Source organism: Amblyomma americanum, chromosome 7 (assembly GCF_052857255.1).
Source record: "Amblyomma americanum isolate KBUSLIRL-KWMA chromosome 7, ASM5285725v1, whole genome shotgun sequence".
Lineage (NCBI taxonomy): Eukaryota > Metazoa > Arthropoda > Arachnida > Ixodida > Ixodidae > Amblyomma > Amblyomma americanum.
The window spans coordinates 148,704,758-148,993,115 of NC_135503.1; the positions used below are offsets into that span (position 1 = coordinate 148,704,758).

At 47.1% G+C, this 288,358-nt stretch overlaps 3 protein-coding genes, 1 long non-coding RNA gene and 1 pseudogene across 5 annotated transcripts; 3 read left to right on the forward strand and 2 right to left on the reverse strand.

Moving 5' to 3' along the window:
• The first annotated feature begins 67,839 nt into the window (after positions 1–67,839).
• Positions 67,840–179,049, forward strand: LOC144098166 (sodium-coupled monocarboxylate transporter 2-like; annotated as a pseudogene).
• Positions 86,320–88,555, reverse strand: LOC144096859 (uncharacterized). The gene is made up of 5 exons (XM_077629708.1): positions 88,550–88,555; positions 88,190–88,489; positions 87,841–87,921; positions 86,465–86,729; positions 86,320–86,339 (listed from the first exon to the last, which is right to left on the reverse strand). The coding sequence occupies exons 1-5, from the start codon at positions 88,553–88,555 to the stop codon at positions 86,320–86,322; spliced, it is 672 nt and encodes a 223-aa protein (XP_077485834.1).
• LOC144097526 (uncharacterized) lies at positions 89,058–100,147 on the reverse strand. The gene is made up of 3 exons (XR_013307043.1): positions 100,108–100,147; positions 99,809–99,995; positions 89,058–89,123 (listed from the first exon to the last, which is right to left on the reverse strand). It is a non-coding gene; the product is annotated as an uncharacterized LOC144097526 (long non-coding RNA).
• A 64,037-nt stretch (positions 179,050–243,086) lies between the features above and the next one.
• Positions 243,087–254,900, forward strand: LOC144096665 (uncharacterized). 2 transcript variants are annotated; one of them, XM_077629501.1, is made up of 3 exons: positions 243,087–243,293; positions 252,813–252,938; positions 254,470–254,900. In XM_077629501.1, exons 2-3 carry the CDS (start codon positions 252,913–252,915, stop codon positions 254,660–254,662), a joined length of 219 nt encoding a protein of 72 aa, XP_077485627.1. In that variant the 5' UTR covers positions 243,087–243,293; positions 252,813–252,912; the 3' UTR covers positions 254,663–254,900. The 2 variants fall into 2 exon arrangements, with proteins under 2 accessions (XP_077485627.1, XP_077485626.1); XM_077629500.1 differs by lacking the exon at positions 243,087–243,293 and adding an exon at positions 247,023–247,339.
• An 18,829-nt stretch (positions 254,901–273,729) lies between these two features.
• On the forward strand, positions 273,730–275,353 carry LOC144097527 (uncharacterized). The gene has a single exon (XM_077630226.1). The coding sequence runs from the start codon at positions 273,762–273,764 to the stop codon at positions 275,004–275,006; it is 1,245 nt and encodes a 414-aa protein (XP_077486352.1). The 5' UTR covers positions 273,730–273,761; the 3' UTR covers positions 275,007–275,353.
• The last annotated feature ends 13,005 nt before the right edge of the window (positions 275,354–288,358 follow it).

Below are 288,358 nucleotides of genomic sequence, written 5' to 3' on the forward strand. Positions count from 1 at the left end.
TGCTCTCAGTCGCCACTGCGTTTTCTTTAGTCATTTGGTTTTATTAACAGCATGGCTACAGGCCTAAGGGCATTACGCCTATCCTACATAAAAAACAGCACCCTCCAGCCCCTCACTTGCCTCTCATAGGCACTCCACCACGAATGCCCTGGCACCGTCCCTGTGCGGGCCTTCGAAGTTGTCGCTTGACAGTGAAGCGAAGGTTGCTCGAGTTACGTACCAGCGCAGCGCGTAAGCCGAGCGGTCTCTTCGCTCTAAAGCCGCCGTGCCAGGACGGCGCGCGTGCAGACGGGAGGCTGAGAAAGCGTGCCCCCAAGTTTGAAGGCAAACAGCAAAGAGACTCTGCGAATGCGTAAAAGAGTACCTCGCGCACAATCTCACGTATCATATCAGCCACACAATGTGGAGGACAGGCTTCAACAATGGCTACAGAGATGACATTGGCCAGTCTTCCGAATTTAGGAGTGATTCAACGCAGCTTGAGGGCTTCAATTGTTCTACATTGTTTTATAACGCCGGCGGTGGTGCCCAGGTTGTCTTTGCTAATCAGGAAATTACAAACGTCTTCCGCAATTTCTTTTAGGGGGTGGCCGACTTTGTCTGCTTCAAGCATACTGGAATTCACTAGCTTGCACAGCTTTAAGATAGCTTCGATGTATGCAGCGGAAGTTTCTCCGGTTACTTGCACCCGGTGAAGCAATGTTTTTTCAGCACCCTTCTTCTCTGCCGATCCAAACACAAAACTTTTCTTGATCACACTTGTAAAGGTAACCCATGTACTTAGTGAACCTTCATGATTGTCGAACCAGTCGAAGGCAGTGACGGTAAGGAAGAACACCACGTTAGCCAGTTTAGCAACAGCGTTCCAGCGACTATATTTTCTCACTCTTTCGTAGTGTTTCAGCCACTGCTCAACGTCCTCCTCAGGTTTTCCAAAGATTGTCCGGGGCTGTAGATAATGTGGCCAGTTGTTCGCCGTAGATGGTCCTGGTTGTTCGGTATTGTCGTCTCCAGTCAAGTGCGATGGCATCGGTGGTAAGCCATCGGGACTACAGCTCCTTCGATAGATGAAACACTCCGTGGTCGATACCCCGCATCTCCACCAAAGCTTTTACGTGCCTAATACGCACGGGAGTTGATTTACAGAGGGATCGATCGAAGCTTGACCGCGACGAAGCCTACAAGCGTCCTTCTGCCCTTCCTATTCTTTTTTCCTCTTGATCCCTCCGACCGTTGATCTTCTTCCCTCGATGCTCTACGAAGCCGCATGACAGTATTATAGTGTAGGTAGAATGCAACTTTTCCCGCTTACATTAATGTAATGATTCCTTATCTGCCGTTTACTTTGCTTCTTGTGTGCAAACTTATATTGCTTTGTAACTAATTTCTGCTGCAAGCATTCACCTCACATGATTACTGCTGCTCCTGACAGCATACTCAACTGGACAAATGGAGTTGTATGACAGTGTGCACATTTGCTAAATTTCTGGGAAAAATTTATGCATTCATCTGTCTGCTTGGTATTTGCATGATTCATATACAATGGCAGATGAAATGCAGGTCTTTCCTAAGGATGAAGGTGGTCATTCGTTAGCACCATTTTGCAGTAGCGATATTTGCAAATTGATTCATTCTATTTATCTAGTTTCTACTTGTGTTCACTACATGGTTGACTGTATGCCTCAAAGAAAGAGAAAAAGAATCCGCTGTGGAGTAAAAATTTCGCCTGAGTTGTTTGTTGTAGACATTGTGAAGCCACAGCTAGCATTTATGATCTCCAAATGCACACTTTTATGTGCATGTATTTCTTCAGGGGTGAAAGCACAGAAAAGAAACAACTGCTTTGGAGCCCCCCGCCCCCCCTCCCTTGTGGTCGTTTTCCAATGAATACTTCATCTCTTAAGAATGTTTGACTGTATTTTACTCTTGGCAAAACTGGGTAACAGGACATCGGCAAGACACAGATACAACGCTCCCTGACAACTGAGGCATTTATTGCCTTGCTCAAAATAAATACAGGACGAATCATCCGAAATGCAGAGCAAGTCATGAAATCGTCAGTTTGTCACATCTGTTGTGATTATTTATCCAGACCATCAATTTCTTTCAGGAGCGTTAGCTCTTACTCACCTCGTTTCGAGATTTCCTGGGGTCTGCTACCACCCTGGGATCACAGCGCCATCTGTGGCAGCAACTACTCAACATGTTTTGAGATTTCGTGGTGTCTGATACCAGCCTTAAAGCCCCTCAATGAGGGAAAAGTAACGCAAAGCTTTGGACTTTCAGGCTTCCCTCCTCTCCTACTGCGCCGCCAGATAACCTAGCCTCCCACTGGCCGAGGCACCGTAGTCACGTGTTAGCGCGCGCTTTTTTGCCCCGCAGCAGACGCCGGCACCATAGTCGGGGGCAGGAATCACGCTTTGTTTTCTTTCTGCGCAACAGTTTTGGCGGCAAGTTTTTTCCATCTTTGACGGCGTCTACGCGTTGCGGCGATGCCGAGCTTCTGTTGCGCGTATGAATGCAACAACGGAGGAGGCAGTTGGGAAAGATTTTTTGCAGTCCCGTCCGGTGAAAGCAACGCGGCTTGCCGAAAGGTTCGGCTGCATAAGGCTCTGCCGGACAAACTTTGATAATGTGCTGGATCCGCGACTTTGTTAGGTGAGTGGCCGCTCTGCAGTTGTCAGTCGAGTTTTTTTTTTTTTTTCGGGTGACTTGGTGCGAAGCGCGAGCGACTGCAGTCTTTCTTCGCAGCCAATGCCGCCTGGCATGATTGTAGACGGATTCGTTCACTCGCGGGCAACAAAAGCCGTGCTTCTCGTTGTAGCCTCTCCGTTCACGCTGATGGCTCTGCTAGGCTCTGCAGGTGCCGCACGCATTACAGGGCGTATTTGTTTGGTTTTAGTCGCACTCGTTACGGGTTCAACTCGAAAGTTGCGCGTCATGTTCTTTGAACACCGCAATTTATGCTCTGCTCGCGGTGCAGGTCTAGCATTCATGTTTCGCGCATCGCTGGACGTATTTGTTTAGTTGCAGTTGGGCTCCTATGCTCACAAACTCGGTACAAAAAAGGAAGTTCTCTCTATTGAAGAGCCCGTTCATGCTGGCCGTGGTGCAGGCCTAGCCTTCATGCTGCACGCATCGCTGGACGTATTTGTTGTGGCAGGTTCATACCAGAATAAGTTGCCGTTACTGTGCCTAGGCACAGTAACGGCCGCTATCGCTTGAATAGTACACATCTGCGTGAATAACGCTTGAGAATTCAAGCCAAGATCTAAGCTAAACGTATCTGTATACTTTTTCTGTTTCTATTTCCAATTGTCGGTTTAAACAACTTCTTAAATGACCAACGTGTTTGCTTTAAACTGGCCTGAGTAAAATAGGTTGCTTGTTTTTCTGCGGTTGACTCTTTTTTTTTTGCATGCTGCTTCGACCGACCGCGCTTTATTAACTGCGGCAGTCCAGGCTACTGCGCGTTATGAGTGGAGATTAAAAAGAAGGAAGGCAATGTTCTCTTACAAGCCATTATTGCATATGCTGACCCAAGATGATAATCACCTAAACAAGCAGTATTCGAAAGCCTCATGCGGCGCTGCGGTTGCTCACGAAACAGCGTTTAAATGCCGTTCTTGGTTGCTGTTAATGAACCCAATCTATTAACCCTACATCAAAATTCTGATCACAACCGTGTTAAAGTGCGCAACTATAGTTCATCGTATTCGCTATTTACAGACAAACATTATGTGGCTATCGTCAGTGGGATATCTTTAATGGTAGCCTGCGAGGTGTCTGTGGTATATATTAACTCTGGAATAATCTCCAAAGGTTTCCTGCACTAAAATAATTAAAACTGAGACGAGTAATCACCTACACACTGAGTAGTACAGCCCATTGCACAAGCGAACGCGTTTTTGAGAGAGTATATTATAGGAGCATTGAACCGACTTCAATCAAATAAAGCCTAGGCCCCACATCTTGTCGTATGTCGGTCCACTTCCTCTTTGCGGAGTTATTTATGGGCAGAGACGCCGGCTGAAAAACACGACTCCGAGACATTCCCAACAGTGCCGCGAACTCGCGAGCTCACTCCACTTCCACCGTCTGCACTGTGATTAAAGCAATCGCAGTGCGAAAAGTCCCAATAAAGGAGTGCAACGTGGGTCGGGGCAGTTATTTGGGTAAGTAATGTTTGTATTTCCAGTGCCAAGCGGCCGCCTCAGAGGCAGGAACTGCAACAAAGAATTCATTCGGGCGCGCGGTCCACTGCGCGCTAAAGCTCGAGCGTTGGGAACACAAGCGCTGAATATTCACTACAGTGCCGCGGACTCGCTCGTGCACGCCACTTGGAACCTGTGCTCTGCAATCGAAGCGATCGCAGGAGAAAAAGTTTTGACAAAGCAGCACAGCGTTGGTCGCGGCAGTCATTTCAGTAACTGATTTTTTTATCTTCCATGCCATCATGTCATTTGGACCGAAAACAAGACGAAAAACGCAACAAAATATTCATTCGGGCGCGTGGTCTGCTGCGCGCCAAAAGGAGAGCGCTTGGAGCGTCTGCTAGCATCCCCCGGCCTAGGTACCGCCACCGTCGGCGCCCGGGAGGAGCCGAGAGATGGAGCGCCGGCATAGGAGGAGAAGAGAGGTAGTCGTTACCTTTGACTAAAAGTCATTGAGGGGCTTTCACCACCTTGAGATCACAGCGCCATCGGTGGCAGCAACTAGAAAACAGAACATCTCGCTTTGAGAGACCTGCAGCGCCATCTACAATGGTATTTTGTAAATAACCACCTGCCGCGGGCCAATGATGACGTCACGCTCGAATATTGTGGATAGAGGTTGAACTATGTGGGGGACGAAATGGCGGAATAGTTTCGGTTTCTCGAATCGAAGACAGCAACCATTATAATTGGCTGTGCCCTGGGTAGGAAACCTAACCTGTTTTGCATGCATTCGTTCCGTTACAAATACTACGACAACAAGGGGTACCCATTTCGGTGAGAGTTGTGTACCGAATTTCGTAGGCAAATAAAACCAACTGGGTTGGGGTATAGAAATTTCACCACAATTACAAAATAGATGAACATTGTATACATGCGCTTACTAATGGAAGCGCTACCATATCGCACCGCAGGCCGAATTCTAGGTGGACCTTGAACCCCCAAACGAAGCAAATTTCGTTTAGGGCGTATCTTGAGGGGGTGTAACTCGACCACGGGTAGAAGTGCATCGTAATTTCTCTGATAGTTGGCGCTAGAAGTCGATCGCTCCGCTCGGCGGCGTGCGAGCAAGCGTAGCCGAGCATTTTGGCAATCCACCCCATTTCAAAAGGGGTCGCTCTTATGTTCCATCTACCCATCCGTAATGAACCGTCTCTCTCGGGAGCTCCTCTCAGATACACTCGTTTTGCCGATACGTTCACTATCACAGTGCGTTTGAAGAAGGACATGGATGTACCTCCCTGTAATCTGATTTAAATCGATTCTATTAAACCAAACAGCTAACGCTCGTTACTTCAACGTCTTCCAGACTGTGGCGGCCTTTTTTTTCAGTAACATTAGCGATGATGTGCTTGCGCAGGTTGAACAATACTTATGTATGATGTACGTCTGCTATATCTCGCGCATCAGCTGTCAAAAATATTTCCTCAAATTTTACGTCGATGACATTGTGGAATCCACTCACAGTCCGACACGTGTCTTGCTCCCATGTCCTGTCTGTGTTGCCGACATGTTCCATTAGACGAATGTTGACACGCCGACCTTGTTTCCGAACATAGGACTCTCCTCATGAGAGAGGGATCTTCTAAACGAAGTCAGTGTCGCATGCTGCGAATTTTTCTCGGTGCTTCGTCTTGCACCGGGCTGTCCTCGAAGCACCTTTGCTGCGCGCGTTGCATACTAACTTCACAGCAGCCCGCCCGGCCACTTTCTTTAGGGCGTGGCTGACACCGTGCACATATGGCATAACAACTAACTTATGTTCTTTCTGAAGGCTCGTTGGGGTAGATCAGCAAATTTCTTTCATTATGTTAAAGCCAATGCGGCAGATTATGTGATCTGGGGAACTAGCTTCACGTAACCGTGTCTATTGGGCCTCGACGCTTTTCTGCTCGCTGTCAATAGGCAATCTGTTTATGGCAATTTTGAGTGCGTCTGTAGCTACAGCATTTTATTTTCGACTGTGGAACAATATACTAGCAAACTTAGGCCTCTCAGAATACAGCCATAGGTCAAGAAATTGAAGCTGCACTTCCACCAGCATTTTTTGGTCAGCTGAAAGTTTGCAAGTACTTTGGAGAGCTTTATGTTAGAATTGTAGTATCCTTTGCACGAAATAATTTCGTATTTACGAAAGTACACTTTAAGAACACTGCCACCGTGCAAGTGCTAATTCCAGAAACACGATTTCGAGCGCTAGATTTTTCTACGGTAGCTAAAAGTGCGCTTCAAATATCTTTAAAAGGACTGCCCCTTTGTTAAAGTTCAAGTATATTTAAGACGAATTTGTTTCGTATTGAAGAAAGTACCCTTTCAATGCACTGAGAAGATGCTAAAATCGCGTGCTTATTTTTTGACGTATTTGAAACGTGTTCGAAGCATGCTTTAAGTGACTTATTTTTGGCAAATTTTAAGAATATATTTCCAATACCAAGCATAAAATTTCAGGAATCTATTTCCTCCATACTTTTAGTACATTTATGAATACAAAATATGCCTAAAATAATATAAATCTCCCGCCGTACATTCAAAACGTATAGTTTTCAATAGGGGGTGGCTTGAGCCGCTGTCCGATTTAAAGGGTGTAGCCATGTCCATCGACCCATCCATCCATCCATCCGTCCGTCCGTCCGTCCATCCGTCCATCCATCCATCCATCCATCCATCCGTCCGTCCGTCCGTCCGTCCGTACGTCCATACATCCATCCGTCCGTCCGTCCGTCTGTCCGTCCGTCCGTCCGTCCGTTTATCCATCCATCCATCCATCCATCCATCCATCCATCCATCCATCCATCCATCCATCCATCCATCCATCCATCCATCCATCCATCCCTGTGTGCGAAAATCATTTACAATCTTTTTTCTCTTCTAACTTTAGCATAAATCTATTATTAGTGCATGCGAAAGTGAAAGATATATCTATGTTAGTAAATGTCTTAAAGTGACATGGCCGACTAATACCTAAGCCGGCCGAAGGCGTCCCATGGTGGTTTTATGAGCGCATAAAGGCAATGATGTTAATCGGGCTCTATTAAATGCTGACTCAATATTGTGCGAAAATATTTCGGAATAGGCATCTCTTTTTATTGAAGCAATCAAAATTACAACCGTGAAGGTTTATTTTCCTTTCCCAACCTCTTTAATGATGGCCCAAATTTTTTCCGGATTTTTAGTGCTATTTTTAAAGTTCTTGAGCACACACATATAGGTGTCAGCTGCAGAGCGATAACGGGACCAATGAAGTATAGAGCGTGATTCTTAAACCGGCAGGAAAAAAAGTTTGCTACGGTTAGCCAAGCGTTAAAGATGTGCATTATACCATGACGAATGCAGATGATAAGATATTACGCGAGTAGGTATAAAGTGGATATTGAGATCTAACATTTTCTTGAATAAGAGCCATTTTTCTTTCACCGATCGCGAAACGAATTCGTCGAAATAAGTGGCCAGGAAAAAACCTAGTTCATTATTGTTTGCTGAAGAAAGCGCGATGATAGATCCGTAATGATTTAGTGTGACTAGCTGATTTTTGTATTAGAATGTTCACAGAAAATTTTAGCAAAGAATGGTCGCTTAAATGTGGCAAGCAGGTTATTTCAGAGCACAGTTCTGGGCTAGTTGTTAATACAAGGTCTAATGTACTTGCTGTAACTTCAGTAATTGTTGTAGGCTGAGAAATGATTACTGCGCGTATAAGTTAAACAATTCCTTGCATAGTGTCCAAGTTGAGGAAGGTTGCTCCAAGTGCCATTAACCCAAGCAGCACAGGTCATCGGCCATTACAGCAACAGGATGGTCCCATCCTGGTCCTTTGTAGGTCCAACTTTGCCAATACAGTTCCAATGTTGGGCCAATTACTTTTGCGGCTTGGGAACTGCATGCTAAAACGTTGTTCCTTTTCACAGTGAACGAGCCTGTACACTCTCCACAAGTTGCTACTAATCAAGAGAACGTGCACATGGCCACGCCCGGCCCCTGCGAACTTGCTCAGCACGCTCATAAGCCCGCACAGCCTCATCAAGCCCTCGCTTAGCACGCGGATGTTTACGGAAAGCATCTGCGTGCAGATATGTCTACACAGAGTCCACGCACGTGTCACGCGTGTGTCCATGCAGCGGGGTACACGCACGTGTCCACGCATGCCACGTTCAGCACCCGCATGTCCACGCTCATCTTCCACGTCTTCTTGTGCAAAATGTACGTGACAGCACACAAACCGCAGTTATCGTGCAAATTGACGCACGGCTTTTTCAGTAGGGTGCTATGGATCGTGAAGAATTGGCATCCATCGCCTTTGACACCAAATATTAATGCGAAAGCATCTCTAGGCTACGTCGGCGGTATCGCGTCCGCAAAATGTGCCCGCAGCAGTTATGGCGTTATCAGAAGAGATACCATTAAACGAATGGTTGTAATCGATAGATGACGATGTAAAAGTGATGCGCAACAAGTTTATGTCCATCAGATTATTAGTTAATTAATTACAGCCAAAAATGTCACAAATGCAGAGAATGGTTGTGAACATAGCGAATAGTTTTGCAACCGCGTGTATGTAGGCGGGAACAAACCATGGCGCAAATTTCAAAACCAATTTTTGAGCCAAATTTTAATACTGAAAATGGGCGATTGAAATGAAAAAAGAGGATGCGTCAATGCGTTCGCATACCTCCAATGCGTGTTGCCGCAATGAACTCTAACGTTGTTTTTTTTTTTAATTTGGCTATTGCGTCCTCTGCATACTTGTATGTTTTACACTGATCGCTTAAGTAGTGGCCTGGTCCACAACAGTATACTAGTGATGTCTTGGGAATTCTTAGAGGCAGTTGTTCCCGGCGTTGCGTCCTGGTGTTCTTTCCTGCGAAAGGCATTGTTTCGCGCTCTCCAGGTTCGGCCCATCAGACTGCGGCGTGAATCGAAATATTCTAACTAAAATTGAGAACAAAAATAGGCAGGGTAGCGCTATGTGAAATGCTGCGAAGATTACGGACGGTATATTAAGGTAATATAGTGGATCTGTAAAGAAGCCAAGAGCTACCAGGGGCAGCTGTCAGGTGGCTCGATGAGATTATGGATCTCGCACACATTGGGCGCCAGCAGCTTGCGAAGTACGTGATTAGGAGACCTATAAAAGAGGCCTTCTACCTACGACAGATGTAGTTAGCCTGATGATGACAACGCATGACACTTCGAAATATTTGACATTGTTGGCGTATAAACTGAAAACTATCTAAGGGCCTATTTGTTTCTGCGACTCGTCACTTGATCCGGAAACGAAGCCACGATCTCTACTCATATTTAGGTACAAATGCTGTGGAGGCTTCGCAAGTAAATACCAGTTTTCATCCTCATAATCACTAGCACAGACTCGCTCATACCGTGTGCGTTATTCCTTTTCGCCTGCATTTATCAGTTTCAGCATGGCTCGGTTATTTCTAAAGGGCAAAATCGTTCTTTTTTTAATTTTGTAAATAACATCGCTGCCATAATGTCACTGTTCTAAGTATTAGAGCGCAATAATTTCTGCAAATGAAATAATTTATTGTTGCAGTCAGCACATGCGTGCGAAGATGCCACGCTCTTATCGACTGTCCTTTCCCAGACCGCCAAGTGCACTCGACGCACAGCGAAACTGGCGCCGGCTCTCTATTCTGGCAACACTATCTCCGAGCTCCTATAGCACCATTGTTCACGTGTTTTTTTTTTTGCGTTTTCTGAAACATGTCCCAGCTAAGCCATCCGCGCGGTTCTAATCTCCATAAAACGCATTTTCGTTTGGCCAGTCTTTGCGGCCTTGCTTACTGACTTGGCTACAGATGGTGCATTGCAAATCTGTGATCTCTATTCTTGTTCCATGGAAAGAGGAAAGACGACAATATATCATATGTATAGAACACCGAGGCATCCATGACTTGCTTGCTTCGGCATGTACTGGAGTCACTGAAATGGTATATTTTGATTGTCTTCACGCGTTCAGGGTGACACAAACCATAAACCAGGCAGGAAATAACGCACGCGCGCAGCGAAGCGGAAGTACCCATTTATCACGCAGATGGCGAAACACGAAAGAAAATAGAGTGTAATGGCCTGTTTAGAACAGCTGCCTCTCAGACTGCAAAGCTGCACATTATGTTGGACCTTCCACACGATGTCAATTTAGTGATGCTGAAAAGCTGTAGCATTCGTATATATGAGCGTGCCCCGTCACTAGTCTCTTAGAGGACATGTACTGATTTTGCCAGCTCACAAAACAAGTATCTTTTAAATATCGACATCGGAGATTCTATCCTCCACTCGATACGGCCTACAGACGTTATTAGATATAGATTTGAAACCGATCATACTATTCTAGTCGCATTCTGTGCATGACTCTTCTAGACAACGCTACCACAAGGTATGTCTCAGCACAGTACTCACTGTTCAAATCAGGTGATGAGCAGTAATTGCTTAAGATGAAATTCTAATAAGGGCCCCTCTGCACTCTCTGGATACCGAGCATCTCAGCTATAGGTAGCCAGGCTTTCAATGAGGACGGAGCGCCGTAGCCCCGTGAAACCAAGTGAGCGCTGTTCAGAGTCGCGTGGTTTAGTCCACTATTTTTTCTACTCCGAATTATTTTATTAGTAAAAACTAAGACAATTTCTGATTTATTGGCTTAAGGAACAAAGCGTGAACTCAGAAGTTGCAGATTTTATTTACAAACAGATGACTAAAATGTTTGAACCAGGTGCCGTTTACGAAAGGAGTTTTTGTTTTCTTTTTACGCGAGAGCGTTAGTCGGAAGAAATTTTCCGCCGTCGGCGTCTGCAGCGTCGGCTTTGGCGACCCTTTGAAGCCTCGCAGCGGGGGCTTAGGTGGGCCACTCAGGTCACGTGACCTTGTGACGTCATAACAACCTCCCCATTGGGTTGTGAGCCTGACCGCCGAGGAAGGCGGCAGTTAAATTTTTTCATTGGTCGAGAGGGGTTGGTCGGGAAGAACAACCTGCGTATCACAAGCTCCGCCGGTGGCAACGGCCGCCACCGCAGGGAAGTGATGCAGCGATTAACCGCTGCACTACTGCGTCAAGAGGGGTACGAGGGCTCCCAGCTGTCTATAAATGTAAGATTTAGAACGATGAATTCAGCATGTATGGGAATTAACCTATTAAGCTATCAAATCACACCCCTCAGGCGGAGCTTCATTGTTCCCTCGAGTTTTTTACCGGCTGTAAAAGATTACTGAAACATTCAAAATGCTACCACGAGAGAGCGATGCAGCTTCAACATCGCAGACACGTCTCATAGAGAAAAATGAACTTCGTAGCGCTCTCTGTGTGTGCACTGGGCGAGAGACACGAGCCAGCAGCTGGTGACATGGTTTTGTTCTTCTGGGCCTTTAACTCAAGCTGCCTAAATGATGCTATTCTACACGCACTCCTGCAAGCTGTTTTCAAGACACTCTTCTGCTTCCAGTGGAGGATTTACTTTTGTAGCCTATAATTAAAAAAGTTTAACTTTGAAGAACATTTGGCGCCCTCGTGCATGCTTGATGCGCAGACTCTGTGTAGACGTCGCTTTCACGGGACAGTACTTATACATAATGGGACTGGCAGACTCCTCGGACAGTTTCATTTACGGCCTAACCATAGTGTGAAGCATGCACTGATAGTATATCCAGTATAAGCGCACGAAAAGCTAACGTCGGCCTCTGCCTTGCAACGTTCAGACAGAAGGCCACTTTCGGAGGGCATACTGCTATGCGCTAGGTGGCAGAGTTCAAAGCAGTCCAGGAAACGCCGGCGTATTCACCGTTTTTGAGCGACACAGCCTCAATTCACGGTTGCGATGCCATCAAATATGCGTGTATACATTCTCATCTCTTTTCTCAACTCATTGTTTGCCACCACAATCCTTTTTTTTTTCTCCGCTTCCCCTGCCTCAGTGCATAGTTGCATGCCAGATATTCTTCTTTCCGGCTGAACTCTGTGTCCTTGCATTCGTTGCACTTATCTATCTTGGGCTTGGACACTCCATCTTTTTCATAAGCCCGCTTACAATTGTTTAGGACACCTTGGTCACTTTTATCTTGGACGAAGGGTCCCGCCTAAAGGTTGCAAAGAATGAAGAAAGAAGGAATAATGTCCGGTGGGAGTGCAAGCAAACGAGTGCATTTAGAGCCATAGTATGTAGTCAGACGTATTTTTTGCTTCTCGATACTTAAGGACTGCCTACGGCCGTTTCATATATTGGTGTCGTCAATAAGGTGACAGTATAGAAGAGGTCATTATAATCGTCATCTTTATCAGCCTGACTACACTGACTGCATCGCTGCTCCTGCGCACTGTTGCTACAAATTGCTGCAGCGGTCAGCGGCGCTCTGCCAGACTACGTTCGGGAGACAAGGCCACAGGCCCTCTAACGCTGGCGCCATTTCTAATCATGTTTATTGCCAAACCATGGGGAGCAACCGAACCAGCGCCGCGCCCTCCAGTTGTTTAGAGGGCAGAGGCAAAAGAGGTATATAGCCCTAAAAATATCAGGCTGAAATATTTGTTCCAAGGTACCACTTACGTAGTTTTTTTTTTACCGGTCTCAAAAAAAGGCCCACAAGTTACAAAAGATACCACATGACAGTACCGTACTTTCGACCATACTGTAGATTTATAAATCCTTGAAAGTCTTACTTCAGGGTAGAGGGCGTAAGCTTATTGTCGGAGGGAGCTCCTAATTGAGCCCAGTCTGTTCTAGGGTATCTCTGAGGATTGTGTCGCGTCTGTGTTCCATCCTTGCAACACGACGAAATACAACTATACTTTGTTGAGACGTTCGTTGCTAGAAGTGTGGAGTTGCAGGGTAGTTGGTGACACATTGGTACCAAATACTTAGCGCACTGACAGAAAGATAGACAGGTAAGTACACGCCGCACGCGTTAATTTTCAATTGCATTCCTCCCTCCACCCAGACAAAGAAAGCGCACCTGTGAGGCCTGCCAACCGACAACGCGTCATCATAGTTTAAAAATTCAGGGGCACTTCGTTGACTAAAAGTACGGCGCGGCGAAAGCCTTTAGCGCGGTGTCGCTGCTTGTGTCACTGATTTGTGGTTAATATGTTTATTAAATCCGCAATTGTTTGTGAATCTTGAATGCTGGAGAGTCCTAGACAGGGAGGATTACATATGCGTTGTCCGGAAGTAGCGTAATCGTTAACACGCTCGGCTGCGGAACGGAAGGGCGGTGGTTGGAGTCCGATCGTGCACAATTTTTTTTTCTTTTCGAGTTTCTGGATGCAACGAACAAACGCACGGTATGACGTCACTTCCGTTGTCGTGACATCCGGTTGGCGATGTGACGGACGAACAGGATCTCGACCGGGAGTACCAGCCATTAAAGGCTTTCGCCTTAATATAATGCGGGTGCTTATCAAGAGGCACCGAACATGGGAAGGTTGACATGGCATCAATCACAGAAGGAGCAAAACCAAGCTACAAAGGAAATGCACACAGGGCGAAAAGTGTCTTGCACTATGGCCAATTGGAAGGCCCGATTCATTTCGGTAAAAGAATCAATCAGTGAATAAGCATTCATTCATTGAAATGATTAGTAATCATTTTCATAAACAGTATGCGACACCTTATTAATGCACCTATCACAGGCGCACTGTTTGCTTTGCCTCCCTCCAAAAAATTCTTCATGAAAATTTACCCAATTTCGGGCCACAACCTTTTGTTTCATGGAGAAAAGGGACGTATGCGTCATTACAATCACCAGAGTGTGCTGTTAGGTTCGAGCCCTACCATTTCCGCAAAACAAGACATTTTCATTTCTCAATTTTTCATAAAATGCTAAAATTCAGACCCGTCTTACATTCTTACGAATCCACCTTCACATTTTGGAAAATAAGTTTCATTTTAGGAACAAATCGAATTCGAATGAAAGCTTAACATTGCCGGTAGTAAAATTCCCGCCATGAGAGAGCAATAGGCGCTACATGATGGTGCATTGAAAAAAGATGACGGTTTTTAAAAGCGAAAACTTTACTGGCCTAGTCAAGCAAAATGTCATTGGCGCCGCAATTTGACCTTCAAGTGGAGGAACGGTGGCGGTGTGGCAGCCCCGTGACATACGTCACTAGTCGCCGCCGTGCCGACCGGCGCTTTGGCAGCTGTCGCCAAGAGAGTAACCATGTGACTTGCCGTTTGCTCGAAAAAACCGGTGCCTCTCTCGCGGCATTCGCATTGCTGTGCTCGCTATGTAGGGAGCGTGTCAGCCGGAGTCGTATAAGTCGTCGCGACGTTTCCTCTAAGCAGCGATTAGCTGAGCATGGAAAGTGAGAGTAGCGCAAAACGGGACAAAGGGACTCTCACTTTCCATGGATCACCGTTACCGACTCGCCCAAGTTTCTACCCTTGTGAATAGCTGAGCATAGTGCGTAATTCGTTCTGGCCGAGTTTCCGGGGTTGGTATGTGTGAAGCTCGGCCAAATGAAGCCAAGGAAGAACGCCTGCACCGACAACACAGAACGGAAGCGTGTGAGACGCGCTTCATCAAAGAATAAAGAACGCTTGCAGTATGAATCCGTTATGCGTCTTTCCTTCATTAAGATCAGCAGAAGGTTTAGCCCGTTGATTTTAAGGAAAAGAAATGCACATAACTGGCGCCTTTGGTTAGTGGACAACTGCCATGCTTCGAGGTACGGGGCGGCGATGTCGATCTGCAAAGAGCGGTGCTTTCGCACAATATTTCACGTTTAGCAATGCTAAACCGACACCAATTTTTTTTATAATATCTATTATTTTGTCGCGTCGTTTAAAAAAACACAAACGCCAAGCATAGCGGAAACTGCCATCACCGAGTTTCAAAGGGGACACTCCTAACATACAAACATGCATACATGCATACATACTTACATACTTACGTACATACATACATACATGCATGAATTGCATGCATACATACTTACATACATACATGCATGCATGCATGCATGCATGCATGCACGCACGCACGCACTCATACATACATACATACATACATACATACATACATACATACATACATACATACATACATACATACATACATACATACATACATACATACATACATACATACATACATACATACATACATACATACACACACACACACACACATACATACATACATACATACATACATACATACATACATACATACATACATACATACATACATACATACATACATACATACATACATACATACATACATACATACATACATACATACATACATACATACATACATACATACATACATACATACATACATACATACATACATACGTACGTACGTACGTACGTACGTACCATTGCGCTCAGTATGTGCTACACCGCCCGAGCGCATGGCCGAGCGCTCGGCACGGTTGGACAGTGGCGCCGGTCGTGCCGCTGTTTCGAACTATCTGGAGAGGGTGTAGCTGTTCCAGCAATCTCGCATCACCTCCACTTGCTCACTTCCCCCTTCACCCTCGTTTATTCTTGTTTTGACGCCAGTTTCGAATATGATAACTGTAGCCGTCCGTCGACGCCCAAACTTCATGATCGTGGCCCTCTCGGCCCGCCCAATCGCTCTTATCTGGTATGCCGCTTTTCGTTTCATCATTTTACTGAACGGGGAAATATGTACGGAAGCGCCGCAGACTTAAACGCTGATTACTGGCTGTTTGTAGAGCCGAGAAAAAACAGCAATATGTTAGTGAGCTCGCAAGATGTCCCGGGTGCCCAAGAGTGAGCGACTGCGGGCAGTTGAACTCTCCCTAAAACAGTATACCAAACGTCAAAGGGCGGATATTGCTGGAAGGTCAAACAAGACTGTGAACCGCATCATCCAGGCTTATAGGGAAGAAGGCCGCATCGGCGACGCTCCACATAAGCGGCCCCCTAGAGCAACGACTGCAGCTCAGGACAAGAGAATTCTTGAGGCCGCGCGGGCGAGCCCCTTCAGCACCGCCAAGGAGGTAAGTGCTGCTGCGGGTGTGTCGGCCAGCGTGTCTACAGTCAAACGCAGGCTGGCGTAAGGAGGTCTGAGGAGCCACGTGGCGGCTCAGAAGCCACTCCTGACAGGCGCGAACAAGACGGCACGACTAAAATTCGCAAGTGAACACGTCGACTGGACCGCCGACGACTGGAAAACGGGAATATTTTCCGACGAGTCAACGTTCACAACACGCTGGGACAAAAACAAAAACTTTTTCGGCCTGTCTATACCCGCCACGAACCCCGTTACGTCGAGGAAGTGGCATCAAGTGGCCGCACTACGGTCAATGTGTGGGTGGCTGTGTCCCGAGATGGACTTGGAGTCCTATATCGTATTGACAGACACCTGACATCGGCAAGCTATTGCAACATACTTGATTATGTCATGATTCCCTGCGTTTTGGATGGCCCTTTTCCTGAAGGAGATTTCTTCTTCCAGCATGAACTCTCACCAGTGCACACCGCAAAAATTGTTGAGGAACTCCTTAACAAGCGAGGAACATTCGAGCCCGATGGATAACGTGTGAGAGGAGATGGTGTCTAAGTCCACGCTCTTCCTGATTAGGCCAAAATCTGGCGCTAACTCCCCCATCCAAATCAATTTAAAAGGATCCCCTATCCTCATCACACCCGCCCTCCGCATTCTTGGCCTCCACTTGCAGGATTCTGGACGAAATGAACACACCCTTAAAAGACTCAAGGCCTCCACGCAATCCATGTTGCACCTTCTACGCCGAGTGTCCTCCCTTAACAAGGGTTTAGGCGAAGCGGACAACATGAAAGTAGTGCACGCATTTACGCTTCGCCGCATTCTCTACGCAACCCATTATCTCAAATTGAACCGCACGGAAATCGAACGCGTGAACGCAATGATCCGCCTTGCGACTAAGGCTGCCCTAAACCTACCTCGTAGCACTAGCACAGCCAAACTTCTTGCACTAGGCATGCATAACACCGTTCAGGAACTAGTTGACGCACACCTTCAGACACAGTACCTTAGACTTGCCACGAGCGCCACTGGCCGCCATATACTCTACTTCCTTCGCATCAACATACCCGCTAACCAGTCAACCCTTATAGCCATCCCTCGACACATCCATACACCTCTCGTTGTGAAACCCCTTCCTCGAAACATCCATCCCCAATATCACATCCTTCGCCGCGTAGCTCGCGCGAATGCCCTCCATAAGTATTATGGGCAAGCCCACGATGCCGTTTGGGTAGACGCAGCATGTACAGCGCATGAAGCGGTAGCAGTTGCCTACAATCCAACCCTACCTCACCTCCTAACTCACCGTCTTCCCTCGGGCTCTACGCCTGAGGAGGCAGAGGAGACCGCCATCGCCCTAGCCCTCGCACGTTCGGACGCCCAATACATCTTCAGCGACTCCAAAACGGCTCTGTCCAACTTTGCCAGAGGCAGGATTCACGCCCCTGCCTGGCAATTGTTGAACACCCCTACCCAAAATTTACCGCGCAGGGTAGAGCTTCAGTAGGTGCCGGCTCACTTTGGGAACCCTGGAAACGAGGCTGCCGATAAATTGGCCCGAGGTTTGATTTGCCGGGCTCAGGACAGTCTCGATCCAGGATTCTCGAGGGAGCGCGCGCACACCTTTGCGGAGCTCACGCAAATACCCCGTTTGGACCGTCGGACTTACCCTCCTCCCCACCCCTCTCTTACGCACTCCCAACAGATCCTCTTCAGACGCCTCAAGACCCGCTCTCTGTCATCCCCTCAGCTTTTATCCCACTATTGCGGCACATCCCCTGCATGCTCCCTATGCGGTGACCCCAAAGCCACACTCTCCCATATTCTTTTCGGCTGCCCTGCTGACCCTCCCCTGCGGGTACAGCACACCATATTGAGCTGGGAGTATTGGGAGGTCCTGCTTATGTCTGCAGACCCGACATCGCAGCTTGCTGCGGTGACTCGGGCTGCCGACGTCATGTCCCGGCATGACCTACTTGATGCAGTGCGGGACCGCGCAGTGGTCCAGGGACCCTGCTGGTTCTAAAACTCACTTGCTCAATAAAGTTTTTTCTGTCTGTCTGTAAACGAGCGAGGAGTGCGATGTCTACAGTGGGTGCCCAAAGGAGCCGACCACAACGTCGTTGAAAATGTATGGGGAAGGATGAAAGTCGGGCTATGCAAAAGAGGACGGCACCGATCATCCGCTGATGAGCTATGGAACGCGGTAGAAGATTAATGGATGCGCATCCAAAATGAAACAGGTCTTATGGAGAATCTGTACGCGTCGCTTCCGTCGAGCATGCAGTAAGTAGTCGCCGTTCAAGGGGCGACGACACGATACACAATAGTGACGACCGCCTTTTTTTTTCTTTCCTAAGTGTTCGTGGTCTTGTAGTTCCTGACTTCATTTTCAAAGTGCAGTTCTCGGCGACAACAGCTCGCTGTATTGAATTTGCTACATCGCTTTACGTGTGCGTTGCAGTTCTGGTCTACTTGCTTCTAATCAAATATTTCTTTATAGTTTGTTAGCTTTTATTTTGGTGCACAACTGGTGCGCTTCTTCCTAATGTTGTTATATTAAAGGAATGGTATGCAGTATTCGCATTTTATAAACTATTTACTTTAGGGAGAATTTTTACTTTATTGTAGTTTGCTTTCTATTTCAATGAAGAAATATTGCAGTTGTTAATCTTATATGTTTAATAACTTCTTTAACTACGCCATCTCTGACTGTAGCTTAAATTCTCAGTCACACAAAAATAAAAGAAACAAAAAGTGACGCAGCTTCGGAGTTCGCTCAAATACCAAAAATCTATTTTAATAAAAAAGCTTTATTTCCCTAATTGTCAACCGAAGCTGTCAGCACCAGCGGGGTTGTCCAGGAAAACTGCTCCCCGGAAATTGCCGTGATGTCAATGGTTATTGGTAATAAGGTATAAGGCAGTATATACAGGTGATTACTACTGATTCGTTTTAACCTCCAGATACATCTGCTATTACACAATAATCAGGTTCTTAATTCATCTAAGGCTTTCTCATTCACGGCAAGCAAGCTGCCCTAGTGCCATCCAAAACTTTTTCATTCAGACTAAATATATCTCTCAGTGAGCACACGACCCTTCGGAACGCCTTTTAAGTACCATAGTAAAAAATACCCTGCACAAGACATTGCGATCACGTATCTCGGAAACGCCTTTCCTAGGGCTACTTTGCAGGACCTGACTGGGGACTATGTATTCTCGTAATGCCTGTAATGATAGGCAAAATCGGGGTTTGTGGCCTTATTTATAGAGAACTGTAAAATTTCGATATCATTTAACACACCTTAAGAAGGCGCGGTGTGTTCTGGAGCAATTACACATGAGGGAAGTTTGTGAAGGCTACCCGACGCTTGGTCCCAGGAGTTGACGCAAGTGAACAAAGTAGGCTGCTATGGCCAAATGCGAAATGTTGCTACAACGGAGAAGGCGGTGATAGCAATGGCAACGCTTTGTCGCATTAGTACCCGGACCATGCAAACGCTCTGTTGAAAACACTGCGTTGCCCACGTCGCGGCTGCTTTTACATTTAGGCTGACGCTAACGCGCTCTGTAAGTGCTGATATCATGTCTAAACGCACAGCCATTCACGGATTATGGAACCACACAGTCTGTGATAACCAAATTTCGCACGCAGTGCCTCGTCGGTGGAAAAGGCGCTGCATAATCTTGCAGTTTCTTCCCCAGTGAAAACAAAATGAACAAGAAAAAAAAATGTGCCCTTCAGAGAAACGGGGCCAAGGGGTTACAGCGCGCTTGCTCGAACAGCTACACCCTCTCTAGATAGTTAGAAAATACGCCCGATCGGCGACACTGTGCAACCAGGCCGAGCGCCCAGCCACGCGCTCGCGCGGTGTAGCTCATACTGAGCGCGATTGTACGTACGTACATACATACATACGTACGGGCATACATACATACATACATACATACATACATACATACATACATACATACATACATACATACATACATACATACATACATACACACACACATACATACATACATACATACATACATACATACATACATACATACATACATACATACATACATACATACATACATACATACATACATACATACATACATACATACATACATACATACATACATACATACATACGTACGTACGTACGTACGTGCATACATACATACATACATACATACATACATACATACATACATACATACATACATACATACATACATACATACATACATACATACATACATACATACATACATACATACATACATACATACATACATACATACATACATACATACATACATACATACTTCCGTCGCTCTGTACATCAGTGTCGGGTTGGAACGGTATCTAATTTTTATCTAGCTTTAGCAGTCAGCAGACCTGTTTCTTTATTTTTGGATTTATTCGGGCGTAATGTCTGAAAGCGACTCAGGCTCTTAGGGACGCCGCAGTGGAGGGCTAAGGATAGTTTACACACCTTGGGTTTTTTTTTAACACGCACTGATGTCGGCACAGCACACCGACCTCTAGTATACCGCTTCACCATCGAAATGCAACTGCTGAGGCGGGAACGAAGCCGCGTCTTTAGGATCATTAGCCGAATACCATAACCACTGAGTCGTCGCGGCGCACAGCATTGACACGACAGTGTTAGGGCTCCCATTCAGCGGGGAAACCGACTGCGCTGACGGCTTGCGAGAAGATATGCGGTTTGGTCGAAAAGGCTGCGACATCACACTTGGAGCAGCAGATTTGTAGCCTAGTTAAAACGTCACACAAGTTGGGAATATAAGGTAGCAACATCAATCGAACGTCATTCTGACAAGAATGCCATGGTCATTATCAGCCTGGCTACGGCCACTGCAGGAAAAAGGCCTCTCTCATGTCTCTCCAATTATCCCTCTCCGTTGCTAACTGCGGCCACCGTATCCCCGGAAAATTATTAATCTCATTCGCCCACCTAACTTTCTGCCATTCCCTGCTACGCTTGCCTTCTGTTGGGATCCACTCCATAACCGATAAGGACCACCAGTTTTCCCGCTTTTGCATCAACATGCCCTGCTCAAGTCCATTTCATCTTCATTTACAATAGGATGTCATTAACCCGCGCATTAACCTCTGCGCCCACTCAGAACCGGTGCCGTAGAGGTAGGGCATCCGTCTTATGTGCAAGAGGACCTGGGTTAGAGTCGCGGTGCCGCGATATTTTTCACATGGCGTCCCAAAGTCCCCATTTAGTCCCAAAGTTCCTTTTCCTTATGAAATTTTTGTCACAGATTCAAGTTATGCTGCCATATATTTCAAAAATTGTTCAAACCTTTGAGGGTGTCGAGAAGCGCGATCTGAATACGTGACTGCAGCGGTTGGGGACAAGAAAATGTAACTACGAGAACTGCGAATATCACAGGCGATCAAAACGAGGGAGACGGACCAGAAGAGCACAGAGTCCGAGTTCTAAAAAAACACCTTCTTTAATACGCAGTCCACCTAAGTTCCGCGCCACATGTGCAAGGTTTGCTGCACCGCCAAGATTTGGTTTATGGGGGGATTTAACGTCCCAAAGCGACTCAGGCTGTCAGAGACGCCGTAGGGAAGAGCTGCGGAAATTTCGACCACCTGGGGTTCTTTATCGTGCACACGTGTTACAGCACACTGGCGTCTATAATTTTGCCGGTATCAAAATTCGACCGCCGCGGCCGAGATCGATCCCGCGTCTTTCGGGCCAGTAGCCAAACGCCGTAACCACTCAGCCACCGCGGCGGCTCACCGCGAAGAGACCACCGGCGCTTTCCAGCGTACGTTTTGAATTAGTGCTTTTGAGCAAAGCGAGATAAAGTTCGAAATTTGGAACATATTCCCAATCACCTAAAATTCCTTCTTTTTAAGCACACCTCACTCTGTGTGCGAGGCTGAAAGTCTTGACGCCACAGAAATTACCATGTAGGCTATTGCTATAACAACCGTGCAATGAAATTCAGAAGTCACTAGTTATGTTTAGGGGGATCACGAAGACGCATCCGTGAATATCCCATTCATGATCCGCGTGACAACGATCGAAGGCGATGCCCTGTCCTGGGACGTCCCAAACAAGACAATTGAGTTTCTCAAGCGTACTCTCCACTGCTTCAAATAGCAGGGCTAACGTATTGGTAGTAGATTATATACTGTCATGTGCAATGCGTTGAACCAAACTACCACACCCAGCTCGAACACCGCACATCTGTGAAAAGAATTGGTCTTCCAGCATGACGTAGGTAACTGAACACCCAGTGTGAATAGGTCACGAACAGAAAATAGCGAATTAATTAGACGAATAGAAGTCCTTGTAGTGCGGAAATGATGGGCTTCCACTGTTTACATCACCCCCAACGCGTTTAATAAGAACGTCGTTGTCAGCTTACCACGTTAAACCACGCATGTGGGAACATAATGGCACAGGACTGATTCTCTGTTCGTGACTTTCTTCTCTTTGAGTGTATTCAAGGTACCATGAGCGAAGAGGTTCATGTAAAAAATTGTGGAAAGGTTATGCTTCCATAAGCATGCAGGAATTTGCAGTTTTAATGTTGTTGTTGTTGTTGTTGTTGTTAGCCTATCAAAAGATGGCCCATACCCACACTGGGGGATCGGCCAAGAATCGGGTGTGTTTGAAAACAATTATGACCTAAAGTTGTTTTCTTTTTCAAAGATTGGATGACGAAGAAGACGGTGAACATTATAAAATCGTCTAACGTTCCCAGAGACATTATTTCAGTTGAACATATTTGGATAAGCGTCGTGCATCGCGGGGACCCTGGGCTAGACTTTCACTGTCAGCTTCCTACACTCCATGCTTCAGCGGGTTGTAGCAGTAATCGCCGGAAAAGGCATGCGTGTTAAGCATTAGGTTATTTTGAAGCATTATGTTATTGATGCATCAGGTTGTAGGAGAAAGGCGTTCTTGAAATTATTCCCTCATTCTGTAATAAGAAAACATATAACCACCTATACATTCACGTAGCGCAGAAAACAGTTCAATACCTTTGCTGTTACAATAAACTGCCGCTTAATATGATGATAAGCATTTATTTCTATTGTGTGAAAGGTCCGATATTTTCATCCTACCAGCCCCGTGCGCCAATTTTAGTGCACGGAAAAAAAGTTCAATTCGAAAACTGAAATACTTAACATTTTGTTCACTACTGTAGGTACGAAAATGACTTCCTTACTTCCTGATTGTTTTTAAAACCTTAAGGAATTGTAATTTTGAGTACAACTTGAGGGGATTGTTTTCAAAACAAGGACAAATTGCAAGTTTGTACAGCACGTGAGGGGCACAGAAAAATGCAAAAGCATTTAGGACATGTAGTTCAGTTTTTTACGACAGGAAGTGCATGATTGCCACGGCTACTATCTCTTCGGGCACGAAACAACTATTTCAAAAAATGGCTGTTGTTTAGCTCTGCTTAAACTTGGAGTGACGCGAAAGTTACAGCTGGCCAAGTGGAACTCGCTCAGTCGAATTGCAAAGTCAGTCTTTGCCGCTGCGTTTCTTCTTCTTCTTCTTCTCGTTTCGCTGGGCGTTCCTTCTTCATCTTCGTCCCACGCTGAAGGCTCGAAATCCTAGCCTAATGTTGGCGCGCGTCGCGCACACCCGCTGCGTGCTCTGACGTCACTACGCGCATGCGTACAACTGACGAAGCGGGCGACCTCTGCTCTGCCGTCGGCGCAGCGGCGAGGCGCGCCCACCAGCTGGGGGCTATGAGCCCCCTCTGCGCATGCGCACAGGTGGCGGAGTGGTGGTGCCACGGCTCAGCTCGCCGCCAAGCTGACCTTGCGAAGTGGCTGACGTAGTGTAGCGCTACAAAATGAAAAACCGGATGTCTGCTCAGGCGAGACGCTTTGGTAAACAATTCATGCATGATCCCCATACGTGTACTTTAAGATTCAGGTAGCCTTCAGGGAGCTTTGGTTGCCAGGGCGTAAAATATTGACGATACCCATAACATTGTCGCAGAGTGCTTGACCATTTACAAGTTAAATTGGTTGAGCAGGCAACATAATTTTTTTCGCACAGAAAGCTAAAATATATATTTGATCGGAGTTTTCCAAACTTCTGCAGAATGCATAAAGCAGAGGGGCTGAACCGTTTGGTCCTAAGCGCTGCGCTTCTTACACACACGTAGAAGACACGTCCTTATTATTTGTTTCAGAACTCGGCTTAAACAAGTGACCTTACTGAAATTTAAACTGTTCAATCTTAAGACAATTGAAAAACAAAATGAAAAAGAAGATTACAGCAGGTTTCAACCAAAGCTTCGTTTAGGCTAGTTGGCTCAAGGTTTTGTGGACATAGCTCAAGAAGACTAATATGACATGTAGCTGGCCGGGAGGGGGGCTATGATAATGACAGGTGACAAATTTGTTGTAACAAAAGCTGCTTGGTTTGGGCTAGATCATTCAAGTTTCTTTTTGAAGTAGAGCAAACGTAAAATGACGACACTAAAGTCTGCAGGACTGGTTACATGCTGCCACTCTTGTCTATTTTTGAATTATGCCTACAAGATACAATAGGTTCACTTCTTTCAGACATTTTATTATGAGGCTAGCGACATTTTCACGAATATAACGAGAACGTAACTCTGTTTTACGATTCTCCAAATTAAATTTAGCTTTTAATAACTGTGGCGAGAAACGGTGTACCACTAACGATGCCGCAATATGTGTTTTTTTGCCTGAATGGCTTTCTGCATCAGCATTTCTGAACAGCAAACAAAAGAGAACTGTACCCGATTTATTTTCGTTCAAAAAAATTGCTCTCCTCCCTTTGGAGCAATATTGTGTGCCCCGAATTTCGTCTTCGAATCACATCAGTCCGTTTTCTTTAGATACTTAACGTGTCCTTCATGATGGATTAAGATCATGTTAGGGTTCTCCTAGGCTTCTATTACGATCGAGGTCATACGGAATAGCCTATATACGGTAGATAGCTTTCCAAGAACAATCTCGCCGCCAGCGTTCCACACACCGGCTGACGCCTGATCCTCACCAACTGTTTTCCCCGTTTCCGTTGCACCTCCTTTACTTCCTCTTTCGTTATTGGCGGAATGTCCCATTGCTGTGTGGTACTGCTTCTCCCAGTAACGTCCATTGGCCATGGTGCAGGTTTTTCTACCGTTCGACCGAACAACGTAAAGAACCTTCGTTCTTTAGAGTATCCTCCATTATCTCCCTGTTAAACTTACTTATGTACAGTACTCACGGATTGAAATAGGACATTCGGAGCGCGTGGCCGTCGCTTCATGGAGTGCCGCCCGTAGACGCTCATGAAACCAAGGTGGTGCATTGTGGTATGGCGCGAGAGGGAGAACATCTACAAAGCAGAATTGTTCCTTCCAGTAGCCAATGAGCCGGCCTGTGGTTTACCACATGCCGCGTGGCACTGCAAGGTTAGCGCTCCGAATGTCCTATTTCAATCCGTGAGTACTGTACGTTACCTTAAGCCTACTGATTAGCTTTGATAGGTCTGTACGATTTTGTGTGTAGACATAGATGATTTCATGCATCTAACATTGATCTAATCAAACCTCTTCTAATCAGACCTTTCGTATCTTGGGACAGCTTCCCGGTATCATGTCGAACCATTCTACCGCCTACTTCTGTGGCAGACCCCACAATGATAATTGTGAGATTATCGCTCATTCGTCGATCATCAAGACCAGCTTTCTCATTTCAAGCCGAATATTTGTTCTAAAGCGACATCCCGAATTCCTTTACTTTCCCTCTCCCCGTTAACTCATTGACGACTTCTACTTCACCAGTTACTTCCGTCCCCTCTTCAAGCCAAGTCTAACTCGAGACCTCACCGTTCTGTCGTTACTACAACGCACCTTTCCGAGGACCCTCATAACCTGCTGATGCCAGGGTGAGCTCATAGTATGAAGTCTATTTCAGTTTTAGTCTCACCATTGTTCTCTCACGTCCACTTCCTGTTCTTTTTTGTGGAAGAAGGTATTAATGACTCGTTAGATATTTCTCTCTGTGAACTCTACTAATAACCCCCCCCCCCCCCAGGCTATTCCTAGAGCCTATGCCACAGTCGCCTGCCGCATGGCCTCCGGTCTGCTTCTTGCCTACGTTCCCATTAAAGTGACTCGTCAGTACAATCTACTGTGTTTTTATTTTGCCCTTTGCCGATTGCAGGTCTACATAGCAGCTTTCGAGGATCTGGTAATCACGGGCCCCTATTCCTGTTCCACCTTAAGTTTGTATCTCTTATTGAGCGCAACTACGATAATTGCCACCCTCTCGGTAATACTAATAAATCCCTCTATGCTGTCGGCTATATCCTGTTTGCCGACTAATCTTACTCCCAAATGTCGTCGCCCTGCTGATCTATGGCAGTATAGAGCATTCCCGCCATTTAGCACTGTTTATTCCTCACCTGGCCACCTAACATCACTAAGCCGTATGACATCCTATTTATTAGCAGCTAGTTCCTCGAAAAGCACTGTTAGATAGCCTCACTGGTTAAGGTTCAAAGCGATAAACTTTGGTAGGTTAAGAGCCGACACGCGCCAAAGCTGTTTTGCGCCGAGGATAAAGTGGGCGAGGGAAGCATGTCCCTTGAGAAAAGCGCTCGAGAAAACCTAGTGCTGCATTCTTCCTGCTGCGTGCTTTTCTTACGGCCGCAGAGTTACGGTGGTTTGTGCGAGTGAACGCGGCGGCAAGGCGAAGCTGCCACGTGTCCTTGCTGCGATTAGTACCTTCGTGTGGGCCAGTCGTTGAGACATCAAGGGCGACTTACACACAAAGAAAAGAGGGTGAGCGCAGAACTACCAACTGAAATTTTTATGGAAAAGCAAGCTGTATTTATTTTTGCTGCAGTATTTTATACAGCTAAATCACACAAGACCAGCAATCGGGGAAACACGAAAGCGCAATCAGTTCCAACATGAGACTGATCTTATCACACTAGTAAGGTTAGGGGCAATCTAGAGGCTCAGGAGCAAAACGGGTCCCAAGGGCATGCCTCGAAAAGAACGGAGAAAAGTTTAGAGATGCAGCAATTCAGTTAGTTATCGTCATATCAAACGCAGAGAAAGTACGTCGTGGCAAAAGCAGACTCAGAAAAACTGAAACTACTAAAATGATAAAATCAACCACAGCCACAGGTACAAACGTCAGCACTACGCGTCACATAAAAGCTAAAAGGCATTGGCAGGGATAAAGGAAGTTTCTAATAACAGGGCATCATAAGTAAATCATAGACACACACCAGCCCTTCCTCAAAAGAAAACGAATCATTTGATTCCGCCATCAAAAAGGCAATTTCTTTTTTGATAGGCAAATTGACGGCATGATGAATCCCCAGTCACCCCTCCTTGACTTTAGCCACGCTTCAAAAAAACTCCTTTTCACTTTGGTCTTTTGCACGTGCCCTCATTTCAGATTCATAATACAGTGGGTCACATTTGAAAACACACTCAGGTGTCCAATCATAGTCAGCTACATTTTTTGCATTTCTTGCCGTGGTTAGCAAGATGGCCGCCTCCATTGTTGCTCACTTGCCGTCTACGTTTTGTAATTCTTCCATTTACACATTGAGCAGTCTGTCCGATATAGGATTTGGTGCATAGAAACGGGATCACGTACACCACTCCAGGGGTACAAGTTGTGGCTTTCCATGCATAATTTTTCTGCAATTTTAGCGATTTGTATTTCCTTTTTCTGGAATACTGTGCAAGTGAGACAGTTTGCACGGCACTTAGGAGAGCAGGTTAACCTTGTAGTGCTTTTTTGCTTTCTTCAGATTGTGCGAAAGTGTGTGTTGGCACGGGATAACGTGCATGGGTTGCCTTACTTCGCCACGTTGGCGCTGTTTTTCGGCTTTCAGTTTTTGTAGAAGGCTCTCTGAAACAGCTGAAATTACATTTCCTTGATAACCTGCTAACTCTGGTTCCTAAACCTGCGGCTTGAAGCTATCGTTGAAACAATGCTCACAAATTTTCGTTAAAGATGAACCAAGGCTGTTGGAAACTGTGCCTAGTTTTGCAAGCTTAGAACGGGCGCTGTTGAACGGAAGTATGGCGTTCTGTGCGCTCGTGTTGTACGATCAACATAGGCGGCACTGAGAAACATATACGAGTAAACCTAGAATCTGGATGCTGTCAATCTGTGGCGATTCCCAAGTAAAACGAAGGCAAGCCTTAAAAGTTGCAAGATTGCCGGCATGTCCGGTAATCCCTCCACAACAAGAAAGGTATCCTCATACCCGTACACGCTTCGCACATTCGTCCGGTGGAGTTCTTCCTCTATGCGTTTGCCCGTTGCCTCTAGGTAGATGTTGCATATGACCTTGTGCAAGGGATGACCCGTTGCATAACTCAGCCGTTTGGACGCAATGTTGGCCGTTGCACTCAATTACTGTCGATTCCATGTTGAACTGTAGGAATACGAGGAAGTTGTCGCAATTCCTGCCGGTCGCATTTTGGAAGAAAACCGCTGCCGCAGATTCTAACATTTCCCCGACGGGCTTAAACAGACCTGAATGCAGCACCGAATAGAATAGATCCGCTACATCAATGAAAAAGTGTGACGGGCTGCGATGTAAATGTTTCCAACTCCTCAATAGCTTCTGAGGAGCTCTTCACCATGAAAGATTCGTCATTTTCCAGGATATTTAAATGACGCTTAAGGAAGCTGCCCACTTGCACTAGTTACGTACCCTTCTCAGTGACGATTGTCATAACGGTCACTCATGTTTGTGGGTTTTTCCCGTGAAGAACTCAAGAACATCAAAGCGTGCATTGTTAACTTTACGACCCGACGTTGTACGATCCGACGTTGTCGTTTCGGCGCAACTACGAGAGCTTTCAAGTTCCTCTCAAAAGCGGCCTTTGCCTTTTGACGAAACAGTTCATTTGGCATGACAATGAACTGTCTCTCTACATCACTCAATAGAGTCAGAAGGCCAGACTATCGAACCCATATTGCGATCATTTCGAGTAGTGGTTTCTTCTTTTCTGCTGCCGTTGCCGAGCGAAGAACGCAGTCGAGATCTTCATCAATCATTCCGGCCCAAAGTAGTTCTTCAGCCCTGTCAGCTATGCCTCCTACCATGGCGAGCAGCTGAGGTCCGATAGCAGAAGCCTCATAGCTACACTTCCGGCCTCTTCTCAGATCTTTTCCCTCGTCAGCTGCATTCCCTAGGACCGTAAATGGGCACGTCGCTTGAAAGCCGCCCCATTTTCGTCGAAAAGGCAAAAGAGCGCCGCGTTAAAGTTTCACAACTATCTCCGTTTGGACGCGCTCCAGCGAAAAGTTACATGTCCAGCTTTCTGAGGCAAAAATTTTGAAAATCATAAAATCGTAAGACACTTTTATGGAAATATTGAAGGTAATGGTCCATTATTCTGATATGCAGTAAAATCTGCAATCGCGTATGCTCCAATAAAAAAATCGCATTGAAAAATTAAGACTGCCGTAGGGAACCAATGAAGAACGCTTTTGACGATATCAGAAACGGAATAGAAAAAAGAATTCAAGACTGCCGTCGGGTGATCTGCGGATATATTGACTTTTACAGTGAAATAGTACATTACGTGAAAAAAAATGGCGTACATAAATGGTTTCCCGCTCAAAAATGCTTTTCTCCAGAATTGCTGGGTATGATGCAAGTTTTCACGTTTTTGAGTTCTTCGCGGCATAAACCCACAAAATGAGTGCTTGTTACGAACAATCATCACTGAGAAAGGTACGCGGCAATTGCAAGTGGGCAGCTTCCTTCAGCGTCATTTAAACAGCCCGATTCTTAAATGGCCTGATCCTTTGATCCTTTCATGTTGAAGTGCTCCTCAGAAGCTAGTGAGGAGTTGGAAACATTTACATTGCTGCCCGTCACTATACTTCATTAATGTAGCGGATATATTCTATTCAGTGCCGCATTCAGGTCTGTTTAAGCCCGTCGTGGACAAGATGGAATTTGCGACAGCGGTTTTCTTCCAAAATGCGACAGGCGTGAATTGCGACAACTTCCTCGTCTTCCTACTGTTCTACATGGAATCAACAGTAATTGAGTGCAACGGCCAACAATGCGTCCAAAGGGCTGAGTTATGCATCGGTTCGTCCCTTGCACTTGTCTTATGCAACATCTACCTAGAGGCAACGGGGAAACGCATAGCGGAAGAACTCCACCGGACGAATGAGCGAAGGGTGTACCGGCATGTCGATACATTCCTTGCAGTTGTGGAGGAATCACCGCACATTCAGGCATTCTTGCAGCTTCTAAGTGCATTGTCTGGTGGCCTTAGTTTTACTTGGGAATCGCCACAGATTGACAGCATCCAGATTCTAGGTTTACTCGTATTTGTTTCTCGGTGCCGCCTATGTTGATTGTACAACACGAGCGCACAGGACGCCGTACTTCCGTTTAACAGCGCCCGTTCTGAGCTTGCAAAACTAGGCATTGTTTCCAACAGGCTTGGTTCATCTTTAACGAAAATTTTTGAGCATTGTTTCAACAATAGCTTCAAGCCGCAGGTTAAGGGACCAGAGGGAGCAGGTTTTCCAGGAAATGTAATTTCAGCTGTTTCAGAGAGCCTCCTTCAAAAACTGAAAGCCGAAAAACAGCGCCAACGTGACGAAGGCAGGCAACCCATACACGTTATCCCGTGCCACCACACGCTTTTGCATAATCTGAAGAAGGTAACAAAGCACTAAAAGGTTAACCCTCTCTCCTAAGCACCATACAAACTGTCTAGCTTACGCAGTATGCTAGCAATGGGAAATCCAAAGCGCTAAGATTGCAGAAAAATTATGCATGGAAAGCCACAACTTGTACCCCTGGAGTGGTGTGCGAGATCCCGTTTCTATGCACCGAATCCTAATCCTATATCGGACAAACTGGTCAATGTGTAAAAGAAAGAATTACAAAACGAGGACGGCATTTGAACAACAATGCAGGCGGCCATCTTGCTGACCACTGCAATAAATGCGAAAAACGTTGCTGTGTTTATGATTGCGGACCAGAGCGTGATTTCAAATGTGAACCCCTGTATCATGAGTGTGAGATAAGGGAACGTGCAAACGACCAACGCGAAAAGGAGTTTGTTAAAGCGTGGCTAAAGTCAAAGAGGGGTGACTGGCGCGTCAGCACGCCGTCAATTTGCCTCTCATAAGAAGATATTGCCTTTTCATTTGGCGCGGTCGAATGATTCCGTACTCTTTTTAGGAAGGGCTGGTGTGTGCCCATGGTTTAGTTGTGATGCGCTGTTAATAGAAACTTCTTTTACCCCTGACAATGCCTTTGCACTTTTAAGTCTCCCCTATGCCTGACGTTTGTACCCGTCGTTGTTGTTGTTAATTTCAATATCTTGTTGGTTTGGTTTCTTGCAGACTCCTTTTGCTTTGATGTTGTTACTGTTCTTTAACTTGGACGACAACTAACGGATCTGCCCTTCATCTAATCTTTTCCAAAGTTCTTTTCGAGGCATATCCTTTGGACTCCTTAGGTTTCTGAGCCTCTAGATTGCCTCTGACAATAGTGGTATGAGAATATGAGTGTCCTGTCTGCAAAAATTGCGCTTTTTGTTCCTTCATTACTGGTTCAGTGTGATTTAGGGCTTTAAAATAAGGCCTCCTTTTCAATAACAAATTCTGACGGTAGTTCCGCGCTCACCCTGTTTCTTTTTTTTCTATGTCGTTCTTGTTTTCTTTGCGGTGCAGCTCTCTATGATTTCTTGCAGCACGCTGCAGAATAGAGGAATGGCCTTCCTATTATACTGATAGCTGTTGTTCGGGTCGTATTTGGCCAACAGATAACGTTTCATATCTTCAAATTGTAGGTATTTGTAATGAAGACCCAGAAGTAAATGTAACCTTGACTTTTCTCTGCAGCCTTGTGCAGCAGCGCGTTTCATTGTATTTTGTGGGCGATTTATTCATCGTTCTTTTAAAACACCACTAGATGCGGGAATTTCGTCTACAAAGGCTTCCATCAGAAAGGGCTCAAATCATAGTTGTGATAAACTATATTACAAAATGCGTATAGCCGACACTTGCCTAGTAAGAGCCCATGTATCTGTGTTTATCTGTGCTGGATGTTGCTGTTATTTTACTACATCAACACTAAGATTGTAAAATCCTTCGAAAATTAAAAGGCTTTCATCCTCCCTGTGTACCAGATATATAGCTACAACCCCATCCTCCCCATTTTTTAAAGTGCCCACAGCGTTTCACCTTTTGATAACCTAGACAATATTGTCGCTCTCTTGTTATTACCCACTTCCAAAAACTAATGATTCAGCGCAAGTAAGCAACGACCTCTTTAGGCGGCCCGGCATATTTCCCTTAAGTCGGAACCACGTGAAAGCCACGGCCACGAGATGATCACCTTCTTGATTGCCAGATGACCACAGCCATGAGAACTCGACCCTGTAGGCTCGGTAATGATCATTTTTTTTTAACCGCGTTCTTTACAAAGCAAGTCCTTCACAGTAGAGGAGGGATGCTGAATGGGCCCAAAATGCAAAACAATAAAACACGAAGTAAAAGCGCCTTGTTTATCGTTGCTGTTTCACGTGGAGAGAACGTTCACGGTTGCTCAATAATCACTCGATAGGCAAGCAGCTTCGCCCTGGGTGCCGCATTAACTCGGATAAAGCGCCTTATAGGGCGGGCCGCCGTAACACAAGGAAGCATCAGGATGAACAAGCTCCGCACTGGGTATTTATGAGCGCTTTTGTCAAAGGACGCCGAGAGTAGTGGAATGCTTCCCTTGCCCTTTTTATTCTTTGCGCAAGCGAGCGGTGGGGTGTGCCGGGACTGCCGTGCCGCGATGGTGGGGCATAGGCGTTCATGGCCCGCTCAAAGCGGCATGAAGTTTTCGAAAAAGACTGCCTTATGCAGCCAAACTTCCAGAGCTTAAGCTACAATTTTTACAGCCGCTACAGTAAATCAATGACTTTAACAGATGCAAAAAAAGCGAATCATCCACATACGCACACACTTTGATATCGCACTCATGAACAGCTCGCAAAAATATGTTGAAATTTGATCGGCCAAGCTATTGCTGAACACGAACAGTTCTTGGAAAACAGTCCGTACAGTGGCGTTTCTATTGCTGTTCGACGCATGCTTAACTGCTGTGCCTTACAAGCGCCGGCTGGGAGCTGCTTCCTTTTTCGCAGGAAAGGAATTCGAAAAAGAGTTACGGATGGCAAGGACCACTACTAGATGAGGTGCATTAGGTTTAAGCAAGAATGAAGATTCACTCCAAGCCAGGCGTGCGGTATTCGCGCTCTGCCTGTAATGCTGTAATGCTTAAGTTTTGTCCGGCAGAATGTGGATTCTAATTTATGCCACTGTAGAATTTCCGGAAACATTAATGGCACCCGTGAAAGCCAGGCGTCTGGTTTTCGCGGTCTGCGTGTAGTACTTACGTTTTGTCCGGCAGAATGTGAAGTCTAATTTAAGTTACTGAAGACTTTTATTACATTTTCACGGCACCCCTCTCAGCCAGGCGTGTGGTGTTCGCCCTCTGCCTATAGTTCTTAAGTTTTGTCCGGCGGAATATGCACTCTAATTCAAATTACTGTAGATTTTCGGTAAACATTAAAGGCACCCCTCCAAGCAAGGCGTGTGCTGTTCGCACTCTCCCTGTAGTACTTCAGTTTTGTCCGGCGGAATGTGCATTTTAACCTACATTACTATAGATTTTCAGTAAACTGTAATATCACCAGTCCGAACCAGGCCTTTGGTGCTCGAGCTCTACCTGTAGTACTTAAGTTTGGTCTGGCGGAATGTGCATTCAAATTTATGTCACTGTAAAATTTTAGTAGGCTGTAATGGCAACCGTCCAAGCCAGGCGTGTGGCGTTCGCGCTCTCCCTCTAAAACTTAAGTTTTGTCCGGCAAAATGTGCATTCTAATTTAGGTTACTGCAGATTTTTCAGTAAACTGTAATGGCACCCATCCAAGCCAGGCGTGTGGTGTTCATGCTCTGCCTGTAGTACTTAAATATTGTCTGGCTGAATGAGCTTTCTAATCAAATTTACTGTCGAGTTTCAGTAAACTGTAATGGCACCCCTCCAAACCAGGCGTGTAGTGTTGGCGCTCTCCCTGTAGTACTTAGGTTTGGTCCGGCGGAATGTGCATTCTAATCAAATTTACTGTTTATTTTGAGTAAACTCTAATACACCCCTCCAAGCCAGGCGTGCGCTGTTCGATCGAGCTCTGCCTGAAGTACTTAGTTTTGTCCGGCGGAATGTGCATTGTAATCAAATTTACTCTACATTTTCAGTAAACTATTCTGGAATCCCTCCAAGCTAGGAGTGTTCTGTTCGCACTCTTCCTGTAGTGCTTGAGTTCTGTTCGGCGGAATGTGCATTCTAATCAAATTTACTGTCAATTTTCAGTAAAGTGTAAAGGCACCCCTCCAAGCCAGGTCTGTAGTGTTCGCGCTCTGCCTGATATACTTAAGTTTTGTCCGGCGAAATGTGCACTCTAGTCCAATTTACTGTCGATTTTCAGTAATCTCTGATGGCACCCCTCCTCGCCAGGCGTGCGGTGTTCGCGTTCTGCCTGTAGTACTTAATTTCTGTGAACGGAATGTGCATTCTAATCACATTTACTGTAGGTTTTCAGTAAACTGTAATGCCAATCATCCATGCCAGGTGTGTGCTGTTCGCGCTCTGCATGTAGTACTTTAGTTTTGTCCGGCTGAATATGCAGTCTCTTTTATGTCACTATAGAATTTCAGTAGGCTGTAATGGCACCCCTATAAACCATGCGTGTCGTGTTCTGGCTCTTCCTGTAGTGCTTAAGTTTTGTCCGGCGAAATGTGCATTCTAATTTAGGTTACTGTAGATTTTCTGTAAACTGTTGCGGCACTCATCCAAGCCAGGCGGGCGGTGTTCGCGCTCTGCCTGTAGGACTTAAGGTTCTGTCCGGCGGAATGTGCAATCTAATCAAATTTACTGTCGATTTTCAGTGAACTATAATGGCACCCCTCCAAGTCAGGCCTTTAGTGTTCGCGCTCTGCCTGTAGTACTTTAGTTTTGTCCGGTAGAATGTGCATTATAATCGAATTTACTGAGATTTTCAGTAAACTGTAATAGCACCCCTCCAAGCCAGGCATGTACTGTTCGCGCTCCGCCTGAAGTACTTCAGTTTTGTCCGGCGAAATGTGCATTCTAATCCAATTTAGTGTCAAATTTCAGTAAACTCTAATGACACCCATCCTTGCCAGGAGTGTTGTGTTCGCGCTCTGCCTGCAGAACTTAAGTTTTGTCCGGCAGAATGTGCATTCTAATTTTTGTCACTGTAGAATTTCAGTAGGCTGTAATACAACCCGTCCAAGCAAGGTGTGTGGTGTTCGCGCTCTGCCTGTAGTACTTAAGTGCTGTCCGGCGGAATGTGCATTCTAATTTAATCACAGTAGATTTTCAGGAAACATTAATGGCACCCGTGAAAGCCAGGCGTCTGGTTTTCTCGCTCTGCGTGTAGTACTTACGTTTTGTCCGGCGGAAAGTGAATTCTAATTTACGTTACTGTAGATTTTCAGTAAACTTTAAAGGCACCCCTCCAAGCCAGGCGTGTGGTATTGGCGCTCTCCCTGTAGTACTGAAGTTGGGTCCGGCGGAATGTGCGTTCTAATTAAATTTACTGCTGATTTTGAGTGAACTGTAATGACACCCCTCAACCAGGCGTGCGGTGTTCGATCGAGCTCTGCCTGAAGTGCTAAGTTTTGTGCGGCGAAATGTGCATTCTAATCCAATTTACTCTCGATTTTCAGTAAACTCTAATGGCACCCCTCCAAGCCAGGCGTGCGGTGTTCGCGCTCTGCCTGTAGTACTTAAGTTCTGTCCGGTTGAATGTGCATTCTAATCAAATTTACGGTCGATTTTCAGTAAACTGTAATGCCACCCATCCTAGCAAGGCTTCCAGTGTTCGCGCTCTGTCTTTAGTACTTTAGTTTTCTCCGGCGAAATGTGCAGTCTAATTTATTTTACTGTCAATTTTCAGTAAACTGTAAAGCCACCCATACAAGCCAGGTGTGTGGTGTTCGCGCTCTGCCTGGAGTACTTAAGTTTTTTCCGGCAGATTGTGCATTCTAAGTTATGTCACTGTAGAATTTCCGGAAACATTAATGGCACCCGCGAAAGCCAGGCGTAGGGTTTTCGCGCTCTGCGTTTAGTACTTACGTTTTGACCGGCGGAATGTGAATTCTAATTTAAGTTACTGAAGACCTTCAGAAAATTTTAAAGGCACCCCCTCAGCCAGGCGTGTGGTGTTCGCCCTCTGCCTATAGTTCTTAAGTTTTGTCGGGCGGAATATGCACTCTAGTTCAAACTACTGTAGATTTTCGGTAAACATTAAAGGCACCCCTCCAAACCATGCATGTGGTGCTCGCACTCTGCCTGTAGTACTTAAGTTTAATCCGGCGGAATGTGCATTCTAATGTAAGTCACAGTAGATTTTCCGGAAACATTAATGGCGCCCGTGACAGCCAGGCGTCTGTTTTTCGCGCCCTGCGTGCAGTACTTACGTTTTGTCCGGCGGAATGGGAATTGTAATTTACGTCACTGTAGATTTTAAGTAAACTTTAAAGGCACCCCTCCAAGCCAGGCGTGTGGTGTTGGCGCTCTCCCTGTATTACTGAAGTTGGGTTCGGCGGAATGTGCATTCTAATCAAATTTACTGCTGATTTTGAGTAAACTGTAATGACACCCCTCAAGCCAGGCGTGCGGTGTCCGATCGAGCTCTGCCTCAAGTACTTAGTTTTGTCCGGCGAAATGTGCATTCTAATCCAATTTACTGCCGATTTTCAGTAACCTCTAAAGGCACCCCTCCAAGCGACGTGTGTGGTGTTCGCGCTCTGAGTGTAGTACTTAAGTTTTGTCAGGCAGAATGTGCATTCTAATATATGTCACTGTAGAATTTCAGTAGGCTGTAATGGCACCCCTCCAAGCCAGGCGTGCGGTGTTCGCGCTCTGCCTGTAGTACTTATGTTCTGTCCGGCGGAATGTGCATTCTGATCAAATTTACTGTCGATTTTCAGTAAACTGTAATGCCAACCATCCACGCCAGGCGTGTGGTGTTCGCGCTCTGCCTGTAGTACATAAGTTTTGTCCGGCGGAATGTTCATTCCAATTTAAGTCACAGTATATTTTCAGGGAACTTTAATGGCGCCCGTGAAATCCAGGCGTCTGGTTTTCGCGCTCTGTGCGTAGTTCTTACGTTTTTTCCTGCGAAATCCGAATTTTAATTTACGTTACTGAGGATTTTCAGTAAATTTTAAAGGCACCCCTGCCAGCCAGGCATGTGGTGTTCGCCCTCTGCCTGCGGTACTTTAGTTTTTTCCGGCAGAATGTGCATTCTAATCAAATTCACTGTCGATTTTCAGTAAAGTGTGATGGCAACCCTCCAAACCAGGCGTGTTGTGTTCGCGCTCTGGCTGAAGTACTTAACTTTTGTCCAGCGAAATGTGCATTCTAATCCAATATACTGTAGCTTTTCAGTAAACTCTAAAGGCACCCATCCAAGCCAGGCGTGCAGCGTGGACCCTGCCTGTAGTACTTAACTTTTGTCCGGCGAAATGTTCATTCTAACTTAGGTTACTGTATATTTTCAATAAACTGTAATGGCACCCATACAAGCCAGGCGTATGGTGTTCGTGCACTGCCTGTAGTACTTAACTTTTGTCCGGCGGAATGAGCATTCTAGTCTAATTTACTCTCAAGTTTCAGTAACCTGTAATGGCAACCCTCCAAGCAAGCCATGCAGTGTTCGCGCTCTGCCTAGAGTACGTAAGCTTGGTCCGGCGGAATGTTTATCCTAATCCAATATACTGTCGATTTTCAGTAAACTCTAATGGCACTCCTCCAAGCCAGGCGTGGAGTGTTCACGATTTGCCTGTAGCAATTTAGATTTGTCCGGCAATATGTACATTCTAATTTAATTTACTGTCCATTTTCAGTAAACTGTAAAGCCACCCACCCAAGTTAGGTGCGTTGTGTTCGCCTTCTGCCTGTAGTACTTAAGTTTTTCAGGCGGATTCTGCATTCTAAGTTAAGTCACAGTAGATTGTAAGTGAACTTTAATTTCACCCCCCAAGCCAGGCGTGTGGTGTTCGCCCTCTGACTGTAGTACTTACGTTTTGCCCAGCGGAATATGCATTCTAATTAAAATTACTGTAGATGTTCAGTAAACTTTAAAGCCACCCCTCCAAGCCAGACGTGTGCTGTTTGCACTCTGCTTATAGTACTTTAGTTTTGTCCGGCGGAATGTGCATTCTAAGTTAAGTCACAGTAGATTTTAAGTAAACTTTAATGTCACCCGTCCAAACCAGGCGTTTGGTGTTCGCGCACTGCCTGTAGTGATTAAGTTTGGTCTGGTGGAATGTGCATTCTAATCCAATTTACCGTCGATTTTGAGTAAACTGTAATGACACCCCTCCAAACCAGGTGTGCGGTGTTCGAGCTCTGCCTGAAGTACTTAGTATTGTCCGGCGGAATGTGCTTTCTAATTCAATTTACTGTCGACTTTGAGTAAACTGTAACAACACCCCTCCAAACCAGGCGTGCGGTGTTCGAGTTCTGCCTGAAGTACTTAGTTTTCTCCGGCAAATTTTGCATTCTAATCTAATTTACTGTCGATTTTCAGTAAACTCTAATGGCACCCCTCCAACCAGGCCTATAGTGTTCGCGCTCTGCCTTAAATACTTAGGTTTAGTCCGGCGAGATGTGCATTCAAGTCCAATTTACTGTCGATTTTCTAGTAAACTCTGATGGCACCCCTCCAAGCCAGGCGTGTGGTGTCCGCCTTCTGCCTGTAGTACTTAATTTCTGTGAGCGGAATGTGCGTTCTAATCAAATATACTGTCGGTTTTCAGTAAACTAATGCCACCCATCCAAGCCAGAGGTGTGCTGTTCACCCTGTGCCGGTAGTACTTAAGTTCTCCGGCAGAAGGTTCATTCTAAATTATGTCACTATAAAATTTCTGTAGGCTGCAATTGCACCCATCCAAACCAGGCGTGTAGTGTTCGTCCTCTGCCTGTAGCAATTAAGTTTTGTCCAGCGGAATGTGCATTCTAATTTAATTTACTGTAGATTTTAGTAAACGTTACAGGCATCCCCGCACGACAGGCGTGTGGTGTTCGCGCTCTGTCTGTAGCACTTTAGTTTTGTCCGGCGGAATGCGCATTCTAATTTAAAAAACTGTAGATTTTCAGTAAACTATAAAGGCACCCCTCAAAGCCAGGTGTGTGGTTATCTCGGTCTGCCTGTAGTACTTAAGTTTTGTCCAGCGGAATGTGCATTCTAATGAAGTTACTGTGGATTTTCAGTAAACTTTCAATGCACCCCTCTAAGCCAGGCATGTGGTGTTCGCACTCTGACTGTAATATTGAAGTTTTGTCCGGCGGACTATGCATTCTAATTCGATTTACTGTCGATATTCAGTAAGCATTTACGGCACCCGTCCAAGCCAGGCGTGTAGCGTTCACGCTCTTCCTGTAATACTTAAGTTTTGTCAGGCGGAATGTGCATTTTAATTTATGTTACAGTAGATTTTCAGTAAACTTTAAAGGCACCCGTCCAAGCCAGGCGTGTAGTGTTCACGCTCTTCCTGTAATACTTAAGTTTTGTCAGGCGGAATGTGCATTTTAATTTATGTTACAGTAGATTTTCAGTAAACTTTAAAGGCACCCCTCCAAGCCAGGCGTGTGGTATTCGCGCTCTGCCGGTAGTACTTAAATTTTGTTCGGAGAAATGTGCATTCTAATCCCAGTTGCCATTGGTGTTGAGCAAACTGTAATGGCACAGAGCCCCGTGCTGGGTTCCAGCATGCCTCATAACAATAACCGTTGCCGGTACAGTGTGCTAACTTTGTTAATTTGCTCCCTCCTTTCCTGCTGAAAAACGCACTGCTTTCTTGCCGTGGGCTCACTTGTTTTTGCTGCCGATGTGTACAACTAGGTAAAGCATACCGTGGTGATGGAGGGACAAGAGAATGTTGTCCTTTAGCTGTGTATTTGTAAAGAAGTATTTGTATTACTTTTGCTGAAGCTGTTATATTCTCAATGATCTGCTGACTTCTTCGATTGAATGCTTTGGTTCTTTAAAAATTATGTCGGGTCCTGTTTTTCTATAGTGAAATTCACACTTCCCTGCGTAATAATACGATGGCTTTATTTTTCTCTTCTTAAGTACATTCGACTGCGCTTCAATTCTGCCATTTCATTAACAGCCTGCGCAAGCTACCTGTTCCTCACGGTAAGAAAATACATTACTTCTTTAAATGGGAACAGAGAAAATGCGTGGTCCTTTTTTTTCCTTCCCATCGCTCTGATGACCTTGCATCGGCCGCGGATGACCACGCTGAGAACCCGAGCACCCTACCTGTATTAGAACTTTCGCGCTTAACAGTGGCAGGTAGCGTTAAATTGAAGCGCCGTCCTCAAAAGACAAACGTACTATTTTCCGTGCTTGTAGCAGTTGATTAGAGCGCCATGAACGCACTCGATTATATAATCTTACACGAAGAAGTCTACTTGAACTTACTTCCGCTCTATTAAGACCAGGCACTTTTCATCAGTCCCAGTTAGTTAAATGACTTTCTCTTTGCCCAAAGTTTTAAATGTTTATCCATTCTGTAAGAAAGCTTTCTTGCATCCACAAGTTCTCTATATTAGACAAATGGTTTCGTCTCATATTTAGGTTGTTATCAAAACCGTCATCGGTTTGAGCTAATTATATGTCGCTTATACATATCCCGCTGGGCTTAGATGACTAGGCCCAATGCACGTGAGCTTAGGATCCTTTATTTCAATAACATTTAATGGAAACCTAATCGGGTAATATTAGTCCACTGCTGCCCTTTGGGTCACCTCAACGGAAGGTGGTTGAGCGGCATATGAACTCTTACTATTTGTGCAAAATTGTTTCGTCACTTGCTCTGCAGTGTTTTCCTGAAGAAATCTGGTTGCTTGATTGACGGCGATGACAACGATTGTTTTTTTTTCTTGGGTAGAGAAGGACCACGGGAGCAAAATGTCAGATCACACCGGTGGTCGTTCAACCAGCCTGTTCAAGTAAACTGCATGACTCCTTTGGTACAGTACTCAGGAGGCAATGTAGAAAAATAGACTGCTGGATGCCCTATCGCTTTTCATGTCACGGCAAAGACAGTCAGCGTCATAGAAATAAACCCGTCATTAATGATGTCCTGTGAGAAATAAAGAGAAGGAAACCAGTTTGTCGAGCTATTTTTTGCTGATAACAGGCGGTAAAACATGGTGCTGGGCTAGTTGGTGATTCATACTTGCAACAAACGCAGCGCACAAAAAGCAAACACAGAGAAGTTGACACGACACAAAAAAACACTGTGTCGTGTCATCTTTTTTGCTGTGGTTGCTGTTTTTGCGATGTCTACGTTCCAAATATAGCAGGCAACTCATGGTAACGAAGTGGAATTCTCCCTTCACTCAGCTCATAAATGCATTTGAAGTGGAAATTTAAAGTGGTTGTGTGGCATGTCTAATGCGACAATGTTTGCAGCGAAGCGTTGGCGCTCTTTCCATCTTCGCAGCAAGCTTGACAATCTTTACAGGTGAGTTGAACGCGGTGCGAAAATTGGTCGCAAAAATTGTGCACAGTATTAGCAATACACACCACAATGAGACTTAAAGCGTTGGACAGACATCGTCAGCGTCAATCCGTTTTGTTGATCACTAAAACAATTGCATGCCTGTATGCAAGCAATCATGACAAGCCGTGACAACGCTGCCCTTACCGGAAGGCAGAGCAGAGAAAATCGAAGCAAGAGACAGAATACAAAACGCGGAAGAACTACGTTGTAGGCCAGTTGGTAAGGCATCGTCAGGAGCAAAACTGCAAATCAGGGCGGGACTGAGACAGGCGACAACACAGGGCGGACAACACAAGGCCCTGTGCTGTTGCCTGCCTCAGTCACATCCGGCGAGCTTGCCATGCTCATAGTCGAACAGAGCTTTAAGACCCGTGTCGTTTGATATGCGTCATGACTGTGTAGAAAATAATTTACTGTGTATGAGCGTGGTCCCGTGCGAGATCGCTAGTGACCATTTCATGCGAGCTGATTGTAAAGATTGTGGCACGGGGCTAGAGAAATATGTCGTCTGATATGCATCAGGTAAGACTTTTCTGAGGGGCTTGTTGGTGCAATGTGTTTTCAGAAAAGGAGTGGGCTTTCCACTTTTTTACTGTGAGCGTTTATTTAGCGCACAGCTTTACAAAAAAGATTGGTACGCATCAAGGCGGGCTCAGAATTATTGCAGCATACTACAATGTGGAGACGTCACAAGTAGCACCAGTGACTCGTTCATTTAAGTTTACTCTACTGAAAGCTGAACTGATTACGTTCGTAAGGTAGAAACGTGTTGGCTTGTTGGTTCTGTCCTATAACCATCGTAGTAGCGCCACACACGACAAGGACACAGAACGAGAGGACGCACACAGTTCTATCTTCCAACAACTTTATTGTGAATAGATGTGTTGATATATATAGATGTGTTTCTTCACAACAAAGTTGAAAGTTAGCGCTATAAGTGTGTCCTCTCGTTCTGTATCCTAGACCTTCGAAAACCGTCTCCTTTCAAATGTAACATGCTAGGGTTGAAAGCGTTTTCCTGCACTAAATCTTGTTCGCAGAATCACATTTCGTTGTTAGATATCGAATTTAATTTTGAAATGCATTATCCTGCAGACCTAACGAGCTTCTTAGCAGGAAATGTTTAGGTAACTCATCGAAGTTTGTTGTGCAAGGTAGAGTGAAATCGACTCTAAGTGGTTTCGTGGTTTATGGGGGTTTAACCTCCCAAAGCAACTCAGGCTATGAGAGACGCCGTAGTGAAGGGCTCCGGAAATTTCGACCGCCTGGGGTTCTTTAACGTGCACTGACATCGCACAGCACACGGGCCTCTAGAATTTCGCCTCCGTCGAAATTCGACCGCCGCGGCCGGGATCGAACCCGCGTCTTTCGGGCCAGCAGCCGAGCGCTATAACCACTCAGCCACCGCGGCGGCTGACTCTAAGTGTCTGTCTACTAGAATGCTATAGTCGAATAGAAAGTACAAGTGATACTGGTAGGAGTAGTAGCAGTAGAAGTAGTCGTAGACCTTTTATTCAGCCATTATTATTTATAGCCCGAGCATGTCACCACCTGGGCGACGAGACGTTGCTGTTTTTCCCCTTCAGCGCGAAGCCGGTCGAGCCAGGTGGTGATGGATAGAAAAGGGACGGGATAGGAACCCGACCGCTGAGCTGCCGGGCAGTCGAACAGACAATGGGCCAGGAATGCATTGATATAGGGGCAACTGGGGCAGGAAGGGTCCGATCGATAGCGATAGAGAAAGGAGGAAGGGGGTGATGACTTCATTCATTTGGATGTGCGAAAAAGGCGAGCCTCCGGCACTGTTAATGATGGATGAGGGGTATGTATGGCAATAGTGCCTGTCAAGGAGGTGCTCGAGATAGACCTCCTTTATGGTGCTGCGCAGGTAGTCTTCCAGACACCACCGAAGGCTTGGGCCAGGGAATCAACTGCGTCCAGTAGAGAGTGTCGCGGCCGAATTATTGGGCCAGCTCATTGCCCTTAATCCCTGAGTTAATCCGGCTGATTGTCGTTAATCCCGTTCATCCCTGAGGAGGGCTGCGGTGCAGGGACCGCTCGTTCAACTTCGTGTTCGAGTGAAGGGCGCAGGGTGCGGTTCTGTGTATGACGGATAATAGCATAACAGCCTGAATAGACTTTCTACTCGGGGGAGACGGAAGGCGAGCAAAGGATGGGAGGGAATGCGCAGTGGCGAGGGCCTCGAGGGACAATGCATCCGGAGTGCGCAAGTACGGCCCGCTAATGTGGGCTTCAGGTGCGCGGAAGTAGGGATGGTACAGGTCGTAGCCACAGGAACCTTGAGAAGCCATGAAAGAGGCATCCGTGTAGGCCACACCCTGAGTATCAAAGAGAGGGGAATGGTACAGCGCAGCCGCATGACGACTGCCGTCATGCAGGACGGGGGACATGCTTGTCGGGAGAGGAAGGATACGAAGATTGGGATCCGGCGTTGGAATAGGAGAGGCAAACGTGCAGATGGGGAATGGGAGAGACACCCGCGTGAGCCAATAACCGCAGACCCACTAAGCACTGAAGGGAAAGCCGGGCGAGCTGCAAGTCATTGTGGAGATTGAGAAGAGAACGGAGAGGATGGAAGAGGCCTGTCTAAAGAGCCTAGCGGTAGAGGTAGTGATAGGGAGGTTGAGAGCTGCCTTGTAGAGGGCCACAAAGGGACTCTCGGGAATGTTTAGTTGGGTCTGACTGAAGGAAACATAGCGTACAAAGTACAAGACCTTGTTGGGGGCGAGCGCGTTGGCAACTCGGCACGCATGAGCCTCGTGGAAACCGGAGCGTCGAGTGACCACGCGCCGCAGGACGCGAGATACAAAGTGGCAGGTGGTAATAGCATGTTGGAAGGCTTAAACGTTCTTGGCCGCATGCAATCGGGAGTCAAGAACTTTGCACTGGGTGACGTCCGGAATGGGACAGCCAGAAATATAGAGATGAAATGGTTTTGCGAGCGCTGGAATGAGGAGTGCTTGAGAATGAGAAGGAGGAGGTCGGATTTCTCCGGAGCCGGAGAGAGGTCGGCAGTGGTGAGAAAAGAGTCGATTTGACCTACTACACGTCGTAGGGTGGCTTGTATGTGACCGGGAGAGCCTGACCTATACCGGAGAGGGATGTCGTCGGTGTAAAAGATGTGGTGCATGTCGCGAATTTTGGTTAACTTGGAAGCGAGAAGGGCCATAGCGAGATTGAAAAGGGTAGGAGAGAGAACAGCAACTTGAGGAGCGCCATGGGTGAGGTGGTGGGGATAAGACAGACGGGCGTCTACGTGAAAGCGAGCAGCTGAGAGAGGAATGAGCGGACATAAGAGCCCCAGACCAAGGAGGCGAGTTGAGAAACGATGTGGTCGTGGCACGCACTGTCGAGTGCCTTGCGGATATCGACGGTCACAAGTGCATGAATTCGGGTAGGGGTAGGTGAGAGAAAGGTGTGGTTGAGAATCAAAAACATTTCTGTGCACAGACGCGGCGTAGGACGCCAATGAGAGAATGGGGGACGAACTCCCTCGTCTCGAGAAAATTAGAGAGGTTAGTCAGAGCCATTCGCTCAAGGGTCTTACCAAGGCACGATGTCAGGGAGATAGGGCGGAGGCTAGAGAGAGAAGGAGGTTTGCCCGGCTTGCTTTGGAATTATAGAATTGATGGAGGATGTCCAGGAGCTCGGCATGCAGCCGCTGTCCCAGACTTGACTGTACGGCTGAAGATGGAATTCATTGGAACGGTCAGGAAGGTGGCCTGGTGCGGTGTATGTAATGGCGTCCTCACCAGTATCCGATCGGGTAGCATTGACAGCCAGACCTCCCAGAGAGCGAACAGGTGCTCCGGATCAGAGTTACGTCTGCCCGAGTAGACCGGGAAGAAAGGTGCAAGAGGCGGCGGGAGATACGAAGAGGCGAGCTGGTCTAAAACATCGGAGGGAGTCCCCTATGTGAGGGCTTTCGCTTGAGTCGGAGCAAGGGCAGGCTTCGTGCTAAGGAGGGATTTAAAAAGAGACTGTGTGGATCGCAAATACACTGCTGATTCAAGACAATCACAAAGCGCACTCCAACGAGTGTTCTCAGGGGAGGTGTAGTGGGCGACGATCTCGGCACGCAGAGCACTGATCCGGGAGGAAAGTTGGGCATTTTGGGGTTGGGAGCTGAAGGAGCGTTGCAGACGTTTACGGCGACATAATAAACAGAATTGAGGGTCCGGGATCGGCAGACGAGGGCGAACGCGACGGCTACTGGATATCAGCGCTGCGGAAATGAGCGAAGTCCAGTCGTCGTAGGATTGATAGGAGCCGCAAGCGAGAATGGTGCGACAGGCATGCCAGTCAGCGAGAGTGACCGGATGACAACAAGGGATGTGAGAAATAGAGGTGGTAATATGAATGAGACAGGGGTCGCTGAGAAGAGTTTCGGCTTTGACCTGCCAGTTAAAGGAAAGTGAGCCCCGAGAGTAGGTGAGGTTGGGTGTGGAAGGGAGCTGTGATACAGTGCCCCCTTGCGTAAGGGAGCCTGGGGTATAAAAAAGGATGAGGTGCCGTTCCTGGGCTATACAATAGGGCATTGCATTTGCCACTAAAGAGGAGTTGTGAGGTAGAAGGAAGAAATTGAAGGAGAGAAAGAGAGAGAGAAATAACTTCAATTTGCACCCGTCAACAATGACGAGAGAGAAGGCCTAAATCCCCATTCATCCCCCAACCGTTAGCCGGAATCCTTTGGGACTAGGCGGTGGCCAGGGCGAGACCGAACTTTGCGTTGTTCTTCTGCTTCGTGGTTGAGCAATAAGGTCTCCCAGGATTGTACATTTCTATTCGGGTCGTTACAGAAAGGGCACGTCCAGACTATATGCACTATATCTGCAATGCTATTGCAGTGCGTAGATCTAGGATTAAAGACTTTTGGGTGTTTTTATTGTACAGTTGAGCGTTTGGAAACACCGCGGTTTGCAATTTCCTCCAGACGATTTCCTCTTCCCTACTGGGCTGTTTATCTTCTGCTGGATAGGCCTTACAACCGAGCTTATAACGAAAAATGTTTTCATGGATTGTTGTGAGTTCGTCACCCGATGGGAGGTGTTCCTCGCGTGGAGGCGGCGCGTCAGCGGCAATCGACCGGAAAGTGAGTCCTCGGGCGGTCGCGTGCGCCTTCTCGTTCCCCCACAGGCTCTGATGAGCCGGGGACCAGATCAGTGAGAATAACTCTGAAGGTACTTGCCCTTCTCTCAGATTTTCGGCGGCTGCAGTAAAGATTCTGCCTATATCATATTTTATAATCGCTGCCTTGGAGTCACTCACTATCACCCTTGTACCATTTTGTATTATTGCTAGAGCAATGGCAATTCTTATGCCTGAGTTGCACTTGTGTTTTTAACGGTGCTGCACGAGACCGGGTCTCCACTCTCACGAACCACAACCGCTGTGTGTGCTGCCTTGCGATCGTATTCGGCCGCGTCCGTGTAGAGCCCATCAGGTCTACCTCGAAATTTGCCCTGTAGGAACACAGCCATACCTTTGCGTCTATGCATGTTCTTTGGTAGCGGTGCTATTTTGAGTATATCTCTGGTCAGCCTTGCGTCACTCTTCATTCTCTCTCACTTCCTCGTCGAGCGTCATTTCACACTGTCGCTTCCTTACTATGTAATGTGTTCGGATGAGTGTGTTGCACCTCTTATCTCCGGTTATGTGAACCTTGCCACACAGTCAGCACATCGGCACACACTCGTGGTCCTTCGTCAGAGAGGTTGCCCCACACCCTCTGCACTTTGCATGCGGACTGTCGCACACGTCGGATCCATGTCCCAGCTCACCACACCTTTAGCATACTTCAGATCTCTTCTTGTAGAGAAAGCACTTCATCGGCGCCCCCGAAACAGATACTCCATTTCGGCACATAGTCGTCAACAAAAGTGATGATCACCGAGTTGGAGTTGCCCATCCTCCGCACACCAAGAAGGGGAGGATTCTGCGGGTGTGAGAAAGCCAATTTCAATTCTTTCTCAGACCCGCCGCGGTGGCTCAGTGGTTAGGGCGCTCGGCTACTGAACCGTAGTTCCCGCGTTCGAGCCCGACCGCGGCGGCTGCGTTTTTATGGAGGCGAAATGCTAAGGCGCCCGTGTGCTGTGCGATGTCAGTGCACGTTAAAGATCCCCAGGTGGTCGAAATTATTCCGGAGCCCTCCACTACGGCACCACTCTCTTCCTTTCTTCTTACACTCCCTCCTTTAGCCCTTCCCTTACGGCGCGGTTCAGGTGTCCAACGATATATGAGACAGATACTGCGCCATTTCCTATCCACAAAAACCAACTATTATTATTATTATTCTTTCTCAGACAGCCTCAGATCAAGTCCGCGTACCACTCCCTTGCCACAGCTTTTGGGTGCCGCCACGTATGTCGGAGCCTCGTACTTCTCGTCGAGTGTTATGGACCTCAGCCCCAACATTTTTGGCATCGTCCTCGTAGGAAGTGCTGTATATCAGTGTTCCCTGCTTGTCGTTCAGGACGATCCTGTCTTCCTCTTGACCTTTCCGCCACGGTATGGCCGCCGCCATCCTTATTACTTTTCAAAACAAAGAGACGCCGACCAGTAAAACGAAAAAATTGTATTGACGTTTCGGCGCCCAGAACGGGGGCCTTGTTCACAATGGAAACACACCAAGAGGGTTCGTCTTTTTAAAAGCTATAGTAATCGCCGTAAAGATCGCGCGTAAATCGGGTTAAGATTGCCCTCGTTACGATTAAGCGTGTGAGCCGTTGTCTGTATCACCAGGGACTCGAGATGAAGCCGTGATGTTGTCAGTTTCTCTTTTTCGATGATTCTTGCTTTTTCCCAATCTATTCTGTGATTTGCCGTCACCGCGTGCTCTGCCAAGGCGTTATTGCGATTACTATAGCTTTTAAAAAGACGAACCCTCTTGGTGTGTTTCCATTGTGAACAAGGCCCCCGTTCTGGGCGCCGAAACGTCAATACAATTTTTTCGTTTTACTGGTCGGCGTCTCTTTGTTTTGAAATGTATCCCCCCGGCCAGACGGGATTCCGTCACACTCTCGACTTCATCCTTATTACTCCGCCAATCACTGGCACCGATAGCTTGGTTAGGTTCAGTCGTTCTTTGGGCCTGATAATAATCTTGTGTTCCGCGTTCGGAAGCACGGCAGGTGAGATGCCACCGACCGCACCGCGAGCTTTCTTCCCGCCGCTTAATACAAGCGTCTCCCGCAGACGCCATACATGTTGCCACTGTAGCCGGCCGGCGTCTCACGGCAGGTGAGATGCCACCGACCGCACCGTGAGCTTTCTTCCCACCGCCTAATAAAAGCGTCTCCTGCAGACGCCGTACATGTTGCCACTGTAGCCGGCCGGCGCCTCCCTGCCGGCTTCCCCTCCTGCATCGCTGAGCGTCGCTTTCGTAGCGGCGTAATTCGGGCGCTCCTGAAGCTCCGCGACACGTTTCGACACTTTCGTCACCTAGGCCAAGCTTTTTAGTTCTGCCGGATCGACATCCGTACCCTCAACGCTCACCTTCATCTTCATAGTGCCGTCACAGTCTCTACGACCTGATGCAGCGGTCCCTCGGCCACTGCCAAGGCCGCCTCTGCACTAGGCCTAACGTTTGGCTGAGCGAGGCTTTCGGCGTGGTCGAACACACAATAGTCGATAAACACCTTAAAACCTCACTTACAGTCTTGATAATATTATCCACAGCATCTTTATCACCTCCGCGACACACACACACATACAACACTTTTTCAGCAGTGCATTCTTGTTTTCCGACAAAAAGATGGTTTTTCCACGGAGCCCACGTGCTATGTCTCGCCCCTGGTGGTGGTCGGAGAGACAGAGAAAACCTTCTTGTCAGGAAGATGGTGATCTTGGGTTACGTCAGCCGCTCCAAGTGGCCGGCAGTTTTAGTCTGTGGGCGACCTCCTGCGCTCTTTCCGTGCCCCGGGACTAAACGTCCGGATACCGGGCGGGCGAGAACAGCTTTCCATTTTTCAATTCATAATGGAGACAAGTTTCGCAGCATGAATAAAACGCACAAAGAAGACAAGGAACAAACAAGACAGGACTGTGCTGCACTTCCAACTGATTTTATTTGAAACAGCTCGACGTTTAAATACATTCAGTTATCATGAGGTGAAACCTAATCACAATCATGCAAAAAAGCATCTTCCTTTTGTTCCTGTTTGTTCCTTGTCTTCTTTGTGCGTTTTATTCATGCTGCGAAACTTGTCTTCATTATTAACGGCAACCAACTGGCCCAAACCACCGTGTTACTCCATTTTTCAAGCGTGGCAGATGTGACTAAATCTGCCGCAGGCGGATCCTTCGTGCTGCCAAAGATTATGTGGTTTAGGGTGGAAACTTCCCAAACAGCTGACAATGCGGATTTAGCAATCGGGGAAGATATTGGAATACGTCTATGGGTTTGGATGCGACCGCGTTTGCAGCCATCTCCACGTGGTAGCCTGTTCGCGGCTGAGCTAAAGGTGCGGACGAGGCCGGCTCAATCTAAGCTCCCTGTAATAGTTGGCTATGACCATATATGTAGTTAGCGTCTCGCCACTGGGGACCTCCGGGTCCGAGACCCCTCAACGGCTCGGTTGACAACACCTCAAGCATACTGTTGACCGGCCTCGTTCCCTGGGACACCCTCGTAGGCCGGGACCCACAGCGGATCCACTTCCTATTTTTTGGCATCGTACGAATAATTTTGTACACAGTGGCGGAGATATGTCCCCTCGCGATGTGGCGAAGGGCCGTTTTGGAATAAGTGAGAATTTTGCTGATGCTATCCTGAACGATCACTAGTGCTATTGTAACCTCTTCGGCCTCTTCCACTCGGTCCTGAAAGAGATGAAGAAAGTTAAGGGGCTTGCCCAAGGCGGAGAGTATAGAGGGAGTGACAGGGGGATTGTAGACAGACAAAGGTCCAAATGAGATGCGGGAAGAAGGGGGTTAGAAGACCACACCAGCTAAATATTAATGAGGGTGTAGGGAATGTCAAGTGGCTCGACGAGCACGTCGCCGGGCATATAAATGAACGCAATTGAGTATCATGGCCGTAGTGGCATGGAAGGCTCGTCAACCTGGGACAGTACGCAATGTCAGTGTCTCGTGGAGAAGGAAAAAATTGGGAAGGGTGAGGCGGGTAAGTAGAAACTGGCGGGAGGGCCTTATTACGGCAAAGATTTCGGCCGTTCCAGTGCACAATATCAAGGTATTTGCCAAATGCCATTCTGATAATGTAGAGGTAGAGGCTCGTGAGGTAAGGCGTTCCTTCTTTTTTTCGGGGAAGTGACTCATGCAGGGAGTGCAGCATTAAAGTTAAGGATTTTAATTGCTCGGTTTGTGCTTGGAGAAAGGTAAGCATCTGGAGAACCGGTCTCTAGTTGAGTTATGCGAGAATAGTGTGCGGTGGTAGTGGTTTCAACAAGGTCAGCCAAAGGGGCGACCTGGGCGGCCGAGGATGGCACTAGTGTTGAACGTTTCAAGGTGTTCATTTAGCTGGGTAAAGCTGGGAGATAAGAGAGGAGGTGGTTGTCTTGAGTGTTTGAGTCAAGGTGTGAATCTGCTGTTGTAGATCGTGGGAAATGCGCTGTTGCTCTCCCCGTTGGCGTTGCAGCATTGCGAGCCGGAGGCTGAAGGAGCGGCACTCGTCATTCAGAGACAGAGAGGGTGTTGTAGTTGAAGAAAGGGACGCTGGCACCGAGAACCCTTTAACTATGGCGGCGTAGGAGACCGCTGGTGACGGGATCGCAGATGAGAGATGTTAATGATTACCGGAGAAAAGGGGGTCGGCTGCGTCGTCCGGGGTCAAGCTGTGCGACGGAGGTATGCGGCTTTGGCACACTCGCGTTGTTTAGCGAGTAGGAAGGCGTAAATGGAGTTGAGGAGGGGGTGGCCGTTTACCTGGCATTGAACATGTACGAATCAGATTGTAGATGAGCCTTATGTACAAATACTGAAGATAAATATATAAACTATACAGCTATCATAGCCCTCCATAAAGTCAGCAATAAAATTCCAATAAGGAAAGGCCTCAGGCAAGGCAACACGATCTCGGCAGCGCTATTCACAGCCTGTTTACAGGAGGTATTCTGAGGCCTGAATTGGGGCAGTTGTGGATAAGAGTTCATGGAGAATACCGATATAATCTGCGATTCGGTGATGACATTGCCTTGCTAAGACGCTCAGTAGATGAACTGCAAATCATGATCAATGAATTAGACAGACAAAGCAGTACAGTGGATATAGAAGTTACCATGCAGAAAACCAAAGTAATGTTCAACAGTCTAGCAAGGGAGCCGCAGTTCACAATTGGCAATGAGGTGGTGGAAGTGGTGAAGGAGTTCGTCTACTTAGGGAAGTTAATGACATCTTTGGCAGCAGTGCACATCTTTACACAGTCACTAACGTTTCCTGCACTTTACAGCTACCAATCCGGCATTTCATCGACCCAAGTTCCCGGGATCAGCTGTTCGCCGTAACCGGACACGCGCCAGATCTGACACGCGCCAGATCACCGCCCTGAAGGATCGCGGACCTATCGGTAGCTCCTGCGCCTGCGCCAACTGCTGACCCGCCACCTGGATCACTGTTAAATAGCTGCAGCACGTCGTACGGCACCGTAGTTTGGCAGCAGTGCACATCTTGACACAGTCACTAACGTTTCCTGCACTTTGCAGCTACAAATCCGGCATTTCATCGACCCAAGTTCCCGGGATCAGCTGTTCGCCGTAACCGGACACGCGCCAGATCTGACACGCGCCAGATCACCGCCCTGAAGGATCGCGGACCTATCGGTAGCTCCTGCGCCTGCGCCAACTGCTGACCCGCCACCTGGATCACCGTTAAATAGCTGCAGCACGTCGTACGGCACCGTAGTTTGGCAGCAGTGCACATCTTGACACAGTCACTAACGTTTCCTGCACTTTGCAGGTAAGCTGAATCTTTCTAGGCACTCTGTCCGTGGTTTTTGCATGTTTGCACTGCTGCCAAATAGTTTCATGCTCTGCACGCATTTCTTTGTACAATCGTAAACCATCTTAGCGCGAGAGTAGTGTATTTTTCATTGGTGCTTCCAAGTGTGCATCGTTTTCTTTTTTCTTTTTTTTTCTCGTCATTTGCTGTGAACCATGCCTAGCGAACTTGAGAAATTACGGGATGAATTAAGGAAAGAACTTGCGAAGGACATTGCGGCATTGCGAAGCGTTCTTGAACGTGACTTGAGGAAGGAGCTGCGAGAAGTTTCACAGAGTATAGATTACTGTAGCAAGCAATACGATGACATGGTCAATGAGTGTGCTGCGCTGAAGGCAGAAAACAAATCCTTAAGGGCTGAAAATGCCGCGTTGACCTCTGACCGTAATGCGCTACAAAGTCAAGTGTCTGACTGTGAACTAAGGCTCAACAGCTTGGAACAATATTCCAGGAACCGAAACGTAGAGATCACTGGCCTGCCGGTAACCGAGAAGGAAAACCATCCTGAGGTTATTGAGAGGATCGGGGAGGTTTTGAATGTACCCGTGACATCCGACGACATTGAAGTGTGCCACCGTGTGCCTACTAAAACCTCTTCGTGCCAGAACATAGTGCTACAGTTTCAGAAACGCTCAAAACGCGACGCCTTCCTTGAAAAAGCCAGAAAACAAAGAATTACCACAAGCGATCTTGGGCACCCTGATGAAGATGCAAATCCTGTCTATATAAATGAGCACCTGTGCCCTTCACTCAAGAAGCTGATGGGACTCACTGTTGCTCGTAAGAAAGATAAGCAATGGAAGTTTGCGTGGACGAGGAATGGCCTCATCTTTGCTAAGAAGGATGTAACTTCGTCAGTGGTCCGGATCGATTGCGTCAATGACCTGGAAAAGATAGTCTAAAGATTTCGTGCGCCTACTGAGATTTCCCTTTTGATTAGGCATGGCTTCCCAGTTCTTTCTACCTGCAGATATCAATAGCCTTTTTGCAAAAAACAAAAAAGTAACGTCATTCTTTCATCTTAACGCACAATCTCTGCGCAGTAAAGAGGATGAAATAATCGCATTTCTTGGCTTGTTTGATTTCGATTTTGACATAATATTTTTCACTGAGACCTGGTACCGAACTGATCATAAAGCCCTTATCATGCCGCATTATAACTCATACGTGCTAAACCGCCCAAACAAAAAAGGCGGTGGAGTAATGATAGCTGCAAAGGAATCCGTTCGGTGTTCAGTTCTTCCTGACTTTACTAAATCATGTGAAGATTTTGAAATACTTTCTCTAAAGGCTGGGCAGAACATTTTTTCTGTTTTGTACAGACCTCCATGTGGTAGCATCCCAAACTTTCATTTCTTGACACTTTTTTAACATGGATAACAGAAAACAGATTTTACTTAGTCCTTGGCGGCGACATCAACATAGACTTTTCTACACCCTCAACTCAGCAGCGTCAAATAAATAACCTGCTAGACTGTAACGGTTTCATTAATGCCATCATTGATCCAACACGCCTGTCCACATCGACTGCAACTTCAATAGATGCTTTCATTACAAATTTGCATGACAAGTCAATCGTGTCTGGCGTTATCTCTGGCCAGGTTAGTGATCACCTACCGATTTTTTACTTCATAGATAGTCGTATAACAAAGTCCAATAAAACTACTCCGCAACAGCGACAGTTAGTGAATAAGGATACCTTGACACGCTTTCGGTCTAGACTTGAGCAAATAGACTGGAGTCCAGTTTATGAGGTTACAGATCCTGACAAAGCATATGATATATTTATAAGCATCATAAAACCGGTATATATTGAATGCTTCCCATATCGAAGCACCAGAAAACCACAGAGTGCTCGTAAGCCATGGATAAACAAAGAATGCTTAAAGATGATAAAACACAAAAACTACCTTTATAATTGTTTCATTTAGAATAGAAGCACTGATGACTTTCTTATATTTAAGGCGTACAGAAACAAGGTGACATCATTTCTGCGTCAGGCAAAGAAAGAGTACTTCCATAATCTATTCAACAAGGATGTTCTGAAGCGAAGTGATAAGGTATGGAAACAACTTAATACCATTATTAACCCATCCAAGAGCATTAATGAACTGGAAGTCATGATAGATGATGAGACGTTATCAGGAAAAAAGCCGGCTGATTCTTTTAACGATTTCTTTGTGTCTGTTGCGCATACTATTCATGACCCTACCTGCATGAGATATCTTGGTCAATCAAACTCGTTTACCGCTTTCCTGGCTCCAACAGACCAAAACGAGATTATGCGATGCTTTAATAGCCTCAAAAATAGCAAGTCGAAGGACGTGGATGGGTTCCAGATCTTACCGTTCAAACATGCAATTGATGTCCTTTGTCCTATCTTAGACCATGTCTTTAACTGCTGTTTCGCCCAGGGCACCTTTCCTAGTAGGATGCAAACTGCAAGGGTCATCGTAATTCATAAAGGAGGGGATACTAACAATTTATCCAATTACCGTCCGATATCTATACTCCCGTTATTTTCCAAATGTTTAGAAAAGCTGTTACATAGCAGGATTCTAGGTTTTTGCGAAAAGCATAAGTTGATCACACCCAGTCAGCATGGATTTAGGAAATTACTCTCCACTGAGACCGCTCTTCTTACACAGAAGGAGCTGATTTTAGAATCTTTCGAACACAAAGAACTAACACTAGGCATTTTTATAGATTTTTATAAGGCGTTCGATCGCGTTAATCACGAAACCTTATTACTAAAACTAGACAGATATGGCTTCCGAGGTTGTTTTTATAGTATCATTAAATCATATTTAGAGGCCCGTTTTCAGCAGGTTGTGATTGATAACACACTATCTGACCCCAAGCATATTGCTGCCGGCGTACCCCAGGGTAGCATACTCGGACCGCTACTTTTTACTCTCTACATTAATGATATTGTAAACATTGACCCTAACACAACTTTTGTTATCTACGCTGATGACACCAGCCTATTTTTCAGGGCACCATGTGTATCGAGTCTGGAAGTAAATGCTACGAGGTGCCTACGTTCGCTACACCACTGGTCACTTTCCAATTCGCTGAATATCAATATAAGCAAAACAAAAGCTGTGCTTTTTAGACCCCGTAATAAGTCTGTTTCTGAGTTAACGTTATCGATCGGTTCATCAAAAATACACGTCTCCTCTTCCGTTAAAAGCCTTGGTGTCACATTCCACGAGAACTTATCTTGGGATGTTCATGTTGATAATACAGTTGCCAAAATTTCAAGAGTAGTAGGTATCCTGTCCAAGTTTCGGTACTACTTTCCACAATGCATAAAAAAACTTTTGTACGACTCTTTGTTCACCAGTGTTATAACTTATTGTTTCTTAGTCTGGGGTACAACCACTGTCTCCAATATTACAAAACTCCATGCACTACAGAAAAAAGCAGTTCGTGCAATTAACAACATCCCAAATGATGTACACACCAAACCTGTCTTTGAGGCATTACACATTGTACCTATTGTGCAATTGTACTCTGTCATGCTCCGCAAAAAGTACACATCAAATATTAATCAAGGAACTGCATTTCTCGCTGATTTGTCTCGATCAACATGCAGAGAACGCCCCTACAATACGCGCATCGGAGACAACTGGTATTTACCGCGAACGCGAACTAACTACGGCAGACAAATGCTGTCCTATAATATCCCGTCCATTTTAAACAATTTGTGAAAAACTGTAATTAGTGAAGAGTAACAGCATATAGTTTCTTTCTTTAGTGTACTAACTCAGCCTGCTTTTATGCCTTCCCTCTTTACGTGATATGTTTGATGGTTATGTGTTTTTTGATGCCCTGAACGTGTTTTATTTTCGATGCAATGTGCTTTTGTTTTAAATATGTCACAGGCATAACATATAATGTACCGTTGTGTGATTGTGGGTTTTTGTGCACAATGTAGTTGCTGTAGGGGGCGGGGACCTCCGTCAAGCCTCTATAGGCTTTTTGTCCCCGCTCCCCACATCCTTGATGTGAAATAAACCTGATTGATTGATTGATTGATCTGATCCGGATCATGAGAGGGAAATAACTAGAAGGATAAGAATGGTGTGGTGTGCATATGGCAGGTCCTCAAAGATCATGAATAGAAGGTTACCAATACTATCCTTCAAGAGAAAAGCGCACAACAGCTGTATTTTACAGGTACTCACCTACTGGGCAGAAACGTGGAGGCTAAAAGGGGATCAGCTTAAGTTAAGGACAACACAGCGAGCCAAGGAAAGGAAAACGATTGGTGTAATGTTAAAAGGGCGGAAGCGGGCAGAGTGGGTTAGAGAACAAACGCGTGTTAATGGCATCCTAGTCGAAACCAAGAGGAAGAATTGGGCTTGGGCAGGGCATGTACTGCGAAGGCAAGATAACCGCTGGCCCTTAAGGGTAACGGAGTGGATTCCAAGAGAATGCCAGCGTAGCAGAGGGCGGCAGAAGGTTAGGTGGGCGGATGAGATTACGAAGTGTGCAGGCATAGGGTGGGCGCAGCTGGCAAAGGACAGGGTTATTTGGAGAGACATGGGAGAAACTTTTGCCCTGCAGTTGTTGTAGTGAGGCTGATGATGATGACGACGATGACAATGGTGATGATAATGATGACGATGATGATGAACGTGTAGCGCCCCTCGCGCCGCGCTCGGCTCTCAGGTCATGGCAAGCGGCGCCGGACAAGAAGGAGGAATTTGGGCTAGGCCGCCGCAGCGCGAGCAGCTATCAACAACAACAGCGAAATTTAAAACAGTTCGAAACGCAACGCTGTCGGAGCTGGCGATTCCTAGCCTTAGCCCCGACAGTGTGGCGTCCCGGCTTCAAACAAGGATTCCATCTTCCTACATGAATTCCCCTGGCTCTTCCGCCCTTCCTACCGGTGGCGACCCGTCCCAGCACGCTCAGCCTCTCGGTGCTTCGGTGGCCGCGTTCCCGCCAGTCACCCTGCCGCCATTTTGGCCCAATAGCCCCCGTGCTTGGCTCCTGCAAGTTGAGGCGCATTTCCAGCTGCGACGTATCACCAGCCATGAGACCAAGTTCCTCCACCGCGTGTCGTCCTTGCCTCCTGACGTCACTGAGGACTTAGTGGGCGTCATCAGCTCGCCGGACTCGGGTCGACCCTTCGACACGTTGAAGACGGCTGTCATCGACCGCAAGCAGCGTCCGAGTGCAGCAAACACCAGCAGCTACTCAGCGCTACAGAGCTTAGTGACAGCCGCCCTTCGCAGCTCCTTCGTCGCATGCGCCAGCTTCTTGGAGACTCCGCTGATCAGCACGACCCTCTTCTGAGTGAGTTGTTCCTTGAGCGCCTTTCCCAACACATGGCTTAATCCTCGCAATTGCGGGTGATGTTTCAATAGACAAGCTCTCTGAACTCGCTAACCATGTTGCGAACTACTCACGGCTGCCCAACGTTAGCTCTGTGACCAGTCCGCCTCCACCTACTGCCGCAGACTCCCAGTTTTACAGCATCGAATGTCGACTTGATACGCTTGCCAGGCGTCTCGATGTGCTCGCGCCCTTACCACGCCGTTCGTCGCCATTTTTCAGGTCACGCCGCTGCTCCCTGCCACCTTCGCGTTCTTCAGAGCCCCGGCCATCTGACGCGCGGCCCGACACGTTGCCCTAGGCTGTATGCTGGTACCACCGTACCTTCGGCAGCTCTGCTCGCAAGTGCCTCCACCCGTGCTCCTGGTCGGTAAACACTGCGACCGGCCACTGATGGCGGCAAGTGGGGCTGGTGGACGGGCATGCCACCTATTTTATATTTCGGACAAGATCACTTGCGCTCGCTTGCTGGTCAACACGGGAGCACAGGTCAGCTTAATAGCGGCATCTTGGGCAGGTCGCTGTCGCAACAACCAGACCTCCCCGCTTCAAGCGATCAGCAACTCGATATCAGTGCTCGCCCTCAGGTTACCGCGCCCTCAGTGCTCACACTTTACCAGGCCGCTATATACTTCCTCGCACAGAGGACTTCACATCAAATCTGGCTGGGTGCACGATCTTTTCTAAGTTTGATTTAGTGAAGGCTTTTCATCAAATTCCCATTGAGCACGCTGATATTCCGAAGATGGCCATTACCACACCGTTCGGCCTCTTTCAGTATGAGCGGATGCCTTTTGGCTTCCGCAACGCCGCACAGACTTTCCAGCCAACTATCACCTAGGTTACGCGAGGCTCGACGGTTCTGAGTGTGAAGCTCATCTGCGCGCCCTCTTCCACCGACTCGATGAAGATGGGCCCGCCATCAACCCGAACAAGTACCTCTGGCGTAGCTACAACAAAGTTCCTAGGCCACCTTGTCACTCCGCAAGGAATTCTGCCTCTCGACAGCAAATTCAAAGCCATTCAGGATTTTTCAGCCCCCACGTCACTTAAAAAGATCAGAGAATTCTTGGGCCTCCTGAACTCTCATCACTACTTTCTCTGTAATTGCGCCTGTGTCCTAAAGCCACTGACCGATCTTTTGGCTACTAAAAAGATGTTGCTGCGCCACTCAACTGGACTGGCGACTTCGCTCATACATACATTTCCTGACGCTCCATGGCGCCTCGTCACCGACGCCTCGAGCATTTCCGTCAGCGCAGTTCGCGAGCAGCACGTCTCTAGTTGCCAGCCTCTCGGTGCTTTCTTCCAAAACCTGAAGCCACCTCAGGTTAAATACAGAACCTTCCGTCGGAAACTGCTTTCGCCAATTCCTGGAGGGCCGGGACTTTCACGTCATCACGATTCATAAGCCCTTGCCGTTTGCCGTCCAAAGGAACCACAGTACCTACACTGCATTGCAAGGTCCGCCAACTGTGTTTTATTTTCAAGTTTATATTGGATTTCCATCACGCCCATGGCCCGGAGAATGCTGATGCTGATGCGCTTTCCAGTGTCAGCGCGATGGCGTCCGAATCACCATGGAAATGGAGTAGCTAGCGGCTGCACGGCGCAACGATCCAGAGTTGCATCGTCTTCGCTCCTCATCCACGTCCCTGTCCTTCACCGAATATGCACTGCCGTTTTCCTTCCAGTTCATTACGTGCGAGGCATCGACTGGCGCCTCGCGCCCCTACGTACCTTTGGTTTTGCGCCGCACCATTTTTGATAAACTGCACCCCATGAACCACCCTGGTATTAGTGCGACCCAGAAGCTGATCACAACTCTTTTCCTTTGGCCAAGCATCAATGCCGACGATCGCCACTGGGCACGAACCTGCCTTCAGTGCCAGCGCGCCAAAGCTCACTGACATACTTCCACGCCTGCCTCTCATTTTCGGCCGCCTGACACGCGGTTTTCCCACGTTCACATAGACATTGTTGGACCCCTACCGTTATCACGTGGGGCCTCTTATCTGCTCACCTGTGTGATCATTTCACCCACTGGGCCGAGGCGTTGCCCATTGCTGACACTACAGCCGAAATCATTGCTTCCGCCTTCATGGCCGGCTGGGTCTCTCGCTTCGGCTGCCCGTCTGTCGTCACCGCCGACCGCGGCCGCCAGTTTTAATCGGCCCTGTTTACTGTCATTGCCAATATTCTGGGTGTCCGCTACATCCACACGACCGCCTGCCACCCTTCAGTCAATGGCATGGTGGAACGTCTGCATCGCCAACTGAAGGCTACCCTCAATAATTATCAGCCAAGGGAACGCTGGTCCTACCACCTTCCCCTCGTCCTTATGGGCATTCGCTCGGCACTGAAGGCTGACCTCGGCAGCTCTTCTGCTGAGCTAGTTTGCGGTGCTCCCCTGCGACTCCCTGGGGAATTCTTTTCTCCTTCGCCCCCACCGTTAATCCATGACGCTTCCACCTACATCCAAGACCTACACAACACATTTCGCCACATTACTCCTGTCACCCCTGCAGCCTGTCACCCTCAATTCATGTTCATGAGCCAGCCAGGACCTGGCCTCCTGAAACCTTGTCTTCTTCAGGCCGTGACCACATCCATCCATCCCTCACACCTGCCTACGATGGACCGTTCCTCGCCCTCCATCGTGAGCAGAAGACCTTCACGTTTACCGACAACGGCCATGAAGACGTTGTGGCTGCTTACCGACTCAAACCAGCCTACATTTCCACTCCTCTGGCCGTCGGCTCTCCACTCGCTCCGACTGTGCCACCATTGTGCGAAGCTTCCTCCGAGCACATCCGCTTGGCGCATCCTGCGGCTTCCGCTCTACGGGCAGGAGCCCTGTAGCGCCCCTCGCACCGCATTCGGCTCGCAGGCCATGGCTCGCGGCACCAGAGAAGAAGGAGGAAGTTGGACTAGGCCGCCGCAGCGCGAGTAGCGCGGATAGAGACTTGGATGAAGAAGACGAAGACCTAGTGGGTGGATACGTGTCTGCTTCTAGGTCTGTGTTTTCGCTTTTCGCTGTCTTCTCGTGTGTGGCGTGGGTCGGACAGTGCCCTCCGTGCGACCGAATGCTGACGACGCCCCTACGGAGAAGTTCCCGGCACGGCGGGCGCATTCTCAAGTGAGAAAACCCAACCGGAACCCTCAGGTGCAAGCTAGGCTTAGCTCGGCGCTGCCGAGCGAGGCCGCGCTACGCGTCTGCATGGATTCTGCGTTGTCGACGACGGCTACGCGGATGCCCGCTGTGTTGCCACCTGACGCAGCCTCCACGTCCACGCAATCGTCAGCGCCTCTGGGCCTCCAGCCTGCGCCGTCTTCCGATGCTACGACTTTGGCCTGTGACATGGACTGCTCTACCGCCTCCGTGCCCGTGGCACTCCCTCAAGAAACTGTGCCCGTCGCGCCAGTTCAGTATTCCCACCAAGGGCCGTCACCAGCGTCTGAGCCTCCTCCACAGATGCCTCCCGTGAGTCAAGGCTCTCTTTCGCCTGCTGCGAACTCGTTCCGCGTTACCATCAAGCCTACATTGCGCTTTGATATGACTGCCATCCCTGCCCGGAATGTTCAAGCCACAATTGACCATGCCCTTGGCTCTTCGAACTACTGCGGGTTTGTCGTCCATCGCCCATCGAACACCATCACGGTAAACTTGTCATCCTTGATGGACGCCCAGAAACTTTGCGCAGTTACGCGGATCCCCCTGGATGACAGCAAGCATGTCCCGGTGCAAATATATTTTGCATCTGGTCCTGACACACTCCGCTGCATGGTTTATCATGTCGACAGCACGAGCCCTCCCGAGGAGGTGCGCGCAAATATTCGCTGCTCAACTCATGTTGTACTGCAAGCACGGCCTATGGGTCGCCGGGGCTCATACCTGCTCATCCTGCAAGGCCCGTTGACTCTCCCGAAGTACCTTACCTACTACGGTGCGATCGTCAAACCACAGCCCTTCCGACCTCGTCGTATTTTTTGCTATCACTGCCACAAAGAAGGACATATGCAAAATACCTGCCCTAATCCAGCAGCTGTGGCCGACATGAATGAACCAACAGCTCATTGTGCCCTGTGCAAATCGCCGGACCATGACATTCGCTCCCCCGCTTGTCCAAAGAAGAAGCAAGCGAAGAAGTTTCACAAGTCGCCTGCAAAAATGGATGTCCCTACAAGTAATCGCTTTGCAGCTCTCGCATGTGACGACAACGACTTCCCTGAACTTCCTTTATCTGAGCCTGCTGCTCACCATACGTCTCCTCGCCAGCGTACATATGCACAAGCGGCTCACCTTCCCGGATCAAATGGTACGCCCAAACGTCCAGTGCATCCATCACATGTGGATACTTCAGATGAAGACACAGCTTTAGACAATGCAATCGCGGAGGCTCGCCGCCGACTAGACGAACTCACCCAGCGCCGGGAACAGCGTCGTTCTCAATCCTCTCGAAGAATTCTCATAACTCGGGAGCAATCATCAGAGGAATCACCTAGGGTAAGCACTGGCCCACAATCAGGTGCCGACCACCTGTTAGCCGTGACTACCCCGACAGTGGACAAGATATTAGCGCTGATGAAGCAGGTGACATCCCTCATCGTGGAAGCTCTTCGGCCTCGTCATGGATAGCGCATCATCATCGGTGGTGGTGCAGTGGAACTGTCGAGGTTTCGTTAATAAGGCCTCTGAAGTGAACATCCGCCTTCGCGACGGAAAGCTGAGGGCATGGGCGTTCCTACTGCAAGAGCATAATGCACTCCCACGCCTTTCAGGTTTCTGCGCATACCATTCACCATCTATCCCTGATCGCCGTTGCACCGCCTCCTCCCTCAGCCCAGGTAAATCTGCAATTTATATTCACAGTTCAGTTCCGCACACACCGCTCGACCTTTCACGGTGGTGCAACACACGTCAAGAGGTTGTCGCCCTTCTCGTAAAACCTGCACGCACACCCCTTATTCTAGTTTCTTTTTATAGTCGTCCTGGCTCCGCATCTCCCAATCTGTGATGGGTTCGTTTTCTACGTTCTACCAACTCTGGTATCCCTATTCTAGTTGGCGGTGACTTCAACGGCGCACACACTGCGTGGGGTTACCCATCGGATTCCTCAAGGGGTTCACACATCCAAGGGAGCTTTTCAGATCATTCCTTTCAACTTTTAAACCACCCGAATACTTCTACCCGCCCACGAGGTGGCCCGTATTCACCTGATTTGACTTGGTGGTTAGGCCCCGGTAACCCTCGTTGGGCTGTTGATTCTGATACTTGGGGTAGCGATCACAGCCCTATTTTTATCTCCCTCACGCCTACGCGTCTACGGAAAATACGCCGCACTGTACGAATAACATCATGGGATTCTGTACGCGCAGACAATCATTTATCTACATTCAACCCCTCTTCAGCATTGTCTACTCTATCTGATGTTCTCGCTACTCACACTATTACCACTACTGTAAATGAAGATGACCCAAACCCGGACATACATCTCTTGAATCTGTGGGCTCTTCGTCGCCAGGCGGATCTTTACGCTACTCGTCACCCCGATGACCCTTCGGCTCTTCCTACTCTTCACCGCGCTACCGCACGGGCGCGGCGCTATGCAAAGCGGCTAGGCAGGCAACGCTGGGCTGCATGGTGTGCCCGCCTGTCCTCTACGCAGGGCAATCGACATCTTTGGAGAGTGTTTCACGCCATGGAGCGCCCTTCTCAGGTTGCAGATTACACAGAGAGCATTCGCCTCGCGCTAAATGTGGATGAGGACACATTTGCACAACAAGCGGCCCGTCAATTTTTTCCAAACCATGACTGCACCGCTACGTCTCCACCTGACTTATCGGTAACAGAGCCCCCCGATGGGATTACTTCTGACCTCACCATGGCAGAGCTGCTGGCCTCCATTGACCGTTTAAAAACTACTACTACTCCCGGGCACGACGGCATACCTAACTCCTTATTCCGTAACTTGGAAGGGAGGGCTTTGGAAACCCTACTTGATACTTTTAACGAAGTGTGGCTTTCTGGCATCATGCCGGGAGACTGGAAGCATTCTATTGTGGTTCCAATCCCCAAGTCAGGTCAGCCTCCAGTATCTCTCTCGGCCCTTCGTCCAATTTCCCTTACCCCTACCATCTGCAAGCTTTATGAAAACATTCTAGCCGCACGCTTATCATGGTGGCTGGAATCCCATGATTGTTACCCAGATTCCCAAATTGGTTTCCGCCCACATATTGGAACGGAGGACGGCCTTGCTACTTTGGCTGCTGACGTGCTTGACCACTCTCCACAGAGTCACCTTGTACGAACCGTAATCGCTACAGACATAACAAAGGCATATGATAACATCCTTCACTCTGCCATTCTTGCCTCCCTTCAAACTCTTGGTCTCCCTCACCGGTTCCTCCTCTCCATTCACGCCTTTTTAGCAAATCGAACCTTCAGCGTGCGTGTCCACGGAAAGCCCTTTGGTAATTTCACTTCCAATAGAGGAGTGCCGCAGGGCTCCGTTCTCGCCCCCACATTATTTAATGTGGCTTTAATTCCTCTGGTTCGAGCCCTAGAGACCATCCCTTCTATCCGCGTGCTTGCATATGCCGATGATATCACCTTGTGGTGCTGTCATCCAGATGCGTCTATTCATCAGTCGGTCCTTCAACACGCGCTGGATGTATTGACATCTCGCCTCCCACCTTTGGGTCTAACACTCTCTCCTACTAAATCATGTTTCATTCGAATTGGAAATAAAGCCGCCTTACGGAAAGCTCCCCCTTTAAATTTTACGGTACATAATTCTCTGATTCCTCAGGTAGAAACTGTTCGTATTCTTGGTCTTCTCCTCCATACATCTGGGACTGGCACCCCGTGGCTGACAGCCACCCGTAAATCGGCTCACGCTACTCTAGGTCTGATTCGTCGCATAGCTATGCGCTCTGGTGGCGCACGTGCTCATACGGCCCGCCAGCTTGTGCGCTTTATACTTCAGCCACGGATAGTATATCAGGCTCAATTTCAACGTCTCACCCGCAGACAGTGGGACTCCCTTGAAGCTATCAATCGTGAGGCTATGCGCTTCATAACATATCTGCCTCGTTTAACACCCATACCTGTGCTACAGGAGTTCGCCCAACTTAATACACTCAGTGAGATCATCGACCAACGGGTGGCAAATAGAGCTCGAAAACAGTCTCTCAAACTTCATCGTTTAAAGACACTTCCACCGTGGTCCTATTGCCAGCTCACTGACAATCGCCCCACTGTTTCCCCGTCGGTATCAGCAGCGTATCTGCCTGAAGGGTGCATATTATACACGGATGCATCTCATTCTGCAGAGAGGGGAGTTACTGCTGTGTATAGTGCATCTCATCCGCATCTCAACTCTCGCGCGACGTATACTGCGGATACGTGCACTCCCCTGGCATTGGAACTTCAAGCCATTTACAATGCCATTGCTTCCCTTCCGCTCGTTCCAACATTCAATACAGTTCACATTTACACCGACTCCCGCGCCGCCCTTAAACAGCTGAAGGCTGTTCGACGAACGTTCCAGATTTCACAATCTATTCATGTGCTCTGCGCAAAGTATCCATGTCCGGTGCGCATACACTGGATTCGCGGCCATGCCCAGGATCCACATAACATTCAAGCGGATGCTATGACTCATCTTCATACATTAGACGATCCGCCACCTTCCCCTCTTCCCCCAGATCCGTTCCTGTCCCACGTTTCCGATTCCGAAGTTCTGCGCCAGCGAACACGCGCTCTAATTCCTCCGTGTTCGCACCCTCTCCCCCGTAGTCTTACTCGGCAGGAGGAGGTATCCGTGCGCCGGATTCGGGCAGGGGCGGCTCTGACACCATCTGTCCGTCATCGGTGGCGTGCCAAAGATCTGCCACTACCTGACAGGTGCCCTCACTGTGGCGCTGCACCGGACATATGTGATGTGCGGCACTTGTTGTGGACGTGCCCAGCGACGGCTGCTATCAGAAAACGGCTCCTCAGGGAGGTTGGCCTGCGGTGGAACCGCGAAAGTGACTTCGTGAAGTGGACAATGGACAACCGTTTCATTAACAACCTCTGCGACTACCTCAGCGCAACGGTTCTTCACTCCTTCTTTTAACTTTCAATCCCGTGCATTCCTTCCCCCCTTTCCTTTTTCAACTTATGCCTCATGGCACACTTCTCGAATAAAAAAAAAAAGAGTAGCGCGGATAGCGCAAATAAAAACAGTTCCAACCTCAACGTTGTCAGAGCTGCTCCTTTCTCGCCTTAGCTCCGGCAAACGCACCCTTGTTGGGCACATACGTCAATGGCAGGGTCGGCTGGTAGAGGAGCAGCACAGCGGCGGCACTTGGCGGGAACGCTGTGCAGGGGGCCATTGGTGAGCACGATGTCGCAGAGCGCGACAACGGCTGCATTTGGGAGGCTTGGGTATATGAGGATAACATTGAAAATGCAATGCGTTTAAGTTATATACAGTCGGGGATGTCGGTGCCAGGGAAGGTTATGAGCACGGACTGAGTGGGGTCTATTATGCGAGCAGCAAGAATATCTGTAGGGAAAGATTCAATATCATGCAGGAGGTCAGCCAGGGTGAAGTGGCCACTAACTTTGTGGATGACGCCGAGGCATGAGATGGGAGAGTGTGGGGCATATGTTTTGATGCTGATGGGCTTACCTGGAAGCTGACGATGCGTAAGAGAAAAAAAGGAGGTGGGCGGTGAGTGGGGTATGAGTTTTTATAAATACAATGCTTTGGGCTGGCTTGGGCTTGAAGGGTGGTCTCTGCACTGGTCTTGGCGGAGATATGCGTGGCCAGCAAGTCGTATAGAGGCAGCTTGGATGCCAGGGTACCAGGGGGAAGTTGGATGCTAACAGTGACAAGCTCGGCGCGGTTTCGGGCGGCGATCGTAGCCTTACGCCTGGCACCGATGGTGGTCCAGCCGACATCTGCGGTTGGAGTGATGCGGTCGCCTACCGGAGGCGGCATGAGATCCTTGTCTGTCGACGAGTTGTCAGCCTGAAACGCAGTCAGCAAAGAGTTGGAGACGGCGGGAACATATATTGGAGCACTGGGAAAATCCTTGGTGGACATTGAATTCGCACCGGCGGGAAGGGCCCTCTGGGGCCGGCCCGCCGACCCTAGATCTGGTACGGGCGGCAGCATCGTAGGTGGCCAGCTGCGACGCTAGTGCCAGATTGCAGGCCTTGGCGTCAATGGGAAATGGGGTTGGTGTAGGCGCGGCGGCACCCCGCGACGAACGAAGCCGGCTGCACCGCGGCTGTCGACTCGACTCTTACCGTCGATCACAGCGTTGAATGTGCGCGGTTCTGTGGGTGGCACTGAACGCAGCCGTTGAGGCACGGTTGTCGGCCTGGGATTGTTGGCGTCGCTCATAACATTGAGAGTGATCGGTGCAGGCACGGCGGCGTCGACGTCGTAAGAAGAAAAGGGCGGCGAGGCATCGATGGTTCTCGGCTGCAGGGGCTTGGTGAGACGCTGCATTCCAGAGGTCCAGGCGCGGTGCGTTAGGGTTAGTGAGGCGCCGCGCCGCTTCAAAGTTTTTGAGGCGCTGGAGGGCCATCTGCGGCGGACCATGATGCGAATGGTGTCCACGTGTCTCGGAAGTCTTTTTGAAACGATGGACGCCAAATCCAGGAGCGGACATGTCCCTGGACCGGTTCAGAGAAGGTGAAAGCGGAGCACGGTATGCAGCCGGCTAACCTGGGCTGCGTACAATTACCGACAGCAAGGTTCCTTGCTGCGAGGGAGTGCGATCTTTTTCAAGAACGGCACTAACTTCCGCCCGCAATTCTTAGTAACTGCAATTAAGGGGCTATTCTGGGAATGAGCTGTTGATGCGCGTTGCAACTAAAGCTGAGCACGATAGTATACCTATACCATTAACCTAAGCAAAGAAAAACACCCGACTAAAAGCATCAAAGCATGAAGATAAGAAAAGTGACAGGCAAAAAATGTGGGAGAGAAAGAATAGGGGGTGAGAATTTTTAAAAATTCAAAACCTGCGCGGCACAATGGATCGTCAATATGGTAAAATAAAAGCGATCCACTGACAGCCAACAGTTAACACAGCAAAAGCAATTATAAGCTATTAAAAGACAAATACGGGGACACTTCGGGTGCCTCAGTGTAGAAGGGGGAATGAAAATTGCCATCACGAGAAAACATTTCACCTAGACGTAAAGTGTTCTTTTTTTGTAGTGAAAGCTACACTAGGCTGGTAGAAGAGTTTCGCCGTGCTTGTTCGAGGCGACAGCTGCGCATGCGCCGTAGCCAAGGCAATCAGTGGCGCCGTTCCACAGGTGGTTTGATGCTGCGCCGCGCTGGTCACTACCGCTCCGCCGACTCGTGACGTCGCGTCGTTATGCAGCCTCACTGCGCATGGGCAAACCGTTCACCGGTGCGCCGAGTTTCCTTCATCACATCTGACTGCGCAGCTGAGCCAGAGCATGTGTGCTTGCTAGTCAGATGGGGCCACGGATGAAGAAGCGGACGGCGAGCGCGCGAACAGTGCGCGGCCTCTTCGGAGACTCTAAGAAGCTGCGGCAGACGAACCGGAAATCATTGCTCGGCATGAGGACGCCGGATAGCGTACATATGAAACACGAAAAAATAAGTGTGTGTCCAAGACGTCGAGAGATCGGAAAGGATGTCTCGCCAAGTGGTAGCGTCAAGACTCGGCGCCGAGCCATTGCCGAACTACGAGACGAAGAACGTCCGATGGAGCAGGAAGAACCAGACGTGAAGACGCGCCAGATGACTGACTACACCATACTGCTGACGGCCAGTGCTTCGGCAACGAGGGCGTTTGTGTGCTTTCGCTACGTAAATCCTGGCCTAGCTGAGCTTAGCCACTGCTAATTCTGTTTTTTTATTGAGAGGGCTGGGAACACATCCAGCAGCACACCGTCAAATTTTCTGCCAGCGAAAGAAAGATGTTTCTTGGAATGACCTTAATTCTTGTGCTTCGACCACAGCTAAGCGTCCTGGTGATTTGATTTCTCTTGCCACGTCTGCTTTCATTCCGTCTGTTTTAACTGAGGGGCCCATATGGTCTATTCCTTTTCACGCGATAGCGTATACAGATCGTTCGGTCGAAAATCCGTCGGCGTAGTCGCCACCGTTTGTCGGAAATAATCGGGGGGTGCGTAAAATAAAATTCTGCCATGGTAATTTGTGGTTCTAGCAATTGAAGATTGATTGGTGTGATAGGCATTGACGAGTTAATGAGATTATTGCAATCATGTGAATAATTATCGATGTGAAAAAATTGAAAAATGGGTTCAAATGTCTCAAAATGCTCAGAATGAAAAGCTAGTACTTGATGACGCCAATTAAGAAAACTTAGAGTTCGTAATTTATTAATTCATGAATTGAAAAAATCAAAAATGCGCTCAAACGTGTCAAGCTGCTCAGAATAAAATCCTAACACACTATCCTCAATTTTTTTTCGGAGTTAGTTTGAAAACTTCATTCACACCCTTTCCCGCCTTTCATGCCGCTTTTCGCGTTTGTTATGTTCACGTATTGGTGCTTTTAGAATTCTATGCTTGGACACCGTTGTTGGCTTCGCTATGTTAATTATATATCGCTATGCACATGTTTTAATGGTCGCTCAGTTTCGCCATCCTAAATGGTTTGTATTTACCGCTAAGACTAGATGTTTTTTGCTGTACCCATTTACAGGTTTAACAACGAACGCTGTTATAGCACTGTTAACAACCATTTAGGAAGTACAGCGGCAACTGTAACGCTGATACTGTAGAAGCTTGGGCAGGATGGTGTGACATTGTTTTTCTGCAGCATAGTGGACAAAGGACGAGACAAGTGCACAGACACGGCGCTGAACTTAAAACTGGTTTTATTGAGGCAATTTCCACTACTTAAATACAGTGGCAACCAATCTCAAATGAAAAGACAGATACACAAAACAGATTGGCGATAATGACAATCCTGAGCCGAGGTCTACAGTGGCACAAGACCAGCTGCGCACATTTTTCTATTCTCATCAAGGAACGTAGATCTTTATCAGACAGAGCTATTGAGGCAACGCTTATGCATTCATCTTTGAATCTATGGATTTCATGTGCTTTAATGATACCACTAGCAATTTTTGTGCTATTATCTGTCAGCACTCGGCACAGACCGAAAACAGAAAAACACGGCGCTTTCTAGTTATTTTTCCTTTCCTCTGTGCAGTCCCTGCAACGAATGTCAAGGTGACGGGATGCGGTGCTGCTCACGTTGTTGTTGTGTTCCCGCAGCCGGTGGTTGAGGCAACGACCAGTTAGTCCCGTGTAGTGCTTGCCACATGAAAGCGGAAACCTGTACACAACATTGGTGCTATATGGTACAAAACCTTTTTGGTATTTCTTATCGCAGCCTGCCATCCTTTCATTGCTACTGTTTATAATATGGCAGAGTTTGGAGAGCTTACCGGGCGCGGAAAAAAGAACATTAACATCGGCACGACCGCCCACTCTTTTCAGTTTATGTGAAATGCGCTGTAGATAAAGAAAAAACCACTCACTTTCTCTTTTCTTCCTTGAGCCTTTCAGTGGATTCTCTGCGGCCTGAATTAATTATTTCTCTTAACAGGTTTTCTGATACAGCAATCAGAAGGTCGGAAGGGTATCCTGCTGCACGCAAGCGTACCACCTGATTTTGATAGCTGTCTTGCATCACATGAAGGCATGATTATTCTAGCGCATTTATTAAACACAACTTTGCGATGCGGTGCTTTACAAGCTTGGAATGTGCAGAAGCGGAAGGCGTGAGAGGCTTCTGGTATCATGGCTAGTAACGCCGGCACACATGGCTATCGCTGAGGCACATGGCAACATCTAAAAAACATAACTTTCCATCAGAAGGCGTTTCATGCGTCAAAACAAGTGGGTCAAATCAGGTGTGAAAAATTGATAACACTTTCGAGACCGAGGCCTCAGCGTCTGTATCTGCACATGTCATCAAAACTAAAAAATCATCTACAAACCTAAAAGCACGAGCCACGCTTTCGTCTAGTTGACTGTCAAGGAGCCTGTCATGGTGCGCGAGATAAATGTCATTTAGTACCAGAGCTATGCATGAACCAATGCAGACGCCATTGCTCTGGAGGTTAACAGGTTGGTTCCAGGTGAAAAATGTCGAGTTAAGATAAAAAGTAAGCAGTTCCAAGAAGTTTCTGTTGCTGATGCCTGCAAAATTCTGGAAAGCTACCGCACCAAAGGAATCAAAGCATTCTTCAATGCATGCCAGCAGTTTCTTTTGCGGAAAGGAATAATATAAATCTTTTATATCGATAGAGCAGGCCGAAAAGCCTTTCTGTGGGTTTTCCTGCAAGAAGTCGATTACTTGGTTGGAAATTTTCGACTGAAAAGGGTCGTCAATGGTTAAGAGTTTCCGCTTGTCTTGCAAGAATAATGCGACTGCGTAATAATCCAGCCTAGCAGCGGCTCCTGAAGTGGATCGATGTGTTTCAGACAGAAAGAACATTTTGAGAAAGCGTAAATCTACGATGTGTAGAATTCCAATCAAATTCACCGTCTCCTTTTTAAAGAACAACTCGCTGACCCTACTACAGGCAGATAAAGACGGAGGCTTTGCAGTGATGCCAAAAGATTTCTACTTATCGAAAGCAGAAAATGCTATTTCAACTTTCGGGAAGAGAAGCGGTGTCGCACTAGGTAAAATGAAGGCACGAGCACGGAACATGTGTGCTGAAATGAATGTGGAATCCCTAGCCAAGTGTATAGAGAAAACAAGGGGTCCTGCTTAAAAATATTCTTCACAGCAAAAACGCACAAACTGGACTGGCCTCTTCGAGCAATAGTCACCAAGGATGGCACATGGAAAAAGTCTGTCGCGTCATTCTTGCAAGACAAGCAGAAATTCTTAACCATTGACGACCTTTTTCAGGCGAAGAGTTCTAACCAAGTAATCGACTTCTTGCAAGAAAACCCAGGGAAATGCTTTTTCGGCCTGCTCTATCGGTATAAAAGATTTATATTATTCCCTTCCGCAAAATAAACTCCTGACATGGGTTCAAGAATGCATTAATTCCTTTGGTGCGGTAGCTTTCCAGAATTCTGCAGGCATCAGCAATAGCAACTTCATGGAACTCCTTACTTTTTACCTTAACTCTACATTTTCCACCTGCAATGAATCTGTTTACCTCTAGAGCAATGGCGTCTGCATTGGTTGCTGCATAGCTCCTATGCTAAGTGACATTTATCTCGCGCACCATGACAGGCTCCTAGACAGTCAACTAGACAAAAGCATGGCTCGTGGTTTTAGGTTTGTAGATGATTTTTTAGTTTTGATGACATGTGCAGATACAGACGCTGAGGTCTTGGTCTCGAAAGTGTTATCAATTTTTCACACCTGACTTGACCCACTTGTTTTGACGCATGAAACACCTTCTGATGGAAAGTTGTCGGGTATGCGGTAGCTGCAGCTTGCAAAGGACAGGGTTAACTGCATAGACATGGAGAGGCCTTTGCCCTGCAGTGGGTGTAGTTAGGCTAATGGTAATGATAGCGATGATGTTAGAGCGCCTCATCTGTTGGAAATAGGCGCGAGGGGCATTTTAGGTCAAGCAGAGTTGTTGGGAGAATTAATAGAAAAGACCTAATTGGTTTCTGGAGACCACAAAAAGAAACTCAGATGCAAAGACCACTGAATTCCAGTGTGTACTTTTGTGCAATATTAATGCTGGGAAGGGCCCTTGCTGCTAGCTAAAAGTAGCAGTTTAGAAGTCACTGCGTTCTGAAAATATCAGTACAAATGGCCTTGAAACACCATTAGAGATCTTTTTGCATGATACTGCTAGGAGCGAGAAAAAATGTAATGAAGTGTATTTAACGCAGACGACTGGTGACTGGTAGACGACAGGCGACGCAAGTGGCAGTTAGGAGCTATTAGAAGCGCAAGAGTGGCATTCACGCCTCTCCTGTGTCTTTGTGAAGTAGCTTTACTAAGCAAGTATTCTCTCCAAAACGGAAAACTCACTTGCTCAATGTCTGAATTGCATCTTAATACCCCTATCACAATAGCAAATTTAATGCCGCACCAATCGAATGTCATTCGATGCATCAAATGTCATTCATTCTCTTTCGCTGCTACGCGGCAAAAAATGTGTGATGACCCCCATAATGCGCAGGTCCACACGGGACGGAGAGGCAAAGAGACACCGTATGGCTCAGTTTAAACAAACAGGTATATTCAATAATTACACATGATTAAGGTTATACATCAGAGGCTGGGGCGTCCGAGCTTACGTGCCGACGACTTCATGGGGGCGATGGAGTGGCTCCGGAGTTGGGCTCGAGCGGTTGCTGGCAGAAGCTGCACGCCGTCGGGCTTCGGCGCTGAAGGCCCTCTTGGCGAACGATGTCGTCCTCAGCTCAGACTGGACTGCTTGTCCATTTTTATATCCTCTTCTCCACACTCCCTAGGGTGAGCACGCCCACGCCGGAGGGGAAGGAGGGGGGCCTAGGCCTTTCACTTGGGCGCACAAACATACCACCCCACTTATGGTCTCGCCCCCTTCACGTGTTGAGTCAGAGGGAAAGAATGTTGTCTTCGCGGTAGCGCATAGCGTCGGCTGTGGTACGGCGCGCTCTGGATCGCTGACAGTTCCCTTGTCCTGGAATGTGCTCGGAAGGGCCGCCACTGGAACCGCCACGCCAATTGGGGAGGATAAAGCCTGTTTCCCCGCGGCGGCGGCGGCGGGTCCGGTTGGGTCCGGTTGGGCTTAAACCCCTTCGTTCTGGTTGTCACTCTCAACGAGCATGGCTGGGTAATTGATGATGCCTGTCATCTGGGTCTCCGTCTACGCCGCGCCGTCGAACGTGGATCCTCGTAGCACACACAAGGAATGTACCTCGTAGCACACACAAGGAATGTACCTCGTAGCACACAAGGAATGTCACACTCGCTCACCCTCCAGAAGAATGTTCTCCGAACATTTGAGTCCACGCAGCTCCCCTTGTCTTTCTGAATCGCCTCGCACAGTGCGTCCGACAAAACACTTTTCGCTGCACTTAACACCACTGCACAACACCATATGCCTCCGCTGTCATAACTGGCGTCTCCAGGGGCAGCACTGATCTTCTTTTACAGATAAACATGAAACTCAGCACCCAAGCCTCTCCTTTCTAGTCCAAACTGGACGAAATAAATTTACCATAGTTACAAAGGAGCTCCCACTTCTAGCACGATCACGGCACAGACAAAAATATAGATAACGAAAGGAAGTAGGGCAGGTTCTGCATGCGCTCCGCATGCTCTCCTGTGAAGGTGTTACTTAAAGACAGAAAGGTTTAACTACTAACTCCGATAACTTAACACATACGCATATAGCAATGTTATGAGCTGCGGCATTACACAATTCTGACCAGTTCACAACTCCGCTCTGTTTACACCATTAGTCCGACTTAGCTTTCCGATTTCGCAGCGGATATCGGCCTTCATGAGTCATACTAAGTAAGTCTGTGACCCTTTGTCTGCTTTGGGACTCGCGAGGGCTCGTGGCAGGAGCCTCTCCTGGCGTTATCTGCGCGGCAACCTCGCGCGCTTCTTCTTCTAGCAATGCATGAAGTAAATCCGGTGGCATTCCGGCCGTCACCTCTGGCGCCTGCCGAATAAATGCAGGAGAGGGCGTTTCTTGCGAACTATCTGCGCGCTCCGCTTCACTTCTGTCCCCATCAAAATCCGCGCTTTCCCTTTCCTCATTTCGTGAATACTGAACCGGTGCCGACTTGAGGCGATTTGCGTGTATCCTTATCAAGCGCCGGTTCACGTTTCGGACTCTGAAGTTTACCGGAGAAAGCTTCTCGACAACCTCGCACGGTCCTCTCCACTTCGTCTGGAACTTACGAGCTAGCCCAATCTGCCTTTGGCAGTTTTCAATGTACACGCTGTCCCCCACAATAAACGGCGCGTCTCTAGCACTGCGATCGTGCACCTCCTTCCTGCGCTTCGCCGCTTTCTTTAAGGCCTCCTTTGCGATGTCCCTCGCCACTTGCAAGCGCGATTCTAGCTCCACCTTATAGTCGTCCAGTGAAGCGTATGGGACACGACGGGGGCCCTCTGGCACTTCACTAGGCTGGTCCGGGTCTCGGCCGTAGAGAAGAAAGAATGGCGATTCGCCCGTGCTCTCGTGTGCTGCGGAATTGTAGGCAAACATTGCATACGGGAGCCACAAGTCCCAGTCCCGCTGGTCGCGCGAAACAAAATGCGACAGGAACCCGGACACGGTTTGGTTCAGTCGCTCCACCGTGCCGTTGCAAGCCGGATGGTACGGTGTTGTCTGCTTCTTAGCGATCTTAAGCAGCTCGCAAACTCTCCTCATTAGCTGCGACACGAAGTTCGTTCCCCGATCTGTCAAGAGTTGCCTCGGGGGTCCATGTCGGAGCACGATCTGTTCGACAAATGCTCTTGCAACCGTGTCTGCCTTCTGATCTGGGAGTGCTACCGCTTCCGCGTATTTTGAAAGGTGATCGACAAATACTAAAATGTACTTGTTTCCGGAAGTGGTCGTGGGCAATGGGCCCATTATGTCCATACCTGTCCGCTCGAAGGGAGCCGAAACCTCAGAGAACGGCTGAATTGGAGCTGGTCTTCGTCCCTTGGGTGTTGTTCTTTCGAGACAGGAATGACACTTCGCACAGTAGTCTCTAACATCCTGTCGCATGCCACTCCAAAAGTACAAACGCTCCACACGCCTGCGTGTCTTCGCTACGCCAAAATGACCGGCGCATGGCGCATCGTGAAACGCGCGAAGAACCCTTTCTGTCCACGACCGAGGTATGACGACTCTCTCCCAAGCGGTTTTCTCTAATCTCCCTTTCCTGGTTGGCCTCGTGCGCCGACACAGGGTGCCGTCTTTGTCAATGAAATAACCTAGCTGTTCGGGGTGAGACGGTGCGCCCTCTAAGCTTTCGATTATTCGCTTCAGGTCAGGATCTTTGCACTGCTCTGTGCGTAATTCGGCGGGGTCGACTACGGGGACAAACTCATCTATAGCTGCCACGGCAGCTGTGCGGCTGAGTGCGTCAGCATTCAGATGTGTCTTTCCTGACTTGTGCTCAACTTCAAAGCAGTATTCCTGCAGGTGTAGATTCCATCTAGCGAGTCGCGAGCTAGGGTCCCTGACACTCATCACCCATTTCAGAGGATGGCAGTCTGTGACTAGCTTGAATTGGCGGCCGTAAAGGTAGCATCTGAAGTGCTTTACTGCCCAGACAACGGCGAGGCACTCCCTTTCCGTAGCTCCGTACTTTTGCTCTGTGGGGGTCAGCTGTCGGCTAGCAAAAGCAACGGGATGTTCTTTGCCCTCGATAACCTGAGATAGCACGGCACCAACTGCGAACTTTGACGCATCTGTGGCCATAACGAAGGGCAAACTAAAATCCGGGTGGCGCAACAGCGGTGCACTCATTAGCTTCCTTTTCAGGGCCCCAAAAGCATTCTCCGCGTTTTCGTCCCAGCGAAAGGCGACATTTTTGGCTGTTAAGGCGGTGAGCGGCTTAGCGAGCTTGGCGAACTCCTCTATGTGCCTTCGGTAGTAACCGATCAGGCCGAGAAACTGCCGGACCTGGCGGACGCTAGTCGGGGATGGAAAATCCGAGACACACCTTAGTTTCTCAGGGTCCGGTCGCACGCCGTCAGCTGAAACAACGTGCCCGAGGTATTTCACCTCGTTTTTGAGGAATTGGCACTTAGAGGGCTTCAGCTTGAGACCCGCTGCTCTTAGTCGCACCACAACCTGCTCAATATCGCGCAAATGGTTATCAAAACTGTCACTGTATATGATAATGTCATCCATATACACGAAGCACAGCCTCCCCAGAAGACCTGCCAGGATAACATCAGCGGTTCTCTGCCAGACAGCAGGGCTGTTGGCCAGACCCATCGGCATTCTTTTCCATTCATAGTGCCCTGAGGGCGTGTTGAATGCCGTTTTCTCGGCATCTGCCGGATCCATTGCTATCTGTCAGAATCCCGCCGCCATGTCCACTACCGTGAAGTACCTGGCAGAGCCCAGCTGAGAAATCGTCTCCTGTATATTGGGGATGGGGTATGGATCGATGCGAGTTACGGCATTTAGTTTGCGGTAGTCCACTACCAATCGATACGAGCCATCTGGCTTTTCCACCAATAGTACTGGTGCTCCCCAGGGTGACTTTGAGTGTTCGACAATGCCGCGATCAATCAGGTCCTGCACCTGCCGCTCCATCTCCTCACGTTGGGAGTAAGGAATCCTGTACGCACGCTGGTAAACGGGCGATGAAGTGCCGGTTTCTATCCTGTGCTTTATAACGCCACAGCAGCCCAAATCCAGGTTGGACGCGGCGAATACCTCCGAGTAGTCGTTCAGCAAACCAGCCAGAGCCTCCCTCTCCCTGGATTTTACGTGAGAAAGATCGAACGACACCTTTGGAGCAGCCGAAGGACTAGCATGCTCTACAGTTGCGAGTACCGTATCGGTGGGCTCACGTTGCTCTATCGCAGAGGTGAAGAAAGCCAATGTTTTGTTCTTGGGAAGGCTCAGTGGCTGCTGGCTACAGTTAACCACCCGTAGGGGCACTCTGTGGGCGTCATTAACTGTCACGAGGCACGCGGCTGCCTTCAGGCCATTGCTGAGAGAGTCGACCGGCTCAAGCACTCCCACGGCGCCGCTCTCTACATCTGAAGGCACAAACGCGTACAAAATGGGCTCCGACCAAGGAAGGACGACCGCCTCCTCGACCAGCCGGACGGCAACCCGCGAATATACCTTCTCCAATGATCCCACTGTTTGACGGGTGTCAATATCGGTAATGCGAATCTCAGCCCCTCTCCTGTTCAAAAACGGAACTTTTGAGCCGCCCGCATTAACCTCTTCCTCAGAGAATGAGACTACTACCTTCCCTTTTCTCAAAAAATCCTGCCCTAATATACCTGACACTCCGTTTGGCAGAGACACCGTGTCCGGGCATACGTAGCAGGGGTGCTCCAATGCAATTCCGCCGAGAGAGAAGTGTAACCGGTAGAGTCCACTTATGCCAAGAGGATCCCCCGTTATGCCTACAAATTTGGTTGCCATACCACCAGACGCTTCCAACACCTCGCGGTCCCCCTTCCTTCGAAGCGTGTTAAAACTGCTCTCCTTAAGCAATGTCACCTTTGACCCCGTATCTATCAACAATTCCATACAACAACCATTTAACTTGCAACGCACAACAGGGCATGCCTCGTCGGCCACACAAACTACCACCACCTCATCATCTACTGCTCCCTCCCCACGCTCCTCAGGCTGGGGAGGACTAACTAGTTTTTTGTCTCGGTATCTGGAGCCCCGCTGTAGGCTTGCTTAGGGCGTGTCTCGCCTGCTTCTCTTTGTGGCTCCCCACGGCGCACGTTTTGGCAGAACCTGGCGATGTGTCCGCGACCCTGGCAAGCGAAGCATACGATTTCTTCAAAATCTCGCATACCGCGCCTGTAGCTTTGTGGCGGTCTCCGGTTTCCAGCGAATGGGCGCTGATGAGCGCGCGCTTCAACCTGGCATTCTACCTGCTGAGATAGCAGCTGTTCTAAGCGATCTAACCGCTCTGTCAAGAGAGCAACCTCAGGGTTGAGCACCGCTCTCTCTATGACGCGTACTCTCGCTGCGGCTGTCGTTAACGCCTCATTTTGTTCCTCATCCAATGCGGCCTCCACGGCTTGGTCGAAATTGCTCGGCTTGCACGAGAGCACGAACCGGCGCACGGGGTCTTGCAGACCAGCCACGAACAAAGCGGTCATTTCCTCTTTAAGTATATCCTCCGCGTATTTCTTCTTAAGCTGGTCTCCTTCCTCCTCCCTGCTTAACGTATCGCGCGCTAAGCGCTGAAGCCGCGACGCAAACGTTCGCACGTCCTCCCCTGCCATCTGTCCGGCGTCACGGAACCTCTGTACTCGCACGTGACGTGGTTCAGTGTCAAAATGCTCAAACGCGAGCTTCTTAAATTCCGCAAATGATTTTGTGGATTTTACTTTTTCGTCTCGCCATGCAAAATCATGAGCAGCTCCTGCCATCTTACACCTCGCCATTCCCAGCATTTGAGCATCGGACCATCCCCCCATTTTCCCAATCTCTTCTAGCATGGAAAAGAAATCGCAGATTGGAACCCCTGTCTTATCTCCCGTAAACGTCGGAATGACGCTTCCTAATGCCAGCATGCTTGCTCCGAGCGACGGCTGTGGAGTGGGAGCTCCCGCAGATAAAGACATTTTTTTTTTCAAGCCTTCCGGTGCCTCAAGCCTCTCAAATGGGGGTAAAAGTCCCACAATCAGTCGCGTGATTCCCTTTTGATTACAATTTTGAAGTCATGAATGTCGCAGCATTCAGAGGACATTTGCTTTTGAGACCCAACTTCTGACACGAGTGTGATGACCCCCATAATGCGCAGGTCCACACGGGACGGAGAGGCAAAGAGACACCGTATGGCTCAGTTTAAACAAACAGGTATATTCAATAATTACACATGATTAAGGTTATACATCAGAGGCTGGGGCGTCCGAGCTTACGTGCCGACGACTTCATGGGGGCGATGGAGTGGCTCCGGAGTTGGGCTCGAGCGGTTGCTGGCAGAAGCTGCACGCCGTCGGGCTTCGGCGCTGAAGGCCCTTTTGGCGAACGATGTCGTCCTCAGCTCAGACTGGACTGCTTGTCCATTTTTATATCCTCTTCTCCACACTCCCTAGGGTGAGCACGCCCACGCCGGAGGGGAAGGAGGGGGGGCTAGGGCTTTCACTTGGGCGCACAAACATACCACCCCACTTATGGTCTCGCCCCCTTCACGTGTTGAGTCAGAGGGAAAGAATGTTGTCTTCGCGGTAGCGCATAGCGTCGGCTGTGGTACGGCGCGCTCTGGATCGCTGACAGTTCCCTTGTCCTGGAATGTGCTCGGAAGGGCCGCCACTGGAACCGCCACGCCAATTGGGGAGGATAAAGCCTGTTTCCCCGCGGCGGCGGCGGCGGGTCCGGTTGGGTCCGGTTGGGCTTAAACCCCTTCGTTCTGGTTGTCACTCTCAACGAGCATGGCTGGGTAATTGATGATGCCTGTCATCTGGGTCTCCGTCTACGCCGCGCCGTCGAACGTGGATCCTCGTAACACACACAAGGAATGTACCTCGTAGCACACACAAGGAATGTACCTCGTAGCACACAAGGAATGTCACAAATGTCATTCGAAAATGATGGCAGTGAACATCAGTGAAGAGAAAACAGTACAATTCGAAGACATCAACACGCATAAATCATGTTTTAAATTGTTGTGTAGTGTTTTAAAAGCGGGTGAGAACATTTCTGTGCAATATTTTAAGCTTAAAACATTATTCCTGGCCATTCTGCAGCACTTCAGCCATCAAAAGCGAAGCCCAGTACAAAGTCAACCACAAATCTTATATATACAAACAAGCAAAATGGCTGACACGGCGGCGTGCGTAGCGTGGAATCGACTTTCGAAAGGTGAAGTGCTCAATTACATCTCGAAGTACTTCCCAGCTAAACGAACATTGAACTCCAACTAGCAAGAAACACGCAACCCAAAATGATCGCCGGTCGTGGGAAAGACCCTGCTTCAATCTCGGCCACTGCCGTTGTCTGCTGCTGGGACCGAGAGTAACAGCTATCCACGACAGCTTCAAGTGTGAAGAGGTTCGCACCAAAATTAACATTTTTTAGCAGCACCAAATAAATACAATTTCTAACATTGACAGTGCGCAAACTGTTTTTTTTTTCACTTCGCTTGTTTCTTCTGCGCATATGGTGTCCAGACTACACATTCGGTTAGACATTGAATGCGAATAAGTTCCCCAAACTCATTCAATGGCGCATGTCATTCGAACCTAATGACATTAAATGTTTCCGTGTAGATGCATATAATGACACTAGGTGCGAATGCCATTCGTTCCCAATGACACTAAATCTGCTAGTGTGACAGGGGTATGTTACACCTAGTAAACCAGTTCACGCATAAAGAGAAATGCAAAGGCTTTTACCTTGCATTCCCTTCTTGCTGCCATTTGCACACCGGCTACCGAAGAACAAGTAATGCTCATGTTTATTTAATTTCTTTTACTGCTCAGCTCGCGGTATTTTTTCGTGCTGTTTCCGAAGGAGTGTTGTTTCCATCTTTATTCTTCTCTCAAGCATAGCCTTGGACTTCTCGCACGACGAGACCGTATGGGCGGCGTTGCTGGGCACCACTTTAGGCGCCCTCTACCGGGTTGGTCTCGACCAGGCAGTGGTGCAAAGGTGCATGCCATCACGCACGCTGCGCGAAGCTCAAAGGTACGTTTTATTTTGAATTGCTTTTGTGACCGCTGAGCGTCATACATATTGCAGCTGCTTTTCAAGTGCTGACTCAGCTTGTTCTGGCTGATTGAACTCGTGCCCATATAACTTTTCGGAACGCTAGAACTACGAAAAATCCGAACTTCGTCGCTGCTCGAAGGCGCAGCTAGGGATAAGAGGTGCATTGTGCAGGTCTGTCAGATGTGTGAAAAGGACACCCTTGAGTTTGAGGTTGCATGCTTAGTCTGGTAAGAAATTATTAATCTTAAACTTTTTCTGTGCCGAAATTTTTTGTAGGCACCTCTACACCATTAACTCTGTACGAACACATATGTACAATCCTGGTGGTGTTTAGGAGGCTCAAAGTGTTTTGCTTAAAACACTCCCAAGTGAATATAAATATTTTTTGAGCTGTTAAGAACACCTTGGCTGTTAAAAACACCAAAAGACACATTATACTCTCAAAGAAGACATGCCTTGGTGTACGTCAATTTATAAAGCCAAGAACATCGCTGATAGAACCATGCAAAAAAGCTGGAAATCATGGGTAAATAAACAAAGCTGCAAGCTTATAAATCAACAGGATAAACTGTTCAAGACATTTACAGTCAGTAAATCTCCTGAAGTGCTCAAAGAATTCAAGAAATACCGAAATGTCTTCACTAAACACCTTCTTGATGAAAAAAAAAGCTAAATTTTTACCTGTTCAACTCAACACAAGGACGCACAGACAATGTTTGGAAGACACTTAACACTATTGAATAGTGCATCAGGATAGATAACTAAAAACGGAAAGGATGGCATAGAAATTCAAGGCGCTGAGTTACCAACGCATTCAATGATTTCTTTCTATCATTTTTGCCGCTACCATCGGCAGTTCTGTCCGAAAAAAATGGCTGTGGTTTAGCTGTGGTTAAACCTGGAGTGACGCGATAGCTACATCTCGCCGAGCGGAACCCGCTCAGTCGAATTGCAAAGTCAGTCTCTCGCCGCTCCGTTTCGCTGGGCGTTACTTCTTCATCTTCGTTCCACTTGACACGGCGCATGCGCACAGCTGTTTGTTGCAGCTGTTACGCGCCGCGCCGCAGGTAGCAGCAGCCATGGAGGAAGGAAAACTAGGAGAGAGCATGACGTCACGCGAACAGCCTTCGCAAGCCGAGTGTTTATGAAGCCGTTTTTTCCCCCATTTTTTCGCTCTCCGAGTCGGCCCCTAATGTTTTGGTGTCGGTATGTTTTAGTGCGCGCGTCTGCTCGGCCGCATGGGCTACGGCGCGGCCGCCTACTGTGGCGAGCTCCAAGCCGCTTTTTTTTTTTGGTTCGGTATGTGCAATCGTTCGGTGGTCCCTATGAAATTTATGAGAGATAACAGCTGGTATTTTTGGTGGAACACACATGTCATTCACCAAACTAACAGCGCCAGGCAGAAGCGTGCACATATGGTACGTCTCCCGGCAATGGCTTGCGCGGATTCAATACTATACTCAATAGAAATGTGAATCAACTATTTACGATGGCTCTCTCTCCGTACTTTCGTTTAAATTTTCACTGTACATGGGAAGACACGTAGCTGAAGGCGTCCGCCTGTGATGACGCGCGGCAGTTTTGCCTTAGCATAGGCATCTTTTCCCGTCTTCCAGCATAAAACGCGGGAAAGGATCTGCCGTAAATTGTTTGCTTGGATTTTTAAGACAAACCTGCTCCAGAGATGAAGAAACCAGACAATCGCTCGCACATTACTGTGGATAATTACAATCCCAGTCGTGGCTGCCGCATTTCAGTGGTAGCGAAATGCAGAGGCCCGTTAATTGGAATTGCTGGGATTATCTGTGCTGCTCTCAGTGAAGGGCATTGCGGAATTATACGCGCGCCGTGGCTAGTTTTGCTTCGCCGTCGCCGCAGACGATGCAAATATGCGACTTCTTTGATAGAATATCAGGCGAGTACCCCCCAAAAATGTGGTTTAAAACATTAATACTGGCGACCAAATCTCATTTGTGTGCGAAATTTTAGCTCGAGCGATTCACCAGTTGAGCTCAGAGAAGCATTATACGGCGCGCGTATAATTCCGAAACACATTAATATGCAAAACTTGCGCGTGATCAAATTAAACCTTATGCTAAGATGCACGTTGTGGTGCAATACGAACTGAAACGGCAATGCGTGAAGCAGTAATCAAGACATTTGATTTCAGGACTATTATACTCAATTTCGAGAACTAAATATAAGCTGTAGAAACATCAAACATTGTGACGCATAAGAAGAAAATGTATATTATGGGCGCTGATTGTTGGATAGGTTAAGGTTGAGCTTCCCTATAATTATACAGTTCTGAATAAGTGGTAATCATTATTATACACACAATGTAACACAGGTACATATTAAGTACAATTGGACTTCCAGTAGCACTTGGGCTGTAGAAATGCTGTGTGCTTAAAAAAACAATAATAACATGCATTAATTATGATGCATATGCAGTTTGACGAGGGTAGTAAAAACAATAACATTGCTTGCCCACGCTTTGCATCAACTCCTGAGCAGTATACAACATTTAGAGTTAAAGAACATGCAACAGCCTCGACATGCATTCAAAGCTTTGCATGTTAGTGTGTACTGCAAGCATCAAATGAAACACAATTAAAGAAGACACTTTGTTCAAAGACAACACACACACTTTGTTGAAACAAATTCGGTTAATCATGTAACGCAATTTCCCTAACAGCTATTAAGTCAGTTCTTGGTAATTAATAATAACAATATTTATTTTTCACTGACCTCAAGACAGGAAGCAGCCTCAAGAAAACTGCCTTAGTGGCTTGGCAGGGCTGATAGCCAATGATTTAAAGATGTTACTGCAGTAATATCTTTCCCATAGCATAGTACTGCGTTTTCAATCATTTTTTTAACTATTGACCTTTGAATTGTGTCAGCTTTGTGTGCTTTTGTCGCACCCTTTCTAGGTGAAGTTGCCCTGTGGCCGTTTTGGCAAGATAATGCATCCTGATGTCTAGATATTTTTGTACAATTGCCCTCACAAGGTGGGATGAGTGATTTTCAAGGGGAAGGTTATCAATCATGTGTTTATTAAGAACTCTAAAAAGGTCTTTACCTATAAATGCTGTCATTGCAGCTACTGCAACCTTATCTACAAGCCCTCGTGACATCAAAGGAGAACAAGCTATGGCTCGACGCAGTTCTTTCTCACATTGCTGACAGATTGTGAGGACATCCTTTGAGGGGTAGATTAAGCCACCATGCGATTTCCTTCGAATCAGGGAGTAGGTTTTGTCATCATGACGTGATGTGGTTAGTGCAGATACACACTCATGACACTTCAGACTGGCTTGTAGATTTCTTACCACAAATCCAGCAATGTATGAAACAACAACCTCGGAAGTTTCTGAAATTTTGCCTGGATCAGAGCAGTAAGCATGCTCTTCAATAATGCTCGGCACTGTTTCAACAGAAGGCTCATTTTCTGTTAGGCTTTTGCGAGTGGTGGTCATGTTTATTACCTCTGTTGAAGATGGCTTCACAGATGAGCTCACATAGAGAATGCTTATGTGCTCAAGTGGAAGACAGTTTCCACTGGCAACATCTTTCACCTCATTTTGCACTAAAAGGCGCTTGAATGCTGCAGCAAACTGCCGTGCAGTTGGATTGTCGTTGCAGCGGCCGAATGAACGTATCGCTGCAAAAAACAGTTCAAGGTGGTCCTGGCTCAATTTCGAAGTAGGCAGGTATGCTAATACTGCATTGTCCTGAACTAAATGGATGTACAAGGAAATTACACTCTGCATGCAAATTAAAAAGCCAATAAATCCTGTCTCTCTGTTAGTTTCTGTGATCAGTTTTTTTTTTTTGTGCTGGGTCTCGAATAAAGGAAAAGTATTCCTTTGCTTTTTGCAAGTATGTGGTAACAGCAGCCACATTTTCAGGGCACAAGGGCTTTTTCCAGCCTCTTTGCTTCAAGTGTCGCGAGTTGAGAATGTCGAACACATTGTTCACATATCTTACAAACTCTTCTGTGGCTGCAGAATCTCGCAAGCTTGTTACATTTAGTTCCCTGCATTCTGCAATAGCATCTGCTACAGATGTGCTGAATACCTGTGCTGCAAGGGACACTTTCATTGGCTGAAAGTGCCAGTTGATGTGGGATTGTCTCAATTTGTTTGCTAAATGTAGTCCCTCTGAGTACTGCAACTCATGCAGCTGTTCGATGTGCCTCCACATTATTAGGCCTCCACTGGCATTTTCTAAAACTTTTTTGTCGCATAGTGTGTTTCTAAGAAGCTTAAGCATGTGGCAGGCATCCAATAAAACAAATATTGGCCGATTTGTAACAGGGTGAGGAAAAGCAGTGTTCAGCTCTTCCAAGCCAAGCTTGCAACCAAGGTTGCGCAACATAGAAACATTCGCAGCTGCACCATCGCAAGTTAAACTTACTACATGTGCGCCCTTTTCGTGTGCAAGAGAAGTAGCCTGGAGGACAATGTTGCTCCGTTGCTCACCTCCTAGGCCATCAACAAGGAAGTACCCTAATGGTAGCTTCCATCTCCCATTGATTGCCACCAGCATAGCAACAAAGGAGTCTTTAGCAATGGGGAAGCTGTCATCGTTCACTTCAGTGCCCATGTCCACATGCCCATGAAACCTCTTACCGTCCCATTCGACATGTCGCCTAATCGCCATTTCGTCTACAACCAAGTTGCAGAGTGTGGAATGGCCCAGCTTTGAATTTTCTTCCACTTTCATTTCAAGTGCAGCCAATGCTTCTTTTGAAAAACCAGGAGAGCCATCAATGTGCTCAAGCCATTTTGATAATGTCTTGGGATGAGGCAAACATGTGTCAAAAACAGCCCTGACATAGTTGTATTCCCCGGGGGAATAAAAATGCAAAGTTAAAGCAAAAGCTCTTAACTCTGGAGAGTAGGCCATTGAATGTGGTTTGCCTGTTTTTTCCACGATGTGACGCATCAATAAGCTTTCTTTGGAGCCTGCAAGGCTTTGGAGTGCAGCAATGTTTTCCTCAATCAGAATTTTGTTTTTTGATAGATCATCAATCACACTTGAAAGGCGAGCAACCTTGCGTTGAAGACGGCGCTGCGCTTGCTGCAGTCTTTTTATTTTCTTTTTGGTGAAGACATGGATGGCAGCATAGCGCTTCACCTGATGACGCAGGAACGCCTTTTCGGTGGTATCCTTTTTTACTGAAGGCTGGCAATAATAGCACATACAAATATCAAAAATTTTCTCATTGGACTTTATTGATATGATGAAGACATGATTGCATGTATCACCCCAAGTTTGAGTATACACAGGGAAAAAAGTAACGGTGAGCAATTTTTTTTACCACAAAAACCAGAGCTCATGCAAAAATATGGTGGGAATTCAATGGTGGTTGTGCCATAAGCACCACTTGGCTTATGAAAGCAAGCATTTGAGCCTAAAGTGCTTCTCATAGAAATCCTGCTAGGAAAGGTGATGGACATATTAAAATGCTAGAGCAATAATGACTTGCAAAGTAACGTTTCTCAGAACTTCAAAATAATTTTTCATAAGTTTACATCTAATAAATGCTTTTCATAATCAAGCTAAACACACAAAGCTGTACGGTAGGCAGAATAGGGCTGGACGGAATGAGCTTCCAGTTATTTATACTTGATATAGTTTTTGCAGCCGGCATGTCATCAGTAATTAGAAAGTACTCCCCGTCGCCTCAGTGTCGCCCTTCAAGAACTTGTAATATTATGAGCACTCACAGCCTTCCAAGTTAGTTCAATAGTCTAAATCTGATTTTTGTGTTCAGTGGTCACATAGCTCCAGTGCTTTATTTTGAGATAATTTCAAGTTTGGTCCTGAAACAAACGCACATTCCATCACATTTGTATTTAACGAAATGTGCAGCATAAGCGATTGTGGCACATTGTCGAAGGCCGGAGGCATGGAACAAAAAGTATGGGGTAGAAAAACTGCCACATTTTTTCTCTGCATTATTTTGAACACCCAGGCTTCAAGAATAACTGTAAAGCCTAATTTTTGTTTAGGTTTGGAAACGATATATATTTTTTCTGACAAAGCTATCTATGAATTGTGAAGTGCAACCTCACAGTACCTCCTTCAGTTTCCGTTAATACAGAAAACTTCAAAATCAAGAATGCATTTGATTGCAACATTCAACATATAACCCAACTGAAAATTTTCAAAGCATAATGCTCCTGAAGTAGTTAATGATACATTTTATGTACTGAACAGGAATTACAGGGGTCCCACTTTCTTCCAACTGTCGCTTTGAATGAATACAAGTAATGTCTAGTAGCCGTCTCACCATGACTGCAAGCCTCCTGGCTTGCAGAGACGGTCTTGCAGTGGCTTGTGCATTTCCAGTGCCTTGTCTTAGGCCGGCCACCTGCATGGACACGAACACACAGCTGTTGTGAGGACACACAAAAGCAAGTCAACTTTACCTTTCTGCTCAGAATGCTACCAAAAAAACAAGCGCATGAAGCTGCAGACCACACCCTTAAAAGAGAACAAGAAAAATAATCAAAATTGAATCCATTACTTAGGGAATAGAAAGGTTGCAAAATTGGGTTGCGCTCATTGGCCAACTGGCACAGGCAAATAGTGCAGCATATTTTTTGCATAATGCAGAAGTGTAAATGAATACAACTCACTGCAGCTTCGCGATCCCTCTGGTTGCGGTCGAAGGGCAGCTGCCTGTGGCAAGGCTTCTTTCGCATCGGAGGGGACACAGGAATTGGTATTTCCTCTTCGGCAGATATGGTTCCTGAAGAATGTGTTTCCCACTCCATCAGGACCTCCACCTCTTGTTCCTTCAGTTGTTCTGCCGCCATCTCCTCTGGTGAAACACTGTGTTGCTCTGCAAGCGGCGGAGCAGTAGTTGTGCCTTCCGAGTCGCTTTGTGAGGGACCAGAAATTTCAGCAGCACTGCCGGCATCACACAGATGCTGCACCTGCAGCCATAATTAAGGGCAACAGAATCAAAGAATTAGAACTGAACTGCGAGGACCGACGTGCATGTTGGTCTCTATCTATACACACCTTATAAAACACATTTGCGAAATCACAAAAAAAATTGGCCAAGCAACTGTAAGTTTGGATGGATTCGCCACATAAAAGTGCCGTCTTAAGCATTTCTACGCTGGTATTTTTGCCTATTTTTTGACTGTGCAATGTTTCTAAGGTACTTGTTTCATCACGAGATAGCATGCAGTACAATTTACTAGCTTTAAAGTAACTGGAAGTGGAAAATAAGTGCAGTGACAAGCAATGCAAGAGCATGGTGAGTGCTACGCAAAGTGTAATTGTAAAATGGTCCGAAATATGCTCCCTTGTGCATGTGTGTTACACTAATAAAATTTCATTAATTGTTATAGTCCTCAAAGAAATTTTCTGCATTGATTAAACATCTACAATGCCCTCAGAAGAGGCCAATCTTGATCTCACTCTCACTAAACGAATTTGCACAGGTTTACATACTGATTCATTTGAGGGCTGTAGGCTTGTTTGCATAATATCCTTTTCATGCGGAACTTCTTGTTCACTTGCCGTTGCTGCAGCTGCTGTCGATGCTTCTCCTGTGTGTGTCTGCACAGAAGAAAATAGGCACGTAATAAGACAACACGCTTACTATTATAGAATAATTAAACATGGTTTGATGCGTGCTTCAGAAGTGGCATTACGCAGTGTGGCAGTATCTTAAATCAAAATTTAGAGCAATTTTTAGAACTGAAAATTTTCTTTTTGGAGAATTTGAGCTGAGGTGCGCCGAGCTTTGAGCGCTAATATTTCTAATCTGGAGCACTTCGGGGCAATCGAACATTGGCATGGAAGCATTCTGGCATGTGTAGGTTAGTTTCCAAATCTCTTTGATTGGAAAAAAATGCTGGGAAATTACAAGTATGATGTACAATCAGGGTCAAAAGTCTCTGGACCACATGTGAATGAAACGAAGCCGATAGCCCCACTATTATTCGGCAGCTGGAGACCAGGGAAAATTTTTTGCTTTCATCTCTACAAGTGCGACCTCCACAGCCGCCGACTAATAGTATATAAGCTATCGGCTTCGTTTGAGTAACACATGGTCCAGAGACTCTTGACCTCAACTGTACATGACCGCCACACGTCGCTTGTGAATTGTACCCGGAAATTCACAGCAAGTGGATTGATCATGCTTGATAGAGACACCAGCAGGCCGTATTTTATTCATGTCAATGCCTCCCACTTCTGTTTTGATTAGGGTACACTGCGAGCATCACGCATATTGCAACCACAGGGCGATCAGTGTTGTGCGTTCAGGCCTAAGGTATCCCACAATGAGAAAGTCTGCTGTCAGCCAGACATGAGATATGTGTACCTACATATGTTGCCATTTCTACGTCTGTGGCATTTCAATTTTTTTCACAATGCAGTCTTTGCTCAACGGCAACCAGTGTCATCCTTTTGCGGAAGATTGCGCCATCGTTGCATGCGAGTGCAATGGCGCGGGCAGTCGGTTTTCGTGCACAAAAAACACCCCAATATTTAAGTTTTAGTATATCCCTCTATAATCAATCAATTTAATTAAGGGCCAACGCGCTTTGGCAGGCAACAATATTAGCATGAACAAGTCGTTTTAGGAAACTCCTACACAGCGCTAATTATTGCCTGTGAATCACTACTGTTAACTCTGCTCTTGGCACAGCGTATCTTGTAAAGATCAATAATGATTGAAAGGAATGCTTAAATGACGAAATAAAATAATTGAATACATAAGGCAATTAATTTCACCAATTACTCTGAGTATGTGATGAGATTGGTGAATTACTAATATTTCCTTTAGAACTGAATGAACAATAAAAATAACAATTAAATCATTTGATTGATAATTATTGAAAACAACTATTAGCTGAAAATTCATAAAATTAACAATGAAATGTTATGTAATTGTTAATTAGTGTTTGATTCGTAATTAATCAATTTTACCATCAATGCACAATTACATTACTATATCAGAGGAGGCAACGGAAGGAGAATTCAATGCACCTTTAATTTTTTTCATATGGTAGTGCTCAATATGTCTTAAGGAATCGCTGATCAGTGCGTGCGCGGCAGGCTATAACTAATGCGACTGACGATAACGTCCGAACTTTTTTTTGCACTTGCTTCCCCTAAACCACGCCCTTTATTGGCCTTCGCGCAAAAAAGCGACAGCGATCGATGCCCGCGCAAAAGCGCGCGCAGCTCGTCCCAATCGATACGCGAGTGCCTGGTGCTATGCATGTTTGCTGTAACTGAATTTTGTGTCCCGGATGTTCGCACCCTCTGAGACTCGGCGCAATGGCCATATAATATCAATCGCAGCGCATCTTTATTCCTATTAAACGAGTGTTCGTTATATATGTACCGTTATCAGTGGGCCCGACTGTAAAGATATGTTCGCGAGTACGCATGTAAGGTCTACAAACAGATGCCATCATACTTACGTAGGCTAGGTCTAATCGACAGCCATATCTCAGGGAATTAAGAAGCGAGATAACACTGATAACGAGAAGCGGCGTGTGTGGGCACGTGTGTGTGTGTGTGGCGGATGGGGGGGGGGCGGGTGGGGGGGTAGCGCGCAGACCGGCATACTCGCAGACCTCATAAACGCTGCCAGCAGCTTTGGGAGGCGAGGGTTCGGCTTGTTTCAAAGCTCGCCTCGTTCGCAAACGCACGCGCGCGCACACACACACAACATGAAAAAAAAATACGAGGCAGCGAATTAGAGGACTGACTTTGCCTGCCAAAAGGCCGCCCGTTGAAGAGATAGCTGTGGACATGACGAAGCATGGTGCATGAATGACGCTTTATTGAAGAAGGCGAGCGGTTATATAGGCAAGCGGTTAGATAACAGAAATGTGGGCTGCTTCTGTCCGGCTAGGCGCGTGTGCATGACTTGCACTACGTCACATCTCCCCTCTCTCTCTTTTTTTTTTTAATCGTCGAATCAAGTAGAGTTTCAGAACTCAGGCGCCGGGTATCTTCGTGGTGGTTGGCGCTTCCGTTCACTCCTGCGGAGTTGTGTAGATTCGGATGTCCCTGTAGTGTCTGGGACTCCCACAGCTGGCAGCGGCGCGGGAGTCTTGTGGTCTGGAGACGAGGGAGGAGGAGCCGGATTGAGGTGTTCTCTTGTGCGCTGAAACTGTTGACCCTCTTCCGTTTTGACGATGTAGGCACGAGGAGTCTCAGCCCGCTGTACGACCGTGACAGGGGACCATGATCTTGAGGGCACATTGTACATAGTTGCGGTCGAGCCAGTGCGAAGCTCTGGAAGAGGCCGTGTACCTCTGTTGTAGAAGCAGCGTTGCTTGCTCCTGATGTCTTCTAGCCTTTGTCGCACGGTCTTGGGTGGCACTGTTTGTGGCTGTAGGTGGCTGGTTGGTACAGGAAGCAGTGTTCTTGTCTGTCGGTCCATGAGCCTCTGCACAGGGGACTTCAGAGAAGAGTCCCGAGGTGAATTTCGACACTCAAGCAATGCGGCACAAAACTCAGTGCTGCCGAAACGGAACCGCCTTAACAGCTTCTTAGCTTCCTGTACTGCTCTTTCTGCCATTCCATTCGAGCGGGGATAGTACGGACTAGACCGGACGTGTTGCAGGCCAATCTTATCGGCGTAATTCTTGAGCTGTTGGCTACTGAAGGGTGGTCCGTTGTCTGTGCAAAGTCGCCTTGGGAAGCCATGTGTTGCGAAGATGTCATTGCATGCTGCAATAACCTTGTTGGCTGACGGCGCTTGCACAAGCCTGATTTCAAAAAAGAAAGAGTAGAAGTCAACAACGACTAAGTACTCGGCACCATTGTGATGACAAATATCAGCTCCTATTGACTCCCAGGGCAGAGTTGGTATCTCGTGACTTAACAGCGGTAGTCGCGCATTTCTTGATTTGTACTTTTGGCATGTTTGACAGCGATTGCTCCGGAACACAAGGCCGGATTCAGTATGCAGCTCGTCGCGGAAGCTCCAGTAGCTGCGTAGCTCGGTAGTGACGTCAGCCTTGTCAATGGGCCACGCTGTGCTTGCATACTGGCGAAGTTTCACCATGCTTGGGTCACGGTCCGTCTCCCGCAGAACTTGCTCCAGGCGCCTGTCTGAAGCTTGAAGACAAGCGATAGTGTTAACGTGGAAATGCGCGCAATGTTCTACGAGCTGTGCTTTATTAGGAAAACGTGATAACGCGTCAGCGATGAACAGTTGTTTTCCCGGAGTATACTTGACATTTATATGGTATTTTTGTAGGTTTAGACGCATACGCTGCAGGCGGAGAGGGCACTGGCATAATGGCTTCTTGAAAATCATTTCGAGCGGCTTGTGATCACATTCCACAATGACTTCTGGCTGCCCGAAAATGTAGTCCTTGAATTTTTCACAGCCGTGGACGATTGCTAGCATCTCTTTCTCTATCTGCGCGTACCTTTGCTGTGCTTCTGTCAGCGAGCGAGATGAGTAAGCTAAGGGGTGTCCATCCTGCATTATCACAGCGCCAATTCTGGTTTGGCTGGCGTCTACAGATAGGGTGATTGGTTTGCCCTTCTGGTAATATGCCAATATGAGAGCCGTTGCTAGTGCTTCGCGCAGTGCTTCAAAGCTTTTTTGATGTCTGTCTTCCCAAACCCATGCAGCATTCTTTTTTAAAAGTTCTCGGAGCGATGCTGTGAGCGTTGACATATTAGGAATGAAGCGGGAAACGAAGTTCACCATACCCAAGAATGTCTGTAGCTCTTTCCGGTTGCAAGGGGCCTGCACGTGGAAAATATCTTCCAGTCTCCCTGGATCCAGGCTCAACCCGTCGCGCGTCAACACGTGGCCTAGGTACTTGACGGATTCCTGCAAGAAGTTACACTTTGTTTTGTTCAATTTCAGGTTGTGCTCCTGACATCTTGTCAGCACATTGGCAAGATTTGCGTCATGACTCGGATGACATGGAGTTCGACGGAGGCTACACCGAGATTGTGAGTCGGCGCCTGAAGAGGAAGCTTTCCAAAACCCCGACTGAGTGTGGGCCCAGTGTGTGTACGAAGCGGGCTAACAAGTCCATTGTGCCAGCGAAGATGCCTCACCAATCCAGTGTGAGCAAGAAAACAACCAACGAGGCCAATGTAAGTGAGCAATCTCTCACTTACACAATTTCATACATGCCTGTTGAGGAAGAGAATCTCAACTCCATCAACAGGCAGACTTTGACTCTTCTTCTTGAACGACTGGTTCCGGGCCAAGTCAAAGAAGTGCGTATTAACGCAAGAAGAAATATCCTCTCTGTTGATGTCTCTAGCCGGGCAACCCTGGATAAGTTGAAGACCGTGTCTGTCCTTGGCAACATACGAGTCCGCTCGTTCTTCGCTCATGGACTTAACACTACTGCTGGTGTGATTTCTGACGTGGACATAGAGATCAAGGATATGGACTTGGTGCAACTGCTCTCAAGTTCTGTTCGCATAACTGACATCCATCGTTTCGGCAAATCACGGTGTGTCAAACTAGTGTTTGAGGGTACTACTTTACCATCGCATGTGAAAGTGGGTTTTGTGAGGCACCCAGTGCGTCCTTATGTGCCCCGACCGGTGCAGTGCCGAAAATGCCAGAAGATTGGACATGTAAGTGCTGCGTGTACGAGCACGAAAACATGTCCGCGTTGTGGTGGCGTGCACGATGGACCTACATGTACGATTGAGTCTCCAGTTTGTGCCAACTGCAAAGGTTCTCATGAGGCCACATCTAGGGAATGTCCGAAGGTGAAAACAGAGATGAAGATCTTGAAGAAAATGGTGAGAGACCATTCTACTCACCGAGAAGCAGCAATCGCAGTATGTCGCTCCAGGAGGAGGACACGAAGTCGGCAGAAGAAATTGAGCTCAGTAAATGACGTGTCAACACATCAGGAGGACCGAGACCGCTCTGCCGCGCAAAAGCCACTGCCTCCAGCTCCGCAAGAGCCAAGACTGACAACCCCCCAGGAGGACCCCGCAGAGTGGCCACTTCTACCATCGCGTACTGTAAGCTCTGTGACACGTCCGCCTGTGCGTCCGCCGGCTGTGTCGACAACAGATGATCAAATCAGGGCGATGCTGAAACAGCTGATAGGCACCTTACGGCTGATAATTGCTGGAGTGGACACGCCAATTGCTAAGGCTGCTGTCCAAATTTTAGACGCTATTGAACCGGTGCTTGCCACCCTTTAATAGCAGTCAAAATTATGGCTCTACCGTCGTCAGCACCCTCACTGCAGGAGAGAATCTCTCGATCGGCAGTATTACAATGGAATGCTCGAGGTCTGCGAGGCCGCCTAGCAGATCTCAGGCAGAGGATCTTCAAATACCGATTTCCGGTGCTTGTAATATGTGAGCCTAATATCACATCTCCTTTTCGACTGTCCGGTTATGAAAGTTTCCTCTCTGAAGCGGCTGGGCATTTGAGCAAGGTACTACTATGCGTCCGTCGTGACCTCACATACGTTCGGCATCAAATTCCTGGGGGCAGTAGCAACGAGTATGTAGCAATCACTGTGACTTTGAATGGGCGCACAATCTCTATTATAGGTGGCTACATACCACCAAGGGGTCGATTTGATGCCCTACGACTACAATCGCTACTTGACAGCGTTTCGGAACCCCATATAATAGTAGGAGATTTCAATGCGCATCACCACGGCTGGGGAAGCGCCGTTACGAACGTTCGAGGACGGGATATCGCCACGTTCATGAACAATGCAGGTCTCGTTTTGCTCAATGATGGCACGCCGACATTTCTACGCGGGACTACCTACAGCAGCTGCCTGGACCTTGCATTTGTATCCAGGCGCCTGTCATCGTTCGCAACGTGGTGTGCTGATATTGAAAGTTATGGAAGTGACCACATACCGACGTATGTGCAGCTACGGTGGTTTCACCGTCTTCCAAATGCCAAAATACGTTGCACCGACTGGAGTGCTTTCCGCATTGTTCTAGAAAAAACCTGTGGGAAACTCGCTGATCCAACAGATGTGGAACAGCGTATTATTTCGGCCATGCACGATGCAACACGCAATATCTCAGCGCCAAATTCCACAGCACCAGTGGATGTGATCTACGCGCAGCTTCGGGCGATTCGTCGGCGCGCAGAAAGAAAATACCGGAGGACAAAGGATGTCTCGGATCTCCGGGCCTCTCGACGTGCCCAGAAGCAAATACAGCGCTATTTGGAGAACCTAGGCAAACAACGGTGGCGGTCATTTTGCAGCAGTTTGGATCCCCGCAAACCACTCTCCACAATCTGGCACGTTGTTCGAGCACTGCCGACATTTCCCCAGCAGAAACACCCTTTCCGTGCATTGGTACTTCATGATAGACGGCAAGAACTAGAGGTGGCGGAGGATTTCTGCTCGAGAATTGCCGGAAGCGCTTCTTTACCTCGGCAGCATCGATGTGCTCCCCCCACGATGGACGATCGACTGGACATCCCCTTCACAATTCAAGAACTGAAAGCAGCTCTTTCTGCTTGCACGCATCCTTCATCCCCAGGACCTGATGGAATAACATACAATGCGCTTCGTCATCTAGGCCCACAGGTAATGGAAGCCCTCTTAACATTGTTCAACCACTCTTGGGCCTCTGCCACTGTACCACAGCAGTGGAAAAGAAGCCGCATTGTGGCCTTGCTCAAACCAGGGAAATCGCCACTCACATTAACATCCTACAGACCAGTAGCTCTGGCAAGTTGTATTGGCAAGACGATGGAGCGTATGGTGCTAACCCGTCTAGAATGGTTCCTTGAAAAACATGGGCTATACCCTTCCACAATGGCGGGTTTCCGCAAAGGCCGGTCTGCCATCGACAGTGTAATTGATCTCGTGTCAACGGTAGAACATGAAAAACGCCGTCACAGGTTGACTGCTGCTCTTTTCCTCGACATAAAGGGCGCATTCGATAATGTTCAGCATGATGCAGTACTAAATGCACTCGAAGAATGTGGTATAGGCGGACGTCTACACAATTGGATTGCAAGCTATTTGACAAACCGGACAGTCTACATGGAGACTCTTGAAGGTGACACAGCAGATCATCATGTTGCTTGTGGTGTTCCTCAGGGAGGAGTGCTCAGTCCAACGTTGTTCAATCTCGTGCTCATTGGCCTTTTCAAACAACTACCGAAGACTGTTTCAATATCCGCCTACGCAGACGATATTTGCATCTGGACATCAAGTGTCACGCGTCCCCAAGTGCAAGCAAGATTGCAGCGTTCGGTGTCCATTACGTCTGCGTACTTGCGCCGTCAGGGGCTTGAATTTTCGCCAACTAAAAGCGTAACATTGGCTTTCACACGCAAGATAATGGCGTGGTATCCGGTCACAATCGACGGGCAAATTGTTCCATACGTAACACATCACAAATTCTTAGGTGTTACGATAGACCGTGACCTGTCCTGGACGAAGCACATTTCTGTGCTCAAGAAAAAGCTCGACAGCTTTGCAAGCATTGTGCGGTGTATGGCAGGAAAATGTTGGGGTCCCTCTGAGCGATCTTTACTACGCGTGTACCAGGCGCTGGTAGTCGGCCTTCTCAGATACAGTGCACCCGTTCTCTCGGGGGTCAGACTATCAGGCCTGCGTGTGCTTGAAAGCGCGCAGGCTCGTGCTTTAAGAGTATGCTTGGGTTTGCCATGTAAAACTTCTACATGGGGCACATTTTATGAGGCCCGCGCCTGCCCAGCACGAATTTATTTTCAACAGGAGCCACTTCGTGTGCATTTGCGGCATCTGACCAGGCATCGTCATCACCCCCTGACTAACATTAGTGCGGTGCGTCCAGATGCAGCCTTTTCCAGAGCCCTTTGGATGCAGCGCAATGCGCTGCCTTCGAACTACGCGCCACACCAGATTGCGGAGGTGCCACTTTGGGCAGTACCAAAACCATCTATACGGACAACAATCCCAGGGATAACAAAGAAAACGCACATTCCAACAGTCGGACTGAAACAGCTGGCGCTGTCATACATTACATCTATGTATACTAACACCCAGCATGTTTTCGTGGACGGATCCGTTACGACCACTTCTTCAGCTGCAGCGGTGATAGTGCCAGGAAATGCCTCATGTCACCCTTTCAGGCTCATGCACAAAACGTCCTCTACGGCAACCGAATTGGCAGCCATACGAGAAGCCATCCTTTATATTGGTCGCCAGCCAGCGCAGCAATGGACTATATTCTGCGACTCGAGATCGGCATTACAGGTCGTACAAACTTATCTAAAACCAAGAGCATGCGAGCAGCTGGTTCAACAGATTGTGCTTTTGTTAGCCGAGGCTTTCCACCGCGGCCATATCATAAAGTTTCAATGGATACCGAGCCATTGCGGCATAGCGGGAAACGAGCGTGCTGACGCCGAGGCTCGGATGGCACATAGTGATGGTGCTTTCATTGAGATAGCCTTTTCAAGATCAGACATTGGAGCCTTGTTGGCGCATTTAATGCAGGCGGCAATGCAGTCGCACTGGCATGATCCGAGTCATCAACAGGACCGCGTGTGTAAGCTTGACGCTGGCTCACGATTACATTTCCCATCTGTGGTGGTGCGACGTCATGGGACTTTACTCCACCGGCTACGGCTTGGCGTTGCCTACACCAAACACTATCTTCACAAGATCGGCATCGAAAGTAACCCAAATTGCGCACAGTGCAACACACCAGAGACTATTGGACACCTTCTTTGCGCGTGCCCGAAGTATACTTCTGAAAGAACAACATTGGAGGCGACCGTGAAAAACCTGGACTCTCGCCCTCTCTCTGAGGAAACTCTTCTGGGCGCAAGGACGAGACGTTCTGATTGGTGGCGTGTGACAAAAGCCCTGCTCAACTTTTTGTGTGAAACAGGCCTGGATACTCGTTTGTGACCGCCTGTGCACAACCTACATGGTTAATGACATGTGTCGGTGTTGTGTTGCAGACACCAGTTTTGAGTTTTATGTGTGTCCAGTAACCGCGATGCGAGCGCCAGCCAGTGTTGTGTGTGTGTGTGTGTGTGTGTGTGTGTGTGCGTATGCATAGACATCACCCGTGAAACTCATTGTATTATGCCATCATCAGCCTTCATTCACACTTTCCTTTTCCTCCTCTTCCCTTTCCCCTGTGTGGAGTAGCAGGCCAGGGCCCTGTTACCACCGGCCGACCTCTCCGCCTTTCTTTCATTAAAATTCCCTTCTCTCTATGCTCTTCTTTATCGCTTCTTTATCGCATATCGCTTTTCGTGATGAAAACGAACAGTGGGGCTAAGCCGCAAGGGGTGGAGTACGTCGCAGCCCTGACTCGCGTAGGTTTATTAGCCCGGTTGGCCTTCGAATTTATCGAATATAGACAAAAAGCGACGATGATCTGCGGGAACGACGCCACTAAAGGAGCTGTTCCGCAACAGTACAGGAAACTATACGTTTGTTTGAGGCTTTCATCGACATGTGGAGATTCAGTGAAGTTGCCGAGACAGGCATGCAGGCATTAAGGAGGGAGGCGTACGCTGCTCACTCATGTTCAGTGTAGTAAAATGATTATGATAGGTAAAGCTGGTTTCACACCGATATTACACAGTATATTATAGCCAGGTCTTCGCCCTAGCGCTGCAGGATAAAAAGAGACGTGCTGACAGCATGGATCCGAGATTCCCAGCAGACTGAGTACTTTGTTCTTCACAAAATAAAAACAAATTCGAAAGGTCGAGAGCGCGGAGCCAACGAGAGAGAGACGGTTTGATGCTGTCTCGCCGCGCAGGTGTGAGGCATAAAAAGTTAGCGGCGCGGATGCGCGATATATATCGAGGCATCTCGTGTGTCCGACCCACGGCGGTGTCGGCGCGTACGTCCTCTTCTCGTCCTCTACAACACCATGCATGCATATGTCCTTAGAAAACCAGAGTGTCTTCAACTAGCGTATTCATGCATAGACAGAGCGGATTGATAATTAATGCTGTATAGATTTTAAGCTGAGCGCTACAATTGGAATGACAGCTCGTTAAATTGTTTTGTCATGGCATAACCAACGTACGGCGGTCGGCAAACCTCGTCCCGGCTGGTGTCATATATGGTACTATACCGCGCATAGTTCTGAACTTGCTGTATACAACGCCACGAAATTGCGCATATATGCATTCCAGTCGTGCTTATTATAGAAGCATTCACTCTCACTTAAATATTAGGGTGACTAAGCACGCAAAGATGTCGTCATATCAGTCACCTATTCGCTCCTATAAACACTGCTGTTAATTAATTGGCATGCACGCATATGCTACTTACAGCTGAAGCAAGAGAAAGCGATGGCACGGCGCTTGCAGTCAGTCGGCGAAGATTCCCTGTCGCAGCCTTGAAGTCCTCTGCACGAAAATGCAGGGAGCAAACAACGCTCCATTTTGTCGGCAACCAATTGTCCGAACGTTGCAGTGCGTCAGTCCACCGTTTTCTGGCGGCAGGGTCATTCGGAAACCTGTCGCGAAATATTGAAAAAAGAAATGTTACCCATTCATACCCGTTGGGCTCTTTGCCATGCAGAACCACAGCGCATATTTTCACCACAGCACTATGAAATATTCACTCACCGGTGGAACGAAACCTCCGAAGAAACTATTTCTGTGCGGCTCCTGCACCCACGCACGCAGCACTTCATGATGCGGTGCCCGCCTGAGCCCGTCAAAAATGTTTCGGTTTCAGTTTCTCCGCGCTGGTGCGCGCATGCGCGCGCGCGGCGCTGATAAAAATCACCGCACGCCACCACGTGATATGGTCACGGGGGGACCGACTCTCTTCTTTTTGTATGCTTTTTGCTTTTTATGACTGGCTTCAAGGTTCTCTCCGGACGCTCCCTCCTCAGTTTTTTTTCCTCCATGGCATCAGCTGCTCCGCACCACGTGACCAACCCACATGGCCAACGGCCGCACTACGTGATCAACCCACGTGACCAACCACGTGACCAACGGTGCCGCCATGGAGCTGAAGTGGTTCCACTCTGAAGGGTTGAAGAAGTGGAGTAGTGTAGCTATAGCTACAATATAAGAATGACCGAACTAATCCAACCATATATATCTAGAGCCAGTCTTATATAGCGATGTTTTAGCGACTGACATCTTGAGTCCTGAGCAATACTAAAGCCCCGGACTGCGGCGATACTGAAATGAACCATGTAAAACACGCGATTCCTTTGCTAGCACCTTGTCTTACTCATATTTTCAATATTTTTTTGTCCCCGAAACATACCGATAGCAAAAGTAACAGCTATGTTTTAAAATGCTAATTGAATTAAGATATTCGATCTTACCCGTTTTCCAAAGGTATGGAAAAAACAATCTTGCAACGGCTGACTTCTTTCACTGACCACTTCAACTGGATAAGTTGTTCACAGTATGGTTTTTGCAGAATCAAATCTGCAGAGCTCGCACAACCTGCCCAAAAGGAGTTCAATTTAGGAAACTTCTAATGTAAAAATATGGTACTTTGGATTTTTCTGACTTTTTTAGCGATAGCTACATTACGGTAGCATTTCGAGCCTTCAGCGGGGCGGTGCCAACACCCTGTGGCTGCGCCGCCACCCTGTCACGTGGCTGGTCACGTGTTGCAGAGCAGCTGCCCGCAGTGCGACGCCATGGCTGACCACGTGGTTCGCCATGTGGTTGATCACGTGACCAAGTTCCACTCAGCCAGCTGCAGCTACCGCGTCACTCCAGGTTTAACCAGAGCTAAACCACAGCGAATTTTTTTTTCATAAGCCGTCGGCTTAATTAATCGTGACATTCTGCTTCAAAACATTCATCAATATGGCGTAAGGAGCAACGCGAAAAAAATAAATATGTCTCAATTGCTATACAGTTCTCAATTTGTCGTCTTTGAAGGAGAAGATTCCAGGATAAAATCTATTAAAACAGGTGTCCCGCAGGGAAGAATTCTCGACCGTTTCTGTTCGTCCTTTATATTAACGAGAGTGCCCGCATGGAAGAAACGACTCATCTTATAATCTACGTTGATGACACGAGTTCGTTCTTTTCATGTAAATCATGTGCCAATTTAGGTAGTGGAGCGAATAACGCAGTGCCCGAATTTATTGCATCAGCTCAAAGGAACTGCCTAACACGTAGTAAACAATAATAAAACGAAGGTTGTTTTATTTCCCGCCCCCCTTCCCCCCACACGCACATGTACAGCTGCTCCGTATTCTGTTAACTAACTCTGAAATTGAAGTGGTTAAAGGCTTTAAATCAATGGGAGTACACTTTCCACAAAACATGACATGGGATGGGAACATTGCCTACATTAATATTAAATTATATAGGACGACCAGCATTATGCGCTGCCACTGCTACCTCTTTCCTACATCTGTTAACATGCTGACATGTATTTTTATTTTCGTCTGTATTAAGTCATCTGTTTCTTGTATGGTCAACAACATCAGCTGGAAACATAAGTAGACGACATTTTACAGGGAAAGAGCTCTGCGCCTAGCCTGTAAAGTTCCATACCGCTTTCACACTGCAAGTTTATTCAAGAGGCACAACATATTTCAGGTTTCCTCAATATATGATTCAAAGCTATGTGGTATTGTTACTTTATGGCAATCTGGTAAAGACAGGACTACATGACACATGCTGATGGAATGATTTAATAGCGGTGGGCCTAGCGCGAGCGCTCCGTGCCGCGCCACTGCCCAATTTCTCGTCTTCTATTCCGTGGCACTACTCTGGTCCACCGAGCGATCGTTCCGATCGCGCGAATTAGCAGAATGGTAGTCACGATAAAACGCAGGACGTGACGATGAGCGTGACAGGATAGTGAACACAGAATAGAAGACGGTGCAGGGCTCGCTGTTGCGATGAAAGAGATGAGGAGATGATTGGATGAGTTCTGATCTACAAAGCTCACGGCACACAAGTCACCTTGAGGCGACGGCCGAAGTCCATGGCCGCACCAAGCGACATGGGCTGTGTTCTCACGTGTCTCGGATCGGTCGGGTCGCTTAGGGTCTGGCCGGTAGGACCAGTTCGTCGTGTCTTGTGGTCGGTGCGGGGGACGGGGCTTGGGCGAACGGCGAGGTTGGCTCCGGTGAGTCGGGCTGGAGCGCAGCCGGGCGGCGCGCACAAGGAACTCAGGGCGGGCGACCACGGCAGACGCAGGACGCCGAAGCTCTAGGACCAGCATGGCGATGATTAACACGCACCTCATACCGAATGATACGTGAAGGCAGGCCAATAAAGACCGGACTACATGACTAATAGCGGTGGCACGGTTTAATGGTGGTGAGCTTAGCGTGAGCACTCCATGCTACGCCACTGCCCACTGTGCCGTCTTCTAGTTCGTTACAATATGTACTAACTGGATTTGTTAAAAATAATGATGCTATAACAAGCCAATCACGGCTAGCGAAAAAGTTTCCTGTTTATAATATACGCCATCCTAAAACGTGGCCTCTCGCCAAATTCAGAACAAGTTATGAACATCAGATTTTGAAATTTCTGTTGCCCACACTTCTAAATCGCATAATAATGCAGCTAACAATGGCATATCCATTACACAAGCAAAAAATCTGCGGGCAATGTTTGTATAACGATGTGATATACTGACTTCTATTTTCTTTGTCATAAAACTCTCTGCTCGAGCGATGTAGCATAATTCATGTATGTATTCGTCTGGTATATTGTGCTTCCTTAATTGCACTCATCATATTCTGCCCCTTGCGTAGGGGGTCACGACTCCTTAATCTGTTCTCACAGCTCTTAGCTACCCTCCTCGTAACTTTTTCTTGCGGAATAAACTTGATTTGATTTGATTTATTTGAAGTTTTTGAATGTAGTTGATTGCGCCTTAGGCAACATTTTTAGGAGCTCTGGAGTGACACGAATAATTCAGTCGGAAAAACGATGGAATGATATAAAAAATTAAGTTGCCACTTGCCTAAAACCTTTAGTTACTTATTTCTAAAACGCATTCCAAAGGGGAATCTTGTGCCCACGGGAACAAAATAACATTCTCTCTATTTTAAAAAAGGAGAATTGAAATTTAATGGTAATATTTTTAACGGTGTTCAAATTTACGAAGTTCATTGCCGGACATCGAGGGTGCGGAGAAGTGACATCACGTTTTTTAACGTAGGTGGTTGATTGTATACATAGCTACAGCTCATCTTTTTTCAGAGGCGCAGGAAGTCGGACGCAAAAAGAGACGACGGGAAAAGCGCGAGTAGTAGTAAAGCCTTTTTGTGCGAAAGCGCTATTTTCCTCCTACCCCGCAAATTTCAAAGATGCTCTCAGATAGCTCTAGAAAGAAATAATTATCGCCGCGTCTGGGTTTCGAACACGCGGTGGCACCAACTGCTCAGCGTCGCTTTCCACTGCGCGAGAGTACTCTACTATCACAGCGACCGACCACTCCTCGTGTTCAACTGCCTCACTCTCGTGCTGTACATTGCACGTCGTCGTCTTAATCAACATCCAGCCATGCCCAAAACACTATTCGCCTCTTACCCCGCAAATTCGGAGGTGTACGTGAAGTCTCTGAGAGAACCACGAAAGGAAAGGAAAGGCTCCCTGGGTTAGTACACATCTTAATCGCGCTTTGAGCTACGTGGCAGTGGTGACAGAAAAATATGCTCTCCATGTGTAGGCCTTGACAACATTGTGGCAAAAACGCGGCACCGGAGCAATGGGCGCCAGCGTTCATTGTGTTCACTGACGTTGATGTTGATAACGTTGTTGCCCCCGCTGATTCTGAGGTAGAAAAGGCGTAAAACTGAATCCCTGGGTCAATGGACACCTCATTCGCGCTTCCAGGTACGTGGCAGTGGGGTCCACTTGCAGAAAACTGTGCTTTGCACAAAATTCAATGCTTAGCAATGCTAAGCCGCCAGCCATTTTTTTTATTCAGACAGAGTGGTTCGGGGCACGCTGGACCCATGGGCCTCACTGCAATAATGATCCGGCGCTCCATGACGTCGGTAGACTGGTCAGTGGCGGTCTTTTGCGGGCCGGGTTCTCAGACCGTAGCAGGGGGCTCCCAGGTGGTGAGCTGCTCCAGGCCCTGCGGGGGAGCCTCCGCCGGGCACAGGAATAAGATGTGGGTGAGGGCGGCGGTGCACGGGATGGCTGCATAGGGTGCAGGAGCTGTTAGTGAGGGTTTTGTGGCATAGCGGGACCTAATAGAAGGGAAGGGATGGTTCTTATCTGGAAGCGGTGCCATAAGGTTTGGTGGTAATTGTTAAGACGGGGGGGGGGGGGGGGAGTAGAGCGGTCTCTCGGCTGGGTAGCCCCACGCTTCGTGCGAATCGTTTGAACGAACACAGTTTGCTCTATCAGGCACGCCATGGCCCGAAAAGCAGTGTGGAACCGTGTAGCGCTTTGTGCATGAGCGTAAAAAGAATTGATATTTACATCTAGGCCTGCGGCCTTGGCTTTTTATTTCTGTGTTATATCCTGTTCGTTTATGCGTGCGCAGTTGTTTCCTCTCTAGTAGCACATGAGTTCTTTGCGCTCCCCAGTTTTAAAGCATGAAATGCATGTATGTGCAGTTTATTTATTTAGTTAATAATTGTACTCCTTGCAGGGGCAACTTATTTGTTTACTTAATAATTTTACTCCTCAAAAGCCCCTAATCAGTTTATTATATGAGGAGACATGCAATGCAATACAAAATTTTTATCCGAAATGATTGAAAGTGGGTTCATTTTCAGGCGATATTAAAATGAACAGTGCTCGTGTGGAGTGCGGCTTCGGCACGCAGGCCATTCCAGTCGACTGCTGTTTGAACAAAGAAAGAATGCCGCTGCGCACTAGTACGTCCGCGAGGTGGATAAACGGCTTTAGTGCAACTGGTACGAAGGGAGGCGTGATGAGCTGATTCAAAATGAGCGAGGGATAAGTGATGAAATCTGTGAAGGAGGTTTAGTCTGTAGGTTTTGCGCCGTACATTGAGGCCATGTAGATTATACTTTATGTTTCACGGCAGCGATACTAAAACGATATGAGCAACCTTAGTGGATGAATCTGGATGCGCGGTATTGAACCGGTTCAAGTGTTTTAGTAAAATATTAAATGTCAGGGTCCAAAACTGCGCATGCATACTACATCTGAGGACGAAGAAACGTTCTACAGGCGAGAGATTTAACAGAAAAAAAGCTAATGGGAATCTACGTCGTAAGTAAGACAGGACACAATTAGCTTTGTCGGTAATCGCTGCAATATGTATGGACCACGAAATATCATGGAATATGCTAATTCCTGAGTACTTACATGATGATATGGGAGAAATAACGGCGCGGCATCGTACACTTCCAGCCACTGGATAAAAGTGTCGCCTGTGAGAGGAAATTCACGATGTTTTATTTACATTTAAACACTTTATACAGGTTTTACACCAATATAACAATAGTAAACGTTCAGTTTTGGGGCAAAGAAATTGGCATTACTGTTAATAGGGTGATAATTAACACAATCGTCAGCAAATAAGCGAATGTTAAATGAAGTGATTGAGGTGATATCATTTATGCATATTGGAAAGAGCAAGAGACTGAGAACGGTGCCCTGAGGCACACCTGCAAGCTCAGAGGATATGCAAGAAGCAGTATTATTAGCATAAACAAATTGCTGTCCGTTAGTCTGTACTTCACAAATGCAATCATGGACGTGCGGATCAAGAATAAGTGATGAAAGTTATAAAAATAACCGCTTCTTATGCACTCAGGTGGCGCTGGTCACCAGGATAGGCAAATAGCAAAAGCGGCGAAGGAAGCCGGCGCGCTGTGCTGCATGGAGTAGGGCTACCGCCGTGTATGAGCCATCCGAGGCGGCATTAGCCTTCTCTGCAGTGCAGTTCATGCTTGCATCCACTATTCACGGCGCGAGAGACAAAATTTTTTTCTCGATTTGTTTCTGCTGGTACATATACAGTGCTTGGCTATCTAAAATTGAATTTCGACATAGCTCTCCCCGTATGTCGTCACGTCCCGGTACTTTAAATGCAGAAACCTATTCCACGACTCGCCCATCGAATTTTGACCCATTTTTGTGACCGCGCGTCACGCGACAGTTGCGCGCACTTCAGAGCTCACCTGGATAACGAAATGTGAACTGACCGAGGTAGGAATGAAGGCTGACCACGTCGCTAGATGTGTACACCGCACACTCAGTCTCGTGTAGCGAACACTGCGTCCTAAAGAGAAGTGGTCTGTCGGAAAGGTATGAGGTGTGCTGTACTTATGCACTCAGACCAACAGGACAACAGCAAACTGTCGAAACAAGTATCCTTATGCGCGGATGCGGTGTTTGAGGAAGTAGGATAATTCGAGAGCAGGCGGCAGTGCCGCGCGTGAGAGCCGGGAATTGCGTACGGCTTCCCCGATTATAAAGTGAATTAGTTTGAGGGCAAAACTGTAAGAAAGCGTCTAGTCCACTAGCGATCTCATTGCGGTTGCTGGTATTTTAGTTTATTGAAACAGAAATAGATCCCCGGCCTCAACCTCGGATTTTCTACTTTTATGTTGTAACCAGACGCCGGCCATGGAATAGGAAGCTCTATTATGAGGTGCTCACTGTCAGCATCGAACCAACAACCGCCTTGCATGACATCTGCACGAGGTTAAGTACATTTCATGAGCTGCCGGCGGATGCGCAGCAACGCATGGTGAACGCGAAAAGCCACGAGGAGACATCGCGATAACCTTTATCGCGATACGCTACAGCACATGTCAGGAGTGAGATCTCACCTACTGGCACCAAGAGCAATATGATTGAGAAAAGTATTATGAGAAATGCGTGCGATTCTTCGGTACGCTCTAGTAAGACCACCATCTTCGGGGCCGCTTGTGCTTGTAGCGCTAGAATTTCAGGAGCAAGCCTTCAGGATAAAGGCTTGCCCTAAATCCAAGAATGATAGCTTGCCCTTCAGCTGTTACCGCTTTAGCACTAGGTGATAAAAGCGCGTAGATAAAAACATATTTGCCTCCCCTCACCCTCAAAGAGTCATATTCTGTACTCTGCGCAGCAAGATCCTTGGCCAGCGTGAGGCACATTGTTTTGAATACCAGACATATCTTCGAGGTGCGCATTTTACCACGCTGTTTCAACAGGTTTTTAACGTTCTTCAGCGCATGGTGCTCGAGTGTCGTGACTTATAATAAAAAAATTAACGGTCCTGTCAACATCGTTTAGTATGGATCACACTTGTCTGATTCAGGGAAAAACTCGCGAAACATTGCTTCACTCCTTGGCCACCGCTGTCAACGCGTTGTGCCAACGGTGGTGACCTCACACGGGAATAGGAGCCATACAGGTCTCGGAGCCTCAGAAAGCGGTGTCGAGGCTTTGTGCAGCTTTGTGGAATGTTCACTGCAAGCAGAGCACTTAGGGAAAAGTTGTGTACAATCGCGCAAAATGTCGCCGCACTGCATAATTCTACATCGAAGAGCCGCTGTTCTTATTTTTGTAGAATTGAATGCACAAGAAAAAATTCAGGGGGGGGCAGTGTGTTGACCTAGAGTTTGGTGAGCCGAAAGCCTTTACCGCGATGCTGCTGGTGTCGATGATGTGTGGTTAAGATGTTGATTAATACAGAATTGTTGGTGAATCTTAAATGCTGGAGAGACCGGAGGGCGTTTGGGAGGCATCCGTCTGATTCGAAGCCTGTCCGCAAACACTCTGCAGCGTCCTTACGAAAGGCAAAAATTATTGTGGGTCTGTAAAAAGAAGCAAAAATAGTGTGTCCCTTCCCGTGCTATTAAGTATAACGGGTTTACGCTAGACAAAGGTTATATTGCGCTAAAGAAAAAACAATTGCCCTGTCCGCACCGTCTTGCGAGACATATTCGTATGGGCAGAGAAAAAAGAACGAAAAATAATGTTGCCTAGACCAAGAAGGACTACGTATTCGTTAGCAGGAAGTATCGTAGTCATTGACACTCTCGGCCACGGAATGGAATGTTGGTGGTTCAAATCCTGCCTTGCACAGAAATTTTTTTCTTATCGAGTTGACGTCATTTGATTCACAGCTATAGTGTGACAGTTTTCACAGACGGACGGACAATGATAAGCAACTTAATTATTTCGCTTTAATAATACACCGCTGATGAAGTCATAGGTGTGACATGAATGAGACCGGACAAGGTCATGACCGCAAGTATGAGCTATTAAAGGGTTTCGATTTAAAAGAAACGACACTAATAAACGGTTGAACTTTGCTCCAAATTGGTTGGTTAGTAACAATTTTATTTCAAAGTCCTGCAGAACTTTCGCCGACGGGGCTTTAGGTATCCCACGTGGGGACTTCGAGGTGGTTCCTCGCCGTCGCCTCGCAGGCCTGCTGGACGGCCCAGAGTTGGTCACCGAGGCTGGACTGCGCAAGGCAGCGGCCCACCGCGGCGGGAGGGTTCTGGAGTTAGCACCGTCAGGGTTTTTGCTGCAGTCCCAGAGAATATGGGGTAAAGTTTCTATAGCTCAGGAGCGTAAATTGCTGGGCTAGTTGGTTCATAATGTTGTCAGGGTGGAACCAGCGGAACACAGACGCAGGACAAGAAAAGGAGGTACACACACCACACCGCTGGACTTGCAACTGATTTATTTCGAAAAAAACCACCACATTTAAAGGATTCCCTGCGCAAGCGCACACTCTGGATGAAGGGAACAACTGTATTAAGATAAAAGAAAGTTATATTCTTTATCCGTGATAAAAACCGAGGGATCGCTGACACACTTTTCCTTGTTTTTCCTGATTAGAAACGCTTCAAGAATTTCACGCTCTCGTCTTGTTCTCCCCCGACCGATAATGCTCGTGCGGTGAAGCAAAGGAGAACATCCCTCGCATACCTTAACATTCAAGGCTAAATTGCTGCCAGTGCCTGAATTGAACGTTGTTCGGTGCTGCCTCAGACGTTCATTGATGCACCCTCCGGTTTGCCCGATGTAGGTTTTCCCACAGGACAATGGGATGCAATATACCACCCCTACTTCACACGAAGTGAACCTCGTCTGGTGCTTGGTTTTACAGGTCCCCTTTTTCTGCGGACCACCAGACATACGGGCGCACAAACCAGATAGTTTCCGGGGGGCAGAAAAAACCGCAGTGACACCGAATTTTTGTGCCACTTTTTTTAGACCATGCGATGTCTTGTGGCAGTAAGGAAGCACTTCAATCTTCTTCCTGTTCTCTTGCGATGGACTAGCAGACATAGCCGACAGTTTCTTCATCTTATTCCCCAGTGATTCAGCCACTGCAAGCAAAACCGACGAGGGAAACCCAGAATCTGACAACCACGCGACCTGCTCGGCCAGACTTTGCTGCATGACATGTGGGCAACTTTTCTTGAGAGCGTTCGAAAAACACAAATTTGCGATGCTGCGCTTCACCAGCTTCGAATGCGCCGATTCATATGGCAAAAGCGACTTTTTAGTCCTGGGCGAATATTTCCAACACACGTGCCCATCGGGTAAAAAAGTCAATTCTAAATCAAGGAACCTAATGGTCTTGTCAGATGGAATCTCTTTGGTAAAAGCCAAGTTGTTAGAGCATGCGCTAAAAACATTTAAAAGCTGGTCTGCCACAAGAGTGAGCTTGTCAGTTTCGTTTAATTTTAAAATGACTAGAAAATCGTCCACATATCTGAAAACCCTAATAACACGTGTGTCTTGAATGGAATCCTGTAGAATCGAGTCAATTTTTGCTAAAAAAATTTCGCACAGAAATGGCGCTACACACGAGCCAATGCAGATACCTCGGTTTTGCACCACGTACTTGCTGTCATATTGAACAATTGTCGAATTTAAATACACCTTCAACAGCTCAAGGAAAGATTCCAGAGATATGCCACACTTGTTCTGGAAGGAAATTGTCCCCGTTTTTTCAATTAATTCGCGTACAGCACAAAAGAGTTCATCATGCGGAACAGAGTAAAACAAGTCCTCAATGTCCAAAGAGAAGGCTGCATTGGCACCGGGAAAACCGGAACAGAGGCACTCCACCAGGTTCAGTGAGCTCTTCACCCTAAAGGGATCCGTCGGCACCAGACCATCGAAGGAAACCTTGAGGTAGTTGGAGACCACTTTTTGCCAGGAGCCTTCTTCTGTAACGATGGCCCTGAACGGATAACCAGGCTTATGAGTTTTAGCGCTGAAGAACACCCGCAGGACGTCTTGATCACTCTTCCGAACTTCTTCTTCAAGGCGACGCAAATTCAGCCGATTTAATAGCCCCAATGCCAGAGCCTTAGCCTTTCGTGGTTTTAAGTCTGAATTCCTGAAGTTCTTCTCGATAGCCTCGGTGGCTTTTGTCTTAAAAAGTGAAGAAGGCAAAACCACGAACCCACCTTCCTTATCTGCTTGCAGAAGGCTGAGGCCCTCCTGTTGGAAATGGTTGACCAAGGGGCGAAGACCAAGGGGCGAAGCAGTGCGGCAGACCTTCCAATATTTGTCGGGTATGTTCCGGGATAGAGTCTGTGGTATTGTGCAACGATAAGCAATTAAATTTTTACGCTTTAATACAACACCGCTGATGACGTCATAGGTGTGACATGAATGAGACCGGACAAGGTCATGGCCGCAAGTATTAACTATTAAAGGGTTTCGATTTAAAAGAAACGCCAGTAATAAACTGTTGAACTTTGCTCCTAATGTTCCACTTTTTTTCGTGCAATCATACCCCTGTTCTTCCTAGTGAGCCAGGACTCCATGCCTCATAGTTTCGTAATGCACAATTACCTGGCCACATTCTTAGCTCCGGGTACACGGAGGTGGCTCAGTGGTTGTGGAGCTGGGCTCCTCACCCCAAAACGCGGGTTCGATCCCGCTCGCGGCTGTCGCATTTCGATGGATGCGAAATGCGAAAGAATAGCAGACCACGGCTGTCTATTAGGCCAGCATTACGTGCAGTGTACAGCCTTTGGCTTTGCTCATAAAATATTTGTGAATATTTCTGGAAGCACGTGCAGCGAGCGCAACGTTCGTATGCGTGCTGAGATTTGGTTTTTTCCTTTATTCTGTGCAGATATTTAATTCAAACACCGTAAACGATATGCGAATGCTGTCTGCACAGGTGGGTAGTGAGACATGGAGGACATAATGTTCGCAGTATCAAGCAGTTAAAAGTTGAATAGTAACTATTCTTACCTATACTTAACTTTTATTGTTTGCTTTTAGGGCAGAAAATTAAATTGTGGTTGTGAATATATTCAACAGCTCAGGGGAGTCGAATTTTTAAGCTTTCTAAATCGCGTTTTGGTTGGAGATATAAAGAATGTAGTTACGTGCCCGAATTAACCCGATTTCAAATAAGACCCGCCACGTGCGCCGAAAGTCTCTTAGCCCTCCTTCAAGCCGGGGTCACAGAGAAAATGCACCACACTCGTGGTATTCATCGCTAGATGCTCCCGCCTCGGCCACTTCACTCGGCGTCGTCATGAACAAGCCCGACGCACGGCAGATGCATGTTATATTCCACCAGGGAATGCAGGTGGAAGCTTGCGTTCCTGGCGGCATTAAAACGGAGAAGGCAGTCGCAGCTGCCAGTCCCGTTTGCTGGTTCGCCTAGCCGGCTGCCCTGTACTGAACCGGAGTACCCGTGTTCGATCCCGACCACGGCGGCAGCGTTTCGATGGAGGCGGAACGCTGCGGCACCCGTATGCTGTGCACCCGAAGAAACTAATTTTAAACCAACAAAAGAAATCATACCCTCGACAGGATCATGCCCTCGTGTCGAGTTCGCTGGATGTATGAGCCTAGAGGGAATAAGGCTCTCTTACCGTTTACCTCGGCACATACGTAGTTGGTTAAGAAAGAAGTAGTAAAAACATGCTTGTCTAATGCAGTCAATAAGTCGTGGACCTGCCTAATGACAACCAGTTTCAGCAATCAGGTTGACCGCCTTCAGGAAGCGGGTTACCCGAGGTACCTAGTAGTAGCAGTAACAGAAAGCATGCGCAGACAAAGCAAAAACGCAAGGTTGACAGATAGAGGAGAAGATCCCAACGAAATTGAAGTAATGCCTTATATTCGCAGGCTTTCCCATGGCCTCAAAAAGATTGGATAGAAAATTGGAGTAAACATTTCCATGTCAGCCCAAGAAAAATTTTCCCCCATGTGTAAGAACACATGTCGAGACAAGCAGGCTAGGAAAGCCTGCTCTGTACGGCATCAGAACCCCTTTGTAACTTTCACCGATAACGTTATATACAGGTTGCCGCTTTCATGTGGCAAGTTCTATATCGGGCAGACAGGCCGGTGCCTGAATAAGCGACTCAGCAAGCACCGCATAAATGTTAGAGATGAGGGGCCAGGTAATTTGGCTCGTCACTGCCGGGGCCACAAGTACACGCTTAAGTTCTAGGAGTGTTAAGTGTTACAAAAACATAACGATCAGAAAACGAGGGAGATAATTCGAGCTGCGGAGATAGAAAAAAAGGTATTAGAAAATTGTGTCAATGACCCTTCGGTGTGATTATAAAGAAAAAGACTTAGATTCCTTAGACTCAAGGCAGCTGGCGATAGTGTGAAACTTGCTCCTTGATTGGTGGTTTTTATTGTGCTTTTTGATCGCATTCCTTGACACATCATCCTTGAAAAGATAATCGCTGTTAGTAGTCTATACCTGTACCATACGTGATCATTATAAGGCTGTCAACGCCCAATAAAGATCGTTTAGTGGAAGTTCAGCGTACTTGTGTCCCTTGAATTTTGTGCGCTATGGATCCTCATACTGAAAACATTTCTTTCAACGAAACAAGAAGGCGATGGGCACAAACAAGCACATTCGCCTTGACCGCAAAAACAAACTTCGCTGATGTGGTCCGTGGGCGCGGCACACCACAACAGGCTTCGGGACCTGCCCAGGCTGGCAAAGTTCCTGTGGCGGGGCCATCCACGCCCCTTGGTGGAGTAGCTAACACTACTACGCCATCCCAAAAGGAGGCCTCGCAGACCCCTGTGTCGGTAGCCCCGAAGACCTCTTCCCACAGGTCGAGGTCTAAGTCTAAAATGCACGTGCCTTCTGCACGGTCGTCCAGCGCTCCTTTAGAGGCGATGGAGACGACCCAGAGCAGCCCCGTGCCGTCCACGTCGGGTGGTCAGCGCAGTTGTCTGGATCGGTCAAAAAAAAGACAGGCTCCGAGTCTCGGGGCCGTAGACAATTTGATCTAGTTTTTCATTCCATAGAAAAACAAAATTAAGATGACTTTCATGATTCAATGGAACTGTTCAGGACTTGTGAACAACTACAGCGACATAAAATATATCCTTGGTGCACACACTCCTGTCGCTTTGTCTGCAAGAGACAAATAATAGCCTAAAAAAAGAATTTCCTCACGAATTATGCTGTTTTCCGCCGCGACCGAGAACAGGAGAGCAGACTGTCAGGAGGTGTGGCCATTATAGTGAAAAATGATATCTTGCCTCCTGAGATAAAACTAAAAACAAGACGAAGCTGTAGTAGCCACTCTGCTTGCACACAAAACCATAACAGTCTGCTCTGGATATATTGAGCCACAGCTGAAGGTGACTTAGTTCTTTTAGAGCGTCTACTACAGCCATACCTGGTAAGTGGAGAATTTAATGCACATTCTTGTTTTTAGGGAAGCAAGAAAACTGATGCTAGAGGGCAGCTTATAGAGGATTTTATTGTAATCACTAATGTCTGTCAACTTAACTCGGGTAAACCCACATACTGGTCCCCAACTTTAGAGAAAATGAGTGTTTTAGATTTATCTTTTAGTTCATCTCTTTTATGTGATTTTAATTGCAGGGTTTCAGATAATCCATACGAAGTGATCATCACCGTGTAATAATAATTCTGTCCTCCTCGGCAACAGTTATTTGATCAAAACCGTGCCGCTGGAAGCTTCCTTTAGCTGACTGGCAACTTTTTAGACCTCAAGCCAGTTTAGAAAAAATAGTTTTAGAAAATATTGAAATCAATTAAATAAATGAAACGTTCACTGATTGTATCTTAGCTGTCGCACACTTGGCTATTCCTAAGTCTTCGGGAATGGAACGGCAAAATCACAAATTGTGGTGGGCGCAATACTGCAAGGATGCAAAAAGCGAAAGAATAGATCTTGGGGAATTTTTTGCCGGTACCCACACACGGGAACCCAGTAAATTTCAAAAAGACTAGAGCTACAGCTCAGTACGTCCGTCGTAGTTCCGAGAAAGCATCATGGCAGTGCTATGTGCCATCCATAAAGAGTGAAATCACATAAAAAAATGTGGGAACCGGTTCGAAACTTAAATGGCAACATCTCACCGTACATTATTCCGCTTTTGACAACACCTGGTGCACAAACAAATATAAGGCAACCAGCAGACATATTAGGGGAGCACTTCGCTGCATTGTCTAGTCCGTAAAAACATACCCACTCATTTCCAAAATAAAAAATTTGGCCGAAAAACAGACTTTCAACGAGTTGCGGTGCTAACCAAAAATACAGTAGATTAATTACCCTTCAGAAAATCACTAGAGTACCGTCTTTCGGCCAGAAAACCGCTCCAGGACTCGACCAAATACACTGTGAAATGCTGACCAATTTTTCCCAGCTTGCTGTAGAAGCACTTTAAGATTCTTTAACAAAGTATGGGTATCGTGGAAAATGCCCGAAGCCTGTAAGGAGGCAAATATTGTACCATTTCGTAGAAACGGGACACCACCAACATCTCCTAGCAGTTATAGGCTCATAGCCCTTACCAGCTGCCTCGCAAAATCCTTTTAAAGTGTTCTAAATACAAGAATAACTTTTGTCCTTAAATCCTGTGAACTTCTTGATGCCCATCAGTGTGGTTTTAAAGAAACGGATGCTGCACGACAGATCATACAGTCCGTCTTGAAAATACTGTTCGAGAAGCTTTCTTTCATAAGCAACACTGTCTTGCTGTATTTTTTTATTTAGAAAGGGCATACAATACAACCTGGTTGCTCGGGATTCTTCAAGACCTTGCCAAGCAGGGCATCCGAGGCAGAATGTTGAATTGCTTAAAAGACTTCTTATCAAACCTTTCACTTCATTTGCGCCTAGGTTCAACCCTTTAGAGGAATTTCATCCAGGAAAATGGAGCGCCTCAGGACTGTATTTTAAGCACAACTCTCTTTGTTGTAAAAATGAACTCTCTTAGTAAAATAAACCAAAGATTCATTATGTACTCAGTCTATGTAGACGACCTTCAAATAGCTTGTATATCCTGCAATGTATCAACATGTGAAAGACAACTACAATTAACAATAAATAAACTGCAACATGGGCGGACAGAAATGGTTTCCGGTTTTAAACACAGACATCGCTGGCAATTCTTTTCTCACTCAAACGGGGCATACATACAGATCCCACCCTACACTGGACGAAGTATGGTTACCTGTGAAAAATGAACATAAATTTCTAGGCATAACATTTTGCAAAAGCTCACTTCCCTGCCTCATAATGAAGAATTGTAAAAGAAAACCTCTCGATCCCTGAGCATACTCAAAGTACTTTCCCGAAAACAGTGGGCTTCCGATAGGACATGTTTTCTGCAAATTTATCGCTCTGTAAACTTAGATTATGAATGTGTAGTTTATGTCTCAGCGAGACCATCGTATCTTAAACGACTGGACCTGGTAGATAATTTAGGTTTGCGCCTTTTCTCTGGTCCATACAGGACGTCGCCCATAAACAGTCTGCATACAGACCCGAACGAACCGTCAGTTTTAGACAGATGAACCATTTTATCGCGTTCCTGCACTCTAAAGATCCATTCATCCACGCATCTGTCACCAACTAGTCACAAGGTGCCCATCCAGAATACTTTTTAACAACAAACCGCAAAGTAGCAGGCTACTGCTCTTGCGTTTTGAAGAAATGTGCCAAAATATCGGCGTACTAGACATATTGCCTAGAATGGCTGTAAGACGAGATCTACTGCTGCCATGGTAAAATTTCCCTGAAATCTGTGATTTTATTCTTACGCATTTCAGCAAGAAACAAACTCCACAACAGCATACAATACAATAATTTTTTGCACTCGACGAGAAATACAGTACTTGCACAACTTTTTATACAGATGGCTCAAAAACTGATGTTTACGCGTTAGAAGTGCACTGGTACAAGGGAATTGCAATCATATAGTACGGCATCCACAGTGTGCATCAATCTTCACTGCCGAATGTTACGCCGTCTATGTAGCCATTGAACAAATTGTAAAGTTGAATCTCAAAAGCAGTATTATTTGCACCGACTCGCTAGGTTTACTTACAGCCCTTCACTCTAGAAATGCAGTCACTCCTATACTTGGTGATATCATACACAACATAGTAATAGCCACAGCTAAAGGACAAAACCTAAAACTCTGCTGGTTACCAAGTCATGTCGGAATTAAAGGCAACGAGAGAGCAGACTGATGCGCTGCTCATGCTTGTTATCAGCAAGAGAAGAAACTAAATATTCCATTAAAAAATTACATTAACTTTATACATCGTAGCATAAGACAGAAATGGCAGTCCGCGTGAAATAATGAAGTAAAAAGCAAACTACACACTGTAATAAAACCAGTTGTAAGTAGATGGAAGTCCAGCACTCACCAGGAACCTTTTAAAAAAGTGATTATGTGCTGCCTTCTTGTAGAACACACGCACCTAACGCACAATTTCTTACAGACAAACCATGATCAACCTGTTTGCGAAAAATGCGGAGATGAAGTTATGATTAACCGCATTTTATTCACTTGTGCGAAACTTGAAAAACTAAAGAAAAAGTATTTTACTCAATTTTATAACGAATACGTTCGTTTTCATCCTGCACTGCTTTTGGGAGATGATCCCATTACTGACATAACATCTGTTTTTAGTTTTGGTAAAGAAACCAGATTTTTGAAGACAATCTAAAGTTTTTTGGTCTTTTACCCACTGGTCTGGTTGAATTTTAGCACACCTCAACAATTTTTTCACTCCTTAGAAAACGGCTGAGGTTTTTTTTTTTATTTATTTGTTTTGTGGCATCCAGTCCTTGCCCAGCCAAGGAGGGCTGATGAGGTTACCCGACCTCCTTTCAAACATTTAATGTTAGCCATTTATAAATCTTGTTCTCGCTCTGAATACTAGGTAGAAGAAATAACATTTTAAGCTTTCTACACCGCCACATTTATTTTATCTTTGTAAAAATGTGCAAAAAAACAATTTCTTACACCTTGAACTTGGCGCGTGATAGCTTACGCTATTAAACCCAACATAACACAACAATAACTAAGTGGTTTTAAACTGTCTACGCACCATCATCATCATCTCTTTTCTGACAACACCCACTGCATAAGAAGAGGCCCTGCCATGTCTCTCCAATTAAGCGTATCGTTTGACAGCTGCGCCCACCGTGTCCGCAAACTTCTTGATTTCATTCGCCCACCTTGCTTTCTGCCACTTACTGCTACGCTTGCCTTCTCTTGTAATCTACTCTATTACCCTTAAAAGCACCAGCGGTTATCTTGCCTTACAATGCAATACAATACAATCTTTATTCAACATCTCAAGGATGTTTGGAGTACAGACAAAAAGCCTGACATAGGCTTGACTAGGCCCGCACCTCAATACATGGCAAACAGAGGCAGCGCATGGTAAAAATATAAAGAGGAAAAAAAAGAGAAAAGAAAACACAGCATTTGGATTTTGGGAACGCAATCTGCAGCTACTGCTGCAGTAATAAAAAAAATATATATAAGTGCATAAAGCAGACTAATAAGTGACAGTGAAACATACGCCAGTCCAAGTTGTGCATACATCAATAAGACATACAGGTAATGAAATTATTACATAACATATAGAAGCGTGCACAAACCTAGACTCCCGTATAAGATAGTTGAAATATATCTGGTAAAAGGTAGAGATACAGAAGTAAATGCAAAAAAAAAACAAATGGTTCCAAAGAATAAGAAAAACATGTTCACATTCTAATTCCATACAAATTTCTTTCGTAGGTTTTTCAATGAAATAGATTGTATATCTGTGTTCTTGTCCTTCAAGAAATTATTTAGCATTGTCGGCAGTTGGAATTTCAACATTTGATTTCTATAACCCGTATTGCATTTACTCATATTCCATTGTTCGGGCTTGCGCGTTGGGTAGGTAGGAGTGTGCTTTTCCAGTCCGGCCAGCAATTTGAATGCATTTATATTTTTAGATTCTTCTAATTTATATTGTTTAGACAGTCTATAGGTGTACATAGATTCTACACTAACAATGTTCAGCTGCCTGTACATGTCCTTCGTATGGCTTAAATAGGGTGCTTTACAAATTATGCGGATGGCACGTTTCTGTAGCAAGTGAAGATCATTAATATTATTTTTGCTTGTGGTTCCCCATACAAGTGCGCCGTAGTTGAGCGTGGATGAGAATAAAGAGTTGCAAAGCAGAATATTAACTGCTCTTGGAAAAGTAAAACAATGACGCCGCGTGAGACCAACAGTTTTCGAAAGTTTTTTGATGAGGTCATTTATGTGCTGATCCCAGGACAAATTTGCAGAAAAAATAACACCGAGCGACTTGAAACTCTGCACAACCTCTATCTCTATACCCTCAATTAGAATTGGTGGTAGTACATAAAGTTAATTTTTTGGATGAAACATAACAGCCTTGGTTTTTCCAATATTTAACTTCAACCCATTTTTTGCTGCCCAGGTGCTAACTATACGAAGTGCACGATTAGCACGACGGGACAAATCTGCACCGGAAGAGCCGGAAAAGAATAAACTTGTATCGTCTGCATAAATTATGTACTTGGCCGTTCGGTCAGTGTTTACTATGTCATTTATATATAAAACAAATAGAAAAGGACCTAGAATGCTTCCTTGCGGAACGCCTAGTTTAACCGGTTTTACGGTGGAAGAATGCCCTGTTATCACAACACATTGTGATCGGTGTTCAAGGTAGGATGAAATTAACTGAAGGGCTACACCGCGAATACCATAACACTCCAACTTTTCAATCAGTATACGGTGACTAATATAGTAAAATTACATGCCCTGCCCAAGCCAATTTCTTCCTCTTGATTTTGACTAGGATGCCATTAACCCGCTTTTGATCCCTCACCGACTCTGCCCGCTTCCGGTGCATTACCGTTACACCGATTATTTTTTTCCATAGTTCAACTGTACCTTAAGTTGAACTCTTTTCGTTAATCTCCATATTTCTGTCCCATAGATGCGTACCGGTAAGATACCGATGTTGTATAATTTTCTCTAAGAGGATATTCATGAACTGCCATTCATGGTCTGAGAGACTCTGCCATATGAGCTCCACCCCATTCTTATTCTTCTAGTTATTTCCTTCTCTTGATCCCGATCAGCGGTCACTACCTGTCCTAAGTAGACGTATTCCTTTACCACATCCAGCACCTCGCTGCTAATTCTGAACTGCTGCTCTCTTGTACCTCTAACCGCTTTTACTGGGAGAGATTGCATGCCTCATCACGGGACAAACCCGATTCAGAGCATCACGGAGTTCCTTGGAAATCCGGTTCTTCCGGCTGTCCAACCTCGTGAGAAAAGGAAAACAAACCGACCTTATGGCTTGTCATACGGTGCGGTTGCATTCCGAAGCAGGAGAAATGCTAGAGGCCCCTGCACTTTGTGATGGCAGTGCATGTTGAAGAACACCAGATTGTCGACATTTTCCAGAGCCCTTCACTATGGCGTTTCTCATAGCCTGAGCCGCTTTGGGCATTTAAACCTCATAAACGACACCAGGAATATTTTTTAAAAAAAAACGGTGGGTTGGGTACGGCTGCCGTAAAATTCGGGAACAACCGCGCGTTGAGGTCTGTGATCAAATGTGCTGATTTGTTGAGACAGCCTTTGCGTCACATGTTGAACCCCTCCCCCAACCATCACCGCCTCTCTTCCTCTTTCTCCACCTGCATCACCGCCAACAGAAGCCTCCTCTCTGAAAGAACTCGGCGTTGTTGCCTGTAATAGAATTCGCTGATTCTAATGGCATCACATTCCCCACACTTAATGTCAATAGTGTCCCCATAGTTTTTAAAGTGAACTGAACACAATAAAAAATGGCCCGATTTAATGTCCTTCTCAATACCTGCCGAGGCAGTGCAAGCAGAAAAGCTTCGTGGAGTTTGAAAATATTACAAGCTACAATTATTCCGTCAAGTGCAACGCTGTTCGTCCTTTGACGTTTTTTGCGGCAGCAAAAATAGCCAAGAAAACTTGTCGGTTTCATGAAAATGTTTTCATGAAGACGAGCATGTCCTTAATTTTTGGATTGCAAATGTAGGAATTATTCGCTAAAATATTTGCGAATCTACAGTTTCCCTCTGTTGGCTTCAGACAGTAAAGTATGCTTACCTGCTTTAACATGTCCATTATGCAGAGAAAGGTTCGTATTTAACGCTTAGCCTTCTAGAAGAAAAAAAAATATTTTTTTTTTCTAAAAAAAATGTGAAATAAATTTGATTCGAGGAGCCAGAGATGAGTATTTCCTGGAAAGAAAAAAACGGTAAACAATTCTGCAATGTTTTGACCGCTGCTATCCTCCGTCGTAACATGCATGAAACCTCAAGAGATACTACAATGCAGTGGCACCAATAAATCATGCCAGTGAGGTTAGTATTGCCGCCGAAAGGACGGCATTTTTCGAGCCAAGTTCGTGATGGTCCGAGTGATACTGCATACAGTGGCATAGAGTTTCTCAGTTATTTTTACGCTTTCTGTCAGCATGGTTACAGGGAAAATATATCCTTAGCAAAAACTTGGCATCTCTATATAGAAGATTATTAGGGTCATGAGCCTTGAGTGCATCGTGCACTGCTTCACTTGCAGAACAGTTCTGATGGGGACTATTCTTCTGGTCGTTGCCTATGTGGTGAACCTCATCATGGCACTGGCCTTGATATTCTGGTTTAGAGGCTGCGATCCTCAGCTATCCGGTGCTATTCGAAGCCACGATCAGGCGAGTGTACTTCTCCCTTGGTAGACGTGTTATTTCTGATTTATTTTTTCAGCAACGGCAAACGCACTGCAAAAACAAAACCTCCTTTAAGCCTTACCAAAAATTCTTCTCTTTGTTACCACAGATTCTGCCATTCTACGTAAAGACTCGCTTTACGCAGCTGACTGGTTTCACTGGGATATTTATGGCCGCTATAGTAAGCGCCGCCGCCAGGTGAGGGTTCATCATTTACCACTCCCGTCGTATGGGGCAGATAGCAAATCATAAAAAAGAAAATTTCGTATGATTTTATATTGGTCTCGTATGATTTCATATGCGTTACATACGAGCTCTACGTGTCACATATGTGTCTCGTATGAGCTCACCTGGCAGCATATGAGTTATATATATCAAGATATGTGCCTAGTATGATTATATCTGAGCTTCATACGAGCTCATAAGTGTCACAAATATGTCTCGTATGAACTCAATGGGCAGCATATGAGGTATAAGTGTCAAGTTATATGCCTCCTATAAACACATATATGGTTCGAACGAAGTGATATGTGTCAGAAAAGTGTCTCGTATTAACTCATATACAATATACGTGTCGAAAAACGTGCCCCGTATGGACACATGTTTCATATTCATACGAGCTCATATGTGTTAGAGATGTGCCTCGTATAAACTCCCCCGGGCTTAATACGAGTTTATACGCGTTGCGAACGTCTGGGATGAACACATATTTGCTGAATATGAGTTCACACGCGCTCTAAATGTCTCTTACAAGTACTTACATGTAGCATATCCGGACGCGCGGCACTCGTGCGCCGACAGGAGCTCCGTCGTGCGTCGTATCAGCCTACACCTACCACCTGTAAACACTGTCGTTCATGAGTGCATCGTATACAGTCGCGCGTGCTTCGTGAAACGCGTGGAAATGAACTGACCACAAAGCAAATTACAAATGCCAGAGCATGAAAATACAACAAAAAAACACTTGGCCTGTTTCAAACAATTTTCTGCTTGTTTCTCTGTTTGTGCCCTCCATCTTGCTTTGAACACCGGTTACCCACGCTGTCTGTCCTTCGGCGTTTTCAATTCGCTTGGATACACCTTTTGTTGGCAGGTAAATGTGGCATTCCCTGCTTTGTTGATCCGCTGTAAAGCTACGCAGCGAATAACGGGTATTTCCTGGCGCAGCTCTGGGTGCAGCAAAAAATACTTGCGCAGTGAGAAAAACCAATTTCAATGCTTATCGCAGTGCACATCAAGATTCACAGTACAAGTGGAAGTCTGGTTCCCTAGTTCCGTTACTTAAATCAGGCAAATTACCACTTCACTTCACGTCTTACAGCTGCAAATTAAAGGGACAGTGTGAGTTCCGTTATGAAAAAAATAACGCATCGGTTGCAAGTGGCGGTCGTGGAGTAGTTCTTAGCGTTATGCGCTTCGAGTGTAGAGGATTGGGGTTCGAATCCTGTTGGGCATAGTGGTGATTGTTTTCGCCTAGTACTTTTTTTCAGTTTTTTTAGTTTCCTAACTTGTATTGCAGCTAATTTATCGGTGCCACCTTTTTAATCCCAGCCCAGCGTTCCTCTGTACCAATAGATTTGCATACGAGACACATATGACACTTATGACATGTGTACACATATAATATGTGAGCAAGTATGAAACATATTCCATAATTTCGTTTGGGCTGGACACATAAGACACTTATATAAGTGATTTATCGATACGGTTACCTCAAAAAATTTCTTGGAAAATTGCCTGCCACCTATGATCAGGGTAATAGAGATGTTTCTCGGCAATCGCCAAGTGCGCTTCGGCTGTTGCGGCAGTCGAGCAGTTTTCTTTTTGTGACTATATCCTGTCTCAGTAAATCGTTTCAGTTCAGCGCCAGCCTGACTGCCTGACGTGCGCCCTATACACGGCGCCGCTCTCCGGGACTATATTTCATTCAGTAGTTGCAATGGAGGAGTCACCGGCAAGAACACAATACCACGTGAGGCACGGAACTCTCGACCTGCTCACTGTGTGCCCTGTCGAGTGAGCTAAGTGTAGCCTTTCCTGCTTAGCTTCGAATGCGTACATATTTCTGTAACGTACCCTACAAACCTGATCAGAGTTTAAAACCGCAATAATGTACCAAGCAGGCCCATTGAACTAGTGAAAAGAAATGAGGAGACATGGGGCATATGTAATGAGAAATGTTACCTCTGTACTTGACCAGCGGTGCACTCAGTTCTAGCGGTGGCGGATGTGACCCATATGTGAAAGTCAAGTTCTCTGTGGCATGCTGTTGATGAAGATTGCCAGAATGAGGACCATCCCCACCCACGCTCCGCTATGCTACAGACGGTTTCGCTTTGCATACTGTTTGTAAACAAACGCTGTTGATCGTTATGACAGGCAAGCGCGCATGTGATTCCACCAATTCCCAGAATCTTAAGTGCGGCAGTTGAAAATTATGCACGGCTCTATTTTTTGGCGTTTAATATCTACTTGAAAAGTAGGCCGTTGATTTGGTACAGCTTGACAGTGGTGCATCAGGATTCGACGCTGAACTAAATGCCCGAGCTTTGGCCACGCATCGTACGGGTGCGGAGAACCACAGCGATGCGCTAAGTGCGGTAGGTGAGGACACCATGACGACAGTTGCCACGACGAACCTTCCTGCCTAATGTGCAGAAATGCCGGACTCCACGAAGATAGAACGATACGTTCCACACTGTCGCCACACAGCCCGAGCCTACGCCAAAGACATGAAGAAGAAATAAAAAAATCAAACAACACCTCGCCTAAACCTTCCCGGAAAAATGAAGGCTAAACGGATCGCCATATGTGATCACCACAAACTACTGCAACCCACTCTTTTAGAGAAATACAAGCACATACAGCAACAAAAGAAAGAAAACCTACTGCGAAGTCAACACAACGGAAACTTCGCGACCAAGCGTAACACCAAGCACTCACGATGCGAAAAGCTTTGACGCACAATTGTAAGGCAATCTCTCAAAGCTCGACACCTTACGAATGATACAAATTAACTTAGCGAGAGCCTTTACAGCCAACGAAGCATTACAGTAATTTCAAGCAGAGAGCCAACATAATATTTCAGTAACTCAAGAGCCATACGATCTCAGTAACAATGTTATACCTTTCGCAATCAATAATAAAATATTTGCGCCAAGCGGTAATCCCAAGACAGCAACAATAATTCATAATAAAAAAGATATTTCCCATCTTAGTAGATAAAACAACCAAAGTTACTAGGATCTCGAAGGGCTGTAGAAAGATAATACTAATCAACTGTTATTGTCCACCCAGTGACCCCATCACCTCCACTCTGGAAAGAATTTATCAAATAACAGCACGGTTTGAAGCAGATGATATCTTAATCCTAGGATATCTCATGGCCAAAAACACGATTTGGGGTAGCAAACAACTAGACAACTAGGCAAGAACAGTGAGGAACTACAAAAACTTGCGATTAAAATTAACCTAACAATAGTAAATGAAAACAATGCACCACCGGCATTAAGAACAACAAGGGCAAAAGGTTGCATTGACCCAGCAATAGCAGACCAAGACCATCACTCAGCATTAAATTAAAAGGAAGCACTAAAAGATTTCAGTCATAGCGATCATCGGTACATGCACATTGAAATAGCAAAAATATAAACTTCGAAGACATACAAACTTACAGCAAAGGCTAGACAAATCAGCAACTCTAACTGAGGGTCATTGGTTCCAAATACAGCACGATCTAAGTACAGCTGTACAGCGGAAGCAATAGAAGTTAGTATCGAAACACCGCATGGAAGGATACAAGTAACGCATGACAAACACAAGACAGAATTAAAAACTATTAAGCATAACCTAAACGCATAGTGGAACAAAGATCTAGAAATAGAAAAGATTCCGACCATTGCGAAAGAGATACCTGATAGCCATAGGCGAAGGTAGGAAAAAGTAGAAAGAACTGTATTATAACAAAACACAACCTGCAAAACATGATAGCAGAGGCAAAAAAAAGGATAATTGGGGAAAAAAATTGCTGTAACGCGACAAAGAACCATTTAACGTTACCCTACAAATTAGCAAGTTGAAAACTTGAGACACCACAGATAATTGGAAGCGTGGTTAAAAACAACGGAGAAAAAACAGTCCCTTTAGAGGAGACAATACAGACAATACATGCTTTACTCCTTTAATCCAACGAAAATGTTGGAAGAAGTCCCAGTACTAGAAGAGAAAGAATGCCGAGATGTAGCAAAAGAAGAGAGAACGAGAGAACGGAGAGAGGACTTGGACACAGAAACACGGGATCACTGCGATGCCGAGGCCAACGACATGCCTTTTACTGAGGGAGAGGTGGACGAAATAGTGAAACATCTTCGAACGCAAGTGACCCCTGGTCCTGATAATTTTTTTACAAAATTCATAAAAACACAGTATAATGCGCACAAATGTTTCTTTATAACAATATTCAATACATGCGTACAGTGGGATATCTTCTCAAATCCTGGACCAATTCAAGAGTAATATTCGTACCCAAAGTAAGCATCGAGAACAACAAAGCATGCATCTAAAAATATAAACCCATTGCAATCAATTCTATACTAGGCAAGATACATCCAAAACAGCAATACCCAAACCCAGAAATTTTCCAAACAGCACTACAGCTACCCAAACAGCAATACGGCTTCAAATACAATACTTCAACAGCCACGGCGTTAAGCGAAGTTAAGAAACGGATATCAGCAGTTCAACTACATAAGAAAGAAACAGTAATAACCTCACCAGACATTTTTTTAATTCCATTCAGGCATAAACAGTAATAGAAAGGGTTACAAATCTTGGGTGTCACAAAAATTTAATCTCCTTCACAACTCTTTGGCAGCCTCGTCCGCCAGCCGCCAAAAACAGTCGACGAATTCTTGCAAGAATGCTGCACGATCAAGAAGACCTTCGACGTCCAATCTCGGCATTACAACCGCCCTTCCTCTGTCTATGCAATCCGTCCGGACACGACGGCTACCACCCACTCAGCTCGCGGGAAGTTATCGGCGTAATCTCAGTGAGGAGCAACGAACACAACTGCCATCCTCCGCACAGCCACATGCATCGACTCTCATGAATGTGGTGCGGGAAGAACTGCAACAAGCACTTGGCACCTCGGCGGCCACAAAACCCCAGGCCATCACCTACGCCGCTGCAGTACGCACTCCACACCCCAAACGACACCCCCTACCGCCTCTCTAAGATGAACCACTTGTTCCAGAACGCCTCCTCCCTGCCCCCGCCCGCCCAGCCTACGAGCGGCACTCAAGCCACAGAAAATGCGACTCCTCGAGGACTTCCGACAACCGGCCATTGTGCTTCCATTGGGGTGAGGCCGGCCATATACTTCGTCTCTGCCAGTACGGACGTGTCGGTCTTCGTAGATTTGCCGTTGACGGCCCACGACTGCGCTTCGACCAACGTCCGCAAGGAATTGGCGAGTACTTGCGTCAAGTGGCTCTCGCCGAACAGCCTTTCCCGCTCACCATCGCCGCCAGCCTCGCGCTTTGCGTCGCCACGCTGCAGCTACGCAGCCTCGGTATGAGGAAGGTCTCCAAGCCCCCGTAGGGTAAACTAAAGATAGCAACATCCGGAGATGGGGTTGCATTTGAGCGAAACAGTTGAGCGAAACACTGAACACTGAGCGAAGCAACTAACGCTTTGTTTGCGATGCAAGACGCGACCACATTTATCTCGATTGATCGCATCCAAGCAGAGCTGATTCTACGTTGTTCCAGAATGCTCTAGTAACTTGGCACCCTTTATCACGCATGTTCGCTATCAGCTTTAAATTGAGCTGTTCAACGACCGCCGAGCGCGCTTGGTGCTACGCCGCTGCCAAGTGATTCAGTCCATTGTAGGCGCAAGTCAGCCCAAATAAAGAGCTTTGTTTAGATACCATTTTCGCAGCCTTTCTGCTCACCGGACTGCAGTCACCACTTTGTGACAATATTTCACGCTAGCTAGTAAATACACAGTGGTAATTAGGTTTATGGCTTATAGGAACCGACGGCAGTAAAATCTTTTTCTGGTTGCGCTGCTGTCCTTCCTTGCACTCGTATGGTTCCAATTGCAACGCCTAACTGAATGCGAAAGGCATGGCCCCATAAATGGTGTTGCGTGCGAACCAGCGAAGTTTCCTTGATTGTTCGAGCCACGCAAATTCTCTTGAGCGCTACTAATCCCCACGCTCCCGTTTCCCGACAATCCTTACTAATCTTGCCTGGAGAAATAAATAAAATTGATTCAAATCAAGAGAGAGGGGGTTTATTGACGGGAAAGGCAGAGAGGTTGGCCTGAAAAATAAATATCTGGCCTTCAACTCGGCACTGGAAAACGGGAAGAGGTTGAAAAAAGAGGGTCACGACGGGGGATGATGAGAGAGAGATGATGAGTTTGATTCAAATCAAGCTCATGCATGTTTCCCAGCGAAGCACTTCCATGCACAATGGTTGTTCCTTTTGAAGAGGAATGAATATGTGCCTGCTGTTCTTATTGGAGGCAATAGAATGCAGCCAGTGCTCAAGAAGCGCGGACGCCTGAAAGAAAGTTTGGTCCGGGCCCTGTTTACTTTGTGTAGCACGTTCTCTTTGAGGACGCCAGCGATGTGCCGACGTGTTAATGAGCGGTTGAAAGGCAAAAAAAAATGTGGAAGAAAACCCTACTTTTTACACGGCCGCTCTGCGCTCGCGCCTCTTCTTATCCAGCTCCATATGTTCGAAACAATACCGCCAGCTACTACCGCGCATGCGCAGTTCATGTTAGTGGCAGGCGCATGCATCATATTACGGCTGCTCTCAAGCACACACTTGCCAAATCGGAGGCAAAGGGCGCCACTCCTTGTGAAAAAAGGCGGATTACTTTTTGGCCGCAAAAGCACCAATCTAGATACCGAGTGCGATAATAGGTTTTCGATATCTTCATGCCCCCTAGAATATTACAGGGGTTTTACAAGCACAGTATTTTCAGGCCGATGCTAAACCCTATAGAGCTTATATGTGGGTATTTTTGAATTCGTGGAGCCCCTATTAATAACAAAGACATCTTACTATATGCCTCATAGCCTGAAAATGCTATAACGATAACGATGATTATAGAGCAATTCTTGGGGATACCAGCAGCATATGAGCAGTATAAAAGATGAGAACTGCTAGTAATATTTCTAGAATTTTTATATCAGTTTTTATGTTCTTTCTTTTTGGCATCGTTAAAGTGTTAGTATATTCTATGTTCGGCTGGCGTACAAATGAAGCATATTTACATTAAAACATGTGCTTAAGCGAGTTACTATGCTATTTTGAGATGAACAACGCGTAGTAAAATGGGGTCACAGGGATTACCTGCAAAGACGGTCTCTAGCTTCAAACTAAATGTTTATTCCTTGTAACGAGACAATAAAAAGGTGAGGCTCCGAACAAGAGCACGAAAAACAGGAGGACAAATCGCACTTACCATTACACAGAAACAGTCGTTCTTGCGATTACAGCTTTGTGACTTCCCTACTGATAAAAAACTTAATTCCCTAGCTGATGTTTCCAAAGAGGGGCTCCTACTGTATGCGACAGTCAGCGCCCGTCTTTGTGTGATGACTTTTGTCCCCTAGTACGCTCTGTTTGTTTCGAAAAGAACTTATTCAGTCACACCTATAGCTCAACTTGAGCGCAGACATGTAACAGACTAAACCCTCTCTTTTCTTTTCTAGCACAATTTCGTCAATCATCAATTCACAGGCTGCTGTGCTTTACGTCGACGTGCTCTCTCAGCACTTCAAAAGCTTGAATTCGAACGTCCGCTGGTCAACGCGAGGACTAGGTTCGTACACTTCTGATTTGTGCCATTTGAATTAATTTCAAAGAAGCCGTTACAGGCCAAAAAAAAGTAAACCCGGCTATCTTTTTTCTTCGAGTTATTTTTGCAGCCCTACTAATAATGTGGAATGACTGCCCGCTACTCCCTATTTTATTTGAAACCTGTGAACGAAAAAAGAAAGTGGTTCAGCCTTTCATGCAGCATCGATGATCACCAAGACTGCAACAAATTTCACTGCAAAAGCTTTTAGCTTTGGGCTTCGGCATTGTGGAAGTAAATGAGTTGGATGTTATGCTGTCTTGAGAGAAGAAAATGCAGACCGCACCGTGAAACAACTCGTTTTCATCACAGCGTTGATTAGGTTGTTTCTCCGGCTGTACGCTGTCAGTACAAGCTCCAGCTGGCGGCTCATGAACTTGCTCAAGGCAATTTGCTGTTCTGGAAGGATTCACATACTTTGCTTCGCAAGAGCGCGCCAAAAATGGGCACCGGTGGATAGAAAAACAACACAAAGCACTGCCTCAGGATGGCGCAAAGGCGACCGTTATATCTGACTTTTACGGCCGCTTTATGTTCGACAGGTACCCATCAATTGATAACGCGAGCTTGTGATAACCACTTTAATCACAGAGCTTAGTTGGAGAAATTTGCTAAGCTGATATTTACCACCTCCTGGGACGTAAGTTTTTGTACGTGAATTAGTTTCAGCGGTAGTCTTGACACGAACAAACAAAAGCGCATAGTTTCTAGGCCGGACGTTTTGCAAAAGCCTATGATTTTAGTTCTTAAGCAGTACGCCCGCAAAGCAGACTGCTCTGTCGCGGTGTTTGGACACGAATGAAATATACATGTCTCGTCGGTGCTGCACGACACGAGACCCTGACTACCTACAGTCTATACCTATGCTGATGGCTGAGTACTCAAAATAACCTTAAAAAGGCGACGCAATAAGCCTAAGGGACGACATATTAAAGAGGAACCGTTGTATTGCTTTTTTCTCTCATCTTGGGGTTATTCCAGCGGACGTGTTTTGTTTTAGCTGACCCCTGAAGCCCGAACGCGGTTCGTGCAGCTGCGAATGCACAGTGTAATCAAAATTTTGTTCTAACACAAGGTTCCCTTAAACTTTAATTCCAATCCCGTGCCAACCTGGCTTGTAGCTACAGGCATGCTGTGAACGTTGTGAGCATGAGCGTTGCTGTTATGTCAGATAACGGAAAGTGCATGAATGGCGCTGCTCGACTCAGGCTACGCTTGCTGTCCTACTCCGATATTAATTAAAGTTATAGCGCTCAAGAACTCGGAACTTTTGTGGGTGGAAATAAAAAAATTACGGAGGACATTTAATGATGCTTCCATGCCTTGAATGCGGAAGCATTGTCTCATTGGGACCTCTGCTTCGAGGTTCATTGCTGATTTCTTCCTTTCTAATGACACACCTTTAGCATACAGTCGTTAGGAATCGCATACACTAAGTCCGTATTTATGCATCAAGAAGTGACGCGCTTTTGTCGTTTATGGGTTGCGTGTTCGCTCCGCAATCTGAATGTCCTTGGTTTCATTGCCCGTTCCTTCGGAAGGAATTTTGTTTATTTTCTTTTCTGTAGGCGTCCCTGTCTTATGGTCTACTGTGGACGTCATGCGAGAGCATCTCTCGCCACTGAGACATTTCGTGCCATCGACCGCGATGGACGGCAGTTTTGGTGCTAATGGGACAAATAATGATTTCGCAATCAAAGTATGCTGCGAATGAAAACCTTCGATGAAATCATTGTTCCGTCGGTGACTTTGATAACAGAAAAGCTGGACCAAACGTTTGCCCGCCAGTTTAGCATATCAACCTTTTTCTGTGCAGCACTTTGCGGGACGAAACAGATGCCACCCACCCTTTGTGCGTGCCAACATATTTTTTGCTTTTCTTGAGGGACTCAGATGCTGCGGTCAAGAAAAAAAGAAGAGTGCTTTTGCATTCCACCGCAGAATGGTTTTGTCATTCTGTTAGTCCAAATTTGAAGACAGGAGCATCTATTCGGCAGGCCGGGGGGTACACTGGTTCCTCTGGATAGGGCCTACACGACGAGCGTGCATTAACCTTTGTGATCGTAGTGGAATGCCAGTACAGAGCCCGATCGCTAGCACAAGCTGTGTAGCAGCCCTCATTGTACTAGCCGATTGCTGTCTGCTTGAGGGAAGTTGCGTGAAAGCCTTTAAGCTGCCCACGCTTGTGCAACGCACTCTGCCGGAGCTGAAGGACGGATGATTAGTCGATGGGTCAACAGAGTTAACTATCGGTCACATAATTAATCAGGACCAAATAAAGCACAACTCTCCCATCGGTCATGGTGCTGGCTTCAGAGAACATAGTTTCTAGTACTGGAGCCGCCAAAATCCAAGATTCCGTAAAGACATGCAGACATAAAGCGCACAAGAAAGCTTGCAGGGCTAGTTGATTTATTGTAAAGAATGTGACAGTTCAAGCAACTTTAACCAAGGGACAACGACAGCGACAGCGCAAAAAAAAAACGCTCTTTTCACTCTTTCTCTGACGTCGTACCTTCCTTAAATTTATTTGCGCTGTCACACAACCTACAAGAATTCGAGATCACAGAGAACTAGAGCGTGGAGATTTCATTGAGCGGTGCTAGTAGAATAGCGTAGGTGCGGAATTGCTCCTCTGCATAACTTTTCAGAATTTTGAAAGCCATAGAAGGTAAGCTAATACCTATATTTGTACAATAGTTTGGAAGGGCTTGCACGTATGCACTCTAAACACAAGGTGGGCAAATCTGTCTGTCAGAACTTTCATCTCTTTCCGATAGCCATACCTTCCGGCAAACTAGCGTTGCAAATATAGCTCGCGGCACTTCATATTAGGGAGATCAAAAGTGCTAATAAATATCGTACTGTGCGTATAATTTTACGCTGAAGACGGCGTGCAAGTATAAACCACAAATACAAGCGGCAAAGCGACTTGTACAAATTGCACGGGCTGCGCTCTTTTTCTGGTCTCAGTGTAGGATAATTTTGCGAGAGCCATTCCGTTCTTCTTTCCAGCATTTTTACTCGGCTCTGTGATGACGGTTTACAGCTGCATTTGCTTCTATATGAGATCAGTGACAAGAGTGAGTATTCTTATTTCTCTCTGTACAGCCTCTATCGCTGGCATAGCTTTCATTGCAATGCCATTACGGGTGCCCAGCGCGTGCAAGTTTTGCAGCACGCTATTCACAGCTGGAAAAATGCCGGCCATTGAAATAATAGGCGCGAAAGCAAAATACCGGAAGACCAAAATGTGGGGTCTACGTCTTGAGTGCCGAAATATTATTTGGCCTTCATGCGGCGTCACAGTGAGGGAGCGTGTTTTCTTCGGAGTTAGCAAATCACAAGGAACAGGCGCACAAAAAAGGTCTAGGATTTTCTATACGCGTCCCTCTTGAAACGAAAAATGTGGGACGTTACATGGTAGCTTTTTTGCAATTCGCCACTAGGTCTGCCCTTCAACTGAGGCACATGGCCCAGATCGCTCTAAGCAAATTTGAGAGAAACGTTGGTTCGGAATCATTCGATCTGAGGCGACAAATGTGGGTTCAGCCGTCTTGATTATATACTTCGTTGTTACTAAATTTCGTTGTTAATAAAATTATCGCCTTTCCACAGTGTTTTGCGATTCGAATTCCTAGAGCTTTTTCTAACAAATAAGCGTTAGCTTCTTTTTGGTGAAAGCTTCTGGAGACTGAGTGAGGGGGCAGGTGTGTGACTATAGACCTTGTAGAGGATAAAAGCTTGTGTGCAAAGGGGGGCAGGTGGACCTTTTACTAGGTGGAGTTGAGTCCTAAGGCAATCGGTGCAGGCATTCCGGACAGAGATTTGTGAGTGGCGGTGGACTTTCTTGGCGCTGGAGGTGGTGGGTTGAGTGGTTAGTGGAAGCTTCGAGTCCACATACAAAAGGCATTTCCGCCAAAGGAGGGCGATAATATCAAGTGCAGTTATATCACAGATTTCTGGCAGTTGCGCATGAAAATGTACGTCTCTCAGCACACACTGTTTAGTACTCATCAACTCTCAGTTAAAAAAAAACACCGTGATGATTGCAGCGAACAGTTGGCGCTCTCGAGCACCAGCTGGGTAGAAATATCCCGGGCAATGGGTGATGATGTTGACTTGCTTTTACCGCCTTATAGACGCCTTGGCCAAAGAGGAGTGAGGCTTAAACAATTCAGAGACCTATTCCATCTTGCCTTAGGAGGGTATTTTCTTTGTGTCGCTTTATCTAGAAGGCTGCGAGCAGGCGCAGCCACTAGAAAGAACCACGCAATCGAATCACGTGTAGAGTTCAGTTCTTTTTTAATGGTGAGCATTCTCGCGCACGCCGCCGCCGCAGCCCATGTATCTTTTTATGTCGAACTTAGCAGTGAGAGGTACGCAGCACACTCAGTGTTCGGGCTGGAGAGAAATCCCTACTTGTTGTGCACTCTGAGTGCAGTAGACCAGTTGAGGCAACTATGACTTTTTTCCAACTTAGAAACAAGTGAGTTGGACAGGGAGGCAACAGCCTCAGATAAACGCAACTAGGTTCCACGGTTTTATAAGGGAGAAATGGTTGGAGAATATGTTTTTGACCCCACTTTGTGTAGTATAAACCACCTTGTGTCATGGCGTTCTTTGTCCAGAGGTGTCCTTGCTCCGTGAAATATTATTATCATTATCAATGCTGCTGCTATACACACGCAACCAACATACGGAGCTAGGAACAAATTCCGTAGCGCTCTTCTATCCAAGCGGGGTGACCGTACCGTCCCACAAAAGGAGCAAGGACGACGCGCCACTAACTTTTCGTCCGAGGCAGACTTCCCTGCCAACGAGCAGCGTTTTCGAACCCTGTTTCCTCCCTGTTCCCTTTTCCCGCCTTCACAGAGCACATCAGCAGCATCGCTGAGGCCATTACGTTTACTGTTGAGGAGGAGGTTGCCAACCGTCTGCCTTTTTAGGACGTGTCAGTAGCGAGAGATGGCCGCCGCCTTTTGTTTCAAGTCTTCAGGAAGCGCACCCACACGGGCAGATACCTGCATTTTAACTCTGTTAACCCGGCATGCCACAAACGTGCAGTTGCGGCTTCGCGAATTCAACGATCCCGAAAAATCTGCTCAAGACCTGAAGATGGTGCCTCGGACTTGATACAAATGCGTCGTGATTTGATGAACTAACGTAGGAATTTTTTGGACTCCGTTGAACGTCGCTCGGAGCGGTCAGCGGAACCGGTCGGCAGCCATTGCAAACCAAGTGTCGCCATACCTTACGTACCAGGCATAAGTGAAGCACTGTGACGTGTCCTGCGCACGTACGACGTGCACGTTTCCCACGTTCCCGCCCGCAAGTTACGGCACGAGCTCGTGAATGTCAAGGACAAACTAAAGAAAGAAAAATTTCCGGGTGTTGTGTACAGAATCCTCTGCGCCAAGTGCGACTATGTTTACATCGGCGAGAGCGGGAATTTTGAAAGGCGTCTGAAAGCACACATGTCGGACGTGAAGAACACAAAACTCACTTCCAACGCACTTGCGGAGCACGCCGTATCGGCAGGTCATGATATCTGCTCGGAAATGGCTTCTTTCATCGCCAAAGAAAAGAACTGGCTTTCACGCCAGTATCTCGAGTCCTTGGTGATTCAGACCGCCAAAAAAAGACTTAATCGTAACGTCGGCAATCTCCCGCCAACCTATGCAAGGTGCCTGGGATGATTATTGAAGCCTATTAAGCATCGCGGTTCTACAATAAAAATTTAGTGAACAAGGCTTCCGTATGGAAGCCGAAACGTCTGTTTTGACAAAAACCTTTGGTCGGCGTCTGCCTTTTTTCTGTCGAAATGGGATATCACTATCGTAAAAGCAGAGCTTCAACAGTTTGAAACTTAAAGGGGCAAGGAGACCTCGATAAAGTCTAGGTTTCTGGATGATGAAGCACCTCGTCGGGCTCTGAGTTATGGAAGGCAGACTGCTCTTGCTAAAGAAATATAGGAAATTGAGTAAGAAGGTACGTCGAATGCATATTTTTTCAGTGCGAAATACGCAGGACAAAGAATGAAAGGAGATACTCGCAGTACGAGCGCTGATTTCAACTGATGGTCTACTGACACGAAGAAAATATGTACGCAGCAAGGTTTGATACCCAAGCTCACAAGCGCAAGTCACGTACATTCACATCCACGTTAACAATGTGTAATCACCGAGAATTTTCACATATAGGCAAACGTGTCAGTCTCCTCTTCAGATAATCCAATTTATTGGACGTTAACAAAAGAGTTGCAGTACTAACGCATTTATCGCGTTCACTGTATATCTCAAGGGCCTAAACACTTCCCTGCTCTTTTGCTGCTTGAAGCTGCGCAGCACACGTGTGCACTCCGGCGCTGCGCAACACACGTGTGTTGCGAAGCGCCGGGCTGCACGATGGTCTGGTAGGGCTAGGGCGCCGGCTGCTATGTTCAGCGAGGTGGCTACTCTTTACGCGGGACTCGACTGCTCTACGGTATTCTCACAATCTGCCGTTTAGACACCTACCCGTCTTTCCAATGTAGCTCTTTCTACGTGACAGAGATATCTTCGAGACGACCCCTGTTCTACAGAGAACAAAGCGGGTCTCGTGCCTCCTACTCCAAGCGTCACTGCCAGTCCTTTGCCAGTTTACCTTAGGATTTCAGTAAAACGGCGAGTTGACCGAGTTGGTACATACTCCAAGAACAAAAACAGCGCAGCAACAGGCCCTGTCCCGTCTTCTTTCTTGTCCCTGCTACTGCGCTGTTTTTGTAATTACCTTAGGGCACAGCCACAACTTTTCAGGTGAAGAGGAGACGACTGGGACGCCGCATTTCATTGCAACCTTCTCAAGGCGGTGGAAGACACCATGAATAACGCCGACAGGCCTTCGTTTCTAGCTTCTGTCTTGCCCTGACCGCCCTAGTTCCCCCTTTCTCCACTCCCCAAAATAGTTTGTCAGTTACCGACGCCAGAAGTTCATTAGGGCAGCCGGCGGCATTTAGGCACCCGAGCTGGTGCTGCACACTGGTGACCTGAGGTGTTCACACGAGTTTGCGAGAGAGCGCGTAGGCAGTTAACAGCAATTGTTCTATATGCTAGCTTCGAATGGGCCGAATCGTACCTTAAAACGCCTTTCTTAGACCGCGCGCTATAGCTCCAACATACCTGTGCCTCCCGGAGAAGAAAACACACATCCGGAAACTGAAGGCCGTTGTCCTCTGGTATCGCAAATGTGAAAAGAAGCCCTCTCGAACAATTCGTAAACACGTCAAGTACTTTTCTGAGAACGTCGTCCCTATCTTCAAATCAGTCTGACATGATGCCCACTAGGTAGTCGTCCACGTATCTAAAGATCTTAGCTGTTAAAGCCGTGTCATTTCATGTGTTAATACGTTAGTCCCATTGGGATAAAAAAATTCTCCAATAAAACAAGGGTACTGTAAGGTTTCTGGCGACAGCCGGTGGTCTGATTCAGCTGCGTATTCGGCCCGGACACCTGCAACCGGGGTCACTGCATGGCGATAGGCATCTTTGTTCCCACGGCCGGTCCTCGCGTGGTTTATTGGATTCGAGATGGAGGATCCTGCTGCCGTTTGTAAACAACATTGTTCCCGGAAGATCGACCGTGCGGCACGGAGGCAGTTAGCGACCGTCAGAACCGAGCAGGGGTGACTCACCCCTTCAACTGTGCCTGCTCGCCGGCGCCTCGCCCATTCGGGCTTACCGGAAGACGTGTCCTAATTGACAGCGTGAGAACTGTCGTTCGGACGCGAAGACAACGCTCTCTCTGGTGGGGGCGGTTTTCCAGCGGCACCCTCTCTCTCCGGCGAGGCATGTGACGGGGGCGTGTCCCTATGTGAAGTGGTGCGTGTGTGTGTGTGTACGACAACGCAAGTTAGGCCACGCCCAACCTGGCGAAGACCTCCTCGAGCCTGGGGAATTCTAGGGACCGGACCCTTTTTAAACCGGACGACGAGTGCCGTGAAAAAGGAATCCTCGATCATCCTCAGATCATCTCAGATCCTCCGACCTTCACCCATCACCCACCAATGGGTTCCTAAATCTTGTAAATAATGTAAAATAAACCCCCTGTACAGTTTCCTTCATAACCAAGTCCGACAACGTCATTCGAAGAAGGGACCTGCGGCGCTGAAAGACTCAGCTCACTCAAGGACCCCTCATCTCCAACAACTGGTAGGCAGCGGCTGGGATGGACCATGCGACATCGTGCTTTCTCAACCGGTAAGCGTTTCGGCATTTTGCTATAGGATTCGCCAGGCTTCAGATTTTGAGAGAATAATCTAGAATCACTGGGAAGTGTATGTCAATTGAGAAAGGGTAATCTCACGACATTTTGAAGATAGCATTGCCAAAGCGGAGAAGGCGTTGTCATGGACCTTATGAAATTGTCAAATTCGGACTTGCTCTTGTTATGCGAGGAACTGTCAATAGAAGTACAGGGAAAAATTACAAAACTTGAAATATGCAAGACAATTGAAAAACACGTAGATGACGATCAGCTGGTAGTTACGTGGAATTTGGTACAGGAAGAAAAAAGAAAAAGGGAAGCGGAATGGGAAAAAGAGAAAGAACGGCAAGAGTGGGAAGCTGAAAAAGAAGTAAGAAATCTAAAGCGATTGCAGCTTGAAAGCGAAAATCGAAAAAAAGGCGACAGTACGAGAGCCGGGTCTCCTGAAAGAGCAAGCGATGTACAATCATATAGAATGAACAGATTCATGCAGCCCTGTGAAAGTGGAAGGGACATAGGATTGTACCTGGGAAACTTCGAGAGAACATGCGAAAGGAAGAACTTTGCTCGCAGTACATGGCCGCAACGGCTTCTGACACTCTTGCCATGTGAAGTAGCTGAAGTCATAGCGAGACTTAGCACACAAGACGCAGCTGACTACGAAAAAGTCAAAGCCAGCCTGTTAAAAAGGTACCGGCTGTCAGCCGAAGCTTTCCGACAGCGCTTCAGGAACACAATGAAAAACGATAGCGAGGGCTATCCAGATTTCGCGTATGGCCTAAAGACGAATCTGCTAGAGGGGCTAAAAGGAGCCGAGGTTTATGAAAGTCGAGACAAAATCATCGAGTGTTTTTTTCCTTGAGCAATTTTACCGAAGCATTCCCCAAGCGGTGAAACTGTGGGTTCAAGACAGGGAAAAAGTCGACACAGTTGAAAGGGCCGCTGAGCTAGCAGAGGAGTACGTTTCGCGCAGAAGGTTGAGCACTGAAGAGGGTGCGTCACACGCTCGAAACGCGATGCGAGATAAAGGGCCTAGCAGGAAGACGCGAAGTGCTAGAAGTTCGGAGCAATCGGAGGCAACTAAGGTAGCGCCAGAAAAGCGTGAACAACAGGCAAAGAGACAGGAAGCAGACAAAGCCGCGAAAAAAGAGTTTTGAGGCTAGTAGGCCATTTCGTTGCTACAACTGCAATGGTGTCGGGCACTTTGCAGCCAAGTGTACAAAGCAACGTTTGGTGTTCTCGTGCGTCGAGGATAACGCCGAGAATCTAGAGCTCCTTAAGCCATACCTGCAAGAGCTGCACGTTAACGGGAAGCCGTGCAGGGTGCTTCGTGATAGCGCCGCAACGATGGACGTTGTCCACCCGTCTTACGTGTCAGTGGACGATTTTACGGGAGACGTCTCGTGGATAAAACAGGCAGTAGAAGAAAACAGTGTATGCCCTCCCATAGCTATAGTGAGAATTTGTGGACCGTTTGGAGAGCTAATCACTTAGGCCGCAATTTCAAAGGCCGTGCCACTTCAATATCCTTACCTCTTCTCGAATCGATCAGACCAATTGCTACGCGAGAGAGGCAGAAGCTCGGAAGCGGGGTGATACAAGCTTTGACAAGGTCGAAAACTCGTCAGCTCGCATCTCAACTAAATAAGATTCCCGATCCTCAGGTAGCCAGAGACGCACCAGCCAGCATATCGTTGCAAACAAATGAGGAGGGAAGGGAACCAACGAGGAATGAAAGCCAGACAGCTGACCGTGCAGATGAGCGACCAGGGTATTCAACCACTAAGTCGGTAGAGGAGGTAGAAAACGCTGAAGGATCCGTTTTATCTCCAACATCGCGTAGTTTTGGTCGCCTTCTGCTGGTGAACAGGGAGTCCCTAATAAAAGAACACAAGCAGGATCCCACTTTGGAAAGACTGCACCTTACAGCTAAAGAGGGCATCGCGAGACGAAACATAACGATGCATGAGAAGGAAGGCTTACTATACCGACACTACCAGGACAGAAAAGGCAAAACATTTGATCAGCTGGTCGTGCCCGAAAAATACAGAACGGACATTCTGAGTCTCTGCCACGGAAATGACTGGGCAGGGCATCCGGGAATCAATAAAACAAAGGAGCGGCCATTAATGGAATATTATTGCCCGGGTTGTTTCAAAGATGCAGAACGCTACGTAAAATCATGCGATGCGTGCCAGCGCGTGGGCAAGCCGGGAGAGACATGGAAGGCTCCACTGAAAATTGTCCATTGATCTCGGAACCCTTCCGCCGGCTTGTAATAGACACAGTAGGCCCTTTGCCTAAAACGAAATCAGGCTATAAGTACTTGCTTACTATGCTATGTCCCGCCACAAAATTTCCCGAAGCAATTCCGTTGAAGGACTTGAGCTCCACAGAAATAGTGGACGCCCTTTTGTCAGTGTTCGCGAGAATAGGATTTCCGGCCGAAATAAAAGCCGATCAGGCGACGGTCTTTACAAGCGCCTTGACGACCACATTCCTACAAAGATGCGGAATAAAACTGTTACACAGCTCGGTGTATCATCCGCAGTCCAACAGTGTAGAGAAATGGCATTCGGTGCTGAAGCGGGTGCTACGCGCTCTTTGTTATGAGCATAAAGCAGACTGGGAGGATTGTCTGCCGGCCACACTTTTCGCTTTACGAACAGTCCCCCACGAAGCTACGGGGTTTACGCCAGCAGAACTCGTGTACGGTAGAGCCCTCCGCTCTACCCTCCGAATGCTGAGAGAAATGTGGGAACGGACAGGAGAGAACCAGACAGTGATTGAGTACGTGCTTCAGCTGCTGGACCGCCTTAACAACACGAGGGAATTAGTAAACCGAAATATGAAAGCTGCCCAGGAGGCCGCCAAGGTCTATTATGACAAAAACGCGCGCCTTCGAGGCTTCACCGCGGGCGATCGCGTGATGATCCTCCGGCCATCGAGAAAAAACAAGCTTGAAGTTCACTGGGGTGGTCCAGTAGAAGTGTTGCAAAAACTTTCGGAGACGAATTACGCGCTAAGGGTTCCATGCAGGGGAAAGCAGGTGAGGATCTATCATTGCAATCTGATGAAGCCGTTCGTGGAACACCGCGGGGTCGTCAATCTTACTCTAAATGAACCAGAAGAGCTGGACAGCGAGAGTCAGGGTTGGAAGGGAGGTGCGGACGCTAGTGACAACGTGGAGAACATTCTGGCTCACTCCGTGAATGCAGATTTCCTAAGCGAGACCCAGGTCGACACGCTAAAGCAGTTGTTGAGCGCATTCGCTGACCTATTTAGCAGTCGCCCGGGAAAGGCAAACCTCTTGACACACGAAATCGAGCTCACCTCTTATGAGCCGGTACGGTCGAAACCCTACAGGGTATCACCGCGGCAAAAAGAAATAATGGACGCGGAAATTCAGCGCATGTAGGAGTTAGGGGTTGTAGAGCCAGCGGAAAGTGACTATACCTCACCGCTAATTCTTATTGAGGCCCCAAGGAAAGATCCTCGTCCCTGCGTGGATTATAGAAAGCTGAATCCAATTACCAGGGATCAGCTATACCGGATTCTCAACATAGAGGAAAGGATAGAAAGGGTGAGTGGCGCGAAATTCATTTCGATTCTCGATCTAGTACGGGAATATTGGCAAGTTCTCCTCTCAGAAAGCGCGAGCAGGTAAGCCGTTTTTATCTCGCCAGCGGGCACCTTTCGACCCTTAATGCTTAGTTTTGGGTTGAAGAATGCCCCCTACAGGTTCTCGAAACTCATGGACATCGCACTGAAGGACATACAGTGCTTTGTACTCCCTTATTTAGACGATGTGGCTATTTTTTCGAAAACCTGGCAAGAGCATCTAGAACACCTAAGGACCGTGTTTGCCAGTTTACGACAGGCTGGACTGACACTGAAGGCAAAAAAGTGTAGATTTGGTTGCGCACAGGTGACGTACTTGGGCCACGTTGTAGGCCAGGGAACTAGGAGCCCATCCGAGTTAAAGATTGCCCCGATCGCAGCATTTCCGCAACCACGGACGAAAACGGACATTCGCTCCTTTTTGGGATTAGTTGGGTACTACCAGCGATATATTCCTAACTACTCACAGCGGGCTAGTCCCTTAACTGACGCCTTGCGAAAGGGAGCACCTACTAACGCAAGTTGGGATAACCAAAAAGAAAACGCCTTCAAAAGCCTGAAGGAAGCACTCGTGTCCCAACCCTTGCTCAGGACCCCTGACTATGGGAAAGAGTTCATAGTCCAGTGTGATGCCAGCGATAGAGGGCTGGGTGCTGTCTTAAGCCAAGTTGGCTACGACCATGAAGAACACCCAGTTCTGTACATCAGCCGCAAACTGACCAGTAGAGAGTAAGCGTACAGCGCTTCCGAAAAAGAGTGCGCGTGTTTAGTTTGGGCAGCGCAGAAGTTGTCGTGTTTTCTGTACGGAGCAAAGTTTGTATTTGAGATTGACCATTTTCCTTTAACGTGGCTGCGACAGATGTCCCCCAAAAATGGTTGCTTGCTCAGATGGAGTCTGGCTCTCCAACAGTACAATTTCTCGGTGCGTTATAAGAAGAAGAAACTGCACGGAAATGCTAATGGCTTGAGCAGACTGATGTAAGCGGGAGAACTAAGAGAAATCTCCTCCTGTGTGAGTGGTTTTTTTTTTACTTTGTTCCAAGTAATCCGGCTGTGGCAGTTAAAAAAGGGGTATTTCGCGCTCAGTCGGCACAAAATTAACGCAAATTTAAACACAATTTTTTAAAAGTGTCTTGTTGTCAATGGAAGAAGCCTGGTGATTCTTTGGCGAATTCCGAGCACTTGCGGGTGGGGCAGTGCTTTGCTGTTTGGAACGTCCCACCTGCACTTTCCTTTGTTGGTGGTGCTTTGGGTTCTGCCTTGGGGGCGATGATATTGCAATCCAGGGGACCAACACGGACGCCATCTCATCTCTTCCTGCCCAGCGGTCGTCAACGCTGGACATTCGAAATTTTTCGGGCCGCGGAGGAGCTGTAAGGTTTCTGGCGACAGCCGGTGGTCTGATTAAGCTGCGTATTCGGCCCGGACACCTGCAACCGGGGTCACTGCACGGCGATAGGCATCTTGGTTCTCACGGTCGGTCCTCGCGTGGTTTATTGGATTCGAAATGTAGGATTCTGCTGCCGATTGTAAACAACATTGATCCCGAAAGATCGACCGTGCGGCACGGAGGCAGTTAGCGACCGCCAGAACCGAGCAGGGGTGACTCACCCCTTCAACTGTGCCTGCTCGCCGGCGCCTCGCCCATTTGGGCTTCCCGGAAGACGTGTCCTAATTGACAGAGTGAGAACTGTCGTTCGGACGCGAAGACAACGCTCTCTCTGGTGGGGGCGGTTTTCCAGCGGCACCCTCTTTCTCCGGCGAGGCATGTGACGGGGGCGTGTCCCTATGTGAAGTGGTGCGTGTGTGTGTGTGTGTACGGCAACGCAAGTTAGGCCACGCCCAACCTGGCGAAGACCTCCTCGAGCCTGGGGAATTCTAGGGACCGGACCCTTTTTAAACCGGACGACTAGTGCAGTGAAAAAGGAATCCTCGATCATCCTCAGATCTTCTCAGATCCTCCGACCTTCACCCATCACCCACCAATGTGTTCCTAAATCTTGTGAATAATGTAAAATAAACCCCCTGTACAGTTTCCTTCATAACCAAATCCGACAACGTCATTCGAAGAAGGGACCTGCGGCGCTGAAAGAGTCAGCTCACTCAAGGACCCCTCATCCCCAACAGTACTAATTCAGTGTCGCTCCTGGTATTTTTGATGCCTTATTTGACTATTATAGGAAGCTGCTTGGGTGTTCTGGGGACAAAATGGGAGACCAGATTACACTTGCTTCCTCGAAGCCTTTCCTTAACTGGACAATGATCAGCGTGCTCTACTAGCGTGGCCTATCACTTAGGACGCAATTAAATCCGAAGTTTGTGACCTGTCGACTTAGAAATCGCCTGGGCCAGATGCTATTACTCGCGAGCTCCCATTGCCTTGCTCCTGTTTCTATGGAGATTTTTAAACCTTCCTGTAGTGTTGGTTTCTTGCCCCCTCCCCTTCTATTCAGGGATACTTTATTAATTAAAGAAACCTAGATACAAATCGATTTTCAGAAAGTTGAAGAATATCGTCCAATTTCTCTGTGTATTCTAGAGACCAAAATTTTTGCAAGGGTTCTTTGTAACCACCTGCAGCTTGTTGTCGCCAGCTTAAGAGACGCGCACCAGGTCTGCGCGCATCAGGATGCCGCAGCATCCGAGCACATAAAATTATTGCACGTTCGCTATTCGAGACAGTGTCAGAGGAGACCTGCCAAGTAGCTGTGGTTCATATGGACCTTCCAAAAGCATTTGAAGAGTTCCGTCACAATTTCTTGTTTACTGTCCCAGAGCATGCAAATAGTAAAGTCGTTTTGCTCAGGGGCATAATACTGTGCTATAAGGAACCCTATACACGCCTAAGTGCTAATCAAGATCTATCCAAACCTATAGCACAGAAATTTTCTGCTCGCAAAGGCTCTCCATTATCGCATTTGTTGTTTGTCCTGTCCCTAAACCCATTTGCCTCAGTATTATTAACCTCGCAGCTATCCATGGTTTGCCCTTACAACGATGTTAAATTAAGATTTTAGCCTATGCTATGATGCTACCCTCTTTTCCTCTCATGAAGAGAGTGTACATGAAGCATTACATTTCACTGAACAGTTTTCTGAGGGTTCAGGTGCAGCTATTAACTTAGATAAATCCAAGGAGGAGGAGGAAGAGGAAAGGCGGGGACGCTACCTGGATGAATAACCGGTTTGTTACCTTACACGGTTGGAAAGGGGGTGGATAAAAAGATGAGAAGAAAAGAGAGTAGCAGGAAAAGGAAGTCACTATGTAAAGTCAGCAAGCGTTCGGTAAAGTCACAGCCTATCGTCCAGGCCAGAAGTTCTCTATTATCGGAGCAGTGCCTTGGAGGCCTTCACCTACGAAGATCGCCGCGGCCAGCAGCCGATAATCTTAATTTCTCTCAGTGGCCGTAGATCTAGACGCTCCTGCGCACGGCAGAGTGATTGCCTTTCGGCACTGTACGCAGGGCAGTCACAAAGAATGTGGGCTATAGTCTCGTCATACCCGCAGATGGTACATGCAGCGCTATCAGCCATACCGATCAGTGGCGTAGCCAGAACTTTTGTTCGAGGGAAGCTCATGTTGCAGCGTGGTCTCCTCCTTACAGAATTTGTAAAGGGATGAAATACATTAATCATAATTGCATTGTCATTGCCAATGCTATTGCGTATTAGATGCTGCAAACGAATTTCTGTACGCTACGCACTGTCAACACAAGTAAAATATGTATTTATCATAAAAGAATATATTCGTATTTATTTATTTATTTATATATTTATACATACTGCTATTCCCATTTGGGATTGTTGCGGGAGGGCAAAAAATATATCATTTTGGTGAAGATCGTAATATAGACAACTAATAGTAATGTCCACAAAACTGTGGCAGAAATAACTGATATCAATGCTGCCATCGTTCTTGCCTATTTTGTAAGTAACGAAACTGTCTCGTGATTTTTAGAACTACACCAGTCGGAAACCAACAAAGTAGTACATGTCCATGATATGAATAATCAAGTTGAGGAAAAATATTTCTACGAATATTTGTCACTCCAGAACCTCGTTTACAATTTTGTACATATGCAACGGCCAGGGAAATACCTCAGTGACGCTGCCCTTCGCTACAATGTATTGCGCGTGCGCAGCTCTGATCGGTCGAGTATTGTGATTACACCTAAATTATAGTCGCAACAGAGAGCACATATAAAAAGCAGGAGTTCTGCAATATATACATTATAAATGCGAAGATACAATAGAATATCATAAATGGGAAGATAGAGCTTAGTAAAGGTCAAAAAAGCGTCGCTGGAAGCAAAGTTCACTGCATGTATACGCAAAACATGGCAAAAGGACATTTAAATATACGTATATTCTCTAATAAATCTACATACATGAGTTAAAGTTGCTGAATATACTATGTCAAAGAAGCCTAATAACCATGTTTCGCAATCAGAGATACTAACCTTTGCGCATAGAAAGACAGACTATCCTGCAAGAATAGAACTATGATCGCAGAAATCGTGACATGTATTTGGGTCATGCTGCGGTTGTGATAGCACCATATGGTTAGAATTATAGAGGAAGAACGCAGGAATCAACACGAAAATGTGTATTTCAGCTGTCTGCATGCGGCAACAATCATTCTTCAACGAAAATAAAGGAGGGTATTTGTCTGGTTCAAAAAAGAAGCAAAAGCAGGTAGCTATAAAAGGAAAAAAGGACAAACAAAGGCACAGATGATGCGACAAGTTGAACTACCCAATATCCGAGAGTGTTTGTTGTGAAACGCCGTGTAGGCCGGGCTTTCAATGAGCAAGGTCGGTCAAATTGGTTATTGATGTCCTCGTAATTTTCGCATTCGCATAACTTCGATCGTGATACTAACTGTTAAAATAAACGCCTAAAATTTCTGCCGTTTTAAAGGCTAATGAATACTCATACGTTTTCCTAATTACGATTTTATGAACCTGAAGAAACAGATCTTTTTACTCGCATTAGTTTTGCTGCTTCGCTATGTAAAGGAGAAAGTTAATGAGAAATTTATATCCGTAAAGTTTTTTTAATTGTTTTTAGGGAAAGGAAATGGCACAGTATCTGTCTCATATATCATTGGACACCTGAACCGCGCCGTAAGGGAAGGGATAAAGGAGGGAGTGAAAGAAGAAAGGAAGAATAGGTGCCGTAGTGGAGGGCTCCGGAATAATTTCGACCACCTGGGGATCTTTAACGTGCACTGACATCGCACAGCACACGGGCGCGGAATTGAAATCCATGCGCTCTGTAGATTCCGCGGCCGCCACGAGATGCCGCGACGAGCCTGCTCGTCATCGAAACGCCATTAAAACTTTGTGATCAGGTGGGGCTCCCTGCATGTATAGACTCCAGGTGCATGGGCTTTAATTGGCGCGGAATCCAGCCCGAGTCCGCAACGTTCGCGCCAAAATGTCTTTTCGAGCGTGAAAAAGACATCGTAGACAAAATCCAGCATGATTTCTAGCGCCGGTGGTTGTTTTGGTCGGAGGTGCATAACAGTACGAAAAAATTTCGAAGGGGGCTGAAGCCCCATAAGTCATCCCCCTGGCTACGCTCCTGATACCGATTAAGAGGAAGTTATGGTTAGTGAAAGCTACACTAAGCCACAGGCGACGCTGCAAAGTTGCTACACGTCGTGGTAGGCCGGGTGGAAGCCGCAGCTTCAGATCTGGTTCTAGAAATTTTAAACGTGAATTTTAAAATTGGCCAGCGTGATCTCCCGCGCAAGTTCCCGAAGCCTGCCCGCTGCGTCTGATCACAAAATGGCGATCGACACAAAATCGCCGTCGTGGTGAGCCGTTCGCGTGATCTCGTCTTCGCGGTGATTGCCTTCTATGCCACTGTTTCTTGGCAGCCATTGGTAGATAATTCCGTGCCCTTTATTGATGCGGAGTGATGTAGTTGTCGGATTGCCGCAAGCAGTTGTTCATTGGCTCCACGGCGAAGAGAAGCTTGTAAGCTTTGGAGGGCCGTTTTGGATTCGGTGAAAATAGACAATTGATGAGGACGCTGATGATTGATGATTTAAACGGCGACACGAATAATGGTGAGTTCCGCACCAGTGGAACCAGTCTGGTGAGCTATCTTAACTCTGATTTTTTGTAGTCCGTGCAGGGATGACCACGGAGCCCGAAGAACTGATGGGGTTCACTTAGCCGTCGGTGTACGCGTGCACCCGGTTTGCATGGTGTTATGGTAATATTTAAGAGTGACTTGTTTTAGTTCTGTCGGCAATAAACCAATCTTCTTCCTAATTCCAGGTATTGAAAGAAGCACACGGGAATAGTGCAGGCTCTAAAGTGGTGAGGATGGTCTAGAGGTGTGTGTAAACTTGTAAACTATATGTCGGCAGAATGGCGCGATGTGCATCATTGTTTGTGAACGATGTGCCCGACGTGGTGATAAGAAGACTGGTGAGATGGTAAGAGAGCACCCGGGAGATATGTCGAAAATGTGCCCTCAGTGCGACAACTTGCTCCTGGGCAACGAGTACAGTTGCGGCCGTAGAGACACATTTCGGCAATCCTAAGCAGGTGCCGAAAGCTTCAGCTTGAACGCTTCGTAGATTTTTTAAAGAAATATTTGTTGCCTCCGGGCATTCAAGGGTACGTTAGAATGGATGGCGAGGATGCTTACATAAATGAAAAACGGTTCGCTGATCTAATGAAGTCAAGGAGCGAAGGATGATGGGGTCCCTGCGTCCAAGCGGAATATGAATAAGGGTTGTTTGTTTTTGCTTACTCATTTTCCTTTGCAGAACTGGGTGTACAATACCGGACCGAATATCACACATGGGTATAAAACACTGGAAAGGTCGACGAGGCAAAAGGCGTTTAATGCACGCCTGAGGAGACCTCGTCTCCGGATATTGCATCAGGACAGACAAGTGGCCGGTCACGCCAAGAACAAGAAAGAATAATGAGGCAAAATAACTGTACAGTTAAGAAACTATTAGAAACATACAGTACAAGACACCATTATTAAAACATCAATCACTGAGCAGGAAGAATACAATACAAAGGCAAAATGCAAGATAGAAAACGATACCCGATAAAAAAACAACTAAGAGCAGCATACAACTAAGCAGGGTAGCTATGTTTAATTTAATACAAAAGTTTTAAGTTATATTTTAAAAAATATTTACTGAGTTTTAATTACGAATTATTTGAACTATTTCCTGAAACATGTTTATCAGTGCAAGTATTTGAAAGTTAACCGACTGCTTCCCATAAGATGTTCTGAGCAGGTTTAAAGTAAACATTAAATTTCTCAACTCGTAGCCACAGTCAGCGCGTTCATATGTTGTGAAAATCCCTGGTTGATCACGCTTGATGTCGTCATATATTCTTAGTGTTAGTACTTGGCGAAATGGATTAGTAAATGTAAGAATCTAGTTTTCATAAAAAAATCTTGAGTAAGGTCACGTGCTGATAATTTTTCAATAAATCAAATCACTTTCTTCTGCATGATATGAAGACGTTCAAGATTGCCCTTTGAAGTCGTACCCCATACCAATACACAGCAATGTAGTCGTGAGTAGGTCACTGCATAGTACAACTGTCGCTTGAACCACGCGGGCAGTATGTATCGGAATTTGTTTAGGATACCTAATGTTTTCGATAAATTGGTGCAAATGCTGTTGATGTGTTGTATTCAGTTAAGGTTTTCGCGAAAAATCACGCCTGGAAATTTCTGCTTGCTCGCTTGCATTATCTCTTTTTCCTGAAATTCCAGCTTTAGATAATAATCTGCTGCCTTATTTTTGGGCAGAAATATTATGTATTTTGTTTTTATGTGTTGAGGGCTAGGTGATTGTGATATAACCAGATAGGTATTTGTTTAAACCATATATTTCCCTCTGTTAATACGCTCGTTAAGTCGGTTTTTTGTATCAAAATATTTGCGTCATCAGCGTGTAAAATAATATCAGGAATTCGAGGAATACATACATTGTCATTAATATAAAGAATAAATAAAAGGGGACCTAAGATAGATCCCTGCGGGACAACATCTGTATCAGTTTAGACGTTGATTTGAAGCTATTGATATTTACAAACTGGTAACGGTTATGCGAGTAACTTTTAATTAAGTTAAGCGCCATTCCACGAATGCCAGTTACAAAGTTTATTATATATTATATCATGTTTAATCGACTCAGAAGCTTTCCTAAAATCTAAGAATATGCGTACCGTATAAATCTTATTCTCTATATTAGTTATTAATTTTTCTTTGATGTTCAGTAAGGAAGATTGAACTGTTTTTCCTTTCTGAAACCCATACGGTCGTTTTGCTATTATGTTCTTGTTTGATAAGCATTGGTATTATTTATTACATACTCAGATATCTTTGCAAAAACAGGCAATACAGATACAGGTCTGTACTTCGCAAGAACGTTCTTAGGTGCACCTTTCTGTGTTGCTCAGACGCGGGCAATTTTCGCGCTCTCTGGGAATATACCATACCGCATTATGTTGTTTCAAATATGGGAAAGGGGCACGCAAAGAATGTCAGATAGTGCTTTCACTGGTCGGACAGCAATGTCATCATAACCACCAGCAGAAGTAACCTTCATATTTTTATCACTTCTTCCACTTCATCTATTGTGGTTGGGGTGAAAAAAATTGAATCTATTTCAGTATTACTTAGATATACGTATGAACTGAACGAGCTGCTGCGAGATGCTCCAGCCATAAGAAAATTAAAATAGGTTTGCTAGTGAGTCACCGGCGTGACTTGTGCCATTAAGACTAACTCATGGGGTATAGTGTCACTTTTCTGCGAAAGAATTGAGTTGTACAAAGTCCATGCCTTTTGATAACAATTGTATACTGCCGTAAAATTCTTCATGTAGTATTAGTAGTAGTAGTAAAGACGTTTATTCGACCATAATTTATAGGCCGAGCATGTCGACCGCCTGGGCGACCAGAAGCCGCTGTTCTTCTTCCCCTTCAGCGCCAAGCCAGTCGAGCCAGGTGGTGATGGATAGAAAGGGTGGGGGGAAGGAACCCGACTGCTGAGCAGCCGGGCAATAGAAGAGGCAATGGGCCAGGTCCGCATAGATGCAGGGGCAGTTGGGACAGGAAGGGTCCGATCGATAGCGATAGTGGAAGAGGCGGGACGGGGTGATAACTGCATTCATCTGAATGTGCCGAAGAAGGCGAGACTCCGGCACCGTGAGTGATGGATGAGGAGGAGGGTAAAGGCGTTTGTCGAGGCGGAGCTCAAGGTAGACCTCTTTTATGGTGCGGCGAAGGGTGAGCCTCCCACCGTGCTCCGAGGGCTTGGGCCAGGGGATCAACGGTGCCCGGAAAAGTGTGTCGCCGGCGAGCTGATGAGCCAGCTCATTGCCGTCAATCCCTGAATGCCCAGGGACCCAGCGGAGGAAAACGATGGAAGGCTGCAGTGCGGAGACCGCTCGTTCGACCTCCTGTTGGAGAGAAGGGGTCAGGGTGCGTTTCTGTATGTGGTGTATAGCGGCTTGTGAGTCTGAATAGACTGTGTACTCTTGGAGAGAGGGAAGGAGGGCAAATGACTGGAGGGCATGCGCAATGGCGAGGACCTCGAGGGACAATGCGTCTGGAGGGTGTAGATACGGCCCGCTGGTGTGGGTTTCAGGAGCAGGGAGGTGTGGATGGTACAGGGCGTAGCCGCAGGAACCTCGAGGAGCCACTAAGGAGGCATCCGTGTAAGCTACACCCTGGGTATCAAAGAGAGGAGAATGGTGCTGTGCGGCCGCATGACGACGTCCGGCGTGCAGGACGGGGGACATGTTGGTCGGGAGGGGAAGGATACGAAGTCGAGCGCCCTAACCACTGAGCCACCGCGGCGGGTTTCATGTAATACGCTGTGCGAGCTTGCTTTAGTTCACTACCTATTTCACTGTTTTTTATATTATAACAGCTTATTTACATCTCTATTCATAATAAACTTGTTGAACAAGTCATTTCAGGCATTTAATAATAAAAATAATTGTTTTTTGGGGGAAAGTAAATGGCGCAGTATCTGTCTCATATTTCCGCGGACACCTGAACCGCGCCGTATAATAATAATAATACTAATTGGTTTTTTGGGGGGAAAGGAAATGGCGCAGTATCTGTCTCATATATCGTTGGACACCTGAACCGCGCCGTAAGGGAAGGGATAAATGAGGGAGTGAAAGAAGAAAGGAAGAAAGAGGTGCCGTAGAGGAGGGCTCCGGAATGATTTCGACCACCATGGGATCTTTACCGTGCCCTGACATCGCACAGCACACGGGCGCCTTAGCGTTTTGCCTCCATAAAAACGCAGCCGCCGCGGTCGGGTTCGAGCCCGGGAACTCCGGATCAGTAGCCGAGCTCGCTAACCACTGAGCCACCACGGCGGGTTTTATTTTGGGCATTTATCTTATTTATTAAATCTTATTTATAAATCCGCTTGAGACCCGCCGTGGTGGCTCAGTGGTTAGGGCGCTCGACTACTGATCCGGAGTTCCCGGGTTCGAACCCAACCGCGGCGGCTGCGTTTTTATGGAGGAAAAACGCTAAGGCGCCCGTCTGCTGTGCGATGTCAGCGCACGTTAAAGATCCCCAGGTGGTCGAAATAATTCCGGAGCCCTCCACTACGGCACCTCTTCTTCCTTTCTTCTTTCACTCCCCCTTTACCCTTCCCTTACGGCGCGGTTCAGGTGTTCAACGATATAGGAGACAGATACTGCGCCATTTCCTTTCCCCCAAAAACCAATTAATAATTAATAATAATTAGTGATCCAAGGCCTTGTTGCATGCTCAGGTATTTTCAGAATTTTTGCAGGGAAAGCGTCTTATTAGTGTTGATTTACCGCAGTTAGAAAGCAATTGTAGGCATCGTTAGAATGTGCAACATTTAAAACATTTTCCCAAGATAAATTACTTAAAAGATCACGAAAACGTGCTATTCCAGCTGCACTGACATGTCTACGGGGCGGAGTCTCTTGGTGTGGCTGAGTTTGTGATTTCACCGGCAGGAAGTAAAATATTGGCATGTGGTCACTGATGCCTGTTGTCAGAACTTCGGAGCACACGCCAATGTCAAGACAACTTGTCAAACACAAATCAATTATTGTCTGGCTATCTTCACTCACACTAGTGGGTATGCTAATAACATTAATTAGACCGGTCGAGTGTATTAAATCTTGAAACTTGCTGGAATACAAATCAGTGTAAAGTAATATAATATTAAAATTGCCCATAATGACTATTGGGGACTTAAAGGTTAACAAGTGGTCACAAAGGTCTTCGAAAAAAATAAAAAATGCAGACAAGGATCCTGAAAATGGTCGGCATACAACCGCTACCGCAAACGCTTGGCACATGACTGCAAGAGATTCATAGTTGTCAGTAATAACAGAGTACTTTTGGATGATACTGTAAATATGTTGTTTACTAATGTAAAGCGCCACGCCACCACCGCGTCGGTTACATCGACCAAGCGATTCATAATTATAGTTATCAAGCTTAACTGCATATTGTTGATCATTTAACTAAGTTTCTGAAAATGCAAGTACCGTAAATGCATGATTTAACGTTGCCAGGTACGCACAAATATCAGGATACTTGTTTCGCAAGCTTCTTGGGCTAAGATGAAAAAACGGTGCTGTTTTTTTTTCTGCGCTTGTGTTTCCTTGAGTATGTTGGCAAAAGTGATAGCGCTACGATAACCGCAGTTCGAGGTGAAAGCAGAATTGAAAAATAAAAGACAAACAGAGCGCATGTGCTTTGCTTACACCATTTTCGCAAGGCCATCTTCAGTACTGATCTGAATAGCGCTGTCGCCTTCCTCCTTGCGCCAAGAATTCTGCCATTCTTTTGCCAGACAAACTTATAGGAACGCTCGAGTGCCTTCGATTTCGTTACACACAGCGATTTTTTAATCAGAGGAGTTAGATTGTCAAGGAAACGAACGCCGGGAGCCTTAGTTACCAGATGTGTCTTTTGCTCAGTCCATTGCCCCGCCGCGGTGACTCAGTGGTTAGGGCGCTCGACTGCTGATCCGGAGTTCCCGAGTTCGAACCCGACTGCGGCGGCTGCGTTCTTATGGAGGAAAAACGCGGAGGCGCCCGTGTGCGGTGCGATGTCAGTGCACGTTAAAGATCCCCAGGTGGTCGAAATTATTCCGGAGCCCTCCACTACGGCACCTCTCTCTTCCTTTCTTCTTTCACCCCCTCCTTTACCCTTCCCTTACGGCGCGGTTCAGGTGTCCAACGATATTTGAGACAGATACTGCGCCATTTCCTTTCCCCCCAAAACCAATTATATATATAAGTCCACTGCTCCCTGGTTACACATGAAGAAAAGCGTATGATTATTGCGGGAGTGGTTTCCTCCATTGCAGGCAGCGTATGTACTGCTCCTACATCTTTCGCGGCTAGCTCTGGAATGTTGAGCTTGCGCGCGACATTTTTTAGTTTCCCGAGCAACTTTTCGCCATCATTTTTTTCAATACCGTGAACCTCCAAGTTCTGTCGGTGGCTGTATTGGTAAAGGTCATTAAGTTCCCTCCTTAGTTTCCTAACTTCTTCGATTGCTGCTTCTGTTTCTACTTTCGGCATTCTATCTATTAACTCGGAGATTTCATGCTCTGGGCAGTCACCAGTCTAAGTATGGTATCATACTTAGAGGACAAAAACTATACTGTTTGTTTAATGTTTTTCACAGTTTCTTTCATAGACAACAGGTCCTCTATTTTGTCAAGAAGTGGTAGGAGCAGGGCAATTCGATTGTTCATAATAGTCAGCTTAGCTTCCACATAGCACCTTGCTCAGGCTTAGTTTTCCCGGAGGTAAGACCCATCTGAGTGTAGAGGCTTTACAAGTAGGACACAGCCATGTTTTGCAAATCTCTGGATTTTACTGCTGCTTCTCCCACTCCCAAGCAATTACCAGCATGATAGGAAAATCCACATTCGGAACAAGTCAGGACAAGGGCGTCTTCCATGATTGCTTCCTAGCATGCTAAGCAAATGTCTGTCTCCATTTAAATAGTAAGGCAAAAGTACAAATAGCAACAGCGGGAGCAGCAGTATGAAATAGCTCAAGCGCACAAAAATTAATCACACGATACTAACCTCCATACCAGGGTACGAGAAGCTAGCTGTCCGTCAGCAAGTCCCTGCCTGCCGCTGCTGCAGCGTGCAATAATGCCAGGCCTGACGGGGTTCCTCTTTTATAGCGGCAGTCCACTGACGTAGTCGCTGATTGTCTGGCAGACTGATGTACTATTGCGCAGAGCGGGGGTTCTTCCACGGGGGTTCTTCCACACGATTGGTCGGCGAGAGACCCGCTGCCACCAGGTTCCGAATTATCGTCAACTTCAACGTCTGGCGAACCCACAGAAGGTAGTGAATGATGGCCTCAGTATTTCTCTTCTTGGAGACTGGACACCCGGGGCGGAGATATAAACCTTCAAATTGCGGCCATTTTCGTTACACGGCTGGAGTTTGGGCAACCCAGGCCTGAATCCTCCGAAGCGCAACCTCCTCTGCATAGCTAAGACTGCGAGGGAGGGTACGGAAACACGCTCTGCTGACATGTCCTGTAGGACCATTCTTGTGCAGACGCGTGCTGCCGACAGGCCCTGCAGGAACATTTTCGTACATACACGCTGTGCTGACACGCTGTGCCGACATGTGCTGTAGGATCATTTTCGTGGAGAAACGCTCTGCCGACATGTGCTGTAGGACCATTCTCGTGCAGACACGCGCTGCCGACACGCTCGGCCGACAGGTGCTGTGCATGCCACTGTTGAGACCGGAAATGCTTTCGCATTAAATTTCTATAAACTTTAAACAGTAACTAATAGATTATTCGTCCCCACAGTTCCTGTGGTGAGCTCTTTAAAATACTTGTTTATTGCTTGTTCATTTCAATATTTTTACTTTGTTTACAGGTGTGTGCCTGGAAAAAAATTTGATTTACATATTTACACATGCCAATGTTACCGGATGCATTGACATTCACAAGTAGACATGACGCTAAGCATGAAAGGCGAGCCAATTAGTGAGCTACCATAAGCATCTTTGAGCAACTAACAGGAATTGCTTGTGAGCGATTTACGGCGGGATAGCATACCTATTTACAGATGAGTGAAACAGCAATAATCTGACACGCAAAAAAAAAGACCTTAGCGCCAGTTTGGTCTAAATACCAGAACAAGACGATTGTTGTTAAGAGAAATGAATGGGCATGGCCACCGCCGGAGGAACTCTTCCTCTCCCAAGAAAAAGAGTTCCCCTGACAAGAAACTGATCAGCTCCCTTCTAAGACGGCCAAGTATTGGCCACACAGCGCGGCGTCGAAATCCACCAGCGACCGCGTTGCATCGATTGCGTCATAAACTAAATAGACACGCAATAACTAACAGGCGAGCAAAACGGCCGCTGGTGGTGGTGGTGGTGAAAAGTCTTTATTGAATGAAAGAGGTGAGGCTCTTTAAAGAGCCCCGCAATGGGTGGAGTCCTTATTCCGGGACCCCATTGGTCGAAGCCGCCAGCTTAGCCCTCTTGACCAAAGCCTTTTGGGCCTGAAGGTCCGAACAAAGCTCGAAATGACCTGCCCTCGGAATCCCGCGTGAACCGCGCGCCAAAATACACGCACTACTACAAAGATGGAAATGCAAAACCGCCTCTCTCCCGTGTTTTTCCAAGAACAGCACGAGCCACAAGCTGAGTTCCGCCTGACCAAAGACAAAAGAAAAACTGTAGCCTGCACCCGCCTTATGATGCGCAGGGGTGTTTAACAATGTTGCAAAGGTACCAGAAGGCACCCAGCACGACCGACTGAACCAGATAGCCCCTCTCAAGCAGAGGCAGATCAAATGTCCGCGCCCTCCGCACATGATCTGTGATGCCCTCTACGACCGAAGACCACATACCATCCTATATTCCAGCACAGTCATAGGTCACGCCTAAAATAAGCATCTGCGCGCACCACTGCAAAGGTATCGCGCATGTAATATGTCTCTGAGGAGACCCCCACAAAAAAGTAATGACACTTCGAATAATTAAGAGCAGCCTCCGACGCCGCCGCCATCGCCGCTCGTTCTACCAGATGTGCTCCGCTGACAGAGAGAGAGAGAGGAGGTGTCGCCTCGTATATATATATATATATATATATATATATATATATATATATATATATATATATATATATATATATATTTGCCCTTTGTCTCAGTGTGTTTTAGTCGTTATGGAGAGCGCGAAAAAGACGCATCAACGATCGAACGAAGCGAGGAAGACTCAACGCGCTCAAGAGACACCAGAAGAACGCGCCGCACGACTCGAGAAGTGTCGTAACGAAGATACAGCTAGAAGAAGCCGTGCCACGTCCCGGAAGAGGAGGATAAACTTTATTTTCATTGAGTAAGGTAGCAGTTGGTGTGGGGTTATAGCCCCATCAAGTAGCCATGAGCCCGTGGCGTTCGGCGACTTCTAGGGCTCTTGTCACAACCCGGATCTGTGTGTCCGACTCGGAAGTGATCAATGCGGCCTCCCACTGGTCTGGACTCGAGAGCCTCAAACCTCGCGGAGGGGAGTCCTGAGGGCAAGCCCAGAGTATGTAAGATAGAGTGGCATGTTGCCACATAGTTGACAGGAGGGCGAGTAGACCCCAAGGTATGTGCGGGCATATATCGCGGGGTTGGGGAAAGTGTTCGTTTGGAGTTGCTTCCACGCAACCTCTTGGGGTTTGGTTAGAGAAATATGTGCGGGGGGGGGGGGGGGTGTATAGAAGTCTACCTAAGCGGTAGTGAATGGTTATGTCATGAAATGTAACCATGAAATGGTTACATTTCATGGGCGTTACACCACACCCCGAAGTGACTCTTCAAGTGCGGAAAAGACCGGTTGGAGTTATCGAGAGCGTCGGAATGAGACGCTGCGTAGACGACGTGCCGAGGAAACGAAGCTAGGGTTAACGAGAGCTAAACCACAGCCAATTTTTATTGCTAGCACGTCACACCAGGCGACCATATACTATTCGGCTGTGGGTTCGCCTTTTTATTCGAACGGATCAAGAGTTAGGTGGCCTCTATGTATGGATCAACACTCTTACTTCTGTAGGAAAAAGTCCTTGAGCAACAGTCACCTTTTCTTTCTCTGTCCAGTACGGTCGCAAAACCAATGGTAACAATGAAAACTTCAGCCAGCCTTTCGGCCTGAATGCCATAACTGATACGTTAAATTATTTTCCTCGCATTTTTTTCGTTCGCAGCAGTCGGGCTTTCGGCGAATCGTAACCAGCCTGCTGCCAACTGCATAAACAAAGCAGCTGTTACGACAGTTGTGCTTGATACGTGCATAATTGTGTGATGGAACTGCATCACTCATGCTGAAGTACTGTATAGAGGAGGCAATGTGTAAACACGAGACTTTCAGAACAGTGTGAAGAGTTACTGATACGCGTTGAAGTGCATATCGTGACCCGCGATAACTGCTTCAAATATGTCCGTCCCTTTCTTACTTCATTTCAGCGTGCCGAGATTTGGTCAAAGTCGTGGAATTTGGTGCGACGGCTACTGGTCTGCTTTCATTGTGAGGTTGCACGTTCAGCTGAAAACCGAACGAGTGAATTGGCACATCGGTGGAAGTTAGCTGCATGGGTACTCGACATTTTAGCTAGCACTTACTCTGGATAAGATGGTTACAACTTTGAAATAGAAGAATGGTTACTGCGGTGCTCATCTCTATTCAGTGTTTGACAAACATCTTATGTTGCGGCTCCGTTTTTGCCGCCATATCCCGAGTAAAGCTGCCAGATGATTGGTCGTTCCGAGAAACTGGCAACACTTGGTGCGTTGACAAATAATTCCAGTTGCGGAGTTGCTCGAGTTTTTTGTGGGTCCTTGCAAATATCACAAATCAGGACACAGCCCCCCCCCCCCTAAAAAAAAGGTGATCTCTGTCTCGCCGAAAGCCGACTAGGCCGGTTAGTTACTTTTCCGTATCACACTGTCTGGCTCCTGTCGCTCTGGATCGTGCTTTACTGGCTCACAAATCCTGCGGCGCTTGTCACCTTGGATGTCAGTAAAGCATACGACAGCGTTGAGCACTCGACTCTATTACTAAGATTACAGGAGCTGAACTTCCCATGCTATTTTGTAGCCTGGATTTCTGCTTTTTTGGAAAATAGATAATTTTAATGCTGCCAAAATGGTGTTTCCTCAAGGAGGTTTCCACAGACAAGAGGTGTACCGCAAGGATCAGTTCTCTCACCTGTTCTTTTTAACATGTTTCTAAGCTCAATTCCATGCATTCAAATTGTGAACACTTATGTGTACGCCGACGATATTGCATTTTTTGCAACAGCAGGTGACATTCACACTCTTTATCGAACCCTAAAAAATTACCTCAATGTTCTTGACAACTGGTTAGGAAGAATTCATCTGTCCCTTAATGTGAAGAAATGCGCATTGTTAGTATTTCCTGTTTCTGTTCCTGTAAATATCTGCCTGGTCTATAGAAATAACATAATACCTCAAGTTCAGACGGTGAAGTATCTCGGAGTAATATACGACTCTACTCTTTCCTGGCGGCCACACATTGAGCAACATTCTGCAAAAGGAGTTCGGGCCATTGGTATCCTGCGTAGGCTTTGTAGTGCTAGCTCAGGCATGAGAAGGCATACACTTCTAATGATTTATAAAATGTACGTCCTCCCAATGTTGGAGTTCGGGTGTGTTTTATTCTCGGGAGCTCCTGCCTATAAACTTCGCCCTCTTGTGCTGTTGGAGCGTGAGGCGTTGCGCCTTTGTTTTGGGCTTCCAAAATATGTCGCCAATGCTGTTCTGCACCTTGAGGCGCGAATGCCATCGTTATCAGCTAGGTTTCGCTTTTTAACAGTTCAAACATTTTTAAAATTGTGCGACTCATCTCTTCACGCTTCCAGTATAATATTTCTTAGTCAACCTTCCGCCCTTTTTAGTGCTGCCTGGTCTCGTTTTCATACCCCGCAGATATGTTACGTGCAGTCCCTCCTTGATCCATAAATATTCGTTTCACAGATATCCGCCAATTGTATAACAACTCATCATCTGTCCAGATTGAATTCGATGACATTTTCCCATCGAATGCAAAGCTGCAGCCCTTCCCGCTTCTTCAGGGTCTGTTGCAGGACCACCTAAGGTCCTTTCCCTCTCATGTTCTTATTGCTACCGATGCCTCGCATGATCGCGAGAAGGCAGGTGTGGGAATTTTTTCGCCTTCACTGGATTGGTCTTTTTCTCTCCGTCTTCCTGACTTAACTCCCATTTTTCTGGCTGAATTATTAGCAGTAATCTTAGCCTTACGAAAATTAGAAACTACCGTTTCCCAGGTTGTGGTTATGACAGACTCTCTGTCCGTTTGCTCTTCCTTATCCTCACCCACTGTGTCTCGGGCATTACGCCTCTTTAAGTTCCTGATTCCGCTCCATCTAAATTCGGTAAGGTTGCTTTGGGTACCAGGTCACATGGGTTTTCACTTCAATGAGGTTTCATATTCCTTAGCTAGAGCCTCTCTCTGCGGCCCAATTGTTGCTGTCCTACCAACGTGTGCATATACAGCTGCGGTGAGGTTTTGCAGCTACACAATATTTCAGGGATTTGCGGCCTCGACTCTTACGTCATCTCACGAATATCAGCATCTTCTGCATCCTTGGAGTAGCAAAGAATGGCGCTCACGCAGACTAGAGGTCTCTTTCACGCGCTTGCGTTGCCGGGTTCCACTTCTAAATTTCTACCTTCACAGATCTGGCCTGGCGGCTTCCCCACTGTGCCCTTTTTGTGCCGAACCTGAGACAATAGATCATTTCCTGCTGTTCTGCCGCCGCTTCTCTCATTTGAGGAAGCGTCTTTTGCAAATTTCATTTCATCAACTGGGCTTGCCTGTGTCTTCCGCGGTTGTTCTTTCAATTGGCGCTTCTTTGCTTGGACGAAGCGACAGGAGTGTGCGCTCTGCTGTGCAAAATTTTCTTCAAGAAACGCAGCGCCTCCCATTCTAATTTCTTCTTCCCGCTCTCAGTCAGTACGACATTGGAACATTACAGACATTGTATACTATTACGCACATTAAGCCATTGTCCCGTCTTCGATCTCCAAGTTAACAGGACCCCTGGCCTTCCGTCTTCAACTCATTTTCCCGTCAAAACTTTCCTGTATCCAGCAATTAACCGCCTGTGTCTTGGCCACTCCCACGTAGTGGGTATGTGCCAGCAACGTCTGAGGCCTTCCTTCCTTCCTTCATACGCTTGCTCCCCTGCCTCTCCATCGACAGAGGCAGAGCTGCTGGCCATTTGGGACGCATTAAGCATCCTTTGTCCATTTTTGCCATCTAGAAGCCACCGTGACATCCTCACGGACTCCTCAGGCGCCATCCGAAGTCTGCGGTGTGTTCTGAATACCGACTTATTGGCACAGCTAATTCTGGACATAAGTGAAAAATTCTCCCTCACGCTAAGTGTGCGATAGATTCGTCAAGAGGCCCACCCCACACGAGCTTTGCTGAACTGAGCAAGTCACTAATCACCTCCTCTACGTCCCCTGCAAGCGGCCCCAACCTCTCCCCTCCAATGAAAAGGAAACCTCCGGCGCGGCACGCGAGCACTTCTCCCACCGTGTGGCACCGACCGCCTTAGCGGCCTTGCACGCTGTATAGAAGAGTTCTTGCTTCGAAGTTTACGCCTCCGTGTCTCATGCCCCTTTCGATGACTCCAGTCCCTTCTGTCCCGCTCCTGTCTGCGAGGCGGGCGCAAAACACTCGCTTTGGACATGCCCCTCTTTGTGTGCTATCCGGCAGGAACACCTGCTCCGGTGCGGTCCGCCCCCAGGACATCCACCAGATGCGGAAGAAGTCTTTGGGCGGCACTACCGGATGTATCCGGACTTTCTTTGGCAGTCCAGTGTGTACCTATATTTGTAAATACTTTATGCCAGCAGGCACACTGACGCAATGAAAAAAAATGGCAATGGAACTGAGTTAACGGCTATGTTTATCTTATACTTACCCGTGATGACCGCCTGGCCTTTGAGCAAGTGCAGATCTGAAGCCTCGTTTAATTTTGTGACCTTATAACTTTATATATCTTTATCCCTTCGAGAGACTGTATCTCAGGATGCGTACCGCAGCGGTGGCCTAGTGTTTGAGCATCCGCCTAAGGTGCAGGAAGTTCGGTGTTTGATCTCCAGCGCCGCCAGGTATCAACCGGTGATAAAATAAGTACAAGTTTTTTGCTGTCTGGTGTTCGGCTTCTTTAGTGCGAATTCCTTGGGAAGTCGGTCTTTGACCCCGCCTTGAATACACGAAAAACACCTTGCCGCATGGCGCTCTTTGGCTGCAGATGCCCTTGCGCCATGAAAATTCATCATCATCATCATCATCATAGCTCAGGAAGCCCGGCAAAAATGGAACGCAACAAAGCGACAATGTACACAGTCTAGTCTAAACAGTTCGGTTTCTAAGGATTATTAAAAATTAATTTTCCTAGAACCTGCAGCGGTTTGTCTGTTTGTAAAGCCAAGCGACAAACGGAGTCACTACCACGGTCTATTGCGTCAGAGCCTTTTTTAACGAATGCAAGTGTACCGTCATTTCGATAGCAATAGTAATAAACATTGGTATCTGTAACTGCATAATAAAACACTGGAGGCCGGCACAGAAAGGCGCAATATGTAGAGCTTCGCAAAGAGGCAAGTCCCGTACTGTGCAGTTAATCTAGCAATCGTAACAAAAACGCGGGAAAACACGAAAAGAAACAGCGCTCATGAATTATAGGTATACGCAACAAATGAAAAGAAAAATGAAATGCATTGAACTTTCGAACTTAATGTATAAATTGTGGGGTTTATCGTCCAGAAGTGATACATAGGCTAAGGGGGACAGCGTAGTGGAGGGCTCTGAATTAACATAGGCGTCGTGGGGTTTGTTAACGTGCGCTGACATGGTACAGCTCACGGGCACATTTTGCGTTTAGCCACCACTGAAACACGGCTGTCGCGGCCGATATTGTCCCCGGATCATCGGATTCCGTAGCCAAGACAAGCTATAGTGTTTAGCCTTGTAGCCAAGAAAAGGGAGAGAAGAAGATAGGAAGAACAGAAATCAGAAAAACAACATCAAGAAGCAAAAGTGACCAAGAAGAACGAAGCTAACAGGAAGCACGACGTCTAATTGCTTGTACCGAACAAAATCGCTTTTCTGTTTCGCAATATTTCGCAACTTTTCACGCTCTGTTTTCAACTTTTCTGTATTTACATGTTCGCCAGTTTTAGGCCACAGTTTTATTCCTTTACCTGTTTTATGTCCATTCAAGTACACATTGTTGGTTCCCTGCCCTAACGACTGCTTTTTTTTCATTTAGACATGAATTATCACCTTTTTGTGCCTCACCTTCACCTTTGCTTTGGTTGACTGTTGTTTTATTTTCCCGCATCGACGTAGGCATTTGCACATTATCGCCTCACCTTCGCCTGTACTCTTATTATCCGTTGCTTTGCATTTTACATTTATCTTGCCATAGCGAGTGTTCTTCGAGCGAAAAGCTGTACTCTCCGCATGAAAAGCTCAAGGACAAAACAGGTTGGAAATGACCTTCAGCGAGGCGTGGAAGTGTTGTCATATAACATGCCTCTCGCCGTCGCGCCGCAGCTGTGCTCGCTCCTCGCCGCTGCCTTCCTCCCTTTGAGCAATGCTTGTGGTACCGCTCGATGAATCAGTGCTCACAGTGGAGAGGGACAAAAAAATTCTCAAGGCACTTTAGTCCGCTTACGTGGAGGAATGCCATAGCGTGCATTCTGAGGATAACTCGTCGCCTCTCTTTGCTACTCTTTTTCCTCTAAGGAGGATTTCAGAAGATTCGCACAGTTAGTGTAATTAAATACCCTTAACAGCTCAGTCACACATTTTGGTTTTACAAATTTGGCGCCAATTGCTGCTTTCCCGTCCGCCCACTATATCCCCGTCAAGCCTGATCGGCCGTCCAACGACTTTTGCTACTAATTAGATAACTAATTATCGTATGTCAATCAAACTTTTTGTTTCACTGACTTCTGAAATATAATTCAATCCATTTCAAAATTGATTTCCACTCATTTCTCTGTTATACCACTATAACTAATTATCGTATGTGAATCAAACTTTTTGTTTCACTGACTCCTCAAATATAATTCAATCCATTTCAAAATTTTTTTCCACTCATTTCTCTGTTATACCACTATAACTAATTATCGTACGTCAAACTTTTTGCTTCACTGACTCCTCAAATATAATTCAATCCATTTTAAAATTTCTTTCCACTCATTTCTCTGTTGTACCACTATTTTGGCGTCCACGGTTGTTTTCCCGTCCACTCAAGTAATCGACGTCCGCGCTATGTCGACGGTTTTCCGGCTCTAATTATTTAACTATTCATTCTATCGACACCAGATTTCATCTCAGATTAACCTCACATCATCCTCCATCGATTATAATCATTCGTTTGATCCTAACTGCTATGAGAACGACACAACGGCTGCCGACACTGTTTGCGGACACAACCTCGCCTACATAGCCAAGTAATGCATTCGCATTAATGAAAGGTCGCTGCCTGGCAAAGAAGTAGCCGAGCTTTTCGGTCCTCTTACTAGGTTCGGCCAGGTTGAGCCGCGGAGAATTTTAAGAGTTCTAAGTCTTGCTACTCGCATTGGAATGTTTCTTGTCACTACGAGATTTCCAGATGAAGGCCAGTCATTCGATCAAATTTTAACGTGACCGCAAGCGCGCTGTCGTCGAGACGGTACGGCAACCGGTTCAGCCTACATTCTGGCGTTCCGCTATATATGTACCGAGTGGGTGCGAAAACTAGTGCCACTTGGGATCGCCATTGGTGACAAACTTATGGTCCACCCTTTGACGCAAAGTTTCCGGAGTGGTAGCAAAAGACTTGGCACAATTCAGCGCAAAAATTCGTTAGTCGAGTTGAAATCTAGTTTGTGTGAGAGATATGTACCGAGGACCATTGGTCCTCGAAACCGTAATGGGGGCTGGCTGCCTTCATAGGGCTGAGGCGGGCCAACGAGTTGTCGCAGAGGGATGCAGGTTGCACCAAATAAATCGTCGTTTCGTGGTATACACGTTGGCATACGATTTTGTCGTAAGCATAGGTGAAAACCTCTTAGCTAACGCTCTTCATTTGATTTCGCATTCGCGAGTCATTGTTCAACCTTTTAAGAGCGTTAGCTCATATTCATCACGTTTCTCGATTTCTTGGGTCTGCTACCACATCCCTTCGTCGTGAAATTTTCTAAGTCGGAGGAATTCAGGATAGCGGCCCCCATTGTAAATAAGTAGAGCAACCGAAGGAATGTATGATTAGTGCGTCATTAGTGTATCGAAATGGTGATTGATTGGTGAGGTGACTGATTTTGTGAACTCATAATTAACTACTCACGTGACCATATTTATGTAGTCAGTAATTAATGATGTCATCATAAAACGAATCAGATATTCGGAATACTCTACGTAAGTAGAACACGTTAAACGCCATTATTTAACTAATGAAGTCAATATTTATTTAAGGTTAGGTTTAAATTTAATTGTTTATAATCAAATAACTGATGACGTCATGACATAACTAATGAAATATTCGTAACGGCCTCGATGAGTAGATCATGTTAGACACCACTATCGCCTATTTAAGTTAAAAATTGGCAGTGCCTTAGCTCAGCTATGCCACGATATACGTAGTGAGAGCTGCAGTTTCCACCTGGTCTAATCGCGTGGTCAGTTATACGATAAGCCTTAACATCCTCCTCCTCAGTTGCCGTCGATGATCATGATGTTGTTTCCATTGCTTCATCTTGATTTTCTTGCGAAGGAACAGCGTGAGCTGCTTTGCACCGCGTGTTACGCTCCGCTCCTTGGCACTTCCGCTTGGCAAGACGTTCTTCTCTTTGCTCAGCCGTCTCCACCGCTCGTTCAGCCTTCTGAGTTCATTCTTGCTCTGCAGAGCGCACAAGTGCCAGGCGACGACTTCTGTGTCCGAAAAATTGATGTGGTCCTGATCATTCCGCCGCATAGCGGTGGCTGGAGTCTCCTTTTCGTCCCCCATACGAAGTGATTGTGACACACCGAGTGGTATCACCTCAGCTTTTATACACACAGCCGCACATACGTAATTTATTCACAAGACCCCACACGCGGCTGCGGCGACGGCCGAGCTGTGACGTCATGCGCCGCACACTTGCTGCCCTTTTTTCTGGTTGCCGCGCATGAGCATTCATGCGCAGCGCAGGCGGGCGTAGTCGTGCCGGCGTGGCTCCTCGCGCTGCAGCGGTGGCGAACTCTGACGTGATGAGCCGCGCACGTGCTGCTCATTTCTGGTTTCGCGTATGCGCACACTCGGCCTCCCAGGGTAACGGCGAAATTTTCTACTGTGTACCGTTGCGTAGCTCTAGCTGTAATATTTATTTATGCTTAGGCTTAACATGGCGGCCGTAGCGTAAGCACTCGGCAGATACCGTACATGAAAAAGGGCCCATTGTACTAGAAATGAATGCGGATACTGTAGAAGCTTGGGCAAGTTAGTGTGGTGAAAAACAATAGCACTGGGCAGCTCACAATTTCATACCTCAAGGTGAACGACACCTAACGCCTTGTGATAAGAAAAAATGGCCCTCTAAAGGGTCGAAAAACTTGTTTGGCCCATATTCAAATATATCCGATCTCAAGGCGGAAGGCGCCCGCTCGCAAGGAGGTATGGAAAAGCAACCTTATCAAGTGGCAATACATTAAATGAAAAATAGATTGTTCTACCAAACAGCTAACGCTCGTTACTTGGAGGTCTTCCAGACGATGGCGGCCTTCCAGACGATGGCGGCGTATTTTTGAAGCGAAAAACTTCACTACGCCAGTCAACACCGCGCTTCGCGCGAGCCGGCGTATGTCGGAGCACGAGTGACGTCTCGCACGGCGCAGGTGGCCGCCGCTGACTGTCGCCTGACCTTTCGCCGCTGCCGCGCGTGACGTCACGCGCGGCGCAGGAGGTCACTGCCGCACGCTATGGGTCATCGTTTGACGCTCGCCGCAAGCGCGTGTTTATCGCGGAGGCTGACTATGTAACCGCTTGCCAGAGAATAGGCGTGCGCATTCAACATGGAAGGAGAAGAGAGCGATACTACCGATACAGAAGTGCTACCACAGGAGTTGTCTGAAAAGGAGCGAAGAAATGAAAGGCTGAAAGCTCAACGAGGGTCCGAGACAACCGTTTCTCTCTCTCTCTCGCTCCCTAGTCACTACTGCGGATGCGCCTCTTGTAGCACCGAGCCACAGGTGTTCCGCCGCTGCGCAGCGCCGCGCCTTTCCTCGAAAATCCAATTTTCAATTCTCAGTTTTCTCTTTCTTCTTTCCCTCCCTCCTTTATCCCTTCCTTTACGGCGCGATTCGGGTGCTCATCGAGATATGCGAGGCGATTACTGTGCCATTTCCTTTCTTCAAAAACCTAACGAAGCAAGTGAGCCGACGGCGTTCATGGAGTTCATTGGCGTTGACTACTTTGCAAAGCCCGTTCATTTTCACGAAAGAAAAAGCGCACAACCGGCTCCGTGGGTCAGTGGAGACCTCAATCTCGCTTTCGCTTTGTATATCCTGGATTAGCTGAGCTAATCCACATTAATTTTTTTAGTCCGCAACTTTTCGCATTTCCTCTAGGTTTTTGTCAAGAGACAACATGCCACCTTTGCATCTTTGCCATGCTGTGTGGGATTTCAGATTATCTCGTTGTTTAACTTTTGCCTAAAGCAGTGTTGCCAATTTTTGTAGATTTCCGTCCCATGTGTTTATGTGTACATGTGCGAGTGACAAATGTGGTCGCGTGCCTGGGTTCCCGGCTTAAATATTCTCTGCTTTCGCTTCTTTGAATGAACAGTCGATAGTCTGCGCCCATAGCGTATTATTCGTTTCTTTACCTCTTGTCCTCGTCCTTTTGCGCAATTTCTAATTCTCCTCGATAATGAACAAGCTACCTCCGGAGAACGTTGTACTAAAACATATTTGTAGGGCTGAGAACTCAGTCTCAAATTTTTTTACTCTGAGGAGGTTCGTGGGCTTTTAACCAAGTTTATTACGACATAGTTCGTGGGCATTTAACGAAGTGGTTCGTGGCTATTTAGTAAAATTCATTTCAGAATCGTTAGTGGGTATAGACACTTTTTTACGGGATTATTAGTGTACATTTACAAGTTTACTACGAGACAGTTCGTCGACAATTTAAAGAAGTTTATTGCCATGTTAGTTTATTGGACGGATATTGGTGACTCCTTTGCCCTGCAGTGGATGTAGGCTGATGGTGATGACGTCACTTGCACCATCCACAATCAGGACAACTACGTAGGCACATAATCTCCCTGGCCTTTCGTAAATGCGCATCTGGGTGACACACATATGGCGTTACATTAACGATGCCATCAGGCCACGGCTCTTGGGTGAGGCTATGTGCATCGAGTATGAGGAGTTAGGTCTCAAACACGCATTTAAGGGCGGAAGAAATTTCACATCGCCGGAAGTCCACGTGAAAGTTTCTTACATAAAAGAGCCGAGTATCGCCTTATAGTTGCGGTAACGTTGCCGTAAATGGATTGATCTCATCGTGCACGTCCACATGTGGCGCTGATGTCGCAGAAAATTGCGGACATGAGGAGAAAGTACACCGCATAAGGGCTCAAGCTCAAAGAAATTTCCTTGAGAAGTATACTGGGAACACTGAGACATAAAAACACTAATATCACTAAGTGCAAGCCCTCAATTTGTCAACAATTTGCAACAAACTCCTCAAAGCGGAAATATATCTCCGCAAACACTGTTCAAATAGGTCGCTGTACATATTCTTCTAAACAGCAGACAGGGAAGAAGCGTCCTCTCTTTCTCCTTCACACAAACACACACACGCAAAAATGGAAGGAGTGCCGTGATAACTTTGTTGCTATAGAAATCGGCTGCCGAGCTTAATTATATGGAATCACATCTAGACCGCAGAGGTGTCTCGTTGAAAGAGGCAAAACGCAAAACATGCACTGTTATCTGCTATGTTATTGCACCTAAAAAGTAGGGAGGGATTCAAAATTATTCTGCAGTCTTTCAATACAGCATTTCTCAATGTTCTCGTCCAGATTCGGAGCACTTATAACACTGATCTTCTTGAAGCATATTTGTTTGTTTGGATTTCCTTTGTCGCCAAAATCATGCAGAATACGGTTATAACTAATTAGGAGGTGTTTCAGGAAAGAGCGCCACTAACATATAAAACAGAGTTCTTGATATGAAGGGGTGTACTTAAGGCATAGTAATACGATTACTGGCGGACATAAAAAAGTTGGCGAATAATGTTTGCAAGTGATGTGATTAGCCTAATTCTAATTGTTAACATTATAATTATTACCGATAAGCTCCAGATTGCAAATTCATTTTTATAGTCCCGTTAGTAACAGTCATATCAGCTTATGGAGTTTTGATAACGCCATTACCCTCGACGTTATGGATCAACTAATTTATTCCTTTTCTCTCGCCATTCGGAAACCGCGCGTAATCGAGCAGAGCAAAGCGATGTCAATCAAAACGCCTCACTCTATGACGCATGTAAAACGCGAGAATGTATGCCCCGTTCATTCTGCAGTGCTTCCCGATCATGCAACTTCGCTGCTCCAGCACAGGCCAGGCAGATTATTTCGCGTGGTACTCGCGTCGCTTTGCGCTCTCCGCGGATGCGCGATTTTCGAATGGTGCGAGAAACGACCAAAATTACTCTACACACCGCGGCGAAGGAAATCGCGTTTTTGAATTTATAATACCTGATACGGCTTTCATAACGGCCGGCTACAAATTTCTCACAGCGATTTATAAAAACTGATAGGGCTTTTACGAAGGACCGGCTTGAAATTTCTCACAGCAATTTATAAAATCTGATGCTGCTTTTACTAACGACCGGCTACAAATCTCTGACAGCAATTCATAAAACCTGACGCGGCTTTTACTAACAGCTGGCCACAAATTTCGGACGGCAATTCATAAAACCTGATACCGCTTTTACTAAGGGCCGGCTACAAATTTATGACCCCAATCGGGAGCACATCTGTAATAGCTAACTATGAAAACTAGGTTAATAAATTGATTAACATTTTCGTCCCTTTTTGACGTGCACCATCACAGGTGTTGCTTTGCCTAGAAAAGTTCCTTTTTACTTCAAAAATTAGTGGCGGGCTTCGCTGCACCACCTGATATAAAACATTGCAACATATAACAAATTCTTTATGTGGCTTTGCAGAATATCTTGTGTCTGTTGTTCACTTTATTTTTCCGCAGAAACTGGCTCACACATGCACCTCTTCGAAAGAGCGAACAGCGTTTACTGTTGAATTTTGCGTGCTCTCTACTTTCGCAGTGTGGCAATCAGCTATATTCGGTCGTTCGGCGCAACTGCGTAGCGGCAATGTTAAGGGAGTAGCGAGCTGAGTGAAGCTGCAGCAGTTACATTTTCACCTGTGTACTCAGACATGTACCTGAATTTGATTGAAAGCAATAAATGCCAATAGATACGATACCCTAGCCTACGTTAACCGCTAACGAGGTAGCAATTAGCCAGCATGTAATGATATTTCCAAATAATTTGACTGCAAGCTTCCTTTCAAGATCACAAAATCCTGCATTTGCGCACTGCGAGTACATAGTTCTATTATTTTCTCTCCTTCGCAGCTGATAGTGATGACGTACTCCGCAGCGACTGGCCCTTTCGTCGGACTGCTCTTGCTGGCCGTTATGTTTCCGTTTATACATTCAAAGGTGAGTGAAATCTGCACGAGAAATTTTATTAATTTGCTAGAGTTTTGCATACGGCATGTGTGCAAGGATTCCAGAATACGTACTTTTGAATACGTACGGGTTACAATAAATTGCCAGATTTCTGAGGGAATAGTTAACCTCATGGGAGCAAGTGGTGCTGTGTGGTGACCACCACTGAGGACACGGCTAGCTTCGAGGGCAGAACTTTAAAACGATAAGGAGCTAGGACATGAAGCAAACATTTACTGGACCTCCACCGTCGTGTTAGCGATAATTCCGCGACATTTGGGCTCGTGAAAAATGCACATGCCTGCAGGTGCGCTTAGTAGCATTCCTGCCCCTAAACTGGCATTAGCGCTGCAGGATAGGCTCTTCAGTGGCGAGTGTTACAGTTTTAACGTGCATAAGGAGTGATGCGGGACGGGGGTCGGAGTGGCGTCAAACGTGGGACCGTGCGTTCTGCACAGTCAACAACTGTCGCTCAGCCACCCATACGAATAGGGCGTCCGGCGCGATAGGCGCAGCGAGGGAAATCGGCAATGGGGGATCGAGGTGGAGGTGCAGAAGGAAAGCTGGAGGACTGAGCATGGACGCTGCACACGACGATGGGATGATTTCGCCGTACATGTTTATAAACATCTCTCTGTGAAACAATTTAGTAGGCAAGGGAATAAGAAGAGGTGCTCATTGTTACGTGCATGACAAAACGGTTGACTTCCGTCTTCCGTCGTCTTGACTGTTGGCTTCCGTCATCTCTGTGAAACAGTAACTCTACCAATGCTGCCTTCCTAATGGCTGGTGTGTCTTCTACATGCCTTCTGTAAATAATGAGTAGGTTATGTGTCCTGTTCACTTTGAGGCAACATTGAAAGCAGTAAAGGGAACTTCGACGATATGAAAACGTGTGTCGAGACCAGGCCATTGCTGTAAGAATTTTGTCGGCTTCCCGCATGTAGGGATATTTTTAAACAGTCCATTGAGCGGCCAATTAGGTCTAGGTACTTTATTTTGCTGAGCAGTGATCTACAGGCTTGCATTTAGGTGATGAAATTGCAGATTGCATTCCAGAACACGCCAGTCCGTGTGACCATGCTATTTCTGCATAGTGTTTTTTTAACTTTAACTTTTGGAACGAAATGCGAAAAGTCACCACGCGACTTCTGATTTAAGAGCCAAAGTAGCGCCATTGTGAACGTCTTTAGCAGGGGCAGCCTTGATGTTGTCTGCAAATATCGTCCGCAAATCGAGCGAACTTCAGGCCATACATTAAGCTGAACATTAAACAAAACCTTCTGACTTTTTTCCGTCAGAATGGCAGTAAAAAAAAAAAAACTCATAGCCCTTCAGCTACGCACGGGACTCGAACAGGGCTCATACCCAGAGATTTACAAGCTCATTTTAATGTGAAAGTATTGTTAGAACCACTGAGATGAAAGCCGACGTCAGGTATGTGATTATGTACTCGCATATGGTACAGAAAATTGAAGCAATGGCAACAAATATAGCGCGAAATCATCAAGCGGCCGTATGACGCACACAGCAAGTGGAGCACCGCCACTTCAGACAATAATGTACATGTAGCTCATCTATATATACTTCCAACACACCGATCTCAATATGGCACCAGTTTTCCCATCAGCATCCATACCAAAACTGTTACACAATGGTTTGTCGAACACCGTTCCGGGTGGTGTCACACGATTTCTCTTTTCATATAGCCCTCGTGTGCTAGTTAACTTGAAGGTAAGCTTGCGACATGGATTCGAACCGGCGACCTTCCCCTGTATGCCTTGCCAGACTCTTTAGGCGCCGTTGAGGTGTCAACCAAGATTTGAGACCGTTACGGCATGAGTGAGCAAGGGAGCAGCTGCAGGAATCAGACGCGTCTAAAGTGCCTCGTCTTTTTTGTGCAGGCTTTTGCTACATGCGGCGGTCCCTCCTACGAAGATACAGCTTCACCGGAATTACCCTGTACCTTCCACCGTGGTTTGCGTGCACCTGTCTTGACCATAGTCACAAGTCACAGTTCAGCGTTGAATTCAAGCTTTGCGAACTTATCGGAACATTTCCGTGCGCTTCACGGACACGACAGAGTGACATCGACATCGTTGGACGCATCGGGAAACGCCCCCCAGGCGTTCTTCGTCAGTGAGCAAGGGAGCAGCCGCAGGATGCAGACGCGTCTAAAGTGCCTCGTCTTTTTTGTGCAGGTCAGTAACAAGCAACGCCTTGCATTTAAAAGTGATTCTTTGTGTTTGGTTGTGCTCCCTTGCTCAGAGGTGCTATGCGAGTGTGTTGCGGGTTGCTTTGACTCATTTTGCCTACTGGTGCTCTTGTTGAGTGGGGACGTTGAAACCAATCCAGGCCCCACCTTGTCAGTGTCTGATCAGTTGGAAACCATTATTGAAAATCAGAAAGTGTCTGCAATTGAGCTGAGATCTATCAGAGAGAATTTGGACGGTCATATATCAGACTCAAACCGGAGGCTGGCTTCTATTGAAGAAAAAATAGAATCTTTCACACAGACAATAAAGAGGGTAGAGGAATGTGAGCGTACTGTTCTGGAGCTGCGTGAACAAATTGCATCATTGTGTAGCAAGGTTGATGACCTGGAATATCGCTCTCGGCGTAATAACTTCATTATCTTTGGGATCAAGGAAGACGGTGCAGAAACCCCGAAGAGCCTTAGGGATGCTGTGTTAACAGAAGTGTTTGAAGAAAAACTAGGTATTACCGTCGGGAGCGTTGAACGCATACACCAGGCAATTAGAAGATAAGGATCGACCAGTGGTAATGCGGTTCTTCGATTTTAATGAAAAAATGAACCTTCTTAGGAATGCGAAGAAGCTGAAAGGCTCAGGTATGTCACTATCTGAGGACTACCCGTTTAGAATTCAAAAAGTACGGAAGCTGCTGTGGTCTACCGTTAAAGATAATTGCAGACCTGAGGATAACGCTTACCTAAAATTTGACAAGCTAGTTTTGAACGGTGACACATACGTCTGGGATGAAGAAAGGAATGAAAGACGGAAACCTACCATTTCAAAAGAACGCAAAGAAGATTCCGAAGGCGAAGATTCTGGCAGTGTCAGTGTTGCCTCAACGACACGTATTGTCACACGGAATCAGAAACGAAAGACTTATAAATGACGAGCTGATAATACCAGACCGTTACGATTCGTTTCCTTTAACGCTCAAAGCATCGCAAATAAGACAGCCGAATTCGAAGCACTCCTTTACGACCTGCACCCGCACATTACGTTTCTGACAGAAACCTGGCTTCATTCTGAAATCCCTGATGGCTCAATTGTTCCCCCCGCCTACAGAATATTGCGATGCGACAGAGCGACACGTGGAGGTGGAGTCGCGATAGTGCTTAAGGAAAGTATATCTTCTGTGATGCTGCCGGGTATTCCTAACCACGAAAGTCTTTTTTGCAAGATTGATTTCTGTGGCGACACTATTGTATTAGGCGTAGTATATCGACCTTCTAATGTGGATGTCATTTTTCTTGAAGAGCTGTGCGATTACGTTCAACGCTTCCGGGGCGACCGAGTGAAGTTGATTTTAGGTGGCGATTTCAACTTGCCTGATATAGATTGGATCCACATGAGTACTATGGGTGCCAATTCTGGTCATTCTGAGCTCCTTTTGGGCACTGCTTTCACATGTAATCTGACCCAGATTGTTGACAGACCAACCAGGATCTGTGCCTCTGCATCGCACATTCTTGACTTAGTGTTCATTAGCTCTGCCCTTATGTGTGTTTCTGTTGATGTTTTGAAGGGTGTATCTGATCATAATCTTGTTTCCTGTGTTTTTTTTCTATCGGCTTATGTTGACAGCAAAAAGCGTCCCATTGTTGTGAAGAATTTTAATAGAGCTGATGATGTAGGAATTTTGGATTTTTCAGAGACCCACCTTGACAGCTTTAGGGCTGAGGAGAATGTAAATGTGTTATGGTGCATGTTTAAAAAGATATGCCTCGATTGCTTGACAATGTACGTTCCTAGTGTTATTAAGAAAAAAAAACATAACCCATGGATTACGCTGGACGTCATCCACACCAAACGTAAGCTAAAGCGAATGCGGCAGTCAAGTATTCGTAATAAGTCTAATGAGAGTATGATAGGCAGTCTATTAAGAAATAAGATCAAGCAAGCTAGGGACTCTTTTTTTAATGTTACGCTTGGGCGTTTTCTCAGTGAAGCACCGGTAAAGTTCTGGCGATACATTAATGCTAATAAACAACGCAATGTGTCATTAGCAGTTAATGGTTCTCCTCTAACAGGGTCAAAAGATATTGCTGATGTGTTTAATGAGTATTTTCAATCAGTGTATACCGATAAAAACTCGACTTTTCCTTCTAAGCCAGACGGCTACACTTCTTTAATGCCAGACGTTACTATCTCCCGCGAAGGTATTTTGAATCTTCTTCTGAAGCTTGACGTTAAAAAGTCTAGCGGGCCTGATAACATCCCTTCAGCTTTTCTCCGCCGTTACGCAGAATGGTTATCGCATTACCTGGAAGTTATTTTCAAAGCCTGTTTGTCTCAGTGCGCAGTCCCATCAGAATGGAAAACCGCACGTGTCGTACCCGTTTTTAAAGGCAATGACCCATCTTGCGTATCTAATTATCGCCCAATATCTTTGGTCTCGACCAGTTGCAAAATGTTCGAGCATGTGATCTGCCGAGCTTTGACAGAGTTTCTGGAGTCGACCCATTTCTTGTGTGATCAGCAACATGGATTTAGGCGAGGTTTATCTACCGTCTCACAACTGATAACCACTTGCCATGATTTTTTTATTGCAGTTAACAACAAACAACAAATGGACGCTGTTTTTCTTGACTTCGCCAAAGCCTTCGATAAGGTACCGCACACCAAACTCATAGGAAAGCTTTACACTGCCGGAATCAATTCTAACATTATTGACCTTATTAGAGCCTACTTAGAAGACAGATTTCAATACGTTCATGTTGGCGATGAGTACTCTGATGCACTTCCGGTTTCATCTGGTGTTCCGCAAGGATCTGTTCTGGGGCCTATCCTATTTTTAATTTACGTAAATGACATAATTAATGTGGTTGATTCCGAAGTTAGAGTTAAACTATTTGCTAATGACTGCGTTTTATACTCCCTAGTTAACTCCACAGCGGACCAAATTAAGCTTAACAGTAACCTGCAGAAGATCTTAAACTGGTGCAACCAATGGGGTATGCTTCTTAACGTTAATAAATGTTTGATACTTAGAATTTGTAAAAAGAAAACGGTTCTGACTCATCCATATTGTATAGCTGGCGTTCCACTTCCAGAATCCTCGTCTGTAAAATACCTTGGAGTCCAGATATCTAATCACCTAAACTGGGATGCCCACATCGATATTACTTGCGGGAAAGCACTGAAGACTCTATGGTGTTTGAGGCGTAAACTGCCAAATGCCCCAAAACATGTGAAACTGGCAGCGTATAAGGCTTTGGTGCGGCCTCGTCTGGAATATGCCTGTTGTTTATGGGACCCATTTACAGCCAAGAATATTTCCAAATTAGAAAGAGTGCAAAGAATCGCAGCCCGTTTCATTTGCAACAGATACAAACGAACAGATAGTGTAACAGCTATGATCATATCTATTGGCCTAGAATCCCTGCAGACAAGGCGCACTGAAGCTAGGTTGAAATTTCTGTACCTAATATACAATAATCTCATTAAAATAAACGCTCATGATTATATTACTCCTGTTTCGCGAGCAGGTACGCGTTATAACCATGGCAAAATGCTACAAGAATTTCGTGCATATTCTAATACAGTTAAACACTCATTTTTTGTAAAATCGATTACAGACTGGAATGAACTCCCGAAGTGTGTAGTGAATAGCCCGAATGTAGAAATGTTTGTTGACAATTTGAGAGCCTTTTGTATGTGAAATCCTTGTTTTTTGATTTTTTTCGCATCATCTGTTCGCTTTTGAATGGCGCTAGTCTATATGTATATCTTGTTTATTTTTTACTTGTAGCTTTGTTCACCCCTGCTTGGAGTCAAGCGACTCCGCAGTATAAATAAAATAAAATAAAAATAAATAAAAAATAAAATAAATTCCCTCTTCAAAAATCAACTCTCTTATTGGAATTTTGATGTAACCGTTCGTCGTGCAGAGGTTGAAGTTCAACAGGGCAACTGTTCTGTAAAGCGAAGAGAACGATGGCAGGCCTTGATTCCACTTCAGTCACAGGTACACGTGCATAGATTTAAACGCGAAACAGATTAAAAGAGAGGGAGAAACGTTTGCAGTTGCTCTAATGCACTACTTGCTCTGCTAACGCCTCCAGCATTGCTATTTTCATCAGCTGGCTAGAGGCGCACTTAAAAACACTAAATGTGTTCGCCAGGCAACGCGGCAGTCCATCGACCCGATGACTCAAAAGTGGCCCCCGCCCAAGAGATGGCTTCTAAAGTGGCGCGCATGCTCGGCTGGTCAACGCGCTTAGCGCCAACAGTGTCCCCACCGAGCAGTCTGCATGACGGCGTTGAAGGAAACAAGGAAAAACCTTGGTTCTGCGCCAATCACTGTTTATCGGCTCGTGGGCTTCTTTATTCCTCTTTTAGCACCCATCTTGGGTTTTCTTTCCTTAGACACCGGCCAGGGTGCTAACAGACCCGTTGTTAACAGCACTATCGCCTTCGCCCGCTCCCGCCGAAGCGCTTGTCGTCACTCTCTAGAAGACAGACAAGGACATTAGAGCCGCTGTTGGACTGGGGGTGCGATGGATAGTTTCTGGGTGATGTGGAGAAGGCCTTCCCTGAACCACTACAACTATATATGCGCTCTGCCCCCGGTACTAAAGCGACCTTGGCCACCATACCAGATATTTCTGCGGCTATAGCGGCTCCGGCTCCTTTAACCTGTGGCGATTTCGTTTCAAAAGGCAACCAGTCTTAACTGGTGGCGAAAAAATTGGACAACCCTCTTCAAGCAGTAAAGTACAATAGAACCCTGATATGAGAGTCGTATCCTAGGCGATATGGCCGGAAATCTTTGTTCGGTTTCTTTTCCGTGTGCTCGTTTGCTGACGCCGGCTTTATCATATTTCGTTTACAACGATATGCACAACCAGATCACCCTTTATAAATCATGATTACATCAGACATCTTCTACAATGTACAGGATTCTTCTCGGTGCAACTGGTTCCTCATTCTACCAAACTCGAGGCTGTGCTTGGCAACGTACTCTCCCGCGAATAACACTATCTGCCGGCCTAGTTGGTTGCGATCCATATGCATCATCAGTGCGAATACAAAACCAGGAAGAAGGAGAAGAAGATAGTACACAGCGCTGAACTTCCAACTTTTATTTGCACAAAAACTGAACCCGCACTTATATACACGCACCAGGTAAGAGCCCACCATGGGGAGTGGTCAACGCACACGAACGAACTGGGACCGACACGATGTCCAGCGCATCAAAAGATAACAAAATCACACTATGCAATGAGCTCTAAGATATGAAGCACGAATTACATGTGTAAACAGACTGAAAAACCAGGGTTGAGTGTGCGCGAGTTACTAAAAGGTGAAAAAATGAAAAAACAGAGTTGAGGGCGCGAATTTTGCTGATAACATGAGAAGGCGAGAAGACGGTAAAAAGATACGCGAAACGAAGGATGAGTGCCAACAATGAACACGGCTAGAATGAAAATGCAACATGTGAAGTGTGCCTCTATGAAAAAGGTAAAATCAGTTAAAACCAGAAAGAAAGGTGATTTGCTTTCAAGATTATGAGATAGATGGGGTGCTTACGCAACTTTCCTTAAGCCCTGCGATGTTGGCTGCTTCAATGATTTCACGCGTTAGCTGGTTTTTTTTAATGTTTTTTCTCAAGACGGTTTCGTTTTTAAAAAAGTGGAGGGCTCCGGAATAATTCCGGAGCCCTCCACTACGGCACCTCATTCTTCCTTTCCTCTTCCACTCCCTCCTTTATCCCTTTCCTTACGGCGCGGTTCAGGTGTACAACGATATATGAGACAGATACTGCGCCATTTCCTTTCCCCCCCAAAAAAACAATTATTATTATTATTTCTTTTTGCCGTCACATGCCCGGCAGTGGGCGGGCAACTTCTTTAATGTCGCCCCAGTTAAATCGTTCTTATGTTCTATTAACCTTGCCTTGAAACATCTTCGTGTTTGGCCTATGTAAGCCTTACCACAAGTTAAAGGAATGGAATATACAACTCCCTCTCACACAAGGCACAATAGGGTCTCAGTGCCGGGTTATACAGCCACTGTTCTTTTTTTTTTGTTCACTTCGTTGCACAGGCTCCATAAAATATCGCATTATCTTTCAAAAAATTGGTAGAAAAGCAGGTGTAGACGTAGCCTTTTCAGCCCCACTGCACCGGTCAAGCCTGTGCAATGAAGTGAACAAAAAGAAAAAGAATAGTCCCTGAGGTCACGGCTCTTCGTGTCCTCAGGCGCGCCGAGAAACATGTTCATTTCGAGTGTGTGGGACCAATTGCGTCTCTGCTTGTTTGTCGTCTCCATTTTGAGAATAGGATGAGCAGTCATGGAGCCACGGTTTATTAATTCTAGCCGATTATTCTGAAAGGAATGCTTCAATGCGCGCAAGATATACAAAATTCCACGGATGGCGAGCGCAGCAGCCACGCCAGACGTGTGATGATGTAGCAGCCTGTTGTCAACCAGCGCTCAACTTTTCGCGGCACTACCGCCTCCTCGTAAGTAGCCATTGCGATCAGAACCAACTTGGCAAAGTCGCAGTAAACAAATGCTATTCTTTTTTTTTTTCATTTTACAGAGTGCTGGAATTTTGACGCTCCTTCTGATGGTCGCATTTCAGATGTTTTAAATGTGGCGAGTAATACACGATGACATCAGACCTCCGCGGATGCCAGTGTCGCTTAACTACTGCCAAGAAAACAGCACTATGTTTGGCCACAGTGCCAATGTTACGGATACTTTGTTGGAAGCCCGGTACGCGCAACTGGGCTATGAATCTGGGGCCAACAAAGCACAATGAAATTAATCATCTCTTTTCTTTGCTGACATTATGCACAGTCTATTAGGAAGTGTTTTGATGATAGTGGTGTGTGCTTACGGATGACCTACAACGAACGCTTTGTGCCCAATAGGTCGGCGCTGAAGAAATCACAAACCAGTGCTTGAACGGCAACGCCAGCAGATTTTCCAACATTTTTAGGAAATTACCGCAACGCTTTCTTTGGAATCTCCTACCCCCGGTGTAGGAAATGATTCTTCCAAATACCAAGTATAACTACATTAAAACAGAAAAAACAGCAAACTGAAACCGTGTCTATGTTCATGGTCACGGATGATGATCCGGTTTAGCAGCGCGGTGACGTTGCAGAAATTATAGGAAAGGTACTCCTGCGGGCGTCGCATGGCTGACACAGTGACTGGAAATTGGGTACCCATTGATAAAATTCCCAAGATCTTCTAATAGAAGCCTCAAAGTTCTTTCTTCGCGCGTGGAGCAGGCATTAACAGGGGTTTAATGTTTGTGACGTAGCAATTGCACTGTTGTCTGCAGAAATCGCTTGAATGGAAGCCACAAAAACCGCAAAATTTTATAAACGAATCACGCTGAATTGTCGCACGTGGGTACCAAGAGTGGCAGAAATGATCACAATGGGGAGTAAAACCTACAGCAAAAGTTTCATTCGATATTTCAGTTTCACTTCATTACCCCTTGACCTCTCAGGTAGCAGTCAGTCAAGTCAGTCACTGTAAGTGAATGGAATGATAGCAATAAGACTGGAGTTTGCTCTAATAATGTAGGGGTAGTCAAGAGTTTGACGAAACGTCGTCTGGTCAGGTAGAGGCATAATAAAAATATAGGGTCACTGACCAAGTCAAAATTTTAAAGAAACGTATTCATACGTTTCTTTAAAATTTTGACTTGGTCAGTGACCCTATATTTTTATTAATAATGTAGGGGGTTGGCTGATCTCAGATGGAAGCTCTTCAGACAGCCGAGTGCTGCATGCATAAATCCCCAAAATAGTTATGCCACTTAGCGTCAATAAAGATAATGAATATTTCTATCAAGCAGCGGCGAGCTGTTTACTTTTATCTCAGACCTGCTTTTGTAATTTTGAACATATTTTTTGTGTGCAGCATGAATGTCAGTTTGGAGAAAGCGCGGTTGCGTACAGGCGATAGAGCGAAGGAGCAAAAAAAATGTCGTAGCATTGCTGTGACTTTCATTCCGCTATGTTTGAAGGAAAATTCAAATATAGAATATCAAAAAAGGAGGCGAACTTAAGTCTTTGCCGCCAACTTAAATCGCTGCGAATGTGGGTCCGGTCTTGCGGCAGCTCCAGCCGCCGCACCATTTTCAGCCACCACATTACAAGTTGCGCATGTCAGGTGCAGAATTAGGAGCACGCATGACGACAGACACTTTCAAGAAGCACCGAGGAAAAATTTCTTATCATGTAACGATCGCGTGCCGCGCTCCGGTCACAGAGGCCGCTTTCAGCACCGGAAACAGAGCCTTTACAATCCAGAAAATGGGACGAGATACGGTTGTTGCCATCACTGGTCGATTTCGCAAGTGAGATGTACGTCGGCATCGAATTTTGGTCCGGAAACTGAGAGGCTACGTTACAGCGCCCTTCACAATACGATGGCAACCCGTCGGATTCGTAACGGCGTGAAGAGCCGCAGTCTCCCAGCGGGAAGATTTTCAAATTCAAATTTGTAGGCAATAAATCTGTGTTTTGCTACAGGAGAAACTTCAACATAGTCCAAACCTCCAGAGAATCAATTCGTACTTAGAATACTGGATGAAGGCAGATTGTGTATAGGTATCTTTTTAATGTACCGAAATGGTCAATTCGGATATCGGGGACACGATTAAGTTCACTTATGTAGATGTATCGCCGATAATGGCCCGATATGAGTTAGCAGCCTGTGGCAAGCAAATGGGTCATAATATATCATGTGAATAAGATAAAATATGTTTGCGCAAGAGGCTCTTGGTCTGCACGTACAGAAATATTTCGACGCGTCATCTAAGATAAATACATTGGGTTTGCGTGCATCATGGTATAGGAATTTAGGTAATCTAATAAATATACCCCCGCGAAAATCAGAGTAGCGTGGAACTTGCTAATTTAAAGCGTCAAACGAATGCCAACGAGTTACTTGTACTGTTGCGATGGTTGGCTGTTGTTAATGGTAACAGTATTCAGGTATTCGTACTATTTGCTGAACAGTAACCGTTGCCACATACTTCCCCAGAAAAGGTGTGAAAGGCACGCTACATGATTGTACCTTGCATGAACAACTTCCTACATGAGCAAAGTGACATGTTTTTCCTGCCTTTCTAGGTCCAAGCATGAATCCGGATATTTGGAGCTATCACCTATATGGAGCGGTTTCATTAGCACTTGGGCAACAGTTCTTCTTGGACTGCTAATAAGCATTGCTGTCGGTAAGTAACAATGTCAAGTTGAATACAGTCCTGCCCATGCCTTGCGTGTCATGGGGGGATTTATTATAGAGAATATGTGGACATTTATTCAGACACTGTTCATACTGAACCTCAGTGGAAATGGTTCAGGGAGGTTTTTCAACCATAACTTAAATACGCACTCAAATTTCAGGCGTTATCTGTACAGCTAAAAAAACGTTGAAAACCCTTGTCCTCCTGTAGCCTTGTTAGAGTGCTTGACAGAGAGCATCAGCCGGAGGACGTCCGCCCTGCGTAATTGCAACATAACGAATCCCTCCTTCACCGTCGTGTTTGGTTTAGAAGGCAAATTATGATGACGTCTCTTCATGATTAGGACCCCTACACTTCGGTACGTGCTGCGACAAATTGCAGAATACAGAATGCAGCAGAGAATTCTCTGTGCAAAGTGTGCAGAGAAAATAATCTTTGGTAGATACTTGTTAGTAAGGTCAACTCTTTTTGCCGGTTCTGGAGCTTTGGCGGCCCTGTCCTTGCACGAAGGAGAAACGTGGACAGCGGCACCGTTCATTGTCCGACATGTCCGATTAGGGTGCCTGGATGCCCGCTCGCCTCCGCTTTCAGGGCTCATTTACACTTGAGAATCGCAGAGGTCGCGCGACCAGCAGTCGCCTGCGACTACACCGCAGTTCGACAACGCCGACGTTCACGCTTCCAAGGGCCACCTGTGGGTCGCCTTCTCTTTCGATTCTCGTTTGGAATGAGAACTCCCGGGAATGACGCCGTTCGTGCGCTTTCGAGAGTTTCGTCTGCTTTGGCCGCGTCTTCTGCATGCCCTCGCGCTTGGCCCTCGAAAGTGATCTGGTCCCTCGATATTAGCAATGTACCGCGACGACCTGAGCGAAGAGGGAGATATAGCGGCAATGTGCACCGCGGCCGTAAAAGCGGCCTGCCAGCGAGCCTGGATGCCGGCCGCTAGCGTCAGAAAAATGCGCTAGTATGTTGTTTGTTCGCGTTCATACCATGATGTGGGAACTAGAAATTCAAAAATGAATCGATTTCGAGGGTCTTTGGCGCTGGTCAGTTCCTGCAAGCCATCAGCTGCGGCATCGATGTGAAAGCGGCTAGGATTAGCCACGACTACGGCAGCCAAAGAGCAGCCCGCGCAGTTCGTCGCTCGGCGCAGCCGCGATTGGCGTCGTTGCCGAAAGCTCGGCCCGCTCGCTGATTGGTTCAGTGGTTTGCGACTCGCAGTCGCGAGGCTGCAAAATCGAGCAACGAGCGACTGACCCGCGATTGTCGCTTTCCGACCAACGCGACCGTTTGGGACTGTCGCTTTTCGACCAAAACAGTCGCGCGACCTCTGCGACTCAAGTGTGAATGAGCCCTCAAGGTGGGGACACCCTTTGTACTACCCCGTGCAGCCGTTTCCTTCTCGCAGCGTCATGTTTGGTCGCACGCGTTAGTTTCGTGCAGTGCGCTAAGCGTCTGGCACGGCTTCAGTGCGGTCCCGTGGCGACTGTAATAATAATGCTACTAATCTGGAATAAATATGCAGTACATACTTGTTTCACTTGTGGCAATAGTATTTTTGCAGTTATGAGACTATTTTATGCATGATGCACTCGCTCCGACTGCAAGATAATCGAACAGTTATGACGGACTACTGGGTTTCCCAGTCAACGGCTGCACTTGAAAACGACAGCAGTTATTTGTGTTGCTTGATAGTGATAATACGGACTTTATTAGGTCACCGATTTCCATAGAATTTTGCTGTTTTTGTTGTTTTCAGCGTAAAGACTATTCACACGGCCCAAGTTCCTCCTGTATACAAGCAGCGCGGTGCATGTATGACCTGCCAAATATAATACTTTTGCGTCGTCAACATCCACTTTTGCAACAATATCTGAAGTGTCTTTGTCTTGTTGCTGCACCGTATGAGAAAAATTCTACTTAATAATGATAAATTTTTCTTCCAAGTAATCTGTCGCCTCACTGCTCGGGAGTGAAAAGCTGAGGACACGTCTGAAACCAAATGGTCGTAATTTCTTGACTGGTTCCCTTAGTGGCTTGGGCCGCAACAAAACAATTCACTTGTTTGCGTTTCTGTTTGAATGGTGTTAACTACACATGGACTGATGGTGCGATGCAACGACGTCTTCTTAATTCGTAGTGACTAAGTCGCTTTATACGATGACAAATTTATCTTAACAATATATTTTTCGTTTAAAAACATGAAAAATAATCGAAAGTGGCTGACCCACAAAGAGACCTCGCAAAATCAGCCCCTCATAACTACTTATTGTCAGAAATGGGTTGTAGAATCAAGAGGCTAGGCTCAGTCCGCAAGGAATCAAGCTGTTTCCCAGCTGCAAAAGAGCAAGCGCGTCTCACTCCTTTGTCCTCAAGGCGCCGCCCGGGGACACCTGGCGGCATTATTCCCCCTCCCCATCAAAAAAAAAGGAAGCAAGAACGTGGGCGCACTTGGAACGAACGAGGTGCCCGTTACTCCGTAAAGTACGGCTTCATACGCAGTACATGCAAGACCTCACGCTGTGGTCGACGGCGCGAACTGGGCAGAGTGCCATCGGGGAGGACTTCATACGTCACATCCGTGATGTGTCGCCGCTCTGTGTAGGGTCCAAAGTAGCGGCTCAGGAGCTACTCCGACAGGCCAGGGCGACGTACCGGGGTCCATACCCACACTTTGTCGTCGGGGTGGTACTCGACGTGGTGATGTCGTTGATTGTAGCGTTCTGCATCCGTTGCCTGCTGCCGGCGGATGTCCATACGGGCCAGTTGGCGGGCTTCCTCTGCGTGCCGGGTAAGTTCTTCGGCGTCTGGCGTGAGCGCCTGGTCGTCAGGGGACAAGGAAGCATGGCGTCGAGCATCGTTTGGGCATCACGCCCGTAGACGAGGCGAAACGGCGTAAATCGAGTCCTTTCTTGAATCGTCGTGTTGTAGGCAAACGTCACATATGGGAGGATCTCATCCCAAGTCTTGTGCTGTACGTCGACGTACATTGCGAGCATGTCTGCTAAGGTTTTGTTGAGGCGCTCCGTGAGCCCTTTTGACTGCGGGTGGTATGCAGTAGTCTTGCGGTGGCTCGTGTGACTCAACTGGAACACCTCGTGCATGAGCTGCCCTGTAAACGCGGTGCCTCTATCGGTGATGACAGAGGACGGGGCGCCATGTCGTAATACTATGTGGTGTATGAAGAAGCGCACGATTTCAGAGGATGTACTGCGCGGCACCGCCTGAGTTTCCGCAAAGCGCGTCAGATAATCAGTCGCAACTATAATCCACTTATTGCCAGAAGACGACACAGGGAATGGGCCCAGAATATCAATGCCGACTTGGTCAAAAGGTGTGCGAGGTGGCGCAATTGGTTGGAGCAAACCTGCGGGCTTGAGCGGTAGTGACTCACGACGCTGGCACTCACGGCAACCTCTGACGTAGCGGTGGATGGTCTTTGCAAGTTTAGGCCAATAATAGCCCTGACGCACTCCAGCGAGCGTGCGTGTAAATCCCAAGTGGCTAGAAGCGGGCTCATCATGACACGTCGAAAGGATGTCTTCGCTAAGGTCTGATGGCACGACTAGGAGGTAGGGCCGGTCACCGTTGCTGGAGTTTTTCTTGAACAGTACGCCATTGCGAATGCAAAAAGAGGAAACGTGCCGAGAAAAGTATCGAGGTACGTTGGAAGCATGGCCCTCCAGGTGATCCATGACAGACCGCAGGTCAGCGTCAACACGCTGCTTTGCCACTAAGTCCGAACTGCAGATCACGCCTAGGAAACGATTGTCATCCTCTGTGCTCGCTTCAGCTTGTTCGACGGTTGCGCCTGAGAGTGTGTCAACGTCTTCGTTTTTACGTCCGGACTTATATGCAATAGTGTAATCAAATTCTTGAAGGCGAAGGCTCCAGCGTGCTGGGCGGCTTGATGGGTCCCGGAGATTGGTAAACCAGCACAAGGAATGGTGGTCGGTTACCACTTTAAAATGTCGACCATAGATATAAGGCTGAAATTGCATCGTGGCCCCGACGACAGCGAGGCACTCCTTTTCCGAGGTGGAGTAGTTGATTTCGGTGCGCGAGAGAGTGCGACTCGCATACGCGACCAAACGTTCCACGCCTTCTTGATGTTGAATGAGGACGGCACCAAGCCTGATGTTGCTAACGTCGGTGTGTATCTCGGTAGCAGCCTCCTCATCGAACAGAGCCAGCACAGCGGTAGTGTGGAGCCGTTGCGCAGCTCTGTGAAAGCAGCCTGTTGCTCGGCAGGCCAGACGAATGGTGTATCGTCACGTGTTAAACGGGTGAGGGGTTCAGCGATCTTGGAGAAGTCGGCGATAAAACGGCGGTAGTATGCGCACAAACCCAAGAAGCGCTTGAGCGTTTTCTTTGTAGTAGGACGGGGAACTTGGCTACGGCGGCAGTTTTCTCGGGATCGGGTCGTATGCCATCGGCGCTCACAACATGGCCGAGATACTTCAGCTCTTGTAGCCAAAGTGGCATTTCTCGGATTTAAGTGCCAAGTCGGCCAACCGCAGGGCATCCAACATGGGCCGCAGGCTTTCAAGATGTTGGTCGAAGGTTTCTGAGAACACCACTACGTCATCTAGGTAAACTGAACAGGTTTACCATTTGAGGCCAGCCAGGACAGTATCCATCATGCGCTGAAACGTCGCTGGCGCAGAGCAAAGGCCGAAGGGCAACACCTTAAATTTATATAGGCCGTCGGCTGTCATGAAGGCCGTTTTTTCGCGGTCACGTTCATCAACCTCAGCCAATTGGTCGGCCCACGCAACGGCAGTAGCTCGGAAAAGGTGACGAGATTCGTTCGTAAAATTAGGGATCAGGAGTTCCAACCGACCGTTACGGAGGTAGACAACGCTTCGGGCCGAGCAAATTCCGTGTGTCAGCAGCAAGGAAAGGTTGCCCTCGGTGACCGCAGGTCCATCACGTAGCCAATCATCGCATTCGACGCTTGCAAAAACACTGGAGCGCGGCGGGATCAAGACACTTTCAGTGGAAATGTGAAGGGCGGAGCTGCGTTGACGAACGTCGGTGGTGTCCGCTTTCGCTGTAGAAAACGTAACGGTTCAGTGCCGCAGGTCGATAACAGCACCATTCTCACGGAGAAAATCTACGCCCAAAGTCATGTCACGAGAACAGTCGCGGAGCACCAGGCAGCCAACTATGAACATCGAGTCGCTGATCTGGACCCCAGGCGTGCACTGTCCAAGCTGAGTAATGATATGGCCCCCCGCCGTCCGGATCTGCACGCCAGATAATTTCCTTCAGAAGACAGTTTTCGACTGATAATTGAAAACTCCGCTCCTGCGTCCACCAACACGCTGATGCTGTGACCATCGAGAAGCACGGGTATGTCGAGGGAGAAGCGGTCCTTTAGTTCAGCTGCTGTCGTCGACGTCGCCAAAGCTCTATCATCGGATGTCTGCGTCGTCTTCATCGTCAGGGGGTCTTTACAGCGTCGATATCCAGCGACCACGCCCCCGGAGGTCATTCTCCTCAGTTTTTCCGGCGAGGGTGGGCGAGTGGTCCGCCGTCTCTCTCAAGGAGTTTGCGCATTCGGTGAAAACGATGGACGGCGAGGTGACGATGATCGGAACTGACAGCGCGCCATGGACCACTGAGGTTGCTGGGTCAGGTACTCTTCAATTTCACGGGGCCGTTGGCCAAACTGGGGTCTTGGTGCATTGAAGGAAAAACCCTGCAGGCCAATCTCTCGATATGGGCACCGGAGAAACAGGTTACCGGGCTCCCCACAGTGGAAGCACGAACGCCGGCGGCCAGGGCCACGGCAGACGTCCGCTCTGCGCAGGGATTCTCAATCACTCGGGATGCGGTGCTGCCCTGGCTGCACGGAGGGTAGCAGGATGTCGTGATGGTAGGGAACAACTGCCGCTGGATTTGGGGCAGGGCGTCGCAGCGCATCAGCGTAGATCGGGCGGAGGTAGTCTCTGGTTGGGCGGTGGAAATGCCGGTGGATTTGGGGCAGGGCGCCGCAGAGCTTTAGCGTATGTCGGGCGGAAGCAGTCTGTCTGGGTAGGCTGTGGTTCGGCTTGTAGTAACGGGGGCCTGGTAGCTTGCTGCGCCCCTTCGCGGATAACGCTCATAAGGAAGCTGGCCGCTGGCTGCGACGTACCACAAATTTTCTCTAGCTCCTCACGGAAAACAGCGCGGACCATGACGCGGAGAAAGTCGGTATTACTGTTGAAAATCGGGAGGGACAGAAGAAGCATGAACTGGCCGGTCGTTCGCAGTGGAACGCTGCCGGAGGACTTGCTCCATCGTGATTGCCTCCGCTAGAAACTCGGCAACAGTGCTGGGGAGCGGGGGGAGGGGGCGGTCTGCGCACGAGGCCGGCGAAAAACTGTTAACACCGCGCATTAGGTGGCGCAGCTTTTTGGCTTCCGACATGGCTGGGTCAGCCCGTCGGAAGAGCCGCGTCATGTCTTCGACGTACATGGTAACCGTTCCGTTGGGCATTTGCATACGGTACTGCAAGGCTCGTTCAGCTCGCTCCTGACGATCAGCGCTGACATACGCGGCGAGCGGTTGACGTCCAAACTCAGGCCATGCTGAAAGAGTGTCCTCACAGTTTTCGTACCACTTACGAGCACCGTCCTCCAAGCTGAAAAAATTGTACCTCAGCTTGGCGGCGTCATCCCATTGGTTAAATGCGGCGACACGCTCAAACTAGGGGAGACAATCTTCCACGTCCTCCAGTTGAGTCCCGTGAAAGGACTTTGGTAGCCGTGGGTTCTTGAGGGTGTAGTAGGCGGCGCCTTGCATGACCGGTTGAGGGGTAGGCGCCGATGGAGAGTCGAATAGCTTGAGCACAGGAGGCAGTCGACCAGGAGGCGATGTTGTCTCCAATAGCCCATGCTCAGGGGGCATTCCAAGATTTCAGCTGCTGACGCGGTGCACTGGCGTATCGACTGACCCACAAAGAGACCTCGGAAAATCAGCACCTGATAACTACTTATTTTGATGATGGTGAATTTTTTTATGGCGCAAGGGCATCAGATGCCGAAGAACGCCATGGCACATGATTTTTCTTCTGCTCAAAGTGGGGTCAAAGACCCATTTTCAAGTCATTTCACCCTAAAGAAGCCGAGCACCAGACAAGAGGAAAGTGGTAGTAGTAGAAAACAATTATTCTAAAAAGGTAGGATAGAGAGGCGAAAATACAGATTTTGGGTGGAGTCCTTATTTCAGGACCCCAATGTCCACCGCAGTTGCTCTTGCTTGCGATATCAGATTTCGCTGCGTCGCCAAGTCAGAGCTGAGAAGGGCAGACTCCCACTGTTCCCCGGAGTGATCTATTTCTAGTTCGGGGGGCTTGGGACCGGAGCAGCCCCATGTTACATGATATGTTGTTGGAATTCCGCCACACCGGGGGCAGTTGCTGTCATATCTGTCGGGGAAGATGATGTGGTACTTGTGTAGGTTAGGAAAGGTGTTCGTCTGTAGTTGTCGCCATTCCCTCGCCTCTGCCGCCGTTAGCTTACGGTGTGGTAGGGGATAGACTTGTCTTTGTGTTCGGAGAAGGAGGAGGCGCTCGCCGTACGTAGAGGGGAGAGGGGTGAGGTCGGGGAGGTTAGTCGCTCGGTTAGTATATCCTCGAGCTAGACTGTCCGCGGCCTCGTTTCCCTCGAGCCCCTCATGCCCAGGAGTCCAAGTGATTTGGTGCTTGCATGTGGAATTCTGAACTTGTGGGGTAGTCAGAATGGGAGCGACGGATTGTGGTAGTCTGCCAGAGAGGAAGAGGCGACACGCGGACTGGGAGTCGGTAATAATTTTTAACTCATTTCCCGTAGCATCGCCGTGCTGGATTGCGAGGGCAATTGCAGCAGTTTCTGCTACTTTGGGAGAGCAGTTTCGTAGGGAGGCGCTGGCGATTTCCTTGAAATTGGTGTCCAAGACGACCGCCACCGCGTTTGTAGAATCGGGGTACGTGGCTGCGTCTACGTATACAGCATTTTGTTCCTGTCGATGTGTGCGGCGCAGATAGTCCACTCGCGCCTTTCGTCGTCCCTTTTGTGAGTCCGAGTGCATGTTCTTCGGGAGTGGAGCTACATACACGCGAGTTCGCAGAGTTGAGGGTAGGTCTCGGTTGTCCTGGACAGCGCGTATGTCAGCCGGGGAACCCACTCTTTCCAAGATTGCGCGTCCAGCTTTGGTGGTGAGGAGGCGTTCCTTGTGCGATGCTAGGACGGCTTCTCGAATTTCTTCTATTGTGTTGGTCAGTCCCAGGTCCTCGAGGTGGCAGTTGGCCGTGTACATCGGGAGGCGTAACGCATGTTTGTAGGCGGTACGGATGATGGCATCTGCTTTGTTTCGCTCATTCCCCAGAAGTGGTAGGAATGGGAGACCATATGACAGGCAGCTCATAACTAGAGCCTGTATCAGTCAAATTGTATCCTCCTCTCTCATGCCTTTTCGGTTGCGAGTGATGCGCCGAATCATGCGGGAGATCTGGAGGGCAGTTGTCCGGAGACGCTGTAACATGTGGTTGGCTTTCCTGTCGCTCTGAAGCCAAAGGCCCAAGATGCGGATAAGAGGGACTTCCTTTATTTTCTTGCCTTCGAGGTAAACCTCGATGTCGCCGGGAGATTTGTAGGCATAGCCCTGAATGCGGATAATTTCGGATTTGTCGGGTGCACAGCGGAGGCCCAATTTGCTGCTTGTCTTTCTACGCAATTGACTGCCTCTTGTAGGGTGTTTTCTTTGTCGGCAAGGGTACCCCAGGTGGGCCAGATGGTAATATCATCAGCGTAGATACTATAGCCGATGCCTTCAATAGCCTCGAGTGCTTTTGTCATGCCGATCATAGCTATATTGAAGAGGAGAGGAGAGATAATAGAGCCTTGGGGAGTGCCTTTGTTGGGTGTCTGCTCTGTGCCGGAGCGGACATCTCCCATGCCAATCGTGGCCGTGCGGTTGCTGAGAAAGTTTTTGATGTAGTTGAAGGTCTTAGGTCCGCATTCGAGGGCGTTGAGCTCTTTCAAGATGGCGTCGTGAGAAACGTTGTAAAAAGCGCCTTTCAGATCAAGTGCCATAATTAGGTGCTCGCCGCCTCTCGGGATGTTACTGAGTACTTCTTCCTTGAGAAGGAGGAAAGCGTCTTGCGTAGAAAGACCTTTTCTGAAGCCGATCATAGTAGGTGGAAAGAGGTTGTTGTCCTCTATGTAGTTTTGGAGGCGGGTCTGGATAACGCGCTCGTATAGTTTGCCCAGGCAAGAGGTGAGGGAGATGGGTCGTAATGCTTCCAGGCTTGGTGGTTTGCCTGGTTTTACGATAGTCACGATTTCGGAGTGCTTCCAATCTGCAGGGAATTCTCCCGCCTCCCATAGGGTGTCATTTATATAGGTAGTGAGGACCTCGATCTGCGACTTGCCCAGGTTTCGAATCATCCCATTTGTGATCTTGTCCGCGCCAGCTGCTGTGTTGCGTTTGGCAGATTGAGCCGCGGCCTAAACCTCGGCAGTGGTGATGGGGGCGTCCAGCCTCTCATTTGGGCCTACAGTGTACGAGATTGTGCTGGGAGGATGGGGGGCGCCGATGTATTTGGTTTTGAGGGCGGTGAGGAGGGCCGCGTCGTCTCCGGGGTACAGATGGGTGATTTTCTCGAGTGTACGGTTAGTGGCAGACCTTGATGTTTGCGGATCGACGAGGCTGCGGAGGATCGCCCAGGTGCGGGAGGTCCCCAGCGTGCTGCGTAGTGACTCGCAAAATTCCTGCCAATTCTATTGAGAGAGGTGTTGTGCATACTCTTGCGCTTCTGCCGTGATCTGTGATAAGCGGAGTCTCAAAAGACGATTGAGGCGTTGGCGTTTCCATCTGCGAACCAGAGTCCGTCGGGTCTGCCACAACTTCAGAAGGTGAAGATCGACCGCCAGATTATCGGGTGTGCATTGTACTTCGGTGGTGGCCTCCTTGTGTGCTTTCCGAATCTGTTCACTCCATTCAAACGCGGCGAGCGGCCCCCTTCTAGCGGCGGCGGAAGCAAGCTTAGAATTTAACTGTTCCGAAGCAGTAGAGAAACTATATTCATATGCTCTTCGTCGGTAAATTCCATGGCGAGACTGATCACCCAACGCGTAGCGCACCGCTATATGTCCCAGTGAAGCCGCCACAGAGCGAGCGCAAGGCAAGGAGGTCGTCATATCAACGGAGAGACTACCTGCTAGGAGCGGCGCCAGCTAGGGGACGACGGCACAGGCGGCGAGCGGCCCCCTTCTAGCGGCGGCGGAAGCAAGCTTAGAATTTAACTGTTCCGAAGCAGTAGAGAAACTATATTCATATGCTCTTCGTCGGTAACTTCCATGGCGAGACTGATCACCCAACGCGTAGCGCACCGCTATATGTCCCAGTGAAGCCGCCACAGAGCGAGCGCAAGGCAAGGAGGTCGTCATATCAACGGAGAGACTACCTGCTAGGAGCGGCGCCAGCTAGGGGACGACGGCACAGGCGGCGAGCGGCTCCCTTCAAGCGGCGGCGGAAGCAAGCTTAGAATTTAACTGTTCCGAAGCAGTAGAGAAACTATATTCATATGCTCTTCGTCGGTATCTTCCATGGCGATACTGATCACCTAACGCGTAGCGCACCGCTATATATCCCAGTGAAGCCGCCAAGGAGCGAGAGCAAGGCGAGGAGGTCGTCATATCAACGGAAAGACTACCTGCTAGGAGCGGCGCCGGCTCGGGGGGCGACGGCAAACGCGGCGAGCGGCTCCCTTCTAGGGGCGGCGGAAGCAAGCTTAGAATTTAACTGTTCCGAAGCAGCAGAGAAACTAGATTCATATATAGACTCTTCGTCGGTATCTTCCATGGCGAGACTGATCACCCAACGCGTAGCGCACCGCTATATATCCCAGTGAAGCCGCCACGGAGCGAGCGCAAGGCGAGGTGGTCGTCATATCAACGGAGAGACTACCTGCTTGGAGCGGCGCCGACTCGGGGGCGACGGCAAACGCGGCGAGCGGCTCCCTTCTAGCGGCGGCGGAAGCAAGCTTAGAATTTAACTGTTCCGAAGCAGTAGAGAAACTAGACTTAGATATAGACTCTTCGTCGGTAACTTCCATGGCGAGACTGATCACCCAACGCGTAGCGCACCGCTATATATCCCAGTGAAGCCGCCAAGGAGCGAGCGCATGGCGAGGAGGTCGTCATATCAACGGAGAGACCAAATGCAAGGCGCGGCGCCGGCTCGGGGGCAACGGCGCACGCGACGAGCGGCTTCCTTCTAGCTGCGGCAGGGAACAAGCAGACGTCACGCGTCGTCATAGCAACAGAGAGAGCAAACGTCACACCACCTGCCAAGCGCAGCGCCGCCTCTGGGGGGAGCACGGCATACGCGACGGGCTGTTATACCTGGCGTAGTATTGGTTTGGTTTATGGGGGTTTAACGTCGCAAAGCGACTCAGGCTATGAGAGGCGCTATTGCTTTCGCAATAAGAAAAGAAAACTCTGGGAAATGTCTGCCCAGAGCGACGCGTCACGAATTTTTGCGGATTTAGCTGCGTGACGCCAACGGAAAGAGCCTTTTTTCCATTGCTGCGGACAAGAAAGGCTGCTTTTGTTGGTGTCACGCAGCCATGACTTCTCTGCTTACTGACGCACAGAATGTGGGTTCCGCCATGGTGGCTCTGCTGAGCCGCTTTGTGACATTAAACCTCTTAAAACCATGAACCAAACTAAGCATGGAATGTAGGCACGGCGCCGGGATATCCCCACTGAGCTAGCGCAAAGCAGTACGGGGGGGGGGGGGGGGGGGGGGGAGGTGTTTCAAAAACGTCAGGTAAAAAACGTCGAGGATGGCAGCGTGCAATAGATTAGTCCAGTTTTGAAGGAAAACATGTCTCTGACATAAATCATCTTGTCTGAAACTGATTGACGAAAAGGCACCCAGAATTCTGTTCAGGTGTATGAGTATTTCGGCGGTGTTTTTTTTTTGTCCCGTGTGGAAGGGAGGGGGGGGGGGGGGGGTGCTTGGAACGTGATCTCGCTGCGGCAAAATTTGAGCGGAGAGCCGTGGTGCTCTTGGCAAAGAGAGCGGTTCACGCTGCCCACTCTAGGTTAGTTGTATTGACCCGTGGGATTTCAACAGCCGGCGCAGCGTTCGAAGACGTAATTTAGGCCGTTCCTGCAAAGTGCCGCGGAATCACTCAGTAATCGGAGAATTCCCAGGATTTTGAAGCCATTAACATCGCCACCTGTAGGGAAGTGGCGGAAACAGGGGAGGGTCTTGACTTTCCAAGAACATCAAAATCATCATCCTTAATTATTAGCGGCAAGTATTTCTGTTTTCCTACAGAATAATGTAAAAAAAATTAATCAATATTCTGGCAACTTTTAATTTGAGAGCGGTATATCAGACTTCCCCAGCCTCATAAAGATGTACTATTAGCATCACCATCCCCATCATCTCGAGGGTCAACGGCATGTGTCATTGCAGATCGTTGCAGTATGTCAATTATGAGAACTGGCGCGTTTACCTGCTGGACAATCAGAATGTCATTAATGTGGAGCGAGTTGTGGGCATTCTTTGCAGTGCGGCATGCGCGCATGTGTACTAATGTGGGATCACCATAGAGACCTTGAAATGGGGGTGGGTGGAGACCTGGTATGCCTTGACATTACATCGTTGTCACGCGACTAGGCGTGACCTCACATTACATCGTTGTCACGTTACTAGGTGTGACGTCAGTAACATCAGTGTCACGTGACTAGGTGTGAGGCCATATCACATTGTCGTCACGTGACTAGGTTTGACGTCCCATTACTTTGTTGTCACGTGACCTGGTACGACGTCACACTCATAAGTCATCACTAATTATACTAACTAGTCTTAGAGTTACCTAACTGCATTGATAAGCATTAGGCATTGATGTGACATCATCCTCGTCGCGTGACTCTTCAGCTCGTGACGTCACATGAAGCCGCTTCTCGCGGACTTTTTTTTTTTTTGCGGATATTAACTTGAAACTGGGCCATTTAATGCTGTCGCAAAAATAAAAGATGCCGCCCGATTTCTACATAGACAAATACAACGCGCCTCTAATGGTGTAGTACCGTCGCGGCTTGTTAAATGTTTTCAAAGGCAGGATACAGAGGACTGGAAGAACTTTTGCTGGGCGGAAAATTCTTTATCTCCTCTGAGTCCTCGTGATATGCCTGATAGAGCTAGAAAATCTAAATATGGTGACATGCGTATGCGTAGCCGTCATATTGAAAATTACGTCGGCGATCAGTTTCTTTACATTCGCTAACTATTCTAAAGTAAGAAAAGTACCGTGAATAGTGGATACCTCCCCCTTCCCATTTTCTGGAAGATGGTGTAGAAGTCACTATTTGTCAACTGTCGGTTCTTGCGTGAATGAGTAATATTCTTCCAGTACGAACAAGTAAGTACACGCGAAGCAGGTTGCCGAATACTGACCCTGATAAGCTTACAAACAGTTAGTAAAGCTATCGCCACGGTAGCTCAGTGGTTATGGCGCTCGGCTGCTGATCCGAAAGACACGGGTTCAATCCCGGCCACGGCGGTCGAATTTCAATGATGGCGAAATTCTAGAGGCCCGTGTACTGTGCAATGTCAGTGCACGTTAGAAAGCACCAGGAAATCAAAATTTCCGGAGCCGTTCAATGCGGCGTCCCTTATAGCCTGAGTCGCTTTGAGACGTTAAAGCCCCATAAACCAAACCAAACGAGTTAGTGAGGCAAACTTAATGAAAAAGTACCCCCCGACGTACCGGCGTTAACCGCGCAAAGGGCACCCTTGTGCGCAGGCCATAAACTCTCCGAGGGTTCATCCCAGATCATAAGCTTCTCCTGTTGCGTGCACATTAATAGTGTCAGTGCACACCTTATTAAATAATACCGTCATCATTTTTTGATTTTTTGTCTCGCAGGATTCTCAGAATTATGTTAAATTGAAAAATTTATTTATTCAGTTGGAAAATAGACTTTGCCAATGCATTTGACAGAGTGCCCCATACAAAATTAATTGGCAGGCTGAAAATATCGGGATTCATATTAACATAGTAAACTGGATAACCGCTTACGTCTCAAACTGCGGTTAGTATGTTAAAATAAATTGTACTGAATCTGAAGTATTAGATGTCTACTCTGGTGTTCCACAAGGGTCTGTGTTAGGCCCAATTATTTTCTCATATTCATTAATGGCATTCACTCTCAAGTTGAACCTGACGTAACGGTAAGGCTGTTTGCGGATGACTGCGTCATCTACAGCACAGTGCGCACTAGATACGACACAGCTCTTCCTTAGCAAATATTGCCAGATGGTGTCAAGAATGGGGTACGGAAATTAACGTGGCAAAAACCTCATCCATATACATAACACGAAAAAGGATGCATTTAACATTTTCGTATCATTTAATAGGATTACATGTAACAGAAGCCGACGCAGGTAAATACTTGGAGGTAAACATCACGAACACTAAAATGGGACGTTCATATTAGAAAGACCTATACAAAGGGATATAGGCAGTTGAGATACCTTCGTAGAAGACTGTCACAGGCAACTGACAAGGCTAGGCTTGCAAGTTTTAAGGCATTTTTACGACTAATCCTTGAATACGGCAGTATTATCTGGAATCCGCACCAAGCGTACCTTGTCAATCAATTGGAAGGAATTCAGAGTAAACCACTTCGGTTTGTATATTTACAGTATTCACGTAACGTCAGCATAACCGCACTACGCAACAGAGCTGACATTAAAACCTTGGCGATCCGGCGATGCGTTGCTTTCTTAAAGTTTCTTTTCCTCCTTTACCATGACTGCGTTAATATCAGCAAACACGAGTACCTAAAAACACCATACCTGCGCTCAGCTAGAACAAACCATGATAAGAGTATAAGGCCATTCATTTCCCACTGTAACACGTAGAAGTATTCCTTTTTCCCATCAGTCGTAGAATTATGGAATAAACTGCCAGGCGACTTTGTGACCTCGGTATCTGCTGATGCATTTGTTGCTAAGGTTGAAAACTTCTTTCAGGAACAGGATGCGTCTTTGTAAAAAAAAAACATTTATTCTGGCCAAAAATCAGTGTACCTTTTCCTGTGAATGCCGCTCGTAGTCCATTCTGTTAATTAGATGCGAATAACGTGTACTCTTCTGTTAGTCTGTGGTGTTTTTATTTTTTGTATTTTATTTACCTTTAAATGTATTTTAATGTATATGTAGTGCTCCTAGAAATGTGTGTTTTTCTTCCCACTCCTGTATAAGCCTCTCAAGGCTCACAGTATTAACAAAAAATTAAAAAAATTGCTTGTTTTTTGAGCTCGAGCAGCAGACCTCAACCTTTTAATTTGAGGTTGAGGTGAGGTTGAGTAGGGTCCGCAATGGCCTCGGGAAAAGTGGGATGAGGGCGTCTCAGGCCTCAAATGATAATGTTCAGGTTGAGTGAGGGCAGCAAATTTTTTCGAGGTTGAGGTGAGGCCATTTTTTAGGTCAAATGCCCACCTGTGGTCAACAGATCCCACTAGAGAATGTAACTACTGTTCACAAGACGCCGAGTTTCTCGACGCGAAAGAAGATATATTTCTGCGTAAATCTGGTTCACTTTTTATACAGAAAGTAGGTGAGTCCGACAGAAGGGAGGACTCCCCGCTCTACTTATGTACCGCGGCTAATCACTTCTCAAACAGTCTATTGTGCCACCCTTTCTTGGGAGGACACCAAATTTGCGGAATATCACGCAGTAGCGGCGGTTTTCTTCTAGAAACAGCCCGCCGCCGCATTTGTCCCAGTGTAGCCGAACGGGAGAGTGGGACCCAACATGGCGCCGTGGGGAGCAGCGTCCTCACCCTGAAAGTGGCGCTGGTTATCGAGGCCTCCTAATTTTTCTAGTTTTCCTTGGCGTGTACGAACTGTGTGAGACACACCTCGGGGATCTCAAAGATGCACCGTTCATTGATCGCTACGCCGGGGAAGGCAGCAACAGAGCAACAACAGAGGAGAATGGTGGATGGTTAGGTATTCTCATACATCAAGGAACAAATTGGCAAACAATAAAGTCAACTTGCAAAGAACATATCTGGATATCAAAAATGATATGGCTACGAGTAGTTTTTTTTAGGCACAGGAGACAAATACAGGCAAGAAAAGGATCTAGTTAAGGGTCTCAATTACGATATAAATCAGTTTGGAGTCGGTGCCGATATTATTCTGCTCGTTGTTACAGACCAAATTCTGAATATAGATGGATACAGATATTGTAACGGAAGGTAATGCTAGACTTCACTGAGTGACACAACCTAGTTTTTGTAAAGTAGCAGTAAGTGGTTTAATAAAATATTAGTAAAATTGAAAAAAAAGGATTTTTTCTAGCCCCGGCATCTGCCATCGATACTGAAGCACCTGAGCTGGGGCAGCGGAAATAATGGATAGCAGGCAGACTGGAGAAATGAAATGAGAGGTGAGGGGACAGGAAGAGAGAATAGAGGGGATAGGTAATATACACAAAAACTGTTTACACAGTAATAAATATGTACAGGTTTTATGGTATATAGAGAAACTAAATGTGATGGACAAATCGCGAGGTAGAGAAACTATATGTGAGGGACTAATCACCTGGGAAGCAGACCACAGGCAGACCACCATTGAATACCGCCAAATAGCGCACACATGTATACTAAGCTCGCAAAAATGGACAAAGACGGTGGGCACACAAAACAGTGGGCACACAAAAGACAACATAATGCTTTCTACAGTTCCAACAACAAAGACCTGAGCTCTCTTGTATGCAAGACTGCTATGTATATGAATTTGTTAAATAATAATGGAAACTGATGAGTGAAAAATTCGCGTTTGCAAAATGCTCGGAAATCAGCAATTTCCCGTACGTCCAGATTTCTCGTGGGTCTATTAGTGCTTCGGCGTTGTAGGCCAGCCAATGAGGCTATGTGGTTAGTAACTGCAGGAGAGAAAAAATTTAATGTTTTGAGTAAGCAGAATTCATAAATGTGTTTTACAGGAACTATCTTGAGCAAGCTAAAGACATTTTTTTATTGTCCATAGGTTGCATATTTCCAATAATGCGAGTCATTCGTTTCTGAATCATGAGAGTGTTTAAATTTTCTTTTTTGGTTGTACACCAAACCAGGGTACCCCAAATTAGGTGCGTTCTGTATGCGAAGAAACGCGCATATTTAAAAAAAATCTTGGCTCAGCTTGTTCAAGAGTTTAGCCTGTTATTCGCATAACAATTTCTAGTCTAACGGCACAGTGCCAGAGCTAAAGTACACAGGCGAAGGGTGCGCAGACAACATCAACGCTAGACATCTAGGTGTTTTGTTCACGGATAACAAAGATAACAAGTGTGTAGCGTTTGTGTTGGCCACTCTTCCTTCGTCCCTGTGGCTTAGCGCTGGCACTGCCCTGTCTTGCTAGATAAACCTCGGTATTCACCCCCACTTATGCACCATAAACCCCTGACAACAATTTGAAACCTGCTTCGCTGAAACTAAGCCCCATTCTCGGTAACTGCTCATTGCCCACGGTACGCTGTCTACGCGGAACCCACCTTACATGGACGCATTATAAATAAATAAACAGATGCACACCTGCCCCGATTTCCGAAGAGTTTGGTCTGCCATCAGCAGTTGCCATTACCTCGCTCATGCTGAGTCCAGTGCCCCCCGGGACGCACAATTCAGTGCATGCATGAGCCACTGCATGTGGCGCACGCCTAGCATAATATGCCCCATACCTATTCGACGGGTTACTTGACCCGGCTTCTTCAACATTTTCAGCAAACAATGGAGCTGCACCTCGGCACTAATATGAGGTTAGCGGCACAAACGCAGCACGCATACCACACTCGCATTTGTATCATTATTAGTGCAAAAGAATTAGGTGGCTCATCGACACCGAACACTCGCCACCGTCCAAAAAGTGACAGGATTTACAAAACATGCCAATGGTCGAAACGGTGTTACGTCATCAGAGGCAGAAAAATATGAAATCTCAACCATTAACAGTCTTCACTACTATTTACAGCTGCAGGGAATACAATTAAATAGAATAGAATTGAAAGAAAACTAGAAGTTTTTTTTAGAATGGAATTGGATAAAATTAGAATACAAATAGAATATAATTGCAATACAATTGCAACGCGTTAACATTATTGCTATGCAAGTTCCTTAAATGCCCCCGGTAAATTTTTCGCACCACCCCAGCTATCACTTGATTTCTTTTGTACGTGGAAGTATACTTGTTACAGTGACGAAGGCGAACCTGGTTTAGCTTTTACTAAACTTTTGGTGGCCCCTTCATGTTGCGTCATTTCGTTTGCGCAGGTGAGCACAGGCTGCAGCATGCGCACCCCGCTCACTTGAACAGCTCGTTTGTCCGGCTATGGCGAATGCTAGGCGTAATGCCATCCGACCAACCAATCAACACCCAGGTAATCATTTCGTCAATCTTCGCAGGCTTCTTTGTTCACGCAGGCTTGTTCAGATTTAGAAGACCAGGAACTGGCGCAACAGCTGCTCTTTGCTTAACATATCGCGTCGTCATCACAACACCCAAAAATGCCATTATCGCGTTATATAAACATGAACGCTGTAGCTGGTAGAGCATGCTGTGGGCTATTTGGCGGATAGTCACAGACATAAAACAAGGCTGCGTTGCAGAATGCACAGCCGCGAGAAATACGGCTGCATGTAATTTTAACAGGTAAAAGGTGATTATAGAATTTTGGCGACCAGCTGAATAGTACACTAGGCCCACCTGTTTTCTGGCATTATTCGTAAAGTCTTCTTTCGACTGCAGGCAGGCGCTGCTTAAAAATTACTGGCGGATTTCTCTGGAACACCCATTATGTTGCTGATTATGACAGTTGTTTTTGGACATTGTGTCTCCATTTTCCCCTGAAAATTAGTAAACGCTCCTGAGAATTCGATGTGCGCAGCTGCCGCTCATTGCTGCATTGCTTCCGCAGTTCATCACAGGAGCAACGCCCTGTATCCCTGTTATGTTTTTGCCCGCAGAGCAATGAGAGCTCCAAGTTGTCCACTACTAAAGGGGCGGAAGAACTACAGGCACTGCATCTAAATTCAGTTTTGAGTCACTCAGTCGGCCAAACTCTAGCTAAAATACTTTTGTGTCTTTGGCAGGAAAAAGAAACAGAAGACCTGAGCGCCACTGCGTTTCTAAGAAGGCAAAATGGCACACAGACCGATACATCGATCTGAAATGTCACCCAAAACCCACTTCAAATAATTCGCCTTCGAAACACCACCAAGAAGGCGGTCTCCACATTCGTCTTCTACTGCACCAAGTTTCGGAAAAATAAAACCGTCTATATTAACATGGCTGGTCGCTAAGCAAATGTGAAAGCTTCGTTTCAAGAGTGGTCTCCTTACACCTGCCTGTCAGTGGTAGTCTCGGCAGTTTTCGCAAAACTTCACCTAATTCTCTTATAACCTCTAAGTCGTTTTGTGTTGCCTTAATAATGTATTGTTTTTCTATACGCTCTAGTCCTATTTCGCACATATTTTAGCATGTCTTCATATTGCTCCATATTTCGCTATCCTGCTTCTTTTTGTGCCATAAACGTTAATCACATAGTATTACAGTTAGCTTAACTGAGCTTAACTTAACGTTCCGAATGTAACATACCTCACCTGCGCTTTCTTCTTCGCACAGCGCAGAGCCTGCAGCACATGCATAGGTAAGTTTTGCGAATAAAAAATGCTGCACGCTTGAGCCCGAGCAACCACTGACAGTCCCCTAGCCATCGAAGCCTGGGTGTGTCACCTCGTGGATATCATCTGTGAATGCTGATAGGCTGCACTGTTGCGAATTTGGTACACAGGAACCCCAAGAAACCGAAGGGCGCCCAAGTCCCAGCATATGCTACCAACATTTTCGGTACAAGGCAGCAACGTGGGCTAGTTGGTTGCGCATTTATGTGAATAACGCGCTACACACTGACAAAAACAACGAATGGAACGGCGGACACAGGACAAGCGCGCAATAAAAACATATTTATTCTGGTACAAGGGTACATAAATATATTTCATGCACGTGCTCAAAACAATCAGTTCGTTGCCACCGGCTGTGTCGCATGCTCCTTCGTTTCTTGATTAGATCTAAGTGTTCACTTGATAACAACACCGAAGGTGTGCTTACGCACACCCGGTCGGTTGGTGTGCATGAAATGTATTTACGTACCCTTGTAACAGAATAAATCTCAATTATTAGTGCGCGCTTGTCCCGTACCCGCCGTTCCAGTTGCCGTTTTCGCCAGTGTGTAGCGCGTTATTCACATCAAATTATCGGTACGCCTGGCACAGAGGTGGCCGCGTGTACATCAGCCGCCAAGATCGGGAACCGAAGCAAATTAGCAAGTATGAGGATGACTTTCGAGCCATTATCCGATGGTTCCTGGTCGATGACAATGTTTCAGTGGCTTTTCAGGCGCGTTGGCTACAAAGGGCACAAAACTATAAGTGAGTGAGAAAATGACCCTGTTTTGTCTATAACCTATTTTCGTTGTCTTCACATCAGTGCTAGGTCTCCTGTGAATAAATCTGCTGCTCTAGGGCATATTTTCGCACATGTAAATATGATAGAAGTCTTTATGTTCACAGAAACGTGGAATACTAACAAGATGTGATTAAGATACAAAATTACAGCACATATTTTGTAAACCACGCAGACAAGCGGTGTGGTGGTGTCTGTATTTTAGTGAGTAAAATTGTGGATCGAGCCTGACATAATGCCAAAGCTTTCTTTGGCAACACCGGACTATGAAGTCGTTTTTTTTTGGTATCTGGTAGTACGGTATTTGCTGCCTGTTATCGTCCTCCCGACGGCTGTCTTGAGCCATTTTTTGCTTTTTTCGACTGTTTTGTAAGCTTCATAAACAGGAATAAGTATGATGTGGTTTTAGGAGGCGACAATAACATAAACCTGCTGGCGGACGACACGGCAGCTCAAACTTTTTTGGTCTCATATCCGAAAATGGAAGCGCAAATGCCATTGACAATCCGACGAGCGTTACTTCCACTGCCAATTCTTTAATGCACCTTTTCATTACTCTAAAACCACCATTACATTAAAACTACTGCGGAAGTTTGAAACATAATCAGATGTTTAAAACCTTTCTCGAAACACATAATCCAAACCTTTTTGCAAAGTTTAAAACTTGCAGAAACAAACTGAATGAGGAATTACGAGAGGCCAGGAATCGCTTTTATTATGCCGCCTTTCAATCTTCTTGCGTAGATTCGAGTAAGCCGTGGGAAAAATACACACACTAATAACGCGCTAGAGTCGTCATTCTTCTCCGGCTGATATCGTCATATATAATGAAACTGTAGCGGGAAAGGACAGGTGTGAAGCTTTCAGTGCATTTTTTTGTGAAGCGAGATTTGCAATGCAATTCATCTTCTCTGGAAAACACAGAAATTCCTCACAATCTGCATTCCATCCACACAAATCCAGCTACATATAATGAAGTATACTCAATTTTCATGGTCATGAGAAATAGCCGATCATGTGACGCTGACAATGTTCAGATAAAACCTGTAAATGTGTGATGAATATTTTAGCTTCTGTTCTGACTGATATACACAACGTGTGCCTTTTAGACCGTGTTTTTCCTCGGCGCATGCAGGCAGCTTAAGTTACTCATTACCTACGTACCTCATATCTTTCATATCACACACAGTATGTTACTGTAAAAACCAGCAATCTTCAGTTAGACAGATAACGGCAGGTCTCCCGCAGCGCAGCATTTTAAGGCCTCGTCTTTTTAATTTGTATATTAATGACATTTTGAAACCATCTAGAGATGCTCACTTTGTACTATATGCAGATTATGTGACGCTGCTGTACTCCTCTATATCTACGAAGAGAATAGCCCGCCATGTAAATGCTGCATTGAGAGCACTCCACTCCTTGTCTGTCGAAAAGTATTTAAAAATAAGTAGGAATAAAACAGGAGCAGTTTTATTTACAGCACGGAATAAAGGCGTAGTGTTTGTACTCTATGTCCAGCTTGGAAGCGAAAGAACAGAAATTGTCAAAACCTCAAAGGTACTCGGAGTTCATTTTAACTGTCACCTCAATTGCGACAACCATATGAATGCTGTAATAACTAAGTTATCAAAAATTGTAGGAGTTATGAATCGACATCGTTACTCGATGCCGACTAAAGTTATATTACTGCTCTATGCATCATTATTTATGTCATACTTAAACTTTGCCCAGTTGCTCTGGGGAACAACCACTACACTAAATAAACAAAGTATTTTTCTCTTCATACACGTGCATTACAATCAATTTTCAATTTTTGTTTTAGGACTCACACGGCTCATTTGTTCGAAAAATACGACATGATCAGAATTTTACAATTATATGATGTCAAACTAATAGAGAGGTACGCAAAGGACGTGGTAAAAATGCTGATAGCCTACGCAGGCTTGCTAATCTCACACGCAATGTGGCAACCTGTTCAAGACAAAAGCCTCAACTCTGGAATGTTCCCACGTGTGTAACAAACTTTGCCTCACAAAACATACTCTGAACAAACTTGGCGCAAAACATGTTTACGTATCGCGATTATCATTAAAACAACTTAAGAGAATCACTTTCTAAAAATAATTTCCTGTTTGCATCTGATGTGCGGATTTGTGTGATTGAGCATGCTTACTTTTCAACGTACGGCGGTCTGGATTTTCTTTTTTTTTCTATACAGCTGTCTATTTTTATTGTATAATATAGCCTGTCTACTTCGGTTCGTTTTGTGCTTCATTTCCTTCTTTGTGCAGTCAAAAAATTGCTGTTCTACTCTGCAAATAGTTTGTATTCTTGTTAAGTCGCTGCTCGAAAGTAACATATGTCTCTTTGCCAATGCTGCCATGTGTAACCAGGGTTGGCGGGTATTTCAAGCTGCACCGTGAAGCTTTTTCCACACCCTATGTAACTGATGAGAAAAATAAATTTTTATTTTATAATGATTGGCCTCGCACTCCAGTGACCAAGCCAAAATCCTTTGGATTCATCTAATTTACGAGCCGGACGTGATACCTCGCAAAATTGTTCAATCAAATTTAATGCCATAGGTGCACTCTTTTTTAAGAACAAAAGAGGGCGACATCATCAGCATAGGCACTTGATTTGACATCGTGGTAAGGAGAAACCATAGATAGCTGCGCGGTTAATAATACTGAGGCAAATGGGTTCAAACAATAAGGGTTCAACAACAAATGCGATAATGGACTGCCTTTGCGAACAGAAAATTTCTGTGGTATAGGTTTGGTTAGCTCTTTATTAGCAACTAGGCTTGTATAGGGTTCCTTAAAGCACAGTATTATGCCCCTAAGCTAAACGACTGTAATATTTGCATACTGTAGGACCGTAAACAAGAAATTGGGACGAGCCTCTTCAAATGCATTTGCGAGGTCAATATCCCCTTCAGGCGCTGGATCCATATATGTGGACGCAACTTAGGCCTCCGCATATTTTCGTAGCCAAAGCGAATTTCCATCTTTGAATACCGCGCTCTTACATTTTGACCCTCCCTGTCAAGTTTGCGGCGCCACCAAGGAAAGCAAGAAAAGAATGAATTATTCTAAAACTACTGCGGAAGTTCCAAACAAGAAATCAGATGTTTAAAAGTTCTCTGAACACATGAGCCAAACTTTTTTGCAAAGTTTAAAACTTACAGAAACAAACTGAATAAGGAATTAGGAGAGGTCCGGAATCGCTATTATTATGACGTGTTTCAATCTTGTTGCGGGGATTCGAGTAAGATGTGGGGAAAAAAACACACTAATAATGCGCAAGAGCCGTCATTCTTCTCCAGAAATGCGCTGAAAAAAAAAAGGAAATGTGTGGACCACGTCGGTCTTTGGCGGGACGAGTAAATACCTACTTTTTCGCATTTTATTTTGACAAACGATCGCGATTGATGCAATTTAGGGCTCGGAATGTGTCGATAGGTTAACGTAGAAACGGCACACCAATTTTCATCGTCGCAGACGAAGAAAAAGTGCTGCAGTGGACGTTCAGAGTGGCATGTCCACATACGTGGACATGGCGCCTAATGCCGAAAATGTCAAAGTGGCGTTTCCTCTCCACAACGCGCCGGTTTTTTTTTTGTGCACGTACGGAAGGAAATGGACTTATTGCTTACGGGCATTAAGAACTATGCTTGTACATAGAGAACGTTGTACATAGAGCGCTGGAGAGAACTACTCCAGCGCTGAAGCGTTTTTCATAAAAATAGCCGATGTAGAAGCACCTCCAAAGAAGTGTGGCTGACCGAGCAACGAAGACCCGCAGATGGTCGCAAAGAACCGCCACTTAGCTGTGCCGCTGCCATCAAACACAGTGCGCTATGACTAGTGAATAATGTCAGGGAGGTCTAGGAGGGTCTTAGGCTCCCTAACAATATTCAAAAAGAGATATGAAACCACCTGTGCTAGATTGTAGAGCGCATGAATCCGGAGGAAGCAAACATTTTCATTTGTGGTCAAAACATTTTTTCCTTCGTTTTAAAAATTTCGCTGCTGTTTTCAGCAAGAATCGTTACATTTTCTATGAAACCCGAGACGGACAAAAGTACAAAGTGGCAGCCCTACACAAGGGGGGGAGGGGATGAGAAAGGGGAGCCGTCGCCCTCACACCACTGTCAGTTCAGAACTGGCCGCTCAGCTGAAAGGCTACAAAACAAGAATTAGTAGATTGGTAGAGCGAGGGGAAATTTTGTTTCAGGTCTCTGACATAAATTGAGCTAATAACAACTTTTAGAAATCACTTCTCATTTTTCTAAATACCATGTGTAAAACAGACCGCAAGATGTTATCTCTCTCTCCCTTTCCACCTGTGCTCAGATCACTCTAGACCCCTTAGATTCAGCCGGACATGAGGCATTACTTATGATGAAAGCAACCTTTGGCCCAAATTTCTGAACACGTTAATTACACAACGGTGCAGACGTGAAGGCTGCACCTCTAAAAGCCACGTTCGGTGCTCGAAATACCGAATTTTCCACTGCCTGTCGTCACAGAATGACTGTTCTTATCTGTGTTGTTAGTCACAACTACAGAAGAATTCCCTGAAGCGTATATTTTGACAGCTAAACGTTTATTCATGTCTAACCATTAGTTAGAAAAGGCAAGCAAACGTAGTAGTATTTACGTATATGTGTCAGGCTTAAGGCGCTGTGTCCTCAAATGTGGACGCGAATAAAATATGGGGCTTTTAAATCAAATAATAATAAAAAGGGGGCTTTTAATACGAAGGCCAAGAAGACCAACAGCGCGTGTCCGAGGGGGAACGTCGTATTCTTCGCTTCCACCGAGCCCAGCCATGCCGTTCGGCCGCATGGCGGCGCTCGCAGAATGTGAGCAGTGTGACATTGCCCCCCACCTTTCAAGCGGCATCGTCTCGATGCCTCCGGCAAGGGGGAAAACAGAATTGAGGCACCGAAAGTGCGAAGGTACGTGTGGCGGCGGCACTGATTGTGAACTCCGACAATGGCTAACGGGCGCAATACGGTTTCATGCGGGACACGTGGACGACTTCAGACTTGGGCGGTCGAGAAGAGCGGACGTCTCCTTGAGAGAACACTTCATAGTTCACCTCGCTGAGTTGACGTAGCACTTCGTAGGGGCCGAAGTAGCGGCGCAGAAGCTTTTCAGAGCGCCCGCGCAAACGTATAGAGCTCCATACCCAGACGTGCTCGCCGGGTTGGTAAATCAACTCCCTGTGGCGGAGGTTGTAACGCCGGGCGTCAGTTTTCTGCTGGTATCGAATCCGTTGTCTAGAAAAGTGGCGAGCGGCTTCTGCATCACGAATGAATTGGTCAGCGCCGGTGACAGACGAAGGGGCACAATCTGGGAGCAGCATGGCGTCCAGCATGGTCAGGGCGTCCCGGCCATACAACAAACTGAAGGGAGTGAAGCGCGTCATTTCTTGGAGGGCGGTGTTGTACGAAAACGTGACGTAAGGGAGTATTTCGTCCCAGTTAAGATGGTCAGCGTCGACATACATAAACATCATATCTGCAATGGTCTTGTTCAGCCTCTCAGTCAGGCCATTCGTTTGAGGATGGCAAGCAGTCATTTTTCTTTGACTGGTGCCACTGAGACGCAGGACCTCAAGTGTAAGAGCCGAGGTAAATGCGGTTCCCCGGTCAGTTAATACAACCGCGGGGGCGCCGTGTCGAAGCACAATCTGGCGAACAAAGAACTGTGCAATTTCAGCCGCGGTGCCACGGGGAAGAGCCTTGGTTTCACAGTAGCGGCTGAGGTAGCCCGTGGCAACAACAATATACCTGTTACCCATGGAGGACACTGGGAATGGGCCCAGTAAGTCCATGCCGACTTGCTTAAATGGGATTAGCGGTGGATCAATTGGCTTCAGAAGGCCGGTCGGTTTTGTCGGCGGTATCTTCCGTCGTTGAACTCACGACAGGTTCTAACGTAGGGTTGGACGACCGCAGCAAGCCGAGGCCAGTAGTACCTGTGGCGGAGGCGTCCCAATGTTCTGGAAAAACCAAGGTGGCCAGAAGAAAGGTCGTCGTGGCATGCAGCGAGAACTTCCTGACGAAGCGCGGTTGGAACAACGAGGAGATACGCAGTTTCGGTGGGGCCGTAGTTTTTCTTGTAGAGGACTCCATCTATTAAGGAAAACGACAAAAGTCCGCGAGAGAAGAGTCTTGGCGGAGACATGGTGGTTCCTTCGAGGTACTCGATTAGAGGCAGCAGTTCGCAGTCGGCCCTCTGGTGGCGGGCAAGGTCGGACGTGATGACAGCGCCGAGGAAAGCAAAATCGTCGTCGGGCTCACCTGGTGGGCACGGAAGAGGAGCTCGGGAGAGACAGTCTGCATCGCTATGTTGCTTACCCGACTTATACACGATAGTGACGTCGAACTCTTGCAACCGAAGGCTCCACCGTGCAAGGCGCCCCGATGGATCTTTGAGGTTTGCAAACCAACACAAGGAGTGATGATCGCTGACGACTTCAAACGGGCGGCCGTACAGGTAGGTAAGAAATTTGGTGATTGCCCACACAACAGCGAGAGAATCTTTTTCCGTGGTGGAATAATTCATTTCGGCACGGGACGAAGTGCGACTTGCGTTTGCGATCACGCGTTCCACACCGTCTTGCCACTGAACAAGCACCGCACCGAGGCCACGAGGCCAACATTGCTGGCATCTGTGTGCAGTTCCGTCGCGGCTTTCTCGTCGAAGTGGCCAAGGATAGGCGTAGAATTGAGGCGGGCCTTAAGGTCTGTGAAAGCTGTTTCCTGATCCTGGCCCCAGAAGAAGGGTTCGGAGTCTTTTGTCAGGCGAGTCAGCGGCTCTGCGAGCTTGGAGAAGTTTTCAACGAACCTCCGATAATAGGCGCAAAGCCCCAGAAAACGCCGCAAGCTTCGTTCATCTGTTGGCTGGAGAAATGCAGCAACGGCGGCCGTCTTTCCTGGGTCAGGGCTAACGCCCTGAGCGCTTACAATATGGCCAAGAAACTTGAGCTCCCAAAATGCGAAGTGGCACTTTCAGGCTTCAGAGACAGACCTGCAGAACGAATGGCCTCGAAAACAGCACGCAAACGTTTCAGGTGCTCCTCGAACGTGTCGGAGAAAATCACGACGTCGTCGAGATACACAAGGCAGAACTGCCACTTCAGGTCAGTTAGTACGGTGTCCATCATACGTTGGAACGTTGCAGGGGCTGAACACAAGCCGAAAGGAAGCACCTTAAATTCGTACAATCCGTCATGAGTAACGAAGGCGATACCAATTGCTCATGCACATTGACGACCGCGCCATACTCTCTAAGGAAGTCCCTGCCGAGAATCAGTTCTTTGGAACACTTTCGTAGCACGGCGAAGGAGCCAATGAAAGTTGCACCTCGGATCTTTATACGGCAGGTGCAGACGCCAACCAGCGTCACCACATGGCAACCAGCTGTGCGTATCTGCGGCCCATGCCAAGGTGTTAGAACCTTTCTGAGGGTCGTGGCTGGGTGGCTGCTCATGACCGAAAACTCGGCTGCGGTATCCACGAGTGCTGACACGTCATAGCCATCGGCGGCAACAAGAATTTCGGCGGCGGAAACAATTCTTTGACAACTCGTCGGTGAGGTGTTTGGCGCCGTCGCCGATGGGGTCGTCGGTGAGGTCATCGGTGTGGTCCTCGACGCGGTCGTCGGTGGGGTCGGCGGCGGCATCGTCGTTGTGGTCGGCGGTGAGATCGTCTTTGAGGTCGGCGGCTGGGGTCGTCGGCGTTCGGGTCGTCGCATACAACCGTCGGATGGAGGCTGTTCACTCTCTGCGGCAGCGGCGGTCCTACCCCCGGAGGCCGCCGTCTTCAGTTTTCCCGGCGGGGGGACGTGCGTCTGAATTGGCCAACGGATGATGCGTGACTGGGAACCTCTCTTGGAGACGGCGACCTAGACTGACGTCGTGAAGGCGGTGAGGGCAGTACATGATCGGCCAGATACTGCTCAATGTCTCGCGGTCTCTCACCATAGCGTGGTCGAGATGCGCTCGGTGGAAATCCTCTCAATCCCATCCGCCGGTATGGGCAGTTGCGGAGGACATGACCAGGCTCCCCGCAGTGGTAGCATATTGGCCGGTTGTTGGGTGTGCGCCACACGTCCGCTTCTCTAACAGGGCGCGGGTCACGCAGCTCGACGCGGGGAAGATATCCCTGCGTTGGTTCGGCAGCAGAGCGCAATGCCTGTGGCACTGGCGCAGGTCTCTGCAAGGCTTCACTGTAGCTCATGATTTCCGGCTGTGGTACCAGTGGTGGCTTGACCACTCGCCGAATTCCGTCACGGACGGCATCGGCTACAGCTGCAACACTGGCAGGTGGAGCATCTAAGTGGAGGTTGCGCAGTTCTTCTCGAACCACATTCCGCACAAGCTCTCGAACCGCCTCGTCTCCGGCGACTGGCAGTGACGCACAATAGTTGGTGGCCGCAACACTGCCCAGACGACCGTACTGCGCACTGCGTGCCTGCAAGGAACGTTCCATGGCCGTGGCTTCTTTGGCGAAGTCAGCGACGGTTCTTGGAGGGTCGCGTATGAGGCCAGCGAAGAGCTGCTCCTTCACACCACGCATGAGGTGGCGCTCCTTCGTAGCCTCGGGCATGGCATGGTCAGCCCGACTGAAGAGACGCGCCATACCTTCAATAAACATGGTCACGCTTTCGTTCGACTGCTGTGACCTGGAGCGAAGGGCGATTTCGGCGTTTTCCTTGTGTGATCCGGAGTTCCCGGGTTCGAACCCGACCGCGGCGGCTGCGTTTTTATGGAGGAAAAACGCTAAGGCGCCCGTGTGCTGTGCGATGTCCGTGCACGTTAAAGATCCCCAGGTGGTCGAAATTATTCTGGAGCCCTCCACTACGGCACCTCTTCTTCCTTTCTTCTTTCACTCCCTCCTTTATCCCTTCCCTTACGGCGCGGTTCAGGTGTCCAACGATATATGAGACAGATATTGCGCCATTTCCTTTCCCCAAAAAACCAATTATTAATTATTATTATTTCCTTGTGTGCGTTGGTGCTGAAGGTAGCGAGCAACTCACGACGGAAGGCTTCCCAGCTGGTAACGGGTGCCTCATGGTTCTCAAATCATGTCTTCGCTGAGTCTTGGAACGCTAAATACACGTTTCGTAGTTTTCGGTCGTCATCCCACTGGTTAAAAGTGTCCACACGGTCAAAGCCGGGCAACCACTCCTCGACATCCTCGCGCCGATCGTGGTGGAAGGTTGGCGGCGAGCGAGGTGTGAGGACTACAACCGGTGGGACAGGGCCGGAAGGCTGACCTATCTGACTGCCAGTAGTAGATGTCATGGTACGCACCGGCCTCGTCAGTGGCTGACACTCAGGTTGCAGACCTCGCAGGTGGCGGCTTGCTTTGTGGACGAGTGTTGTGTCCAAGCGGCGCTGATGATCGCCAGAAATGTCCTCGGGGTCAGCGTTCATGGGACGACACGCAGCACCTCCACCAAAATGTCCTCCACCAAAATTTCGTCCACCTCCACCAAAATTAAAACCACATTGATGGGTATCAGGAAGTTCACGGTATTCAATGACAAATGGGACTTATATTACGTACACTTTCAAAGGATTTGGCGGGACAGCTTGTCAGGGCTATCGGCCTATAGCTACAAAGGAAAGTTGGTGGTTTTCCACGTTTCAGGAATGGCACTATGACGGCTTCCTTCCATCGCTTAGGTATTTTTCTTTCTATGATTATTTTGTTAAATTCAAGAGTGCCTCTATGGCAGGCTGAGAACGATGGGCAAGCATATTATAGTTTCTCTGGTCGGGTCCTGGAGCAATTTTTTGCGAGCAGACAGTACAGTATAGATTTCATGGAGAGTTATTAAGTTGTTTTATTGTTGGTTACCACCTCCACTTGTTGGAAGTTTTTGTTTTTCGGCACTAGTATTGTATTTAATGAATGACTTCGTATAGTGAGATGAACTAGAATCTCCAGAAAAGTGTTCCCCTAAAATGTCTCCTTGTTTCCTTATACTTCTTTGTGTGCCAGGTGTTCTCAAAAGGAGGATCGTGAACGGTTGGAACCTGCCATTTAATTTGTGAACCTGTTCCCAGATTTTTTATGTTATTTGACCGCTTATACTAGATGAAATATAACTTTGCCATGAGGCTTTCTCGGCACTGCAACGGACGTACCGAGCTTTTGCTCTTGCCTTTTTAAACTATACGAGGTTCCCATGTGTAAGATACCCTCGTAACACCCCAAGTTTTATTTTGCTGCTTTTTTGCTTCCTTCCAATCTTCCATTTATGTAGCCAATGCTCAAATTTTCTGAAACTATTTTTCTAATGTCGCTTCCGCTCTAAAAAGTTGCCAGCCTGCTAAATTAACTTTTTAATGCCACAGTTTTGTTGGGATTTTTTCCGGTGAAGATCTTAAACTGATTAGTACAGTGAGGTGATCGCTGCCATAGGGTTCTCAATGACATCCCATTTAAAATCGTTAAAAACACAAGGTGAACTAAAAGATGTATCTAGGCAGCTTATTTTTCCACTGCTTGGAGAAAAGTGTGTTTGCCCGTGTTCAGGAGGCAGACATTGTTGCAGAGAATTAAATCTTCTAGCTTCCGGCATCTGACGTCTGTTCGTCCACTTGCCCAAAACAAAGAGTGAGCATTAAAATCCGCAACTAAACGATATGGCTCTGGTAATTGTATTAAATGTCGTTCTAAATTGTGAAGTGTAACGGTTAGGTGAGGTTCAAGGTATATGGAACAAATTTTTATGGTTTTAAAATGAAGTGCAATTACCGCAACTGCCTCATATGAGGTTTTTAGGTCTATTTTTTTTAGTTGCGACATCCCCCTGGACCACAATAGCAGCGCCTCCAGAGAGCCTGCATAAATTCTTTCGGTCACAGCGAAAAACTTGATACTTTTTATGAACATGTTTTTTCTGTTGTCCTAGGTTAGTCTCCTAGAGAGGCAGTGCTACCGGAGAGAATGAATTCGAAGTATCTGCTACGTCTGTGCAGTTGCGTAAATGTCCAGAACAGTTCCAGTGAGCTATAAATGCCATGATTATAGGCCTAGTGGGGATAAGGTTTTAAACCTAGGTTGATGGGTCTTTTTGGCCAGGTATTGGGACTTTATCCTTTTTCTTTTTCGCTCGATACAGCTTTTCCGCCTCCGCAGCGGTGGCGAGGGAGGAGCTGTGTCCATCGCATAATCGCACACGCTGGACGAGCGTGCTGAACGCACAATTGTTTGAATGTTGGACCTCTCCGTGTGAGGTGGGGCCTTGGAGCCGGCAGGCCAGGAAGTTTCGCGGCCTGTTTTGTGGGTGGTAACGCAGAACTAGCTGCGGCCGCCAGGGGCACGGGTGGCTCTGCTCCAGGCTCACTGTGTGGGAGATGTGCAGGTGCCGATGGCCGCTGTGTTGCTGTGCCCCGTTGCACCACAGCAGAGTAGGTTGGGTTATGCCCCAACGAGAGTCGTTTCCGGGCTTCTCTGAATGATAATGTCACGTAGTGGTGACGGCCGTCGAAGGAACGATGAAAACGGACAAAAAGGAAAACTGTGTATTGGGGCTGACTTGCGCCCACAATGGACTGAATCACTCGGCGGCGGCAAAGCCACGAGCGTGCTCGGCGGTCGTCGAACAGAATGCCCGGCGCTGTCGGCCGTGCTCAATTTAAAGCTGATAGCGAACTTTCGAGATAAAGCGTGCAAAGTTACTAGAACATTCCGGAACAACGTAGTATCAGCTCTGCCTGGCTGCGATAAATCGAGATAAATCTAGTCGCGTCTTAAAGTCGCAAACAAGGCGACATAATGGTGTGGCGGCAGATTTGAAGAACGAACAAAAACTGCAAATTTTCGCGGCTTTACTCCCCTCTCAAAGGAGCATCGACCTGATGCATTCAAACAAATAATGCGACTGGTAAGAGATAAAAATGATCTTGTGAAAATAGAGCATGGAAATGCAGCGTCTTTTAGCGCGCATAATACGGCTTCAGACGGACTACATGGGCAACTTCTGGTCGTACGAGGTGTCGCTGGGATGCAGTCATTGCGTCAGGGATGATTTCATAATCCAGTTCACCTAGCCGGTGAGGAACTTTGTACGGGACGAAATAGCGGAGCAAAAATGTTCACTCAATCCACGCGGTGAATGGGCGTCCAAACCCAGACTTGGTCTCCTGGCTTGTATTCTGCGTTGCATCTTCATAGGTTGTAGCGTCTGGCGTCGGACCGCTGCTCATCTTTGATCCGTAATCGGGCAAGCCTTGGAGTTTCTTCTGCGCGTTGAAGGTAGGCGGCAACGTCGACATTCTCTTCTTTTGTAACGTTGGGCAGCATGGCGTCTAGCGTGGTCGTGGGCTCCCTGCCATGGACGAGCCTAAAAGGCGTCGTCTGGGTGGTCTCCTGCACTGTGGTGTTGTACGCGAAGACGACGTAGGGCAGGATGACATCCCAGGTTGTGTTCGGCATCGACATACATGGCGAGCATATCGGTGATGGTTTTGTTCCAGCGCTCGGTCAGTCCATTGGTCTGCGGATGGTATGCAGTTGTCCTCCGATGGCTGGTTTGGCCGTAACGTAGGATGGCTTGCGTTTGTTCCGCCATGAATGCTGTTCCTCTGACCCAGATGAGCACATCGGGGGTGCTGTGACCAAGAAGAATGCACTCCACGAAAAATGTGGCGACTTCTGCTGCTGTTCTGTTCGGTAGGACTTTCGCCTCGACGTAGCGGGTCAGATAGTCGGTCGCTATGATGATTCACTTATTTCCAGACGTTGACGTTGGAAAAGGGCCAAGCAAGTGCATGCCGATCTGCTGAAAGGGCCTTCGCAGGTTCAGTGGGGTTCATAAATCCTGCTGGTCATGTGGGACGGGTCTTCCATCACTGACAATCTCGACAGGTTTTCACATAAAGTGCGACATTGGCAGACAGTCGGCGCCAGTAGTACCTGTCTTGAATGCGTCGGAGGGTGCGAGTAAACCCGAGATCTCCAGCTGTCGGCTCGTCGTGTGAAGTGTGTAGAACTTCTTCGCGGAAACAAGCAGGTACAAAAGGACGTATGCTGTTTTGCTCGCTGCAAATTTCTTCTTCATAAGGACCACATACTGCACGCAGAAGGAAGACAGTTCTCACTTGAATAAAGCGGGGGGTGAAGAAACCTTGCCTTCCAGGAACTCGATGAGGCGTTTTAGGTCGGGGTCCGAGCGTTGCTGCTGAGCAAAAGAGCTGGAGATGATAGATCCCAGGAAGGCGTCCTCATAGTCGTCCGGCGGCGGTGTATCTATAGGGGCTCGTGAGTGAGAGACAATCATCGTCGGAGTGCTTGCGTCCGGACTTGTAAACGACGGTGACGTCAAACTCCTGGAGACGCAGACTCCATCGAGCGAGTCGGCCAGGGGGGTCCTTCAAATTGGCAAGCCAGCACAGCGCGTGGTGGTCGCTGACCACCTTGAACGGTCGTCCGTGCAGGTAGGGGCGGAATTTTGACGTAGCCCAGATGATGGCAAGGCACTCCTTCTCAGTTGTCGAATAGTTAGCCTCGGCCCAGCAAAGGGAACGGCTAGCGTATGCGATGACTTTCTCCAGCCCGTCGCTTTTTTGAACGAAGACAGCGTCTATTCCCACGCTGCTTGCGTCGGTATGAACTTCAGTATCGGCGCTTTCATAAAAATGCGCGAGGATCGGTGGGGACTGTGAACGACGCTGAAGTTCCTTGAAGGCTTCTGCTTGCGGCGCTTCCCATTTAAACGGCACGTCTGCCTTCGTCAGTTGGGTCTGGGGCTCGGCGATGAGCGTAAAAGTTTTTCACAAATCATCGGGAATATGCGCACAGTACGAGTAATCTGCGCATTGCTTTCTTATCGGCCGGCGGTGGAAACTGCTCAATAGCAACTGTTTTCTGCGGGTCTGGGCGTACTCCCTCCTTGCTAATGATGTGGCCTAGAAACAGCAGCTCTTCTTAGGCTAAGTGGCACCTCTCTGCTTTCAAGGTTAGTCCAGACGACTTGAAGGCGTCTAGTGCTCTTCAAAGTTCAAGGCGAATACAACGACGTCGTCTAAATATACCACACGCATTTGTCACTTCAGGCCTGCCAGCACTATATCCGTTACTCGCTGAAACGTCGGTGGTGCGGAACACAGACCTGATAACATTATCTTGAACTCGAACAGCACATCCGGAGTGATGAATGCTGTCTTCTCACGATCTCTTTCGTCGACCTCAATTTGCCAGTAGCCGTTCTTGAGGTCCATCGATGAGAAATATTTGGCGTTGCAGAGTCGGCTCAGTGTGTCGTCGATGCGGGGGAGGGGTAGACGTCCTTCTTTGTTACGTTGTTCAAGCGGCGGTAATCAACGCGGAATCGAAGTGCGCCGTCTTTTTTTCTCACTAGAACAACCGGTGCCGCCCATGGGCTCCTTGAAGGCTGGATGACGTCGTCGCGAAGCATTTCTTCGACTTTGTTCCGGATGGCTTGTCGTTTTCGCGGTGGAACAGGGTACGGTGTTTGACGGAGAGGTCGGACGTGTTGGTCCGTTATAATGCGATGCTTGGCAATTGGCGTTTGTCGGACCTGCGGCGATGTCGAAAAACACTTACTGTGGCTTCGAAGCAGATTGCGGATCTGGTCTTGTCTGTTCTGGTGGAGGGCTGGTTTGATGTCTAATGTGGGCGAGTTCTCTTGATCAGGCGAATCTTCTGCGGAGGGGTCGGAGAGGGCAAACGAGTCTCGTACGTCGGATATTTCGTCGAAGAAAGCAATCGTCGTTCCTCTGTTAATGTGCCGGTATTCTTCGCTGAGGTTAGTCAGCACTACTTCGGCCTGGCCAATGCGGAAATGTGTGATGCCTCCTGCGATATTTATTCCTTGGTATAGAAGCAACTGCACGCTCCCCTCGATGATGGATGCAGCGTTAATGGCTTTCGTGGCGCCTACGGTCACGATAAGGCATGAAAAGGTTGGGACGCTCACTTCTTCCTCCAGGACACACAGGGCAACGTGATTTTCCCGATTTCATCGAAGCGATGGCTTCGTCCGTCGAAAGCGTGATCAGCGTGGATCGCAGGTCAATGATCGCCTGATGCTCATTAAGGAAATCCATACCCAAGACAACTTCGCGGCAGCATTGGGTTAGCACAACAAAGGTCGCAGGATAATTATGTCCTTTGATAGCCACTCTCGCTGTGCATTGCCCTGATGGCGTAATGAGGTGGCCCCCGGCGGTGCGATTTTTAGGGCCGTCCCACGCCGTTGTGACTTTTCTCAGTTGCGCAGCGTATGTTCCATTCATGACCGAGTAATTTGCACCTGTGTAGGCTAGAGCGGTAACTTTCCGGCCGTCGATAGTCAATTCTATTTCGCAGGTCCTGGCTCTTGTATTGTATGCCGCTCTCAGCGTCGGGTCACGGGTTCGTCGCGTATGCGAGTCACGGGTGGGGCGTGTGGTCGAAGCTTTTCTGGGTGGCGGTCTCGTTTTGAAGGCAGTTTGCGTCGTGGTCGGGGTTGTCAATGTGTGGGGCGTCGCCGCACCGCCAGAGGTTTCCCCTTCGGGGGCTGGGAGACCTTCCTTGTACCGCGACTGCGTAGTTGTGGCATGACGACGCAAAGCGCGAGGTTGACGGTGATGGTGATCGCGAAAACCGGTTCGGCGTGTACTTTTCTCGACGCAGGTACTCGTCTATTTCCTGCGGACGTTGTCCGAAGTGGGGTCGTTTGGGCGTTAACGGCATATCCTCGAAGACCGATAAGTCGGTACGGGCATTGACGAAGAATTTGGCCGGCCTCACCACAATGGAAGCACAACGACCGGTTTTTGGAAGTCCTCCAGGCGTCGCATTTCCTGGGGCTTGGGCTTCGATCATAGGCTGGGCGGGCGGGGGCAGGGAGGTGGCGTTCGGGAACAAGTTGTTCATGTCGGACAGGACGCAGGGGTTGTTCGTCGGAGCGGAGGAGTCCTTACTGCAGCGACGTAGGACATGGCCTGTGGTTCTGTGGCCGTCGGGGTGCCAAGTGCTTGTGGCACTTCTTCCCGTACCACATCCACCAGAGTAACTGCTTGTGGCTGTGGGGAGTATGGCCGTAATCGGCGTAGCTCCTCTCGGACGATTTCGCGGACAACTTCCGGCAACCTGTCGCTGGTGGTGGCCGTCGTGTCCGAACGGATTGCACAAGAAAAGGAAGGGCAATTGTACTGCCGAGCTCGGACGTAGAGGGTCTTCTCAATCGTGCAGGCTTCTTGCAAGAATTCCTCGACTGTTTGTGGCGGCTGGCAGACGAGGCTGCCAAAGAGTTGTTCTTTTACGCCGCGCATTAAAAACTGAACTTTATCTCCCTCGGTCATCTCGGGGTCGGCGCGGCGAAATAGACGCTTCATCTCCTCGACGTAACCAGAGGGGCTCATTCGGAAGCTGGATCCTAGACTCGAGGAACCGTTCGGCTCTTTCTTTCCTCACGACACTGGTGAATACCTTCGATAGTTTTCTCTTGAATAGCTCCCATACCGTAAGGGACGACTCGTGGTTTTCGTACCATGTGCGTGCGGAGTCATACAATGTGAAAAATACGTGTCCAATTTTTGCCGCATCATCCCACTTGTTGAATAACGCCACGCGCTCAAATTGGTCCAACCATTTTTCGCGGTCTTCGCCTAGGGATACATTTAAAGTTGGCGGCACCCGCGGCTGCTGCAGTATGATCGGTGTCGACATTATCGGCGAGGTTGCGGTGCTCGTAGCAGCGTCTTTTGGCTGTCTGGTGCGGTCAGGCAGAATCCTGAACTCAGGCTCCTCTCCCTGGAGACGTCGGCTGACTCGATGAGCTGCTGGCTTGTCCTCGGGTGCGAAGCGCCGAGGGCTGGCGTCACGAGTTAAAGGGGGCGCCCGGAACATGGAAGGACACCGAGCACCTCCACCAGATGTCACGTAGAACCGCCGCGGTGGCTGAGTGGTTAATGCCCTCGGCTGCTGGCCCGAAAGACGCGGGTTCGATCCCGGCCGCGGCGGTCGAATTTCGATGGAGGCAAAATTCTAGAGGCCCATGTACTGTGCGATGTCAGTGCACGTTAATGAACCCCAGGTGGTCGAAATTTCCGGAGCCCTTCACTACGGCGTCTCTCATAGCCTGAGTCGCTTTGGGACGTTAAGCCCTCATAAACAAAACCAAACCAGATGTCACGTAGTGGTGACGGCAGTCGAAGAAGCGAGGAAAACGAAAAAAAGGTCTTCTAAAATAAAACTGTTTATTGGGCTGACTTCCGCCCAAAATATACTGAATCACTCGGCGGCGGCGAAGCGACATGCGTGCTCGGCGGTCGTCGAACAGAATGCCCGCCGCTGTCGGCCGTGCTGAATTTAAAGCTGATAGCGAACATTCGAGATAAAGCGTGCAAAGTTACTAGAACATTCCGGAACAACGTAAAATCAGCTCTGCCTGGCTGCGATCAATCGAGATAAATCTAGTTGCGTCTTGCGTCGCAAAGTGATAAAGTTGTGTGGCGGCAGATTTGAAGAACGAACACTGCAAATATTCGCGGCAATATGTTTATTTTACTTTAAGTGTAATAATTTCTTTTTCGGTTTTTCAGGCTGGGCATGACCGTGAGTAAGCCGGGTGGCTGCCCTCAGAGTTTACCCAAAGGTGGGGTTCGACATCAAAGTTTTCAGCGGGAAGCGAGAGAAACGCATTTAGCGCAGGTCTGTTTGCGCCGGCAGCTCTGCGAACCGTGGCCATACCTCTGAAATTTGTAGCATCGACGTGGGTTTGGAATGTATCGCCTTAACTTCATTTTAGTGTATCCGACCTCTACAGAATCTGGAAGTGTGCTTGAAGCGAAGGTGGGGATAATGTGCTTTGGTTGGGTTTCTTTATCGTCTCGTCTGGTTTTGATCCTGTACACGTTCGTTATATTTTGATCATTTAGGCTTTCGAAAAGTACCTCCTCCCTCAATTATCTTAGGTCATTATCTGAAATGACTCCATGGACTGAATTTAGTGATCGGTGTGGGCTGACTACTTAGGAATGTCTCGAAAACAGGTGACTTCTTGCAGTTTCTCATGCTTGTGGTGATAGAGAACTTCGAGTAGAAGGTCTCCATTAGCTATTTTTTTTATTTGCACCTCTGGCTTATGGTGCCCGCGAGTGTTTGTCACAAGAAATGGTGAAATGAGTGTGGAAGTTTTTTCTTTATGGTTAGAGTGAACCACATCGAATCTTGGAAAGTTTTTGGCATTCTTCCCAATCAACTTTGCTTTCATGTCGGTGCGCCCTCTTTTCAGAAGGACGAACAAAAAAAGAATGAAGTAGCCATATAATACATTTGTTCTTCGGTCATGGTGCCAGCCACCCACCAAAAAGCCCAATGAGGAGACGGGGCAAGTATTGCAAGCAAGTCCAGCCCACGCCAGCTGTACACCTAACTATAACCAAATACGATGAAACTCAGGGTGGCTGGCCACACAAGATTAACCCTAGCCGCCAATGAAAAGTGAAAGAATCCGAGAAGACAGGATGGGACAGGAAAGTTCTAAGAAAGAGATAGGAAAGTGAAAGGTGGAGGGAAGGATAGGAAAAGGCGACTGCCGATTTCCCCCGGTCGGGTCAGGCCGGAGGTGCCGTCTACAGGAAACTGGGGCTAAAGTGGCGTGTTGCCTCCGCCGAGGGGCCTTAAAGGTCCAAACGCTCGGCATCGGCTCAACCACAAGGATCTCCTTTTCCCCGGACACGGCAATGCCACGCACGGATAGGCGCGGGTACTCGGGTCCGTGTTGATGCACTGTTCACCATCATCCCACGGCGGAGTTGTCCGTGCGGATGCTTGGGAACTCGTGGTGTCACCACTCACCAACGTCTGCAAAATGCAGACGCCACCCTGCGGGGAATTTCATGATGGCAAGGATAAAGCAAACTCAGAGCTTGTGCTGGAGAGAAACCGCTAGTTCATTTGAGCTCTTATTACAGCAGACCAGGGAGGGCAACTATGGCTTTATATTTCTTTTATAAACAAGTTAGTTGAACATGGAAGTAACAGGGTCAGAAAACGCTGCTAGTTGGCAGGCAAGTCTACCTAGGACGATCAGTTAGTTGCTGGCCGTCCTTGCTCCATCGGTGGGACGGTACGGTCGCCCCGTTTGGATTGAAGAGCGCTACGGAATCCGTTCCTAGCTCCGTATGCTGCTTGCATGTGTGTAACAGCAGCATTGGGAATGATCATAAAATTTTATGAAGCAAGGACACCTGTGGACAAAGAGCGCCGTGACACAATTAAGGTGTTTTTTACTTCACAAAGTGGGGTCAAAAACCTATTTTCCCAACCATTTCACACCAAGCAAGCTTTCCAACCTAGCTGTGTTTATCTGACGTTGTTGCCTCTCTTTTCCCTCCTTGTCCAACTCACTTGTTTCTAAGTGGGAAAGAAAGTCATACTTGCTTCAACGTGTCTACTGCACTCACAGTCCACAACAAGTAGGGATTTCTCTCCAGCCCGAACTCTGAGTGCGCTGCAAACTTCTCTTTGCGGAGTTCAATATAAAACGAATGATGGGGTGCGGTGATGGAGAGCGAGATAATTTGCATCAGTAAATAAAGGAATGCACTCTCGGCGTGATTCATTTGCGTGCTTCCTTCAAGTGGTTGCGCCTGCTCTCAGCGCACGAGATAAAGCGATACAAAAAGGGCCCTTTTAGGAAGGGACGGAGTAAATCTCTAAACATATGGACCCTTTTTCGTAAGCGATTCGGCTAGAATCGCTCAAAGCGCACCGTTTAAGTCGTACTCCTCTTTTGCCAAGGCGCCCATAAGGCGGTAAAAGCAAGTCAACATCTTCATCTATTGCCAGAGGTATTTGTACCCGGTTGGTCTTCAAGAGCACCAAATGTTTGCTGCAACCATCAGGGTGGTTTCTTTAACAGAGTTTGAGCGCTAAACAGCATGTGCTAAGATACCTACATTTTCATGCGCAGCAGCCAGAAATCTGCGAAATAAGTACAGTCGATATTGTTACGTGACGGCCAGCCAAAAAATTAGGCACGATGAACGATGGCAGAGACGATTTTAACCGCCGCTGACCTAGCGCAAGCTCTCCGTACCGCGCCACTGCCAGCTTCGTGGTCGGCGCCTCACTACCTGCGGCCACCGAGCAATTGTCCCGGTCGTTGAGAAAGAGGCGCGTGAAATGGTGGTGGGCTTGAGAGGATGGTTGAGCAGTAACTCTACGTTCATCCGGCTGGGAAGGCGAGCTTCCTTGCCAGCTACACGCAGGCGTTACTCGTACGCGACACGTTTCCCCAACCAGTGGCGCAATGTTGTAGGCATGGCAGGTCACGCTAGGAAATAGTTTATTGTCCTAAGGCGAGGTAAAGCACACCGCGGAAGAACGTTCTCTCCGAAAAAATAACCGTTCGGTAGCTCACCAAGTCGTCGTTCTCGACCGCCATTGGGTTCGGGTGTCGGCGGGCAGCAAAGGGGTCCCTCGGGACAGTCAGATAGAGGCCAGCAGCAAGAGAGCTTTCCGGTCGCGAGCTCCTTCTCTGGTACACCGCGGGCATTACACTCACGGGCTCTGGAATGCAAACCTTCGCTAAGGTTTGGGAATGAGCGGAGTAGCAGGAGTGCCTTCTCTCCACATTCCTGGTGGTGCGCGCGCGCGTGGTCTCCTGTGACCGCGGCGCGTCCGCCGCTGGCACGGGGAACGAGGAGGGATACCACTCTATCCCACATCCTCCCTCCCTCCCCCCCTTAAAACCTCCCTCTCTTTCCTCTTCCTCCTCTTTGTCCCCTCCTTAAGAAGCCTCCCGAACGCAGAAGAAGGGACCATGTTGCTTGACCTCCGCCATCCACGGATCGAAGCTAGAAGTTCTGCGACTCCCGCGGTCTCCTGACGTATTATTTCTCTTCAGTGTGATCTCCTATTGTTATCTATTTACTTTCGGTACAGAAAGATATAAAATTACATTCTGGGCGCTCATGACCGGCCATCAATGCAGCTGCACCACGGCCTTCGTCAAACAGTGACAATGCAGAAAAGACACCAGGTGCTGCATTTATTTTGCTGCATATAAGCCCAAAACCGATACAGTAGCCGTCGGCACTGCAGATCGCTAAGCTCGTTACCCAGCTCTCGTGCGTCCATTGTTACTGCAACACAGCAGTGGTTGCCGCTGCCACCGTGCGCCGTCAGCTGAAAAGTGTAAATTACTGCCATGTGTCATTCTGATAAACCTTAAACAATAACGGTGCGCACAGGCGAAACGAGTGAAAACAGCGAAATTACGACTACCTAAACATGCTTTCACGAACCTCGCATGGGGAACATTTATGCACCATATACAATAATACAAGATATCTCCAAAATGATTTACAAGGATTCCTCCGTTCCCTGCTGTTATTCTGTGCCCCCAAAAGCTATAATTCTCATTCCACAGCCAATTGTGCGTTTTGCTCGACAGATGCTTGGCACCATGACGCCTACCACCGCGGCTTCCAACCAGTTGCTTACAGTGTGTTGGAGCACTGAGAAAGATTACGCGGATGCGATTTGCATGTATTCACAAGCGTCGAAGACAATTTTCGGCGTACCAGCTTTTCATTTTCCTGCGAGCGCACTTTTTTCCCTGGTCCTTTATAAAATCACACTCTCATGCTGCCACTGCGCGGGTGAAATGCGCGTTTTCACTGGATGGAACATACGACGGATGCTTCTATGCACCACTTCATAGTTTTTGAGCTTTTCATTGGTTGCTTTTTTCCCAGCAGTCTTGAAAATTACGCTCCCGTACTAACAACGCGAGAACGCTTGCCTATTTTTTTTCCCATGTTTACCACACATTTTACCCCGCCGTCAACAAATATAACTCGAAAAATTAGTGTATTGTTGGGGGCCAGAAAGAACTGCGCGTCCCCCTAAACTCAACGCGCAACCACGTGAAACTAACCCACTAGGCAAAGCGCACAAAGCATAGGCGCGCCCTTCGCTAACTGCGCACCGACCGGCGTGTTCGCGCCATGGCGCGAGCAGGTAGGCGTGCCTTTCACAACTGCGTCATATAGCGGTGGCCGGAGTGAACAGCCAAACTGCTTGAAATGCAGCGTATATAGTTTCGCAAAAATTAAACGTTTCTCACTTGATATGGCACTGTCGCAAACTGCAGGAGTGCCAGGAACCGCGCCAGAACAGCCGGCAGGCCACGCAGCGTGCGCGCATCTTCACGAACTGCCTAATTCAAGGTATCGGCTGGCGTGGCCAGTGTAAACTGCATGAAATGCGGAGAAGTCGGGCAAAACAGCATTTTTTGCCTTGCCGTCGTCAGAAACCGCACGAGTTCCACGTTGAAGACCAAGAGAGACGCAAAAAACAAGGAGTCTGCACGCTAACAAAAACTCCGCACGCTCAAAGGCACAGCCGCGCAGACGACCGTCAACTGGTTTCCTTCTACCCCGTCGCTGCGTTGCAAGTCGCCTGCGCGCCTGCGTCGCCGCACGTATGCGCATGCGTGCTAACCTTGGTGGCACCACTAAACAGAAGAGATACCTATTAATCCTTTACGCAGCTCCTGGGGGTAGGTTTCGACCAGTGCCCGCTCTTTGTAAATTTCTTTCCGTATCATTGTATGTTGTACCACGCTGTTGTGGTAACGTTTGCACGCCGTATCTCGAAAGTAAGCTATCGGCTTTAAATTGTGCACGGACGACAGCGGTGGGGATCCTGTTCGACAACCATCGAGTCATTGATTTCATTGAGAGCGCAGGTCAGCCCAATAAACAGTATATTTTGAAAGGCTTCTTTCGCTGTATTCCTCAGTAACTGGACTGCAGCCACCACAGCATGACAATATAATAGACCTGCTTGAAGCAGCGAGTGAGCATCATGCATTTGTCTGCGCCTGTATTGTCTTGTACATTTTAATAAGAAAAGCTTGCTGAAGCTTTCCTGGCCGGTGTGATTTCTCTTTGTAATTAGGACTTGTGTATTTGTGGCAAGGAGCACATCCGCCTGTCAGCGTCTGCAGTGCGATTTGCCTGCCTGATACGATCAATTTGGAATAAAGGGCGTGCGGACATTACGACAGCATCAGGAGGTCTGGGAACGGGCAGGGGGGTTCAATAATCAACTCACTCTCCATGAGTGGTTGGTCAACGGTGGAAATCGTAATTGGAGTGGCATTGCATGCGTATCTTTTCTTCATCTTTGATTAACAGTGAGAGGTTGTGTTAGGCTTGTCTTCGGTAGGGCATAGTTGACCACTCCTGAATGGATTTCAATCCCAAATATCGCACGAATGCAGGCTCTGGTAGGCGAGACTATGTGACCCACTTCTCAGATCACGGCCTTGTCCACACTGCCCTGAAAAAAATATATATAAAATGACTCTTTTCGGAGAGAAAACTGTGATAGCAAGCGGAGACTATGATGCCATAAAGAATAGTGATTAATGGATCTGGCACACAGCACCACATTTCGAGTGGGGGCGAGATCCGAAGGAGTTCTGCCAGTAAAGCTCGACACGTGTGGTGAGTGGTGACAGCAGCGATCTTAGTTAATGATGATATCCAAACATAGCATGATGGCCGTCTTCACAGGAATGTGCTGCAAAAATCGCTGAAAGGAACAAAGAGTGCAGCCCAACATGGCTCAAGCATATTCATTGTCTAATATAAAGTCAAAGAGGCGACTTTCACGCACAACTTAGCTCTTATCAGCTTAAGAGGACACAAAAAACAGAGAATACAGGTGTCACCTCCACAGGCTCTTTCTACGAGAAGCCACCCCGGTGGCTTGGTGGATATATGGTGTTCAGATGCTGACTCGAAAGACGTGTTTGATCAGGGCTGCCGCGGTCGCATTTCGACGGACGCGAAAAGCTAGAGGCCTGTGCATTGTGCGATATCCGTGCACGTGAGGGCTCGGCACGATACTTCAAACGAAAATTGCAGTTCTCATACCGGTAATAGATAATGAACCGAAATTCATTTCCGATACAGATTACCGGTAATGCATCGTCGATACTTAAATGAAATCTAAAGTTTTATGGAAACCCGTTTGGTCGGGAAAACTCATAGCTTGAAAGTATCTAGAGCCTACCAATCCTTTCAATGCTTAAAGCTAGCTTAGACAGGCAGTGGGGACGGTAAAAGACAAGCTAGCGACGAAACAGTTCCCAGGCGTCATCAGCAAGATTCATTGTGTTGGTTGTGAACATGCGTACATCGTTAAAAGCGGATATTTGAAGAAAAGATTCCGACTGCACAACAATGATGCCGACAGGAAGCACGTGGAAACAAACGCGCTGGCTGAACATGCTGCCGCCTCGGGCCACGGCATCGAGTGGGATGGCACGAAGATAATCAGAAAAGAAAAGAACATGGCGAAAATGCTCTACTTGGAATCCCTCCCTAGTCAGACGACGGCACACACGCTCAATCGCAACGAAGGAAATCCGCTCCCCGATATACACCCGCTGCTTACGCCACATCATGAAGCCTATCTAATTAACCATCACTTCCATCACGTCATTGTTAATAACGCCCCCGTAGCGGGGACGGAACGCATTTTATTTTAACAACATTGGTCGGCGCTCGATACTTTCAAGCCTCGACATTTTAATACATCACTGAAATTGCCAGTGTTAATAAATCTGACAATAAATTAGCTAAGAAAGCTCTACGTGATTTAAGATATCTTTAGAATATTCGATTTAGGGCACTGTTATAAGGGGTTTAAACTAAGACGGCCGAACGGATTTTATTAAGGTCCACTGTCGGCGCAGCGCGATTTTTTCCAAATTATAGCATTGGAGCGAAACCATAGTTATGTTGAAACAATCACTACCATAAGCACATTAACAAAAACTTTTTAGAGTGAAAGATCAGCTTCATGAACAAAGCTGCAAAAGCCAGATAATTGCCGAAGCCTCCACCTAGAACTTGAATGAATGAATAAATAAAACTTTGCCGCGACTGGCGGCGCGAACAGGTCGGCTTCACTGGCCACTGCACTGGAACACTATGCTATCGCGGGTGCCGATCACGCCTCGTGTTAAGCTGCAACACACACTCTCGCTGTGCATTGCGCATCGTCACCTTCATTAACTTCTATCTGCGGCGCGAACAGACCAGGTCAGGTGAGCCTCGATCAGAGCTTAATCTGAGTCTAGTATAGTCGCCAGATGTGCCGACTACCCAGCGACCCAGCAGTGGACACGACAGCCCTGCCGTGACTGTCACCTTAAGTGCCTTTGCGTGTGCAGGTTTGCGCAACGATCCTAATCCTAGTGTGAGACACACCACCAGTTATAAAGGCCATCGAACGGCAGCATCCCGATTACCCGGCTCCGATCAACGAAACGCTGTGGCGGCTTCCTGGATTCATTGCCGACGCCTCTCGCCGTGCACCAAGTATGACTGATCATCGCCTCGTGGAAAACGTCCTTTGCGCACCATCGATGAGCCCAGTGACGTCACACCATCGTCATACGTCGCGGAGCCTGCCGACTATAATTCTCCTGCCCAGACAAACAAACATCAGTGGACACGGCAGCCCTGCCATGATGATATCACCTCAAGTGCCTTTGTATTTGCAGGTTAGTGCAAGAAGATGCGGTTTTCGTCGTAACTACCTCTGTCTAGTTCTGTTGCCGTGTCCACCAGTACTGCTTGATTGTGTCTGGGACTGTTTTTCAATGGCATGCATGTTGCTGACGCTTTCAGGGTATCTAGAGCAAAACCCAGGGCCGATTTCTGAAGCCATTCTTAACGAAATAATCCAAAATCAAAAAGACAGTTTGGCCAAATCTACTCTAATGCAAGAAAAACAAACTTCGCCTGAGGCAGGTATAGTGAAAATGCAAACAAGACTCGATTCCATCAAAGCGAAGCTCGTGGTCCTAGAAGAATAACAAATAAGGTTATCAAATATTGACACTACTATGAGTGATTGCCAGGCGGAAATCGCTGCACTAGCTAAACAATTGACGGCTTGGAAAATCAATCCCGGCGTAGCAACCTGATTGTAAGAAGTATACTGGAAGATGAGAATGAAAACGAAGAAACATTGCTGAGAAAAGTAAACGACAATGTTTTTGAAGCAAAACTCAGAGAGAAGCTAAGCACCATTGAGAAGATACACCGTCTTGGTAAGCTGAGTGCCGGTAAGCATCGCCCAGTCATCCTTAGGATTCGTGATTTTAAGGGAAAAAACTAAGATTATGAATAATGGCTTCAAGCTTAAAGGAGGTCAAATAAACATTTCAGAGGACTATCCTAAAGGAGTGCATAATATCAGGAAAAACCTCTGGAATACCACCGTAGACGAAAGGAAAAACGGGGCCAAGGTAAAGATGGTTTTCGATAAGAAGGTGAACAAAATCCTTTACGTACGCGACGAAACTACGAAACAAAGGCACAAATACCAAACCCTTTCTAGGAGTAGCGATTGACGCAGGAACACAGGTCAAAAACCGCTCAAAGTCATAAATGTGAATGCCAGAATCATGTTAAATAAACTTGTCGAATTACAAAGCGTAAACATAGAAAATGAACCTCACATAATAGTAGTCACCTAAACTTGGCCTCACAAGGATGTACTCGACACTGAGATCACTCCTAGTAACTATAAAATAGCAAGAAGGAATCGAGAAGACAGGGGGGGGGGGGGGGGGGGGGGGGGGAGTTGCGTTCATTATCAAAGACAACAACATAGCATTTTTTCGTACTTCCAGATATGAATAACGCAGGAGCGCTATGGGTCAGGTTAAAACTAGATAAACAAACAGTCTTCCTTGGGGGGTGTTTGCAGGGCCCCAAAAGCTCCGGTGGACGTCCTGGTAAATGTATGAACATTTATGGACACTTCACTGCCTCAGGATAGTAGGACCTTATTACTTGGAGATTTCAACCTACCCGGCATTGACTGGTGTTGGCAATTACCTGGAACACGAGAGGGGCCTAGTTGTTAGCAGTTACTTGAACTGGCTTTTTGTCATAACTTAGACCAAGTTGTATCTTATTACACAAGGATATGTCCTACAACATCATCCATACTGGATTTGATTTTTGTTTCCGAACATATGCAAAGTTCTGTCTGCGTATGTGAAATCCTGGAGGGCTTGTCAGATAACAGTATGGTTTTGTTATCCTTAAAGGCATCGCCAGATGTCACAGGTACTTTTGTCCAAAAAAAAAGGTTATTTTCATGATGCTGATGACGCTGCTGTGATAGACTGTCTCAATTATTCATATGCAGATTTTATGCTTCTGTATGACTGATGCTAGTGCGGAACAACTATGGAAATTCTTTTCGATATTGGCAGAACGGTGCCTTAAACAATTGCTTCCTAAGAAAACTAAGCGCGCCAATAAAAGGAGTCCCTGGATAACTAGAGACATACTTCATCTCAAACGAAGACTTAAACGCAAACGTAAGGCTTACTCACCCAACCCAAACCCTGAGAAGAAAGTATGTATTCGCCGCATGGGTCAGGATTTAAAGGGACTTCTTAAGGAATCGAAAGAGAAATTCTATAACGTGACGCTCACGAAATTTCTTCGCGAGTCGCCTGGCAAATTCTGGCGCTATGTAAATCCGTCTAAAGTTCTGCATCCTGCTCATACCAAGGAGTACGCCCATAAGCATGCCGAAGATTTTAATTTATATTTTTCATCTGTTCACATAAGTGATAATGATATACTGCCTCTTTTTAATGTTGAAACTGAAAGACCTCCTATTACTGAATTACAGATTGACGAGCAAGGTGTTCTAAATCTGCTATTACATACTGACCTCAAGAAAAGCCAAGGTTTGAAAAGTTTGAAAAGTATTTATTTTGAAGTGTGTTTCATACACTTCAGGAAGGAGGCCAAAAGGCGTGGTGCCTGACGAGGGCCTTCCTCCCTGGGGGTAAGCAAACTGCACTCGGCACATACACACACAAAATAAACAAATACAATAAATGTAGCGGTCGCCATTACACTTGCTGGCATGTTAAAAGAAAAACAAAGGAAAAACTGTACAACAATGTTAAGGTATCTTCGAAGTTGTTAAGATGCGTGCTGTTGGGTTACAGGGAATTATAAAAAGGAAAAAAAAATATATATACAATCATGTTGACTGTTATCAATTTATAATATGTCACAGGATGTACCGGTTAGTCATGAAGTCAACAGTGCAATCACTTTTCTCTTGTATATTTTTTGAGTTCTGCATTGATGGAGGAGGTCATGAAAATTTCTGTTTTCATTCAAAAAGGTAGTCATCTGATATCTAATCGTTTGGAATCCGTAATTTGTTCTTGATTTTGGTGCTCTTATTGTCATGTGTCGAAGGGGATATGGGTTTTGCGGTAGTTCTGGTGTTGCACAAAAATTAGTTTCAAGATGAAATCTGTTATATGTTTCAAGTGCTAGCCGAAGAGTTTTTAATTGAAAAATTGTCAGTAACCCCAAGCTGCTCCACCACGAGTTAGTGCTATCCAAGTAGCCTAGATTAGCAATTGCTCGTATGGCCTTTTTCTGTAGTAAAAACAAAGCATTTAAATTAGTCTGTGTTGAGTCTCCCCATATCAGTAAACAATAGTGAAGATGTGAATGAATTAAACTGAAATAAAGTTGCTTTTTGAGCGATACTGGCAATAGAAGTCTAAATTTATTTAGAAGGCCCACTGATCGCGAAATTTTTTTTCTTACTTGATTAATATGGTCAGTCCACAACAGGTGTTCATTAAATATAACTCCAAGGAATTTTATTGACTGTACTCGTTGTAAAATATTCGAATTGTATAATATGATTGGCTCATTATCTATGACTTTATTTTTAGCTCTGAATATTACATACTTCGTCTTCGTGATGTTTAGTTCTAACCTGTTGGCCCTCAACCATAATGTAAGGTTTTCTAGCCAGAGATTAGCTCTACATTCTATTGCTTGTAAACTCGCGTCATGAAAGAAAATATTTGTGTCGTCAGCGTATAAAACTGTTTCGGAGGAAGGAAGAATATTAACAATGTCATTTATGTGAACTAGGAATAGAATAGGACCCAGTATTGAGCCCTGTGGCACACCAGTGCGTATAAGGCCGTGGCTTGAAGGTATGTCGTTAATCATTGTGAATTGTACTCTGGATGATAAGTAGCTCTGAATAAGATTAAGTGCGGAACCTCGTATCCCATAGAATTGTAATTTGCGCAGTAAAATTTTGTGACAGACCGAGTCGAAGGCTTTTCTAAGGTCTAAGAATAGTCCAAGTGTAAAAATTCTGTTTTCTATATTGTTAAATATTTTATCCTTTATGTGAAGTAAAGCTTTTTCCGTAGATTTCCCTTTCTGAAAGCCATATTGTTCTTTCGCAATAGCTCCGATCTTAATGAAGTACGAAGTAAGGCGGGTATTGATGACTTGTTCAGCAATTTTTGAGAAGACCGGTAAAACGGATATTGGGCGATAATTGCTAGGATCATTATAGCTTCCTGTCTTATGTACCACACAAACTCTTGCTATCTTTAATTTATCTGGAAACCTGCCTTCTTTGAGCATTTGGTTGCATATATGGGACAACAAAGGTGCGATAATATCAGATACGGCTTTTACTACCTCACCCTTGATGTTATCAGCTCCAACGGAGCAGTTATTTTTTAGACGTATTATATACGAAGAGATTTCGGCTGTAGTTGTTGGGGAAAGAAATATCGAAGGCTTTGGTATGCCTTTAAGATATGACATTGGATCAGTGCATGTTGTTTGCGCAGACTGATTGTCACCAACCGTCAGGAAGTGTTCGTTAAACATGCCTGATAAGGGACGACCTCTGAGTGGAACGCCATCTACCACAATCTCTACTGGAGTTGGCTCGGTTCGTTTTGATACTAAATTGTTGTATGACCTCCATATCTGATTAGGGGCAAGTTTATTAGCGAACGCTTTTGCGTAATATTCCTGTTTTGCGGTTTTTAGATCAGTGTTCAGCTTATTCCTTACAGCTTTATGCAAGTTTAGTATATTGATGTCCTTGTGCTTCAAAAAAATCAGCAAAGAGATTGTGTTTTTGCCTTATTCTTTTGTACAGCTCTTTCGTAACCCACGGTTTCTTAGACTTTTTGTACCTAGAGCGGCGGACTAGAGGAAAGGCTTCATAATAGGCATCTTGAAATTTTTTTTCAAAGACATCGTAACAGCGACTAGGATCTTCTTCATTAAAAACGAGTGACCAGTCCACCTCTGAAATCATGCGTCGAAAGCAATATATAGTTTCGTCATTAACTTGCCGATAGAAAGTGTTAGCTGTGCTATTAGAAAAAGTTTTCCTCGAATGGGGCAAAAAGACAAAAAATGGAAGATGGTCGCTAACATCGCAGGCCATCACACCCGACTGTACATCATTTGGTAAGAAATCAGTGAAACATAAATCGAGAGCAGTTCTGGTACTTGTGGTAATTCTTGTTGGCAGGTTTATAACATTTGCACAGCTGTAGGAAGACATCATACCAATAAAACTCTTAGAAACTGTATTCTCAGTCAATATATCTATGTTAAAATCACCCAGCACGACAACAGATTGGCTATGTCCTGTAAACGAGTGAAGTACACTGTCAAGGTAGGAAAAAAAGCGTTCAACTTTACCAGACGGGGGTCTATAAACAAGAATTATAATAACACCACAAGATTCGGCAACAAGTACCTCAAAATCACACTCAACAACGGAAAACGACTCTAGGGAGGCGTGTGATACGCCATCACGAAAATACAGAGAGACACCACCCCCTTTTTTGTTGTCTCTGAACAAAGACACATGAGAATAGTCTTCAAATTGAGCAACGTCAGAGGAATCAGTGAACCAGGTTTCTGTAAATGCTAGAACATCAAATTTATGGTGAAGTAAGTTCAGATAAGCGCCAACGGCATCTCCTTTGTTTCGAAGACTTTGTGAGTTTAAACAAAACATAGAAAGAGGCTTATTTGAATGAGATAGTATCCCTAACGAGTTTTTATGTAGATAAGCTGAATGGATATCTAAATGCTTGACAAAAATTCTTCAGTCCTCTTTTAGTGGTGGATGCTTTCCAACTGGCTGGAAGCGAGCAAAAGTTATACCGTTTCATAAAAGCGGAAATAATTCTGTTGGCAATTATCGCCCGATTTCGCTCACTAGTACAGTTTCGAAGTTGCTTGAACACATCGTATCCAAACACCTGCTCGGCTCTCTCTACCAGCATGATATCCTGTATTATCGTCCGCATTGCTTCCGAAAGGGACTGTCCAGAATTACCCAACTGATAGAAATAGTTCATGGCCTCGCAGAAACAATAAATTCACGTGGTCAAACAGACCTTATATACCTTGACTTTGAGAAAGCATTTGATAAAGTATCGCCCCAAAAATTCTTACATAACGTTAATGCGGTCTTCAAAAAGCAAACACTCACACAATGGGTTTCTGCGTATATATCCTCTAGTGAACAGTTTGTAACTGTTAGTGGTTGCCAGTCCAACATTCTTCCCGTTGCTTCTGGTATACCGCAAGGTAGCGTCTTAGGCCCACTACTCTTTTTGATCTTTATTATTGATTTACAAAGTAACATTGATGTTCCATTAAGAGTTTTTGCTGACGACTGCGTGATGTACAGTAACGTAAATACAATTGATGATCGCATTAAATTAAATTTGAACCTGTAAAGAATAGCGAAATGGTGCAACGACTGGCAGATGAAGTTAAACCTTAAAAAGTCTGTTTTCATGTGAATAACTAGAACGAAAAATGTTCTTCATTACAATTATCAAATCAACGATTACATGCTTGAAAGAGTCGATCAGTATAAATATCTAGGCATAACATCAGATCTACGATGGAATACCAACATTGAAAATGTCATTTAAAAAGCTTTTAAATCACTGTGATACCTGCAACGCACAATGCTCAGTGCTACTCCGGATGTAAAGTGCCTCGCTTACAAAACCCTAGTCAGTCCGATAATCGAATATGCTAAAGTAATATGGGATCCTCACACAGCATCTGACTGCCACAAGCTTGACAGGATTTATGAATTTATAAATTAATTACTACTAATGACCTATATCAGTACGTCAAGGAGCCTACACGGGAAAGTGAGCACTCATCATCAGTGTTAGATTTACTGTTCTGCAACAGGCTTCCAGTAGTGCGTGACACTCTGATCATACCAGAAATAAGCGACCACAGTTGCGTTGTCGCTAATGTTCTACATTTTTCATATTTAATTCCAAGAGGTCGACCTCGAAAAGTTTTCATTTTTGATAAGGGCGACTATACATCAATGGTGAACGAACTTGCCTCTTTCCTTCCTGAATTTATTAATCTTAGCCAGAATTTAAATAATAGTTCACTTTGGGAAGTTTTCAAGAATAAGCTGGAATGCCTAATTGATCAGTATATCCCATCCAAAAGTCTTTCTGGAAAGCGCCGCCGCGACAAACCGTGGATCACGCGGCAGACCAGATGGCTTATCAGGAAAAAACATCGCCTTCTAGAATCATGAAAAAAAAATCGGTGCCCTGCAGTATTGCAGTCGATTCGTGCTCTTGGCAGCACACTGAAACTGAAATTAACCCTTTTAAGGACAGTTTTTAAATGACTTCGGATAAAAACTGCGTAATAATCTCAAGGAATTGTGGACATTTTTGAATCACAAAGGACGTGAACCAGTTGGAATCCCAAATTTAGGCCTCGATGGTGAAGTTATTTTATTACTAATGATGGTGATAAGGCATGCTGCTCTAATGCTTTTTTTTTCAATCTGCCTTTTGCGCCGAGGTACATTGGAGAACTTCCGTTAATTCGTGAATCTGTCACTGAAACCATGTCTGAATTGGTTTTTACTCCCCAAGGCGTGCTAAAATTGCTTAGTGATATCAATTGATCCCCTGCCGGTGGTCCTGATGGTGTTCCTAACTTTGTTTTTAATTCATGCGGGAATTAAATCTCTCATTACTTAGTGATCTTGTTCCGAGCATCTTTTAATTCGGCGTCTCTACCAAATGAGTGGAAAAATGCTGATGTGGTACCAGTCCATAAAAGTGGTTCAAAAAGCTCTGTCGTTAATTATCGACCGATTTCTTTAACCAGTATGTGGTGTGAAACGTTGGAGCATATATTATGTAGCGCAGTCATGAAACATCTTGACTCTCATGAGTATTTTACAGAAGTTCAGCATCGCTTTAGGTCAGGTTTCTCCTGTATTACTCAGTTGCTTGAGTTTAGTAATGATCGGTTTTCTTCCTATGACTGTGGCTGTCAAATATATTGCGTATTTCTAGATTTTAAGAAAGCCTTTGACTCTGTACCTCATTTATTATTATTGCATAAGTTCAGTTGTCTTAGTCTGCACCCCACTGTCATCGATTTGCATCATTCTTATGTTCAGGCCCGCATGCAACGTGTTATTATTAATGGTTCGCATTCAGATTATGTAACTGTTTCCTCAGGTGGACGGCAGGGGTCTGCTCTTGGACGCCTTCTTTTTCTGATTTACATCAGAGCTATTGTCTTGGATGTTACCTGCAAAGTTCGGCTATATGCTGACGACTGTGTCATTTACCATGTTGTGGAAAGTTCCTGTCATGCGTTAAAACTTCAGCAAAACTTAAATTCCATCCAGTGCTCGTGCTCACAATGGCAAATGTGTTTGAACGCTAAAAAATGCCAATTCATTTCCTTCACTCGAAAGCGTTCCCCTATGCAAACAAATTGCTCATTACATAATGTCCCCTGCAAAAAGTTCTTGAATATATATGTATCTCGGTGTTTATTTTACATGTAACCTAACGTCGACGAGGCAAGTTGAGTATATTACGTCCAAGGTCTGCAGAATGCTTAATTTCTTAAAACAAAATTTCAATAAAGCGCCATCTAATGTCAAACAACTCCTGTATTTCACTTTCATACGAGCAATTCTTGAATATGCCTTCCCTTTATGGGACCCCCAGTTTGCTTACTTACGTGACATGCTCAAGCGCGTCCAGAATAATGCTGCGAGATTTGTGTCCAATAATTACAGCTTCGCAACTAGTGTAGCGTCTGTTAAAAACCACCTTGGTTGGGGATCTTTAGCTAACCGTAGGAAACAGTTTAGGTTGCAAATCATGCATCGCATCTATTTTGGAAAGCTGAGCATTGACAAAGACCGGTACCTGCTTCAACCTCACTTTTTCTAGACGACTTGATCATCAGGGGAGGATCCGAGAGATTGAAGGTAAGACAGATATTTACAAAGCCTCGTACTTTTCACAGACGATCAATGAGTGGAACAGGCTGCCGGCCGGCGTCACTGAGTGCTGCACGGAAGGTCAATTCCGCGCATTCTTATCTGATGTGTGACATGGCGCGCAGTTCTTTTGCGCGTTTTTTTCTTCATTTCATTAGTGTTTTCTTTTTTTCTGAAGCGCGGTTGTCCTTCTTCAGTGCATGCTTTTCCTCATCTAATATTAGTTGTATTTTGTATTTTTGTATTTGTATTTTTAGTTAGTGTTTATATGGTATTTTGTTATCCTCTGTATTTTCGGCCAAACGAGCATAAGTCATTGTGTTTCCCCCCTGTAATAATGCCTCCGGGTGCTGCACGTATCTGTAATAAATAATAAATTTCTGATTCGCTCTAAGCTTTATCTTTATTAAATACCACCGAATCAATCTTCAACAGATCTCTGCCAACAACCCCTACTACCAATGCTAAAAACCAGAACCAGATATGAAAGACTAAAAACTCTACCTCATTATCAATAATTATCTTAAAATAAATAAATCAGATTACTTTGAGATCAAAACTAATGAAACATCAAGGCATCGTCATAGTAAGTTTATCCCATTACCGACTATAAAAAATAATTGTTTCAAGTTTAGTTATTTCCCCCGAGCTTGTTAAGGCTGGAAATCTCTTCCACATTCTGCTGTTCGGTCGTCATCAATAGGTGAATTTCTACGGGACATAGAAAATTTCATTTTTGGCACTAGCACTGGGCGATAAGGTAAGGTTGCTGCTGAATAATATGGCTGTTCTGATTTGTGTGTGATGCACTTTTGTTTTGTTTGTGAGTGCATTTCAGAGACGATTTTTTGATTAACTACTAAGTAACTATGGTTTTCAACATGTTCTGTATTACTTATTTTGCGGTTTAGTTTCATTTTTTTCCGCTCCTGTTATAGCCTCTTAAGAAGGCGGACGGTATTAAAAAATAAAATGAATGAAATTAAACCATCAGCCAGTCAGGCTAAACACATGCTTTCGCCATCTGCTCGGTTTAGTTTAGTTGAAGCCCTACCACTAATTTTATTCTAACGTTCTACAAACCTGTCCGGGAGCACTTGACTGCATACAAATAGACGTGAAACTTTTTCTGATGATTTTCGTTTGTTACTGCACCATTTAAGGTGTTGCCTCTTCATTTTCCCTGTGCTGAAAGGTGCAGTCTCTATAGCGTGGGAAAACCGAAGGGTTGTTCTCAAGCACTCTGTTTAACAGTCGTTTGGAGCTGAACTTTCTGCTAGAAGAGCATTAAGGAAAACAATGAAATTAAAGGGCTGAAAGTTTTTATTAGCAAGGACGTATCTCCCTATTATCGGTTATGTTACTTTTAGTTAACGGTATTAAGTGACGGCGTTTTCTCGCACAGCCAGTCCGATGTAGCACTCGCTGCGGTCATAAGCACATGAAGAAAGCCTCTCTACAGGACTAAACGCCGTATTGCATTTTAAAGCAAGAGCGGCAAGGCTCCCATTTTTTTGAAAAGGGTCGGCGTTGTGAGCGAAAAAGTAGGTGTTCCAACATGCCGCTAGGGTCACTTGACCTTCCGAAGTCATCGCATTCTTCCCACCATATTGTGAGAAAACATCCCGCCAGGTGGCATGATGAGAGGTTACTGAGAGAGAGCAACGTGAGTCTTACAAAACACACCGGTAGCTGTGCTTGAAACACGGAGGAAGAATAAAAGGAGTGGAAACTCCGCCGTCTGCGGTATAGTGAACTAGAATACTTTCTAGCGGCGCGACCGGTGGCTGCTGGGGCCAGCTCGGCTGAAGCGAGTTGACACTGACGGCCGCCAGGGGCGCTGCTGCGCCTTTTCCTAGCCTCCGGCGCGCGCGTTGGCAGCACATGGCAATGCGGTGTGTGATTTAGCTCGCTTCGCGCGCGCGCTGTCACGCAGTTAATTTTACTTTAGCGTTCGTATCTTGCTGTTAAGTAGAGATAGCAGTGAGCAGGAACTATGTAGCATCAGTGTCAGGGAATTTAACGAAGATATGGCGAAAAGGAGAACTGATTCCCACTGTTTTGCGCCAGGCTGCCGCACCGGCTACCCGGGCGCGCCTAAAGCATCGTTGTTTGCCGCACCAAGAGACGACGAGTTGCGAGGGAAGTGGGAGCGGAACATGCGAAGGGACGACAAGAGCCTCACGGAACTATCAGCAGTGTGTGAGCACCATTTTGAAGCCCACCTCATATTGCGCGACTACGTTCACGTAATCGACGGCGTTGAAGTGCGTATACCCCGCCGCGGTGGCTCAGTGGTTATGGCGCTCGACTACTGATCCGGAGTTCCCGGGTGCGAACCCGACCGCGGCGGCTGCGTTTTTATGGAGGAAAAACGCTAAGGCGCCCATGTGCTGTGCGATGTCAGTGCACGTTAAAGATCCCCAGGTGGTCGAAATTATTCCGGAGCCCTCCACTACGGCGCCCCTTTCTTCCTTTCTTCTTTCACTCCCTCCTTTATCCCTTCCCTTACGGCGCGGTTCAGGTGTCCAACGATATATATGAGACAGATACTGCGCCATTCCCTTTCCTCAAAAACCAACTATATATATGAAGTGCGTATACCCAGAGGCAAGCCGTCGTTAGCTTGAATGTAGAGGCTGGTGAGCAGGACATTTGCACTGGGAGGGAGAAACTCATTGACAGATTTCTCGATGCCGGAAACTTGGATGCAGCCGACGCCCTGCTCACAAAAGCTGTGCCTGACCATTCTTCCATTGTTGTGGCATCAAGCGACTGCAGGCTAGCCTTTTACATTGCTGGTTACGTCGCGCGAAAATGCGTTCTAAAAACGGGTTGTGAAAGGTGTCTTAACCTTCTTTTGCTCACCAAGGAGGCAGCGGACAATTTAAACATGGCCGAGCTTGCCCGTTTAAAGGACAATGGTGGGTTACTTTACCCTTCAAGCAAGTTGTTTAAATTTGTGGCTGACCTCGAAGAGTCATTCACAACCTGCTTTAGCCTTTCAGAGCTGCACTCTGAAAGTGTGCTTGATGTTTTGGACCTTGCTAAGCAAAAGCAGCAAACTAAGCTTGGATGCCCTGAGCACGCTCATACCATAGCTGCAGAAATAACTGCATTTTACCTAACTACTCGTCTGCATTTTTTCACGAAGAGCATTAATCGAGCCAGCGACAGCAAGCGGCAGGCGTCAAAGCACCTTAAATTGAGTAGGTGCTGAACAAGGCAATGGCAGGGAAGTTGTGGATGTTTGCAAACAAGATTTTTTTCTGATCATTTCTGCACTGAAGTCAGTTGTAAATAAAAGCTTCATATGGTATTCATGTGTACATAGCTGTGACATCAATTTTATAATTATTACTACATCAAAAACAACACCAAAACTCACATCATAGCGGTAAATCGATCATATTTACAAGACCATTGACTTCTCTGAGCCATATATGAGCTCAAAATGCCGCATAAAATTTAGCTTAAACGGTTTACTTCTGAAAGTGTGTGGACAATAAATGGCTGTGAGTACACACACTAAATGGCATTGCTTTCGGGTCTTGATCTTCAAACCACAGCAATGGTCGCGCAAATAATTTGCTCTGTATGTCATGCTGACCGCTTGTCATTCTGCGATGGTGTTTTGCGCCAAAACATCACTCTGCAAGTCGGAGTTTAGCAGACGACGCGACAGTAGGAATGTTGTATCCTTGCTTAGGCACGTGGTTTTCGGACGCGTTTCAATAATTAACAAGCCTAGTCACTGTAACTGACACGCGGAGAACAGCAAGAAGTAATAAATGAGCGATTCTTATTAGTAAATGAGATGAAAACCGCAAGATGACAGACGACCTTTTCAAAACTACACGAATTTCTGTGCCTATGAAAAGTTGCGGTGGCGCCATCTCATGGCGTCTGTTAGAAAACGGCTCGCCTGCGCCTCACCGCTCGCGCCACTAGAGAGTATTCTAGTACACTATAGTCTGCGGCGACCAGAAAGGGTCACAAGCCCGCGGCGCCACTATCCTGCTGGCAGCGCCTGGCGGTCTGGAAAGAAACTACTGGAATTAAACGTCATGGCGTGCCCGCTGAAGCAAACACCCATTTCGTCTGCTTGTCGTCTGCTTTGAGCGCGCGCCGCCTGCCCGGGCGTTGAATTTTTTTTTTTCCTGCTGCTTCTACGAGGCGCCGCAAGGCGCTGCCACTGCATGCGCCCCGTCGTCCATACAATTGTGACTTTAGAGAGTTTTACTTTCACGTACGTACAGAGTTCACGTACGCAAACGTCAGAAGTCTACGTAGCATACGCGCATGTCGCTTCAAACTCTTTTAGTTGCACGTACGCGACAGTCGCCGCGCGTTCTTCCTAGCGCCATTTACTGATAGATGAAGACACTGCTGTACCCACTCTAAGACAAGACGAGTCAAAGCCAAGCTAGTCGAACTGCGTTGGAGCGCTGCTTCGTCAGGCTTAACAGCTGAAAAATCTCCCTTCTGTCTGTAAAACAAAAGCTCTTTTCCGCTTGAAACCTTCATCATCATCATCATCATCATCAGCCTTACTACACCCACTGCAGGGCAAAGGCCTCTCCCATGTCTCTCCAATTAACCCTTATGCGAGGGTAAGAATGGGCAAATTGAAGGCGAATACAACAGCTTAGAACACGATATCGCGTCGAGGGATTAGCGAAGAAGCTGTTATCGCTGTGAAGCGGCGGGCAGGGCGCCGCCATGTTTGACAACGCTGCGAACGCAAGCAACGCAAAGACCGCAACGTAAAAATCCGAATCTCACGTACGTACGTGCGACTCGCGTATACCCTTTGCGTTCTGCGCATGCGCGCTGGTCACCCGTAAGCGCTCTACGTACGTGAAGCCTTTACGTACGTGAAACTAAAGCTGTATTTTATCTGGTCGCCTGCGCTCGTTCGCGCAAAGGGGAGTTTCACCTCCTGTATAGGCTTGAAACAGCGATCTCTCGGCACAAAGGCGCATCGCTTAGCTGCTGCACCACGGGGACGGCACGAGGGCTCTAATCTCTCCTTTGTCTAATAAAGTTTCCAGCGAGGTATTGCCGCGACCTGTGAATGTAAAAAAGAGAAAATCCGTGCCAGTGAAGTGATGCGCAAAGAGGAAGGGATCTGTTAACGCTAATACGTCTTGTAGGTAAAGCGGAAGTAAAGTTTCTGTGAAGTGCCTTTATGAGAAAGGTGTCAAAGGAAAGCAACGAGTAAGATGATCCATTTGATGCTGTCAGCACTGATGACCCTGTTTACCCGAGTATGGAAGGGTGCGTTACCTTTACCGAGCCGGCAAAAGAAAAACTAATGCTCCGTAGGCACCTGAACACAATGGCAAAAGTATTCTCTTTCTATTGGGAACCAGAAGAACTTGGAATATGGGCGAATGTATGTTCTTTTTACCACAGCGATGAGCCTGTCTTTTATTATTCCTTCTGTCACAGAGTGTGCAGAAGCGCATAGTATACGTCGTCTATCTGCATAACAATGAGCGTAGGAAGATTCTAAACAAACGGAGCCAATGGTAATGGCATGGACTCTTTTAACTGCACTCCATCCTCCTGTTTTCTCTGTGTTACCGCATGACTGAGCGCCGCTGGCTCTGCGTCACAGCAGCCGCAGAATCTGCGGTACAGTTTTTGTCGGTATCGGCAGTGATTAAAATACACGAAATAACAAAAATCCGTTTTCGATAGCGATACTCCTATACTTTCATTTTGGCAAGCGATGCCTGATACCGATACATACAATCCATTGAAGGATAGTATCGAAGACACGTGTACTTTCGATACTGCCCATGCCTGGCGAGTGTTTAAAAACCTCATGTGGTCGAAGTTACCCGCAGCACTCTCTACGGCGCCCCTCAGAGCCCGATACTTTGAGACGTTAAACCCCATAATACCAAATCACTAAACAACCTTCCACAAATTTACTGTGGAGTAGTCAGGCAAGGTTTATAGTACAAATGAAAGCGCAGGACTATATGTACCTTAAACAATGGTAACCTCTGCAATCACTACAGCAACGCTTTTAGTACATAAGGAGAGAGAGAAATAAGACAACTAAAACTAGAAAGTTATTAAGAAAACTCTGGGTACCCGGCGCCATCCAGCATCACTCATTTAAACTTGTAGAACTCGTTTAAACGTAGCACAGGGCGACTAACTGTGCAGTGGCGCGGGCAGGAGTGCTCGCGCCAGGCGGTCCACCATTCAAATCATTCTGTAGCCACCTGTCACCTCATCTCATTCATCAGCGTGCCGCCACGTAACAATATTTTAATTTTGGCCTCAAGTTACTGAGCAATGGAATAATTTTGTCCAGTCGATGAAACGTCGAGTCACGGGTGGCCAAGCTATCGCATTTCACTAAGAATAAAAAAAAATATCAATAGGAATTCTCTTTGGTGCACCTTTAGAACAAACGAAAATACTCAAAAACCTCCCCCCCCCGCCCCTCCCAGTCACCCTTCCGATTGGTGTAGGATTGACACTAATGGCTGAGCTCATGGTCCACTGCCGTTGATGATCGCGGTAGGCACACTTCCAATGGCAGGCAGCTGTTGACGGCAGCGCTCAATGTTTCCGCAGCCCCCGAAGGGTGACCTCATTGAGTTCTCTGTGTTGCGACCGAAAGTAATACCACTGCAGCGGACCATGATGACTGCTCCGCGAACGCCGCAAAACCCACCCGATGCAACTGCCGTCGCAGGAAACTCTACCTGGCGCGCATACACGGGGGTGACTGCAGTCAGGGCGGCCTTCGAGGTCACGGCTGGGTACGCGCGCACGTGGCGAGCGCGGCGTGTGCTCAGCCGCCCGTGTCGCGGTCCTCCGTGCGCTATTGTCGTTCCGGCCGAGTAATTTGCTTATCTGATGGCCGGCGAAGGCCGAAAATGAGGAAAACGGCTGGTCCACCCTGCCGACCCCCGCCGCTGCTTTAGACTCAGTACGCATCATGCGACTGCAGCTGTACACATAGAGCACACGCCTTCGCTTCGGACGTCGACTAGGATTTTAGGCGGACTGATGCGGTGGAACACAGGTAAGCCGTCTCAACTGACTCGTTCGATGCGGTCGAAAGGCCTCGTTCGTGTAAGGCTTTGACAGCAGTGCTCGGAGCAGTCCGCATGCTTAGTTGTTAAGGGCTCAGTGAGAAATTTCGCCTCCGGCAGAAATTTGCTGCAGCCTGATGCGACCATCTGCTTCCAACTCGTGCGCGGTAGCACGGAGTCGCGAGGTGGATTTAAACTTGAGTAAGTGGGGTAGGTAGTAAGATGCCGCTTCAGCTTCACCGTCCCCATTCGTTGCTAGAGCAATTCGGGTTATTTTTCGCGACCCTCCTTTAGAACGATAGCCGTCACATGAATGGTGGCTTAATAAGCGCTAACTCGGCATAAAATCCTCTATTGCTTAGAATCACGCAGCAATTGTCGCTTGGCACCTCCATGCCATCTGGGGTGCTGGAAAACATGCTCATGACAGATTAATCATGAACGCTGTGTCAAAAGTTCGTGTAGAATGATTTACGATTACTGGACGCTCATCGTAGCCCTGCTTCGAATAGACAACATTCATGTGTTTCGTTCTGCGAGTAATCCAGTGCTACAAGCCTTGTTCAGGCAAAGAAGCATACTGGACTTATGAGACAAAAATGCGGCCTGCTTCGTCGCCGAGGGTCAGTCCATGCAAAGCTGTGCAGGACTGACGCAGCCCATTTTAAGATAAACTTAAAAAATATTCGTAGGGTCTGGTTTCTACCAATAAAACTGAACGAAAAAAAACATAGGTTGCAAAATACCCGTTGTCAAAGGACAGGCACTGGGGCGAGACAACCTTACAAACACTAAGATCGCGATAAGCGATGGCGCAGCAATGGGCGCCAAATTTGTAAAACCAAAATGGGAGATTGAGCTGAAGGAGAGATTTAATTACAGCAACTCTGCGAACCATCTTCGCAAATCCTCCTTAGAGGAAAAATAGTAGCAAAGAGAGGCGACGATTTATACTCAAAACACATGCTTTCGCATTCATCTACGTAAGCAGGCTTAAGAACCCTCAGAACTTTTTACTGTTTATTTTTCAACATTGCGCAGGAGACTTGCAGGGAAGGGCCAAGATAAACTTAAAAGTATTCATATGGTCTGGTTTCTACCAGTAAAACTGAACGAAAAAACATAGGTTGCAAAATACCCGTTGTCAAAGGACAGGCACTGTGGCGAGACAACCTTAGACACACTAAAAATCGCAATTAGCACAAATGTCCATACAACAGCACTTACCTCCGTACAGATTTGAGTAGCCCTCAGAAAAATTAAGTGAAGATGTGCTTGTGACAACCCGATTCGGTGCTTCTTCTGCAGGCACGTGCGGCCGTTTTCTCGCGTTCGCATGCGACCACCGCATAAGAACACTGCTGCTGCCAAACTCTGCTCCGGCCTCTGATTTAACCAGTGTCACATTCTCGACTTTGTAAACGCTTCATTAGCCGACAGGAGCTCTAGTAGGGTTAGCATGTGACTTGTGGGTAGCGGAAAGACAATGATAAGAGGTTCCTGACAAAATACTGTTTTATACTCTTCCCCTTTGTGTGTGGGGAATGGGGGCAGGTGGCCCTACCTGTTCTTCCACGCAGCCACAAACAGTAAACGTTCAGGACCCCGCCTTCCAGGAGACGTGGTCTCACCCGACGAGTGACACATCCACAGTCAGCATTAAAGATACCGGTTTATTCTGCACCAAAACAACGCTTCAAAAGGGGCTGATCAGAGAAAAACGCATCCACGCATGCGCTACCTCTCGGGACCGCGCAAGGCTCAGGCTACAAGAAAACACGCGCTACACCTCAACGCGGCAGAACAAAAAAAGTACTGCAGAATCGAAAGGGCAGTTAAAACGAACTACACAGAAAGCGAAGTGCGACACGGACGAGACCAAGCGGCAGGGCTGTGTGTCGGCTTAAATTCGAGGCCCGCATACATTCGATTAAATACGGTAGTCACTAAGTAGCGACACATTGCGCAGGCACAAGAGATAAACAGTTGTAGTGGTTTCTTAGTACATTGTAGGCGAGATAACCCCACAGTTGGTTTTGCGATCCATTACTTCAAGTAATTCGCGAGTAAGCTAGCAGGCGTTCCTCGGGGTGTCACCGCATGGTTCATGGATAGGTTTGCACTTGGATTTGCATTTTCCGCAATCTGTCTGTCTTCTAATATATAGCAGTGAATTGTTCGAACGTAAAAATACATTAACATTTATCAGTGTGACAGGGGTGATTGATGCGGTGGAAGTTTGCTTAAAGCCATCTCTGATGCTTTTTTTTTCTGTTTTCCAATCCTTTTAGCGAATGCTTCAGTACTTGTGTTAGTTGAAATTCGCACGTGTTCCTGGAAATTCGTAGTGGGCTTTTGCTGTCATGCTCCGTCCTCTTCGCCCACCTCAGTTACCGACTCTACCTTCATGACGTCATCCATGTGATTAGAGTCCAGTACCCGAATAATCCTTTAATTTTACTGGGCGACTTTAATTTACTTAATATTTTGTGGTCTAACGTGCATTCCAATTGTAATTGTATTTCCAGTGAAAGCGACAGGTTTTTAAATTGGTGCAGTAAATTCAACTTGTCCCAGTTTGCAATGCAGGAAACTCGAATTAAGTCTTCTACTTCTAACATCTTGGATTTAGCACTCACCACTTGACCTGATCTTTTCCACCCCATCGTGTCTAGCAGTGTTAAGTGACCACTTAGTGCTTCATTTTTCTTTGACCTACACAGTGCTTCATCATAGCAGTCGCATTAAATATATCCGTGATTATAAAAACGCCGATTTTTATGCTCTCAACCGTCAGCTCTCTGCTTTATAGACGATTGCTCCCCCTGCTTTTATGACCGCTCCGTGAATACCGACTAGGATTTGTTTAAACAAAAAGTTTAATTCCTCACCGTCAAATACGTTCTGCACATAGTAATCGTTTCCAACAGGCAATCGCTATGGTTAAGTCAAGCGTCAAAAAGGCTCGGAAAACAAGAAAAAACGTATTTTCCAAAATGAACTGGCTCTCAAAAACGTCGAACTGCGGTTCCGGAGTACAAAAAAGAACTGTTAAGCACACTAAGGATTCTTTTCTTTAATAATATTTTACCATCTCTCTTAATTCATAGCCCTAAGCCTTTTTTTGGAACTTGCTCAACAAAAGAGACGATTCAGCTATCACTCTGAAGACTAAAGCGAAAGCTTCACAACGCTATGTATAGCCTATTTCGCCGTGCGTAGCCGGTTGACCTTCAAGTGAGCCAGAGGTCAAGTGTGGAGGTCAAGGGCGGTAGAATAGTCAAGCGACAATCGCGTGATGTCGCGCGATGGAAACTGCCGTTGTGACGTCAGTTTGGGGGAAGATGTAGGCCGCAGCGTTCAATGGGTGACCAACCTCTTGCGATAAACCATTGTTTAACTGCCACCTGGCCGAGTGGGTGTGCTGCCTATCAAGTGTGCGGAACGCACACAACGTTACAATTGCCAAGCCCCGCCTAGTTTCCCTATGCACCACAACTTTTGCTCTCTAACCAGGTTCACCAGCAGATAAACCGCAGCTAATTTTTGTAGCGATAGCTAGACCACCCCCCGCCACTTCGCGAGGACAGCGTGGCCGCGCGCTGAGCCGTAGCACCACCGCTCCGCCTGCTGTGCGCATGCGTGGGTGACATCATAGCCCGCAGCCTCTGTGCGCGCCGCGCGCCTCGCCGCTGCGCCGACGGCGGAGCAGACGCCGCCCGTCTCGTCAGTTGTGCGCATGTGCGGAGTGACGTCAGAGCACGCAGCTGGTGTGGGCGCCGCTCGCCTTCATTTCGCTAGCATTTCGAGCCTTCGTCGTGGCGGCGCCGTGGCCACCGTGGCAGCTGCCGGCGACTTGGCGCGACGGCGAAACCGAGTGGTGGAGGAGCGGAGAGGGAGAGAGTGAATTCATATCCGGGGACGAAGATGAAGGAACGCCCAGCGCAACGCAGCGGCGAAAGACACTTTCCAGTTCGACTGAGCGAGATACACTTGGCCAGCTGTAGCTATCGCGGCACTCCATGTTTAACCAGAGGTAAACCGCAGCCATTCTTTCCAAAAATGTGTGTCGTGTGCCACCTACATATACCGATTCCGACGTTTACCGATGGACCCTATTGCCTATTGTCTACGAAATTGCTGGTGTGGAAAAAATTATAGAAACAAAAATTTCGTCATAGTGTTATGTTGATAACATAAGTTTGTGATCACACCTAAACTATAAAGTACAACAATATTCCACTCTATCTTCTAGCGACCTGTATTACGGAACGCTCGAAGGTGACTCCCTTGCAGAAGTCGAGAGTTGAACATTCACTCCTGATTTGTGAACCCATTTCCCATACTAGCATTTTATGCTAAGTAAAAGGGTATGTCATTGTTTTCTCTTTTTCAGTATTGAAACCGTAAACTATGAGTCAAAATGAAACAACTCCTCGCGTACGTGAGGCCCCTCTCTCCAATAGCACATAAGAATTCACTCGACTTCTTCGCGGGCACTTAGGAAGCAATCTTCTATTTACAAGCTACTTAGAGTTCCCAGCTGCAGAGCCTTGACTAAACTCAACTAAGTAACTCTTCTTTCTGGAATTGGGGCGTGTTCAGAGGAGCAGTAGTCATGCGCCTAATTCTCGCAAATTACAACTTACTGAGCATTCAAGGAAAGAGCACCGATGTAAATAATGCTGATCGGCGCTGCATTATTTACTTATTTATTTGAGTACCCTAAGGGCCCATTAGGGCATTACATAGGGGGGGACGAGAAAGTTCAAGCATGGGTGAAATCTGTACAATGTAAATATATGAAGGCATTAGGAACCATAAAAACATCTAGCAGAAGCAAACAAAGAAAGAAAGAAAGAAAGAAAGGAAAGAGTAACGAAGTTTATACAATGTTTAGTAGCGTGAAACACACATAAGAACCTAAAATGTGAAGCAAACAATCAGTACCCATCGGAACACGAGTTTAAGCATACAATCAAATAAACATTTAGATAAACAGCCTACACAGATACATATCAGATGAAGCGGAATGAATTTTACACAATGCCAAGCACTTGAAAACACTGTTTAAGTAAATAATCAAGGAAATGTGGTTTCGGACAGGTTGACACACTCTAAAAAGGTTAGCAGTGCTGCATGAAATGATGATGATTCCGTAAGCGAGACAACGTTTGCAGGTAGCGAGTTCCATTCGGCAACAGATAAAACTAGAGGCGAATTTTGATAAGCGTTAGTCCTGGCAAATATAGGTTTTACTTTATGAACACGGTCTGTGCGGGTAGATATGTGGGGAGCGGGAAGAATATGGGCTCGAGCGAATGCAGTGTTGCTGTGGTAAAGGCTATGGAAGAAGGTCAACCGTGATAATTTCCTGCGCATGTCAAGTGGAGGGAGATTAAGTAATTTCTTTAAGGCGGACACACTTTGATATCGCGAGTATGAAGTTAAGATGAACCGTGCGGCTTTATTTTGAACTGATTCGAGTAGGTTCGTGAGATTAGAGTGATGGGGGCGCCAAATTATTGACGCATATTCTAAAGAAGGCCTGATAAGAGAACTGTATGCTCGAAGTCTGGTATCTGTGTTAGCAAGGTGTAAGTGACGTTTCAGGTAACCAAGTTTTTTGCATGCTTTTGTGGTGATGTGTTCAATGTGAGCATTCCAGCTTAAATTGGAGGTGAACAGGACACCCAAGTACTTGATTGAAGATACTGAGTCAACAGTAATACCGCGTATTGCATATTGGTCAGAGGTAGGTCGAGGTATCGAAGCAAATTTTGCGTGTTTAGTTCTGGCTATGTTAATTTCCATCTGCCATGTGTCACACCAGTCAGTTAGTTTTGATAAATCAGACTGCAACACAGAGATGTCGGCAGGGCAGCTTATTTCATTATACAAGACGCAGTCATCTGCGAAGAGACGTATTTGTGAGGTAATATTAGTTGCGATGTCATTTATGTATATTAAAAATAGCAGTGGCCCAAGGACGGATCCTTGAGGAACTCCCGAAGTGACGTGAGTGCGGTTGGAAAAGCAGTTGTTGAGACTGATTACTTGAAATCGGTTCGTTAGGAACTCCTCAATCCATCGCGTCCTGTTGTAGTTAAGCTGTAGGTTTCTAACTTTCAGTTTTAGTCGATTATGAGGTACTCGGTCGAAAGCTTTAGAAAAGTCAATAAAAATGGCGTCTGTACTAATCAATCTATGCAAAGAAATGTGAATATCTGTTACAAGTTCATAAAGTTGCGTCTGACATGACCGATTTTGGCGAAAGCCATGTTGGTTATTGAGGAGCAGGTTATTATCGTTAAGATAGGCTATAATGTGAGAGTATAGGATGTGTTCCAGTAATTTGCAGCAGATAGATGTCCGTGATATAGGTCTGTAATTATTAGGGTCTGTTGTATTACCAGATTTAAATACCGGTATCACTAATGCTGATTTCCAATCTTCCGGTAGGCACCCTGTATCGAGTGATTGCTGAAATATTAGAGATAACAAAACTGAAGAGTAGTGCGAGGTTAATTTTAGAAGTTTAGCACTTATACCGTCAGGACCTGGGCTGGTTTTATGAGGAAGCCTGTCAATGGCACGAGAAACACCATGTTCCGTTATTATGATGGATGAAAAATGGAATTGAATAGATGGTTGTTCAAGTATGTGAGTGTTATCAAGTGGCAGTTCGTTAGTGAAAACTGCAGAGAAGCGTTTGTTAAATAGCTCAGTGCTATCTTTTGTGTTGAGCACTGCTCCGTTTTCGGAAAGTAGTAAGGGAGCAGTGTGATCTGCTTTTGGGTTAACTACTTGCCAAAACTTTTTCGGATCAGTTTTTATCATATTGGGAAGGGTGCAATTAAAAAACTTGTGTTTAGCTTCGATAATTGTTGTTTCTGTATGGCGTGCTATGGTTTTGTAATTTTGCCAGTCTTCTGGAGCGTTTGTTCGCGCAGCTTTTCTGAACGCTCTTTTCTTCTTGTTTATACACTTCTTCACTTCGCGGTTAAACCACGGATCGTTCTGCCTTGAGCTGATGGTCATTCTTGGTATGCATGTAGTTTCAACTTCTTTGAGTTTATCGCGGAACAAGCTCCAGTTATCATGTACCGTTCTGTTTTTAAAATTGTTTGCAAAGTCTGCTGTAAATGTGGCTAACATATCAATTATTCTGCCAGTGTCGGCGCGTGCGTAGTTGAGAACGTATTTTTTCGCTGTATATTTCTTGGCAGATTTCAATAAAAAGGAACATTGCACCACCTTGTGATCACTTAATGGTTCTAGCACATGTGTCGCAGCAAGGTCTGGGTGATTTGTTAAAATAATATCTAGTATGTGTTCACCCCGAGTTGGTTCGCGCACGACTTGAGTTAAGTGATGAAAATACAAGGTTTGTAGAAAATGAAGACACTCAGATCTGTTGCAATTTTCCTTTAAGGAAGAAGTTGACCACTCGATACCTGGGTAATTAAAATCACCCCCTAATATTAGTATGCATTTTGGAAACTGGGATAAGACCTGTTGTAAAGCATCATTGAAAAAATGAACAAATTCCAAACGGCTATCGGGTGGACGATAGCATGCACCAATGACACATTGCGCATGTCCGATACGTGCAGAGACCCACACTATTTCAAGAGGAGAGTCGATTATCACTAGAGACGGTTGATAGTCATCTTTAATGGCCACAATAACTCCGCCTCCTCGGAAGCCTTCCCGGTCCTTTCGAAAGATTACAAAAGATGGGTCAAGTGCAAGTTCGCTATTAGTGATGTCACTGGAAAGCCACGTTTCCGTACCTATTACTATATCTGTGGTGCAAGTATGTATGAGCGTTTTCAGTGCATCAATTTTATGAAAAAGGCTGCGGAAATTTGCCAAGAGCAACGAGACTGCGTGTACGGGCGTGAGCTTACGCCTCTCAGTTGTTTTCCGTCAATTACTGGAATGTTGGTTCCTTGCAGCAATCTGTACAACATTATTAGTGACTGAATCAAACCGGTAAACAGAATCTTTAAAATGTAGAGACATATAACGAATAGAAAAACGTTCGTTTCCCTCAAGATTGCTCTTAGCAAACTCGCGCAACTTCCTACGAGCCAACTGTGCCTTAGGCGAAAAGTCTTAGTCTATCCACACTTTAGGGAACTCGAGATTTTTCAGTTTATGGGCATTTTGTAGGACTTCTGTTTTAGATTTAAAGTTGAGGAATTTAATTATAATAGGACGGTGAAAACTGTGACGGCGCTGACCAATACGGTGAGCACGATCAATGTCTCCAACGTTGACCTTCAAGTGAGTGGAACAAAATTTCTTCACTATGGCTTCGGATTCGGCGTATCCTTCATGGCCCTCTTCGGGTATGCCCTTGATTATAAGGTTTTTGCGCCTCATTCTGTTACTTATGTCGTCCACAACATCGACGAGTTCTTCATTTGCTTTAGATATGTTTGTCTTAACTTCCTGAACAGAATTTTTGACAGCGTCAAAGTGCTTTTTGATTTCCGGTACGCTACTAATCTTTTTTTCAATGGCAGTGACCCGGGTATTTAAGCTTGCAATTTGGTCGTTAACTTGTTTTAAATCGGATGAAATTTCTTCACGAAACTCTTTCAGAAAGGACAGTACGTCCTCAATCTTGGGCCCGGGATTACTCTCCACGTCTCCAGCTCGAAGCATAAGCAGAGCGAGACAAATGCACAGCAATGTCAATGAGGGTCTGGGGCTAAGCGTGCGAATAAAGCACGAGCTGTCACGTAAAGGTTCAACCCCACTGTGACTGCGGCATGCAAACAAACCAATGCGTGCGCGGTATGTGCACAGATCCACACCCATTTGAACATCAAAAAAAGGCACATACACGGGGGATCAACGGCCAAAACAAAAATCACCTAGGGCTAACGAACAACTCAAAATTATGGCCTACCTATGACAGGAAAACGCACAACTCAGTAAATGCTGCTTGTGGCCGCGAATCCCAACGAGTTGCTGCAGTGCTGGTCCTTTTATAGGTCCAGGTGGCGCTGCTTCCGATACCGGCGACGCAGACTCAGTGAAGTTCACTGCGGAACCAAGATAAGGCTCAGGTGATGCAGAGCCTCAGTTTCAGATGATGGGCGGCCAGGCAGCACACGGCGGCAAGCACGAGTCAACCTATGACAGGAAAACGCACAACTCAGTAAATGCTGCTTGTGGCCGCTCGTCTTTCTTTCTGTCGATAATAATGGAGCCGTTGATCTTGACAATGGGACGCCAGTTTACCCAACTGTCTGCCACAGACCGCTCCTATTGGACATAGGCGGATCTTGGCACAGCTTTAAAAGTTAGCACACCGAATTTAATTCACAGCGAGTTTGCAAATAGGCAGAAAAAAAAGGCTTAGCAGAACAACCAAACAGATACTTTCACCAAGCGCACGCTCTAGACAGCTGAGAATCTCACAAGCTTGAATCTCAAGGGTCAAGCACACTTTTGAGCCTGTTTCCCTTCCTCACTGTGCGCATGGATCGCAGCGAAACGGAGGTAACGTCACTTGTGGTCGACGACCGGGGTCTGCTGAGCGTAGGCGACACGAGGAAGATCACACCCGACAAGGTTCGTCCACGTGCAAGGATGACTCTCCGTGCCAGAACAACCAGGTGAGGCCTCTCCATCGTTCACGTATACGCGGGATGACGTGGCTTCAAAGGATTCCTAAGTTCTACCATGTCGGATGATTCGCTTTCTCTTTAACCGGCTCCCAGTATGCCGAATTTGCACTCACTGCCACAAGAAAAGCATCTGTGGCTTTAATCCAGATACGCTGTGCCGGGCGATAGAGTGACTGAATGCTAGGGCTCATCTAATCCGATTTTTTATTACCCTAGTAGATGCCCTCATATAAAACGGACAGTAAGCTGGACGGTCGGTAATTCTGCCTGGAAAACCGCAAGCATTTTCTCACACTTTTCGCGCACTTTAGCGTGCACTCTCAGACACCCTTAAGGGCGACCACATGGAGCCATCTTGCGCTGCGGATTTTCAGTGGCGTGGCGGAACGCCGACGGACTCCCGCCATGCTGCACCACAAGCGGCGGAAAAAGGGGCGGCTGCCGCCACACCGCTGCCGCCAGGATTTCAGTGTTGCTATAAACGGCGTGATTCCATACGCTCAGCAAAATGCTTAAAAGAACAGCTTTGCATTTAAAAATTAAGCATTATTTATTCAACGACGACAAAGAGGACAAATTATTCTTTGTGACTTATTTCTGAACAGAAACCGCTAACTTGTTTGAACCTGCCGCGCTTCCGGACGTCAACTGACGCGTAGCGGCTAAGCCTAGCAGCTTTGAAAATCCAGAAGCATTCTGAAAGTTTGCGTTTGTGGTGCAGGCATCTTCAGGCAAAGCGAAAGTTTTGTGCGTTTTTTTTTTTGCCGTGAACGTGAGACAATGTAGCGGCAATGATAAGCTCATGGTGAAGCGAGATGCCCTGCTCCGCGCTTCCACAGGCGCGGCCATGTTGTACAAGCGAGCGGAAATCACACGCGGTCGCGCCCTGATTGGTCCGCGCTGAACACCCCCGTTGGCCGCTTCCGGCCAGCGCCTGACCCTTGGGCGGCCATATCTAGCCCGGCTTTATCGGCGGTGAACGGTTACCGCCGGCCGGGCCCACTTTCTCGGCTGTTCGACAGTGCGCGCGGACATTTTTCCCTTGCCGTCGCCTCAAGTGCAGAGGGCAACGACGCACACAAGGCTAGGCGCTCTCCGGGGTTTCTTCACCGTTGTAGAATTTTCTACGGCGCGCGCAGGCGAGCTGGCTTCCGCGCTGTGCCGGCTTTCCTATGGTACGGCAAATTTCGTGCCACATTTGTACTTGCTCAATTTATTTTACTGCAGTAGCAAATAACGCTCAAAGGGAGCGTCGAGAATTTTGCCTCGCTTTTCTGACACAAAGAGCAGTGATTTTTTAAATAAATGTAATTTGAAAACTCAATATTTTGCATGCAAAAAAAAAACAGCCCCGGAGCAATTCATTACGATGTTGCGTTACCCGCCAAGACTAGCGATTTGTCATATTGTAAAATATGAAGAAGATTGTGTTAGCTTGCTGCAATTTCAATACAGTATAATTTAATTACTACCTTGCGTGCTCTATAATGACGCGTGCTCTCCTCGACTGTTTACGCAGGGGCGCGTTGAGGAATGACGATGCGGGGCCCAGCAGCAACCACGTGGGGGCGCTGAGTGAGGAGCGGCCGCGCAGGGTTCTCTCGCTGGCCGTCAAGGTGCTCATTGTGGCTGCTGTGATCATCATCAACCTGCTCATCTACGCCAACCTACAATATTTCAAGATGGACGCGTCCTCGTTCCAGGAGCAGTGACATCGCTCGCGTCATTCGGCGTCGGCAATATGCTGGTGCTGAACACTCCTGCGGATCTGGGCATTACCGCCTACGACCACAGCGGAGCGACGTTTTCGAAATGTGTGTCTAGACTAGCGCGGGATATTCGCCTCGGCGTTGTATGGCCACGATCTTGATGCCCGTTCGAGATGGCCCTTACAAGTTTGTGACACAGGCGTGCGTTCTCAAGAACCAAATAAAAAACAATTAATTCGAAGTAGTTGTACTGCACGAGGCAAGACCGCTATCAATTTACTTACACTATCAAAACAAATAGTAGTTAAAATTATATGCAAAACTCATCTTACGATGAGTAGTGGCATTGTATGACCATTTTCCGAAGCACAGCGTGGATGCTAAGGAGGAATTTAAATTTTACTGGTGGAGCCATTGGTGAGGAATATTGCCGTTTCCGGTGTTTATTCTTAGAAGCACTCGTTTTACTTCACGTAAAAAATGCCCGTGTAAGCAGGTTTTTAAGAAAAGAGCGGCGGCTTTACCTTGACGCGTTCTCGGAATGAAAAAAAGTGTGCGTTTTATTATACTGAAAGGAATAGGCACGTTCTCAAAAGCTGAAAAATAACTTTTCATCTCACCCTCCCACAAATGGGACCCCCTACGCTAGCCTGGGGTTAAGAAGCAAGTCGACCCAAGAGTTTGTAGTGCCTTTGAACTGTATGGTTTCCGGACTGCGTTGAAGCTTAATTCCACGAAGCTGCATGTTTGCAGTCGCAAGCTGCCACTTGTGTATATTCCTCTCAGTTCATTAAGCAACTCGCCTGTAGCTTTACCTTTTTTTCTACATTGTCACATAACCTCAACTCCGATGTTAAATTTTATTTTATTCAGACGCTGTATTATTTTTCTTGCATACGGGAGGTGCGGGGTTCGATCCCCAGTATCGCCATGTACCCACCGTTGATACAATGGGTACAAGCTTTTCCGTGGTCTGGTGCTCGGCTTATTTAGGGTGAAATGCTTGGGAAAGGGGTCTTTGACCCCACCTTGAGAAGTCAAAAATACCTTGTGTCATGGCGCTCTTTGGCCATATATGCCCTTGCGCCAAAAAAATTGATCATCATCCTCATCTTTGCCTTCTCACATGACTACACCATCATCGTCGTCACCATAGTGGAGTTCACGGCATCTGCTTGGCATTGGTCTCTTAGCTCGGGCCACCCTTACACCAAGTTTTCTGAATTCTATTTCCCGTGCTGCTCTCTGGGCCCCGAATACTTCTTTCAGGTCTCTCGGAAGTCTGCCTGCTACCGGAACAGACCGTCGCTTACCTTTTCGCCGCTCCATACGTCCCGCATAAACGTCATAGTATGCTCTATTTTTCTTCTATTCTAAATGGACAGCTCGGAAGCACAACTGGGTCAAAAGCTGAAACACACAACACAGTGCGGTCGGCTAGAAGAATGATTGATAAAGAAGGATAAATAAATTGCGCATAAACACGCTATTCCTTTCTTTATCGAAAAAGGAGTGCAAGTATTTAAACTCGGTGTAGTGGTTCTTTCGGCCATAGGCATCTCCGCACTGTACCTTTTTATTTCCTAGCTTTTCCTCTTTGACTGTATGGAAGCTGCTCTTCGTTACATGAACTGCATCTACCCAGATAAAGTGTTACTGTGAATAAATATGCATAGCCGCATATTTTAGCGATTAGGCGGCTGTAAGTCTTCCCCGCGCTTCGGTTTGATAACTTTCTCCACATGTGACTATTTTTAGCACCAGGCCAAGAGTTTAAAAGGCGGCAAAATATATTTCAACCACGTTTGGGAGCCCAAACCGTCGTGTGGAAAAATTTGGAAGAGAATCGACTGCACAGTTTACACCCAGCTTCTCGGAACACTCCAAGAAAAAAGGGTGTGAGAGAGGGGTAATAAGGACTTTTGCACCCTTTAGAGGACCCTAGGGAAAAGCTCAGCATGGTAGCAACTGCCATCACCCCGTTTCAAAAAGGACGCTCCTTCCACCCATCCATCCATCCATCGATCCTTCCATACATCCATCCATCCATCCATCCATCCATCGACCCACCCATCCACCCACCTACCCATCCATCCATCCATCCATACATCCATCCATCCGTCCGTCCGTCCGTTCCTCCGTCCATCCATCCATCTATCCATCGTGTGGAGTGCCTCGATGCGCGGGCCAACTTCATAGAGGGGCGGGAAGGAAGGTATATAATGGTCGATTTCTCTTGTGTGGAAATTTACATCAAGTAAAATGATGAAGCTTAGCAGTCTGTGCTGAAAACGGAATTCAAATGCTTAGATTTTTTTTCCTTATAGACTGTTTCTAGCGCGACTAAAACATTCGATGCTTTAATTAGGCATGATGCAACGATCAGCTCCAACGCTCATGTTCTACGCGCATTTAATCTGTGTCCATTTTCAAGCGATGCACATTTCCTCCTCGCGCTCAACTGCACGTAATGGCAAGATCGGCGGGCCCGGATTTAGTGTGATGATTAAACTTGCACCATAAGCTCGCGTTCGCCTGTAGGACATTCGTGGTTTACATATTACTTCAGTCGATGTTGCGAGTGATAACGTAAAAGCAATTTGCCCTTGTCAGCATTGCCGTTAGCGGGCTGCGGGTGGGGGTGAGCCCAAGGTTATCTTTTACAAAGGGGCAGGAAGAACTAGGGAAATGCTGAGGGGCGCAAACGCAGGTGAACCTATTGATTTGTGCGAAGGAAACTTGTGTTCGGCGACGACGTCTCCTCCTCCGTGGCGATGCAATTTTCTGTTTATTTCTCCACTATATTTTAAAATGACTTGAAAGACATACGCCACGACAAAAACAGAACGCAGAAAAACTGGGTGTCATAAATAATTATGGTGCAATCAATAAAAGAATGCTCCAACTTTGTTATATATCACATTTCTCATGGCACGCTCGCTAATTCTTGTAGCAAAGGCTGGGCAGTAAAGGGGAAACGGAAGGCGCCTTTGGCCACGTGTCACTGCAGCATTTAGTCTAAGGAGTTTTTGTCGTGAGTCCGTTACTCAAAATTTCAAATCGACCAAGGGGGACAAGAGCGTGTTGCTCGGTAACCGAAGAAACTCGCGGAAGGGCGCGTATTCCGCGTCGGCTGAATAAGCCATGACTCAACTAAGAGCCTTCTGCGTTGGCGCGGCTCGCTGTCCGGAGCAATAGTTTCCTCGAAGTCAGTCTTGTGGTCACAAGCCTCACAGTGTTCCGCCCCGCGCTTCGTTCCCAATTCATTTGTTTTACACCCGCTTTGTGGTGCTTCATTCTTTAGGCGAAGTTCTTGGTCTCGCCGATGTACGACGCCGAGCGCTATTGTGCGCCCGCGCTGAGAGCTCTTACTCGAATCGTGATTCAGACGCGGGGCAATGCTAACAGCTCCCTAGGAATTCATGCACCCTCTTACATACACGGCCTACGTTCAGTGACCCGGCGGAAGACTAAGTGAAGGCTTAAAAATGCAAGCTGCAACTCCTCCGCAGTCACACCAGATGAAAGAACCGAGTATGTTCCGAAACGTCATGTTTCATTTTATTTTTATGTTTGGTTGGCGTTCTTTCTATGTTAAATACAAAGCAAGTCTATATCACTAGCTCTTTTAAAATCACTGCGTACATCTCCCATTATCTCAACCACTATGGACGAGGCTGCTTGCCTCCTTGTTCTCAGTTTCTTCTCTTTTTACTCGTGTTGTGTCCTGGAGCTTTTGCATGCTCCCTTTCCTCCGCTCCCCAAGCTCCCTGGATATTCCCGTAAGGGTTTTCCTTGTCGTATAAGCTGCCGTCACTAGTGTTGAACGCGAAGCATTGTGTTCCCCGATGCCGAAGCGCTTGCGCTAAAGATCAGTCAGTGCCGCTGCCAGTTAATAGGCACCTTTAGCATACCGTGTACCGTGTTACCGTTACCGTGACTGGAGTACCGAAATCCCGCCCGCCGGCAATAAGCATGCACTGATTGGTCACGATGCGGAAGGCTTCCGCGCAGCTGCCGGGCACCTGGCGCCATCTGGAGGCGTCAAGGCGACCTGCGCATGCGCAGTGACGGCGTGCAGGGCTCCTGGTACTCCGGTCGCGGTAACAGTACCATGGTACACGGTACGCTTAAGGTGCCTAGTCATGTGCGGCCCGGTGTCGACCGACGCTTCCGGTAACAAGCGTTCGCCACTATTCCAAAGGAATATGTCGGTACCAGAAAAAAAGCATGAAATGGCCTTCAAGCGGGAAGCGAAAAGAGAAACCCCAGCAGCGAATGACATGTCCCTGAGCCAATGGCATCAATTGCCGCTGCCCCAGCCGGAAACTGCTACATCTTAACGACCTCAACTATAAGTGTAAGGGCGAGTCCCAAAATGATGAATGATTAGCGGCGCCCCTCCAGAGGCCAGCCTCTTGCCTGACGCCCAAACGTGAAGACCGATCTTCCTATCCTCTGTGTACAGTTTTTCTGCAATTTTTCTCTGACCACAATAAAAAACTAACGAACATTACAAAGCACCGTATCGCCAGAGAATATCACGGGAGCGAACGTTACCCGTGCAAAAGAGACGTAAGAATGCACCTAAAAGAGCAAAACATGCACACGTGAAGAGGAATGTTATGTCAACTGACACGGTGCAAAGTTGCACCTTAGAAGCGTTGTAATATATTGATTAGGTAACTAGAGCCCCTGCGAGGGTAAGCTTACGCTTACGTTATCCTTCCTAATATGGCGTAAAAGTGCACCTAAAAGAGGAAACCATGTGCGCTTGCATAGCAATGTTACGCCCACTGATAAGGGGCAAATTTGCTCTTTAGAAAGTTTGTAGTAAGCTCATTAGACACGATTAAGTGTAGCCCTTGCGTGTATAAGTTTACGCCCCGGGATTGAGCATCAGCTTACAATCCTGTCACACGCCATTCCTCGAAGGCCTTTCCAGCAAAGCCACCTTTTTTTCACCAAAGGAGCGAAAGCTTAAAGGAACAGCGACGCAGCTACACAGTGCAGACGAAAGGTAAAACAATCGTTCCGGCTCAGCACCCGCTGCTGTGCTCGAGGCGGCTGGAGTGAGTGTTTTAAAATTAAAGTGAGGTTTTCTGTTCATTCGTTGAGCTCAGACAATTTTTTTTATTCTGATAGCTTCCTTAAAAGTACTGCAACAGCTACTCTCATCAGCAGCGGCAGGTTTTGTGCATTGCCTTGGCCACCAGGGGCACTCGGTGTTGCTGCAATACCTTAAATGCCTTGAAATCTGGGCATAAAATATAAACACCCGCACAAAAAGCAAAGCCAGACACTCCTCTCTTATTTAAAAAAAAATATTTTCAAACATTGATGGTTGTGTCTATATTTATTGCTTTTACTTTTTGACGTTGGATAGAACTGCGATTGCACGTTCTCTAAGGCCGCGCCTTTGGGCTCCAAAGGTCTCTGACAAGCGCCTTCTCCTCCAAGGTCCTTAGCGGCAAAAGGGCAACATTTTTGCCGTGTAGCTGCACTTCTTACGCTTTTGGATATAAGGACCTGATTCTGGCGCAAGCATGCACCAGAAAGTGAAGCATATGTTCGCACTTTCATGGCCTAAGCGTCAGTCTTTCTGAGGAAGGGTAACTTTAGTCATCAAAGGGTTATACTTACATTTGACCAGACGGAATAACATCACGCCGTGCGTACTTAGTCCACCGACGAAGGCGTAACGTTACACCAAAAACCGGGGTCGCCACAGCGTCAGTGGATTTACCTCCTTATAGCACAAGGATCACACACCTTTTTTTCTTAGAGTGAAGAATATTTTGGGAGCATTTCTTAACACATGCAGGGAATCAACCATTGATTGAGTGCCACTCGCCTTGTGCTAGCACAGCCTGTAGCTGCAGTCGACGGCTGCGTCCTTGAGGTTCGTTAGGTCGGTTCAACTACTGTGGACACGACATTTATTGGATGGTCTTTGGTAGCTTCACTCATTCTTATCCACGGTTTGGCATTCGTCAAGGAGGAGTTTGAATGGTGTGACGCACGGAACACAGCAAAAAAGGCACGGCGGAGAGCTACCGGACAGTCACTTCTAACATGTTGCAAAGTCGAGCATGTAATAGGTGTGACTGTGCGTTGTCTTTTAAGACAGGCTGGAATTGACCGTGTACGTTGTCATGCTTCGCGGCTGATTGTGCTGCACCAGGGCGAAATAGGCAACTGCAAAGGGCGTAAATTTTTGATCCGCTATCCGAGTCCCGTTTTGTAAAATGAATTATCCTATGTGGAGTGCAAAGAAAGTAAACAGTCCATTAGAGCACTCCGCTTTAGGAGCGAGATATGGTGCCAAACTTTACGTGGGTCACACTGCGCGCAGCCGGCGGGGAAGACAAGTCTCCCTGCCAGTCACACGCAGGCGTCAATTGTACACAACCCGTGCCCTCCACCCCAAGGAGCAATCAGTTGTAGCCACGGAGGGTCTGCGGGCGAAATAGGCAGAGGCAGAGCTTGTTAGATATTATTTATTAGTGTCAGCACAAAATAAAAGGCACTACGCGCCGGAAGAATATACAGTCTGGGAAGAACAACAAAGGCAGGAGGCTGCTTACCGTGGCCGTCGGTCGTCACACGACTCACGGGTAGGGGTGGGCGCCCAGGGGGCAGGCGAAGCGGGTTCCTCGGCGGTCAATGGCGTTAGTCCTTCCCGCGTAATTGGCGACGCGAGCCACCCGCTACCGGGTGGCTCGCGTGCTCTCAACTGGTTGGGGGAGCAAATGGGGTACTCGTGTATCCCACAGCTTTCAGCGTAGATTTCGGCCACTCAACATACGTAATTACGAAAGACTTACTGTCGGCAATGGAGGCATATTCTCCATTGCAAGGTAACTTCATGCAGTTAGAAATGCAAGGAGGCATTTTAACGGGGCACCGGAGGGCTTCACGCTAGCAATTAGATGAGTGTGAAAGATCGGATAAAATGTTGGCAACTGCAAGAACTTGACATGTTTTGAACACGGAATCTTCTTCCGTTATCAAACCTAAGTATTTCGTATATTTAGTGATGGAATACTACTTCAGGCCTTGCACATCATCATCATCTTCATTAGCCAGAATACGTACACTGCAGGAGTAAGGCGTTTTCTACATGTCTCTAGCTGACCCTTCCTGTGCCTGCTGCGGTCAACTTATTCCCGCAAAACTTCTTAACCTCGTCCGTCCATTTTCTGCCGCACCCTCATACGCTTGGCTTCTAATGCCATCCAGTCTGTCACCCTTAACGGCCATCAGTTATCTTCCCTTGTAAAAATGAGCGTCGAATTTATGTTGACGCAATGTTGAGCATGTGTTGAGCCAACAGAAATTCAATGGAAATTCAACTCGTGTTGCGTTTACACAACACTCACCCAACAGAATTTCTGTGCCCAAAAACTGAACACAAATATGGTGCATAATTTCTGTTGAATTTCTGTTGTTTTTTTCTTTGAGCACCCACCAGAAAAATGATCAACAGTAAGTGCTTTGCAACCATCCGTAGCACTGTGTGCGACGTCATGAGCTGTTCTGACAGGAGAATCTAGTGCCATGCTAGTAATCGGCTGCTACTCTTGATTCAGGCACAAACAAAACGGCGCGAAATGCGTGGACAAAAGAGAAACATACACGACAGACCAGAGCCACGGTGTCTCCGCGACGACGCCTCCCCTCTCGCGAGTACACACCGTCGCCTGCAGTTCTTCCGAAAGAACGCACACACCTCTCGCTGAACGTTGATCCGTTGGCTACAAATGGACTTCTACCGTGGACTTAGGGTTGCTTATTGACGGCGGAATTTATCTCTGATCCATCAAGGTGACTATTTGGTCCGAGACCCTTTTCTCAAGCATCACACCTTAGAAGAGCCGAGGACCAAGGCAGGTGAAATCTTGTACCCATTAAAAACCGGTGGGTACCCGTGGGCACTGGGGATCCAACCTGGCACCTCCCAAATGCGTTGAGTAAAGGAAAAATCTCCCACATCATTAGCACTAATGAACTTCACAAGAACCACTTGAAAGCATGCACAGCATCTGCATGCTGGCAGGTAATGCCGCTCTTTCTTGTTTTGGTAAAGTTATCTTATACCCAACGACACTTGCCTTACGAGCAATTGCAGTGGATCGACAAGATGGCATTCATGAAATGCTCTAAGAGATATGATAGAAAATGACATAAAAACTGAAATGTATGAAATGCTTATTCATTGCCTGTAACATTCCTATACCTCTGCTTTCTCAAGATGTCAAGGTAAGGACTATGAAAAGCAGAAGCTGGTTTTTTGAATAATACTGCGGTGTTATCAGTAGCTATAGACGGATAAAACTCAAGATCAAAGCAGCAAATGCCCTTCATACGAGGCATGGCCCCTACCGATTGTCATGATGTCCTGGTTTATCCAGGATTAATGCCTGTGCACCTTCCAATTGCCTGTGATATGTCATGCTAAAGCATGCAAGGGGATTAATATAGTGATCTCATAACAATTGGTTGACACTATTGGTTTTAGGGCCTGCTTTAAAGAGTACTTGTTACATCATTCTTTTGTTTCATCACACTGTAGTAATTTATACATGCTTTACACAATAGTCATTAATAACAATATTGCTGCAGAGTAAGCAGAACACAAGAATGATTGTAATGTGCAGCAGTGTTGTGCCTTTGTATATTTAGAGGCAGGAATTCAGTTCAGCAGAGTGAAGATGGCATTCCGACAAAAAATTGTACCAAAAGTACAAGGTTGAAAAGCGAGCAGTTTATTGCACACAAGCTAATTTTTCAAATACAATATTCAGATCTGAACACATTTCTCAACACCAATCATGGCCAGACTTACTTCAACACTTAACGTCTGCACAACACTGCGCCTTTAGTTACTATTTACACAACTGTACAGGCAATATCAATGAGCTATTTACAAGCACAGCAGAACACTTGCAAAATAAAAGTGCATGCACAATGTGTAACTCCCTCCCCCTTTCCCTTATATTTATACCTCACATTTGTAAGAAATGCTCACATGACACTTTTCTGCCAAGTGCTCCTAATATATTTACACTCTCAGGGCAGCATTTAAATGGCAATTTCCACATGTATATTTCAGATTCTGCTAACACTAGGTCTGTTTCATTCAAGTACACTCGCTGCACCAGTTCCTTAAATTTCTTCAGCAGAGCTATAAGCGTGCAGTGCAACTTCTGGTAGTTGAAATGCAACTTGGCACTGGCTGTTCAAAAAAAAATGGTCAAGTGCAGGCCAGGCCAACAACAAACTGCAACCAGGTGCGTGACACCCACGTAAACGGCTGGCAATATCTTGAACCATATGAATTTTGCCATAAACCAGCCTCAATGCACGTGCACATCATGGCAGCTGGAGCAAAACGCACGTGTTCTTTTACTGTTTACTGCACATGACCCAAGTGTCAACGTGCAAAGTGCTGAAGCGAAGGACGGCTTAGGCGACTTGATGAATATGGACTGACCAGACTGTAGTGATGATGATCGCAACTTTGAAGAAGTTGACTCATCTACAAATGGAGATGATAGGCTCCAACAACAGGCATCGCCTCAGACAGACAGCACTTTGGTACTGGGCACCCAGTGAGGCTGATAAACAAGTATGTACATTCAAAGTCAAAGGAATATAATGGCTATCGCATAGCGAAGCAAAGTTGGAAAGATCCTGAAGAAGTGCATGAACCACTATCTGCATCACGTGAAGAGAAAGCAGCAGCCTTGAAGAATGAATTTAACGTCCTAAATGTTTCGAAAACAGAGCAGCTTGTGCCACAACGAATGGTCTCACTGGCTTTCATATGAAAATTACCCCCAAAGGGGATACATAATTGCTAATTACATGTGACAAAATGATAGCATATCAATTCCCCATGGACACCCGTACTACAGATGTCCTTGCATGTGTTGGTTGACAGTTCGATGGCTGACTGATGGCTGGTGCAAGCTATGATTAGCAGTTCTGTGCTAGATGTCACACAAATTTTAACACGGTCAGTCCTGCACTGGTGCAACAATTGGGGGCCCACAGTCTTTTATCCAGAAACTGCCGTCTCACTGAGTGTGACAGCAACACAACACCGCTAATAAGACGCATCAATGGGATCCTTATGCTATCACATAAAATGGGCAGTGCTTATTACATATATTGCAAACTGTGACTTGACGTGACATGCCTGGTAGCCAACTAATACGGTGGGCCCCTTCACCAAGGCTCTCAAACATATGAAAATTTCGGCATCAAGATAATGGACATGGCCTTATGTCTATCAAGGAGAGGTGCCAGTGGTGTGGCACCTCTACAACAGCTGCTACCTATGACAGAACAAAAGGTACATATGGACTCATACAGACTCTAGCATTTCATTTTCATTCACTACACACAAGTAGAGAGATTCTGTGTCATTCAGACATATGCATTTTTTAAAGACTCTGCGTCAACGATGCAACTTTGTGTTGTACACTCTGTCTTCACAAACTGCAAATTCTCATCCAGGGGGACATTACTGAACACTGCTTGCTTTACACTCAGGACATCAACATGCACTTCAACATGATCACTTCTGCTTGAAGAATGACTGAAAGGTAAAATGATTTTGACAATGCGACGAAAAAGCCCGTTCGTGAATACATAGGAATTTCTTCTGCGAGATTTGCCGAGGCCTGCAGTGCAGAATTTGAAAGGCCCAAGCACCATTTTTCGGAACACTGTACCACCCTCCACACGTTCACCTTTGCCCAAAAGCAGAACGCACCCCACTTTAGTGAAGTTCTTTCTCAGAGTATACCCTTTCATCAGACGTCTGAAGTCGGATTCTAGAATGTGGCGCCCCTTTCGGTTTAGTGAATGTGCTGACCATAGCGTTGAAAGTGCCTGCAGAATACAGAACTTCTGAACAATTTGGAAATGAGTGGATCGGGTTCCTTTCACAAATCTACATAGTGTCCCGTTCATTGCCTCAAAAGGAAAAAGGGAATAACCCCCCAATGGCCCCCAGTTTTTCACACTTTCCACGAGGTGAAGCAGGAGATGGGAGTTATATGTCATATACTCTGTGCCGTATAAGGTTTCATAATCCATAAAAAAATTTACCATTTCTTTCTGAATTCGGAGAATTTCTTCTATGTGTACTGACGGACCAAGCAGATAGTGCATCATGGCAACAAACCTTAACCAGTGCTTGTAGTGCTTTTCTGGAACAAAGTCCTTGAGCACAACAGGCGAATATATCAACATCCAGTTCTTCCACTCTGATGCCTTCCATTCTTTGATCTGTGATAGTGACCTTGGGAGTCTCGATATCTCCCATATAGGAGTCAGGCTTAGTAGCAACTTGTTTGCATCTTTAAGGTGCTTGCGCAGTCTGAACTTCCGACAGCGATGTGATTTGAGCCACATGAACAAGGTGCTTCGAACGAAGCCTAAGCACACCGCGTGCATATGGTCAACTGCAAACCCTCCTCCAAATGTAAAAAAAAATGCAAGCATTGTCAAAACACTTGCGCCCTTAATGCCACAGCTTGCCTGCTGACTGACCCTTGCCTTACTGGCATGCTCAGCAAAAGAATCTTGTGTCCTCAGCATGGGCAATGGTGTGGCTGGTGAATACACACGGCAAAAGCCATTACCTTTAGCTACAACTTGGCCAGGGTGCTCGGACCAAGCACAACCATTTGCCCCATTAAATTGGGTCATATTCATTACATCGCACCTTGCGACGCTGTCCACTGAGCAGGGTCCAGGAAATGCCTTCGACAAGTGTGTATTTCTATCTCTGTCCTGTCACGTGAATCCCTCAGCAGACAACTCATTTATTGCCTTCAAAAATGGAATAAAAAATGTATTCATTACTGGCTTCCCAGACCCTACCCACAAGCCTGCCAAAAGAAGCTTCTCTCTCCGGTGCTTGTAAGGCAGTTCATTCACCATTACCAGCAGTGGCCACATACTCAGATTTGAACTCTCAAAGAGAGGCACACCATCAGTGTTGAAGGTGAGTGTGACATCATCGGCAGTCAAAGGCAATTTATGATATTAAATGCTTTGTGTAATGTCTGCCACTTCGTATTGAACCGAGGTTCCCTCTCTTTTAGCAACTGTAGACTCTAGCACCTCTCGGAGCGGGCTTTTGAGGTCCATGACAAGAAAAAAGGAAGAAGATTTGATAAGACTCTCATGTTTGCGCAGTAAATTACATTTAGGACATGAAATATCTTCTCCTTCCATCGCCTCACCTATGTACTCAGTGCAAGCAGTACAGTAAAAGTGTTTTTTGTATTGCTTTTCACAGGCAATAAAATGCCTAAATAAGGCATATTTCGATCCTGGGTATGTCACCCCTGAGGGCAAGTGGGCACCAATAAGTCGTACTAGGCTCTCTGTCGCCTCCTTGGAGCAGCCATGTCGCAAACTGTGAGCCATCACCATGAGCAAGCTTTCTGATTGAGTTATATTTGTTCCTGGAAACAGCAAGTCATCCTAAAAAAAGAAAAAACAGTACACAACATTTGAAGTGCCATGCGAGCGTGTTCTGAGCAAACGAGCAAGGTTTCATGAAAAACGCTGTGCGAGGAAGATGCTCTTGTAACTGTACATTACTGCATTACCAATCGTCTTCATGGCATTACAATGCATCTCGTTGCTAGACTGTATGCGTCTTAGGAAACAAAAGATAAAATTGCACTCAGAATGACTATAAACTAAATGACATCACTTTCAAGCATTTCAACTACTAGTTTGTAGAAAAAAAAGTGTACACATTTGTGGCAATGACTATGTGAAGACACCTCAAGTGTGCAAGTGTGCTGCGCGGCCATACCGCAGTCCTCTCGACATAAAAAACACCTGCATTAGGACTGCAAATTATATCAGAAAGTATTGTAAGGCAGCTTACTGGTGGAAGAGGCTCAAAAGCTTTTGAATTTTTTCTCCGTCTTAATGGGATATGATGAACGACACCTGCACTTGTAAATGCAGATAACGAAGGGTGCCTATTAGTGACAGATAGAAACATGCTAAGTGATGTTTTGTTGTTTGGTAGCCTTCAGCATGCAAAAATGTGGTACTATCGAGACGCAACTTAATGTGCAACAAGCAATCTAGTCACACAGAAGCCTCTTATGACTGCCACATCATTTAAATACTGCATATAAGAGCATGTAAGCTAGACTTCAACATCTAGAAGTGCGGCCTCAAGCAACCGGACAATAATAATTTTTCCATTTCTGTTGTCACTCGCTGGTCCTGCAGACTTTTCTTCCCGATAGTACATAGGTGCACAGTTGTCCATTTGCTGACACTTGAAGCAAGTGCAACACATGTTAAGCTCTCTTACAAAGGGATAAGAACTGTGTGGGCCCTTGATCTCTTAAACAAGGAACAGCATTTAAATTGAAAAATACTATATTCTACTGTCAACATTGCATGGGGGCTCTTAAAAAGAAACAGCACTTAAACTGAAAATAACCTAACTATAAGGTTCTGCTATAAGCTCCTGTCAAACAACATATAATCCATTATCCCTTTTCATACTGCAGTACAGTACGGTCTAGTGATAAATGATCTGGTCTATAGTCTATGGGGGTATAACATCCCAAAATGACTCTGGCTATGAGAGACGCCATAGTGAAGGGCTCCGGAAATTTCGACCACCTGGGGTTCTTTAACGTGCACTTGCATCGCGCAGTACACGGGCCTCTAGAACTTCGCCTCCATCGAAATTCGACCGCCGCGGCAGGGATCTAACTCGCGTATTTCGGGTCAGGAGCCGAGCGTCATAACCACTGAGCCACCACGGCGGCTAAAGAATACGCACGACTGCGTGGCCTCTACGCTTGGTGAAACTCTACAACCGACTGACGGCGAAAGCAGCACCAGGCGCATGCCCGGAAAAAGCAACCAAGCGTACTAACGGCGCATGCTTCTTATCATGAAGTCTTTTCTCGCCAGCTTTCGTGGCAGCGCTTTGCGAAACTCGGAGGCCACGCGATCGCGTGTTCCCTTAATTCAGCAGTTCACCACACATGCAGAAACAAATGGCAAGGGCTGTTACCAATTCACCAGTCCGCTCATCCGGTGAGGCCTCGTGACTTTCGGGTTCATGCGGTTCAGGTTCGCTTTCTTCGGACGGGACGTCGTCAACTTCGTCCGATGAGACATCTTCGGGAAAAGCGCCTTCAAAAGATTCACAAGAACGTGAGCGGCTGTGCGCAGTCTCCCCAGCACAGGCACCAGAGCTGGAATCTGTAACGCCGGCTGTGTTCTGTTCTTCATTACTTGCATAGGAGCTGCCTTCATCACCCGATTCATCCGAGTCACTATCAGCTCGAGAAACTGATGGCGCGCCAAGTAACTCCCGCTGCTTGAACCTGCACTTTGGACGATGCGGAACCTCGGCCGAAGAGTCCCATAAGTATTTACTGTACTGCCTTTTCGGAGGCATGGTGGCAGCAGGCACAGTACCAGGTTAACTGGAGATTATATGGGACAGGAAGCTATATATATCTTCCGTGTTATGGTCACCCGTGCTTTCCAAGAAGCTTTCAAAGGATCGTCGGTCGCTTCTACCAGTAACAAAGGAAGGGCGCTCGCATGGGCGCTCGGATGTTGTCATCGTCTGCTATTTATGACGGCGCTACTGGCATTCGCGTATGCAATTTTCGAACGCGGTTTGAAGTGCATGTGCTAGGATAAATGATTACTCTCCTCTCACTGCCTACCGGTGCATTTTTCCTGTCTTATTATTTTGAAATCGAGTAATGAAGCGTGCTTGAAGTAAAGTCATGGCAAATGCAATCTTGCCCAACAGGTTGACTGTAGCGCCACGCCAACCGTAGGTACCCTTCCCTAGCGGCAAAAGGCATGAGTGCAGCCAAATACCGCACCTGTAATTCCAACCATCCAAGCCAAGCCACCAAGCCCTGTTTGCGGTCCAGTCGGTTCAGCAGGTGCTACAGGAAGGCCTCGTGTTTCTTCTCAGTCCGTGACAATGAGCCACATTTTGATAAAATGGGTGGAGGAGTGTAAGTGGGATGTTTATCCTATTAAATCCCTCGCGGACCCTGCCATCGGCATTCGACTTTTAACTGAAGAAGGCGCCATAAAAAAATTGAAAGGATCAATTGTAAGCGTTTTCGGGAAGGAGGGTGAGCAGCCGGCGAAAGCTGAATTGCTGTACCTAGGTGAGTACTTAATTTTATTTCTTTAGCGTGTTTAGTCAATTTTACGCCTTCTCAGGTAGTGGAGTTCATTTGCATTGTTTCTGTCAGGTAAACAAGCCTCACTGGAGAAAAAAAGGGCGAAACTTGCCGCGGAAGCGCCAGAATGCGTGGACGGGCGGAGAGAGGACAGCCAACCGTCAGCCGGGATGGCCACTTGCAATGTGCGTATCAATGATGCTGTTACGTGTGTTCTTTGCACTGTCATTCATTTCAAAGCGATTTCAGTTCAAGGGGGGCCGTTTGAATATTTGTGCGTGCGCGGTGGCGAACGCAATATCAAGGATAACTGTGGGCATTTCACCACAGATGCTGTTTTTGTAACATGATTTTAATGCGGGGCAATTTACTGTATCAGGTTTACTAATAACTTTGTTTCTGTGCCTCTTGACGAGCAAGGAAACAATAAAGTGTTCCGCGTGCATTCGCAACCTGCACGCAGAAGTTGCATATGTAAACCCTTTACTGCCTAGGCCATCGCTTATTTTCTCTGTGTGGTATTTAAATAGTGTGACATATAAATTTTTTCCGCAAAAGACGGAAAGGCGGGAAACCAAATGCTTTAGAGGACATCAGGCCTGGGCTGTTTGTACACGCCTGAGAAAAAGTAGAGACCGCAAGAACGGTCACACAACTGCATGCAAGGGCTATAAAGTAACGAACTGCTCAGGACTTTGTTAAGGTCTGTTGCCAATTATTGCATTGGCGCAGATGGTAGTTTGTTGCATGTGCTTAGCAGCCCAAACCTAGCTGATGCATAGGTGCCCCTGCGCTTGCTGCTACGACGATGAGTTGCTAATCATTCGTAATAGCATGATCTACAATGCTCCATTTTGCTGCTGATGGTAGGGCTTTTTATGTGTGGGGGTGTGCATTGATCAAATTATCATCAGACTAACTATGCTACGTCCACTGCAAAACAAAGGCCTCTCCTGCTTCGCTTAAACTGACCCTGCCGGGTTCCAGGCATAGTTCACAATGTCGCCTTAGAATCTTTCAAACATCTCCTCATAATGTCTGGGTATAGCTGTGTAAACCTGTGCAGTCATGAAATTTATGAGCATGAGCACTGAAGTGCGTGCCGAGCAGCCTCGAACTCTACTTGTGGTGATGCACGGCGATTGCTTTAAAAAACAGTAGAAAGGGAGGTGCGTTTCTCCGTTTGCCAGAAGCAGGCAAGGCAGCAGAACCCTTTTTGCCACATTGTGACAAGTAGCCACCGCGCATTGCCACAACTAGGGTTTGTAGCTATCTGCCATAGGTTTCTGTGTTCACGACCATAAGTTCATTGACTGCACTGCTGTCGGCACACTTAACACGAATGCTTGACAGCATAGCTTGGACTGACGCCAGTTCCATTGAGCGTTGGCCATTGTTGCTGAGAATATCAGCTCCCGCCACAAAACGCCTATCTTACTAAAAACAAAGCTTTTGAAAGGTAGAAAATAGCAAGAAAGATAATATCTCAGTATGTTTACGGCAGCTAGCCACAGCCGGAGTTCAGCTCGATTTGACTGGTCGACTTGTCTTTCTCCTGTGTCTGACCGGCGGGGGAAGAGCACCCACTTGACAGGCTTGTTTTGCCACTTTTCGGTCGTGGCTGCAGTCTCATGTGCACCCGGAAAATGTAGCGGTTTGCTTATCTCAGCAAAGCAACATGGTGTGCGATGTCTTGCATGCCTTTCAAGTTTGAGGAGTTTGGCCTCAAAGTGTGCATCGAAGGGTTCTTTGCAGGGCGGCTTCCTGCATAGTCCATGCTGCTCTGGAGATCTAGTGTCGTGGCATAGGAACTGCACGTGCGTGTCTTGAGCTAGAAAGACTCGTCGATGCGATTCAAACTAAGCTTTTAATAAAGTGGAGTTTTAGGCCAGTTGGTGATTCATGATTTCCAGGTTACCTTAGCATGAGACAAACGAGGACAAGAGAGGGACACAGGACGAGCTTTCAACACAGACTGCTGTACAGGGCAACACTCATCAATGAAGTCTCGTCTGGAGTCTCCTAATCCGCAGTGTCGTTTCCGCGATGTTCTAGGCTATCCGCAGTTTCCTTTTCGCACTCAGAGCGGTTCCTTAATATTTGGGGACCATTCTTTCCATTCAGCATGTAGAAAGTGCAAAATATGATGGACCTCAACCCTAGCATTACCACTTGTATAAGTATCATATTATTGAACAAAAACCTGCAATGTTCTAAAGGCTCCACTACGGTACCTGTTTCTTCCTTTCTTCTTTTAGTCCCTCCTTTATCCCTTCCCTTATGGCAGGGTTCAGCTGTCCTGTTCAGGTGTCTGCCGATATGTGAGACAGACACTGGGCCATTTCCTTTCCCCAAGAAATCAATTTTCAATTTTCTGTAAAGGGTGTGATTCCCCCAGCCTAGCAAGCATTGTGCAAAGCCTGCCATTTTCTAGCCTGCAAGACAGCAGGAAAATAAATAATTTCAGGGCATATGGCAATAAAATTGGTAGGGTTTTCAAGGGACTATGCAATAAATTAATTGAGAATACATAAAGCATACGAGAGATAGGCATTTCATCACTCGTCACCCCAATGCAAGAATTTTTAAGCTATCATCAATAACACCGAAGATATAGACGATTTTAAATTACGCTCCTCTCCCCCCTCAACTCGTACACGCGAGGCACCAGGCAAAAATAAAGAAAACAGCTCTGGGACTGGGCCCCGCCCATGAATACGTCATCCGCTGACGTTCCTTTTGCAACTCCCGGTTGTCGCTCCTAGCACCCCAGCAGCAGCGTCGGCGGCGTGATTGCGGCACGCGTCGGGTTTCTTTGCTTGTCGTCTGTTGTAGTTAGCAGTAATAGACCGGAACCTCAAGGCGCGACTGCGCGCTCTTACGGCCGCGATGGGCATCGAGCCCTATGCGTTCACGCCGTACCGACTGAACGCCAGTGACGACAGTAGCGACTCGGCGAGCCACTGCAAGTGGCTCCGGAACTCCATACAGAAGGAGGCGGCCGAGGAAAATTGAAACCATATGTGCGAAGGCAATGCCCTGGCTCGCGCTTGCCCGAGAGAGTCGTGCGGTGGCACGAGCAGACGATTTTCACGGCTACCGGAAGTGTGCCTGTGACGTCGTGGCTACCGTGGCTCCAGCGAATGAGAGCGTGTGGTGGCCTGGTGACGTCATGGGTACAGTGACGTCTTTTCTCACGATATAAGTTTAAAAATCGATCACTACGAGGACATCAATCAGCCCGCAAATTTTAAAAACACGGTTTTTAAAAATTCATAATAAATTGCCAGTTCAGTTTCGAAGACTCATACTTGGAGTGAATGCTTCATAGCATCATTTCTAAGTACTGAAAACATTAACAAGACTTATTATTCATTGCATAGTCCCTTTAACGCAGTAAAACTGAGTAGAGGTCATGATTTTGCTTTGCTGGGCCGTCGACACATCTGGGGACAATATTACACTCCTGTTAAGCTTGTCTGATCTGTTTTCACTGCAACAGCCGCCGCGGTGGCTTAGTGGTTATGGCGCTCGGCTGCCGGCCTGAAAGACGCGGGTTCGTTCCCGGCCGCGGCGGTCAAATTTCGATGGAGGCGAAATTTTAGAGGCCTGTGTACTGTGCGATGTCAGTGCACGTTAAAGAACCCCAGGTGGTCGAAATTTCCGGAGCTCTTCACTACGGCGTCTCTCATAGCCTGAGTTGCTTTGGGACGTTAAACCCCTATAAACCTATTTGCACTGGAGATGTGCAATTCACGGCATAACTGTGTTCTGCAGTTTAACACGAGGCGTGTTTGGCTGCGGTGATAGCCTAGTGCTCATTCCAAGGCGGATTGCTCATTCTACTTCCGGCCACCGAGCGTGACGGACGCAGGATCATGAGCTCCCACGGAGCGGCGATAGCGGCCGTTGCCGGCCGCGGAAACAGGTTTGCCAGCGACGCTGATAAGGATTACGAGATCGTCCTGCCTACCCTGCCTACCGGACGTGTGGTTTTAAACACGGTTTTTCTGCACGGGGACATGCGTGCGAGACCCTACAGGGTCGAAGACTTCAGGGACGCCCTCGCCAACGCTGGTGCGCTCCCCGACGTCGTGGCGTTGGGGGCGTACCAGATAAACCACGTGTGGGCGGTGACCTTCAGCACCGCTGACGCCGCAAAGAAACTGGCCGCCACGAAGGAGCTGGAAGTCAAGGGACGCCGCTGCATTGTTTTCGATCCAGAAGACCACCAGGTAAAGCTGCGCCTCCACTGGATGCTTCACGGCGTCGCCGACGAGGACATCCGTACGGCATTCGCGGCGTTCGGCAACGTGACCGAGGTCACCCGGGAGCGTTGGCGCGTCGCCGGCATGAAGGAGAAGGGGTCCACCACGAGGACCGTGCTTCTGAAACTGAAGCCAGGTGTGAAGGTGGCCGACCTGCCCCACCAGGTACGAGTCGCTGGCGAGTTGGCTCTCGTGGTGCTTCCCGGGCGGCCGATGCAGTGCCTTCGTTGCGGCGGCACGGGGCACGTTCGCCGCGATTGCAAGGTGCCCAGGTGTTCGAAATGCCGGCGCTATGGACACTCGGAGGCTGACTGCGTTCGTACCTACGCGTCGGCCACCGGGCATGTAGCAGCGAGCGTCTCCGCAGAACTGATGGACGTCGTCGAAGCAGAGGAGGCAGCGAGCGGTGCCGACGACACGGGCAAAGCGGAGGGGGTGCCGGTGCAGCCAGCTGTTGCGAGTAGCAACACCGACACGGCTGTGGCTCAGGAGAGCGGGTCGCCAGCTACTGACCCATCTTCGACGCCTGTGGAAACGGCCAAAGATGGAGCGAGCTCGTCCGTGCACGTGGAACGGAAGGCCGCCAGCGAGAGCCACGACGAAAAGGACGACTCCCGCATGAACGTCGGCGTGACTACACCTGCGAAGCGGCCACACGCCGAGACCAAGGCCGACGGGGAGAAGGCAGCGGAGCCCAGCGTCGGGGAACCGCCGGCAAAGACGCCGCAAGCACGACGGGCCGGTCTGAGACAGCGCCCAAAATTTCCTGCTGAGAAGCGTGGCGGCGACAAGGCGCCTCCTGACCAGGAGCACGTGCTCGCGCCGGATGACACCGGCGGCGACGGCATCGTCTAGCGACATGCTAGGCGCGGGAGGTAAGCACCGTGCTTTCGGTCTCTTCTTCCTAAGTTAAAATGGCTTCTGCAACTCCGTTTAAAGTCGCCACCCTAAACGTCAGAGGCCTGGCAGGTAAAAGAAAACAAAGCCAGCTGTACAGACTTATAACGGAGCAAGATATTGATATACTGGCAGTGCAGGAGACTAAAGTCGATGGTGAGGAAGAGACCGGGAGCATGGTGCGACGTTTCACGTCTAGGTATTTTGCCGTCGTTAGCCATGCTGTAGGCACATCGGCTGGCTGTATTCTTTTTGTTAAGAAGTTGCCGGGAATAGATGTACACGGTCATCATTCGTGCTTGTCGGGTCGACACGTATCCATCGATTTTTCGCTCAGTAACATAGACTGGCGCATTGTTTGCCTCTACGCTCCTAATGTGGTTAATGACCGAGCCGCGTTTTTTGAAAGCGTCGAAGAACGGCTTCGCACTGACAGACAGCTGATTGTTATGGGCGATTACAACTGTGTCCATAGTGCGCGCGACAAGACAAGCCTCCGAGGTTTCCGAGACAAAAGCACCGAAGTGTTGTTACGAATGATTGTGAACTGCAACCTCGAGGATGTAGCAGAGTGTCTTGAAGGAACGCGTGCTGTAAGGTACACACGATTCGAGGGCACAAGTCACGCACGGCTAGACCGCATTTATGCATCCGCGGAAACTGTACCTAAATGCAATAGTTATGTAGTTATGCGCGTATCATTTTCTGACCACTGTTTGGTTCAATGCTGCATAGGATTCATTAAGAAGGGGAATGGTTTTTCATGGGAAATGTGGAAGTTGAATGACAAGCTACTTCAGGACGAATTTTATAACCGAGCTGTAAGGGAAGAAGTAGCAAAAATAGAACCAAGTAGCAACATGAGGATATGGCAGCAGTGGGAGCTCACTAAGGAAACTTTAAAATTAAAAGCAATAGAAAGAGCCACTTGTATACGTCATCAAGCAAAACAACAGGAAATTGAAATAAAGACACTGCTTCGGAAGATGTTAAAACAGGAATGCCGAGCGACTGGTAAATGGATGGAGGACATAAGAAAAACCAAACAAAAGCTAGAGATAATCGAAGAAGAACGTTATCGGGGAGCGTTGGTGAGGGCAAGGGCAGAAAACATGGCTGCAGGGGAAGCGCCAACGAAACGAGCACTTGGTTTGGAAAAAACCCGTGCCGAAAGAAATCTCATTAACGAAATAGAATGGGGAGGTGTTTCAAAAACGTACATCGATCACATCAAAGGAGCCTTTTTCGAGCATTACCAGGCGCTCTTCGCATCGCACCCGGTAGATGTTATGACATTTAAGGAGGCGTTTCTAGCCGAGATGCCGCGTCTGGACGACGAAACTAAAGACAGATTAGAACAGCAGATAAATCAAGAGGAAGTCGAGCAAGCAATAGATAGTTTAAACCCAGGAAAGTCGCCTGGACCGGACGGGTTCAGCGCGGCATTCTACAAAGAATTTAAACATGTAATTTCCCCGGTCTTGAGGGTAATCTTTAACGAAGCCTTTAAAGTCAAAGCACTGCCTCCGTCCTATGGGTTGTCCCATACTGTGCTGATTCCCAAAACAGACGACACAGACAGATTACGACTGGTGACAGCATACCGACCGATAGCACTCACTAATGTTGAGTACAAAATTTTTATGAAGATTTTGGCGCGAAGGCTGCAGACCGTGATTCCTCACTTAGTTGGTCCGCATCAGACCTGCGGGATTAAAGGGCGGTCTATTTTTACAAATATTCAGGTTGCGCGCAGTGTCTTAGAAACCTGTGATGACACAAATGGTCAGGTGGCTATTCTTCAGATCGATTTAGAAAAGGCTTTTGACTGCGTTGCCCATGAACTTTTGTTTGCAGTATTAAGCCATGTTGACGTTGGTTCTGTTATTCGCGAGGGTGTGGCCCTGGCGTACCGGAACTGCACGACGAAATTGATCGTTAACAAGAGCCTGGGGGCCCCCATTAGCGTGCAGCGTTCGGTGCGCCAGGGCTGTCCCCTCAGCCCCCTTTTATTTTGTATTTATGTGGAGACCCTTTGTTTGAAGCTACTGAAAAACAGAAGTATTACCGGATTCAGTTTACAAGCAGCCGAAGTAAAGGTTCTGGCGTACGCTGATGACATTGCTGTGTTTGCCGTTGACGAGGGAGGAATAAGCGAGGCCGTTCAATGTGTACGAGATTTCAGCCAAGCTACTGGAAGCGGGGTTAACTGGTCGAAGTGCCTCGGACTTTGGCACGGAAGGTGGGCATCTACGCCGGAGCGGTTTGCCAGCGTGCCTTGGACGACGACGCCAGATAAATACTTGGGCGTTCCACTCGCTGCTTACCGTGACAGTGAACAGTATTGGACAGGACAGATTAAAGAGATACGGGAAAGAGCTGATAAGTGGAAAGGAACGACCTTGTCCATTTTCGCCAGAGCCACTGTTTGCAACTTGTTCTTTATCAGCAGGCTCTGGTACGTCATGCAGGTGTTGCACTGTTCACGGTTAAGTATTCAAAGGCTACACCGAATTTTCGCCATCTTTGTCTGGTCGTCTGAATGGGAGCGCTGCAGCCGGACCAACCTGTTCCGACGGGTTCAAGACGGCGGGCTGGGACTGGGCCATTTGTTTTTGAGACAGCTGGTCAATCGTTTTTTGTTTCTTCGGGACACAAGAGACCCGTTTTTGCGTACCGTATGCCAAGTTAGGCTGCGGCATCTGCTTCCAGAGTACATAGTCGGAACTGCTGACGTTTACAGTAGGGTCACCGGTTTTTACCGGGAAATCGTAGCCAGTGTAAGGTTTCTTTCCGCGCGGTTTTCAAATGACTTTCTGTCGACTGTGAAACGAAAGAAACTGTACCGTGCTTTGTGCGATGTAGTTTTCCCGGTGCCCTTGTACAGGGCCTTGTACAGTGGAGGCCAAGGCAAAGATGTTTTAAAGAGAGTTAAAAACATGCAGGTGCCATCAGGAACCAAAACCTTCTTTTTTAAGCTGCACACCGGAACCTTACCGGTCAAAAAATTTTTAGAGGGAAAGGAATTATTTTTACCCTGGGGTTCTCACTGTTTAATTTGCAGAAAGCCTGAAACAATAGACCATGTATTTTTACACTGTTGGGAAGGGGTTTATTTTTGGGATGTATTACAGCGAACCTTAAAGAAAGAATTTCCACTAGACCCGTATGGCATCCGTTACTTATGTGTTGAAAATGAGGATGGGGTGCCTTATGATTTAATAATGCTGACAGGCCTCCACTGTATATGGCGCTCGAGAATGGCAGGCTTTCACTGTGACAGAGACGCAAGACCTGCCCGAATCTACTTTCGAGAAAGTATGGACATGTTTCTGGCCATTCAGAAGGCCGCAGCGGAGCCTCCGGAGTGGCTCTCAAGACTAGAGCCACTCTGTACACTGCGTGAATTTTAAGTTGACGAAGCCAGACTCATGCTGGCTGACTTCGAGTCGGGTGTACATAGCGTTTGTCTTTTGTTGATGGTTTGTTATGTGCAATTTTCTGTGTCAAAGCCAGGCAATAAAGAAAAAAAAAGATAGCCTAGTGCTCTCGCACAGCGGCCTGCAAATCAGATCAGTTCACCTCGCCGCGGGTTCGGCTCCAAGTGGTGGATGTTATCTTGATTTTTTTAACTTACCTAATGTGTCATCGCTATTGCTAGGAAACTGCACAAGATCCAATGATCACAAAATTCCTGGTTGATGTTAGTGAGCAAAACAGTGCTTTTGCACTAAAAGCTTATGGGTTGTATGTGTACTCGCAGGTGGTATCGAAAATCACAGATAGCAAGTGAAAAGGGTGATGTCATCAAGCGTCCTTATAGTACAGCAAGCCGAGCACTGCCACTTCAGACAATCGTATACATGCCGTTCCTCTATACAAACCTGCCACTGGCCGACCTCCATGTGGCTTCAGCCAGCCCAAGCCATGCTGCCGAGCGTTCATGTTAACCATACTGATGGCGGTACAACCTTCTCGTTAAGCTCAATTACAATAGTTGCCAACATCTCATTAAGGCTGCAGAATTCCTTTTTGTTTCCAGGGATGTCACATCTAGCTCTCGCCTTGCCATTAATCAGCAACAGAGTACGGTGTCACCCGTTAACATTTTATATGCTTCATCTGCCCTCCTAACATAACTAAACCCTAGACATCCAATACCTGGAAATTCTAACACTGCCAGGCTAGCCTCACTCTTAAGGTTTTGTGTTACATGTTGCCAGGATTAGTTTCCAATGGCATCCTGTCTGGATCGAGCGATTGTTAGGACTCTCCACTGCATTGTTGTTCAGAGTGCCGCCTTGGTTAGTTGCTCTGCGGCTACTTGGGATTGAGAGCTAGAGGTTGATTGACTGCAATTAGCCATGGATTAACCACAATGGCATAAAGATCGGTTGATGCCAATGGATGAAGGTCCTCCTTTGGGGCATTTTGCCACTTCTTTCTTGAGCTGCATCTGACTGTAGTAGATGCATAGTTTATAGCCAGAAACTCAACTGTGAGAGCTTTAAAAATTTCAAAACCGCCTTCACTGTTTTCCTCTTATATTAATTTTAGGTGCAGTGCACTACAAATCTTGCTTATAGGGGTGGAGGACAAGGGTCCAAGTGGTCGGGAGGGTGCACTCACACTCAAACCGTAGGCAGTCGCTAAGTAGGTGCCCGATCCGCTCATCAAACCCGTAGTTCTCACGTGCAGGAGAGTCTGCCATTGTGATGAGGTGCGAATAGGCATTTGTAAATGCCACTCTGAGCCACTGGTGACAAACAGCGTAGAATAGCAGTGGGAGAGGTCATACGGTATATCTAGTCTTTAGGGTTAGGAGCCGAGCACCATAACTACCGAGCCACCCTGGCAGAGTAGATGGCAGTTGTATTGTATAATGACATAAAACCACTAGCAGGTTTTCGCTTCATCCTTAAACTCCCATTTGATGGAAAAATAAGGGCTGGGTACGTGGTACCTCCGAAGTAAACCAAATCAATTTGTTCTTTTTTAGTTTCACATTACATATGACTGAATTGCTTAATAATCAACAAGAAAACTGTCACTAAGCATGGACTCGCAAGTTATTTGCTGCCATTCTATTAACTGGTAATGGTGCTGCTAGGGGTCACAGCCTCTAAGAGTGCCAGTCAAATTGCTGAAATAGTCCTTACATTTTGGTTGGTATATTTGCCCTTTGTTTTGGTGGAGTGAAGGGGTGGTTCCGCATGTGTTCACACATGGCTGAACTTTAGGTTTCCCACTGCCAAAGCATGCCTTTGCCTACAAATTGCAGTGTGTGCTCCTCGTTTCTTCTCAAACCAAATCAGGGGCAAACCTGAAGCGCTAATTACTTGTGGCTGTTCATATTATGAACTAAGGGATGGTGCAATATGTTAACGCATTGGTATCTTGGTTGAAGGTAGTGTTTTTTATTTAATGCATGTGGTACTTGATGAGAATATGCAACAGCAGTAAAGTGGCTTCTAAACTATAAAGGTAGTTTTTTTGCACATGGTGCTTGTTTATTTGTGACAAGTGCACACGTAAGCAGATTGTTCATATTCGCCTGTGTCCTTGATAGTGGTTGTTTTTTTCTTGTCTCTCCCGTAACAAGTTACCGTAAGGCTAAAACGAGTGATGATGATGGAAGATGACCAGCTTTTAATGATAAAAAATACGGATGCATTGCAATCATTTCTATGAAGGGAAATGCTATACATTAATAATCTTTTTATCTGCATATATAGACACACCGACTTCACTTAAACTAACAGCCGACTCAGCGGCTTTTCAACTGTGCCCGTAAAGCTTTGCCTACCCTTTGCCTACCCTGGCCAGTAGACAGTTTCAATACGTAGGCCTCAGTAAGCTTGCATACACAGCGCACGTTGCGTTGCGAGCGCTGTAAAAAAGCACAACTACGACACCTGTTTGCCGTGCCGCATCGTCCCTTCTTTGTGTGTTTGGATGTGAACACTAGGCGCCATTTAGTGGCAGTAAGTTGAAGCGCGCCAACTCCGGGCCGGAGAAACTTTTTATTTTCTGCAATTACTGATGAATGTACCTAGAAAATTACCACTCTTTTTTTCGAGGAAAAAAAATCATAAAAATATAGAAAAATGTTAAATCGGGCGCGAAACTGAAGAGCTGCAGTGTAGTCGTTGCTGTTTGGCTATGTACACGACATATAGTCAGACTTAGCTGCTCAAAAATCAGCAAATAATCTCAAAAACATGGCCTAGTTGTTACTCAAACCTCAACGTATGAGTGAGAGTTTGGAAATTAAAAGCGAATGCCTTCATGTATAGCGAGAAATGGCACCGAAGTACGCGGCAGCGGTGCTGTATTTGGTCCGAAGCGGCCGTGCAGGGCGCCGCCATGTTTGTTTACAAGCGAACGCTAACTCTCCGAAACGCTGAAAGAGATTCCGTAAAGTGTTTGCGGACCGGTAAGTGGCGACGAATGCGCAGACGTCGCTTGCCGGGCCCGGTAACCGGTAACGTAAACACGGTAACGATATGCTATAACTCTCTAATAAAAAATGACCGCCGCTTCTTCTCAACTAACCCCCGCCCCCTCCCAAATATTAAGACACCCCCTGATCTCGCCAGCCAGCCAGCCGGCCAGTGAGCCAGCCAGCCAGCCAGCCAACAAGCCAGTCAGTCAGTCACTCAGCCTGCCTGCCTGCCTGCCTGCCTGCCTGCCTGCCTGCCTGCCTGCCTGCCTGCCTGCCTGCCAGCCTGTCTGCCAGCCTGCCTGCCTACCTACCAGCCTGCCTACCTGCCTGCCTGCCTGCCTGCCTGCCTGCCTGCAGGCCTGCCTGCCTGCCTGCAGGCCTGCCTGCCTGCCTGCCCGCCCGCCCGTCCGCCCGTTTGTTTGCCTGCCTGCCTGCCTGCCTGCCTGCCTGCCTGCCTGCCTGCCTGCCTGCCTCCCTGCCTGCCTGCCTGCCAGCCTGCCTGCCTCCCTGCCTGCTGTTTACCCGAAAGACACGGGTTCGATTCCATCCGAGCGGTCGCATTTTGATGGAGACGAAACGACAGATGCCCGTGTGCTGTGCGATGACAGTGCACGGCAAGAACCAAATATGGCCGATATTACCGGAGCCCTGTAGTACGGAGTCTCTCATACCCTCATTTGTGTTCTGGTTTCCAATGAGAGCGGACCTCCGTCGCTAGCTCTCCTAGTTTCTCCGGCATCCTACCGAGCTCTCATTCGCTCGACAGCTCCCCACGAACGAGGACGTGTCGGCGCATCGCTCCAGCGCTACGCTCGCCTCAATCCTGTCGCTGTAGTCGCGTACGCCTTCATCCTTGCTTCGAACCAACCTTAATGAGTGCAGCTGACGCCCTGCTGCTGCTGACGCCCTGTGACCGAGCTTCCCTGAACCTTCAAAAAAAGCCCTTTTCGGGCTGTCACCGCTAGCTGCTGTGGCGGCAGCCCTCTGCCCTCCCATCTCCTCGCAGCCTTTCATCACTTTGCCAGACTTACCCCTTCAGCACCCGCTTGACTTTTTCTGACGATGAAGAGCAGCTATTACGCTGCACTACAACAACCGATTTAAGTTGATCATCATCCACTCTTCGCTTAAGGAGTAATCTTCAACCTCTTGAGCCTGCCATACCTTCCTGCACCACGGAGTCTCATCATCAACTCCTATTCACTAGTGCACCTCTTTAGATTCCGGCTTACTCATGTTACCTCCTAGACATTCATCATCTGGACATTCTCCGCCACCTTTGGACTACCTCAACATCCGGACTCCGCGGCTTGACTTCTCTGCGTGCATATTTTCTGTGAGCGCCGTCCCTACCTATACTTTATGAGGTATACCTATACCTTTATGAGCAGTTCACTGCCCTTCTTCTTAACCTTACCTTTTTCTCAGTGCCCTGTCTGGGCACTGTAGGGGCCTCTCGCATGGCGGAAAGTGGGGGGGAGGGGGGGGGGGTCCTGGGGTTTTCCGCAACGGCGGCCATACTCGAGGTTGTGTGGACTCATGCTGCGCTATCTGCAGCCGGTAGTCTCCATAGTTGCGTTCGCTGTGCAGCCTCCTCGGACTCGTTTTTACTGCCGCCACCGCTCGCGCTTCTGAGGTCTTGGTGGGTGGAAAAACGCTGCGCTCTCTGATGAACACTTCCTCGCGTACATACGGACCGCTTGCGCGCCCTGCGCCGCGCCGTGACAGACGTAGATAAAGGGCATGCATTTCCATATGCTCCTGGTGCTGGCTCGTTCCCCCTCTCCAGCGGACGGAAAGAATTTTAAGGCGTGAAGAAAATGAGATTGGAGGGCGCTGATAGGAAAACTTAAACCACGAAGAAAACTGGGAGGAACCTGACAGAGCTCCTAGCCATGAAAAAAAAAACGTTCCCTAGAGACCCGCGGTCCTCCGATTGTTGTAAATCGCGGACCTCGCTTCCGACGCGCGCGCGAGCGCACGTGCGCAGGTGCCGGTATCTGACATGAGTATCAGTCATGCTGAATGACAGAGTGATGAACACCAGTTCGTGTCGAGGGAATGAATGCCACCAGTCTTTTATTGCATCGTATATAAAGTTGCGTTGGGCGAGAGTGTGGTGCTATCACTAAAGAGAACGTCGGCACACATGGGCTCGGAATAATAAATAAATAATTAATTTTTAGGGGAAGAGAATGGCGCAGTATCTGTCTCATATATCGGCGAACACCAGAACCGTGCCGTAAGGGAAGGGATAAAGGAGGGAGTGAAAGAAGAAAGGGAGAAGGAGGTGCCGTAGTGGAGGGCTCCGGAATAATTTCCACCACCTGGGGATTTTCAACGTGCACTGACATCGCACAGCACACGGGCGCCTTAACGTTTTGCCTCCATAGAAACGCAGCCGCCGTGGTCGGATTCGAGCCCGGGAACTCCGGATCAGTAGCCGAGTGCTCTAACCACTGAGTCACCGCGGCGGGTGGACTCGGAAGCAAAGTGATATGGTACATATAGTACATCCCTCTCTTCAATGAATAGTTCACTTCAAAAAAAAAAACTCTTTCTCCATCACTAACTGACTTGTTCGAAGTTCCCCGTATAGCCCATGCGCTCCGGCGGTCTAATTATCCGCTTTGATCTTCTAAGGATTGGCGATGGTGGCTTGGATGCCATTGCAGGCAGTGACACGTTTGTAGTCGACAAGTGAGGACTAGCCGATGTGCTTACATCAACGTCTCTCTCCGATGCTTCGCGATTGAAGTACTCTTTCGTTCTCAGCAAGAGTTGGCGGTTTCGCCGTAGCAGCTCCTCGCCTTCCGTCTGAACAAAATAGGACCTCAGCCTTGCTGGTGCTAGTACTGTGGCTTTGCGTGACCATCAGCGCCTCTTTACGTGTACCACGCCATCCTTGTTCAGACACGGGAAGGATGAGAGATTGATGCTTGTCTGTTTGTGCTTCCTCACCTCCACGATTGCGTCTTCTCGAAAGCCAGGCGGGGTCCGCAGGCGGCGTCCCTGATGATGCTCTCCGGGAGACCGACCGCCATCCAGAGGGCTTGCCCTCTAAGCCAGTGCACCAAGCCAGAAGTCCTCGTTAGCCTCAGATGTTTTATGTAAAATTCGTTTTATAATTTGCCCTCCTTTTTCTGTCAGACCGTTTGACCTTGCAAACTGCGGATTCGGCGTGACGTGACCGAGTCGTACGCTTTTACGAACTGTGCTAATTTTCGACTAGAAAACTGAGACCCGTTGCCCGTGCATACCTTGACGAGGATGCCGCAGCTTGCAAAGATTGCACCTAGCTTTTCGATTACCGAAGCAGCCGTGATCCCATGCAGCAACTCCACTTCTAGAAAGTTTGACTTTGCGTCGTACGCACACAAGTAGCAACTTCCTGCGTACTAGAATATATCGACTCCAATGCGGAACCATGCGCGAGTCGGTGTTGGACGCAGTAGTGGTTCTGACGGCTGGGTGTATGCATGGTTTCTACAAATTGCGCATTTTTGGATTAGAGATTGAAGACCACAGTCGAGGCCGGGCCAGTATACCAGCTGTCTTGCTCTTAACATGTATTTAGTTGTACCAAGATGACCGACCCTCATGTACCCCTTTTAGAATTTATGGCCGCATGCTTGCGGGAACCAGAACCTCTGTCGCTTTCTGTAATATTTTGTTAATTACCGAAAGCTCAGAAGCCACCTGTTTAAGATGGCCTGTGATAGGTTTTCCTTCCGTAATATGCTGCAGGACAACCTTTAGGTACGGATCCGTCGCGGTCTCCCGTGTTAGTTGAGCCGTCGTCTTTTTACTCACGAGCGCTGCCACGACGCTGATGGCATGAACTTCGATGTCGTCGGTGCCCACCGCAGTGACGTCGCCAGTGCCCGGTGCTCTCGATAACATCTGCGCCAGCTCCATCTATTTTCCGGGAACAAACAGCAAGTTGTCGTCTTACTACAGAAGTCTTTAAAAAAAGTGTTGCACCCTGGGCGGCATATCGGCAATAACTTGCTTGGCAGTATCAATGAGAACCCTGTGGTCGCTTTCAAGTAGCAGAGACTGATAATGAATGATGTGGGAGAACTTGTCACAGCCAAATATAAGAGCAAGAGCCTCTTTTTCTAGCTGAGAATATCATTGCTCTATATCTGTCAGAGCTCTAAACGCGTAAGCCACTGGCCTCCAGCCGTCCTCGCAACACTGCAGGAGAGCAGATCCAATACAGCACTGGCAGGCATCTGACGTCACTATTGTTTGCTTGCATAGTAGCGGTTTCTCGCTTAGCGGTCTGCATATCGGCACCCAATCTTTATCATGATTATGTGTCTAGTCAAATACTGCGTCCTGCTTGATAACAGACCGCAAAACAGCCGTTTTCTGGGCTAGCGATGGAAAGGATTTGCTGAGGTTAGTAAACACTCCCAGCAACCTTTAAACTGCAAGCTTGTTATCGGGCTTTGGCGTCTGCACTAGACTGGCGACTAACACCGGATTTGGGCTGATTCCTTTGTCGCTGATGATATCGCCCAGAAATTCTATCTGTTGGATACCCAACTGGCATTTTTGTGTATTGAACATCAAGCTTTCCGGCTGCGCTGCTTTCAGCGCGCTACGAAGCCGCTGGTAACGCTTCCGCCTTCCCAAATTCTCCAGTTCCCTAATTTATCGCGTCTTCCACGTACACGCGGACGCCTGGCAGGCCATCAAAGATCTCGTTTAACGCCTTCTGAAATACTTAGCTAGCCGATGCAATGCCGAACGGCAGAGGAACCGGTAGCGATCGAATGGTGTTGCAAACGTGCATAATTTTGATGAAGGCTGATCTAGCGGAACCTGATGGAAGCAGGCGTTGGCATCGAGACGAAAGAAAAACTTCGAGCCTGTAAGTTCACCCTCGATGTCTGCTAGGCGGGGCATTTCATAATGCTCCCTTCTTAGGGATGCATTTATCTTTCTCGGGTCCATGCAAACACGCAGTTTGCCGTCTTTCTTCCGGACAATAACGAGGAGGCTTACCCAATCCGTTGGCTCGCCGACTTTTTAAAGATGTGCTCTCGCTCCATACCCGTCAGCTCGTCCCGAAGTGGTTGTTGCAGTGCCATCGGAACCCTTCGCGCCGGCTGTACAGTTGGGGCAGCGTATTTTTTCAGCACTATTTTGTACTCGTGGTCGATGCTTCCCATTCCTTGAAGGGGCTGAGAGAATTCTTCGAAGACGTCCCCGCTTGCCACCACGGTGCCGACCTCTCGATGAAGTAGCCGAAGGCGTTCGCTCGCATCCAGTCCCAGGATAGCCTGGCAATCCTTCTTAACCACGAAGAAGTCTGTGCAGATCTCTCTGTTGCCGATTAGGACAGGTGCCGAGGCTAAGCGGCGATGCTTAATGATGCCGCCGTTGTATGAGCGCAGAGTTGCCATGCTGGATTTTAAAGGACCGACGTTCAGCTTCCGGTACATTGAGAGGAGAATTCGGTTTTCTTCAGAGCCTGTGTCTACCTTCATTGACACCTCTCTTTTGCCGATCGTTGCTTTGACGAGCCTATTGCGGTCCGTGCCAACGGCGCCGATCGAGACGTCTAGAGCGTTGGAATTGTCCTCGTGTTGTATTTCCACGACTCGAGTCGTTGATCTGCAACATATGGCGAAGTGCTTTGCCCGTTCCAAGTACGACAAACTTTGCTAAACGTTGGGCACCGTCGGGGCGCATGTCACCTTCCACACCGGGAACACACGAGACTTTGCTGATATGGGCGTACTGTGGCTCGGCTTGAAGTGACAACCTCAACTTCGGCGTCATTTTCTTTTGGCCACAAGACGCTTTGACGCGCAGAAGTCTCAGCTGCCTAGCCCGTTGTAATCGCTTTTTCGAGATTTAACTTTGGGGATTGGGCTTCCCGAGCGATCGGAGTGCGCGCCCGCTGCTGCAGTTTGCTCCTTAGAGAGACCTCCCGTGGGGTGTCCGCGAGCGGAATGCATGCGGCCGCGCTGCTTGCCCTCCTCTCCAAGGGAAGCACTGTTGAAGAACTGCTGTAAATCACCCTCCCTCCCGTTCTTCCCGCTTCGACCTCGCGCCGCCATCGGGTCATTCCGAGTGAAAGTTACGGGAGTGGGGTCACTGTTTCGGCGAGAGGCCCGGAGCGGGAAATGAACGGGGAGAGATCGCCACCGACTCGGGCAGCAGAAACGTGAGTAGATTTCGCTTCCCGGGTGCCCCGGCATTTGCTGGGGAACCAAGAGCACGGGTGGTTTAACGCGTGCACACAGTATGTATGCTTGAGACCTGGCCCGAACCTCCAGAGGCCTGTCGGCCGCCTGTGCGGCGAAACGAAACCAAACCAGCGAAACACACACTCAACACGCGAACAACACTACACATTAAAGGAAAGAGTTCACCAAGTACTGAGCGTCCCAGGTAATGCGGGGATGCCTTGCATACAGGGCGAACACGGGTTCACGAACTGCGACTCGTCCCTGGCATTGCATTGAAGGAAGCGGCGGCAGAGAGCCGAGTGGTAGTAGGAGCAAAGAGGACAGCAGGGAGACGCCGGTGGTCTCCCGTTAACCGCCCGAAGAACTTGGCAGGAGCACAAAGAAAAGCGTAGCCGGAACCCGTCGACGGCGTCCCGAAACGCCGGAGGCATAAATCAGGCTATCCAAGTGTGCCTCTCGGCAGCTTGGACCCTCGGTACCATCGGCTGCCACCTCCACGCTTGCAAGGAACCCAGGAGGCTTGCGTCGGTGACCCAAGGGAGGTCCACGGCAGCACGGACCCAACGTCCGACGGCTGCCACCTCCACGCTTGAATTACACGATCTCCGCTGCTCTGTCTTCCTTTACATCTCGGTTTTTTGACAGGTCAGATCTCC

Excerpts from the sequence above, each read along its gene's own strand:
- LOC144097527 (XM_077630226.1), top strand. The coding sequence starts at position 273,762 with ATGAGCTCCCACGGAGCGGCGATAGCGGCCGTTGCCGGCCGCGGAAAC.
- LOC144096859 (XM_077629708.1), bottom strand. Across the intron at positions 87,922-88,189 it reads AGAGGGATCGCGAAGCTGCA|GTGGCCGGCCTAAGACAAGG; the intron begins GTGAGTTGTATT and ends GTGTCCATGCAG. Across the intron at positions 86,340-86,464 it reads TCACATCGTGGAAAAAACAG|ACATTATCAAAATGGCTTGA; the intron begins GCAAACCACATT and ends CCTCATCCCAAG.
- LOC144096665 (XM_077629500.1), top strand. Across the intron at positions 252,939-254,469 it reads CTCCGTGCCAGAACAACCAG|GGGCGCGTTGAGGAATGACG; the intron begins GTGAGGCCTCTC and ends CTGTTTACGCAG.